General features: G+C 38.7%; 2 protein-coding genes across 3 annotated transcripts; one reads left to right on the top strand and one right to left on the bottom strand.

Annotated features, from left to right (window-relative positions):
• Nucleotides 1-8,250: 8,250 nt before the first annotated feature.
• LOC124710672 lies at nt 8,251-13,012 on the top strand. The gene is made up of 2 exons (XM_047240945.1): nt 8,251-8,787; nt 12,193-13,012. The coding sequence occupies exons 1-2, from the start codon at nt 8,709-8,711 to the stop codon at nt 12,552-12,554; spliced, it is 441 nt and encodes a 146-aa protein (XP_047096901.1). The 5' UTR covers nt 8,251-8,708; the 3' UTR covers nt 12,555-13,012.
• Nucleotides 13,013-27,598: 14,586 nt separating this feature from the next.
• On the bottom strand, nt 27,599-239,736 carry LOC124795790 (ATP-dependent helicase brm-like). 2 transcript variants are annotated; one of them, XM_047259881.1, is made up of 26 exons: nt 239,620-239,736; nt 226,986-227,158; nt 224,406-224,564; nt 213,706-213,874; nt 207,868-208,132; nt 199,332-199,470; nt 180,599-180,760; nt 178,269-178,465; nt 173,108-173,249; nt 165,713-165,830; nt 154,179-154,346; nt 139,167-139,302; nt 125,193-125,274; nt 116,912-117,069; nt 98,975-99,152; nt 92,844-93,086; nt 79,117-79,283; nt 67,829-68,017; nt 65,776-66,106; nt 63,183-63,413; nt 62,730-62,897; nt 62,457-62,567; nt 53,928-54,229; nt 47,327-47,453; nt 39,642-39,813; nt 27,599-28,358 (listed from the first exon to the last, which is right to left on the bottom strand). In XM_047259881.1, exons 2-26 carry the CDS (start codon nt 227,136-227,138, stop codon nt 28,204-28,206), a joined length of 4,422 nt encoding a protein of 1,473 aa, XP_047115837.1. In that variant the 5' UTR covers nt 227,139-227,158; nt 239,620-239,736; the 3' UTR covers nt 27,599-28,203. The 2 variants fall into 2 exon arrangements, with proteins under 2 accessions (XP_047115837.1, XP_047115830.1); XM_047259874.1 differs by lacking the exon at nt 239,620-239,736 and adding an exon at nt 238,997-239,293.
• Nucleotides 239,737-240,243: the final 507 nt, after the last annotated feature.

Genomic DNA, 240,243 nt, shown 5'->3' with positions numbered 1-240,243 from the left:
CGGTCTGCACTACCCTCTGAGTTTGGCAGAATTGAGATGTCAGTACTGTTTACCCTTCGGTTATTTGTTCATTGTATAGACGTTCACAGGTCCAGCGGCTGTTTACACAAAAAGAGGCAGCTGGTGATCTATCGTCAAAATCCTTTAAAATGAATGGGAATGACAGAAGAGAGGGATGAAAATTCTCAATTCGCATTAGCATTGGCTACTGCTTAATTACTATGAAATGGCATTACAGAACCATGCAGAGAATTTAAGTATTTGGATGACAATGAAACTGCGAAAAATTACAACGATCGACGGATGGGATTCATTTTTCTGCACTATTACTAAATTTGCAGGCATGGAGCACTTGAAGAAATTGATGGAACGAATAGTAAATTCCTGATGTTGCATTCGTTATTCCATTGTCAGTTAAACCAGTTTTCAATGACGATGAACAAAGAGTATGGAGACTTCGAATAATACTGCAAAGTACCTTGGTTAAATCAAGGAGCATGGCTAGAACTATTTTTCGATTTAATACTCGCTATTATTGAAGTTATGAAGGAAACAGAAGCGCAGGAACGAAAATTAGAGCATCCATTACACATTGCAGACTTCACATTTCAAGTGAACTCGACTGCACACAGCCCACAATAAAACATAGCAAGGTAAATTCTTTCCGATTTAATAGAGATGCATTGAGAAAGATAATCGCGTTCACATGGGGGTAAATCAGGGGACACAAACACATTTATAAAACAAATAAAACTATGAGAGACAAATATGCTGTCTTTAATGGCAAACTAACCAACAGCTGACAGGTAAATATCATCTGCAGAAACGCCACTCTTCCAAGATTTTATTGTCTTATTGTATTTAGTCTGCAGCTCGTGGTCTAGTGGCTAGCGTTGCTGCCTCTGGATCACAGTCCTGGTTTCGGTTCCTGACCAGTTTGTCCCCATCATTTCATCATCATCATTATTCGTGAACGTGGCTAAAATTGGACTTGGACAGGTTGGGACATTGTACAGGCGCTGATGACAGCGCAGTTGAGCAACCCACAAATCAAACATCGTCATCATCATCATTATAGGCATTTAGAATAATTAATTTTTAGTTTAACAGCTGCTACGTCATCCTCTGGAACTATTTCCTGCTTATAATCCACAATTTATATAGTACTTGGTCTCACAAATTACGAAGTTTATACGACTCGCTTTTTTGGTTACATTATTTAATACTCACGACAATAAAATCGACACTCGGCGCGGTGGCTGATGGGAGCGACTGTAAATGGGAAATGCCTCAACTTTCTTCGCGCATGTAGTATTTATTTGTGGGATATGTAGAGGCTTGTCTCACTAGGGGTAAGATAGATACTGCCTACAGGAAAATTAAAGAGACCTTTGGAGATAAGAGAACGACTTGTATGAATATCAAGAGCTCGGATGGAAACCCAGTTCTAAGCAAAGAAGGGAAAGCAGAAAGGTGGAAGGAGTATATAGAGGGTCTATACAAGGGCGATGTACTTGAGGACAATATTATGGAAATGGAAGAGGATGTAGATGAAGATGAAATGGGAGATACGATACTGCGTGAAGAGTTTGACAGAGCACTGAAAGACCTGAGTCGAAACAAGGCCCCCGGAGTAGACAATATTCCATTGGAACTACTGACGGCCGTGGGAGAGCCAGTCCTGACAAAACTCTTCCAGCTGGTGAGCAAGATGTATGAAACAGGCGAAATACCCTCAGACTTCAAGAAGAATATAATAATTCCAATCCCAAAGAAAGCAGGTGTTGACAGATGTGAAAATTACCGAGCTATCAGCTTAATAAGTCACAGCTGCAAAATACTAACACGAATTCTTTACAGACGAATGGAAAAACTAGTAGAAGCCAACCTCGGGGAAGATCAGTTTGGATTCCGTAGAAACACTGGAACACGTGAGGCAATACTGACCTTACGACTTATCTTAGAAGAAAGATTAAGGAAAGGCAAACCTACGTTTCTAGCATTTGTAGACTTAGAGAAAGCTTTTGACAATGTTGACTGGAATACTCTCTTTCAAATTCTAAAGGTGGCAGGGGTAAAATACAGGGAGCGAAAGGCTATTTACAATTTGTACAGAAACCAGATGGCAGTTATAAGAGTCGAGGGACATGAAAGGGAAGCAGTGGTTGGGAAGGGAGTAAGACAGGGTTGTAGCCTCTCCCCGATGTTGTTCAATCTGTATATTGAGCAAGCAGTAAAGGAAACAAAAGAAAAATTCGGAGTAGGTATTAAAATTCATGGAGAAGAAATAAAAACTTTGAGGTTCGCCGATGACATTGTAATTCTGTCAGAGGCAGCAAAGGACTTGGAAGAGCAGTTGAATGGAATGGACAGTGTCTTGAAAGGAGGATATAAGATGAACGTCAACAAAAGCAAAACAAGGATAATGGAATGTAGTCTAATTAAGTCGGGTGATGCTGAGGGAATTAGATTAGGAAATGAGGCACTTAAAGTAGTTAAGGAGTTTTGCTATTTGGGGAGCAAAATAACTGATGATGGTCGAAGTAGAGAGGATATAAAATGTAGGCTGGCAATGGCAAGGAAAGCGTTCCTGAAGAAGAGAAATTTGTTAACATCCAGTATTGATTTAAGTGTCAGGAAGTCATTTCTGAAAGTATTCGTATGGAGTGTAGCCATGTATGGAAGTGAAACATGGATGATAAATAGTTTGGACAAGAAGAGAATAGAAGCTTTCGAAATGTGGTGCTATAGAAGAATGCTGAAGATTAGATGGGTAGATCACATAACTAATGAGGAAGTATTGAATAGGATTGGGGAGAAGAGAAGTTTGTGGCACAACTTGACCAGAAGAAGGGATCGGTTGGTAGGACATGTTCTGAGGCATCAAGGGATCACAAATTTAGCATTGGAGGGCAGCGTGGAGGGTAAAAATCGTAGAGGGAGACCAAGAGATGAATACACTAAGCAGATTCAGAAGGATGTAGGATGCAGTAGGTACTGGGAGATGAAAAAGCTTGCACAGGATAGAGTAGCATGGAGAGCTGCATCAAACCAGTCTCAGGACTGAAGACCACAACAACAACAACAACAACATGTCATTAGCGCACACACACACACACACACACACACACACACACACACACACACACAGTACAGCCAAGCTGAAATTTTTTTGGTGTGACAAAAGTTGCGTCTCGTAAGTTGTGCCACTAGAAAATGGGCGTTAACACGTGCAACAGCACTAGCTGTGGCGACACTTTTGTTGCGTGTGTGAGCCGGGCTTTAGAAAAACAGTCCAGTTCCCCAAGTCCACTGGCGTTAAATAATAATGTGCAATGTTTGAAGAATCTGCTGTGGCTTGCAAAAATTGAAAGGATACATTTATAAAATGTTTGAGGGCAGTGTCACTCTCACATCACTTTTTGAGCTGTTTTCTAGAGCATTTGCCATTTCAGATGAAAGCACCCTCTGAATGTGCAGACGAAACTGATTCCATTTTCAGTGACAAATATTTTTACATTAAAACTGTCCAGGACACCTGCATTGCTTGTCTCAGGTATATTTTTAAGTCTCCATGATAAGGCTGCAAAAGTGCAAGAGTATTTCGATAGACGTATTTTTGTGAAATACCTTATTTCGATTATGAAACTAAATAAGTCACGATCACATGGTAACTTGAATGTAAAACTCTGTGAAATTGTCTGTGTCTGTAAATATGCTGATAGCTTGTACCAGATAAAAATTATATTATGTCTGCAGCGCGCCAAAATAAATAATTAATACTGAAAACATGTTTTGTTTGTGAAATATAAAACCAAGTCGTGTGCTGTGCGGCTGCATTGCCATTTAAATGCGGCGCCTTCGCTGTTTTCCACTCTTTACCCTCCTAACGCTCAGACAGCATGGCGTGATGTTGGCGAAAATGTGAAGAGAGGTTGAGCATCTTTGGCACTAGGAACCGGGCATGGCTCATGAGCCGAAATCTTGGTACCCCTGGTTTAAGGGCCACCAGATATCAATTTATGACTCTAAAATTATAACTATGAAGCTTCAACACAAAGAAAAATCGCGCAACTGGGTGGAACAAAGAAATCAGGAAATCTTGCAGGGAATAGAGGTAAAAATTCTAACGTTAGAAAAATCTCAAACTGAACAAGTCAAGCTAATACTTTATAAAGTAGGAATCTTTCTTGAAATCCAGTTGATGGAAATGGAAACATGTGTAGTGGATAAAGAGTCAAAACATGACTACTGTGTGGGCTGCATCCAAAAAGAAATCAGTACTGTGAATCAAGAAAGAGTGGAGCTAAAGAACAACTTAAAGTAATTAGATGCAGGTGCAACTATCTTCGATGAAGTGGATAAAGCTGGAGCATAATAAATTGTAGTCTACGAGGCGCTAGCATGACAAACGCTAATGGACCACCCAATATGTCTTGTCCCTTGGGAACAGCTCCTTGTTTTCTCATGGTCATTAAGTGCTGCCTACGTATGAAAAGGTGTGGGGTGAGGGGCACAGTAACTGTAATGGCATTGAAAGCAGTTCCCACGAGTATAAAAATGAGGGATGCAAGAACTGCAAAAATAAGTAATACCACTCATATTACCAAAGTAGGGAACACGTTCAGGATCATCGATCTGATGAGACCGTTTATCAGAATACATAGGAAAACTAACTGTAACTGCACAACTTTTGCACTATGTGCCAGTCAGTAAGAGAGAGTGGGACGCAGATTTTGTTGCAAATATTCTGTGATATAACAATGATGTAGTCATACATTATGACCTAGAGGAAGTCCATGAAGACTGTTCTGTGTTAGAGTCAAATAAAAGGCCATTGGTCACTGCAGTTCAAACAGAACGCGTAGTCACAGTGGAAATAATAGAATCTGGAGCTGATATATTAATTTAGATAGTCTCGTTCAAAACGATTTCTGAACAGAAAAAGGAGTGCATATACGAGTAACGTACTAAGTGCTACTGGTCTTGTTTGGAAGTAAGACTTAAGGAACAAGCTATGAAAACCCCTTCCTTAGTGTTGACAGCCTGATAGATGACTGTATGCTAGGCGTTGATTTATTGGTAGAGAACAACTGATTGACAGACTTCTTTGCAGGAGAATATGTCTCATGATTGGCCGGTAGGAGGTAGACCCGCTACCTTCAGACGAAGGCAATGGCTGATTCTGTCCTTAGGTACTGGTACAAATAGTAGGGACCAAGCCCAGACAAATGCGTATTCACACTGCAGAGGCTCAGTGTGTCGAAGATTTAAACACAGTTATTAGTAAGAAAGTTACTGAAATGAGCCACATCAGTGCTGAAGAGGCAGTCGATCTGGAAGACATTCTAACCGTCTTATCGATGTTTTTAATGAAAATCCAGGCTTAATAAATTACTTCGAGCACAAACTTGATGTCGTCCCACAAAAATTATTCAATCTGCCATCGTACTCTGTCCTTTCAGTGCAGATATATGTTGTATTTAAAGAAATAAAACGGACACCCAACTGGACTATAGAAACATCGACGAGCTCTTACATCAGTCCATTTCCAGCAGTAACAAGACACAGTGGCAAGGTACATCTAGTACTTGATGGCAGAGTCATTACTAAAATATTGGTATCAACCAGGACAAAGCCCAAACACTTAGAGCAGCAGCTGCAGAAGTTTCACTGCATCGAAGTCCTGAGTAGTACTGATTCAAAGATTTCTTACTAGCAGATTCCGTTAGAAATCGGTTCAAACGGCTCCGAGCACTGTGGGACTTAACATTTGAGGTCATCAGTCCCCTAGAACTTAGAACTACTTAAACCTAACTAACCTAAGGACATCACACACAGCCATGCCAGAGGCAGGATTCGAACCTGCGACCGTAGCGGTCGCACGGTTCCAGACTGAAGTGCCTAGAACCACTCGGCCACTGCTGCCGGCAGATTCCGTTAGAATATAATTCTAGAGAGTATAATGCTTTTATATTCGCCAATAGAAGTTACCAGTTCACAGTTTTTGTGTGTTCAGACATATTTATAGCTGACCTTGATAAGGTTCTTGGTACCAAAATTTTGAAATAGATAACGATTTAAGTGGATGATTTATTACTAGTTGCTGACACTTGAGCTAAGTTAGTGAATCCTATCTGGAAAGTTATACAAGCTTTCAGGAAAACAGGTGTTACAGCAAATCTACAAAAATCTAAATTTGGGCAGATCGAAACCAGATTTCTCAGACATGTTACTACACCATAATGCATCCTATTACTTAAAGAAAAATTAAGTTCCATAATTAATTTTCCATGTCATTAGACAAAGAAACAAAATCATTTCTATGATTATGTTCATTCTAAAGAATACTTCTTCATAAACAGACTCTCAACAATTATGTGTTGACCAGTCTACTTAAGATGGATGCTCAGTGGTACTGATTTACAGATAGTAAGGCAACTTTTAAAAAAGATAAAAGCCAGTCTGTCTGAAGATAGTGGTTCACCGTCTGGATATAAGTTCAGACTTTCTTCTAGCAACAGACGCTTCACAGGTTGGCTTGATCTGCCGTTTATTCAAAACCAGGACAGTGGATTACAAAATTATAGTATGCACCACAGGCTTTACAAGCCACCTTCTAAATAGTTGTGAATGTGTATGCTCAACAACTGAGATAGCTATAGCGTGGAAATTTAAACAATTTTTTCACTGTTACCTTGGTGCCAAAAAACGTATATTGCGACCATAAAACTTGTACTTCTTGCTTAGCTGCCGACTCCTGCACCCACAACTAGATCAGTGGGCATCATAGCTGGAAGAAAATGATTTTGAGGCAGCACAAGGTTTGCAGAATGGACTCCCTAGTTTCAAAAAATCACTGAAGAGCGTGCAGGTGCAGCAGCGGAATGGAAATAGTGGCTTTAAGCTCGGTTTACACTAGCAAGTTATTGCAGCAATTTACTTGCGCGGAGGAACTTGCCGCGCGATCTGCGAGTGTAAACATATCGCCAAGTCGACTTGCGATCGTAGCAATTTATTGCGGAAGTGACTTGCTGCACGTTTTCCGCTTCCAGTGTGAACACCACGCAAGAGGTATCTGCAAGTAACTTGCAGCTTTTAGGATTTATTTCTATTTCCTGCAAGTAGGAAGTGCAAGTTATAGTAAGTATGTCGTCTGCATAACACTTATATTTAACATTTCACTTAAAGTGATGGCTTAATTTTATGCAACCATCTTGCGTATTATATGCAAACAAATTTCAGAAATGGAGGAGAAACGGGAATGGATGAAGCAGGATACAGAACATTTTATTGAAGCCGTGGAGAGCTACCCCGAAATATGGAACGTGCATAACCGGAACTTTAAGGATAGAGTGAAGAAGATGAGCGCATTAAACGGAATCTCGTCGATATTCGACACATCTGTGAAAGAAGTACGGGGAAAGTAGCATAATTTCAAGACACAACCCCTTTGCCACTTGCATCCACTCGTTTGAGGTTTTAGGAGTCTGGAGAAAGAAGATGTGTAATTATTACATGTTCTATTTAATTATCTTGTCACTTTCTATTTTATGAGCATTAGAAAAAAAAAAAAACATTTTTATAAGCATATCATTCTGTAAAATGCAGTTTATTTCAATAAAAATTTAATTTCATTGTTATGTTTTCACATACCTTCAAATAATTTTCTCTTATCAAGACGTCAGAAATGGCTCTACATACGTCAGGTACGATCAGAGACATCGTGCTGACGGGAATATGAAACAGGTACATTAGGGACTTGTATGAGTCTCCTACAACGAAAAGATTTCAAAATTCAAACTTTTTTTGTTTGTATGTTTCACATAAATAAATGCAATGCCTATTTTATTCGTAGCTCTCCCCTGTAGCTATAAATCATAGAGTGACTAGCAAACGGTCCTTTGCTGAAATAACAGTATGGGCGTTTGTGTCTCGTTTTGATATGACGGGCGCTATTAACATTAACAAATACTCCAGATCATTTGAGGACATTCTGCAAAAATTTTCAAAAGTATCCATGCTCTCGATACCCAGTTCTTGCAAAAGGTTATTATAGGCACCATTTTGCGATCTTCTCATTATCCACTCTCTAACCCAAATACTTCTCTTTCTTTTTCACGTTTTTCATTAAAATTTACAAGAGCTGCAGCATATCTCACCCGCCTACTTGTGATGTTATACTTCGGTTGATACTCGTAGTGGTACTGAAAGCATATGTAAACAGTATCAACAAGTTGTTGACGCAAGTTTCTTGCCACAGAACTTGCGGAAGAATCTTGCTTAATTCTTGCGCTGCTGTGTAAACACAGCTGCAAGCGGCTCGCAATAACTTGCAGCAAAAACTTCTGCAAGCGACTTGCTAGTGTAAACCCAACTTTAGATGGGGGAACCGACATCATTTTCAGTAGTCACCATGCCGCCGTCTAGTGAGCATCGAGGCTTCGTCGTAGAAATGTTCTTTAAAACTAATGATAGTGTGGTGGCGATGCAGAGGGCTTTTCGTACGTAGTTTGGTTTGGATCGCCATGACAGGGTTCCTGATGCTAAAACCATTTAGGATATGGATTACTAGTGTTAGGGCGACAGAATGTGATGCTAAAAACATTAGGATGTGGATTACTAGTGTTAGGTCGACAGAATATGCACTTCCTAGAAAACTAGATGGCTGACCTAAAAGTGTGAGGACACCTGAAAACATCGTGGCAATGAGAGCGCCCATTGAACAGTCTCCATCGAGGCTCTGTGGGAAAACATGCTGCTGCTCTTGGAATATCGTCCAGTATGGTAAGACGAATTTTACACTCTCACCTTCACTTATACCCCTACTAGTTGATGGTTGTTCAAGAACTTAGTCCAGAAGACTCGGCGAAATGTACAGATGCTTCCAATGCAGTCTTAGCCGCTGTTCAACCCGCCGCTATTCTGTGGTCTAGCGATGAAGCACATTTTCACCTATCTGGTTCAGTAAATAAGCAGAATTTTCGTTACTAGGAAACTGAAAACCTTCGTGAATTTCACCAAAGATCTCTGCACAGCCACAAAGTGATAGTTTGGTGCTCTGCGTCCTCCATAGGTATTCCCATGCAGCAGGATATGATGGTCTTAGTCTGGACACTCTTAAGAAATGTATACATAAAATTGCATCACATTTATCAACAGTTATCAACTCTCATATGGAAGATGGTCTATTTCCAGATGAGTTGAAAATTGCTCGAGTTGTGCCTATTTTTAAAAAAGGAAATAGGAATCTAGTAGAAAACTTTCGACCCATTTCTGTTCTTCCAATAATATCCAAAATCTTTGGGAAAGTAATATACATAAGAACCTGGAACTTCCTGGTATCTAAAAAAGTGATTTCTAAGGGGCAGTATGGGTTTGTCAAGGGGTCGTCCACTACTACAGCAGCATCCAACTTAATCGAAGGTGTCACTCAAGCAATAGATAATAAAGAACATGTATGTGGCATCTTTCTGGACTTACAAAAAGCATTTGACTGTGTTGATACAACCATATTGCTGGACAAACTGTGAACTATGGCATTCAAGGCACAGCCCATAATCTGATGAGGTCCTACTTGACAAATAGGAAGCAGTTTGTGTCTATTAGCACTACAGAGGGAGCATACAAATCAAACACCACCGACATGAATTTTGGTATTCGACAGGGGTCAATATTAGGACCACTTCTTTTTATTATTTATGTTAATGATATTCAGTCCATAACAAACCATGCAACAGCTATCTTATATGCAGATGATACCACGTTAATATGCCGCAATCCAAGCTATTCACAGCTCGAAGTAGAATCCAATACTGCAGCAGGCTTAATTCTGCAGTATTTTAATGAAAACAAACTAAAATTAAACACAAATAAATCTGTCTATATTGAATTTGATCTTGGGAGACAAAAAACTCATGAAAACCAAATCTTAATGGGTGACGAATACATTAAAAAACAATACTCGACCAAATTTCTTGGCCTGACACTTGGTGCGGAGTTAAACTGGTCTGATCATGTGAATGATATTTGCAAAAAGCTAAGTTCTACCATATATGTCCTAAGAAAACTGATACCTTTTTGTAACATCACCACTCTGAGGCAAATATATTTTGCACTATTTGAATCCCATCTAAGGTATGGGATACAGGTATGGGGATCCAGCAGTAAAGGTAATATGAAAAGTGTACTTATCTTACAAAAGAAGGCACTTAGAATTATGGGAAAGAAATGTGCCCGGGAGTCCTGCAGAAATTTGTTTAAAGAATTTAAAATACTAACTGTTCATAACCTGTATGTGCTGAAGATAATCATTATGGCAGTAAACAGTAACAAAACACTTAATAAAGAAATACATGATCATAACACTAGAGGTAGAGAGAGACCCCACATCATCTCTCATTGAACAACACTCTATGAGAAAAGCCCTCACTATGCAGGCATAAAACTACTGAATTGCTTCCATCCTAATATCTCCAAATTGCCCATTACTAAACTAAAAATGAAATTAAAATTATAGCACCTAAACAATCCTTTACATTCAATAGACGAGTTTCTAGATTTAGTAAACTCGTATGATGGAAGACCATCTATCTAAAAATATATGTAATCTCAGATCTTAGACTGTGTCCCAAACTGTAAATATTTGAATGTCAGATATGAATACTATGTCACAAACTGTAGATTCCTTAATCCAAGTATGCAATAACAATTTTTTATGCATAGTCCATATATGTAACTCTGTTCTCTCAACTAAATTTAGAAAAAGTTGTGTAGATAAAAGTGCCAGCCAATAATATGTAACCCTAAGAAGTAAGGCTCTGACTTATCCAGAAGACTGGAAAAAAAACCTTTTTTGTAATCAGTTGATGTTGGATCAAAATAAATAAATAAATAAATAAATATTGGGCCTTATTTTTTTGAATCTCGAGGTGCAACTGTTACTATGACTCTGTGCGTTATTGTGAGATGCTGGAGAAATTTTTACTCCCCAGAATTAAAGTGTGTGGAGAGGAATATGACACAGAAGCCCTTTGGTTCCAACAGGATGGTGCGAAGTCTCATACTGCCTGTCGTTCACGCCAAATTCTGCAAGAACAGTTTCCCAGCCACCTGATCTGCTTATGATGGATTGTTTGATGCCTCCTTGCTCCCCAGAATTGAGCACCTGCGATTTTTTTCTTTGGGGACAGCTCAAAGGAGAGATTTGCAAAGGTCTGTTGCATTATACAATATTTTATTCATTGAAGAAACGCTTAAACAGATTCCTTATCTCGATAGCTTCAGCAGAAGCTGCATTGTTTCTTCTTGATGGCTGAACACCAGGAAGTACGTCTCTGTACTCCACATTGTTCAGTACATTCTCTTTGTCCACAATCACATTATGTAAAACGCAAACAGCTTTCACAATCAGTTCTGCAGTCTCTACTTTCGTTTCAGTTGGTTTGTTTGGTAATCGCCACTTTGCAGCCGCAATTCCAAAGGTACATTCAACAGTTTTTCTAGTTCGTGAAAGAACTTTGTTAAATTTTTCATTCGAGCAATCAAGATTTCTCCTGGCAAAAGGTTTCATCAGGCGTCTGAGAAGGGGGTACGCTTCATCTCTTATGAAGACAAAGGGGGATTTAACAGCAGTACCTGTTAGAAAGTCGTCTTCAGGAATGTGAAGCATGCCTTTCACCATTTTATCGTACAAAACAGACATCCTGAAAGTGCCTCCGTCACTTTGTTTTCCCAATGCTCCAACTTCAATAAAAGTAAATTTACAGTCTATATCACACACAGCCTGCAGAACTATTGAAAAGTATTTTTTATAATTGAAAAACATAGAACCAGACCATTTAGGGCTTACAATTTGTATATGCTTCCCATCAATAGAACCTAGACAATTTGGAAACCCCCACTTCTTGTAAAACATTTCAGCTATTTCTCTTCCGTTGGTGGCTTCTTATGCAATGGTTGTAGTGTTTGCCACAACACTGATAGAATCTGTTTTACAATTTGAGAAACAGTAGTTATTCCTACTCTAAACTCTCCTGCTAGGCTTGCATACAAGTTCCCTGTTGCCACGAACCTGAAATTAAAAAAAAGGTGTGTTACTTTCCACTGTGTATTTATGTAACTACATTGTGTACTTAATGGAATTGGTTATTCTTTAATGTTTCTGCAAAGATATTTTTCCTCTTATTTCAGCAGTCTGCGATGTTAAGAAAAAATGGAAAAGTCTTCGACAGCAGTTCAAAGAAAGGCTGAACTCGCTTTCTAGACATGCCTCAGGCGGTGCTGCTCACACGGCTCCAGTACAGTGGCCGTATTTCGAGGCTATGACGTTCTTACAAGATAATTTTGAACCTAGAGCGACTAGTGGGAATTTGGATCCTGTGGATACCAGTGATACGACTGAACACAACAGCAAGTATAGTTCTCATTTTGATGAAGCTCATAGCCAACCAACATCTTTATCATCATCACTTTCACCAGTGTCTTCTAATCGCGCTGAGACACCACCAAACTCTACACCTGCTGAACGTAGGGCCTACAGGAAGAGACCATGACCTGTAGGCCCAATTGCAATTCAGTTGATAGAAACTGAAAAAGAGAAGTTGCATATGCACAAAGACAAAGAGTTGCTGTTATCAGAAAAAAATGATGAAGATGTAGTTTTCTTCATGTGTCTTCTTCCTCACGTGAGACGCATGACTCCTTTCGACAAAATGTCGTTCAGAATAGATGTGCATAAACTAGTTATGGAAAGACAGATCTTCAGATCGAAGTTACAGAGGATACGATGAAGCTTCGCAACAGTATATACATATTCATCCACCTACTTCAAATATTAGCACTGAGAATGGATCCATCGGATTTGCACCGGGAACAGCACTTAGTAACCAACATTGCACAGTTAATGGTGTACAAACATCAAGCCCAGGTGAGAAAATAACTGGTGGTACAGACTACGATCGCCCAGATGAAGCGGAAGTAAGTTTTGTGAATGTCAAGAACCTGCATTACAACCGAGCTTAAAAAGGGGACTAAATAAACCTTGTTACATTATAAAGCACTTTTGAAATGTAGTTAGAATTGGTTAAAATAAAATAAAACTATCAGAAATGTATTTATTATTGTTTTCATTTGTAGCTATCATGTTAGTCTTTCGTATCCCTGTAATTCAAAATCATGCAACAGAAAAATATGGTATAGGATCTGTCATTAGTAATTAGGTATAATATTTTTTAAAGTTATAGTTACATCTAAGTTATAAATTTTACTATTAGGACAACCCTAAGCAGATTGCAGATGTAGTACATAAAGTAGACATAAATAAAATCTGACGAATATTACCTCAGATTGAGTACCAGGCGCTCCTCCACAGAAATTGCATTAACAATGTTGGGTCGAATCTTCATCTGTTTAGCTATACCTGGCTCGATGAGATTTAGAATGTACTGGAAAGTTTCTTGCGACATTTGTAAATGTGTGAAAAAGTGATCTGGATAGTTTTTGAGCTGTTGGTAATACTTGTGAAAGTATCCGTAGTGAGGACATTCAGCATTCAAAGGGTGCACTCCGTACTTCCTCTTCCGTCTCCTTTCCAACAACCACATTTTTGTAGCGAACGAATCACTGTCACTGTCGTCAGACGATGTGGAGAACATGTTTTACACTTGACACCACTAAAGTTGTGCACTTTCCTGTAATGTAATAGCTGAAGAATGAATACACACGGCGATCAGTGAGGTGCCTGCAGCGTACATGCGACAAGGCTGCCGGCGAGCAGCGAGGTGTCGTGTGCCAGCAGCGAGCTGCCAGCTGCGAGAAGGCAGCATAAACGTACCCTTAGAAACGATGCATCCAGAAGATCCAGATTCTGAAGCAGCCACTGAAACTAAGTATGTTGTGCTCGGCTGTACGCTGTGCCACTGGGTGGTCAGCACTGTTCTTGGCCAGTTTGATAGTAGTCATTCATTCTGATGTCGATATATAGGAAGGCGGCATCAACAGTGACGATTGGGGATCCAGGACATAAAGGGGTAGGGATGGTGGTAAATCGGTGAAGGAAATGGGGTATGCTCCGTACTTCATTCTTCTTTCTTGTATTGTGGGTGTGTACACTAGCATTTGTAATCCAGTCCTCACTACCTTTTGTGATGTACATTATTGTTTTGTATGTATATAATGATGAAAAAGTTAAGATACCTAAATTCTTGAAACAGTTTCTGCATGTTTCAGAGGTCTTTCTTCTTAAAATGGTCCTAATTGCTTTTTTTTTTTGTAATGTGAACACTCGTTTTGTCTCTTGTTTGTTTGACTTTCCCCACACCGTCACTCCATACTGTAAGTATGGTTCGAAAAGTCCATGATACACTGTACACAGAAGGTTCTTGTCTGAATACTGTGATAGCTGCATCATTAAGAATATGACAGAGCTCAGTTTCTTACAGACATTATTAATATGTTTTTTCCATTTCAGTTCATTATCCACAAGAATACCTAAGAATCTAGCAGATTCTACTTCTTCCAGCCTTGTTCCGTCAACCTCTAAATCCATGTCTACAGCCTTTTCCTTGTTTTTAAACACTGCATACATAGTCTTTTTTAGATTTATAACCAGTTCATTTTCCAACAGCCATTGAGCTGTGACATTTGCAGATATGTATGCTCTTCTCTCAAGCTGTTCCATATTTTGGTCACTATTTAGTATTGTCATGTCATCAGCATACAATATTTTCTTTTCTTCCTCCTCAACACCTATATCATTAATAAATACATTAAATAACAATGGCCCCATTACCTAACCCTGCGGCACTCCATATTTGATGGATTTGGTTTCTGATTGGTACGAGTTTCCTAATGATACATACTGCTTGCGGTTGCACAAGTATGATTTTATCCATTCACCTGGTTGCCCCCGAATGCCATAGTTGCTTAATTTTTGTATCAGCATTTCATGGTCAATGGTGTCAAATGCCTTTGAAAGATCCAGAAACATTGCAGAGACAACCTTTTTCTCATCTAAGGACTGTAAAATGTATTCTGGTAGACTGACAATTGCTGATTCTGTAGATTTACCCTTTCTGAAACCATGTTGTGAGGTCATGAGAATGTTATGTTTGTCCAAATAGTTAACTAATCTGGTATATATAAGCATTTCTAGGATTTTTGAGAAACCTGATATCAGTGAAACTGGTCTGTAGTTGTTGGGATCATCCTTACACCCTTTCTTGTACACTGGCACTACCTTCGTTATCTTCAGTTTTTCTGGAAAAATTGCATCTCTGAAAGAACAGTTTGCCATGTTCAGCAGTGGTGTTATTATCTCCTCACATACCAGCTTTATTACATGATTTGATATTTCATCACCAGCTGATTTCTTGGACTTCAGTTTCTGTATAGTTTTCCGCAATTCATCTTCCGTGACTGGTCTTAAGAACATAGTACTGCATGATCTTTTTGGTACCTTAATACCCTTCTGTTTTTGACTATTTCTTTCCAATTTTAGGTTTTCTACTACACTGATATAGTTATTATTCAGTATGTTTGCTATTTCCATACCATCTGAGACCACTGTGTTGTCTACTTTAATTGACCTAATACCTTCTTCTTTGTTTGACCCATCGTTTTCCTTTCTTTCAGCACTGATTGCATTCCAAGCTGCCTTTGCCTTGTTTTTTGAGTTCGCTATAGTGGTGTCAATTGCTCTTGCTTTCGCTTCTCTTATTGTTTTTCTATACTTCTTTTTTAACATTTTATAGTTTTCAGCTTCGCCCATCCGTCTCACATCCTGAAGCTTCCTTCGCTGTTCTAGTATTTCACTCATAATCCACTGTGTTTGATCTTGATGCCTTTCTTGTCTCTTTACTTTGGGAAATGCTACATTAAAATGGTACTTAATTGTTGAAATAAATGCATCATATTTTTCATTTACACTCTGGGCCTGTAAGGTTTCATTCCAGGTTTCCTTACTTAACATTGTTCTAAAGATGTTGATATTTTGTTCACTGATGATCCTAATTTCTTTGGTTGTTTGTTTTGGTTCTGATACTGTGTCATTACTTCTGCAAAAGCTGATTAGTTGTCCATGATGATCAGATATTTCTGTCTGAACTACATGTGACTCATAGTTACACATATTAGTAATTATGTTGTCAATAATTGTCTCACTTTGTGAAGTCACTCTTGTTGGTGCAGTTATTGTCACTTTCATGTTATGCTGTATTAACAATTCTTCAAAATCCTGTCTTATTTTTGTGTCTTTTCCCATGTCAAAGTTGAAGTCTCCACATATAATAAGATTTCTCTTCATATTCATTGTCAATAAGCTAGCAACTTTTTTTAGAAAGATGCTAATATTGCCACATGGTGACCTGTACACACAAAACACACTAAAATCCTCTGCCACTATACCAGTAACTTCAAAGTCTTTTTCTTTAGTTATGGGAAATGTAGCAGCTTCACTGTTTACATTCTTTGATAGCGTACCTGTTTTAATATATATACAAACGCCACCACCCTTATATTTAGATCTGCGGAAGTAACTAGCTAGTTTGTAGTCCTTTACTGCCACATTATGTATTTTACTTTCAGTTAGTCCATGTTCACTTATGCATAATATGTCTGGTCTTACTTCACTCAGGAGTACTTCTGCTTCTAATTTTTTGTTACCAAAGTATTGAATATTTTGATGAAGTACTTTTATGTAATTTTTCTTTTGTTGGTTTACATGTTGTGAGCTGTATTCTGGGGCAAATTCTTTAGTATCGTCTTTTTTTGTATGGTGCTTATATTTTTCTTTTCCAGCTGGAGTGTATGATTTTTCATCCCCTTCAGGCCATATTAGTTTCCCTTGCATCTAATGATTTTGCAGACATCTGCAAACATTTTGCTGAACGTTACAGACCCCAGTCTATTTAAATGCAAGCCATCCTTCGCTAGTGAGTTTTTACATAGGAATTTGTTTGGGTCTATAAAAATTGCCCCAAGACGATCACATTGTTCTTTAAGAGCACAGTTTATTTTGGCGATATATTTTTCACTCACCGACCTTCTGTTTATGATTCCGCTAAGTATCAGACGAGATCCTGCATACATATTTCTTGCAGTACGAATCATGTTTCTTGTTTCGCTTGCCATTTCTTCCTCACTGCTGCTCCTTAACGAATTCGTCCCAACATGTATAAACACCCCATTATAGTTATGTCTGGTTTCAGAATCTGGTTCTGTAGTATCTTGTCTTGCATTTACCATATTTTTAAAATGTTTACCAAGTTGATGCGTTCTAATACCAGGTCGTACGTCGATCTTGCAATTGGGGACAGCGATATTCTTCAGCAGCGAATCGCCAATTATTAAAAAGTCATTTTCCTTTTGTTGCGTATCTGTCGCCTTGTTTTTCCTTTTGCTGTATGTCACCACCTTCCATTTATATTTATCTTCCGGTTTTTGGCTTACTGAGTTTACCGAGACATCAACGGGAACACTTGAAATGTTGTTTTTAAAGTACGATCGGTCATTCGTATTTTCGCGATCTTCTTGCTTTTACCCACACAGGACTTCTTTTCTTGTATTAATGTATCGTTTTCTTTCTTGATGGTTGAAAGTTCGGTTTTTAATGCCTCAATGTCACTTCGTAGTAACTTTATAATTTCGTTTTTTGTATCAACTGCACTTACAAGATCGGCCGTTTCGTCACGTAAACAACCGTGACATGTCCACGGAAAATCATCGCTGACGAACTTTAGATTTACTTTCGCGCACTTTTCGTGTAACCAGAAGTTGCATTTGATACACAGAATACCCTTCATCACACGCTTTTTACATTCTCTACCGACTGGCAATGCTAGAAAAAGGACCCCAGTACTCTGGTATCAGACTACTAAGAAGTCTGCCCAAAACCCTGCAAGATAGTGTACTTCACAATGAATTTACAAAAAAACTTAAAGACTATCTCATTGAAAAAGAGTTTTACAGTGTTGCAGAATACTTATGCCATTAAATTTGTATATATTATTACTCATTATCAGTGATGTAAAAATGTAAGCTAAAGGTGTAGAAAAATAATTGATAAAGAATTTTAATACTTTGACATGTCCTATATTACACGTACATTTACTGTACACGATGTAATTTTACAGGATCAAATAAAATTTAATTCAATTCAATTCAAAGTCTTTAATGTGAGAGGCAGGGTTTCAAGCAATTGGTTCACACTGTTGGTGATGGAAAGTGGAAATTCTTTCAGCAGTGGCACAATAACACCTACAATGGAATGTCCACAATTGTTGGGTTTTTGGACTTAGGCAAACATGTAGAAGATGGGTATGCATGTTGTCATTGGGTTGTGGAGAGAGGTGGACTCAGGAGGGTGGTTCTGGGATGGACTTAGGTGTTTCAATAGGGACTGGAGATTATATTTGACTTTTGCAAAGGGATCGCTATGGCAAAGCTTGTAGGTGGTTAAGTCAGACAACTGGTGGATGTCTTCTGTCATGTTGTCACTGTGGTTCATCACTCCTGAGATGGATCCTTTGTCTGCAGGGAGGATGATAAGGTCTGGACCTTCCTTCCGTTGAGAGATTAGTTTTCTTCTTAGGAAGGGGCCTGTGGAATGTTGGTGAAGCCAAGCAGGAGATAATGAATTCTTGGAAGGACCAAGGGGTGGTTAGGAGGGAGGTGGGGGAGGGTCATTGTTGGATGGTGGTATGAAGTGGGAGAAGCGAGGTTCAATGTTGGGATTAGGTTGGAGGAATTGGTAAAAAAGTAGTTTCCACTCCAGGGGCTGGAAATAGAGTAGGTCTTTGACAACTTCAACACGATTAAACTTGGGTGTCTGGTTGAGGGTGAGGTCTTTGGATAGGACAAACTTTTGTGGGATTGAGGTTTTTGGTTGTGTGGTGCCACAAGGCTTAGGCCTGTCCCACCCCTCATTAAATCGACCAAGACTTATATGAATAATTGTAAGAACAGTTATTATTATTATGTTCTTTAAGTTTGTTTTTGAGTTTCAGAAATACTGTGGGAAGAAAGTTTATTTATGTTGCAGATAACGTGGAAGACATTGCCCAACGATCACCACGAAAGTTCGATGTAGCGGCAAGTGGGCAAGGAATAAAATGAATGCTGCAAAGCACCTTGAGCCATGGAAGAGCCTGGGCCGCGAGGGTGTCGAGCTTCCTAGGTCGTTGTTGGACAACGTCAAAGGAAGAGATATTCTGCTTTCTTGGTGTAAACAGATCGATCAAGTCCTGAAAGGTTCATGTAAAACGTATATGCGGGTGACACATTAGGTGGGACTCGATGCCCGTAATACTTCCACAGTTATTAAAAAGTTATTAAACGGCAAAACCAATAAGTCATCATTTATATAGATAAAAAGTAGTAAATATATAGGAAAGGAAGAGTTGCAGCGTCAGAACGAAAAGTGATACATCGCTCAGCAACGAAGAAGGACGTAAACAGTGGGCGTTACATGGTGAAAACGAATCAACTGATAAAATAGTAAGTCTGTAATTAAGCATAAAGCCACGTAACACTGCAGTTGAAAGGATACTAACAGTGTTTTGGGTTTGTTTGATGTTCTAATGATGTTGTCTACTACGCCATTTATATATTGTGAAAATCAAATGAAACAATATAGTTCCAGAGACCTTTCAAGTTGCCATTTATATATTGCAAAAACCAAATGAAACAATATAGTTCCAGAGGCCTTCCAACTCTCAGACATACATGATGTGTATATATATGCAGACTGGAGTGGTGAAAGAAAATTCGTACTACGGCCAAGATTTGAACCCATGTCTCCTGCTCACCAGGCAGATATGCTAACCAATACGCTACCCTGGCACAGTGGCTTTGCACAACTGCATGGATTACTCTGGTATGCCTCCCTACTCAATCAATCCAAATTACCATTCAAGCCTCAGCCCACTTGGTATGCCCCGTTAACTTGAAGGGAACACCAAGTGGGCTGAGACTTGAATGGGAATTTGAATTGTGGAGTGAGATGTGCTAGTGCAGTCCATGCAGTTGTGTGAAGCTAATGTGTCAGGTCGGTGTATTAGTTAGTGCATCTGCCTAATGAGCGGGAGACTTGGGTTCAAATTTTCATTCATTGCTCCAGTCTGCATTTATACATATTGTGAAAAGCAATGGACCTATAACAATTCCTTGAGATATGCCTAAAGCTACTTTTACATCTTTGACTTCTCTCCATTAAGAATGACAAGCTGTGTTTTGTTTGCTAGAAACTATTCAATCCAGTTACACAGTTGATCTTATTTTGTGCAAAAGGCAACAGTGTGGAACTATATCAAATGCCTTACAGAAGTCTGGCAACACAGTGTCAACCTGGATACTGTTATCTACCGCCATCTGGGTCTTGTAAATCAACAAAGTGAGAAAGGTTTCATACAACTGTTGTTTTCGGAATCCATGTTAATTTCGAAAGAGGAGATTTTTGGACTCTAGAAATGTCATAATATGCAAGTGTAAAGAAGTCTCAAAATACAACAGACGGACATTACAGATATAGGCCTAAGGTTTTGTGCGTGTGTGTTCAAGGACCCTTCTTGAAAATGGAATGAAATGCTTTTTTCCAATCATTAGGAACACCTGACTCCTCCAGAGACATACAGTACACTGCTGCTAGACAGGCACATTCTTTCACATACTCTACGAAGACTCATACTGGTATCCCATCAGGCCCAGGAGCTTTCCCTCTGCTCAGTGATTTCAGTTTCTTTTCTACTCCAGGGCCATTTTCTCATTTTTGCAATCATTTAAAGGTGACACTACAGTGCAATCTTCTTATCTGAAGCAGTTTTAGAAAAATATGTTTAATATTTCAGTCTTTTTTGCATTATCCTCTGTTCAGTGTCATTATGGTTACAAATTACATGGACAAATGGCTTCTATATGTGCACTGATTTGACATAAGACCCAAACTTCTAACCATTTTCTGTCAAGTCGGGAGACAGAATGATACTTTCAAGTTCATTGAACACTTCACGTTTAGTTTTCCTTATGCTAAGTTTGGCTTTGTTTAGTTTTTGTTTATCTGTGAGGTCTGGCTATATTTAAATTTGCAGTGAAGCTCTCTGTGTCTTTATAGCAGATTGCTACTGTGACTGACAAACCACAGTGGGTCTTTTCCATCCCTCACAAATTTGCTCTACACATACCTGTCTAAAGCATATTGTACAATGCTCTAGAGCTTTGTCCATTGATACTCCATGTTATTAGTGCTGGAGAATTTTGATGCTTACAGCTGAAGTGATCTGAAATCCGTTTCTTGTCACTCTCGCTAAGCACGAAGGTCTTCCAACCTTTCTTTGATTCCCTGGTCTGTGCTAACTGAGTTGAAATGCTTGGCTCTGTTTGTCTACAGCAGATCCAATATGTTGCCTTTACAAGATGACCTCTGGTTAACTGCTCAAGGTAACTTTTGGAAAAGGCATTTAGAAGAATTTCACATGATTATCTGTCCCTACTACCTACCATAATCTCTTGAGTCACCATCTACAGCTGTTAAGTTGAAATATCCACCTAACACTACAATGTGACCACGAAATCATGCTACATATTCTTCTAGTTTCTGCTCAGGTGTTCCACCAGTACTGCTCCTGAGGCAGGGGATCTATAAAGTATCCAATGGCCATGTTTGATCCACCTTAAAACTTGTCTTCACTGAAATTATTTTGCTTTAGGAATCTGTGCCAATCTCACAAGATATTATCATATTATTAATGCTTATAAACATGCCTTCACTACCAGCATTCAACCTATCTTTGTGATATATGTTACATCTGAAGTTTAGAACTTCATTGCTATTGACATCAGGTTTCAGCCTGCTTTCTGTTCCTAGTATATGTGGGCATGTTACAGTTTATAAGCGAGACTAGTTCCAGGACTTTTCCATAGACAATTCCTGCAGTTAACTATTACCATATTAACATTTTCTTTCTGCTAACGGCTAAGACAAATGTTGCCATTCTGGATTTAGAACATATCCTATCGCATCTGTGGGAGATTTCTGTATCCTAAAAAAACTCACATGTGCATGCCACATGTACTCTGCTATCCTAGTAGCTGCTTCCTGTGTGTAGTGCACACCTGACGTATTAAGGGTGTCCTATAATTCTCCACCTGATACTGGAAGTCGAGAAACCCATATACAAGGTTGTCATAGGATTGTCTGAACACCTGGTTTAAGCCCTTACACTTCCTCCAAACCAGAAGACCACAATAAGTTCTGGTAAGGATGCTGCGAAACTATAGTTCTGCTTCCGCCCCATGGGCGAGACTAGCTGCCATCACCAAATTGGCTGACTGCTTGTAGGAACTGAGGACGGCCTCCAAAATCAGAAGAAGGTGTCATTCATGCTGATACGAGCCATGATATGCAGTCCACATCTCAGATGAAAGCTTGCGGAAAGCAAATAGTGTGAACACGAACGTCCTTTCACGACATGTCCGCTATTTCCCCAAGGAGCTTTATCAACTGTCTAACACTGGAGCTCCCAGTGACAAGCAGTCCTACTTTGCGTGTTTGTCCAGACCTCTCAGAAAGACTCGCCACATTTGCAACAGGTGGAGTGTCTTTTGCTGACTCACATGTACTGAAAGGAGTATACTGGGCACATTTGTATGTGGCACCTAAATAAGATAAGAATATTAATAAATTAAAATGAAACTAGTATACTATAAACAATGAATGTCTCCAATAGGCTCGATAATGCGGATCGCTGCCTGTGCGCAACCACAGAGCCAAAGATACTGTACTGTTTTGTTGGAATAAGAGAGTGCTGGGCGCACAGTTGTAGGTAGCTGTCTGTGGCAGAAAGATGATAGAGTAAACAGTTTCTGCGGTGTGCTGTGTGAAGCCACCATGAGTTAGATTAATTTAGGTATGTCAATATTGTTGAACTTGGAAGCAGAAGTCTTCATGTAAGCAAGGTAAAGATTTAAATAATTATGATTTCTGTTTTTGCCAGCGTGTTAGTACTGATGAGTTGGCTTATAATTTGTAATTGTTGAGTAACACCAGAATGTACGTAAACATTTTTGATCAAAAGGCTAGTTAGATATTTCATTTTTGTAATGCTTTTAAAATTTGTCAACAGAGCAGTATGTAATTTGATGATTTACATTTTTTTAAAATTTTTTTTAATTTAATTAAGTTTGATAATACTTGCTGTTTAAATCTCATTGTTTGTGAATCAATTGTGTAAAATATAACTTTGTCAGATGTTTTTCAAAAGCCAAACTTAACTTGCAATATAATTTTACTAAAAAAACTAAGTGTTAGTAAGTCACCATAATCAGTACCGCCTCCTAGTTTTATCAGCCAAATGAATTTCATGTGCATTTCAAGTATTATGGCCAGCATTGCACACTGCTGAGCCTGTAGCTAGCATTCATATTTTTTTTCAGAGACCAAAATATATCGCATTACTCGCTGCCTTAGAGGTAAGACAATTTAATTTATTTGTCATGTGAGCAGTGCCAGATGATTCAGTGCCTAAGGGGCTGAATGTATTTTGCATTGACTCTGTTTCTTTATTGTCACTGGGAGTTGCATAGCCCAACCGATTCTTAAAGTTTTGCTAACAAGTAAGTACACCACTTGCAGTTACAACACGCCACATGACAATTAGAGTTTTGTACCCATTCCACAGTTCAGACTTCATTCAACGTAATTGTAAAGTTTTATTTCACATTTTTTAAGGAACGTTACAGTACTTTCAGCAGTAGACAGTACCTCACACCTCTTTTTAAGATGTTAAGGGGACAGCTGTACACATGATACCCACTTTCGCCTTCCACCCGGAGAATTGTGACCCTGTTGCTGTTCACCAATCACTGTCAGGTAAATGTTGACCATCTGGGACATGCAAGTCAGAAGACGCAGCAGTATTGGGGGCTCAGGTGATGCTATGGGCTCCGGAGGTGTCACAGCAGTTGTCTCAGATACACCAACACAACCTTAGCTCAGAGCAGCACATTGAAGCCTATCGACCTTAGCCAACATAGCTTCTGGCTATTTGTGGACAGTGGCCAATTCTCCCTGTATCCATACACAATTTGCACAGTTCCTAGCCTTCTTTAAACAATGTTTGTCTGTACCATAGGTAATGTATCACTAACCTAATATGTTAAACTCATTCTACTCTGTTAAACTCACTCTACTCAAACGATTAAAAATACAAAAATCTTACAACAAAATAAATATCACAACTAAAAACAGGTAAAAAAAAACAACTACTGTTCACTTGAACACTTAGGAATGCCACTAAACTAAACAATGTATATAATCTGGGTGCAAACAATAAACTGCTGCTGCTGCTACTACTGAACTCTGCTCTGCTCTGAGACAAGGGATTCAGTATGGGTACGATAGCCATTGATGTGTAACGGTGCTCCAAGGTGGGAGTAAGAAGTCAACAGGTTGGACAATTTTTGGAGGTGGTGTCCGGACTGCTCTTCCAGATATTGGAGGGCAAGCGTTTCAATTTTGGAAATGTGATGTATGCAGTTTAGATTGTGGAAGCAGTAAGGGTTGTTCTGTGATCCCCATACCTTGGAAGACGTGCTTCTGCAACACATCCTTTGCTATGGTAACCTTCCCGGCCTCAATCTCCATAAACCCCACAGCCTTCACCCAACAGCTTCCCCTTTCTCTGGAAGCAGTAAGGGTTGTTCTGTGATCCCCATACCTTGGAAGACGTGCTTCTGCAACACATCCTTTGCTATGGTAACCTCCCCGGCCTCAATCTCCATAAACCCCACAGCCTTCACCCAACAGCTTCCCCTTTCTCTGTTCTGTCACCCCCTCCAATCCCTGTCACCTTCACTGTGTGCTGCATCCTAACCCTCCCTCCTGCACTCCTAGCCAACAAACTTGTTGTCTCCATCCGAGCTGCTAGCTGCCAATCCACAAACCCTCTTCCTGCCTCCTGCCTCTCTCCCCATCTATCCACCCAACCCTGAAAGTTTATTTTCATTCCATTTATGTATATTTTAATAAACACCCATTTTACAGTCAGAAAATGTGTCAATTGCCCATCACTAATTGCCTCATCATAACTCTATAGCTCTCTAATTTCGTGACTGGCCACCTGAAAGTGACCTTTACAGTTGCACAATATACTGTATTTACTCGAGTCTAAGCCACACTTTTTTTCCGGTTTTTGTAATCCAAAAAACCGCCTGCGGCTTAGAATCGAGTGCAAAGCAAGCGGAAGTTCTCAAAAATGTTGGTAGGTGCCGCCACAACTAACTTCTGCTGTCGAATATATGTAGCGCTACACAAGCATGCTTTGTAGGCACAAAGATAAATACTGGCGCCAAAACCTCTGCGTCAGTAAATAAATTTTTAAAAAAGGTGGAAGACGAGCTTTTTTTCTCCGCCCCGAGTTTCGACCACTGCATTTTCATACATTATCCAATGAAGTAAATACAAATTCCGTATTGTTCATCTTCGAATGTAGCAGAATTTCAATGTACTACGAAAATCCGACTGGCAAGACTGTTTGGGATGTTTGTCAATATGGCCAACTCTACATTCTGAATTTTTTCCTACCTGTGAGAAGAGATGGTTGCTAATAAATAGGAACCTGATGAAATATGAATCACATACAGTATTCTCTTCACCATAAGAATAATACGAATATATACATTTTGCCATGTATTCTTTCGTGTTTGCTGCTATCTCATTTAAATCCTGTCTGCCTAATAAACTACAAAACTAGAGTGAGACAACAGCAAATGCGGAAGAATATATGTATAATTTCATGTTTATATTTGTATTATTCTTATGCCTAATATGATACAGTCAGAAATGAAGAACGGCAACTGACTAGATTTTTAAATCTAAGATGACTCTCATTTCTGTGCAGAATCTGTTTTTTTTTTTTTTTTTTTTTTTTTTTTTTTTTTTTTTTTTTTTTTTTGGTAAGTGGCGGTAGCGCACACAAAAGCAAGCCATGCCGCCGCGAGCGGTGACAGGCCGTAAACACGCACTATCAGAATGCGACGAACAATGCATGACACAGTACAGTAATGTATTTTCAGCTTACAGTGACGTAAACACCTATAACAAAGAAAAGGGCACTTATCAGATCAAAGCAAAATAAACAATCGATTCAAACCAGACGAAGCACGTGAAAAAGGAAGGGTACCTGTATAAATACGGACGGAGCGCCTGACGCATAGCAATGGCTACCTGGTAAAGCTTAATTGCTAAGCTTACGACTCGAACCAAACTACTGTAGGTGTATTGCCATTCATTCGACCTAAATTGTCTCTCATATTACAATGGACCAACTTTGTTTCGATTTGGAAGTGCGGCCTTAAATTATTCCCTCCCCTTGAAATTCGAGTCTCAAATTTCAGGTGCAGCTTAGATTCGGGAAATTTTTTTTTTCCTTTATTTCGAGTCTCATTTTTCGGGTGCGGCTTAGATTCGAGTAAATACGGTATTTCATTTGCTCAGCTATCTAAACTTAATACCTAATTAACAAAAATGCTGTTCTAGACTGAGAGGATTTAGTTTACAAACAATATAGTAAGTGTAAACTGATTAAAATTAAATTCTTCTGGGTCCTGTGGGACCCAATAAATTTGAAGAACATTCTTCCACAAGGTCATGTTTAAAATTATTTTATTTGTATTACCAGTTCCAGGCACTGCCCTTTCAGAAGTGCATTATTAGCAGACTTCAGTTTACTGGTAGAATACAGGGAAATGTAAGCAGTTACAAAGGAGACTGCTTACAAGTTATTTGTGCGAGCCATTGTAGAATATTGCCCAAGTGTGTGGGGCTCGTACCAAATAGTACTAGCAGGGGATATTGAATGTATACAGAGAAGGGCAGCACGAATGGTCACAGGTTTGCTTGGTGTCACTGATATGTTGAAATAACTGAACTGGCATACTCTTGAAGACAGATGGAAACTATCCTACAAAAATCTACTAATGAAGTTTCAAGAACTGGCTTTAGATGATGACTGTAGGAGTATACAACAGCCACCTACATATCACTTTCATAGGGACCGTGAGGATAAGATTAGATTAATTACAGCATGCACAGAGACATTTAAACAATCATTTTTGCTATGGCTCTGAGCACTATGGGACTTAACATCTATGGTCATCAGTCCCCTCATTTTTGCTATGCTCCATGCATGAATGAAATGGAGAAAAGCCCTACTAACTGGTACAGTGGGACATACAGTCCACTGTGCATTCACAGTTGTTTGCAGAATGCGTTTTTGTGAGAAGCACAGTCATCAACGCTCCTCATCTGGTAATGTTTACTGAGTTTTAAGTAATATAATTTGAAAGACATTGGTATCACCTTATGAAATAAAATTTCATATTATTATTGAGTAAAATTGAAAGTAATTATCAACAAACGAAGTTCCTCTTTCACAAATTACATTAGGTAGCAGAAGAGAATGGATGCACGAACAACAAACACACAATTTTTGTGGGCTAAGTGATAGACCATATTAAACTTGGAAAATGAGTTCTTTTGACACCGTACAAATTTTTTCCACGATTCATAAAACTGCATATTTTTTACAATACATTGAAACAAAAATGAACAAGAATTTATCACATTTATTGAATTAATATGGTAGGATGCACATATTTCACCAGGAAACATACAGCATAGGGGACTGTTCTCACAGTCTAGAATGTCAATATTTCAAATTATTCTACCAAAGAACTCTGCCTATATTATAGATATCAGGTAACATGTGAAATTTGTGAAGTATGACAGAATTAACATTATATTTGAGGCAAACACTAAAGCAACATTGTATGAAGCATGATTTAGTGAGTCTTCAAAGAAAGTAAATGATATTTGCAATTTCTGACACTTTTTTGTTCTACTTGATACAATGCAACAAATATCAATTGCAGTGATGTAAAAAGATAACGTGAGTATTTGCTACAGTAGATTGGCAAATGATGGTTTTCTTTTCATGCTTATGTCAAAATTAAGCATTGAAATTACTGAAAGATATGTAAAGTTCCATATGACAAACATCTATAAATAGACAATGTAAACTGAGGATGGCAACACACCAAGCAATAATAACATATGTTACATTCATGTTTAATAATAGTTTTCAAGTTAAATGAATGCAGTGCTGGCAGAAATTATAAAAATCTCACTGGTCAGTATCCTCTATTGTTAAGTTAAGATAAAGGGGGACCATCATCAGCTTCTTCTTCACTTTCATGATGAAGTCTCCTTGCTAATTTTTTATGACTTTTGCGACCAGTTTTCAGTCTGATATGTACTTTCACTCCCTCTGTGGCAGCTTCTGTAGTTTCTACTTCTTCTGTAGCCACTGAAAAGAAGTATAAGAATTGAATTAGGCTCTTGCAGCAATATGAAACTGCTCATTTTAAAATGGCTACTGCAGCAATTAATTGTTCTACAGTGTGTCTAAAAGGAAATAGGACTGTATGTAGCCCTTTGAAGAGTGCCAGTGCCATAATTATTTACATCCAAAGTGTTTACTTTAACAATGAGCTTCAAGGCTCTGTTAACGTAGGATTACTGTATTTACCCAATTATAAGACAATTTTTTTCCCAACTTCATCATTTGAAAAATACATTTACAGATGAAGCTTTGGCTATTGAGGTCATGTGCAAATTTATTTTGAAGAATTTGGAAGGGCAGGTTGGTCAAATGATACTCGTATCTGAACAGGCTTGATACATTATTGACTTTGTTCGCACAATCATGACATTTGACTTGTGCGGCTCTAGTGCAAGGGATACATGAGGAATTATTAACTAGCCAATACAATAATTTATTGCTTTCCTGAAAATTTGACAATTTTTTTGAAACCCAGGTGGAAAGAGCTGTAAATTCTATCATCTTACAAACCTGTATTGGTGTATCAGCTCCTGGCTCCATACAAGCAATGACAGAGGGGCGGGCAGATGATATTTTTGGAAACAAGAGACATTGAACATTCTCATGTCGGTGTATGTAAGTGAAATCTGTCAGGATACAAGCGAAATCCAATATGTTCCCACGGTAACCAGAAACTCAGAAGTCGCCACATATTTGGAAAAAAAGCAAGATATTGCGGAGACATGGCTTAGCCACAGCCTGGGGGATATTTCCAGAGGCTGTGGCTAAGCCACGTCTCTACAATATCCTTTCTTCCAGGAGTGCAAGTTCTGCAAGGTTTGCAGGAGAGCTTCTGTGAAGTTTGGAAAGTAGGAGATGAGGTACTGGCATAATTGAAGCTATGCAGGCGGGTTGTGAGTCGTGCTTGGGTAGCTCAGAAGGTAGAGCACTTGCCTGTGAAAGGCAAAGGCAGTTTTATTTGTCAGGAAGTTTCATATCAGCGCACACTCCACTGCAGAGTGAAAATCTCATTCGGGAGTCCACAAATTAATGCAAATGATTTCTTTTCATTTATTTTATTTTGACTTGTGTTATCATGATGTAGACAATCAATAACTGACATACATTTAGAAGAAGTATAATATTAACTTTTTAGACACATATTTTATGTCAATAAAACAGTTTCTAATTTTAATTAGCCAGAATATGTTACAAATAAACTTTTCTCAAAAACTGTCTTAAGAAAAAAGGGGAGTCATCTTATAATCAGGGTCATCTTATACTCATGTAATAAGGTATTTGGTGGGAAATGCATTAAGTTAGTTAGTTACGTGTTCCATAGATCAATAGCATGGAAAAACCACTATGATGTGGAACGTGTTAAATGCACAAGAAATGTGTACAGGAAACAAGTTTTTTTGTTTACATTATAGTGTTATACCTAAATATTTCTATATCTATCCCATTCCCTTAAATAGCACAAAATGCATATATTATATCTCCAGATTTATTTACTCATATTCAAGAATTCATCTATGGTATAGAAGGAGTTGTCTAGGAGGTATGATTTCAATTTGTTTTTGAAACTATTACTGCTGTCTGTCAGACATTTTACTTCATCCGGTAATTTATCAAAAAGTTTTATTGCAGCATATTTTACCCCATTCTGTGCCACAGATAGGTTAAGTAAAGAATAGTGTAGGTCTTTCTTTTTTCTGGTATAGTAGTCATGAATGTCGCTGTTGATTTTAAACTGGTCCATGTTGTTGAGAAAAAATTTCATTACTGAGTAAATGTACTGTGAAGCAGTTGTAAGGATTCCTAACATTTTAAACAGATGCCTACAAGATGTGCGACTATGAACCCCACACATTATTCCAACTACTTTCTTTTGAGCAGTGAATTCCTTTTGCCTAAGTGTTGAGTTGCCCCAGAATATTATTCCGTATGACATCAGAGAGTGGAAGTATGCAAAGTATGTTAGCTTACTAATTTCTACATCCTCAAAATTGGCAATTATTCTGATTGCAAAAGTTGCTGAACCAAGTCGCTTTAGGAGATCCAAAATATGACTTTTCCAATTAAGCTTCTCATCTATATGTACACCCAAAAACTTAGTATGCTCTACCCTGGCTACTGACTTCTTTTGATGTGTTATGTTTATTGAAGGAATTATACTTTTTAAAGCAGAAAATTGGATGTACTGTGTGGATGTACTGTGTTTTTTCAAAGTTCAGAGCAAGCCCATTCGCAGAAAACCAATTAATAACTTTTGCAAAGACCTTATTTGTATCAATTTCTATTGGACTTTCTTTTACTGGATTAATAATTATGCTTGTATCATCAGCAAACAGTGTCAGTTCAGCATCTTGTTTCACATATGAAGGGAGGTCATTCGCATATATCAAGAACAGGAGGGGACCCATGATCGAACCTTGTGGAACACCTAATGTAATTTCACCCCAGTTAGATGAAGTGGCAAACTCCTTTGAATCACTTGAAGCATGTAAAGAGACTTTTTGCTTCCTGTTCTGTAGATATGACTTAAACCACTCGTATGCTGTTCCATTTATACCATACAATTGTTATTTCTCTAACACAATGTCATGGTTCAAACATTCAAATGCCTTGGATAAGTCACAGAATATTCCTACTGGTGACATTTTACTATTTAAAGACTCTATTATGTGGATAGTGAAATTGTATGTTGCTGTCTCAGTGTGGATATTGTACAAGTTATTGTTTTTAGTATTATGTCCCCCCCTCCCCTTTTTCTTACACTAAACAACCAATATTATGTATTTCAAAAATATTAGTACCTACTTTGGAGTATGAAATCAGAAAGGTATTGCATAAATAAATGATTGGACGAAACAACAATTCATGTGCTGAAAACATACAATCACTTATGAAATTTATTATTAACAACCCATCCCAGTTCAAAAATAATAGCGAAAAATATCCTATTTCAGAGGAAAGGTTCTTGTCTAAGACTATCAGAACTTCTTTGATGGTTAGAAGGTAATTAGTTACACATACTCCACGCTCTTATCAAAAAGGAAATACTGTTTTCCTTCTCCGTTAGTTATGCACCATATTATTTGAGATCTACTCAGTGCCCACATCACTATATACAATGAACATACCCAACATCCAACATGTCCATAATTTACCACCAACATATACTTTTGTTCTACAACCATATTTTCTGTCATTTTATTGGAAAGATCAGCATATTATCATCTGGCAGGAGCTGTCAGGGTCTGCATTTAGTAAACTCACGTGACAATTTTCCATTTAGCTTTTAACCAACAGTGCGGCTCCCCCCGTTGCAGTTTCGAGTCTTCCCTCAGGCATGGGCATGTGTGTTGTCCATAGCGTAAGTTAGCTGAAGTTAGATTAAGTAGTGTGTAGGTTTAGGGACCGATGACCTCAGCAGTTTGGTCTCATAAGACCTTACCACAAATTTCCAATTTTTTTACCCAACAACAGTACAAGATTGGGTACTTCCTGGGTTCCAGTAGCAAATATGTTTTAATTAAGTTTAATATAGTTTTATCTTTTTAAAGCGCTGTGTAATGGATCTGGGAGATGTTATTTTTTTACCGTATTTGTCGATGCCGAATTGTAAATGTTTTCTTATATTTTTGTCAGAATTTATTATAATTTGTCTTATTATATGTTAATTTACTTCTGTTTTTGAGAGTAAAAGCATATTGATTACTATTAGAAAATGTATTGAAGAATAGCAAAGAGACTGATAACAAGTGGAAACTTGTGAATTGTGTAAAATATCTTTGACGTTGGAGTAGTCTTTGACTATAGTCAGTCGGCAGCTAACTCTTGGTGTGTGTTGACGGAAGAACAATGTGAAGGTCGCCGTCATAAATAATTTTGAATTATGTTACTATTATTTTTGTATTAACTAAAAAGAAGAAACTACATTTGAAGAAACAGTATTTGAAACACCAAAATGAGAGAAACACGTTGAACCACGTCTTTTCTGCAGCCGACAACGATGCATTGTGGAATCATACTTAGACAACTGAAGCCAAGACTAATATCGCCTTGCAAACGTCTAACTGAAAAGGTACTGTCACGAAATATGGCAAATTTAAGTAAATAAAAAATAGTGATCATATTTTCAACTTGTGTCTTAGCCGGGAAGCCATATTTCAACTGTGTCTCAGCCGGCATGCCATATTTCAACTGGGGACTGTAGCCGGGAGATTGTGTTCACGAGATCTTCAACAGTGCTACGAGAAAGAAAATTTTTGTGTGTTAATACCAGTTTCTTCAGAATGTGTGTTACAGTGTTTGTGTTCATCGGGAAGTAAAAGTTTTGGGGAAGAAATGTTTCGGCAAAAAATATAATTTTCGACAGAAGAAAATACTTCAAGAATTTTGGTTAACAATCACATGGATGGAAAACGTGGTTTTGCAACAGTAGAAGAGTGTTCCAGATAAGTCACGAAACCCTCTTATTTTGTTAAAACAATATTTTTATCTTGTTTTGTATTGTTGTGTATAAATTTTTGTTCTTCACAATGACTTATGAGATTTTCGAGAGTATTGTGCCTAAAGTAGAAAGTAGTAATTTAATAGACTTCGAACATCAGGACAGGTCAAATGAAACAGAAAGAACCGATCAATTTGATTTAAAAAGTTTTCTTGTAAATTTCACGAAAGAAATTAAACAATCAGTTGACGACAATAAGACTTACTGGGATGAAAAAGTTTTCTTGTAAATTTCACGAAAGAAATTAAACAATCAGTTGACGACAATAAGACTTACTGGGATGAAAAAATGGATAACATTTTGTTGCAAGTCCAAGCAGTCAATACCCAAGTGGGTGAGCTTTCGAACAGAGTTGGCGGTGTTGAGGAAAAAATTGAATCTGTGGAAGCAAAAGTAAATGAAATTGATGTTAAATTGAGCGGTGAAATTAATACTGTAAAAAATGAGTTACTGGTAGATAGGGAAAGAAATTTAATTGATTTTAATGAGATAAAAGGGGAAATTAAAAATTTGGATGAGAATACAAAAGTTTTAGTAAAAAATGTAGAACAAAAAACTGACAATCGTTTGGTTACTCTAGAAGAAAAAGTAGAATGCAATGATTTAGAAAACAAAAAAATCTGTCAAAGAACTTAGCAAAAAAATTGAAAGTTTTAACATTGAATTTCAAAGCAAAAATTACAATGTCAACACATGTAATCTTGTATCTAATATTCCAGTGAAGCACTTTTCGGTAGATGGACCCTTACATCCCGTTGATTTTATGCAGTATTGTAAGGATTGTTTTTTACCTCACTCACCAGGTGAAATAAAAATTAAATTTGTGAAAAAATTCTTGGAAGGGGAAGCTTTGACTTGGGCAAACCAGATTGTAACTTTGGGGATGACCTTTTCAGAATTTGAATCAAAATTTCTGGAAAAATTTTGGGATGATCTTAAACAAACCAGAATCAAAAGTGAATTTTTGAATGGGCGAAACTATAGAGAATCAGATGCGAGCATGAAACAATTTTGCAAAAGTGAACTTCAAAAACTTATTCATTTAACAAAACCTTTGGATAACTTGATCAAAATTGATACCTTAAAGAGAAGATTGCCATCAGCAATGCAGTTGAGTTTAGTTCATTGTCCTGATAGTAATGTAGACCAGTTTCTCAATTATATTGAAAAGTTGGATAGGGTAACAACAAGAACACACAGTGGGTTTACTCAGAAAGGTAATGGTCAAAATTGGGGAAATGATAACTTTCAAAAAACGGAACAAAACAATTATCATGGTGTCAGTCAAAATTCAGGGGGATATAACAATTTTGAAAAGAAGGAAAATAATTTTTATCCAAAACAAGAACAATATTTTCGCGTTAATAATCAACAAAATAGAGAACACTTTAGGGATCAAAATCACAGAAATTTTGATAGAGGTCAGTACAATAGAAACTACCAACAATCAGGTAAAGTTTGGCATAGGAATAGGATCAGAAATGTTGATCAGAGACATTGGCAGAACCACAATCAGCAGTTCAAACAGGAACCAGAAATAAAAAACGAGTAGACGCCCCCTTGAAGGTCCGCAAGGTTGAGGCAGAAGGTGAGCATGATGAAAGGACCAATGGATGTGACTATCATAAACCCAAACAGGACAGTTCCAAACCTAAGCTATCACATGAGGTCATTAGTTGTTACTTATTGAAGAAATTTCAAGAGGAAAATAATGATGATAAAGATAACATTTTCAGTACACAAGAACATACAGTAGATAAAAGTAATTGTGATTCATTTAATTTAACAGAGTTTTACACTTGGGCAGAAAAGAACAACACTTTGTCAGATGATGTAATTTGTAGTATTTCAGAGATGTGTGTGAATGAAAGAGAGAATGCATGCTGTGAGAATGAAAATGTTGGTGAAAGGGATCTGGTAACTTTAGAAAGGGGAAATAATATTTTGGGGGATAATTTGAATGTGTATGACCTGAATATGTGTAATGATAATGATGTTGTTGATAAAGTTGATAATGATGGTAATGGTATTGATGATGATGTTGAGGAAAGGTATTTCATTAGTTTAAATAGGGAGTTGGGTATACACATGGTTGAAAATGGATTAAATAGTGAGAATATTATAGAAATTCCCAGGGATGTTACCAGGATGAATAAAGCTCACAAGCTGGATGTATGTGAAAGTGTGAATTTTGATGTTGTTGGTAAAGAATCTGACTACACAAATAACGATGACACATGTATAACTTCTAACCTAAGTTAAACTTTTACAGATACTAATGATACACACACATTTCTTATGAATATATGGCTGAACAGTGAAACTATTTCTTTTGACAAGAACTTTAGAAAGATGCTTATTAATGTATGTGAAACTGTATGTCCTGAGTGGTGGAAAAAGATGAGATATTTTATTTTTGAAAAGCTGAAGGCTAAGTACTTCAGAAGTATACAATGTGATTTGGATGAAAATTCTTGGCTATTTGAGATAATAGAGAGTACTCATGACAATTTTGTGTCTTGTGCAAATTTTATAACTGTGACAAATAATACATGCAATGATATACCATATGATTCTGATAAGTATAGGTTTGGGGAAATTGAAAGCGATTTATTACATGAGGATACAGGTTCTGGGAAAAGTGATCAATTTTGCAGTCCTTATATAAAAGTTCAAATTGGGTCATGGATTGGTAAATGTTTAATTGACACAGGAAGTGAGATCTCGGGAATATCTGAAAGGTTAAGCAAAAAATTGAAAGTGGGGAAAGATTATGTTGAAATGCCAGTTGTTGGGGTAAAGATAAAAGGTGCTACTGGGAAGAGCAGTAAATTGGTAAAAAGCCAGGCTTTAGTGACATTTTTAATTGAAGGCAAGTTGTTCACACATGGATGTTTTGTAATTCAGGAATTTAATGAGGATTTTCTTTTGGGTATGAATTGGATAGTAAAAGTAAATACAGCATTTGATTGGGTTGGAAGAAAACTTTTGATAGAAACTAGTGAAAGGGAATACATTCAGACAAATTTTGTGAACACACTTGGTGATCAGAGTAATGGAAATTTTGACAGTATCAATTTACTAAAAGAAAATAGATTGGAGAATATTGAAACTCATAGATTTCATACTGATGGAGTTGAATTTGGGAATTTAGTAAATTTGAAAATTTCAGAAACGCTAAATTTATCTGGGGAGCAAAAACAACAGTTAGAAAATCTGCTGTGGGAATATAGTGACGTTTTCAGTGACATACCTGGAAGGGTAAAGGGTTATCAGTGTGAGCTTCAGGTAAAACCTCATGAACCATTTATCATAAAACCATACAATATTGCAATATCAAAAAGACCTGCTGTTGAGGAAGAGCTGAAAAAGATGGAAGGATGTAATATAATAGAAAGGAGCATCAGTGCATATAATAATCCTCTAGTAGTAATTTCGAAAAAAAGATGGTGGAGTAAAACTATATAAACAAATCATAATTTCAAAATTTAAATAACCTATTATCATCTAAAACAAAAGTCCTCCACTGGAATACGCTTGTTAGAACAAAACTACCTGTACAACCAAGTATGTATATTTGCATGTATAAATTAATAATTTGAAGTCACATGTTAATTGAAACTGATGAAAAAACACTGTTGTAACAAAGAATGAGAGAAAGATTTATTTTTACTTTTTTACAAAAAAAAGTCTCCATAGTGAGCATTTCTGAATTTTTCTAATTTTTGGAAGCTAAGTCTTCCCTGTGGGTGAAGGCATGCATGTGAGGACATGCATGCAAAGGTATAAGTTTCAAAACCAATTTTAGATAAAGCCTCATGATATATGAGCAGTTTATTGTTGTTTATACTGATGTTGTGTGGAGCAAAAGTACTCTTCACAAGAATGTGACTTGTAGTAATATTGTAGTAGAGAGGAAAGTGTACATAAATAATTGCAAAAAATTTAGATAATACTGATGTATCTTTAGCTGTACTAAAAGAAGAAAATCATAAGAAAAAAATACAACATAAAAAAAATGAGTAAAAAAAAATTTAAAAAGAAAATCATAAGCAAATATATATATATAAGGCAAATATAGAGAAAAACACATTACACTATATATGTCCAGTATTATTTTTACTGTACAATATGTAAGCATAATGAAATTAACATTAATATTTAAAAAAAAATTAAATCTTATTCTAGGAAATGAGTTTTACCTTTCTATTATTTTCAATCTGTATACTGTATGTTAGAATATTTCTCATGTATGTTTTATACCATGTATATTTGTCATGTCAAATAATTTCTTTACTTGAATTTTTTTGTGTATGAGATTGATGGGGAAGTATCATTGCAACAACAGCCATAACAAGTCCACAGATTCAAAGAGTCCAAATTTGGAAGAGGTTATCAGACTGCATCATTAGTGTACTAATTGTGTAATACAGATCCATCACCGAGTGTGGTCGGGATTTTGTTGTATATGTCCATAACAACAAAAGCCCTGGGCAGCAGTTGTAATGGATCTGGGAGATGTTATTTTTTTACCGTATTTGTCGATGCCGAATTGTAAATGTTTTCTTATATTTTTGTCAGAATTTATTATAATTTGTCTTATTATATGTTAATTTACTTCTGTTTTTGAGAGTAAAAGCATATTGATTACTATTAGAAAATGTATTGAAGAATAGCAAAGAGACTGATAACAAGTGGAAACTTGTGAATTGTGTAAAATATCTTTGACGTTGGAGTAGTCTTTGACTATAGTCAGTCGGCAGCTAACTCTTGGTGTGTGTTGACGGAAGAACAATGTGAAGGTCGCCGTCATAAATAATTTTGAATTATGTTACTATTATTTTTGTATTAACTAAAAAGAAGAAACTACATTTGAAGAAACAGTATTTGAAACACCAAAATGAGAGAAACATGTTGAACCACGTCTTTTCTGAAGCCGACAACGATGCATTGTGGAATCATACTTAGACAACTGAAGCCAAGACTAATATCGCCTTGCAAACGTCTAACTGAAAAGGTACTGTCACGAAATATGGCAAATTTAAGTAAATAAAAAATAGTGATCATATTTTCAACTTGTGTCTTAGCCGGGAAGCCGTATTTCAAATGTGTCTCAGCCGGCATGCCATATTTTAGCTGTCATAAAAAGATGTAGGGACTAGGGGTTATTAGCTCAACTATGTACAAGAATGCTCCCCAGAGAGGTGAGGACAGGGTGGAATTAAATTCACCCCACACATGGACTGCCTGTTGAAGTAAACATGAGGGTTAGGATAAGTAATCGCCCTCTTCTTAATGTAATTCCATCATTCTCCCTAGTGTATCCCAGACATACTCTATTGGATTCAAATCGGGAGAGCGAGAAAGCCATGCCATGCATGCAATATCTTCTGTTTCCAATAAAACATCAACCACACATACTCTATAAGGCTGAGCATTATCGTCCATCAATACGAAGTCTGGGCCCACAGCACCTGGCAACAACTGCACATAGGTCCCAAAATCTTGTCTCAATACCTGATAGCAGTTAAACCTTGCCAGTTCATCTGTACAATTTCGTGATGTGTTCGTGGTTAACATAATCGCTGCCCACATCATTAGGGTCCTCCTTGATGTTGGTCTCTTTCCACACTCTTTGGGTCCTGAGATCGAGTTCCATGTTCCCTCCAGATGTGAATCCATTGAGAATCATTCGCCGGACCAAATCGGGACTCATCCGCAAAAAGAACATTGGCTCACTTTTCGACCGTCCAGGTGGCATGTCAACGACTCCACTCTAGATGTTCCCTTCTGTGAAGATGTGTTAGAGGTAAACATGTAAACAATAAAGGCCAATGTTTTTAAGCCTTCTGCACACTGTTTGCCTCATTACGACATGCTCAGTGGATGCTGTGGGGTCAGATGCCAGTTGCCGACACACTACTAAAGCGGTACTGTCGTGCCCTCACAACTAAATAAAAGTCCTTTCTTTCTGATGTCAAATGGTCGGTCCTGTCCTGGTCTTTGGGATACAGTTTCGGTCACTATAAACTGTCACCGCATCTGAGAAACAACAGAATGATTCACATTAAGCCACTGGGCCACATCAGTTTGCAATTCTCCTGCTCACATTCTTCCTATGGTCCTCCACTGCAGAGTGTCTGGTAGGCTGCTTCTCTGTGCCTTACTGCACCATTTGTAACTGTGTACACAGCAGTTGCGGATAAGGACTACCCGGCAAACACTACCTCATTTGATTGGTGCCCTGACGTCATCGTTGGCATGGTTGCCCGTCGACTGGAATGCTACCTTCTGTGCAGAACACAATTGCATGGACATATGCTGACAGTTTGTATGATTGTATCGTGAATTAAACACAGAACGGTAAAGTAGTGGTTTGTTGCTTTAATTTTGGACAACAGTGTAGTTTGCAACATACTTATTTTATATAATATCACACTCTAACATTGAACAATATGGATGTTATCTGTCAGTGTCAACACACACACACACACACACACACACACACACACACACACACAGAGAGAGAGAGAGAGAGAGAGAGAGAGAGAGAGAGAGGGAGGGAGAGAGACTGGCAATGTGGCTTAAATTTTAAATTGAGTATGAGGCAACTGTCAGTTTTTAATTTGGTTGCAACAATATTTGAAAGAGCAGCGTAAAGATGCTCACTGGATTTTATCAGTAGGTCCTCAAAGTAAATTCTTAAGAAGTCAACTTAATAAGTGAGCTTGAACATCAAAAGCACTTACCTGCATCAGAATCACAGGATGGTACTTCTAACTCCACCTGCTGCCTCGCTGTTGAGAACACACTTTCCAGTACAATAGAGTCTTCATGCAACAAAGACGATTCTTCATTGTATTTTCGTGCATTGCGGCACATCAAATTGAAGTCTCTCTCCAGGTCATCGACAGTACTGTACTATGTTAAAAATGGGGACATAGTAGAGTTAATCATCAAGATAAATATCTGTATAAAACATATACAAAGACAACAACACTTTGAGCATATTTACCACGAAAGTACCAGTCCTGTGAATTTTAAAGTCACCTCTTCCACAATACTGGACAGGAAATTAGAATGAGCAAAAAAGGAACTGCAGCTATTAATGGTGCTGGTCAATAAATGATACATCAATTTTCCCCATGTCTATATTATTGAACTTATCTTTCAAATGAACAAGGTCAGTATTACTTACTACATTTACCAACTATGTTTTGTGCAAATGGTGTTTTCAGGGAACTTTGCCTCTAATAGATTTGATTTTATTGGTTGAAGATAGAGAACAGACACTCATTTTTTTATGCAAGATGCAACAAATATCCCACCAAATCCTAGACATATGGTGAAATTGAAAAATAAAGAACAGATTTCAACTGGTTATTAAAGATAAACTATGAAAGACAGAACAACATTTTACATTTCACTGCACAGAGGAAGGTTCAAAGTTCTACATTCCATGGACACTATACCACACATCCAACATTAGCACTATGTGTTGATCAAGAAACACTGAAACAGAAGTCAGGGTTCCCACAGGCTCTGGAAATAATGGAAATTTGAAAAAACACTGGAAAAATCTCATTTCTGTCTCAGTAGATGAAATGGTTAGTTTATTGAGGTGTTATGCATCCTTGCTGGCTCGGTGCAGCTGAGTACGTGCACTGCTTCTCTAGTCCCTCATTCCTATTGCTTCTTTCATTCCAATCACTCCCCTAATCTTGCAGTCACGGCTGCCACCACTTCTTGCCACTAGCCTAGCAGCTGCTGAGGAGAGGCAGGGAGGCATGAGAGTGGTTTATTTGGATCTGATTTTCAGAGACCGAAGATGCAGCAGCTGGAGACAGCGGTCATGTGCGCATGAGTTGTGTCCGAGTGACTGTGTGAATGTATTTGTGCTCTCATTTTCTGACAAAATCTGAGGCTGAAAATGTAATTGTAAGAGTGTGATTGTCTTTTCTATGTGCCTGTCTGCATCTTTATGGCGAGCTGCTACCGATCCTCGTTATAAATTGACCCTCAGAGTATTTGAACAAGTTATCTGTTGCATGGATTGATCACTGATGTCTCAATTCATTAACATGCTGTCTGTGGCTCATTAATAGCTGGCAACACGAGTGGATTTCCATGATGGGCAAAAACTGGAGGCTGTCTCTGTGGGTATCTGTAATGGATTGGGCCTGCCGATTTGAAGCCATTCGGATCCCACTAATATGCAGGCTCTGCCTTTGGATCTAGTCTCACCGATCTGCCTGCAGGCCGGGTCTGTTTATGTGTGACGTAATGCAACAAATTTTCATGTTTTATCCATGGACCCAGGTCTGCAGTGCTCCTCAGCAGGCAGAGAACATGGGTAATAAATTTTAGGAACTGTGACTGTCTCACTGCAAGTACTTTGTGCAGTGTGGTGCTTTATAAACATTTTATTTGTTCTAGCAAATTTGGCACTTCAAATGTAGTTTATATGTTAGAAAGTATAGACGATAAGAAGAAGAAAATTGTGTCAGTTGCTGGCGGTTTGTACACTATGTACTCGCATATTTCTCAAAAGAAAAATCACACAATACCTGTAAAATAATAGATATAACACAGTGGCAATAACCGACAATAATGAACATACTAGAACCAATATTTTATTGGCGCTTACCTACAGTGTTGGTTTACACAATTCTTCCCCTCCTTATACACTTCTTTCAAGAGGCCTACTTTTTTCTGAGGTTATATCTGATATCAACGCAGGTATTTTAAATCTGTCTTGCAACTCCAAGGAAATGCGCATTTTTATCACCAAATGTGTTTCATTTTATTGAAATAAAATAACATCAGTCGCCTTCATGAAACACATATATCATTTGGCTTGCTTTCTCTGTATAAAAACAGTTCATTACAAAAGATATTGATGTTAGTACTTAAGATTTTTGCTCACGCCAGGAAACGCCATCTGCATGCAAGTTTTTTTTTAGATATTTCCTCAATTGCACTTTTGTTTCTTGTACTGTAGCTGCAAAGACAGATCGTCTTACTCTTGATATCTCAAAATTTGTCAGGGAAAACTGCTAAAACTTGTCTGGAAATCAGGGAATTTCACTTAGAGAAACTTGTGGCAACCCTGGCACTCCATTTCATTTTACATGAGAAACAACAGGTCCCTGTAACACCTCAAGGAGAAAGTGAGACATTCATGCATGAAAATGAAATCATTGGAATCTTCATGGTGCTGAGTAAAGAACCAATTTTGCAACATGTCCAGGTATGACATTTCTCTCACAGTTTCCTCCATTAAAAAAAAAAAATTCCATACACTTTGTGAACATAAATGCATTAAACACATTCAGTTTCAGTGAGGCTCTTTCACGTTTGACCACAATGCTGGATTTTGTGACCCCCCCTCCCCCCCCCCCCCCCCCAAATAAAATTCTTACATTATGGCAGTTTACTTTATCTAACAGTGGATATGTTGATTTGCCCAAATGGTGAGTCAGTCAGAAAAAGTGTCCTCTGCCATATTCTGGAGAACTGAAATGCAGAAGTTGTACTTTGTGTTAAGGTCACCGGGAGAACTGCTGCAGCAACTGTAACTTATAAGGCTTCATATGCAAGCGTCATTTCAGAACACACCACACTATTGTTTGAGAAAGTTGAAACTCCTGGCCAGCTCATATTGTGGACTTCCAAGGGCTCCATGTGAATGCATCCCAAATATGCTCAAAATTTTCATCAAATGTGTGTGGCCTACCAGTGCTCTTCGCTTCACATATGCAACATATTTCCAAGAATTTTGTATGCCTGCTTACAGCAGGACTGAGATCACGTGTCTCTGACCTGGCTATCACTGACACCATGACCCTGTCAAGCATGGGTACTCCAGTGTTGTGAAAGAGCTGACTGGTGAGCGGAATGGCACTCTGCTGTCTTCACTGATGAGGGCAGGATATACATGTGTATGGATAATCCTCATGAGCTGCCTATTCCAGAATGCATTTACCCACAACATACAGGTCCCACCCCAGACTTTGGTTTGTGTGTGTGTGTTTTTGTGTAAGGGGTGGGGGCATCAGTTACAACATGCAGTCGGTTATGGTGTTTCTGCAGGGTAAAGCAACCAGAGACTGCTACATTGGCCAGGCAGTTATCCTCAGGCTACCGCCATTTCTTCGAGAGGGAAGTGATGGGCTTTTTCAGCAGGACAAAGCACATCCACATATGGCTGCTGTGATGCTACACGCTCTTCTTGGAGTACTACAACTTCCCTGGTCATCAACATCACCAGATCTCCCGCCAAACTGAACACGCATGGAACATGACAAAGTGGGAACTTACTCGTTCCACATGGCCTGTAAGAGCCATCACAAAATTGCAAGAAAAGGCACAACACGCTTGGGAAAATCTATTGCAGGATGCCATCAGGACACCTTTATTATCATCTGCAAGTGAGGATACATACGAGTTCCTACAGACGGGGGTACAGTGCTTACTGATGAGACTGATCTGAATTTTTATCATATACTTCTACAATGATGAACTGTGTGTGCCCCTCACACGTCAATAAGTGAGGTTGTCCAACAATGGAAAATCCAGGATGGAATATAACAATATTATGAAAAGGATAGTTGCTGCTCACCATATAGCAGAGATGCTGAGTTGCAGATAGGCACAACAAAAAGACTGTAATGCAATAAGCTTCTGGCCAACAAGGCCTTTGTCAAAAATAGACAACACACACACACACACAAAACTGACACACACATGAAGCCAGACTAGGCTACATTGTCCTTGAGACTGTCACACTCCCCTCTCCTAGCAGTGTGTAATCACTGTCTGTAGATGTGAGCGTAAACACTGAAGTGGTGGTGACGGCCACAGAAGGTTTCATACCAAACTAAAATTTTTCTAGACTTGTACTAATAAATGGGTAAATGTTTCTTGGTTTTCTTGTGGCATCTGACTTGCATGTTTACTCAAGTTGTCAACAACTTCCTTTTTTGTTGTCACTGTCAGGAGTTAGCTCTCATTACTACATCGGCAAAATCAAGACAGTCTCTGACGGCATGTGGAAGGAACATTAGTAGCCTTTCAACATAGCACCCATTTTTATGCACCATTAAGGGAGCAGGGACTATTTTGGTTGAAGTTGTTGTTATAGTTCTAGCACAGTGGCTTCTTTGATGACCAAATTCCAGTAGGTAGATACAAAGGATAAGATTTTCATTTCATCAACTATAATCATATCTTTTAGCAGTGAATGTCATAACTCACTGAGTGTAGTAGAGGCATTGAGTAGTTGAGAAGCACACAAACAACTATTGAAAACTTTCTATTTGTGTCCATGCAGTCCTGTACACTGAGCCTGTATTCCTCTGCTGATGAGTACTTAGGTCACTGCTCAGCCTCTCAACAGCCAGTTCTGCTCTGGGCTCTAGACCAACTGCTAGCCGCCCTCACTCACGTCTATGCTTAAGACCACAATGATTGCTGCTGCTACCCATCAGAAGTGCCATCTCACACCTTTGCTGGGATCATCAGCTGCTTGGACATGTCAGTCACTCCTGTGCCTGGACCTGCATCTTGACAGCCTATGAGCTCACACCCTCGTGGTAGAGTGGCGTTAGAGTGCCTGCTCAAGATTCGTGCACTCCAGCCCCCTGCTCATGGTTTACCGGCTGCAGTGCCAGGTCCTCGTCTCACCTGTTACCCATCCACCACCCTCTTCCACACTGACACTGTCGTTGCCACGCCATGTCGTGTTCTGCCTGGACAATACAGCCATGGCCGACACTCTTCCTGAGGGTGGCACTGGCCAGACAGACAGGGATGACAAGACGTCTTCAACATGTGTGTTTCTGTGTTTCTTGATCTGTCTTCGCATTTCGTTGGAGCAGGGTTCGTTCTTTCTCAACTGTTCATGTGTTTTTCAATCATATGCATTTCTGCTTGTGTCATCTGTCTTGATGGGGCAGCAAATTCATGTTATTCTGTTGTGACAGTCTGTATTCACATCCTACTATAGTACACCTCATCCACCTATGTACTGGATGTGGACTCTTCCTTTCTTGGGTTCTGTATCTAAGCTCATTTGTGTAGTTGTCTCACTTTCGGTAGGCATTCTTTTTTCCATTTAGTTTTCATGTTTCTTGGTAGATGAAAGTTATTGGTCTACGGAATAGTTTGAGTGGTCCGTTTATGTACTGTCCAATGTGCATTCTCTCACTTGCTGTTGTTGGTCTGGGTTGTTTTCAGTAGTTCCTTAGCGAGTTTCTCATCTTTCTGTGGCTCACTGGAGCCATTGTTGCCTCAAGCCTTTCATCCAGGGTCAGCCAATGCTGAATCTGCTATGGAGCATCTCTCTGCTCACTCTGGTACTACAGTTTTTCCCACAGTGTTCTGAGTGGGCACAATCAGGACCTGTGTTCGGATGGGGTGTCCAGCAGTTTGTGATTTACAAGGTGGATTACCTTCCATCAAGTTTGTTGCAATGATGTCATATCGCAGAACACACCCTTTAATGTTCACTGAGTTCTCAGATAGAAATACTTTTGGTATCAACCCAGCCCTCTCACATGACAATGTCAGATACAAACTTCTCTTCGAAGGCCCATCAGCTTCAATCCAGTTGTCATTGGCCTAGTCGTGGCTGGTCATCTGATTGCCAGTCCCATTGGCGTTGATGCCTGCTCTCTCACCAGCTGGCCCTCCAGTCATTACTAGTTCTATTCCAGCCGGCACTTAAGATGCAGTTACCAGCCACCGCTGCCACTGAAGCCGTCTCAACAATTTCAGTGAGTGCTGCCGCGGCTGTCCATTCGGGCACTTCCGCAGCTATATTCAGCCTCGCCGTAGTCAGTTCTCTTGGCACTGTTACCAGGTATCACCACCACAGCCTCCTCTATGACCGTCGCCACCTGTCCTGCTGATTCCATCATGTTTTTCTGAACCTTGTGCTGAACATTTGCCACCAGCCCTGCCTAAGCCTGGTTTTCCCCGTCATTGACTATGGAGCTCAGTGGCTGTTCCCCTACGTGGGTGAAGTGTGGTCCTTTAGTTAGGATAATTTTTGATTGTATTACAGTGCTCACCAAGTCCCTCCTCCCTTGGGTGCTGAGATGATTGTGCTATCTCTCTTAAGGGGGCACGAGTGTAGTACATGCAGGGCAGGGGTCCTGCATATTCGGCCATCACGTCCACAGATGTGCTTTGCAGGCTAAGTACAGTTCCTGCTTTACGTTGGGTCACATCTGCTGTTGAAGCTGATTTATACCATGTTTCTAGATATTAGCGACAGTTAATGTATTTCTCGTTAACTTTATCTCAAGAAATGTATGACGTATGATAAACATGTAATATTTTCTTTGCTGTGAAGATGGTTTAAAACTGAAAGTGGTTGCAAAAAGATATAATAGACAGCACAGTGTCATGCATTTTTTGAAGTTACGTAGCGAGGTTGCTTTTCAACAAAAGATTCACTGGGCCGTTTGCCGCCAAGCCTCCCGCAGCCGCTACAATGTTTACGCATGCAGGTCACAGTAATCAGCACTGTAGTCGCAGGCAGTCTTGTGTCCATGTGACATCACACCCGTCTTCCTCTGCTGACGGGTACTTAAGTTGGCCCTCAGCCCCTCAATTGCCAGTTTTGCTCCGGGCTCCAGAACAACCGCCAGCTGTCCTCAAGGCTATGCTACTGACCATAACACCTGACACTGCTGCTACCTATCACGCAGTGCTGTCTTACACCTTTGCCCTGACCTTGAGCTGCTGAACATCCATCAGCTACTCCCACGCCAGAACCTGCCTTTCGATGCCCCATGAGTTAACAGCCTCATGGTACAATGCTGCTGATCGTGCATAGTACCTCCTGATTCATCACCACTACTGAAAATTATGGATTTCATCATTGTGGGCACCCACTACAAGTAATCTAGATGGACTATTCAAATGTACTCAATAGTGGACTTCCATTCTCTCAAAGCTATACTGAGTTTAGTTCTAGGTTAATAAACAATGAGTAGTTGTTGCAGCATGTGAATTCAGTCGCTACCAGTCAAACAATTCAAGCTGGGGTTTTATCATAAACAAATCTGATGTGGCAAAAAACTAGTAACAATTATCCAAGAATTTCACTGCAAAAAAATTACAGCCTCATAATACTAGTAAATAAACAAATATCTATACAATAGGATCCTGCTAATAAATCGGAAGAGTCTGACTGGGCAAACATTGTCAAAAAACAGATGAGTCAGCAATTGTGAACACTTACCATATTAAGTTGCCTAACACTATAGATATGCAATTCAATAATGAACTTCACATTTTTTCCACTAAATACCCAAATACAATTAATATTGTAAGATTAGGAAAGCACTCCTCTCAATAGGTTGTATCAGAATTTGAATCCTGGTACGTAACACAGTTTGGCGTATTACAAATTATTTATATTTACCTTGTTTTGATCAATTTTTCGAAGCAATTTCTTGATGTCTACTGGCCGCTTTATTATTTCATAATAGTGGGGGCACTCTTTCTTTGATGGTAATTTCACAAAAGGTTCACTGATATTTCGCCCATTTCTGGAATAGAGGTTGTCATTAAAAGTTGCTGAAGTATAACTTATGGTGCATAATTCATGCCTCTCTCTAATTTCTTTCTATTAAAAATAAAATAAGAACATCAGTAAATTTTATAAACATGTCTGCAGTCACACTGAATAAATTAATAATTGGCTTTTGGCTCACCAGCATGAAAAGACTGTCACATTCCAAAATAATATTGCAGGATAGATTTAAAAGTACTACAACAGTTTCACTAAGACGGGGAAAACATGGGTGAATCATGTCCTATCAATTTCAAACATTTCATACGAAATACACTCCTGGAAATGGAAAAAAGAACACATTGACACCGGTGTGTCAGACCCACCATACTTGCTCCGGACACTGCGAGAGGGCTGTACAAGCAATGATCACACGCACGGCACAGCGGACACACCAGGAACTGCGGTGTTGGCCGTCGAATGGCGCTAGCTGCGCAGCATTTGTGCACCGCCGCCGTCAGTGTCAGCCAGTTTGCCGTGGCATACGGAGCTCCATCGCAGTCTTTAACACTGGTAGCATGCCGCGACAGCGTGGACGTGAACCGTATGTGCAGTTGACGGACTTTGAGCGAGGGCGTATAGTGGGCATGCGGGAGGCCGGGTGGACGTACCGCCGAATTGCTCAACACGTGGGGCGTGAGGTCTCCACAGTACATCGATGTTGTCGCCAGTGGTCGGCGGAAGGTGCACGCGCCCGTCGACCTGGGACCGGACCGCAGCGACGCACGGATGCACGCCAAGACTGTAGGATCCTACGCAGTGCCGTAGGGGACCGCACCGCCACTTCCCAGCAAATTAGGGACACTGTTGCTCCTAGGGTATCGGCGAGGACCATTCGCAACCATCTCCATGAAGCTGGGCTACGGTCCCGCACACCGTTAGGCCGTCTTCCGCTCACGCCCCAACATCGTGCAGCCCGCCTCCAGTGGTGTCGCGACAGGCGTGAATGGAGGGACGAATGGAGACGTGTCGTCTTCAGCGATGAGAGTCGCTTCTGCCTTGGTGCCAATGATGGTCGTATGCGTGTTTGGCGCCGTGCAGGTGAGCGCCACAATCAGGACTGCATACGACCGAGGCACACAGGGCCAACACCCGGCATCATGGTGTGGGGAGCGATCTCCTACACTGGCCGTACACCACTGGTGATCGTCGAGGGGACACTGAATAGTGCACGGTACATCCAAACCGTCATCGAACCCATCGTCCTACCATTCCTAGACCGGCAAGGGAACTTGCTGTTCCAACAGGACAATGCACGTCCGCATGTACCCCGTGCCACCCAACGTGCTCTAGAAGGTGTAAGTCAACTACCCTGGCCAGCAAGATCTCCGGATCTGTCCCCCATTGAGCATGTTTGGGACTGGATGAAGCGTCGTCTCACGCGGTCTGCACGTCCAGCACGAACGCTGGTCCAACTGAGGCGCCAGGTGGAAATGGCATGGCAAGCCGTTCCACAGGACTACATCCAGCATCTCTACGATCGTCTCCATGGGAGAATAGCAGCCTGCATTGCTGCGAAAGGTGGATATACACTGTACTAGTGCCGACATTGTGCATGCTCTGTTGCCTGTGTCTATGTGCCTGTGGTTCTGTCAGTGTGATCATGTGATGTATCTGACCCCAGGAATGTGTCAATAAAGTTTCCCCTTCCTGGGACAATGAATTCACGGTGTTCTTATTTCAATTTCCAGGAGTGTATATAATTTTTAGTGAATGTCTGCAATATCTAATGCAACCAACAACCACCAATGTAAAAGTGGCAGAAAACTGTGACATTCAAAGACATACAGTATAACCCTGCTTTTACATTCCCGGAATTAACATTTTCCTGCTGTTTATGACATTTTTTATCATTCCCATCAAATTTCCTATGACCACAATATTAATTTGCACCTGAATTTGTGTCAACATATTTATAATTTTCCCATGATTTACGCATCATGGGGGGGGGGGGGGGAAAAGGCCGAGAAACAAAATGACACTGGCACGATGTTGGCCGTCCAGTAGTGTTTAAAAATATTATGTAGTTAAGTTTCTTGACACCAGGGTGCTTAGCGGATTTGAACCAGTAAACGTGTAAAAGTTGGAAAAATTTGTGCTGTTATCTACTGCTGCTGCCAAGCACTTCTTGGCGTGATGGCAGATGGGAATAACTAAGTTCATTCGAATAAAGATATCATGACCATTCACAAACATTTCCAAACTCTCTACCATGCAAATGCAGTTTCGTAATTGTTGTGATTATCGTGACGCCTTTGTCGAACCATATTTAGCATGTTTTAGCATTTGCCCTATTGTAGCACTAGTTGACACCATCATTCACACTACATTACTCGAATGTTTTTCGTTTAAACGCATCACCGGTAACAATTTTTTTTTCATATTGAGCAAAATGTGTTTTGAGAATTTATTCTCGTTATCAGGTGCAGTATTTTTTAACTATCTTTTGTGATGTTACACAAGCAGTGTGAGTGATAGTCTGCATGTGTGTGGTTTTCTACATAACTGAGGACGCACAGCACCTGATAACCTCAAAAAGATGACTACAGTGCATGAGAGGCATAATAACACATATGCAAACACCACACAAAATACTTATGTACATATTTGCACTTGACAACGAGAAAAATATCTCAAAACTCATTGTTAAGCATGAAAAAATACGTAACTAGTGCAGTATTTCATTATTTAAATAATGAATAAACACTGATTATGATATCTGAAATTAAGTCAAAACGTTTTTACTTCCCAGACAGTTATCAATTCCAGTTACATCAGCGGTTTTTATTAGATAATAAACCTTTATTAGATAATAAAAAAAAGTCCCTGACAAGTCTTTTGAACCTGTTATGTACATATACCATGTACAAAGTGTGAAAATGCAAGGGGGTATCCTATACATAACTTTTACAGCTTAAAATGTTATTTCTCACATTTTACACCATTTTTTTGAAGTCCCTTGAAAAATGCAAAAGCGGGGCTTCACTGTATATGAAAGCTTACAGACAGGCGAATGGTAAAAACAGAAGCAAAAGGGAATGGTTGTTAAGTTATCAATATCTCCAAGCAGGAGAACAAAAATGACATATTTTAGGCTTGTTGTGCATAGTTTTGGAATAAGTCCCAAACAATCTAAGATTAAGCCACAAAGTAAGAGTCTCCTGCCTCATCACAGAAAGCAACTGAAAGCATTTTAAAAACTATCTGAGCACTATATTAAGTTTGTAGAAGGGCACAACTTAAACAGAATCAAACCATGTGGCACATGAAACAAACAGGGAATGGTACTGGATAACAAAGTTCTTACATAACAACTGTGTGTCCTCTTTTAATAAGACATGAAAATAGTACAACAATAAAACAATACTATGTTTTAAATAATAACACTAAATAGTAGTAGTATTAATAGTAATAATAATAATAATAATAATAATAATAATAATAATAATGAATAGATTAGAAGAACAAGCTGACCCACAAATAGAAGAATACCAGGCTGGTTTTCACAAGGGACGATCATGCATAGAGCAGATCTGGAATCTGAAAATGATTCTCCAGATGAGAAACACCCGAAACACAGTGTTTACTTCTGTAGATTTTAAAAAGGCCTACGACTCAATAGACAGAGTAGTGCTCTGCAAGACGCTGGAAGAATTCAGCATTGACAGAGAGACAAGAGCAATCATTCAGGAAACATTAACTGACACAGTCTCCAAGGTTAAATTTATGGGGGATATCTTGGAACCATTTGTAATCCAAACTGGAGTGCGACAGGGTGACGGACTTTCACCATTACTCTTTAATATCATTCTTGAAAAAATCATCAGGACATGGGAAAAAGAAGTCAAAGGAATCCAAATTGGCATTAGAAAAGATAATAGATTCAATGTGAAGTGTTTAGCTTTTGCAGATGATCTTGCAATCCTCACAAATAATAGAAAAGAAGCCACTAACGCCATAGAGAAGTTACACGAAATTGCACAAAGAACTGGCCTGCAAATCTCATATGAGAAAACCCAGTACATAGAAAGAGTGCCACAAGACAAATTTGAAGAGGACCTCAGACAAGCACACATAACAGTAAACGATGCAGAAAATAGAACTGAATTCAGGAACATCATCAAAAAACATAAATTTGACACCACAACACAGAAGAGACCAGGATGCAAATGGACAGCGGAGCAAAAGAAACAACACAGTGAACACATGAAGAAAATTTGGGCTCAGAAAAAACATAAACAATCATCATAAAGGAATTCAAGTTCAAACGCTCTCTTAAATGGGAATAATCGAAAATAATAATAATAATAATAATAATAATAATAATAATAATAATAGTGTCTTTTCCTATTTGGTCAAAAGCTGATTATAACCTAAAACCTGCTTAAACTAGTTTTTTTCTGTTTTTATTATTCTTTTTGATAGGACATGGCATGGTGTGATGGTTTATGTTTGGATGACATCAGAGAAAACTATACTGTAAGCATATATTTCTAACAGATATGCATATATGGGGATTCTGAATGTCAATGAACTTGATTACATTAATAATTCTGTTTTATATTCATCATCTTTGCAAGAAAATCAATTGTGAGTCTATAAGGTTTCTTATCAGTTAAAATGAGTATGGTGAATTAACTGCGCTTCCTTCCAGGAGTGGACAGATGTAAGTACACCATATGTTCATTGCAAAACTAGTGATTGTGGTGCCAAAACATTTTGAAATGTTGTGGTACAACTAATAATGAGTTTGAGGGAAGACAGTGGTCTCTTATGTCTTGGGGAGGTGCCAGTAATCTCCATCAGCATAGCCCAAGGTTACAGTAGGCCCCAAAAAAGTGTACTGACACAGGCTTTGTTCTACGAAAGTCAAAAGGGTCACCACTCTAAAGTGCTAGCTTGAGCATTGGCTCCTTGGGTGTGGAGGAATGTATGTAAGGCACCGACAGTCAGTGAGAGGGACTATGCATGCAACAGATGAAATGACACACACAAATGAAGTTACGGTTAAAATGCAGTACGTTTTCATTGTAAGAGGGCTTTAATGAATTTGAAGAATAACGGCAAAATTGTGCAAAGCACAATGCATAACATGAATGAGCACTCTTTCACAAAGCAACAATGTATAATACATTGTACAAGGTCACATGAAAATAGGGCAAACAACAATCCACAAGCTGTACAAGGTGGTATTAATAGGCAGACGTTTCAAAGCAGGACCTACAGAATAACCCAAGGAAAGAAAGGAGAGAGAGAGACCTCTGTAAATGGAAGACCTCTATGACAGAGAGCAGACAACACATAGCAGAAGACAATTATGGTGGTTGGTAGACAAGACCAAAACTTTACTTCTGTTGTCAGACCATTGGAAGTATGCAGCTAAGTTACAAATTTCATACAGCTAAAGGTATTTTATTACAAAAATTATTATTACTACTATTATAATTGTTATTTGTACACTGCTGCTGCTGCTGTCAACAAAAGTAACATAGTAAACTTACAGCATAAACAAACACAGTATTTGTTTGGTGTGAGAATGGTGCCTTCTCAAACTAATTATAGCCATATGGGTCACCCAGGTTGTTGCATCCAACTGAATCTACATAAACGAACAAGGCATGAAACAATAAGGCAGGGTTGATGCATTTTTTTGTTGATATGGTATTCTCCTAATTGTTTTAACTAATGACAAGACTTCTTTTCTTCTTCAAATTTTTATGGTTCTTGAATGCAACAAAAATAATAATGACTATTCCATGTGTCACTTGTGCTAAGTACCCAATTCAACTCCCCCCCCCCCCCCCCCCCCGAAAAACAACACACTAATACTTTCAATGGCATGCAAGCTTTTTAGTTGGCCCAACTACCCAGCTATACACTTTAGTTGCTTGCTGCAACAACAGCATACCGTAGGGCTTTACAACATAGCTTTCATTTTTTGAAATACATCAATTTGCCACACTGGCTGTTGTTGTCAGGATTAAACCATCCTTTTACTTTGGAATGTTGGCTCTGTAGTCATTCTCAAGGGCAAAGTATAACTTCACAAACACATGTACTTGGATTAGTCAATGTACTTGTCTGCATCACACAATTATGTTGACTGTAATGCAAGTATTTTGTTGAAGAGTTATACTTTACGCTTGAGAATGGCTATGCAACCAAAACTAAGTAGTAGTAGTTAACAATATACAATAGCAGCCAGTGTGGCAAACTGATGTCATTCAAGAAATGTATCACAGCTGCTGACTCCACTGCAAGTAAGATATTAGTAACTGTCATTTAAAGCCTTTTGGATACTTGCTGTTATTCTGAGAGCAGCGGCATTAGATACCTAGCAGCCAGTGTTCTAAATATTTACCTGCTGAAATACCAGTTGCTAGAATCAAACTATTCAGAGTATAGTACTTTGTGACCTGTTCCAAAGACAAAAGTAATGTTTTTGACTAACCGATCTGTGTAGTTCATGACAATGCCGAGAATGTTGTGCAGGCACTGTCTCAAGGCAGCTTGCTGGGGAGTGTCACAGGCATCTGCTCCCTGTTGGCTGCGCCTCTGTTTCTTGTGTATCATTGGTGTAACCTCTCGAGACGGTCCTGCAATTGCATCATCTCGTTCCACAGACTCTATTTCCTGTATTTCCACATGCTTTCTTTTGCGTGTCTTCTTCTTTATCGATGAATGCTGTCGCTCTAACTGTTCCTGTAGAGGATCTTCTCCATCCACGTGTTCCTCTTCCTCACCTTCAATTGCCTGTTCAAATAAATAATTAGTTTAAAATGTTCAACAAATACTCATACCTATTATTGTATTTGTTTAAATATTCATTTAATTTAACTATTAATCTGTAGGGGCAAAATGTGGCTGCTACATAGATAAGAAACACTGACTGATGTTATATGAATAACATCTGCATATAATGAATGATTACTACAGTAAAAGTAATAACTGTAGATCCACACAGGAGATCAGCTTTAAATCACTAATAATGGGGAGGTGGTGTGGAAGATGACAGCTGAACTCTACTTATCAGGAATTACCACATCATTCACACAAAATGTCCTGGAAAAAGAATGTACAACCGAAATCAGAGAGGCTGCATTAGACAATAAACCTAATTCCAAATCACACAAACAATATTTTCTGAACTCAATCTATTTTAGCAAACAAGAATAAGAACAAACACAGTCAAATGAACCTTGGGTATTTGTGCACAACACAGAAGCAATAGGCAAGGATGAGGCCTTTACAGGCTCATTCAATTGAACTAAAAATATTATTTATGTTTGGATTGAACTGCCTAAAATAAGTACTTTTTATTGTAACAGATATTAGCACTTCTTCCTGTTCCATTCATGGAGGGAGCATAAGAAGAATGATTACTTGTATGCCACTGTGCATGCTGTTACTAATGAAATTTTATCTTTCTCATTTACACAGGAATGATACCAGAAGCTGAGTAGTATTGGAAGAATCAAACTATTTTGCCTGCCAACCCAATTGGATTCCCCACATTTCCATTACTGGCCACTGCATGGCCAATTAGCTAGCTACATTGTTCCCCAGGTGTTGTAGATGTGTGAAAGTGCATCACTTGGGTTTTCCTACAGTGCTATGGATGTCTGAATGCATCCTGAGCTATTCACCTCACTCCTGCAGACGAGTTACTTCCATATCTCTGTGAATAAAAAGATGTCGAGTATTTATAATACAAATACGTGTCTTATTGTGTGCTATCATTTGCAAAAAATCTTGTTTTGATATCTTGAATCATTTATGAGATGTGGCGAATGTTATGACTACATGATTCGTGATGCACAATGATGTGAATGGGCACATCGCATGTGACCCTCCTTCAGATATAAAACCCAATAATTCGACAACAGAATGACATATCCCCCAATTTTAAATAAAATTTCGATATCTTATCTATATTTTATTCAGTGCAATGTTTGAGCTAAAATCAACCATATGCGAAAGTTTACGCAATGCATTTTTACCTCTGTGAACTCTTTAAAATTTCACACAATGTTTTACTGAATTTGATGCAGCGTAGTAAGTATGATGGGTAATGAAAAGAAATTCAGTTCTTTATCAACTGAAATATCAGACTGCAAGATGGGCAAAAATCAGTTCTTTTACTTAATAATTTTTAAAAAGTTGGATGATAAGTAATTCCTGTTGGCCAGAACGTTGTCTCTCAGCAGGCTCTAGCATTTGGCGAGCAGTGCAGTTATAATAAAAGCCCCCTCAGCACAGGACGCAGAGAGCACATCTGTAGCAATGAAAGAGTCAATCCAATGTCCTATGGATGCTACACATTTGACCACCACTTCAATATTGCATGGATAATTGTACTGTATGTAATAACTTTCCTGTACATAGTACAGTTTCTCAGCACCCTGGCAATAAATTTGAAGGCTGCTCTCTCCTAGAGAAACTGCCAAAAAATCAAAGGCTGCATTCTAGTTAATGTGCAGCTGAGCTCCACGTGAACCAGAAGTGATGACAGTGGACAATAATGCAATTATAAAGGTAGCTGCAAACAACCTCCAAGAGGGCTTAACCTCTATCCTCAATCTCACTTATCGTGCTTCCAACGGAAGGGAATAAAATGTCACACCTAACTGAGTAATGCCTGAAAAACTGAGCATATTGTGTTTTAATGTAATGTATTTCACATGAAACGGGATTTGTACCCATTATGTTTGTCTCATCAATACATAAAAAACTTGGAAGCTATCAGGTACACACTAATTATTGAATTATATCAGGGAAAGAACTGGTCCAAACATGAACCCTGTGGGATGCCCCAATTTACAGTTGGCCTTATGTGGTATAATTTGTGATGTTCTCCAGAAAACTAGCAAAATGCTGAAGGATAAAAAATAAATGCGTTATGGGTGAGAAAATCAACTCTGCTTGTTGGAGGAAACCTAAAACTGCATGGTGACAATATTTATGGTACTTGTTAGGTCTGCTACAGGCTTCAAAAATCCAGTTTAAGCTGGTTATGCATGGTAACTAAGTTATGAACTATTTTTGATAATTCATTAAAATTAACCTTACAATTGTAAAAATACACAAAATATTCTCTCTTAAATCTAAGAACTTCTAGTCCAGACAAAAATTAATCTTATTTGCAGTAGTGTCAGAATGTATATATAAAAAATATATATGTATATGCAAATGTCTATCTTGGCATATACTGCTGGTGAAAAACTCTTGGGTTTACAGGTGGGTGGCAGCATTAAAATACCATGACATTTTGACAGACATCATAATCATCATTTTCAGATAAATTGCCGAGATATGTGGATGCTGTTATACAGGTATGCCCCCCGCCAACTGGCCACAGGCAGCCAGGTACCATTCGACTGGTGGGCAGGAAAGAGGGTGAGGCTGCGGTGGTGAGGATAGCTGAGGATAGCAGGCACACTGTTTGCATCTCTGCGTGAGCATTTCACTTGTGTCTTGCAAGTTGGATGGTGCTGACCGTGCTCTTGGCACACTGCCCGCTATCGCAGGATTTCGAGTGGCATTCAAGTTGGTATCTTTTGTCTCTGTTGACTAGATTCTCATGAGCCTGTATTTCAAAGGATTCTTTTATGATGTTGTCCTAGTAGCCAGGCACTTGACAAAGTACCTTCAAGTTCTGAAAGTCAAAGGTGCGGTATTTCCGGATGCTATGTTCTGCTATTGCTGATTTCTCTGTCTGTTCCAGTCACACACGCCTGATGTGCCCCTCGCAGCATTCCAAAATACAGTGCTATGTTTGCCACTGTGCTGTTGGCCACAATCGCAGGCCACCTGGTATGGGTCACATATATTTACTTTTGCCTCTGTATATGGTTTCTGGGGCTGTTTGCTTATAGACGATACAAGACTGCATCACTTTTCACCTCCAATTAGCAGTCAGTCAGCATGAAATCAGCAGCTTCCCAATGTGTGTGACCCCTTAATGGGCTGACGGAAGTGGCTTGCAATGTATGACTCTACATAAGTTACAAGACTTACTAATACTTAGGAGATTTTTCTTTTTTTTGCCTGGCAACCTTTCAGGATTTGGTCATTCACTATATATTCAAGGTTCACACTTATGTGGCCAATAGTACCCTGGGCAAACACAGTGCTGTATTTTGAAGTGCTGTGAGGAGCAAATCAGGCATGTGTGACTGAAGCAGATAGAAAAAACAGTGATATCACAGCATAGTATCAAAAAGACCACACCTTTGACTTTCAGAATATGAAGATGCATTGCCGAGCAATCGGGTATTGGGACAGCATCATACAAGAACCCATCGAAATACAGGTTCACGAGAATCTGGTCAACAGCGATGAAGGATGCCAGCTAATTACCGCATGGAATCTTGCAGCATTTGCATTAATACGCTGAGAGTGCACCCAGCACTGTCCAACTCGCAAAGATTTGGCTGGAATGCCCACACAGAGATGCGAACGGTGCACACGCTACCCCTGCCACTGCAGCCTCACTCCCTGCCCAGCCGACGGCCAGACAGTCCCAGATGCCCGTAGTTAGGTGGAGGGAGGCACACCACTAGTACAAGTATTACAGCATCAGCATATCTCGACACTGTCGGAATATGATGAGTATGACACTTGTCAAAATGTCACAGTATTTTGACACTGCCATCCAGCTGGAACCCCGAAAGCTTTTCACCAAAAGAAAAATATGATTTTCCAATTTTCTGAAGATATTAGTATATTGTAAATTAATATTTCATATTAGGAATTATGACAATTTTCAAAAGTAAAATTAAGAATAATGTTTCAAATATCATACAAATAGAACCAAGAAAAATGTTGTGAGAAGGAAGTAAAAGTTCCACATTTTTGAATAATTTTACAATTTCAAATTACTTCTCAAAAAAATTCTCAATCTAGTACAAATGTATTTTACGTATCAAATCTTTAGTCTGCAATATTTGCGAAAGTAAAGCTTAAAAGATGTAAAACATATCATGAAAAGAAGAATGACAGGTACATTATACACTAGGTATTTAGTTTCTTCCTCTAGCATTAACAAGAAACAGATCTGTGTTTCTCATCCAACACACCCACTTGAAAAGATAAGAATGAATTATAGAGTATGATACGCTATATCACGTAAATAAAAAAATCACATTTATGATCGCTGCATAACATGTAACTTGTTTTCAAAAGTTTGGCAACTAACAATGGAGAAAACACTTCTACAACTTGATAAAAAGATAGGACGTAACCATGAGAAAATGACAGAACATAATGGTATGCAGATGAGTGCCATATATTTTTATACATTTCTTTACCGTATGTCAACAAAATAAATTCTGGTAAGGCCAAATCAGGACAAAAAAACTGGAAATTAAAATTATATTACAATGAAATAGTTTAAATATAATCTGGAAAATACAGAGTCAACTAGCACAAATATTACATTTTGAGAATTTCATTGACTCTATTACATTTTGAGAATTTCATTGACTCTGAATCCGTCCTGGTATATGGTCTCAGTTTAGGGAGAAGAGAGTATCATTATACTTTAAGGTAATACACAACAATGTGTTTGACATTTCGCTGATTTAAAATCCAGTTTCCAGTTTATTCCTGTGTATCAGTATCTTTAATTTGGTGTAATTAATTCTGTCATTTTCTACTGTTCCATAACTACAACAAATTTTTGGCAAGATTTAGTTATTCCTACATGTATCTTGGAAGTATTTTCTTGAGGTATTTATTTTGAGTGTAGCCTGTACCACCCACAACTTCTATTTGGAAAAGCACTTTCCAACAGTGACAGCTGTGTTGGAGAAGTTGAAGACTGAAATGGAAGAGTGAAACAACCCTTTGGCACGCTATTCAAAAATTGTGTTTCAGATACACGAAGCTCAACAAAAAACCTGTGCTGATGCAGAATAACAAAGTAGCAGATAAAAGAGGTGAGTTCTTGCAGGATAGTACTGGATAGACTATCATAGTGATGAGAGATAGTGTGGTGCAAATCATTCCAGAAAGTTTTATTAGCAGGAAAAAAAAAAGCTTTTGTATCAGAAAATATATACAATTGTCACAGAGGAAGTGCTCAGGAGTGGAATGGCTGGAAAGGAGGAACTCAAACATTGTCCGGTTCAGGAAAAAGGATTATAATGTGCCACACTGGGAACAAAGATGAGTTCAAGCAAAATGCTGGTTTATGTTTTATTGGGCAAAAAGGTGTTCATGACTTAACAATGACCGCTGTAATGCACATCTGTTGTTTACTGTTGTTAACTCAAGGTGCCTCTGTAGTTACTGCATTGACATTGCTTATACACCAGGAATAAAATCATTCTCTGGACTTTTTGGTCATACAGGATATGTTCCCTCTCCATCAGGAACCAGCATCCAATAAAATCAATTTCTGAACTTTTTGGACATACAGGATATGTTCTCCCTCCATCAGGAACCAGCATCCAGGTACGTTCAGTGCATACTGAGACTGAATTAACAAGCACTGTGTCATCTGATACTCCAAATTGTGCCCAAGAGCTATCAGTGGACCATTTGGCTGAAAAACTAACATCAACCTGTCAGCACCTGCACACTTGACTGCATAATTGGAGAACATGTTTCCGAGTGCAACACAGCAGACATCAGTATTTAGTTTAAGATTCAAGACATCGTGATCCTTGGAACTACACCAGCTTCTCTAAACTATATGGGTCACAATTATCTCTCCAGCTCATTGTTTAGTCTGGCAAAACAGTCTGCTAGTGCCAGTCCAGTCCTCCTTCCAGCGTTGCCTCCCTAGTACTCTCCCCACTTTTTACCATTTTCTATTCAGGTTAAATCTCTCTCTCTTCTTAGCTATGTCTCTCTCTTCTTAGGTAGATAGCTTCCCTGTCCCTAGGACCTCCTACCTCCACTGTGATCTGGCACTGCTTTTATCTAATATTGCATTTTATAATGATCTCCTGATCAAAACCTACTGCCTTTTCCTCGTAAATAATACAAGCTCCACTACTAACACTAGAAGCCAGACATATGAGGCTGCTGCAGCACTACTTCCATATGGTGGAGAGCTGTCATTTCCCTTATCCAGTGTTCTTATTTTGATTTTTGCTTGGTACCTCCTCCCTCTTTTCAAAATGTGAAATTGCTGCAGGAATGTCAAACAAAACATATGGGAAAGATTGGTTCTACAAACCACATCAAGGGAAATGCTCTGACATGCATCCCATTTAAACATTTTATTTCATATTGAGAATTTATTCTATACGAATGTCATGATAGAATACGAGGGTAGTTTGAAACATTCCTGGAACGGAATAGAAAAAAAGTACTTACATCACAGAAACTTTTTTTATTTTTCAATGTAGTCTCCTTGTAGATTATAGCACTTGATCCAATGATGTTCCAGTGCCTTAATCCCATCTTGAAAATGAGTTTCTCCAGGCCTGCAAAATCGTTGTAAACTCCAGCTATCAATTCTTCGCTTGAAGTAAATCTTTGTCCACCAAGAAAAATTTTCAGTTTTGTTAAGAGATGGAAGTTGAAGGAGTCCTATCGGGTGAATAAGGCGGGTGTGGCAACAGTTCATATCTTAGTTCATGTAATTTTGCCATGGCAACAGCACGTGTGCAGGCACGCGTTTAAGGTCGCAGCATCCATCTTGCAGATAATTTTTTTCATTTCTATTCTTCAGCTAAAGTGTGATATACCCTTTCAGGTGACATCCGACAAGTGTGAGCAATTTCTTGCACTTTCAATTGGTGATTGTCCATGACCATTTTGCAATGATTTCTGGAGAAGTGACACATCTTGGCCAACCACTGCGCATACCATCATCTAAGCTCTCCCAATCAGATTTAAATTCATTTGTCCCAATCAAATTTAAATTCATTTGTTCACTTGGCAACAGGTAAATACGAAGGAGCAGAGGCCTCCAGTGTATTCTGGAAATCAGCATTAATGTCCTTTGCCTTCATACCTTTCTTTACGAAGTATTAATCACTGCTCGAGTCTCGATTTTTTTCCATCTTCGCAAATCACTATGTGGGAACAACAACAGAGCCACGTCATTGCCATAGCTCTCTTCCAAGAGCACTGACATACCCCGTGTTTACAGGGAACATTCCAAAGAAAATCAAGTGAATAACTTGTCGCGCTAGTGCTGACCTCTCGTAGTGATTCTGAGAACTTTTCAAATCACCCTCGTAGCTGCAAGTTTGTGATGCTATAGTACTTGCCTTTTAGTAAAGTAGTGATAAATAATTTCAATTTGTATGGCATGCAAGTCATGAAATTTTGGCTTGAAAAATCTGGAAAAGTTGTGCAATGTTTTGTTGGTAAGTGCAGAAATGTTCCTTGTGGTAACTGCAGGAAAAAAGAAGAAGAAGAAGAAGAAGAAGAAGAAGAAGAAATCCGCCACCCATTTCTCATCCCACGATTATGGCTGCACCTCTTCTTTCATTTCCGTAAATATATAGATTTCCTTCTGAATCACAGAAAACAAGTAAAGAACTTTTCCCCTGCCATCCCAATGTACTGCACTATGGCAAGTATGTCACCATGCATTGCTTCCATTTTTCACAAAAGGCCTCTGATGAGACAAGGTGGTCCTGTATAATATAAACCAGTGCATCAAGATCTTGATATGACCAAACTGTCTCGTGGGTGACCTAGCAGACACATGATCCCAGGGCATGATATGCAAGTACTCTGATGCCCATAACTCATGGGACAGAGTTGAAACAGCCTGATCTGTGTTACCACATGTCGCACCACACAAAAATCAGGAGCACCTACTCATTTTGCAATAGGAGATGCACTTATATGCTAGCAAGGGCAAAAGATACAACATATGTTTGTGGTTACCATTTGGGTATATTTTAACAAAAATATAATGAATTACCGTCCAGCTAGTTTTTCCAAGGAATACTAACGTTCTTGTAATTGTTCACAAAAAGGAAATTTGCAGAATCAAAAGAAACAGTAGTACCTTCAGCCATTCCTTGTCGGTGAGGCTATCTGAATAATCTACCTCTTTGCGCTGACGTGTACCTCGGCCATACACTCTTTGCTCTTCCTCTTCCTCACCAGACCACTCACCCTGCAATTGCAGTAAGCAATAAACTTATTTTAGACTGTAAAAGTGGCATGCATGTTGGTAAAATTATTGCAATAAAGTAAGTGACTTTTTGCATAGAAAACATGTTGGTCTCCATGATACTGCTACCATCAGATTTCATGAAATAATGTTTTTTAACTCAACCTCATCATCTTTCAACAGCCATGCAGGAAGCTCCTCCTCTCCCATGAGACGAGGCTTTGCTTCTTCAGTCTTGCGTTCTATATCCATCTTTTGGAAAACATCAAATTCAGCTTCACTTCGAGCTATCATCTGATTCACAGTTTCATCATCAGGAACTTCATTTTCTTCCTGAAAATGCACAATAATATGTCAAGTTTTGTGATTATGTGCTCTCTTTCTATCTACAAAAATTTAAGTATTGCACTATGATTTTCGTTGTAATATGAGGCACAAAAAAACTATAACTGATATGACTTCCTGGAGAGTACTACTTGGTCCATAATACATGTGACATTAGTGCAGATTACAAGAATCTGTCTGCTGTGGCTTAGATGGGTTACTAATTAATAAAGAGTAGGCATACTTGCTGCGACAGTGCTAGAACTCATATAAATCACAGAAAACTGAACAAACCTCATCATCTGCTTCATCTTGTCGTAGAATAGTCTTTAGGAACTGCTGTCTTTCTGAGCCTGTTGATTTCTGATCAAACATTCCAGCTTGTATAACTTTCTCATCCATGTTGAGCTTGTAACGAGCAGCTGCCAAAATACGTTCCTCTACTGAATTTACTGTCATCAAACGAAGCACACGTACTTCATTCTTCTGCCCAATTCTATGGGCTCGATCTTGGGCTTGTAAATCCTGAACAACATCAGAAAATGGGTACAACAGAAACAATAAAATTAACGTGATTAGCAACAAGCCAAGAGAAAGACATGCTATAAATGTACTGGGTGGAATAGTTATAAAAAATGTCTATGAGGCTTTTTGAAATATGGAACTGTATTTCTGGACGGCAGTGTTAATGCAATAAGGCACTACATAGTGACTTTCTTTAGCTGCTGTTTGGCATTAATCTAAACAAATGTCACTGTCTCATTGCCTTTGGAGAAACAGTTGTGGCAAATTTTGTGAATGGGCAAAAATGAAAACCCTTGGAGAATTATGTATACATTAACATACCATGAGTGATTAGCAGAAAGTTACAATAATATCAGTAAGGAAACAATTTCTTGGTGTTCTGCAGCTATAATCTATTCACAAACCATTATGTTGGTCAGTTAGGTAGAACTGTGACAATTAGGTTATCAGAGGAATTAAAGAGTGTGAAAGAAATTCAACTTCTGCAGGACATCTTTTAACAGAAAACATACGACACAGAATGCTGTTTTAGTTTCAAAAGACCAAACACGACTTACATTTTTTCTCTTTATTTAATTAATTTTAATCACATACCACATCCCTCACTGAAACTTTTGTTTCATGTATATTTTGTTTGCGTTAACACTCAAGCAGTCATGCCTACGCATAAAGTGCGCGAACCAAAATAACATTGTCTGTTATCGTTCAATTTTTGTTTTACAACTGTGAGCCCATATCCATTCCTTCATTATTGCTTCAGCTAACACAGTGATAAGTTGTGTTGTCATATGTTTAAGTGAGCACCAGTAATGTAAAATAAACAGCAAGTTTGCTGTGAAAAAATTTACAATCTGTGCACGAAAATGCTCCAGATTAAGAGCTAGCAGCGCAATCCCACAATGAGGCAGTTGTCTACGAGAAAATTAGTTACTGAATGAGTGTTTGGCTGGGACATGATGCACCTGCACTCTTTAATGCTCTGAGTGGGTCATTACCATAGGATAATACGTGCACGTGGCACGAGAGTGGTACAATAAAAGTTTTTTTTTATTATTGTTTAAATAAACAGTGATTTAGCTTATTTAATATAAGTTTATTTCATCATTTTTTAATTACACCAAGATTAAATAGTGATTTTGCTTGTACATGTGTACCTCAGTAACATAAAGACAGCTATCCTTTACATGTATACAAATTACACAGCAAGCCCACTCATGTTATGAAAATCAGCACGTCCGCTTGAGGGTAACATTCTGCTGTGATTATGGAAATTATTCTGTGGTTACAACTGCACATGTTAGAAGTCTAGCACAGAAGAATGATACATGATTAAGAAAGTGAAACTGTCCTCAGTCTGAAAATTAGTCTGAACATCATAGTGCTCTAGACAGGGTCCTGTTGAGGCTGGTGTGCCTATGCATTGAGTTACCCTACCCAGCCAGTTATAGACAGACCTACATTATGGCATCGATTCCAAATCACAATACTTAATTATAACGCAAAGACGATGAATACTTGTTAAATGTAGGTGGTTCGCACATGTATGTATTACTGTCATTTGAAAATATAATTTTATTACTGTTTACTCACAGTATTGACATCATTTGTTGTACTTTTACTTGCAATAATTGCGGTTTTAATCATCATATATCATTTTGTATGTATGTGACCATAGAAATGAAAGCAAAGTATTCCCCATCCGTGCTGCATCTCAGCTTGCATTTGGATTTGTGGAAGTTGTTGAGTAGAGTTATCAGCTGACATCCCACTTAGGTGAAGTTTTTACTGCTAATTGACACTGAACTTTTGTTTCAGAAGTTCTAAATTTAGTGGACAATATTCTTTATTGGTAACTGTTAATGTTTTAAATATTTTTGTTCTCAACTACAGGATATGGTGATGGCAATAGCTGAAATATGTTATATCAACTCTTAGTGTTTCATGAAAACAAAATTTGCATTTATTTTGCACTTGTTATATGACAGTTTTTCACCATAAGTGAGGTAATTGCTATACCACATATCTGCTATTCAAACAGTTTGATAACAGCAAGGCTTATTCTTGTTTATTCATTTGAAAACCAGCCTAAAAGGACACCATTTTCAGATCTCTGCACACATCCTACAAGAGGTATTTCAAATTTCTTTCAACAGTGGAATTACCATTAGTGTGGGATATCAATTCCATAAGAGAAAGTTTTGGAGGAGACAAAATCAGCCAAATTGTATAGTAAAACAGTAAAGTAATATGACCAAGTTCTGTTTATTTTTAAACACAACTCACATACTGTTACGAAATGTTGTATCACATGTTGCACACAAAACACAAAAATGAGAAGAAAACAAATAAAACAAATTCTGACCTGATGAGGATTCCAATCAGAGTCAAAGATAATGACAGTATCTGCTGATTGTAGATTCAATCCAAGGCCACCTGCTCTGGTGCTCAACAAGAAAACAAAATATTCTGAGTCTGGAGCATTAAATTTCCTCAGTAGTTCACCACGTTCTTCCGCTTTTGTTGTCCCATCCAGTCTGAGGTACTGAAAGCCACGCCAACCCAAATAATCCTCCATTATTGTCATAAGCTGTGTCATCTGACAAAATAGCAGCACACGATGGTTTGATGCCTTCAGCTTTGGAAGAATTCGGTCAAGAAGTTCAAATTTACCAGATGCTCGGTACAGGTCTGGCCTAGATTACAGATGTGATGTAAGTTTCATACTCAATCATTATCAGAATTTAAATAAACTTTATATTAGTTACCTAAAAGGAATAAATTCACAATCAATAAATAACAGCAGAGCAGAGAAACACATAAAGAAGCATACACAGGATTTTGAATCCTGGTTTCTTTATGAATGAACATAGAGGAGAAACAGTCAAAGAAAAAGGAATTTTGTAATCATCATGTTATCTCCTAATTATGCTCAACCACGGATCAAAGAAAATACAGTAGGACAGTAAGCTTAAACAATGTTATATTAGTGACAGACTAAACTGAAAAAATGTTATCTGTGGCCATTTTGCAATACATGCAAATATAGATGCAAATTCGTCTCAAAACATGAAAATACAAAATTATCTAATAGATGTTATTTCATAGCGAGCTGTAACAAGAGTACCTATTGTATCAGAGATAGTTGGGAAAGCTTAATTTTCTGCACATAAATATCAAAAGTGTAACCAATTTTCGGTTACTGCCATTTCATATCTTCTCGCAAAGCCTGATTTGTAAAGATAATGTGCATAAGAATGTGTTTGAGTAATGAAAACTGCACGAATAGTATGATGTATCAGTGCAATCACTGCTCCGGTGCCACGCGAACTGTGGGGAGCTGAATAATCTGTGTAAGATACACACAGCATATTCAAATTAGTACTCAGCCATGGGACTTAGCACGTTAGAACAAAGAAACGGGTACATTTGTCTGCTAGTCAAAAGTTCAAAAAGCTGATATAATATGGACATTTTTAACATGATAGTTTTAGGTGCCATGTGTTGCTCATTGTTTCTCTTTCCATATTTTGCAATGAGTGAAAAGACTAATCCTGGTCATCATGGAGTCTGATTATGAACCTCACACACCCAAAGGTATCAGTGATCTCTATGACCACATGTCCAGTCAGCTTTTGCGGAAATGCAGAACAAAGAACAAAGGTGTAGGCTGGTGCCCTCCAAGAACGAGGCAGGGCTTCTTTCCCAGCATGACTACATTCCACTCTGATGGTCACAATTCTAATTTGTTCATGCTCCTGGCTGAATGGTAGTTTATAGTGGCCGCATGCTGCACTATAGTGATGGAACAACAAAATCTGTCAATGTATTTCCACGCCATCGAAATTATTTTGCTAACATGTGAATAACATTATTTTCAGTCCTACTGCTACATTAAGTACCTTATCAATTCTATCTGTAGCAGTGCCAAGTATGGGTTGCTTGCCTATGAATGATCACAAAAGGTTGAAAGTAATATTTTCTAATTATCAAATTGGATAGGAAAAGAAAAACAATATCAGGTAGCATCTTAAACCACATAAGCACTTAGTTCGCTAGTGGGAAAATACTCCTCAGCAGAAGCAATCAGAAACTTAAAAAAGCAGAAAGAAGAAGAAAAGTGAAGACCATTTCGGGGAAAAAGCTAGAAATTTTTGCAAAAGCATACATTCCAATCAAAAAGCTCTCCAATCTCAACTTTTTTTAACTGTCAATTTCAAAGCACTAAGGTTTAATCTTCAAGCAAACAGCATGACAATCTTTCAAATTTGTACATTAAATCTTTTACACACACACACACACACACACACAGAAAAGAAGAAGAAAGAAAGAATAGAGAATTTCACCAAAAAACGATGTGAATTTTGTAAAAATAGGTGTCTCACATTCAGATCTCTGTTAGCTCTGTGTTTACTTACCCAGTAACAACGGTTCCCTGATATCCAATATGATCACAATAGGCTTTCTCAATATGCTGGAACATGAATGGATGATTGCACAATTTTCTTAACTGCATGATGATGTTAAGTAAAGCCTTAGCTCCACCTCGACCTTGCTTTCCCTTTTCTGATCCATCAGTAAGCAAAACACCTTTGTTTTGCATATGACTGTAATAAATGTACATAGAAATAAAATAGTTAACTGTGAACCCCACATACAAAAAAATCTCAAGCTTATGTCAACAAATAAATTATTAATGTTAATTTTTAGCCTCCAATACTGAAGTTATTGCACATAACTGACGCAAGAAGTTACACAGAGGTTTTATTCTCCACTGTGGCAATGCTACAGCCTAAATGAAACAAGCTAATTATATACATTGCCAACATTTCAGAGTTTCACTGGGTGATGTGAAAGTACTTACGAAATAATATCAATGTTTAAACATGCTGATGGAATGTATTTAACAAGGTATGAATAAAGATTTGTCCATGACAGTGAGCAAAGCTATGTACTTTGATGGCTTCTTGAGGAAGAAGAAAATTTCCATTGCAAGGCATCTGAAAAAATTTTAATGACTTCTCACACATTCTCAAAATCTGGAACACAATTCACAAGACCTAAAGTATGCTAATTGTCAAACACTGCCAGTGCAAGGCTTTCACTTGCCGGAAATTTGGTGACAACATAATTTTCTTGACTGTTTCCTTCATTTACACTGAAGTGCCAAATAATCGGCATGCGTATTCAAGTACAAAGATATGTAAACAGAAAGAATACAGCACTGTGGTCGGGAACTCCTATATAAGGTGACAACTGTCTGGCACAGTTGTTAGATTGGTTACTGTTGTTACAATGGTAGGTTATCAAGATTTAAATGAGTTTGAACGCGGTGTTATAGTCAGCGCATGAGCGATGGGACATATATGATTATTTTATGAGTGTACCATGAATATCAGGAATACAGTTAAATGTCAAATCTCTGACTTTACTGCAGCCGGAAAAAGATCCTGCACGAATAGGACCAATGATGACTGAAGAGAATCATTCAATGTGACAGAAGTGAAACACTTCTGCAAATTGCGACAGATTTCAATGATGGGCCATCAACAAGTGTCAGCATGTGAACCATTCCACGAAACATAATCGATATGGGCTTTTGGAGCTGAAGGTGCACTCGTGTATCCTTTATGACTTCACGATACGAAGTTTTACGCCTTGCCTGAGCATGTCACCACCATCATTGGACTTTTGATGATCGGAAACATATTACCTGGTCAGGCAAGTCTCATTTCAAATTGTATCGAGCAGATGGACATGTACAGATATAGAGATAACCTCATGAATCCACAGACCCTGTGTGTCAGCACGGAACTGTTCAAGTTGGTGGAGGCTGTGTAACGGTGTGGAGCATGTGCAGCTGGAGTGATATGGAACCCGTGATACAGCTAGATACAACTCTGACAGGTGACATGCATGCAAACATCCTGTCTGATCACCTGGATCCATTCAATTCATGTCCATTGTGCATTCCAAAGGACTTAGACAATTCCAGCAGGACAATGCGACACCCCACATGTCTAAGAATTGCTACAGAGTGGCTCCAGGAAACTCTTCTTAGTTTAAACACTTCTGCTGGCCACCAAACTCACCAGACATGAACATTACTAATCATATCTGGTATGCCTTGCAACATACTGTTCAGAAGAGACCTCCACTATGTCGTACTATTACAGATTTATGAACAGCCCTGCAGGATTCATGGTGTCAATTCACCCCCGGCACTACTTCAGACATTAGTCAAGTCCATGCCATGTCGTGCTGCGGCCCTTCTGCTTGCTGGCGGGGGCCCTACATGATATTGGGCAGGTGTACCAGTTTTTTTGGCTCTTCAGTGTATTTTTGAATTGTGACAGTAACCATTATCTGCAGAGCGTATTTTTATGTATATTTTGGTACCAAACATTGTATCTGTTGGGTTACTCTGAAAATATGAAAGCCTGCCCTTGATGTACATCACATATTCATCATATGAACCTTACCCTTTGAAATCTGACAAGGCCTCAAACAACCTAATCCTCCTCAAGCTACAATACTGTGTTTCTGAGGAATCAATAGCAATACCTTGATATGGTTGTGAATTTTGTCTCAATATCATTGTTTCAGCGTAAACTAGTGTTTCAAATATGTTTATCTTTTGCCACTCTCCATGAATGGAAAGTTTCCTAGCCCGTGACATGGTGATTCAATGAGCACAGCATGCTTTCAGGTCTGTAACTGTTACGGGAAACTAACCTTATTTACTATCAATTGAATCAACAACATACTGCTTACATTTGTGGTATCTCACTTGCAACTGACCTGAAACATAGTGTTTGGATTAATTCACAAAGAACTTGGAGTTCTCAAAAATTATGACTCAGGAGTTGAAGTGCCAAGGAATCTTATTTTGGATTTGAGGCTGTAAGAGCAATTATTAGGAATGTTAATTACACATAGTTAGATTTTCAGTCGGTAATCTTAGAAGTATGTCACACTTTTTATTGTTACAATGGCATAAATTTGCTGTGTCAGCATATTTTGTTGCGTGTCAGTGTGGACTGACTTGATGGAGCCCACCATGAAATACTTTCCTATGCCATCCTCTTGATTTCAAAGTGGCACTTGCACTCAATAACCTAAGTTATTTGTTGGATATATTCCAATCTCAGTCTTCCACTAAAATCTTTATGACCTATAGCTCCCTCTACTAACAAAGAAGTTATTTCATGGTGTCTTAACACATTTACTATCCTTGTGTCCCTTCTTCTATCACTCATATGTTTTATTGCCTTCCTTATAACCTGAACCACTACCATCACACTTGTTTCCAAAAGTGAAGGCTTTTGGATTGTACTTCATGTGGATTGGCCACTGTAGTCTCTAAAAGTCACAAACTCCAAATTAAATATTACTTCACTAGCAACGTGGGCTCTATATAAAAAAATGTACATCTAATGCGAATTACGTTGATAATATCTGTCACCGCACTGAAATTAACAGAAATTTAGTAATGATTATAAATGTCATTGTAAGAAAATGTATTAAAGAAGCTTTCAATCCCATCTGATATCAATAAATTCTGGCCCTTGAATAACAACACAAAGTATATTAATTATGTTGTAATGTAAGACACAAGTTAATGGTTTAGCCATGAAGAATAAGAGTTTATTGTTTCACATTCAAGTGCCCACAAACATACAAACTGTAGAGTCGGCAGTAGAACACATCTGAGGACAATCGCCTGCCGCTCTGTCCTTACAAAGGGAAGGGCTCCAGTGGACGATGCAGAGGGTGCTATGCCCTGTGCACATATCGCAAGAGGCCTTTGGTGGCCAGCCTGGGCAGATGCCAACAGTGGACTGTTCGCATGTAATGTGTTGGCGGCCACATCTGCAGCGATTATCCAACTATGATGTACAGGGTTATACCAACACTCCCCCCCCCCCCCCCCCCCCAACCCCTCTGGGGGAAAGGACACTACTCCGTACAGGCATAAGGCAACTGTTGACACATCGATGGCATCTGCAGCAAGCACTGGTAGTGGGAGAAGATGCTGGGCAAGTAACAGAAGAGAGGCTGGACAATGACGGCACATGAAGCATCTACGTCCGCCAGCTCGAAGTAGCGGAACTGTGCTGATGGCAAAGGTGCCAGCTGTTCCAGTGAAGGCGCCAGGGATGCCGGTGCAGAAAAACCCAACGGCACTGGGGCAGCCAGCGGTGGAAGTGCATACGGTGGCAGTGCCTCGTGGGAAGGGCCAGCAGCAAGTGTGAGGGCACCAGACCCCAGAGTAGAGGCAAGAGGCGATGACATCCACAAGGAGGGCAGGTCTGTCTGTTCAACAGGGATGCTCCGCAAGACCTGGAGAGGTGCTGAGGGAGGAAGCGGAGACAGCTGCAGCAGACTCGCAGCTCTCGCCGTGACATAAAGATGGATCTAACATGATGCCGTGTCACCAGCCTATCACCAGTGGCACCATACTGAGGTGGTGGCAGTTCCAACTGTAGACCATGGCCAGAATCCATTTCGGTTGGTGGCCAAACCCCCATGTCCAGACCACAGAGTCAGGAACATACCACAACAAGGAGTGTGTCAACGGACATTGGTAGGACAGCATGAGCAGTCGAGGAGAGTGCAGGGTTGATGGCCATGAAGCATCTCAGCCGGGCTCCGATCCCTGCCGGCGTAAACCTGTAGGAACTCCAGAAGTGTGTCAAAGCGTCCTCTGTGGAAGAGTCTGTGACATACTTGTTAATTTGTACTTTGAACATGTGGAAAAGACGTTTTGCCTTGCCATTACAATGGGGTGGAAAGGAGGTGCACTCACGTAACGAATGCAATGTCAGGTGCAGAAATCACGGAAGGAATACGCTGCTTCTTGTAATTCACCAACCATCGAGTAACAGGAGACAATGCTGCAGATCCTAAGTCCACATAAGTTTGCGAGTTCAGCAATATTGTCGCAGAAGAAGCTGAGTAGCACCGTGGTGTAGTGGTTATGATACTAAACTGTTGCATGGAGGGTCGTGAGTGCAAAACTCACATAGACTGTACAATTTTAATTTATATACATGGTTTGAGTACATTCTAGAAGTATCCACAAATGTCAAGAATCACTCTACTGGAATGTTATGTAGTTGTATATATGCTGTATGTGTTCTGGCCGGACGCAGTTCGCCCCACGCTCTTGTATGTGAAAGTGGTGAATAAACCTTCATTAAGTGAAGTTAGTGTACATCATTAATCTAATTACATCTTCTTCTATGTGACATTATTCTAGTGGAGGTGCTGGGTATTGGAACTTGTGATAGGCCACATTATCGACTCACAGTGGCTCCCATTAGGCCATGACAGAGCTGCCGTTTACGTGGTGAGAAACCTGAGTTCAAGCCATATTCAAGAGATCACAATCTATCAGAGACAGAAGAAGAAGAAGAAGAGGACATTACAATGACAGCAACTGTGTGCCACCACATGAGACACCCTTCCGGGTTCTCTGGTGACGATGGCCAAGATCGAAACAAGTAGCTGAAGGTATATGAGCATATAGCCAAATTTAACAAATGGGATGACACCATGTGTTTGGCTAACGTATTTTTCTACTTGGAGGGCACTGCCAAGCAATGGTATGAGAACAACGAGGAGTAGTTCATAAGCTGGGAAGTAATCCAGGCGGAACTGCGCAAGTATTTCGGCGACACACAATGACAGAAGTGCAAGGCTGAAGATAAATTAAAGTGCAGGGCACAGCATCCAGGAGAAACTACAGCATCCTACATTCAAGACGTCTTGGATCTGTGTAAAATAGTGGATCCTAGAATGAAGGAGGAAGATAAGGTTGCACATCTCATGAAGGGTGTTGCTGAGGACACGTATAAAGCCCTACTCCTGAAGGAGGTTTCGACAGCAGATGACTTCATAGAATGGTGCCAGTATATCGAGACAATGCATGAAAAAAGAATTAGATGCAAGAAGTTTGAATGGCTTCCAAATGTCGTATCAATGTCTGTGATGGAGGAAGAAACTGATTTCACAAGCGTTCTTCGTCAGATAGTGAGAGAGGAAGTTCAGAAGGCACTTGGATTGCATGGTGAGCAAAACACCGAGACACTTCAAGAGGTCATAAGGGAGGAAGTGGAACAGACATTGAACCCAATCTCTCGTCATTAATTTCCCTTTAAAACAGTGAAAAAGTTGAGACCCATGCAGAGTTAGGTTCCTACAATGCCGCATGAGGAACCTGTTTGGGCACCAAGGAAGACTGGCGTCTGGAGGACCCTGGATAACCAACCAGTATATTTCCACTGTGGATGAGCGGGACATGTGGTGCGCTATTGTCGAGAGAGGCAGAAGATATTTGATGATGCCCATACCAGAATACAGCTGACCGATCTTAGCCGACGCCAACTCCAGGATGATGAAGATCAACAAGAAGATGTGGGTGCAGGCCAATGCAGGTCACCATCGCTGCAAGCTATCCGCTGAAGAGGACGCTACCCAACACACCGATCAAGGTCTCCATCACTGTTTAGAAGCTCCAGCTGATCACCTGGCCGCTGCAACCTGGAAAACTAAAGGGAGCAACCTTCTTTGGAGGTGAGGCCGCCAAAGAGAAAAATCCTCCGCCGTCGATCACTGCAAAACTGATAGGAAACTATGTCGATATCCTCATGGGTGGCCAACCAGCCCAAGCTCTTGTGGGCTCTGGAGCATCTTATTCAGTCATTTTGGAGAAGTACTGTCGCCAGTTGCAGAAAACTGTATTCGTTGACAACAAAACATCTCTGCTGAATGTGGCTATTGGGAAATATGTAAAACCTACAGGAAGATGTATCATTCGTGTGAGTATAAGTGGCCATACACAGCCCTTAGAATTCATCATCTTACAAAAATGTAATCATCAAGTCATTCTCGGATGGGACTTTTTGAAAGCTTCTCAGGCAATTAAAGATTGTGGTCACTCAAAGATTATGCTAGACAAGATGAGATACTGTGGACAGGAAGATGCGCATCTGAGTGTGTGGAGACTATGTGTGCTGAATGAAGTGATCATTCCTGCAGTCAGCGCTAGAAAGGTAGCTGTCACGTGTCGTGCCATGCATCAACCCATGGGTCTTGTAGTGGAATGTAAGAGAGGCACACCACTGAAGAATAACTTGGTCATCCCAGCCTCTGTTGTCTCCTTTAAGAACAGATACGGCGAATTATGGATAGTTAACTGTCACCGAGAACCACAGATCCTTCCAAGACGCATGAGCGTAGCAAATGCTGAGCCATTAATTGAAGAACAGCTGAGCCTCATAGAAACCTCCCATGCCGAGTCTGTGGGCAAAATTAGCACTACCACTACAAGACACAAGATCTTCTAGCTTGACTATCACCAGATATCACTAAGGAACAACAAAAGAAGCTACTTGCCATTCTTCAAAAGTTCTCTGAATGCTTCAATCCAAGGTGAAGTGCAAATTAGACAAATTGACGGTGAAGCACCGGATAACCACTGGAGACCATCAACGAATAAGCCAGAGAGCACACTGTGTGTCAGTAACAGAGCGTCAAATAATTTGCAACGAGGTAGAGAAAATGATGAAGAATGACATCATTCAGCCATTACAGAGCCCATGGTCGTCACCAGTGGTCCTCGTCAGGAAGAAGGATGTCAGTTGGTGCTGTTGTGTTGATTACAGGAAGCTTAATAAGATAACTCATTTACCCTCTTCCACGAATTGATGATACACTAGACTGTCTTAAAGCGGCTAAGTTTTTCTCAACCATGGACATGTACTTGGGATACTGGCAAATCGAAGTAGATGAGGCTGATTGTGAGAAAACTGCATTCATCGCCCCTGTGGGCCTGTATGAGTTTAAGGTAATGCCATTTGGTTTGTGTAATGCACCAGCAACTTTTGAACGGATGATGGATAATCTTCTACATCACCTGAAGTTGATGATGTGTCTTTGTTATTTTATGACATTATAGTGTTCTCAGAGACATTTGATGAACTTATAAAAAGACTGAAGGCCGTTCTTAAGTGTCTTCAACAAGGTGGACTGAAACTTAATCCAAGAAAGTGTCTCTTTGCAGCAAAAGAAATCACAATACTTGGACACCTTGTGTCAAATGAAGGTGTGTGGCCAGACCCAGAAAAGGTGAGATCTATAATGGAATTTCCTCGGATTATGTTCTTATTACTGTCATTTTATCAAAGACTTTTGTATAAAAGCCAGGCCACTCCAAGAGTTGTTAAAAGCTGATGCTAAATTTATCTGGGGTGGTGCTCAACAAGATTCTTTCAATGTCCTGTGAAAAGCTCTGACGATTGACCCTGTACTGTATGATGAGAGAGCACCTACAGAACTACACACAGATGCCAGTGGGTATGGGATCGGTGCTGTGCTGGTGCAAATTTCGGATGGAAAAGAGAAGGTTATAGCCTATGCCTCTAGGACACTTACAAAAGCCGAGATAAACTACTCAACTACAGAAAGAGAATGTCTTGCTGTGATCTGGGCCACGTGCAAATTTCGACAGTCTCTCTATGGAAGGCCATTAATATTTGTTACAGACCATCATTCACTTTGTTGGCTGACAGGTCTTAAGGGTCCAACAGGACGACTTGCTGGGTGGCCACTATGTCTTCAAGAGTATGACATTATCATAGTGTACAAAACTGGAAGAAAACACTAAGATGCCAACTGTCTCTCAAGAAACCCTGTGCAAGACCATCAAGACATTGATGATGATATTGACTGTCTCGCTGCTCTCCAGGATCTCTCTGCTGAGCAGAAGAAGGATGCCAAAATATCTCAAATTATGCTTGCCTTAAATTGGTCAGAGGATGTGAAAGGACAATTTAAGGTAGTTAATGGATTATTTTGCAAGAAAAACTTTGATCCATTTGGAAAGAGTTGGCTACCAGTGATTCCTGAACACATGCGCTTAGATGTTCTACAGAAATTCCACGACACACTTGAGGCCGGACACTTAGGATTTATTAAGACATATGAAAGAATCCGCAAGAGATTTTTCTCGCCAAATTTATTTAGGAGTGTCCATCCACCAGCCGAAACGCCTTTCCAGCGTGTTGGGATTGACCTACTCGGACGATATCCAAAGTCTGCTAGTGTCAATAGATGGTTTATCATTTGCACTGATTATCTGACACGCTACGCCATTACAAAAGCTGTGAAAACAGCCGAAGCACCCAAGGTAGACAAATTCATTGTGGAAGACATTGTATTAAAACACGGTGCCCCAAAGTTGTTAATTACAGATCGAGAGAAAGTTTTCTAATCTAATCTTGTGACAGAGATAAATCATCAGTGCAACATTATTCATCACATGGTGACTGCCTAATATCCGCAAACTAATGGGCTTACTGAATGCCTTAATAAGACCTTGGCCAACATGCTATCAATGTTCAGCAGAGCAACTGGGATGAGGTGCTACCTTTAGTGAAATTTGCCTACAACACCGCCAAACAAGACACCACGGGATTTACGCCCTTTTTCCTGGTGCATGGGCATGAGGCGACTATGACGACGGACACTGTGTTTCTGTTACATCCTGATGATACGGATGACGACTAAATCAGGCAGGTGTTAACCAGAGCTGAGGAAACTCGGCAGTTAGCTCAACTCTGCACACTGCAGGCTCAAGAAAACAATCACCGAAGGTATGACGCGAGCCACCGCCCTGTTGTTTACCAGCGTGGTGACCTCGTCTGGATCTTCACTCCTGTTCAGAAGATTAGTCTCTCTGAGAAGCTCCTGTATGACAATTGTCTGATGTTACTTATGAAGTTGAAGATTTCGACCCCGACACAAGACGACAAAAGATCAGAGATACGGTCCATGTCCTTTGAATGAAGCCCGACAAGGATCCTGCAACACAGGGTAAATTCAAAGCTCCAGTGACAGGCAACAAGCAGAAAGGTGACGAAGAGTGTAGAGACAAAAGAAGTTTTAAGATCACCACCAGGGCTAGCACCAGTCGTCGGAAGTTGGAGTACCCAGGACTGATGACTCGTTCCTGGACTAGGAGGACGTAACACTGAGATGCTGTTCTCTTAAGGAGGGAGCAATGTCACAGAAGAAGCTGAATAGCACCGTGATGTAGTGGTTATGACACTAAACTGACGCGTGGAGGGTCGTGAGTTCAAAACTCACATGGACTGTACAGTTTTAATTTATATATTTGGTTCGAGTACATTCTAAAAGTATTCAGAAATGTCAAGAATCAATGTACTGGAATGTTCTGTAGCTGTATATATACTGTATATGTTCTGGCTGGAGGCAGTGCGCTCCACGCTCGTGTATGTGCAAGTGCTGCATAAACCTTCGTTAATTGAAGTTAGTGTTCGTCATTCATCTAATTACACCTTCTTCTATGTGACAATATCAAACAGCTGTCCAATTAGAGCTGACAACATCATACAGCTGTACCCATGTCCAATTAGAGGCAGAGTACTTTTTGTCTATCACTCACCCTTCAATAAACAGATTATCAGTATGTGTAAGCACTGAAGACACATGGTTAACATCTATGTACATATTTGCAGGAAAGGCTTGGTAATGACACAGTGATTCACACCAAGCCTAAATATGGTCGCTAGCAGCACAAGACCCCTTGAAAGATTGAGCAATATTTAACACTTCATCCAAAAGATGCATTTTCACACTGTGTTGCAGGTTGATACATCTCCTTGTCGGGAGCCAACCAAATGATGGCGTCATATGGCAGCATAAGAATTGTGACGGGCATCAGTAACAAACTGACATTTGTGACTGAGGCTATGGGGTTCGGCCACCAAAGCCACGTAGGACTGAAGGGGCTGTTTATGATGATTGGTGGAGCTGTTTATAACAACAATAGAACTCGACATGTGCCACAATGACATGCAGGTGTTTATGGTGATAATAGACAACAATTCACACATTTCATTGAACGAAAGTGATTCTGGATCCTGGAGCAGGTCTAACTGGCACAGCAACTAGTAAATCCAAGGGGAAATCCAAGACAGAAACATAGCCTTTTTGTTAGCATCAGAGACACCACAGACAAAGAAGTGTTGCCAAAGCCACTTCTCATACGCTTCCCAGTCTTCAGCCACATCATCATAAGGGGTGAATGGCGAGGGTATGCCGACAGCATAGAAAATGTAGCCGAAAAATCAGTAATAGTGACCATAAAAGTCTGTTGCTGCTTGACAAGAGACTCGAGTACTGGCTCCATAGACATGAAAACCGAAGGAAAAAATTGAGCACACAGATGCGAACACCACACTTGTCGTCATTTTGTATTGTAATGTAAGACACAAGTAATAGTGTGGCCACAAAGAACACAAGTTTATTAATCCACATTCAAGTACACATAAGTATACAAATAGTCCAGTCAGCAGTAAAACATGTCTGAGGATGAGCGCCTGCCATGCTGTCATGTATGGAAGAGATCCAGTACATGCTGTGGCAGATGCCGTGTCATGTGCACAAGTCTCAGGTGGCCTTCTGGTGGCTGGCCAGTGCAGAGGCTGCTGGTGAAGTGTTTGTATGTAGTGCTCCCGTGGCCACACCCATGGCACATATCCAAGTATGATGTAAAGAGTTATAGCAAATTACAATTTGCCAAATGATCAAGATATTAAGAACACATTTGGAATGCAAAACTTTGAGACTAACATTAAACCACATAAATTATATGAAAATCTACACAGTATTTGCATACCTGTACAAAACCCGCTGCAGCCCTGACATGTCACATTTTATAATGTATTCCACCTTATCAGGTAACTGTGCTTCAACTTCTTTCTTCAATCGTCTCAATAAGAATGGCCTCAGGACCTTGTGAAGCCGCCGAATGATTAAAATGGTTTCTTCTTCATTCAACTCCACCTAGACAGTTTTCAAATATTTAGATACTACTGTTAAATTCTGATTTCTCTTTGTGTCTCCTTGTCTTTCTTTCTCGTAACACACAGGGCTTACGGCTGTAATATCATATACTGCAATAATAAATTTTGTCAATGAGTACTCTTTTCTCTGTATTCTTCCAAAACCTCAAAGTTTCTGAGATTCTCTTATAAACAGTTACATGAAATAATTATTTTTCAAACACATTTGTCTCGCCAAATGTTTCTGAAGTTCACATAAAACTGTTGATATATTGTCAAGTGGAAACATACAACCCCACAAATCTTTATATAATAATTTGTCGAACAACAAAAAATCAAGATGGGTTGTAACAATATTATGAAAAAGATAGTTGCTACTCACCATATAGCAGAGATGCTGAGTCACAGATAGGCACAACAAAAAAGACTGTGAAAAAATGAGCTACAGCCAACAAGGCCTTCATCAGAGATAGAACACACATGCACGCACACACACACACACACACACACACACACACACACAAATTCAACTCACACAGACATGACAGTAGTCTCTGGCTGCTGAGACCTCAGCAGCCAGAGACTCAGTGCTCTCAATCTCTCTGTATATAGAGGAAATTCTGTGTGCAAGTGTGAGAAAGTGTAAATGTTTGCACAGCATGTGTCCCAGGCAGAATGTGGGACCAGTCTGGTGTTCACCTAGTTAGAGGAGGAGGAGATTAGTGTTAAACGTCTCGTCGACAACGAGGTCATTAGAGACGGAGCATAAGCTTGGATTAGGAAAGGTTGAGGAAGAAAATCGGCCAGGCCCTTTCAAAGGAACCATCCCGGCATTTGCCTGAAGTGATGATGGGAAATCATGGAAAACTTAAATCAGGATGGCCGGAGACGGGTTTGAACCATCGTCCTCCCGAATGCGAGCCCAGTGTGCTAGCCACTTCGCTCGGTCACCTAGTTAGATGTGGTAAACTGCCTAAAAACCACAACCAAGCTGGCCCCCACACAGACCCCTCTTTGTTAATCTGCCAGGAGGAGTTGATCGATGCCAGGGTGCCTATTCTGTATCTTTCTGCCATTGTGCCGATCGTTTCGGTACTCAAGAGCACCGAACGGTCTAGTACTCAAATTAGAGTCGCTGCATTATTCAGTATGCATTTCGGTAGCGATACCGTTCGGGTCTACAGAACCGAAGCGCTGTCGTCGGTTCGTGTCGCGGAAGCCAATCAAAAGCAAGTGGCCGCAGATCCGCGCATGTGCACTGCAGCGCCATGGACACAAAGCGGCTAGGAGACGACACAGGTGTGCTATTCTTCCAAGTACCGAAAATTGCGTTTACGTTGCCATAACGCATGATGCCGCATTTCATTGAGCTGATGTCCCCGATTTCATCGCCCTTGCCTCCTCCTTAACAGTATCAGGCACAGTATATCCATTTCCATGATTCTCAGCTGAAATGGATAAAATGTTTTACAGTTTCTCTGATCGCATGTTTCCATGCATGCATAATAACAACAGCCTATTTGACTGTATTCTGCAGATTGTCGTAAATGCCACATTATGTCGTCTTATTCTCGTTCACACTGACATCGTGTTTTGGATTTTACGTTTCAGAAAATGAGTTAAGAATAGTGTGTAGTACCACATTGTACTAATACATATATAAAAACACCTGAAAAATTGATTCTGTCAAAGAATAAGAAGATAAACAGAATGTGGGTATAACTCGCTCCTAGAGATCCAAATGATTAAGTAGCCCACTTCTCTATATGATACGTCAACGATTTGGGTCTTAAAAACAAAATTGAAGAAACACATTTTCGAGAGCTCCTGCAGTTTGTTGAAGTTTATAATACGCATCTAATGAATGAAAATGTTTCATATATGGTGCTACAGTCTAAAAATATTATGGCAGAGATCTCTCATCTCTGTCTACTGTGGTTGAGGATTCGATCGCAGGTAAATACTTGTGACAAGCAAGATTATGAAGATGACTGCTGTTAGTTACATTCCCAGTAATGTAAGCTGTGCTCTTAGATTCCTGTCTAACCGCATACTTGGAAATCGCTACATATTCAGAAAAAAATGGTGAATTATTTCTGACAAGAAAAAATGTAAAGGTCACTGTCGGTTGTTTCACTCACTGCAATTTCATCTCCAACAATTTCATATTTCGTATTTTAAACACACAGAAATCATGAAATCATTACTGAGGAAGTGCGCTCTTACATGTAAGTAATAGCGAATATTGCAGAAAAATCTTAACTTACACGAATAACAATGTCTCAGAATGTGTTGCATATATGAAGAGAAAAAAAACAATTTTTCATTCATCTATGCATGAACCTGTGTCCTTTTGTACGCATTCCAGTGCGCTAACCACTTGGCCACACCAAACAACAGATCAACACTGCTCAGTTCTTAAAGTATTGAGGTAGAGGAACGTAGGATGACTTTATTGCCAAACGGTGCTGTGCAAGTCATAAATGCGTGATAGTTCGGAAGGTTTCCAATATCAGGCTTCACATAATTGCTTTCCATTGTTACTTGAAAGTTGTAAACACGTTTCGATAATTACTAACTAAACCATTTGTGGGAAAAAGTACACAAAGACACTAGTAACCTCAGTTCACACTCATGTAATATATGTAAGGAGAGCCAATGTCTTGATATTTAATGATCTTTAAACTCTTATTTGCATAAAAAATAACACGTATTTTGAGAGAATATTGACCGAAAACTTTTTTTTTTTTTTTAATGTAATCATGCACAGTAACAACCTAACCGAACCATATTTCTAACAACGGAAAATAGTCTATTATGAACTCACTTTCCAACCGGATACGTCCTCTGGTGATTCTTTAGTAACACAATCACTAAATCCAAAGCTAAAACTGCTAAATTTGTTTAAAATAAAACAAATTACAGGTGTACATAAAAAACAGCTCACCGATCGACAGGCCAGACCGAAATCCAAAACCTCTTGGTACAATTGTTGTAAAATCGGTGGGAGGACCGTTTGGTAATGAGTCTCAGAAGCTTATTGAATAGGATATTTCGATAAAGAACCGAAAATGACGTCAATACCGAGACTAAATTACTACACCAATCGGTATGAACAATACAGAATAGGGCCCCTGGCATATGTCCCCATCCTGGAAGCAGTCAATGGTTACTGGGATGGACGCAAGAAGAAAAAGTGCTGTTTCACATACTTTTACGTAATGTTCAGATTACCCTGTACTCCACACATAGAGCATAGCTTTTAGATTAACTGGCAAAAAGATTACAAGATATGTATATCTCCTAACAGTTAATAAACAGCCTGTCAGTACCTGCAATTACACAAACACAATGTCTGTTAATCAAATGATTACTTTCAACACAAAATACGACATGTGTCTCATATGCAGCACTTTCGAGATAATATTTGTTACAACAACAGCTTTTATTCTTTCATCCTACATCAATTTCTCCACAAGTTATAGTTCAAAATTAAAGTTAGAAAACAACATGTTTACAAGAAAATTCATGCCACTGACACCAGCACTTGTATCATTGCTAATCACCATAAATAAGCAAACTCCCCATCACTAAGATCTACTGTGTATGTGGGCTGCCCATCCTCATTCTCTGTCAGGACTTTCACTGTCTTTCATTGTACTATGAAATGAAGAGTGTTTCACCCAACATATTTCTCACTTCCTTGCCATTAAAGTGATGTAATATACTGGTCTAGCATTAGAAACCTCTTGCTCACAGTCTCATGATGCATTATGTGTATCCCTGAGAACAATACAGGTGTAAGACCTACTTCCTGCATCCACCCACTATTTCTCATGCGAATACAGTAATGGCCACCTCTCACCCCACAATGTGTAGAACAACTTGTGAGAGAAGACATACCACATTTGGTGTCCTGGTTAGGAACTGAAACGAGAATTTGGGAACTGAGATGAGAATCTGGCTGCCTGTCAGTAGAAGATAGTACCTGCAGTTAATACCTACAGTCTCCAGAGGGCTTCACTATTGGAATTTCACCATATTACAGACACCATGTAAGTTTTGGATGAATGCTAGATTTTCGCTTCCTTCATTAAAAACACAATTCTGTGATATGGAACCCACACACTACCTGAAAATGACAATGAACCATTCACTAAGATGAATTGGTGCTGCCCAAGGTTCACAGAGGATGGCTTTAGAAACTGTGCTTTTCTAACTGTGCAAGACATGACTTTTACAGCTGTGCATTCTGAATGATTTTGTTCACCTTACATGCATTATGAACATTTCCTTCAACTTCCACGTACCCAATTTTCATATCCTGCTCTTTAATCTCAGAGATATCGGGTGCTTATAATTAAACTGACAGTATTCCAAGAGCCGCAGTGCATACTGTATACATCACAGGACATTGAAATATTGTATTTATGTTCATTAATTAGCGTGCTTGTGGAGTATGCCAAAACAAATAATAGTTCTACTCCCTACCACCAGGTGAAAATATGGTGTTGTAAACTCTTTGTCACTTAGTAATGATTGTTGATTTCCTTTATGAAGTGACTGTTGGTGGAAAGGGTTAAGAAAGTTGAAGTTTTCCATACAAAACATGATGGCTATTGAGAAGAAAGACAGTGCACTGCTGGTAAAGCTGTTTTATCAGAACATCAGCAATAGCAGCTCCGCATTGCAAGAATACTGCAAACATAAACAGGTGTGAATAGGTCTCATGTCAATAAATAGGCTAAAGAATGTGATCAAGAAATTTAAAGAAACATGTGAATTAGCTGGTGCAGCAGTGAGAGGGTGGTGGCCCATTCTCATGGCAGTTGTTGAGAATGTTACTGTAGCTACAGCCAACCGGGCAGCACATGCTCTGCAGCCAATGCTTGAGCAATGTCACTGGAATTGTCACTACCCTGGTCAACAGTTCAAAAGATTTTGTGACACATTTTAAGCAGGTATCCCTACTAGATTTAGAATGTGTACCAAATGAAGCCCCAAGACAGACTACAATCCCAAGGCTTTGCTGTTTGTTTTTTAGGATGCATGGAAATGGATGGCACGTGGCCAGGAAAAATTCTTTGGTTGGGCAAGGCATATTTTACTCTGCACAGAGCCATAATTGTACAGAACTGTCACATATGGGGTTCTACTCTGCCATATGTTGTGCAGGAACACCCGCTGCACTCAGCTTAAGTGACTGTGTGCCATGGTTTCACAAGCTCCTTCATTCTCGATCCTGTTTTCTTTGAGGAGATGACACGTCACAGGCCTGTTGGGCGTACAGTGTCATCTGCATGTTACAAAGACCTCCTTGTGCAACACGATTCCAGATTTGCAAGACGACATAGTGCCTACATCACTACTTTCAGGAAAGATGGGATGACATCAAATGTCACTTTCCAAGTGAAAGATCTGCTTCGAGACACCTTCGGTAACAAGATCATCGTCTCTAGGCAATTTCAAAATGTGTGACACTGTAGATCTCTCAGCCAAAATCCATGTGATTTCTGGTTGTGGGGATAGTTGAAAGATCAGGTCTAACATGGATGCATTCAGACTCGTCCAAATCTCAAGGGTAGCATACAAAGACATATTGGTCTCATTACACTCAATAACTGTCAACCACATGTTACGGAAGCAGCATATTGTTGAGTCGGGAGACCACACCGAACACATATTACAACTTTTGACCGTATCCTAATAAATACGCAAGAACAACCACTCTCAAGTGTTTGATCATTCCTCCTCTTTCCCTGTGCCGCACCACATTCTGACTGCTTACAGCACTGTAACTTCACCTGGTGGCAGAAACTGGAATTATTATTTTTTCAGCACACTCTGCGAGCGCACCAACCGATGAACATACATACCATGTTTCAGCATCCTGCAACGTATACACCCCATTCTGCAGCGCTCTGAACGGCGCTAGTTTAATTATAACCACCCATTACTTCATCAACCTATGTACCCATTGTCTAAGAATGTGTATTTTTCATATTTTAAGTTGGGCACCATCATCCTTTCTTTCTTACCTACATATATAATTAAGACTGACATAAAGCACAGTTTCTGAAATTACGAAACAAACATAAAATAGAAACTTAGGAAAGACAAATAAAGTAATTCTACAGAATTTTCATAATTTTATGTTCCCACAGGGTGTATACATGGACAAGGAAAAAAAATTCACGGATTTCCCGGTTAAAAATACACTTTCTCCTGGGTGAAAATATAAATTTTCCCTGTTAACTGACAGTAAATTTTCTCTCGGAACTGTATAACTTATCAATCCTTTGAATGATTATGGTTTTATAATTTATAAATTTCCCGGCGCTTTAGAAAACTAAACACGGGGAAAAGAAAACACGTTTCGGAAAGATCTTTGATGTGCAGCAACATGTATTACGAAAGGATAAATTCGAATTCCACCAAACACCGCATGTTACTTTCCGAACATTGAAATTGAGATTGTGATGCGCTTTTGTAAGCCAGTCACAGCTCATGTCACGTGATCTCGCCAGCCGATGACAGCGGGTATTCAGAGCTTAGGACACGTGATGTAGTCAGCCAATAGCAACATCACTGGTAAGTAGCGCGCACACACAAACAGAAAAAGTTAACGGTTTAAAATTAATATGCATAGTGTTGCTACACGAAACGCAAAGCTTTCACATATAATATTGGTCTGTAAGATTAATAAGCTGCAAGAGAAGCTAAGCTTTCACATGTAATGTTGGTCTTTTATACGTGTATTACAATTTACGATGTATCACACAAATGTGCCAGTAAAATTTTTAATAACGACATAAATGTCTGATCTTCTGGGCTCGAAATTCATGTAAATGGCTCGTCATCAAGGAGTTGATTTTTAAATGAGAGTCAAATGCTCTGTGATTTAAGAAAATCATCGTACATTCTCGCATATAGTTCAACTTGCGTAAAAAGAAATTTGCTTTGATGGTAACGTTTTTCAAACCACCATTCGGAATATTTTCCTGCGACCTGTTAGAAATAGGTTCATTTCTGCAGTTGTCAGAGAGCGCCATAAGACAGGCGTCACCGCGCTTGCGCAACTACGATGCCGTAGGGAGCCCTTATGTTCGTATGTGTAAAACATTAAAAGATCTTACATTATGCCATAAAAGAAACAAGACATCAGAGGATACTCCAAGAGCATCGGAATTTTGTGACCCATACTAAAACGTGCACATTTAAAGTGCACATTCGTATGTCCAGATTCCTAGTGAAGTAGGCCATGACCTGATATTAAGCTTATCAATGTGGTTTTCGGGATGTAAATTTTCTCGGAGTACCAATACTGTGTTATCTCATGTTCGGTTGTGCTAGAAGTTGAAAACGCGCACTTGAAATGCAGCGAACAGTGTGTGGAATTAAACACTTCATTTCAAATATATTGTCTGCCTCAGCGGAAAAGATTAATAAAAGAAAATTTCTTTAACAAACCGACAAAAATAACTTCATTGCTCTGCAAGGCAATTAATGCTTGACTGTCAGGAAAGTGGAAATAAAATAAAATCTGCAACTAACAACAGTTTGTTGTTGTTGTTGTGGTCTTCAGCCCTGAGACTGGTTTGATGCAGCTCTCCATGCTACCCTATCCTGTGCAAGCTTCTTCATCTCCCAGTACTTACTGCAACCTACATCCTTCTGAATCTGCTTAGTGTATTCATCTCTTGGTCTCCCTCTACGATTTTTACCCTCCACACTGCCCTCCAATGCTAAATTTGTGATCCATTGATGCCTCAGAACATGTCTTACTAACTGGTCCCTTCTTTTTGTCAAGTTGTGCCACGTACTCCTCTTCTCCCCAATTCTATTCAATATTTCACCATTAGTTACGTGATCTACCCATCTAATCTTCAGCATCCCTTCTGTAGCACCACATTTCGAAAGCTTCTATTCTATTCTTGTCCAAACTATTTATCGTCCATGTTTCACTTCCATACATGGCTACACTCCATACAAATACTTTCAGAAACGACTTCCTGACACTCAAATCTATACTCGATGTTAGCAAATTTCTCTTCTTCAGAAACACTTTCCTTGCCATTGCCAGTCTACATTTTATATCTTCTCTACTTCAACCATCATCAGTTATTTTGCTCCCCAAATAGCAAAACTCCTTTACTACTTTAAGTGTCTCATTTTCTAATCTAATTCCCTTAGCATCACCCGACTTAATTCGACTACATTCCATTATCCTCGTTTTGCTTTTGTTAATGTTCATCTTATATCCTCCTTTCAAGACACTGTCCATTCCGTTCAACTGCTCTTCCAAGTCCTTTACTGTCTCTGACAGAATTACAATGTCATCGGCGAACCTCAAAGTTTTTATTTCTTCTCCATGGATTTTAATACCAACTCCGAATTTTTCTTTTGTTTCCTTTACTGCTTGCTCAATATACAGATTGAATAACATCGGGGAGAGGCTACAACCCTGTCTCACTCCCTGCCAACCACTGCTTCCCATTCATGCCCCTCAACTCTTTATAACTGCCATCAGGTTTCTGAACAAATTGTAAATAGCATTTCACTCCCTATATTTTACCCCTGCCACCTCTAGAATTTGAAAGAGAAGATTCCAGTCAACATTGTCAAAAGCTTTCTCTAAGTCTACAAATGCTAGAAACATAGGTTTGCCTTTCCTTAATCTTTCTTCTAAGATAAGTCGTAGGGTCAGTATTGCCTCATGTGTTCCAATATTTCTACGGAATCCAAACTGATCTTCCCCGAAGTCGGCTTCTACCAGTTTTTCCATTCATCTGTAAAGAATTCGCGTTAGTATTTTGCAGCTGTGACTTATTAAACTGATAGTTCGGTAATTTTCACATCTGTCAACACCTGCTTTCTTTGGGATTGGAATTATTATATTCTTCTTGAAGTCTGAGGGAATTTCGCCCGTCTCATACATCTTGATCACCAGATGGTAGAGTTTTGTCAGGACTGGCTCTCCCAAGGCTATCACAGTAGTTCTAATGGAATGTTGTCTACTCCCGGGGCCTTGTTTCGACTCAGGTCTTTCAGTGCTCTGTCAAACTCTTCACGCAGTATCGTACCTCCCATTTCATCTTCATCTAAATCCTCTTCCATTTCCATAATATTGTCCTCAAGTACATCGCCCTTGTACAGACCCTCTATATACTCCTTCCACCTTTCTGCTTTCCCTTCTTTGCTTAGAACTGGGTTTCCATCTGAGCTCTTGATATTCATACAAGTGGTTCTCTTTTCTCCAAAGGTCTCATTAATTTTCCTGTAGGCAGTATCTATCTTACCCCTAGTGAGAAAAGCCTCTACATACTTACATTTGTCCTCTAGCCATCCCTGCTTAGCCATTTTGCACTTACTGTTGATCTCATTTTTGAGACATCTGTATGCCTTTTTGCCTGCTTCATTTACTGAATTTTTATATTTTCTCCTTTCATCAATTAAGTTCAATATTTCTTCTGTTACCCAAGGAGTTCTACTAGCCCTCGTTTTTTTACCTACTTGATACTCTGCTGCCTTCACTACTTCATCCCTCAGAGCTACCCATTCTTCTTCTACTGTATTTCTTTCCCCCATTCTTGTCAATTGTTCCTTTATGCTCTTCCTGAAACTCTGTACAACCTCTGGTGTAGTCAGTTTATCCAGATCCCATCTCCTCAAATTCCCACCTTTTTGCAGTTTCTTCAGTTTTAATCTACAGTTCATAACCAATAGATTGCGGTCAGAGTCCACATCTGCCCCTGGAAATGTCTTACAATTTAAAACCTGGTTCCTAAATCTCTGTCTTACCATTATATAATCTATCTGATACCTTCTAGTATCTCCAGGATTCTTCCATGTATACAACCTTCTTTTATGATACTTGAACCAAGTGTTAGCTATGATTAAGTTATGCTCTGTGCAAAATTCTACCAGGCGGCTTCATCTTTCATTTCTTAGCCTCAATACATATCCACCTATTATGTTTCCTTCTCTCCCTTTTCCTACTCTCAAATTCCAGTCACCCATGACTAATAAATTTTCGTCTCCTTCACTACCTGAATAATTTCTTTTATCTCATCATACATTTCTTCATCATCTGGAGAGCTAGTTGCCATATAAACTTGTATTACTGTAGTAGGTGTGGGCTTTGTGTCTATCTTGGCCACAATAATGCATCACTATGCTGTTTGTAGTAGCTTACCCGCACTCCTATTTTTTTATTCATTATTAAACCTACCCCTGCATTACCCCTATTTGATTTTGTGTTTATAACCCTGTATTCACCTGACCAAAAGTCTTGTTCCTCCTGCCACCGAACTTCACTAATTCCCACTATATCTAACTTTAACCTATCCATTTCCCTTTTTAAATTTTCTAATCTACCTGCCTGGTTAAGGGATCTGATATTCCACACTCCGATCCATAGAACGCCAGTTTTCTTTTTCCTGATAACGACGTCCTCTTGAGTAGTCCCCGCCCGGAGATCCAAATGGGGGACTATTTTACCTCCGGAATATTTTACCCAAGAGGACACCATCATCATTTATCCATACAGTAAAGCCACATGCCCTCAGGAAAAATCACGGCCGTAGTTTCCCCTTGCTTTCAGCCGTTCGCAGTACCAGCACAGCAAGGCCGTTTTGGTTAATGTTTCAAGGCCAGGTCAGTCAATCATCCAGACTGTTGCCCCTGCAACTATTGTAAAGGCTTCTGCCCCTCTTCAGGAACCACACGTTTGTCTGGCCTCTCAACAGATACCCCTCCGTTGTGGTTGCACCTACGGTACTGCCATTTGTATCGCTGAGGCACGCAAGCCTCCAAAACCAATGGCAAGGTCCATGGTTCATGGAGAGGACAACACATTTTAGCCTTCCATAATTATGTGAATGTATTTTAATTTACTTGATAGCTCCTGGCTACAGAAATCTGTTTTGTTTTAATTTGACGTGAGAGCAGTAGATGAAGAGAAAACAGCAAAATCACTAAATGTCAGCACGGGTCACATGGAGACTACCCATTTTCCCACTATAACTCAGATTGCTCTGCGCATCAGCCCCGGGTGTACGATATTTCTGAACCGGGGCAATAGCCCGCCATTCCCTCGAGCATTTGAAATAGGACGTCAAAAAAATCATTTTGTAGCGCACAGTGTTCTGAAGAGTCTGATGCATAAAGCATGTGTGTTCCAGGAAATGTAACACGTGTTATTTGGTCGTAAGTGTGCCAAAGTGCAGTGCCTCGCCTCCTCACATAGCATTCTTCTATCGTACGTCTCTGTACTTCGCTCTGTGGAATTGAAACGTGTATATTTTGTAATGGATTCCATCAAACTATAATCAGGACAGTGGAAATTGAAATGTCCTGTGGTGTCTCTCCTGCTTACAGTCAGCCGGTTTGACATCCTGTCCCTCTTTTTTATTAAAAAGAAGAACTCTTCAGAAAATATGCACTCTTTATTCCTTATCAGCTAACAACTTGCTGCTTTGTGTGACATAAAATTAAATATAGGATACATAGACCCAGTAAAGACATGAGACAAGCAAGACAATACACATTTATTCAATCCTTAGCTCCTAGAGTTTTTCTCTCTAATCTTGCTAAAGCTTTACATGACGTACTTTCCTTTCTGCGAAAGTTCGTCAAACGTTTTGCTACATGAAAAATCGAAATGTCGCTGTCTAATACTGCAAAAGCTGTTAATACAAATAGGGCCCAAGACTGGTGTGGTTTCCCGATCTGATTATGTCTATTTTGTCACTGTCTGCTAGATAGAACAAACTAAGCCTTTCTAATACTGCAACAATTGAAATATCAAATGCCTATTAGGCCCACTACAAGCAAAAAGCTTTACGTTAGGCAATATTTCACACTTCATTCATACACTCCAGTTTCTCAAGCATGAGGTCGAAAAGTATTAGTATGAAATTTTTATACAAACTTGGAATCGTCATATTGTTCCATAATTTGTGTGATGTCCCGATTTCTTCTCCTTCCTCGTTCTAACAAACAGTCCTGTTATCACTAATTCTGTAACTATTCCTGCCAATGTCAAAGCTTATTCACAGGTTAACTTCACTAACTCTGCTAGAATCACCGGTTTAGTTATTCTGCGATTATTCTCCGGTTAGGCATTGTTACATGCTCGTACAACGCGTTTTCCACGCTTCTTCCAGAATAGAACTTAAAGCGGCTGCTAGCTGGGGACTGTACAACTGGCCCTTACTAGTATAGCAATCTGGCCAAAAATTTTCCATCAAAATTTCATTTTCTTTGGTAAACCGAGAAGGTAATATGTGACCTTTCTTACATGTTATTCGTTTATTTCCACTCCTGTAATCTGAATCTATAGATTTCGCTAATAATTATAACAACGCTCATCATTCGTAAACCCAATCAACCAGACAATCAGACAGTGGTTGGCATTCAGCCGTTCGGCTTTGCTCCGGTGAGCTCGTATAGCCGCTTTTGTCTGTATGAAAGTTTGTTTCTACATGCAACAAGGATTCCCCTGACAGACACATCATGTACACTATGCACGCATTCACAAATCAACTTACGATTCACTCAGAAATCAACTTAGAATGTGTTCAAAAACCGACAGGGATGCGTTTCAAAGTCATACGAATAATCAATAGACTTACGCGCGCTGGATGCTAGTCGCTTTGTGAAACAAGGTTTTTTTCCCCCCTCGAGAATATGAATTTGCCCTCCCCACCCTAGATCTAGTCCTGCTGCGCATGCATGAATCTGGCAACTTGGGCGCTCCAGTAAAATTTTTCTCAGTAGCATCTACCTGCTTGCTGCGACTGCTTACACAGTCAACAGCCACATTTCTGTAGCCAGAAGCGGAAGAAGGTACTACTCAACTGTGGATGCACTTGATCCTGCTCGTAACTGCTAAAACAAATCTAATGTAAACAGTTGTGACGTCATGCTCATCGGAGGCAATTTGTTGTTACGAAGCATCACATAGTCTTCCTACAGCTCATTTTGCTGTTGGCAGACGCTTATATGAGCACTGTGTTTTGTTGCTGTATATGGCGCACTTCCTTTGAATTTAAGTTTTATTTTCGTTTTTTCTCTCGTTCATGTTTTATTGCTGCAGTATTATCTGTTGTAGCGAGATACAGTAATATCCTTTGTTAGAGTATCGGTTCTTACCAGTCAAAATTACAAAAATTTAACTGAAAACAAAAACAAGGAAAAATTCCTGGAATTCTAAAAAATTCCCAGGTTTTTCCCGGTTTTCTCCCAGATGAAAAAATTCCCGGGTTTTTCCCGGATCTCCCGGTTGTCCTGGGTCGTATACACCCTGTCCCATCTCACCCATTTTCTTTTGAAAACTGAAATATTAAGTATTTTTTATGATCAAGTGAAAATCTCATTACTTCTACTCTCTCTCAATTATCCCTGGCAAAAAAGACTCTTCAGTACAACAACTGAAGATTTACAACATTTACACAGTTATATGCACTACTGTAATTTGCTTCTTAATGAATAGAGCTTTGTTTACAGACATAAAATCACATGCACTCAATGTTTCAGTAGGCTACCAGTCCAATATTACCTTTTCACCTGTAGTTGCAAAGGGTGCATTAAACCACTGCTCAAATGTGCTGACACATTTGAAAATAGAGGGCAAAAGGAAGTTTAACAAAGCCCAGAGTTCTGGAAGTTTGTTTTGCAGTGGTGTTCCTGTCAGGAGCAATCGATGTGGAGCAATATAGAATGTATTCAGAACCTGGGTCAGTTTGCAGTGGTGATTTTTCATTCGGTGCCCTTCATCAATAATCATGAATTTCCATCGCAGCTGAAAGTTAGAAAAATAAATGACATACAGTTACTGTCAGTGGCAAATGTACAGGCAGCACATTGTATATGCAATTTTTTTCTCATTTGTAAGTTTACTCCCTCTACTCCAATCAATATTCAGTCAACATTATAAGTCATAAATCCAATTAAGACAATCAAGATTAACTCACTTGGGAGGGTAGAGCTCACTAATAGGAAAGGGAAGGTTTAAGAGTTGTGACTGTGAAATACTCATTCTGTGCCCATGTTCTGATTTAAACACAGTTTGATTACTGGTCATTTCAATTAAAATAGTCAATATTATGGGAATGTTCAATATTCAATAATTTAGAATGGGCAACACACGCAAACATAGTCATTGTTTATATTTGACGAACACCTCAACCCCAACAATTTTATTTTGCTTGTCGCTATTGTTACAATACCATCTTCATTATGTTTAGCATAATTCTAGTTTGTACTCCATGAAAACCATGAAACTTTCCTTGACATACTGTATTTCACTGTACTGATCCTCATTATTCACACATAATTGTTAACTTTAACCATTTGAGGCACTTTTAATTTAATAAAATTACTTCTTTAACAACTCACCATTCAGAACCTCTTCCTCATTCTACTAATCAATATCCTTGCTTTCATTAGGTTTCCCCTGTTTTACACAGCAGAAAACATGTACAGAGGTTAAAGAAATGTGCAAACTTTCAGAGCCAGTGGCTCCTTCTGGCAGAAAGGTTGAAGGGAAAACAAAGAGGGGTGAAGGAAAAACACCGGCAAGGTTTAGGAAATGAGGAGAGTTCACAGGAAGACTGTCCTCATCCCATCTGGTAAGTCTGCCCTAACCTGTGGTTCTGGGCAACTTTCCCCATTTCCCAAACCCTGACAGTCCTTTTGCTTCATCCCTCTTCCTTACTTTTCAACTCTTCTGCCAAAAGATGTCACTGGCCCCGAAAGTTTGCATATTTCTTTAACCTTTGTGTATGTTTTCTCCCCCTGTTGCTTGGTGAGCAGATTCTTTATCTATCCAATTACATTATGTTTTTAAAATCTGATTATTTTCATTGATATAAATTAATTTTGGTCATACACTGCCAACTACAATGTTGTCCAAAATTGAAGTAACAAACTTCTCTTTACCTATCCTGTGTCTAATTCATGATATAATCATACAAACTATCAACCAGATGTCCGTATGACCACGTTCTGCATGGAAGATGGCATTCCAGTCAACGGACAACCATGGCAATGATGACATCAGGGCACCTATAAAACAACATAATGTTTGCCGGACAGCCCCACATCAACAATCACTGTGTACACACTCACAGATGGTGCAGTATGGCACAGAGAAGATTCCTAGCAGACTATCTGCTGTGGAGGGCCAGAGAAAGAAGTATGCAAGACAGTCACAAACTGATGTAGGCCGATCACTTAGTGTGAATTGTTCTGTTGTTTATCAGATGTGCTGACACTGTATACAGACCAAAACTGTATCCTGAAGACCAGAACAGAGCTAACCATGTGTGATTTCAGAAGAGAGGACCTTTATTTGGTTGTAACGGCACAACAGTACCTCCTTAGTACTGCACGGCAATTGGCATTTGAGCTCGCAGCATCCACTGAACATGCTGTATCAAAGCAAACGGTGTGCAGAAGGCTTTCGCAGAGAGGCATTTACTGTAGGAGACCTGCTGTATTTCTACCTCTGATATGTCTTCACAGAAGGGACTGTCTAGAGTGGAGTCATCAACATACCACCTGGGTGGCTGAACAGTGGGACTATGCCTACTGTTACAGATGAGTGAGTCCCAATCTAGTGTGGAGAGTGGTTATCAAGGGATTCACATCTGGAGGGAATGTGGAATACGATTTTGGGACCCAAACATTATGGAAAGAGACCAATATCGATGAGGATCCCTAATGGTGTGGGCAGGGATTATGTTGACCACTCAAACCCCTCTGCTTGAAATTGTACAGTTGAATCGGCAAGATTTAACTCCTGTCAGGTATCGTGATGAGATCATTGGACCTCATTTGTGGTTGTTGCGAGGTGCTGTGGGTCCAGACTTTGCACTGATGGACAATAAGGCTCGACCTCATAGAGCACAGGTGGCCGATGTTTTCTTGAAAACGGAAGATATTGCACACTTGGCGTGGCTTGCTTGCTCTCCCAATTTGAATTCCATGAAGCCTGTCTGGGATGCACTAGGGAGATGGCTTGCAAGACATCAGCATCCACCAACAGCTCTCCTAGACTGCAAGCAGCTTTGGAGGAAGAACGGGTGATATTACCTTAACATGAGACTGATGACATAATTCACAGCATGTCCCATTGTTTTCAGGCCTGTATTGCTGCCAGAGGTGGTCACATCCCATACTGAACACATTAACCAGTTGTCAGAATGTGGTTGTGTACATTCTGTATTCTTTGCATTGTTTCTACTTTACTATCACCTGTTTATACTATTTTGTTGTAAAATAAAAGCAAACTTTCAAAATTCCCATTAGTTGCTTCAATTTTGGACACCGGTGTATAATAATATATGTATATGAATATATGTATATGTATATAAATTCGAACAGCAATTTGCATACTGTGCTATCTATGACCATTCTTGTTAATGAAAGCTTCGTGTTGCTTCATTAAGGATTGCTACTCTCAAACTGAAAAATAATAAAGAGAAATGAGCTAATTCGATAGTGGAAAATTTCAATTTTGTAAGTTTCAAAAATGATACAGAAACATTCAGCAACCACATTTCATTTCAAATACAGAAACATTTAGCAAACAAATATGGTTTTCAATCATCATTAAAATGTGTACAGTATGTGGACAGCACACGGTGAAAAAAAGGAGCCAGTGATTAAAAGTTTACAGAGCACTCATGAGAAAGATTCCAACTCTAGGAAAAGTTGGGACGATTTCACCAAGGCTCTGATAATATGGTAATAAGTCCTGTCAATCTGGTTTTACAGAATAGATTATTACTGGATGGCTTCATATTATTCTGAAGTATGTGAGAAGTTGTTCCTACTTGTAACTCGTGAGGTCGACTATTTCTCATTGCAATGAGTTTTGCTGACTTTGTGTGGAAAAACTTGTGGTGGCAACCATGTGGCTTTGTGAGGCCAAATTAAAAGCTGTACGAGCTCATACACAGCGACACTAGCATGGAAGTTGTGAAGTGGCATCAAACTGAAAGGTTTTCAACATGCTGTGTACCACACAACACTTATTTATACAGGCAATTAAAACAAATTGTAGTATGACCCAGTCAAAGTCAACAACAAGCAATTATACTGCTTCCTATTATACATGAAGGGCTTACAATATGACCCAAATGTGAACACAGGATTGCCACAAGAATCAGGTTTCGTGTGCCTTTTAGTTAGTACACTACCAATCTATACACTACATCCCTGGTAAAGATAAAAGCTCTGCAATGTGCAGAGAATGCATATACAAATGCTGAAGTACTTTTCTACAGAGTAAATTTGATTACCACAATGTTAATGCTCAAAGAACAAGAAATGAGCTGGAAACTGTCCACAGCAAAACTACTCACAGCAATGTTTTCTCAGCACAAAGTGACTCATCTTGTAGTAATTATGCTAATCCCATACCACTTTCTTGGCAAGAGCATTGTTAAATACCTCAGATATTTCAGACTTCTCTCACCGACAAAAAATTAATATAAAATGTACTGCTCAGAAATGTCAGATGATTATCAACATAAACACAGCTATGACAGATTTTGGTGAGGGCTGAATATCCACACAGCTTTAAAGCTTTACTGAGCAATGACACATGCAACACTAATTACATGTGATGTTGTTATAGACCTGCCACGAATCACTGTAACTGCTAAGACAAAACTGACAAATGTCAACATATAGTGCTGAGAGTTTGTGTGAAAGTAACGCACTCCAGCCAAAGTACTACACTGATCATTGATGTACAAGAGCCTATAAATCATATACACCAACACTATCACTGTGCTACTTTTCTTTTGAAAGGTGCTCCAAGTGAACAAAAAGATGTGAAATCATTTGCTTCAAGTTTGTCAATGAATTGTTTAACACTGAATTTCTAAATTATTAGGACTCTTCTTCCACCATAAGCATACTATTTCAGGAGATTTCCAGCGTGGTTATAAGGTTACCTCAGCCAAACAATTTTAAAATCACACCTGTGAAAGCAGTAACTTGCATTCCTATAGGATATGACACTTACCTAAATAATGAAATTTTGATGTAGTTGTGTAGACAAAACATCAATCAATATTCACACTGATGACTTCAAAAGCACTCTGTTAGAACCACATAATAAATTCCAAATTTGCAGGAGAGTCATTTATACAAATAGACGTTACGAACAATTACTGAACACAAACATGCAGCTTAGTTATTTGCTGACAATTGACATGACAGTTTTGTTAACAACATAGAATTTTAAACCATACTTTAAATCAGAAGTATTGACTCGGCAAGTGTACAGATTTAATAACAACAATATACAGCCAGGTGTACAGGTTGTGACAACACATGCTTGCAAATGAAATAGTAGGGATTTTATTTAAGAAAGCACCAGTTCTGAGATTTCTACTTATTCTATTAACACCTACCTTTAATTGAAGGCTAGCAGTGACCAGAATTGGACATATCTTTTTATGACGGTTACAATTATAATTTGTTTTTGATTCTTCTTAAAAATGCCTACAGTATCTATTTGACATTCTCCTAAATAACTGTTCTGAGAATCCACAGTTATTTTCCTTGTTCGTATTTGACATAACATGAGTTGAAATTAATTTTAGATTGAATGTTTTGTAGAATCTGGATAATCCTCATACACTTTTTAGCGGTTTCTCCTGAAGGCACTAGTTTTGAATTTCATTTCATTGCAAAGCTGTTCACTAGCCTTTCCCATCAAAAAATTTATATGATGTAGGTTCTTCTAGTAGCTAGCAAGAATCCTCAACTTTTTAGATTACCTTTAGCTATAACCTTCTGTTAGTACAGAGGTTCATTAATGAACAGAACTTTACTTTCTGATTTTAATTCTAAATATCAAACTGATAATGCTTCTTCTATTTGTTATTGGAATGCTGAACTGAACTGGCTTGTTAGGGATGGGAACTGCCAGTTTACCTCTGAATCTATAAACTACAGAATCTTCAAAGTGGTTTTCATCAGTGGACACACTAGCTTGCGTCACAATTTGCCAAATTATGATGAACCAAGAACATAATGTATTTAAAATATGTTATTATTATTTTATATATAAATACAAAGATGAGGTGACTTACCGAACAAAAACGCTGGCAGGTCGCTGCTTGTGTCTGTATGTGTGGATGGATATGTGCGTGTGTGCGAGTGTATACCTGTCCTTTTTTCCCCCTAAGGTAAGTCTTTCCGCTCCCGGGATTGGAATGACTCCTTACCCTCTCCTTTAAAACCCACTTCCTTTCGTCTTCCCCTCTCCTTCCCTCTTTCCTGATGAGGCAACAATTTGTTGCGAAAGCTTGAATTTTGTGTGTATGTTTGTGTTTGTTTGTGTGTCTACCGACCTGCCAGCGTTTTTGTTCGGTAAGTCACCTCATCTTTGTATTTATATATAATTTTTCCCACGTGGAATGTTTCCTTCCATTATATTATTATTATTTTAAAGAGACATATACTTCAAAAAATCGTTCAGCGCTACATATGTTAATGGAACAGGAAGAAACCCTAATAACTGTTACAATGGGACATATCTTCTACCTTGCAGCTTATGATGGTTTGCAGAGTATAGATGTAGATGTAATTAAAGCACTTAACAGACACCTTGAACAACCTCAATAATGAAAATTTTAACAGTAAAGGGCCATAATAAGGAATACTTACTTTTGCCAGTACAGCTTTGTCCTTAATGATGTATTCATATGTGGTAAGTAGCACATTGAATTTTGCAGCTCGCATTTGGCTTTGTATGTTACGCCTCACTGCAGGCGACCCTTTGTAAGCCACAACTATCACAGAAGGTGCCCATTTCTCAAATTCAAGTACCCAGTTGGATAAAGTTCTGTTAAAAATGATTACAGATTAAACAGAGTACTAATTTAAAATGAATTTACATAATTACAGAGTTCATTCTTGCATACTAAAAGCATTCATTGTGCTTCACATATTTCAAGTAGTATACTATAGGAGCTAATAACATCAAGGGCATCTCTGAAGACTTGATTACAACCTCCATTTATATCTGCTTGAGATAGGCATTTGAAACTTTCATAAAAATGTTTGTCCTGTTTGTCGCATATTTAATTAATGCATCATAGCTATATTGTAGTAGTTGCAGGGTCTAGGACAATGAATATGTTCACGAAGTAGGAAAAAGCTCAGTGAGTCTCTAATATCACCACAACCAGACAAGAATAACAATATAGCAGGCATTTTATGCAACATATAAAACTGTATTGTCGTTGTCACAAAAATGAAGTCTTGATATGATCAGTTCCAAAATATTGCAACTGCTATGACAAAATTAGCAAATGTCAACAAACAGTAGGAGTGAGTACCACTGTCCAAATTCTCTTTCTCTCTCTCTCTCTCTTTTTTGTAAAAGTGCTCAAGCTAAACAAAAAGATCTGTACCAAATGCTTCAAATTTGTCAATAAATTGCCTAACAGTACATTTCTAGATTTTTAATGACTCTTTCTCAATCAAAAGCAGCGTACTTAATAATTTTGGTGGAGTTTCAGCAAGATTGTAATGCTACTTCACATTATTTCAGATGATTTTCAGCAAGATTATACTGTTGACTCATCCAAACATTTTTAAAATTATACCAAGAGGAAGTTAGAACTGGCATTTGTTTTACTGTCTTACCAAAAGTGAATTAAGATCACTAGAAAATTTAACAACAGTGGGATGTTTTTTGTACGAAGACCTGAGATAATAGTTCACAGAGCCTCACATGTGTTACAAGGTCCAAATGATCTATAGATAATACCTTAAACAAGCATTAATTATTTTGTATAGACTAAAGACAACCTGTTCCAAGTTCTTTGTCCAATTACGGCACTCTATGGCCTGACTTAGCAGCAATAACATAATTACATACTGAACATCATAATTGTTGTGACTCGCCAATCATTCAAAGCACCGCCGCGCAATTACGAGCGTCCTCTACGTGCGGCGCTGTCTGCCAGCCACGCAGCAGCTGCACCGCCTAAGCGGCCAGCCGAGCAGCGGCCACTAGACTGGGACTCAGAGCTCATTCGAATGCTCTTGCTTGTCAACTTACTCTGTGACTTATATGTGTTGTGTCGTTCTGAAATACAGGTGTTAAACTTGACCTTATAACAATTGGCGACGAGGATGGGATCTTTCCTTTTCACCGTTGACCCACAGGTTTCCACGGCTACTGTCGAGCAACTATTGCAAAATCTCCTTGAACAGCAAACGCTTCTAACAGCGGCGATTCGCAATTTTGTCGCGGCGTCAAATGCAGGGCGTTTCTTGTCGTTGGCTATACCTCATTTTCCTCCTTACAACGAGACGGCGGAAGACTGGTCTGATTATGAAAAACGTCTTCGACAGCACTTCTTGGCATTTCATGTCACAGACGAACAACCATGTAAGTCTCTGTTCCTTTCCTCGAGTTCACCTCAAATGTATCGGTTGTTGTCGCAATTGGCTCCTTTGAAGGATCCTGTGTCTTTGTCCTTTGCTGAAATGTGCTCACTTCTGTCTGCTTATTTTCAAAAGCAAACGCATGTGGTAGCCTCTCATGTTGCCTTTTATCGTTGTCGAAAACAGCCACATCAATCCTATCGCGCTTGGGCTGCTGAACTTCACGGCCTCAGTCGAAAGTGTCAATTTTTTACTGACGTTCACATAGAATCCTATGCCGATTCCATGGTACGGGATGCTATTATCCGGTCGGCGCCGGACAAAGAAGTTCGGCTACGTGCCCTTCAGTTGGCAAATCCGACTCTAGATGAAGTTCTCTCCATTGCGCAGTCTTTTGAAATTTCTCGCGCCGCTGGGGCGCAAATAGAGGCGTGGGGTGATGTTGGGGAAATACAACCTCTGTGCGCTGTTGACGACGCGTGCGGCGTGTCCCCGCCAGCCGACGTGGCCGCAGTGCGCTCCCACGCGCAGCCTCGGCCTAACCGTAAACAACCCGCTAAGAAACTGCAGCAAAACCCCCGGCAACTTCTTTCATGTCCGCGGTGTTTTATGAAACATTCACGCGAGGATTGTCCCCAACATTGGGCTGTGTGTCAGAATTGCAAAAAGAAAGGTCATGTGTCTTCCGTTTGCAAATCCGACCGCATACATGATGTTCATGAACGTGACGCTGATTCTGATTCTGCGTTGTCTGTGTTCCCTTTCAGGGAAGTTATTCCTCACTGTCCAAATCCTTGGTCTAGATGTTCGCATGCAGGTGGATACTGGTTCTGCTGCCACTATAATTAATTCTCAGACGTGTCTTCAGTTGGGTTCTCCACTCCTGTCACCTGTCACTCGGCAATTACAGACGTACAATAAACAGAAGATTTCTCTCTTGGGACAGTGTAATGCTGAGGTATCTTACAAATCCGTCGTTCGCACTGTCCCCATATTTGTGGTCGACCAGAGTAATGCAGAGAATCTTTTTGGTTTCGATGCCTTTTGTGTTTTTGGGTTCTCCATAGATGACTCTGTCAATATTGTCTCTGATGCTATTCCTTATGCTCAACTGGATTCCTTGTCGACGACATTTTCGTCCCTTTTTCCTCTTGGGTTAGGCCATGCAAACAACTTTGAAGCTCATATCATGCTCAAACCCACTGCTCGGCCTAAGTTTTTTCGGGCTCGGCCCATTCCTGTGGCCTTCGTGATCGGGTAAAATGGGAGTTGGATCATCTCACTACTTCAGGGGTCTTGCTTCCTGTCACTTCCAGTGAGCGGTCCTCTCCTCCCGTTGTCGTTGCTAAGCCAAATGGTGATATTCGTCTCTGTGGCAATTTCAAAGCCACTGTAAATGCTCAATGCCTCATCGACACTTACCCTATGCCCCGTCCTGAAGAACTGTTCACTAAACTTGCTGGAGGCCAGTATTTTTCTAAAATTGACCTGTCAGAAGCTTATCATCAACTTCCTCTCGGCCTCTATCAATACCAACGTTTGCCATTCGGGGTTGCTAGCGCCCCTGCTCTCTTTCAGCGATTCTTGGAACAATTACTGCTCCCTGTCCCTGGGTGTATCAATTACATGGACGACATTGTTGTCACTGGCTCCACTACTGAAGAACATCTTCAAAATCTCCGCACACTTTTTCATGTCTTACAGACTGCCGGTCTTAAGTGTAATCTTCAGAAATCATAATTTTTTCAGGCAGCTATCACGTACTTGGGCTTCCAACTCTCTCGAGATGGTATTCGTCCGCTCCAGCAAAATGTCGCTGCTACCGATGCCCTTCCTTGCCCTACATCAGTTAAAGAACTGCAGGCTTTCTTGGGGAAAATGGCATACTATCACAAGATTTTACCGTCTGCTGCTTCGGTGGCTCAGCCGTTGCATCGCCTGTTGCATAAAAACGTGCCTTTTCACTGGTCCGCGTCATGCGATCGGCTTTCCAGAAATTGAAGACTATGCTGAAACAGGCCCCGTGCCTGGCTACTTATCGACCTGGCCAACATTTTGTTCTTGCCATAGACGCCTCTCAATAAGGGGTCGGTGCAGTCCTTGCGCACCGTTTTTCTGATGGTTTGGAACAACCCATTGCTTATGCCTCCAAAACACTCACGGATGCCCAACAAAAGTATTCTCAAATTGAAAAAGAAGCTTTGGCCATTATTTATGCTCTTCATAAGTTTGGTGTTTTTCTCTATGGCTCAAAATTTCATCTTGTTACGGATCACAAACCACTTATTTCCTTGTTTCATCCATCAACGTCACTTCCCGACAAGGCTGCACACTGCCTCCAGCGTTGGGCTCTTTACTTGTCTCGTTTCAATTATGAGATTAATTTCCAGCCAATGGCTCAACATGCAAATGCTGATGCTCTGTCTCGCCTTCCCATGGGTCCTGATCTGGCATTCGATAGGGACGAACTTTTGTGTTTCCACCTGGATGTTGCCGAGCAGCGGGTTGTGGACGGGTTCCCCATCACTGGGGACAGGCTGGCGGCTGCTACGGGTTCTGACCCTACCCTCTCCTGGGTTTTACACAGTATTCAGAAGGGTTGGTCAGATCGCCCGTCCCTGCGGAACTACTACGCTTTGCACTACCGCCTCACGGCTAGGGATGGTGTTATCCTCCTTTCCACTGACAATGCTTCGCCGCGTGTTGTGGTACCTGCGTCTTTGCGTGCTTCGGTCTTGCGCCTCCTTCACCAAGGGCACTGGGGTGTGTCTCGCACAAATCTCTGGCGCGCCGTCATGTGTACTGGCCTGGCATCGACTCTGAAATAGCACACATGGTCGCTGCCTGTGGCCCTTGTGTGTCACAGGCCGCTGCCCTGAAGTCATCTTTGTCACCATGGCCTTCACCTGAGAAGCCCTGGGAGCGCATTCATACTGACTTTGCAGGACCCTTTTTAGGTACTTATTGGCTCCTTGTAATTGATGCCTACTCTAACTTTCCTTTCATTGTCCGTTGCACATCGCCTACCACCGCGGCAACCACCAGTGCTCTTGTCCGCATTTTTTCTTTGGAAGGCCTCCCCTCTCCTCTTGTTACTGATAATGGTCCGCAATTTGCCTCTTCCGAATTTGCGGATTTTTGTGCTCTTCACGGTGTTATGCATGTCACGGCCCCGCCATTCCATCCACAATCAAACGGTGAGGCTGAACGAATGGTCCGCACATTTAAGGCTCAGATGCGGAAACTTCTGACTTCTTCTGCTGCTGATGATGCGCTTCTCCAGTTTCTGGCGTCTTACTGTTTCACCCCCATGGGCGACCACACCCCGGCTGAGCTCTTACATGGCCGACAGCCCCACACGCTACTTCATCTTCTGCGGCCTTCCACCTCATGACCGCGGGTGCCTTCACTTGGCCGGTTCACCGCCGACGACCTCGTCTGGGTACGGGGATATGGCAGGCGGCCAAAATGGAGCCCGGGCCGCATCTTACGACACCGTGGCAGACGCCTGTATGAAATCCAGGTGGACACGGGTGTTGCAGTGTGTCATTCGGACCAGCTAAGGCCTCGTGTGCCGGCAACGCCTGTTCCGAATGCCGCTACACCACCTTCCGCTCTACCTGATGCTCGGGATCTTGGCATCTCTCAATATTCACAACGCAGCCCTCTCATCGTCATCGTGATGCCAGCACAAGAACGGACGCCACCAGGAGACATGCTCATGCAGGAACCGGATGACCATCCTCTGTCAGAGCAAATCTACTCGCCTCCTCCTCCAACGGTCGCTGACACATCGCCCATGTCTCCTGTCATATCAATTGGACTTGCCGCAACGGGCAGATTGGTGCATGGGGCCCCAGCAGATTCGACCCCTACGTCTCCTGTCATCTCGACCCGTTATCATCGGGGACACTTCCGTCCGTACAGGAAGCCTCCTCCTCGAGACTTTACGGCGAGTCAAACAACGCCTATGGACGTTAGCCATCTCCAGGACACCTCCATCAGGACCAGTGCAACAATTTCAAAGGGGGGAAAAGTGTTGTGACTCGCCGATCATTCAAAGCGCCGCCGCGCAATTACGCGCGTCCTCTACGTGCGGCGCTGTCTGCCAGCCATGCAGCAACTGCGCCACCTAAGCGGCCAGCCGAGCAGCGGCCGCTAGACTGGGACTCAGTGCTCATTCGAATGCTAACGTGTACACATGTCTTGCTTGTCAACTTACTCTGTGACTTATATGTGTTGTGTCGTTCTGAAATATATGTGTTAAACTTGACCTTATAACAATAATGTTTATCAGAAAAATTATAGTCTTCCTGAAAATATGGCCTTTCAAGGTCATTACTGTAGCACCCAGAAAACAACATATGCTTTTGGGGTTCAGACTCATGCAAAAAAATTACTAACAAACAAATGGATAGCCCAGAGTATAAAAATTTCTGGTGCCAGGAAGAGGAAACCCCACAACGAACTGAAATATAATAAAAACAAATGTTTTACTGAGTATGTTCGTCATTACAAAGCTGTATTTAAAAAAGTTGTGAAGGCAGCCAAACAAATGGCAAACAAGTTCATTGCACAACATGAAAGTAAAACAAAAACAGTGTGGTCTGTTGCCAAATCAGAGTTAGGTGTTAGAGTTAGTAGCAATGAACTATCTAAGATTAAAGTAGATATAACTTTATTGTACAAGCAGCTCACATATCAGTGTTTAAATGAATTCTTCATAACTGTGGAAAAGACAGATGATGATGTAGCAGAGTATCAGAGTAAAGTAGATCCCTTTGGAATCCACCAAGAAGCTGAGTATCTTACGGATTTAAAAAAAATCACAATAAAGGATGTGGAAAAATGTTATATTATTATTTAAAAATAAAAACTCTGCTGGGTGGGATGGGATACCCACTAAAGTGATTAAAAGCATGTGTGGTACAATAGCACCTCCCCTAACTAAATAATTCAAACGGTTTTTTGAACAGGAATGCTTTCCAGACTTTTGAAGTATGCCCAAGTCAGACCTTTGTTCAAGAAAGGGTCGAGGGAAGACAGTACTGCCAAAAGTGTAAGAGAAAGTAGCTGCAAACCAGGTCAAAAACTTTTTTGTAAAAAATTATATAAGTAACCCATTTGGATTTCAACCAGGCAAAAAACACTCTGGATGGAGTGAATAACTTTACTGAAAAGATAGGCAAATCATTGGATCAAAGGAGTAAAGTTGCAGGTATCTTCTGTGATCTCACAAAAGCGTCTGACTCCATAAACCATGACTTGCATATCTACAAATTAGACAAATAAGGGATTAAGGACAATAATCTAAATTGGCTACATCATACTCAAACAACAGAAAACAAAGGGTAAGTATCACCACATATGCAGTGAATTATTATTCTAAATGGAGTATAGTATCACACAGTGTGCCTCAATCCTGTTCCTGTTCTGTGTAAATGACTTACCCATAAATATAAGTTCCCCATCAGTTCTGTTTGCAGACAATTGTTCTGTTTTAATTGAAGATGATGATGCAGCAAAAATTCTGAGCTCCTTCAATGCACACTGGATACCTCAGAAAACTGGTTCCAGTTAAATGGCTTGAAACTGAACATTGCAAAAACCCATATGGTACATTTCAAAACAAAACATTCAAAATTTGTGGAACTTAAGCTGGAATACACATACTGAATTCCTATCAAATACTAGCAAATTCCACTGACTTTGAGTACACAAAAAAATTGCTCACATAGTTATTTTGAATCTGTCATTAGATATGGGACAATTTTCTTGGGAAGTTCAAGTAGTGTATCTAAAATATTGAAACTGGAAAAGAAAATTGTCAAATACATGTGTACTGCACAGCAAACAGTTTTGTCGCAGATTATTTCGGAAACTACAAATCCTAACTGTTCCTTCCATACACATTTATGAAATTATAATTTTCCTATACATCAGACAAAAATTATTTGAGGAGAATCACTTTCACCATACATATAGTAGTAGTAGTAGTAGTAGTAGTATGGTATTCTGTCTTATGGCAGGTCTTTGTCATGGGTTAAGCCTCTTCCACTTTTGTTTGTCCATAGCCAGTCTTTTCATTTCTGAATATTTCTCTTCTTTTATATTGTCCAGCATTTGATATCTTCTTTTTCCTCTTCCCCCTTTTCCCTCCACCATTCCTTCCTTCAATAAACAGTCCCTCCTCAAACAATGTCCAATCCAGTTCAGTTTTCTCTTTCTGATAACTTTCAGCATGTTTCTTTCTTCTCCAACTCTTCTTAATACTTCCTCATTCCTAACTCGGTCTTCCCATTTCATTTTTTCCATTCTTCTCCATATCCACAACTCTAGTGCCTCCAATCTTCTTTCATCTTCCTTCCTCAATGTCCAGGTCTCCGCACCATATAGTGCAATGCTCCAGATGTAACATTTGGCAAGTCTTTTCGTCAGATCTTTGTTCAGTGGACTACAAAGTAATTTCTGTTTCCTCTTGAATCCTTCTTTCGACATTGCAATTCTTTTCCTAATTTCTGTTGAGCAATACATACCATCCATTATTACACTTCCCAAGTAATTGAAGTTATTCACTTGCTCTATTTCCTCTCCCCCTATTTTCATACGGCATTTTCTCCCCTTTCCTCCAATTACCATGCTTTTCATTTACTTCTTACATATACATACATATAACACAATCAATAAAAATAATTTTATACTACCCACACACCAGTTGAAATTATATGCACAGACTCTGCAGTATACGGGGACGACAATATACAACAAGTTAATGGGCACAAACAGATTTAATATAAACGAAAAATTTTAAAAATGAGGCGATAGCAGATTCTGTGGGAGAAATGCTACTATTCAACAGAAGAATTCATAGAGGATGAAATGATAATTTGAGCAAGATGAAATCATAATTTGAGCAAGGGGTAATTAAGTATTAGAGTTTATCATACATATATATGATTGGGAGCTCCAACATTAGGCAGGTGATGGAGCCTCTTAAGGAAATAGCATACAGGGCTGGAAAGAATTCCAACGTGCACACTGTTTGTCTGCCGGGGGGCCTCATCCAAGACGTGGAGGCGGCCTTGCCTGCGGCTATCAAGCGTACAGGGTGCAGTCGTCTGCAAGTAGTTGCTCACGTCAGCACCAATGATGCCTGTCGCTTGGGTTCTGAGGCGATACTCAGTTCATACAGGCAGCTGGTGGATTTGGTGAAGACCGCTGGCCTCACACGCGGGGTGCAAGCAGAGCTCTCTATTTGCAGCATCATTCCCAGAGTGGATCGGGGTCCTTTGGTTTGGAGCCGAGTGGAGGGTCTCAACCAGAGGCTTCGTCGACTCTGTGACGGTCTTGGCTACAGATTTCTAGACTTGCGCTATTGGGTGGGGAATTGTAGGACGCCCCTAGATAGGTCAGGGGTGCACTACACAAAGGAAGCGGCTACTCGGGTAGCAGAGTAATTGTGGCGTGCACATGGTGGTTTTTTAGGCTAGGCAGTAGAGCGAGGTGTCCTGATGAACACACACCAGTCAACGTGCAGGCAGGGAAATCAGGACGTGCTCAGTGTAAAGACGCTTCAGCTATCAAGATATTAGCAGTAAATTTTCAGTGTGTTCGGAATAAAGTTCCTGAATTTACTGCCCTCCAGGAAGCCTGTGGCATGCAAATTATTCTGGGGACTGAGACCTGGCTGAACCCTGAGATAGGAAGTTCTGAAATTTTTAATGAGGGTTGGAACGTATATTTTAAAGACAGATGAGACATCGTAGGAGGTGGTGCCTTCATTGCAGTTGACAAAAATATTGTGTCTACTGAGGTCGAAGTAGTGTGTGATTGTGAAGTTATCTGGACACGTTTAACAGGGCTAGGAGAAATAAAGTTAATTGTTGGGTGTTATTACCGGCCGCCAGGTTCCACCGTGACAGTTCTAGAATCATTCAAAGGGAGTCTACACTCTGTATCGCAGAAGTGCCCGGATCATGCTATATTAGTCGGAGGCAACTTCAACCTACCTAGTATAGAATGGTATGTCTATGGATTCATTACAGGTGGTACAGACAAGCTGTCGTGTGAATTACTTTTGAACACATTATCCAAAAACTGTATTGAGCAGCTAAATCGACAGCCAACGCACAATGGAAATATTTTAGATCTGGTAGCCACGAACAGACCAGACATCATCGACAGTGTCAGTGTTGAAACAGGGATTATTGATCATGATGTTGTCATTACGACTTTGGTTACGGAAGTTATAAAGTCGGTCAAGAAGGGTAGGAGAGAATTCTTACTAGAAAGAGCAGATAAGCAGTTGTTAGCATCCCACTTAGTAAATGAATCGATTTCATTTACTTCTGGTACAATGGACGTGGAAGAATTATGGGCAAATTTTAAACACATTGTAAATCACGCATTGGACAAGTATGTGCCGAAAAAGTGAGTTACGGGCGGAAAAGACCCACCGTGGTTTAATAGCGCAATTCAGAGAATGCTCAGGAAGCAAAGACAGTTGCACTCGCGGTACAAGAAAGATCAGGAGAATTAGGACAGGCAAAAGTTAGTAGAGATTCGTGCTGCTGTAAAAAGAGCGATGCGCGAAGCATTCAACCACTATCACCGTCATACCTTAGCAAAAGATCTTGCTGAAAATCCAAGGAAAGTCTGGTCTTACATAAAATCGGTAAGCGGGTCGAAGGCTTCCATCCAGTCACTCACTCATCAGTCTGGCCTGGCAACGGAAGACAGCAAAACAAAAGCTGAAATTTTAAATTTAGCATTTGAGAAATCTTTTCACGCAGGAGGATCGTACAAACATACCCTGTTTGAGTCTCGTACAGATTCCCGTATGTAGGACATAATGATAGACATCATTGGGGTTGTGAAGCAGCTGAATGGGTTGAAAATAAATAAATCGCCAGGTCCTCATGTGATTCCAATTCGGTTTTACAGAGAGTACGCTACTGCATTGGCTCCTTACTTAGCTTGCATTTATCGCGAATCTCTTGCCCAATTTAAAGTCCCGAGCGACTGGAAAAAAGCGCACGTGACGCCTGTATATAAGAAGGGTAGAAGGACAGATCCTCAAAATTACAGACCAATATCCTTAACATCGGTTTGTTGCAGTATTCTCGAACACATTTTCAGTTAAAATATAATGAATTTCCTTGAGACATGCATCAGCATGGCTTTAGAAAGCATCGCTCCTGCAAAATGCAACTCGGCCTTTTTTCACATGATATCTTGCGAACCATGGATGAAGGGTATCAGACGGATGCCATATTCCTTGACTTACAGAAAGCATTTGACTCGGTGCCCCACTGCAGACTCCTAACTTAGCTACGAGCATATGGGATTGGTTCCCAAATATGTGAGTGGCTCGAAGACTTCTTAAGTAATAGAACCCAGTACGTTGTCCTTGATGGTGAGTGTTCATCAGAGGTGAGGGTATCATCTGGAGTGCCCCAGGGAAGTGTGGTAGGTCCGCTGTTGTTTTCTATCAACATAAATGATCTGTTAGATAGGGTGGATAGCAATGTGCGGCTGTTTGCTGACGATGCTGTGGTGTACAGGAACATGTCGTCGTTGAGTGACTGTAGGAGGATACAAGATGACTTGGACAGGATTTGTGATTGGTGTAAAGAATGGCAGCTAACTCTAAATATAGATAAATGTAAAAATAATGCAGATGAATAGGAAAAAGAATCCCGTAATGTTTGAATACTCCATTAGTAGTGTAGCGCTTGACACAGTCACGTCGATTAAATATTTGGGCGTAACATTGCAGAGAGATATGAAGTGGAACAAGCATGTAATGGCACTTGTGGGGAAGGCAGATAGTCGTCTTCAGTTCATTGGTAGAATTTTGGGAAGATGTGGTTCATCTGTGAAGGAGACCACTTATAAAACACTAATACGACCTATTCTTAAGTACTGCTCGAGCGTTTGGGATCCCTATCAGGTCGGATTGAGGGAAGACATAGCAGCAATTAAGAGGCGAGCTGCTAGATTTGTTACTGGTAGGTTTGATCATCATGCGAGTGTTACGGAAATGCTTCAGGAACTCGGGTGGGAGTCTCTAGAGGAAAGGAGGCTTTCTTTTCGTGAATCGCTACTGAGGAAATTTAGAGAACCAGCATTTGAGGCTGACTGCAGTACAATTTTACTTATATTTCGCGGAAAGACCACAAAGATAAGATAAGAGAGATTAGGGCTCGCCTGGCTGTAAGAGAATATGGAACCAACAATGTGATGTGCAGACACTGCACAAAAAACCTCAACCTTCTGATTATGCAAAGGTGTTTCATGGAAGTAATGTGGATTCTCTGCTGCCCACAACCTGTGATCTTGTGAGTTGACATAACCAGTCAGGTGAAACTTTCATCAGGCAGAAAGGACAGATCCATGTCCAAGCTGTTCATTATTATCTCAGTGAACAGCCACTCATAAAACAGGAGGCACTCAGGAGCATCTGCTGGTTTTAATGCATGACTCTCAGTAGGGATGCATGTGCAGCTCCAGGTGGAGTATTTGCTCACATCATCGATGGGATATGTCGGTCTCTTGCGACAGATGTCAGGTTGATTTGGTAGGACTATCAAGCATTTTCTCGTGAACTGCAGCAGTATTTTCTGGTTCGTGGGCATGTTTCGGAATCTTTTTTTGATTTGTTCAAAACAGTACTGTCAGATGCCATTTTCGGAATAAACTTTGTATGGCAGTCTTTGCTGGCACAAAGGTACTATTAAACTTCTCAGCAAACAACTGTCCACACCATGTCCACGAAAATTTGTTGTCATGTAACTTTCACAATAACACCCGCTGCTCCATTGTGAGTACCATCGTCCCCTTTGCACTGCTCTACTCACACTGACACAGCCCATACCAACTTTGAACCAGTGTGGATCACATGGTGGGCGAACATGTGGTGTCAGCATCACGGGGCGTGGTTACATGCATACATATACATCCAATCATATCCAGTCATTCAGCCCACTTTTATTTGCCCCACCCTTTGTTGTTGTGGTCTTCAGCTTCTGTATCCTGTGCAAGTCTCTTCGTCTCTGAATAACTACTGCAACTTACATCCTTCTGAATCCACTTACTGAATTCATCCCTTCGTCTCTCTCTACAATTTTTACCCCCACACTTCCAACCAATACTAAGTTGGTAATACCTTGCTGTAATGTCCAGTCAACCAATCCCTTCTTCTAGTCAGGTTATGCAACAAATTTCTTTTCTCCTCAATTCCACTCATTAGACAGGTGATCTTCCCATCTAATCTTCAGCTTTCTTCTGCAGCACCACATTACGAAAGCTTACCTATTCTCTTCTTGTCTAAACTGTTTATCATCCATATTTCACTATCATACATGGCTACACTTCATACCAATACTTTTAGAAAAGACTTCCCAGCACTCATATCTATACTTGATAGTAACAAATTTCTATTCTTCAGAAATGCTTTTCTGCCATTGCCAGTCTACATTTTATACCCTCTCTACTTTGGGCATAATCTGTTATTTTACTGCCAAAATAGGAAAACTCATCTACCACTTCAAGTATCTCATTTGCTGATTTAATCCCCCCCCCAGCTTCACATGATTCAATCTGACTACATTCCAGTACCCTGGTTTTGCTTTTGTTGATGTTCATCTTATATCCAACTTTCAAAACACTGTCAATACCATTCACCTGCTCTTCTAAGTCCTTTGCTGTCTCTGACAGAATTACAATGTCATCAGAAACCTCAAAATTTTTATTTCTTTTCCCTGAACTCTAATTCCTTCTCCAAATTTCTCTTTGATATCTTTCACTGTTTGCTCAATGTACAGATTGAATAGCATTGGGGATAAGCTACAACCCTTCTCAATCACTACCTCCTTTTCAAAACCCTCGACTCTTATGACTGAGATCTGGTTCCTGAACAAGTTGTAAATAGCCTTTCACTTCCCTGTGTTTTGCCCCTGCTACCTTCAGATTTCAAAGAGAGTATTCCAGTCAACAATGTCAAAAGCTCTCTCTAAGCTCCACCCTGTATCAAACACAAATATGCCAGTAAAATTTTAAATAATGGCATAAATTACTGGTCTTCTGGAACTGAAATTTTTCTAAGTGGCTGGTCCTCAAAATGTTAAAGTTTCGAAGGAGAGTCATATGCTCCATGATTTAAGAAATTCATGGCACATTCTCACGTGTAACTTAACTCATCTTGCAAAAAAGGGTATTTACTTTGAAAATATAGCATCTCAAACCATCATTCACAACATTTTTCTGAGACCTGTTAGAAATGTAAACAGTTGTGACATCACATTCATCGAAAGCAGTCTGCATAGTATTTGTCCTAAAACTTTTGACACATTTTGTTTGTGGCAGATACTTGGGTGTGCACCATGTTTTGTTGTTGTAAATGGCGCATTTTCTTTGCAATGGAAGTTTTATTTTGGTGTTATTATATCATTTATCCTTTATTGCTACAGTATTATTCTGTAGTAGCAGGATCAAGTAAAATTCTTTGTTAGAGGATAAGTTCTTACCAGACAAAATTACAAAATCTTAACTGAAAACTAAAACAATGAAAAATTCCCAGAATTCTAAAAAATTAATGAGCTTATTCAGATGAAGACATTCACACACTTTTCCTGAATTTCCCATTCATCTTGGAGCGTGTACACCCTAACACATCAGCATGGTCTGAAACATTTTCCTAAATGATGTGTTCAAAATGCCCTTTGTTAATAAGGTTATGTGAATCAATCCACTATTGTACTGAAAGCCTGTAGTGCTGAGTGGGTTTAGATCTGGAGATATGGAGATCAAGGAATTGGTCCATCTCTACCGATCAGTCTGTTGCAGAATCTGTTATTTAAAAGGCTATGAACAATAATACTGAAATGAGGAGCAGCAGCTCCATTGTGTGTGAAGTACATGTTATGCCACACTCATAAAGACACATGTTCTAACAGAACAGGTACAGTATTCTCAAACAAAGAACAGCAAGTTTGTTCGTGGAGCTTGGATGGAAGAACATGAGGCTCCAACAAAGTCATCAACAATGCTGGCCCAGAAATTGACAGAAAATTTTTGTTGATGACATGATTGCATAATTTTGTGAGGATCCTGTAGAGTCCATGCAGATTGTGAAAACTTAAAATCTGATCACTTTGAAACCATGAATAACACACTAAAATGAGGGTTGACATATTGTTGAACAAACCATTCACTGAAGTGTACCCATACCCGGGCAGGAAAATAAGTCGCTGATAGTGCCTGCACATGCTGGACATGGTACAGACATCGCAGGTTCTCAAGTAGCCCTCTCCAGTCATGTGGCCTACATTACCTGATGCAACTATTTGTCTTACATTGACACTAGGGTTGCCATCAAATGAATGAAGATGTTCCTCCTCCAATTGAGGTGTCCTCATCCTCCTTGGCCTCCCCCAATTGTAGGCAGTGGGCTTAAATGTCCCCCACAAGATAGTTTTTGAAAATTTCACACAGGAAAACATTTTATGTAATGCTGGCGTATGTCGTTTCTGTGTGTTTCCCATGATAAATGCGATTATGATAAAAAATGTAAAATGAGCTCTAACACAGAACCGAAGCATTTCCAGTCTCCTGTCCGTATAACACATTTTCTTCCTTTTTTTTGTGAGGAATGTTTCCTGAAATTTAGGCCATATCTTTTTGTTACACTCTGCGTAAGTTCCTATGTTTTATTGCAACATGGATACACAATTTGATATACAATGAGTCATGAAGTTATTAGTCTTACTAATGACTTCGTCAGCACCTGGTCATACAACAGAAGAAGCTTAACGAGACATCTTTTGATCCTATTGGTGGGATTAAATTGTAAATGCGTGTTACGAAACAGTTTGAATATTTACAAGCACATATTAGCAAACATGGAAGTAGAAAGCCTACTAATGAAGAATATGTGACACTGAGAACAAATTTTATTTTCCTACTTCTTTGGTTGAGGATACTGTGACTAAAGTCATTCCTGACCTCTCAGGGCTGAGAAAATTGTTCTTCAAGTTTCCTGCACTCGTCTTCTAGGACTGAAAACAATAACAATGTCAAAGAAGCGAGAAACCTTCCAATCTGTGGACAAATTTCGGTGGCAAGGAAAGAACAGTAATGGTCGGAATAGCACAACCGACAATGGTAAGCCACATCGAATGCAGCAATAGCACTTCTGGCACCAACAGAGTGGTGACACGGTTAGCTGAATAGGTACTATGCCCTATGTGCTACAAAGGATGCTCCTGGGTCAAATGTGCTGCAAGAGATGTTCCTGTAGAGTGCTACTGATGTGTTTTCCTGTTGACTTATTCTATCTTCTTGATATGCAATAAAATTAAATCATAAATTCTAATCTGAGGTACTTTTACAGAGTAATTGTTTCATACTTTGTTGATGACTAAGATCTTTATTTTCACTCCGTTTATTTTTTATCTGAGCATTAAAAAAATACAAAATGAATCTTTTTAAAATGAATGACATGATTTCCATTCATGTCATACCATCATCAACATTAATACCAGTAGGTAGCACAAACCTTCACAACAAGGGGACAAAATAGTAATCTGCAAAAGAAGATAGTTGCCGGTAAACTATCATGTTCTGTCCGACTTAAAGGTGCAAGTCATTTGCAGTCAGTAACAAACATTTTAAGGATGAGATAAGCAACCAGTACGACTACTTTAACTCACAAACTTTGAAGCTAAATCTTGGTTCAAAAGTTAAAAATGTGAACATGACAACAGAATTATACAATGAAATGAATTTAAACTATAGTAATGGAGTTTTGGAACAGCAGTGACACAGACCAACCACTCTTTTGAGGTTTATATTCCAGTTGGCCTGTCCTTTAGATTCCAATTGGCCTGTCCTAGTCTTGAGACAATACTGTATTCCTTCTTGCCATTTTTATTAAGTTCCAAAGAAGAGCTTCTGTGAAGATCATACCAATTTCATTTCTTTCTGACACAACTGAGATCTGTCGAACACAATAGGCTTCTTTTCTTTCCACAGTCTTGTTCACATCATGACTCACAAAGTTTTGGAAACGGTATCATATTATTAACAAATAAACAACCAACAAGAATCAGTATGCACATAGGAATTTATAAACAGACAATACATGCAAGTAACAATCAGTGCAAATCCAGTGACAGGATTTCCTGTATACACACACAGGAAACAGCCGTGTTCTATTGGATGAATAATCTTTTATTAACAAAGTACAACAGCCAGAAAAAGTTTTGTTTTAAAAATATGATATACAAACTAGTTAACACATTCATCACAGTGCTCTGCAGACATCTCAGTATCTCATCTGCAGAATTCCTATTCAGCTTCTGATATGTACACTTGCATGAAAATGTTTATATCATTATTGGAAAAGCACAACACTTCAAAAAATTTCTTTAGTGCAAATCCATACCACAGGGATTCTTACGGTGTGAGGTCTGCCTCAGGAGTAATAAATTAATCAGAATCTCCAGTGTAATGTACTACCACATTCAGTTGCATACAGTGATGAAAAAGCACATTGTCTATTGCCTGGCTGTCAGGCAACTGAAGTTTAATCATATTTTTAAGTATTTTTAGAGCTTCAAACATGATATCAGAATAATTATGATATCCTCTGGAAAACAAAAAACAATTTTTGTAACATAAACAGCTTTACTGGTGCAAAACAGGGTTAGAGCTTCAATTTTCATCACAACTGCAATAAAATTTGCCCTATTGCTCCTTTTCTAGCATTTTTTTATGGGAGGGATACAAATTTTGAGAAGCTATTATTTACCTGAATTCTAGATCTTGAGCTGACAAAAACTGTCCTCCTTTGCACTTCATGAAAACTGATACATGTGCTGTTTGAAAAGAAATCTCAATCCCCATTTCTCTAGCACCCACAGTATCTGTAGATCTATTAACAATGCAGCTGTTTTTGTGACAAAATACTGTAAACTGCTCACAGTCTTTACAATATGATGTTGCACCTGTTGGTACACAATCCCTCACAAATTATTGATTCATTCACATGTGTAACTTGTTTAATGGAGGTAATGGCTGCTCTTATCTGTTATAACATAATTATTATACCACTTCCTCAATAAAATTTCAAGAACTACTAATAACATTCATTCATTTACCTATTTTTGACTCAATAATTATTGTAAAATATAAAACAATACTTACGACAATGGTACTATAATAAGAAAGGGACCATTGACTTTCTTCTTCTCCATCAGATATGTTATTAATGCGATAGTTTGTATAGTTTTGCCTAAACCCATTTCATCTGCCAGAATTCCATTTAAATTATTGTTATAGAGAGAGACCAACCACTCAAGACCCTGTAAATAATAATTTGTGCAGAAAATCAGCATATACATGTAGAAGTCGGGTTAAGGAGTTGTTACATTCTTAATACAACTAATAATAAATGCATAACAGTAAAACATCAAATGCATATCCGTCTAACACTATGATATGGGAAAAGAACATGAAAGAGGTACATGCATAACAGTAAAACATCAAATGCATATCCGTCTAACACTATGATATGGGAAAAGAACATGAAAAAGGTACCTCGTTTCATGGAGATGATTCTAATGCTCTACGAGACTGACTGAAGACTTTGGAGAAAAATGAGTTATGCTCTCCCATTGGTAACCCATATAATCATGATTTTTGAGTGACAAAAAGTAGATTTTTTTCAACATACTGTATTTCACAAATGCCTAAAACTGTTCTCAATGAAAAAGAAAAATAGAAATTTGCAGTGGTGCTTTATAAGACAGTCTTGTAAAACGTTGTAAGTAAATACAAATGTTTTATTTCACCTTTGAGCATGTTTACATGCAATCGGTGTCATGAAAGTTAACATAATAATAATAATAATAATAATAATATAAACTTGGTCAAATGTCACTGACTACAAGAAAATAATTCAAGATAGATACACTACATATTTAAATAAGTGCCACTGACAACAAAAGTTTCCTAACAGAGCAATTATGCGATAAATGAACCTCGTAGTTGAGTGAATGGCAAAGATACAAAGTAATCAAATAGATAATTAACAATAAGTGTGCAAAACAGTAATAATAAGTTACACAGTGTGGCATATGTAAAGTCTGTAGGTAATTTATTGTTCATTCCTGTAATAACAAATGTAGGTCATTTGACACCTATTCATGGAACTCTTGAGCAGAATAAATTACTTTACTTTTCATTCATCTTGAAAGACTACTTTTAAATTTATTAAAGAAACAATGTTCATGACAATTAAATGCAAACATCTCAAAAGGTGGTGAGCATAAAATGAACGTAGCTTCAAAAATGTGTATTTTGAAGCATAATTTGATGGCGCGGAATATCAGTAAATGGGTGTCATTCATACTGTTGCGTTATCAAAAAAACATTAACATCACAGACGCTATAGTTTTCAGTTTATGTGATAGGAGCACTTCTGTCACATTGCATGTGAGGCTACATTTAATTAAGTATGTGAATCAGGCCCACAATTCACTAAAGGTTGTCCATGCCTATTGTACATCATGAAATTCTGCTAGGGAAATGCAAGATAGTATGACATTAAAGGTCTTCCCTTTGTATGGAAGGAGTCACATTTTAATAGAAAACACATTAAATATGATGTGCCACAAGGTTCATTCTTGTAATAACAAATGTAGGTCCTTTGACACCTATTCCAGGAACTCTTAAGCAGAGTAAATGGCTCCTGTTCTTAGGCTGCATAAATGAATTACTGGGGATACTGGAGGGCTCTTCCAAAACTGTAATGTTTGCAATGACACAAATAAATGAGTAAAGGATACTAACACTTCCACACCATGCATAGCACACTTACGAGATTAATGGAATGGGATATTTACATCCAACAATTAAACCCCTAATCTTATAACAATCCATACTATGCAGTTCCAAACAGATAAAAATGACTTACACATACCAGAAACAGAATCAATGGGCATACACTGGATGAGGTTCCATTTACTGGATATCCAGATGTGTAATAAAATGATGTGGCAACAACATGCATATATCTTAACCAAAAAGCTTCATTCTGCCTGGTTTGCACTCAGAAAAATTTCTCACTGTGTTGACCTTCAGACCAGGTTGCTAGCAAACTTTGCATACTTTCACTCAAACCTACCCAATGACATAATCTTCTGGGACATTGCAGCTATGGTGAAAAAATAGTTTATTTTATACAAATGTGCAACTGTGTAGATAGTGGAGCATCTTGCAGAAATCTTTCCAGATACCAGGAATTCTTACACTTATATTATGTATAAAAAGAGCCCTTACACCTATTAGTGGGCATAAATATGGGGTGCATCCACTCTTTGCATTAAAGCACAAGCAAATGTTTGTGGACGAATGACAGCCAATTCTTCCTCAAGAGCCAAAACCAGAGAGGGTAGTGGTGTAGGGACACTGGGGTCTGGAGAGAAGTCAACAGTCTAACCATTCCAAAGGTGTTCCATTGAATTCAGGTCGAGACTGTGGGCAGGCTAGTCCATTTCAGGAAATTTATTATCCGCAAACCATTGCCTCACAAATGATGCTTTATGACAAGATGCACTGTCATGTGGATACAAATAACTACATCTACATACATACTCAGCAAGCCACTGTACGGTACTACCAGAGGATACCTTGCATCACTACCAGTCATTACCTTTCCTATCCTTCCCACAAGAGGAGCGAGGGAAACACGACTGTCTATGTGCTATTGTACAGGCCATAGTTTCATTTATCTTCATGGTCCTTATGTGAAATGTACACTGGCAAAAGTAGAATTGTTCTGCAGTCAGTTTCAAATGACAGTTCTCTAAATTTTCTCAATAGTGTTTCTCAAATAGAACATCACCTTCCTTCGAGGGATTCTCAGTTGAGTTCCCAAAGCATCTCTGTAATACTTGATTGTTGACTGAACCTACCAGTAACAAATCTAGCAGCCTGTTTCTGAACTGCTTCAATGTCTTCCTTTAATCTGACCTGGTGGCGAACCACAAATACTCGAGCAGTTGTCAAGAGAGGGTTGCAAACAATAATCTTCTCTGAAATTTTCCTCTATTAATACTGTTTACAATGCTGTAAAATACAGGATGTCCCAAAATAATGTATACACTCTTTGAAACAGAATATCTCTTTTATTAAAGGAGACAGAAATATCATTTTTGTGGGTAATAATTTAGAAGGAGGTGAAAAACTTAACATGCAGTAATCCAGGCATACACACAATCCCCGAAGAAATCTGTTAGGTAATGCTCCCATGAGACAGGGATCTGCAGAAGCAGTGTTCGTAGAATTTTGGGGTCTCAGAACTTTATGCCTTATATTCCAAGACTTCTCCAAGCTCTCAAAGAGGATGATCCTGATAGGTGAAGAGAATTTTGTGAGGGGTTCATTAACAGATGTGAAGAAGTGCAGCATTTCCAAGATCGATTTCTCTGGTCAGATAAAGTGACGTTTAAACTTGATGGAACAATTAATCACCATAATTGCATGTAGTGGGCCAGGAAGAATCCATACGTAACCGAGCAAAGGCATGTTAATCCACCAAGAGTAATAATCTCATGTGGTTTGTCTTCTAGAGGGTTAATCAGGCCATACTTCTTTGACAAGACTGTCGTGGGCAACTTATACTTGGAAATGATAACTCCTGGTCTTAGCGTTGCGTTTGGAAATGCAGATTATTACTTTCAACAGGATGGGGCGACACCTCACTTTCACCTGGATGTGAGGCCATTTCTGAATCGTACATTCCCTGCCAGATGGATACGATGAAGAGGGATTGTGGAGTATCCCACTCGATCTCCAGATTTAACTCCTCCAGACTTCTTTCTGTGGGGTGCTCTCAAGAACACAGTTTATGCTGCGAGACCACACACACTGGATGATCTTAGAAAGCAAATTGAGCAACCCTGTGATGCTATTCCATTGGGAACAATAAAGGTGGCATGTCGCTCAGTTTTACAAGTTGTGACAATAAAGTAATGAGACTGATTTTCTTTGCAAGATGTGGCAACCCTGCAGGCTTGTGTAGGCACAATATCTTTGACTTTGGTCTATAAGCTGCTTCTAGGCCAAGCGGCACATAGATGCAACTGCTCAGTCGTGAGTTGTGCTGTAATAAGTTAACAAGTGTTTGTGTTTCTCGTCACGGAAATGGAACCTACTAATATTGTGTAATGGTATGCCATTTCTTTTTGGGTTAAATTGGGTGAAAACGCGACGACAACTTGCAGTAAGCTTCAGAAGGCTTTTGGAGAGAAGGTCATGTCAAGAGCTCAAGTTTTCATTGGCATAAAATGTTTAGTGAAGACAGAATGAATGTTGAAGATGAAAACCGCAGTGAACGACCATCAACCTCACGGATGGATGCCAACTTGGCCTGGGTGGGTGAACTCATACAATCTGATCGAAGATTATCCATGAAAATGATTGCAGAAGAACTGAACATCAATCGAGAAATGGTTCATCTAATAATAACTTAAGATCTTGGTATGAGAAAGATTCGTGCAAAAATGGTCCCTAAAAATCTCACACCACAACAGCGAGAAACACGGAGAAATGTGGCAGCCGATCTGTTAGACCAAACGGAAATCAACCCAGAAGTGTTGAGCCGTGTTATCACTGGTGATGAAAGTTGGTTTTTTTTAGTATGATCCATAGACAAAACGCCAATGTTCACAATGGTGCTCAAAGAGATCACCCAGACCAAAAAAAGCTCGCATGTTAAAGTCAAAAGTTAAATGCATGCTTGTGTGCTTCTTTGATTCCAAGGGAATTGTTCATAAAGAGTGGGTGCCTCCTGGACAAACAGTTAACCAATATTAATACAAAGAAATTTTAGAAAGACTTCGTAAAAGAGTTTTTCGTGTCCGTGCCAACATTGCTGATAACTGGATTCTGCATCACAATAATGCACCATCCCATACTGCTCTGTCAGTACAGCAATTTTTAACCTCAAAACAAATTTCAGTGCTACCACAGCCACCTTATTCACCAGATATCGCTCCATGCGACTTTTTTCTATTTCCAAGAGTCAAAATGGCGGTCAAGGGACACCATTTTTAAACAACACAAGATGTCCAAAAAAGCTGTGATGAGGGTCTTGGAGGATATTAAAGAAGATGAGTTCCAGAAATGTTACCATCAATGGCAGAAGTGCTGGAAAAAGTGTGTGCAATCAGAAGGGAACTACTTTGAAGGAGACAACACTAAACTTGACTAAAATGGCAAGCAAATTTTTTTTCAAGTCAGTTTCATTACTTTATTGTCGTACCTCGTAAGTTGTAGTCGATGGTGTATTGTGATGGACAGACACGAGTTTGAACATTTACCACCGTAAGTCGGACCATGAGGCACCTAACAGCACTAAAATTTTACTTCTAATCCATTTCATTAAAGAGATGTTCAGTTTCAAAGAGTGTACACATTATTTTGGGACACCCTGTATATTCATAACTTTCTGCATTTAGCAGTTTCTTACACGCAATTAGCGGATCACAACATAACAATGAAAAAGACCACCATACTGTAGCGCTACCTGTGTTGTACTTCACTGGTGGCACTGCACATAATGGCAGCAATGTTCTCCAGGCATTCACCAAATCCAAATACTTCCATCAGATTACCACAGGGCAGTGTGTGACTCATCACTCCAAATCACTTGTTTCCAATCATCCACCATTCTGTGGTGTCTCTTGTGAGGAGCTGCTCAACCATTGTAACCAATTCTTTTTAACTGCCTACTCATAATCAACATGCTACCTGGACTGGTGTTAGCACTTTGGGACTCACAAGTGACTTTTCCCATTGATTTCATGTGATTTTTTTTTACAACCATCCTCAATGCTCGACAGTCCAGTCTGTCAGTACATGAAGTCTACTTGCCCATGATTTAGCTGGGTTTTGTTTGTGTTTCCAATTCACAACCAAATTAGTAACAGGTGACTAATGCAACTTTAAAAGAATTGAAATGTCCCTGATAGATCTGTTACTTACATCAATATATGTAAATTGAAGGTGGAGGGGGGAAGAAAGGAGAGGAAACTGCTGTCAGTTGCATCGGGACATTATGTGGAATCAGCGGCGAGCAAATGTGTGGACTATCTTGGCATGCCTCATGGCTGATCCCACACCCATCGAGCGCCACCTGTCTGCAGTTCCTGTCCATTCCCTCCATGTTCGCTTCTCTACAATTCGCAAAGGAGATTGGACATATTTGTGCATCCGCACTGAAGAAGGTGAATCCATTGTCCAGCTAGGCAAATCAGTTATATGAATGTGTGGTATCTGTTTTTTCAGACATGTGCGAAAGAACAGACACCACACATTCATATAATTGATTCGCCTAGCTGGGCAATGGATATGCCTTCTGGAGTGTGAAGCACAAATACATTCAGTCTCAGAGTAGTGAACATGGAGCAAATGGAAAGGGACTGCAGATAGCTGGTGCTCGATGGGAGTGTGAATCAGCCATGAGATGTGCTGAGATAGTCCGTGCAGTTGCAATAACGCTGTGCCCCTGGATGGTGCAGTGGTTAACGCACCTGTCTAGTAAGCAGGAGATACCAGGTTTGAAGCCCGATCCAGCATAAATTTTCACCTGTCACCGCTAATTCTGTGTAATGTCCTGCAGCTGACAGCACTGATCCCCTCCCTTTCTTCCCCTCCAATTAACATATAATGTATCACAGCTGCGGATTCTGTGTGATGTTTGTTCTTTCAGACATGTCCAAAAAAACACACACCATGCATTTATATAAAGTGACATCAAATGACTAGCCCACATTCGAAGCCACTGAGCTTTCCTGTCTGATGTTATTGCTTCTCTACTGACAACACAATATTCCCACCTCCTTTCACACTGACACGTCCAACTACTGTGACATATACTAGTTAATTCCACATTACATAGGTGTGTCAGAAAATTTTTGCTCTGATAGAGTGCATGTCACTACATATACTCCCCTAACTGCATCTGTAGGTAAGTATGAACTCAGTGTATCACAACCAGAAGATTAGAAGTAAGAATAATTTCCATATAGACTACGCATCTCTCTACGTGGTTCTGAATGGAATTTTATATACTGGGGCAAAAATCTATAACAGGACACTAGTGGACATAAGGAAACTGAAAGTAATCAAATATTTAAACACAAAGTAAAAGAATATCTCATTAACCATTCCTTGTGCAATAAATCTGAATACTTGGAGTCAGGAACCTTAATTCTGCTAACTCTAGTGTTTGTATCTGATAGTTCCTGATTTTCCCAGCATATAGACAGCTAATAGTGGTTTGTGTATAGCCAAAATGCCTGATTTGAAGTAGTAACAGCTCAGCAGTACAGGTGAAGGAGTAGCAGTTTCTTAATTTTTTTTTAAATCTAGTTGTTTTTCTTCTACTCTAGAAGTAATTACCATAATTATCACCTTTAGTAATTATCACTTTTAGTAATTATCACTAGTCATAACGGCTACTTTTACCTGTTAACGTATAACTTGAACTCATTCAACATGCCTGAAGGCTCTCTTTCATGGAAGGATTGACAGAACAGGGCGTGTGAATGAATGAATGAATGAATGAATGGAGTACATATTATCAAACGGCATATGAAACTGTGTATCAAATGGCATATCACACACATCCAATGAACTGAACATGACACTTTACATTCCTCAAGTTATATTTATTGGCATAAACAGATTCAAGCAATAAATATTTACTATAAAAAGTCTTATGACTTTAGTAATAAATTTGGCAACATAATTTACAGCCTATACAATTTTGGATAACTGTAGCAGTTGGTTGCTTGTCATTTTTAAGAAATTGCTAAGTTTAAACTTGATGATATCCAAGAATAAATAAAAGTCATGTGGCTCTCACTCAAGTGCAAGCATTTCACTATGATACTATTTTAACAGCTTAGGATCCTATTTTATAGCTTATTTACTCAAGCAGCTTCTCACCTAGCCTTGCAAAACTAGATAATACCCCAGATCCTAACATGGGAGGAAAATCCTAGAGGGACACTGGGAATCACAGTTATGACCTCCATATTAGTATATGGTGATACTAACTGTTATATAACTGACAAGGTCTCCATAACCTTTAGTGTATTCTCTAACACATTCAGTGTACATTCAGAAACAGGTATTAAAAGTATTTATCATGCACAAAGCTATTGGGAGGAAATTTTCCATCTGTCTGAAGCCTAACATTGTGCCCCATTCAGACATCCGAAGTTCACATTGTCCTGTCACAGGAAGATTAATCTATCTTCACTAAAAGCAGGTAAAATTATCTATGCATTCAGAAGCCAATTAAATGTCTGTACAATTAATAAGATGAACTTGCAGCTACTATCCTATAACTTTCATGTTGTCATTAGTTTACGTATGTGAAAAGAAAAGAAAATTATTTTTAAAAACAACTTACTTTTATTTGGTATTCCTTCAGTTTTCCATTCACCATGATAGTTGCTTGTTCTGTTACCTTTTCTGTTATGGTGTGAGCAATACTGAAAAGCAAAAACTAATTCTTAGTACTTACTGGTCAGTGGTACTGTCCCACAAAATATTTCAACAGATAAGGTAAACAATGCACAATAATTGAGAGAAGATGATTATGATAACTGGCACATTTCCAATTTGATACAATAAGAAATCAATACTTGATGCATGGTAATTTATGATAAGTCATGATTGCCCCATCTTCTTCCAGATTCAGTTTAAAAAGGTTGCATCGAAAGTAAATTCTTGTGCTTGCCTGACTACACCTCATTTCATCATTACCACTTCACTGTGATACATATGTAGAGATGAGCTGCAGACCATCTTTGTGATGAATGGTGCTAGATATGTGTACTAAATCTTTTTCGCAACATATCTGATGGGGATTTAGATGAAAATCTTTGAAATTAATATATACACTGAATAAACAGCTGTCATAAGTTGCAAAGTTATTGTTTCAACTTCGTCAATTTCTACAGTCAATATTATGTAACACATACTGAATGGAAGTACATTATTATTTCCAAGACCAGTCACAACTCAAAACACAACACTAAATAAAGGTAGTAATTTGTAGATTGAATCAGTATATTATATGGTGGCAGAATAACCAAGGTTAACAGTACATTTCCCAATGTAATTCAAATTAGGTTACCAAAAGTTCTTTTTCCATATTACTTTTGCAGGAGATTGAATTATAAACATTATGGATTACAGACTGCTAATGTTAAGTGAACACACAGTCAGATTATTTCTCCATATTCCTCCCATTTTCCTCTCTCTTCAGAGCCTGGCCGACTAGTATACTGGCGTGGCATCAAGAATGGCAGTTCACACAAATTAATGTTGGAAAAATACATAAAAATTTCTTATTACTGTGAGAAAGAAATTAATTGCCCTAAAGAGTTAGTAACTTCTCCGTCAAATGTAGATTACTTTAATGTTAACAGAGAACATACACCAATATCCTATAGGAATTAGTGCAATCTGGCAAGCTATTATCAAGATTCCACTCAGCTGACTGGTTTTATCTTTGGAAGACTAATTTTGTCACTGGCAATAAACAATATGAAGTTCAGAATAACTGACTGTCTTCACCAAATGGTGAAGAATAACTTCTATGATAAATGGCAACAAGTTCATATTTTTCAGCAGTGTTCTTCATCCAATTTTATAAATACCTTAAAGTTTCAGAATCTAGTGTGAATTATTAATGAGTTAAAAATATATATCTTGATTGCTTAATGAAATACACTCTTAACATCAAAACTGTCAAAACCATTTATGGGACAATTCAGAAGTTTGACCACCTTCAATTGTTGCCTGAGATTGGCACCACTAACCCAATTAATGCAATTTATTGTGTCATGGTAACAGCCTATCAGTTCCATTCCATTTCTGATTAAGGAATATACCATCAAATGGTTAATTACACTAGAAATTTAGTTCATTATCTTGTATTAATTCAATTTCTTCAAGCAATTCAATCTTTGAAATTTTTTAAAATGTAATTATTATACGTGTTAAAATGAGATGGGTCTATACAAAACAAAATTATTCTGTAAATAAACGAAATTATTCTGTAAATATCAAACTCCGTTTTCTTTGGCATTTGAAGGACACAACAGGAAGCAGAGAAGATTAGCCTCACACAATGCAGAGATTCGGAAACGGGATGGAATAAGCCTGTGCAAAACATAGAACTCAACAGAAATATTTTTTTTCTTCTTTCACTAGAACCTATTGAGTTAAGGATCATACACAAAGATAATGAACATTAAAATCTTTTACATAACTGAAATGGAAAGTTGATCACCAAAAACAACTTCTAGGCAGTGCCTCCCATTGATTATGTAACCTTGACAAACAATCTTGTAAAACTGCTTCACATTCAAAGAAATGCAACAATCAGTTTCATTCATTCTCTTAACAGTTCAGATGACCTGTAATCTGCCAGCATTTTAGGAAGGGAAGAATGTTACAGTTTAATAATGTCCCATCAATTTTGAGGTCAATAGAGATGGAGAAAAATTTAAACTGCATAAGAAAATTTACTGTGATGTTAAAGTAATTTAGCATCTAACTATGCTGATTTACAGAAACCACAAAAGAAAAGTAAATCTGAATGACTAGATGAGGAACTGCTTGATTCGTAAAAAAAGAAGTTTTGGTGCTGTGACCTTTCAGGAGAAGTTTTTGAAATTTATGCTTCTTAAAACATTATTTCAACACTTTTCAGAGCATTTTAAAAGTGTAAATACAACATTTGTTTTACAATGCTTCAACCACAGCAGAAATTCTATTGTATCACGTCTAAAAATACGTGGTTCTCATTTTATTCATCAGCGGTGTCAATATTGGCTGATCACCATAACCACTACTTCATGTTGTTCACATTGTCTCTTATGTTGTTCACATTGTCAATTCTCTATTCATTTAATATTCCACCTTCTTCTTTTTTCCATTTAATATTCCATGTGTCATGGAAGACTGATATAGAACAAACTTTAACTTCAGGTACTTACTGATCAGCATTACAACAATCCAATTCCCAACGTACACAAATATCATTTTTCTTCACACTGATAAGATTGCTCTCTGTATGCCATCCATTCCTAGATTTGTTTTGTGGTCATATAGAACGATTTCCACATTTTTTACCACTAAATCCCCCCCCCTCCTCTCTCTCTCTCTCTCTCTCTCTCTCTCTCTCTCTCTCTCTGTGTGTGTGTGTGTGTGTGTGTGTGTGTGTGTGTAGCTGCACACACGCATCATCAGGGTACGAGATTTTTCCAGATATTTTGTAGCCCAAGTTTGGAAATAAATAATTTCGTTGAGTGTTAGTGTAACCTCATACTAATTTTGAGTATAAATGAACAAGCTTTATTAGTACAACTATATGCATTTTTGTTAGACAGGATAATCATTCACAATGTAAAGTTTTAATTATTATGTAAGAAGATTTATTAGCGGACAAGTCCTTTTTTGGTGTATTTTATTATCTGTATGAGGTATTCTGCCTGGTCTCCATACTGTTACAAGAGCGCTGATGACGCATTTGGAATCTTGACCAGCAAAGTGGTCATAGATGTCAAAGAGTCTTCTACACCAGCCATGCTGTCAAGGAATAGCAATGACCAGAAGTTTATATCAATAATGTACATATGTGTGTACCAAGGCGGCAGCAGGGGGGGGGGGGGGGGGAAGCTTGTTATTCATTGCCCAGATCTCCTCTAACAAGATATTTATCATCCCATGTGTGTTCTATTTAAAGGTGCAATACAAGGCTTAAAAAATTAAAACATCAGAATTGCCAACCCCTGGTTTTCAGTACAAATTAAGTTATTCTACAGATAAGAATAATATTTAACATATCGGGGGTTTGCAGACTACATTGAGCTGAAGATCATGAAAAGGTAACCTAAAACATACACAAACGCTTGCAGAGTGCCTGTGTTTATAGCATTTGCTTATGCCATGCCCAAAATAAAATTTAAGTTAGGGTAAATATTACTGTAATCAGCTGCTTCAATGTTTACGAACGTAATATGGCCCGTAGCTTACATAAATCTGAATGGTCTCCTGCCAGTAATTCAATAATTCTGTTGCTAAAAACGAAATACAATTCTTGTAATGTAACTTATACTGTACACTAAAGAATAATTATTCAAGAAAAATCATAAAAATTTACACTTTTTTTATTAAATCTGCTTCAACTGCTTTTGAAGGTAATTTTAAACACTAAGAACAGAAACACCCATGACATTCTCCCCTTTTAAATTACAAAATTCTTATTTTGAAAAAGATAATTCCACATTATTTTGAAGATATTTTATTGTATTTTAGCTGAGTGTCCCTTATTGTATTCTTGGTCACTGTTCTGTTGATGTGGTCTCTCATTTCTTGGACTTGGGCAATAGCTGGTCGCTCCATCTATCTTCATTTGTTCCCTGAACAGGGAAGACAATTTCTTCTGAGTCCATCTGGATAGTCAACATTGTAATCTCTGTTCTTTTCAGCTGACTACAACAAATGGAAACAGTAACTCAATGATCCACACCCACCAAGCTTCTTCATTTCTGGAAGATCTTCGGCTTTGTGATGTTTATAATAATAATAATAATAATAATAATAATAATAAACTTCAATTAATCAAATTTCTGCTTTAAATTCTAAACAGTCTTTATGATTGGTATTTTTGGTTTGAACTGTTCAGTACTGTTAGTGCTGCCATTCAAAGCTGTCTTCCCATTAAACATTCTGTCGGTGACAACTGACTGGAGAATGGTACTGCTCTGTAATTTTATTCAATGCAATTGCCATAGACACTGTTCATTAGATGCTCTTTAATGATCTTGACACCAATGTTGACTATTGTGTTGCTTTACAAAAATTGTGGACTAGTTGTGATAAGCTGAAAAAATCACTCTTTTGAAAATTTTATTAATGCACATTGGAGTAACAAACCAAGTCATATTGTCATACACAAAATTCTCTGCTTCAGAATACAAATGCAGATTTCTGGATAACGAGAATTGTGGTCAATTGTAAGAACGTATCATCTACCATACTATTTGGGTAAATCAAAAATCACTGTTGTGGCTATTGTGGAAATTTCCATCTTTGTCTACCTGATGCACTTAAAGCATCGTTTCATCAGTTCTTCAGAATCAGTGGAACATCCTGGCATCATACTGACTTTTGTATCTGCACTTTGTAATTCCTTGGTCTCTTTCAGGGATTCTTGTTGATATAATATTTGGATGTGGTCCAGCACAATAGAAATCCAAGCTGCTTTCAAAGGTAGACTATTCTGTACTAAAACCTTCCAGAATACCTTTAAATCACTGCATAACTATTTTTTCTAATCAATCTTTAGTGCTGTATTACTGTAAACATTTGCTGATTGGATTTCGTATTGCTTCAACAACATCTTGAAGTCTCTCATATGTTACAGGTAGATGCTGGTAATCATGTTTATATAGCACATGATGTCTGGTTCCACATAATCCTTATCTTCAGTGCATCACAATGGTCTTTATGACAAGACATATGCTACGGCTACTGCTGACTCCTTTATACATACAACTACTTATACACAGCACAAGCCACAGTACGGAATGTGGTGGAAGGTACCATGTGTCACTACTAGTCATTTCCTTTCCCGTTCTACTCGGAAACAGAGCGAGGGAAAAATGCCCTTTTACCTCCTTATGAGCCTTAATTTCTTGTGCCTTATCTTTGTGGTCCTTATGCAAAATATGATGGTGGCAGCAGAATTGTTTTGCAGTCAGCTACAAATGCTAGTTCTCAAAATGTTCTCAATAATGTTCCTCAAATTGAATGTCATCTTCCTTCCACGGATTCCCATTTGTGTTCCCAAAGCTTTTCTGTAATACTTGCATGTTGTTATAAACCAACCAATAACAAATCTAGCAGGTGCCTCTGAATGATTTGATGTCTTCCATTGATTTGACCAGATGCGGATCCCAAGCACTTGAGCAATACTCAAGAATAAGTCGCACTAGCATCCTATAAATGGTCTCCTTTACAGATGGACCACACTTTCCTAGAATTTTCCCAATCAACTAAAGTGAACTTTATGCCTTCCCTACCAAAATCCTCATGGGCTCATTCCATTTCACATAGCTTTGCAACATTATGCCCGTACTGTGTCAAGCAGCACACTATTGGTTGTTTTTCCACTCATCTGTATTAAGTTATATTTTTTTCTACATTCAGAGTTATATTCCAATCATTACACCTACTAGAAATTTTCTATAAGTCATCTTTTATCTTCCTCCAGTGACTCAACAGTAACACCTTCCCGTATGCCACAGCATCATCATCCAACAATCTGAGATTGCTGCCCATCCTGTCAGTCATATAATTTATGTATATGGAAAATAATGGCAGTCCTATCACACTTCCCCGGGGCACTCCTGACGACTCACAGTTGAGGACAACATACTAGGTTCTGTTACTTAAGGAGTCCTTGAGTCACTCAGATATCTGGGAACCTATTCCATGTGCTTGTACGTTTGTTAACAGTCTGTATTAGGGCACCATGTCAGATGCTTTTCAGAAATCTGGAGTTATGGAATCTGCCTACTGCTCTTCATCCATAGTTCACAGTACATCAAGTAAGAAAAGGGCAAGCTGAGTTTTGCATGACTGATGCATTCTGAAATCACACTGATTTGTGGACAGAAGCTTAATGGTCCGACGGAAATGTACCATACTGAGACTTAGAATATTTCCAAGAATACTGCAGCAAATTGGGATATTGGTCCATAATTTTACAGGTCTGTTCTTTTACCCTTCTTATACCTTGAAATCACCTGCACTTTTTTCAGTTGCTTGGGACTCTATGCTGGGCAAGAGATTTGCGATGAATGCAAGCTAAGTATGGGGCCAATGCCATAGAGTTCTGTCTGTAAAACTGAAACGGGATTCCATCAGAGCCTTGTGACTTATTTGCTTTCAACTCTTCCAGTTGTTTCTCTATGCCACAGATGCTTACTGCTATATCTTCCATGCACGAGTTTGAGTGATGGTCAAATGATGTTATATTTGAATGAATCTCATGCTTGAACAATTTCTTAAACATGAAATTTAAAAATTTCAGTTCTCCTTTTGCTACCTTATACTGCCACACAAGACTGATCAACAATGGACTGGATAGAAGCCTTATTCCCTCTTAGTGATCGATTTACATAGGATCAATTTTCTTGGCCAGATCTTTTGCTGGGTATGATGGTAGTAGCTGTACACTTTGTGCATAGATCTTTTCACAGACACGTGAATCTCTACTGGCCTCTGCCTGCCATCATTTGTACATTCTCTTTTGAACTGAGAGTGCAACCAAAACTTTGCTTCCTCAGCATTTTCCGAATTTTATTGTGAAACCATGGCAGGCCTTTTCCATCCCTAATCCACTTACTAGGCACATAGTTCTCCAGAGAAAGATTTACAAACTGTCAAACTTCGCCCATAATTCCTCATGTCCACCTTACTGAAACTACGTGAAGTCAATTCACTGTCTAAGTGAGATGATAACAACTACTTATCTGATCTTTCTAGCAGAAACTCTCTCCTGGTCTTCTTGCTTTTGCAACCATAGTTCCTATGCTGACATCATGTTCACTAATTCCCATCCCTTTATGATGCTGCCAATAAGATTCAGTCTGTTTATAGCTACAAGGTCTAAGATATTTCCATTGCGTGTAGTCCACCAAACTAGCTGCTCAAGACAGTTATCAGAAAACTTGTTCAAAAGTATTTCACAAGGCTGTCTTGTCTGTACCGCCCGCAATGAATGTATAAATGCCTGAGACTACACTCTGAAGGTTAAAGTCACCTCCAACTAGTACCGGGTTATTACAAATGATTGAAGCGATTTCACAGCTCTACAATAACTTTATTATTTGAGATATTTTCACAATGCTTTGCACGCACATACAAAAACTCAAAAAGTTTTTTTAGGCATTCACAAATGTTCGATATGTGCCCCTTTAGTGATTCGGCAGACATCAAGCCGATAATCAAGTTCCTGCCACACTCGGCGCAGCCTGTCCCCATCAATGAGTTCGAAAGCATCGTTGATGCGAGCTCGCAGTTCTGGCACGTTTCTTGGTAGAGGAGGTTTAAACACTGAATCTTTCACATAACCCCACAGAAAGAAATCGCATGGGGTTAAGTCGGGAGAGCATGGAGGCCATGACATGAATTGCTGATCATGATCTCCACCACGACCGATCCATCGGTTTTCCAATCTCCTGTTTAAGAAATGCCAAACATCATGATGGAAGTGCGGTGGAGCACCATCCTGTTGAAAGATGAAGTCTGTGCTGTCGGTCTCCAGTTGTGGCATGAGCCAATTTTCCAGCATGTCCAGATACACGTGTCCTGTAACGTTTTTTTCGCAGAAGAAAAAGGGGCCGTAAACTTTAAACCGTGAGATTGCACAAAACATGTTAACTTTTGGTGAATTGCGAATTTGCTGCACGAATGCGTGAGGATTCTCTACCGCCCAGATTCGCACATTGTGTCTGTTCACTTCACCATTAAGAAAAAATGTTGCTTCATCACTGAAAACAAGTTCTGCACTGAACGCATCCTCTTCCATGAGCTGTTGCAACCGCGCCAAAAATTCAAAGCGTTTGACTTTGTCATCGGGTGTCAGGGCTTGTAGCAATTGTAAACGGTAAGGCTTCTGCTTTAGCCTTTTCCGTAAGAATTTCCAGACCGTCGGCTGTGGTACGTTTAGCTCCCTGCTTGCTTTATTCGTCGACTTCCGCGGGCTACGCGTGAATCTTGCCCGCACGCGTTCAACCGTTTCTTCGCTCACTGCAGGCCGACCCATTGATTTCCCCTTACAGAGGCATCCAGAAGCTTTAAACTGCGCATACCATCGCCGAATGGAGTTAGCAGTTGGTGGATCTTTGTTGAACTTCGTCCTGAAGTGTCGTTGCACTGTTATGACTGACTGATGTGAGTGCATTCCAAGCACGACATACGCTCTCTCGGCTCCTGTCGCCATTTTGTCTCACCGCGCTCTCGAGCGCTCTGGCGGCAGAAACCTGAAGTGCGGCTTCAGCCGAACAAAACTTTATGAGTTTTTCTACGTATCTGTAGTGTGTCGTGACAATATGTCAATGAATGGAGCTACAGTGAATTTATGAAATCGCTTCAATCATTTGTAATAGCCCTGTATTGCACAATCTGGGTATTTATGTATTTATGTGCTACTGACTGTAAACTTTCTTTGAATGACTAAAACTGTCATGGCATCCTTGGGTGGTTGGTAAAAAGTCTAACAATTAACTTGACTTCACCCAGACATTTTATACACAACCAGATAATTTCATTGCCATACTCAATTTTGACCTCAAAGGAGACAATATTTTTGTCAACTGCAGTGAACACTCTCTCTCCTATGGTGTCTAATCCATCTTCCCGGTACATATTCTAAGACTTGCTAAATATTGCAGAGCTTTCTACTTAGGGTTTCATCCAGCTTGCAAATACACAGAACACATGTGTAGGCTGACTGTCATGTGAGAGGGAGATGGGGCTTTTCTCCCCACACAACTCCTATACCCTCGGCCACTTAATTCTAGTATTTTCACACTCATGACTGACTGCCAGTTTACACTGTCCACACTTGGCATTACAGCAACCAGAAAATAAAACCCCTCAGTGTATTTTGACCACATTGGAAGTCTTCCCTAATACGTAAATACGGAGACCTTCAATTCTACTTCTATGCTAAGTACCTCATCAGTCCTATCTGAAGCATTGTCAAGTATATGTCGCACAGCTATGAATGCCCACAAAAGGTCAAAACCTAATTCTGCAGGTTTGCAGAAAAAGAAAAATATAAGATGAGAAACTCCTTAAATCAGGGGTGGAAAATGTTGCTGCTTCTGACAGGAACTGTCTTTTGTTGAAATCTTAAATGAAACCAAAAGAAGAGAACAAGCAAAGGCCATTTTGGTGGGGAAAAAACTGCTCAAGCTTTTGCAAAAGCAAACATTCCAGTCAGAAAGTTCCTCAATACCTTTACAGCCAATCTCAAAGCACTACTAAAGGCTTCAATATTCAGGCACATAGCATGACAACCTTCTACATGTGTACAGATAATCATTTATAAACAAAAAAGATAGATGTGAAAACTGCCTAGAATAGATGCGAATTTTATCAAAAACAGATGCTACATTTTGAGATCCCTAATAATGGATTGCAGAAGTGACAATTTCAAATATAGTAAATGAACTCCACAGCAGAGACTTTGTAATAGAAGTCACAAGCTAATCAGGTATGATGGCAATATTTACAGATATCAAATGCTCCCGATGGATAGAGAAAAATAATTATTTAAACACAAAACTTTTTTAAATGATGCGTTTTTAAAACAGACCAAGAAGCATGAACTCATACAGGTACCTTGAAACACATACAAATAAGTCACAAAAATCTGCACTTGTGAATTTTTAATAACTATGACAATACAAGTAAATTTAAATGAATAACATGGGGTGCATGCAATACATAACTGATGCATGAATAATTCACTTAAGTCAGTAATAATTTTATTTCACTGCAAATATTATGATCTGTTGTTTGATTTTTCTGATTTTTACTCTTGCCTGTGAAAATTTTTTCAATTGATTTAAACATTTTTTATGAGATTACAATACACACACTTGGTAAATTCCAGGTTTATTTTAGTTTCTCTTCACCTGAGTCAGCCAATATTTTGCCTGCTCCTATGTATACCTTGCGAAAGTCTGTGATTAGAAATTAGAGAGAATATAACTCATTCCTACTGTGAAACATTTGTGACTGGAACAAGAAAAGGGAGAATTTGCAGTGGTACACAAAGTACCCTCTACCACACACACCAGACACGACAGTGAGTTAATATTGCATTGTCATACTGTTCGGAGCTACATTGAAAGTTTCAGGAGTCTAGCTCAGACCTCACATCAGACACAAAAGTGAGTTAATGTTGAAAGTTTAAAGCCTCTAGCTCGGTGGAAAGTTAGTCTAAAATGAATAGTAAGATTTGTACCAGACAGACAGACAAGAAAGTGATCTAACAAAAACATGTTAAAACAGAAGGTGAGGCTCTATTAATAAAGTGTGCAGTATATTTTTCCGAAGAAAAATTGACGATACTAACTTTCAAACATTTCCCACTATTGCAGCATTGATATACCATACATAAACAAACATAAAATCAACCATTATGTCCATATAATATCTACCTCAAACAGCTGTACCTTTTAAGGGGTGACAATGTAACTGTGTATCAATTAGAACTGTTGAACCAAATGTGAACTACAGGTTGTACATAAAGTCCAGGAACACTTTCAATTATTTATTGCACAAGAACCAAACACTGTACAGATATCATGTATCTCATTTTGAAGAGAAGCCCTGAAAGTTTTTCTTTTTTAATATGTATACCGCCACACCGTACTTTGACAATTTGCTGATAGTCGGCGGTGGTCGTGAACATGGCGAGTTCAGGTGCAGAGCGAGCTTTCTGTGTGTCGGAGTTTGACAAAAACAAGTGTGCTACATCTATTCAATGGACGTTTAGAACCATGTATGGTAAGAATCCACCAACAAGGAAGGCCATTTACCACTGGCACAACAAATTCGTTTTGATGGGTTGCTTGTGCCCAGCAACGAGAAGCGGACGTCCCAGTGTGAGTGAAGTGAATATGGACTGCATACAAGAGACATTCATAAGGAATCCAAAGAAATTGGTGCGTCGTGCATCCCGTGGACAAGAAATGGCTCCAATGACAGTGTTGAAAGTCCTGCAACAGAAGCTGTTGATGAAACCATTCAAATCAGAGCTAGTGCAGGAGCTCAATGACGAGGACAAAGACAAGCGTTTTGAGTTTTGTTCGCAGGTGCAACAACTGAATGAGGATGGGGATGGCATTGTTGCTTGCTTAATTTTTAGTGACAAAGCCACTTTTTACACTAATCGGAAAATGAACAGGTATAATTGTCGAATATATATATATAGAGGGAAACATTCCACGTGGGAAAAATATATCTAAAAAGAAAGATGATGAAACTTACCAAACAAAAGCGCTGGCAGGTCGATAGACACACAAACAAACACAAACATACACACAAAATTCTAGCTTTCGCAACCAATGGTTGCCTCGTCAGGAAAGAGGGAAGGAGAAGGAAAGACGAAAGGATGTGGGTTTTAAGGGAGAGGGTAAGGAGTCATTCCAATCCTGGGAGCGGAAAGACTTACCTTAGGGGGAAAAAAGGACAGGTATACACTCGCACACACACACATATCCATCCACACATACACAGACACAAGCAGACATTTGTAAAGGCAAAGAGTTTGGGCAGAGATGTCAGTCGGGGCGGATGTACAGAGGCAAAGATGAAGTTGAAAGACAGGTGAGGTATGAGCGGCGGCAAATTGAAATTAGAAATTAGCGGAGATTGTGGTTATGCGATCGGACAATGAGCTCAATCACTGAGGAGTATACACCCTCAAGAAACAGTGTTCGAGCAGAACTATTGTGCAGTGGCTGTTTCTGCGGTCACATGATAAACTATGCACAGACTTTTGCTATTAGAAAATATTGTTAAGTGGTAGTGTATTCCTTTACGGTAAATAAATGTATCATTGTGCAGACAAATTCTTTGTCAATTACAGTCACACCAGACTACAAACTGATCACAGTGCATGGGTGTGACGATAAAGACAGCCCATTGCACCACTAACTAGCAAGCAGTGATCCTACACATTCCCGCTTCACTCACTTCAGCGTCCGAGACATAAGTTTTTATGATCTATCTACCAGCAATAACAATCCATTGTGAATTACTGACTTTTCTCTACCAGGGATCTAATGTAAGTCACTCGAAAATGTTATGAATTTCATCGCAACTAGGATTCAATTTCCAAATTGTTCAATATTTATTCCTTAAAATCAGTATTTTTCTCAAAGTGGGGCTCATTAAAATCAAATTTCAGTAACCTTGCTCTTATGGCAATTTCAGTGGGACTGACAGAAATATAATTACATGTGCAAATTCCTTAAAAGGTGGTTCATTAATACAGGTTTCTACTGTTATCATGTGAAGTCTACTACAAAGTTTCAACAACCAGGATTTAAAGAGGAATCTAGGAATATACTGCATTGCTGTAGGATTATGAAGACAAGGTTGGACAAGCTATGTGTGCAGAGGTATTTAAGCAGTCATTCTTCCCATGCTACATGCATGAACAGAATGGGAAGAAATCCCAATACGCAGTACATTTGGAGGTATCCTCTCTGCCTCACACTACACAGTGCTTTGCAGAGTATGGGTGCAGATGAAGGTGTAGACTGTCACATTAATCTGGCTTCTAAGCCTGTTTTTTCCAGACATTTAAGCCAACATTTACTCCTTAAACTGTCTAATGTTTTCCTGCGAACAGCAGTCAACACTGTTAATTGATAGTGTACTACTGTACCTACTGGTTTCCATTAGTGAACAGATGGCACTGTTCTGGATTTAGGTTATATTGATTCATGGATTGGCTACAGCTCAGTTGACATTTGGTTCAACTGATGCAACAGATTCCTGAAATAGTAACAGTGCACCAACATGAATTATTTCTGGAACTGATATCTTCCTGGCAAAATTTCTGACACATTTGTGAATTTCAGTAGCCTCTCGGTATAATGTAATGCGATAACTGAACTTAAGAGATAAACTGAATACGAATAAAAAGGAGGACACGTCTTGTCACTCAATATACATGTTGCCCATTGTTTAATTTCTAAATACCCCTGTTTTTGGCACCTCCAGCATCAAAGAGCAGTAACATTTACAGAATATTATATCAAACACTGGTATTAAGCATCAATTAATCATCACTATTACTCTCTTACCTTATCATACACTTTAGAGATTCTCTTGCATACCTTGCTGGGCAAGCACTACTATGAGAAATAATATGGCAGGCAATGGCTCAGGAATAGTTTAGAATGTGGTTTCACAACAAAAATCTTAAAAAAAAAAAAATGAGTATGAGTTCCGGTATGGTACACAGTTTCACCTTGTCAGGGATATTCAAATCAGTGCACACCCAACTGCCAGATGAAAATGATATTCTGCCGGATCCCCCCGCCCCTCCATTCTACACCACACATATACTCACACGTTCACTTGCTAGATTTACTATGATCATGTATGTGGTTATCTGCATATTCTAAGCAGGTATCACTGTAAAAGCAAATAGTTCTACAGAGAGGTTGCTATTATCTAATTGTCCACTTTTTTCTATGGCTGGCTATACACTTATTTTCTGTGGTTTTATTACATAATATTACAATTGGTACAGTCTTCAAAAATTACTTACCTGTAGTATGTTTGTTCTTCAGTGTAATTCTTGTATTCATCATCTTCAGCTTTGGCTTTCTCAATTACAGCACGTGCTCTCTCCTCTTCTGACATACTGTCACCAAATTCTTTTCCCCTTCGGTTCTTTGTTGTATCTGAAAATCCCAAATTACAAATATCATTCGTAGTGCAAATTTACAAAATTAATAGCTCACAGTATGAATATATATTAAAACAAAGAAAAAAAACAGAAGAAGAAGAAGAAGAACTAGATCAAAAGATAAGGCTTTCTTTTTATGAAATTTTATACTTCGTCCTTCTCCTGGTTTGAGACCATAAAAAAACTGGAGCATACACACAAGTTCACGTGTCTACTTTATTAACAACATAAGCCTAACTTGATTGTTTAAGTTGATCACTCCATGCCTTAATACTGCAACATCAGTGCCACAACTTGAAAGGTGATTTACATTTATTTATTTATTTATTTCATATTCCATAGATCAGGCAGTGAGTGAATCGCAAGGATATGGAACATGTAATATTGCACAGGATTCAAATACAACTTTCATGACAGTTAACGAAATAATGCAAATAAAACATCAATTACAGAACATATACAAACTTAATGCAATACGAGGGGTGTTTGAAAAGTCCGTGTAAAAATAAAAACTACTTACGTGTTTGGGGTAAACCTTTTTAATTTTTCAACATAGTCTCCTTTTAGACTTATACTTAGTCTATCACTGTTCTAATTTGTTGATCCCTTCCAAATAATAGGAAATGTCCAAGTCTGCAAAATAGCTATTAGTTGCTGCAATCACCTCCTTGTTTGAATAAAATCTTTGTCCCGCCAGCCATTTCTTCAAATTGGGGAACAAATAGTAGTCAAGTCTGGAGAATAGGGGGGATGTGAAACAAGTTGGAGTCCTATTTCCATTAATTTTGTGACCACAACTGCTGAGGTGTGTGTTGGTGCATTGTCGCGATGGAAAAGGACTTTTTTGCGGTCCAATTGCCGGCGTTTTTCTTGCAGCTCGGTTTTCAAATGGTCCAATAACGATGAATAATATTCACCTGTAATAGTTTTTCCCATTTCCAGATAGTTGATGAGGATTATCCCCTGCGAATCCCTAAAGACAGTCGCCATAACCATTCCGACTGAAGGAATGGTCTTCGCCTTTTTTTGGTAACCCACTGTTTAGATTGTTGTTTGGTCTTTGGAGTATAGTAATGTATCCATGTTTCATCTACAGTGACGAAACGATGCTTAAAATCCTGCAGATTCTTCCTGAACAGCTGCAAACCATCATTGCAACACTTCACACTGATTCTGTTTTTGGTCAAGCATGAGCAATCGCGGAACCCATCTTGCAGATAGCTTTCTCATGTCCAAATGTTTATGCAAAATATTATGTACCCGGTTATTCGAGATGCCCACAGCACTAGCAATCTCACGCACCTTTCATGGATTTTATCAATGATTTCTGGAGTCATAACCTCCACAGGGTGTCCAGAACGTTCAGCATAACTTGTATCATGTGGATATATGGCCACTCCGAAAATTTTGAAACTACTTATAAACTGCTCTAATCGAAGGTGCAGAGTCACAGTAATGTTTCCCAAGCTTCTCTTTAGTCTCCTGAGACATTTTGCCTTTCAGAAAGTAATGTTTAATCACCACACGAAATTCTTTTTCGTCCATTTTTTGACAATCACTTGACTTCCTTGATTCACACGAATGCCAAACACAAAGAAATAGATCAATATGGCTGAAACTTGGTGTGCGTTCTTTCCAAAGATGCTACTAACTAAACATGACCTCGATACGTTCCGGTGGTGTCATCTCTTGGACTTTGCGCGGACTTTTCAAACGCCCCTTGTATTGTGTTCCACAGTAGAAGGATGAGAAATATATACAGGAAGCAGGATCATGCTAAATATTACAATAAATAAATATATGAATAGAAAAATCCAATTTTCACTTGTCTATGATAGTGCCCAAATTAATATGAGAAATTTCAACATACTTCAGAAGGCAATAAAGTTGCAAAATGTGATACAGACATTGTAGATTACACTGTTCTTGAGTGGAGCAATGTAATCACATTAAAATAGAATTCCATAAAATTAACCAAAACTAGTTGCACAACAACTGTAAGGTACCATAAAAAAAAGTTTCCTCTATTAGGAACTCATTGAGAATTCATTTGAATTTGGACAACTGTTTATAAAGACATTTAATATACAGGGTGATTCAAAAAGAATACCACAACTTTAAAAATGTGTATTTAATGAAAGAAACATAATATAACCTTCTGTTATACATCATTACAAAGAGTATTTATAAAGGTTTTTTTTTCACTCAAAAACAAGTTCAGAGATGTTCAATATGGCCCCCTCCAGACACTCGAGCAATATCAATCCGATACTCCAACTCGTTCCACACTCTCTGTAGCATATCAGGCATAACAGTTTGGATAGCTGCTGTTATTTCTCGTTTCAAATCATCAATGGTGGCTGGGAGAGGTGGCCGAAACACCATATCCTTAACATACCCCCCTAAGAAAAAATCGCAGTGGGTAAGATCAGGCCTTCTTGGCGGCCAGTGATGAAGTGCTCTGTCACAGGCTGCCTGGCGGCCGATCCATCGCCTCGGGTAGTTGATGTTCAGGTTTCATAACTAACATTTTTCATAGGACTCTCCATACAGTTGAGTGTGGAATTTGCAGCTCTCTGCTAGCTCTGCGAGTCGATTTTCCTGGGCTGCGAACAAATGCTTGCTGGATGCGTGCTACATTTTCATCACTCGTTCTCGGCCGTCCAGAACTTTTCCCTTTGCACAAACACCCATTCTCTGTAAACTGTTTATACCAACGTTTAATACACCACCTATCAGGAGGTTTAACACCATACTTCGTTCGAAATGCACGCTGAACAACTGTCGTCGATTCACTTCTGCCGTACTCAATAACACAAAAAGCTTTCTGTTGAGCGGTCGCCATCTTAGCATCAACTGACGCTGACGCCTAGTCAACAGCGCCTCAAGCGAACAAATGTACAACTAAATGAAACTTTATAGCTCCCTTAATTCGCCGACAGATAGTGCTTAGCTCTGCCTTTTGTCGTTGCAGAGTTTTAAATTCCTAAAGTTGTGGTATTCTTTTTGAATCACCCTGTATAATAGGAGTGCATTAAACAGCTTAATGCTCGGGTAATAAATGTCTTTTTGAACAGATTAAGGCTTGTCAGCTCAATATGCAGACTGTTCGAGGTTCTTGTGTTGTAGTTGTGATGTCTTCTGTTGTGTTTGTACACAAAAAAGTTACTATAGAAAACAATCAACTAGAACAAAATATACTGCAATTTGATGGTTAAGGATCCTTAGAAACAGGTACCTGCAAGAATGCCTCTGGTGAGCTCCACTTATTATTCTAATGGCCTTTTTCTATTTGTCATTTTTTTGCACGTGAAAATTCTTTTTGCGAGAGGTTGATTCCCCTAGAATATAATCGCATTTTACAATAATGACTGACAGTAGCCAAAGTAAGACGTCTTAATGGTATCTGCTTCACCAATTGAAACAATAAACCATAGTGCAGATGATGCTGAGAAGTCTTTTAAAAAGATGAAGAATGTGGGTTGACCAATTACATCTGCTGTCTATGTAAGTAGCCAGGAATGATATATCCTCAACTATCTGTATCGACTGATCGCTATACTTTATGCAAATTTCTTCAAGGCTCCTTTGTGGTGATAGAACCTCATACAATGGGTTTTATCTGCAGTGAATGAGACATCATTTGAAGAAAAACAGTTTATGAATTCAGTGAAAACTTTGTTCACAGTTTGTCAAAGAGGATTGTTGTGGTATCATCTGTGAAAAACATAAATTTACTCTTTGTATTGGAACGAAGTAGGAGCTCATTAATGAAAGTAAGAAATATCTGTATATCTGAAATAGAGCCTTGTGGCACACCACAACTTAAGGTGCTCCACTCAGAGGAAGCACGTTCTCCAAATAAGCCATTCCACATTACAATGTGCTTTCAATACTTTATATATGATTGAAGCCATAAACTGACAGTACCTGTTAAACCATACTACTCTGTCTTTTTCAAAGGAATTTGATGGTTTACACAATCGAGGGTTTCGAGATCACAAAAAATACCCAGAGGTGACTTTTTTTCTTGATGACTTCCAAAACTTGATTGGTAAAAGACAATATTGCTTGTTTGGTAGAAAAACCAGCATGAAACCCGAGGATATTGTGAAAAGTTTAGGCAATCAATAATCATTCTGTGCACCAGTTTTTCCAAGAATTTTTGAAAAGATAGTTAATAGGGTGTTTGGGTCATGACTTGCGACATTTCTTTTATCACCTTTCGGAAGAGTAGTACATATCACTATAGCTAATTTTTGTCTATCAGGGACAATTTTATCCTGCTGACATGTATTGCATATGTTACATATGTCTAGACTTATGGATTTACAAAAATAAATTAATACTTTATTAGAAATATAATCGATAACAACAGACTTTTTTGTTTTTAATTGACTTAATTACACTTTCAGTCTCATTTGCTGTAACATGGGGTACTGAGGTTTGCACCATTCTATTGGGGTACTGAGGTTCGCACCGTTCTACTGCTAACAGCTTTCTGTAGAAGACCCATTTCTTCATCCGCACATCCTTTAGAGCCAACCTTCTCTGCTGCTGTCAAAAATGTTTGATATTTCTGCAACCATTTCAGGTTTCTTTACAATACTGTCACCTTGTTTAATTTCTATGCATATCACATTCTCCATTTTCCTGTTAGTTTCCCTCTTTATCACATTCCAAATTATTTTTATTTTGTTTTCTGATTTCAGAACTTTAAATTTTATGCATGCACTCTTAGACTTATTTATTACCTTTTTAGGGTGCTACATTAAAGTTTGTAATGTTGCTGTTTCTTTGGGTCACTAAGGTAGCTTCAAAGAGCATCACAAATTCATTTAAAACATGTTACACTTTTTACTTACACCTGTTTCACTGAAAACTGGACTCCACTCTATTTCTTGCAGGCTATAGTTGAAATTTTTAAGGTCCTCATCATTCATTTCCTAAAAGGATTCCAAGAATATAAAGAACCGTTGCATTAACAGATGTCAGTGAGTGTAAGTTGTTGTTGTTGTTGTGGTCTTCAGTCCTGAGACTGGTTTGATGCAGCTCTCCATGCTACTCTATCCTGTGCAAGCTTCTTCATCTCCCAGTACCTACTGCAACCTACATTCTTCTGAATCTGCTTAGTGTATTCATCTCTTGGTCTCCCTCTACGATTTTTGCCCTCCACGCTGCCCTCCAATGCTAAATTTGTGATCCCTTGATGCCTCAAAACATGTCCTACCAACCGATCCCTTCTTCTAGTCAAGTTGTGCCACGAACTTCTCTTCTCCCCAATCCTAAACAATAGCTCCTCATTAGTTACGTGATCTACCCACCTTATCTTCAGCATTCTTCTGTAGCACCACATTTCGAAAGCTTCTATTCTCTTCTTGTCCAAACTAGTTATCGTCCATGTTTCACTTCCATACATGGCTACACTCCATAGAAATACTTTCAGAAACGACTTCCTGACAGTTAAATCAATACTCGATGTTAACAAATTTCTCTTCTTGAGAAACGCTTTCCTTGCCATTGGCAGTTTACATTTTATATCCTCTCTACTTCGACCATCATCGGTTATTTTACTCCCTAAATAGCAAAACTCCTTTACTACTTTAAGTGTCTCATTTCCTAATCTAATTCCCTCAGCATCACCCGACTTCATTTGACAACATTCCATTATCCTCATTTTGCTTTTGTTGATGTTCATCTTATATCCTCCTTTCAAACCACTGTCCATTCCGTTCAACTGCTCTTCCAAGTCCTTTGCTGTCTCTGACAGAATTAAAATGCCATGGGCGAACCTCAAAGTTTTTACTTCTTCTCCATGAATTTTAATACCTACTCCGAATTTTTCTTTTGTTTCCTTTACTGCTTGCTCAATATACAGATTGAATAACATCGGGGAGAGGCTACAACCCTGTCTCAATCCTTTCGCAACCACTGCTTCCTTTTCATGCCCCTCGACTCTTATAACTGCCATCTGGTTTCTGTACAAATTGTAAATAGCCTTTCGCTCCCTGTATTTTACCCCTCCCACCTTCAGAATTTGAAAGAGAGTATTCCAGTCAACATTGTCAAAAAGCTTTCTCTAAGTCTACAAATGCTAGAAATGTAGGTTTGCCTTTTCTTAATCTTTCTTCTAAGATAAGTCGTAAGGTCAGTATTGCCTCACGTGTTCCAACATTTCTACGGAATCCAAACTGATCTTCCCCAAGGTCCGCTTCTACCAGTTTTTCCATTCGTCTGTAAAGAATTCGCGTTAGTATTTTGCAGCTGTGACTCATTAAACTGATAGTTCGGTAATTTTCTCATCTGTCAACACCTGCTTTCTTTGGGATTGGAATTATTATATTCTTCTTGAAGTCTGAGGGTATTTCGCCTGTCTCATACATCGTGCTCACCAGATGGTAGAGTTTTGTCATGACAGGCTCTCCCGAGGCCATCAGTAGTTCTAATGGAATGTTGTCTACTCCCGGGGCCTTGTTTCGACTCAGGTCTTTCAGTGCTCTGTCAAACTCTTCACACAGTATCTTATCTCCCATTTCGTCTTCATCTACATTCTCTTCCATTTCCATAATATTGCCCTCAAGTACATCGCCCTTGTATAAACCCTCTATATACTCCTTCCACCTTTCTGCCTTCCCTTCTTTGCTTAGAACTGGGTTGCCATCTGAGCTCTTGATATTCACACAAGTGGTTCTCTTCTCTCCAAAGGTCTCTTTAATTTTCCTGTAGGCAGTATCTATCTTACCCCTAGTGAGATAAGCCTCTACATCCTTACATTTGTCCTCTAGCCATCCCTGCTTAGCCATTTTGCACTTCCTGTCGATATCATTTTTGAGGCGTTTGTACTCCTTTTTGCCTGCTTCATTTACTGCATTTTTATATTTTCTCCTTTCATCAATTAAATTCAATATTTCTTCTGTTACCCAAGGATTTCTATTAGCCCTTGTCTTTTTACCTACTTGATCCTCTGCTGCCTTCACTACTTCATCCCTCAGAGCTACCCATTCTTCTTCTACTGTATTTCCTTCCCCCATTCCTGTCAATTGTTCCCTTATGCTCTCTGTGAAACACTCTACAACCTCTGGTTCTTTCAGTTTATCCAGGTCCCATCTCCTTAAATTCCCCCCTTTTTGCAGTTTCTTCAGTTTCAATCTGCAGTTCATAACCAATAGATTGTGGTCAGAATCCACATGTGTAAGTAGTTGACCATAATGTTCAGAAAGGCCATTAACAACTGGGCATACACTGACACTATTGACTCTTGATCTTATCAATCAGACTTTGACAGTTATCACTCACATTTGTCGGAAACTCTACTACTGTCATCATGTTAAAAACCTCAGCTAGATGTTCGAAATCCACTTTACTACTGCTCTCATTAAGAAAACTGACATTAAAATCGCCAGAAATTATTGAATTCTTGGGTTTTGAGGACATTAGGAATAAACGAGTATCTAGCGACCTCAGGAATACATCTATGTTCCCTGTAGAATCTCTATAAAGTGCTAACACTACAACTGACAAATCATTTATATTAAACTCTACTCCACAGATTTCAATATGTTGCTCTGTACAGTGGCTCTTTAAATCTAATGCTCTAAATATCATGTTATTTTTTGCATAAATGCACCACCACCTTTCTCCAAGATAGTTCTGTCTCATTGTGCTGCTAGACAGTAACCGTCCAACTGCACCATTTCAACAACATCTCTTGTATGGTGTTCACTAAAACATAATACAAGATCATTGTTAATAATGTCATCATCTCTGATGATAAACACTTCATTTTTCACAATATTATGAAAAGAAAAGTTGCCATTCACCATTTAGAGGAGATGCTGAGTCACAGATAGACGCAACAGAAAGACTGTCACAAATAAGCTATCGGACAACATGGCCATCATCAAAAATAGACAGCAAACAAACACACATTCACGCAAATGCAACTCACACACACCTGACTGCAGTCTCTGGCAACTGAAGGCACAGTGTGGCATCAGTTGTCAGAGACTGCAGTCAGGTGTGTGAGTTGCATTGTGTGTGTGTGTGTGTGTGTGTGTGTGTGTGTGTGTGTGTGTGTGTGTGTGTGTCTCCACGCACGCGCACACCAGTGGGTGTCTGTCGCCAATTTCTGACAAAGGCCTTGCTGGCCAAAAGCTTATTTGTGACAGTCTTTTTGTTGGGCTTACCTGCGACTCAGCAGTGAGTGGCAACTTTCCTTTTCATAATACTGTTATATTTCACTCTGGATTTTCCATTGCTTGACTTAATTTTTCACTATTTATGTGATTAACATTTTGTCTAATAAACCATATATATTGGCAATATGTAGTGTAGCTAGTGTGTCACTGGCTGAGAATTTTACTGTACTAAAAAAACATCACTCTTGTCCTACTGTTGTATTGTTTTACAAAGCAGGCATTTTGTGTTTGGTTCTGATTTCTGTCATTGACAGGTATGGCCTGTGTAGCACAAAACCACACATTCAGTTTATTGTTATCTACTTCTTGGATCCATATTATTACTAAGTCCTTCCCCAATATGTTAATGTGTAGACCATGGGTTGTGTGAAAACTTCTTCCTGCGCAGCTTGTGTTGACAAAAGTTACATTTTTAAATCTTGTGCATGCATCTTTGATCTCTCTATTTGCACTTTGCTCCTCTTTTTTTACATATGACCAATCTGATAAGTGATGACGATTTCGGAGAAGATGTTCACATCTGAGCTTCTCAGCTCATGCAGTTTTCTTTAGAGTGAGATCACTAGGTCTTCTGTTTTGTTTCTTGCAAAATTGTTTGTTCTCACTAAGAGCACACAGGATGAAACAGCTAAAAGGGAAGCAAACTGTGGACAAAATATATTATCATCCACAAGACTTATGTCTGACTTAATGACTCATATCATTTTAATACCTCATACATCCAATATTATAAAATCAGTTTGTGCAGTTATACAAGTAAATAAAAACTATGTCTTTCGATTTCCATGTAAGATATTGTATCTGGTAGAAGGGTTTACAATTTTGCCTCCCTTTTTATCAAATTTTGTTAACTAACAAATGGGACTGTTCAAGTAGTTTTATGCAGACGTAATTTTATTTTTTAATTTTACTTTCTTACAATTATATACAGGCAGTTTACTTTCATTTTGTCTGTGCGCTCGTTTGTGTCTTCTTCGAATTAACAGGGTATCAGAGCACATATCCCCATTTTCTACACATTTTATCGCTCCCTGTGTCGTAATAAAGAGTGGTTACTCTTTTTTTTTTTTTTTTTTTTTTTTTTTTTTTTTTTTTTTTTTTTCCCCCCCCCCCAAGGTGTACACGTGGACAAGGAAAAAAAATTCCTGGATTTTTTCCCAAACTTCCCGGTTAAAAATACACTTTCTCCTGGCTGAAAATACACGTTTTACGTGTTAAGTGACAGTATACATTTCCTCAGAACTGTAAAACTTATCAATCCTTTGAATGGTTAAGGATTTACAGACTGGCGTAGAATTTCCCGCACTTTAGAGAACAAAACTCTGGGAATAAAACACGTTATGGAAAGATTTTTGATGAGCAGCAACGTGTACACTGTATATTTTTGTATTACGAAAGTATAAGTTCGAATTCCACCAAACACCACATGTTCTTTTCTGAAGCATTGAAATCAAGATTGCGATGCGCTTTTGTATGCCAGTCATACCTCATGTCACGTGATCTTGCCAGCCGATGACAGCAGATATTCAGAGCATAGTACATGTGATGTAGTCAGCCAACAGCAACATCACTATTAAGTAGCACAAACACACAAATAGGAAAAGTTAATAGTTCAAATTAATATACACAGAGTTGCCACAAGAAGAGAATAGCTCTCACATATAATATTAGTCTCAAAAGTTTAATAAGGTGCAAGAGAAGCTAAGCTTTTGCATATAATGTTGATCTTTTTTTGTGTGTTATACCTTAAGATACATCACACAAATGTGCCAGTAAAATTTTTGACGACGACATAAATGTCTGATTTTCTGGGCTTGAAAGTCTTCTAAACGATTGTCTCAAAGAGTTGATTTTTAAATGAGAGTCAAACACTCCGTGACTTAAGAAATTCGTCATACTTTCTCGCACATAGTTCATTTTGCATAAGAGGAAATTTACTTTGAAAGTAACGCTTTTCAAACAACCATTCGCAATATTTTTTTGTGACCTGTTAGAAATAGGTTCTTTTCAGCAGTTGCCAGAGAGCGTCAGATAACAGGCGTCACTGCACTTGTGCAGCTACAATGACGCAGGAAGCCTGTATGTTTGTGTGTGTAAAACATTAAAAGATCGTACATTATGTCATAAAAGAAACAAGACATTAGAGCATACTCCAGGAGTCAGAATTTCGTGGACCATACTAAAATGCATAATTAGGCTTAAAGTGCACATTCATATGTCCACATTCGGAAGTATATTTTCTTGGAATACCAGTACTGTAATATCTCATGTTTGGTTCTTTATTATCGCCTAATGCCATACATGCTAAAAGATGAAAACGTGCACTTGAAATGCAGCAAACAGTTGAAACTAGCCAATAGTATGGAATTAAACACTTTGTTTCAATAAACTGACTGTCTCAGTGGACAATATTAATAAAAGCCAAATTTCTTTAGCAATCCGATGAAGAAAACTTCATTGTTCTGCAAGGTGATGAATGCTTGACTGTCAGAAAGGTGGAAATAAAATAAAATCTGAAACTAGTAATGTATTTTAGCCTTCCATAATTATATGAATGTATTTTAATTCACTTGACAGCTAACGGCCACAGAAATCTGTTTTATTTTCATTTGACGTGAGAGCAACAAATGAAGAGGAAACAGCAAAATCGCTAAACGTAAACATGGGCCACTACAACTCAAGTCTGCTCTGGGCATCAGCCCCGGATCTACGATATTTCTGAACCAGGGCAATACTAGATAGTGGCGCCCTACCCTCCCTCGAGCGTTTGAGGTAGGATGCCAAAAATTTTAAAAACTGACTTTTCAAAAATATGTCCACTTTGTAGCACTCATCTTTCTGAAGAGCCTGGTACATAAAACATATTTGTTCAAGAAAATGTAAGATATGTTATTTGGTCTTAAGTGTGCCAAAGTGCAGTGCCACACCTCTTCACACAGCCCTGTTCCATCGCACGTCACTGTATTTCGCTCTGTGGAATTCAAACGTGTAATATTTTTTAACGGATGCCATCAAACTATTTGCAGGAGAGTGGAAACTGAAATGTCCTGTGGTGCCTCTCCTGCGCCCTATAGGCCAGTTTGATATTCTGCCCATCTTTTTTTTATAAAACATCCCTCACTATTAAAACTGGATGGGATTATTTGTAACCAGGAGAACAAGTACTTTCCAGAAAACTTGCACTCTTTATTGCCTATTAGCTAATAACTTGCCGTTTTGTGTGAGATAAAATTAAATATAGGATACATAAAACCAGTAAAGACAAGAGACAAGCAAGACAGTACACATTTCTTCAATCCTTAAGTCCAAGCATTTTTTTCTCTCTAATCTTGCTACAGCTTTAAGTGGCACGCTTTTATTTCTGGGAAAGAATCTATTACCTCATCAGAGTTTGTCAAATGTTTTTCTACATGAAAAAATGAAATGTCATTGTCTAACACTAAAAAAGCTGTTAACAGAAATAGTACCCAAGACTGGTGTGGTTTCTCGATCTGATTACATGTATTTTGTCAATGTCTGCTAGATAAAATGAAAAATAGGTCTGTCTAATATTGCAGCAATTGTAACAAACACCAAATAAAAGAGTCTGTTTTGGCACAAATGGTCATTTTATAACACAACAGAATATAATTCACAAAGTACCAATATCAAATGCCTACTAAAAGCAAAAATCTTTATGTTAGGAAATAGTTTCACATTTCATTCATACACTCCAGCTTCCCAAGCACGAGATCGGAAAGTAGTAGCACAAAATTTTTATATAAATTTGGAATCATCATAGTGTTCCATAATTTGTGTGATGTCCCCGTTTCTTCTCCTTCCTTGTACTAACAAACAACCTTGTCATCAGTCATCACTAATTCTGTAACTATTCCTGCCATTGTCAAAGCTTATTCTTCGGTTGACTTCACTAGCCGTTCCACAATCACCAGTTTAGGTATCACACGTTTATTCTCTGGTTAGGCATTATTATGTGTTCGCACATGTTTTCCACGCTACTCCCAGAAAAGAACTTATGCAGCTGCTAGCTGGAGAATGTACAACTGGCACTTATTAGTGTAGCAATCTGGCCAAAAATTTTCTGTCAAAATTTCATTTTCTTGGATAGGCTGAGAAGATAATATGTAATCTTTCTTACCTGTTACTCCTGTTAGTCTATTTTCACTCTGGTAGTTTGAATCTATGCATTTCGCTCGTAATTATAACAACGCTGATCATTCACAAACCCAGTCGACCACATAAAAAGCGACTGGCATTCACCCATTCGGCTTTATTCCGCTCAGCTTGCATAGCCCCACCCCCTTTAGTCTGCAGGAAAATTTATTTCTAGACGCGATGGGGATTCCCCTGGCGGAGACATCACATACACTATGCACACATTCAAAAATCAACTTATGAGTCATTCAGAAATCAACTTAGAAAGTGTTCAAAAACCAACAGGGATACATTTCAAAATCATATGAATAATCGATAGACCAATTTGCGCTGGATGCTATGCGCTTTGTGAAACAAGGTTTTTTTCCCCCTCAAGAATATCAATTGCTCAAGTGTATGGGACGTGTGCCAAATGGGACTAACAGGGGGTATTGAATGAATACTGAGAAGGGCAGTATGAATGGTCATGCATTTGTTTAATCCATGGGAGAGCGTCACAGTGATACTGGGGAACTGAACTGGAAGACTCTAGAAGAACATACATAAACTATTCCGAGAAAGTTTATTAACAAAGTTTCAAGAGTCAGCCTTAAATGATTATTCTAGGAATATACTACAATCCCCAATGTATTGCTCAAATAGAGATCATGAGGATAAGATTAGAATAACTTCTGCACACACAGAGGCATTCAAACAATTTTCCTTACATGCTCATTACCTAAATGGAACAGGAAGAACCCCTAATAACTGGTGCAATGGGACATAGCCTCAGCCACACACCTCATGGTTGGTTTGCAGAGTATAGATGCAAATGCATATCATGAATTTAAATTCAATGTTGGTGAAAATAAAGCCTTGAGGAATCATCCAATCATCAGTAATCATTAAATCAATCATTCAACTAGTGATTCTAACAAAGGAACGTCCAATCGTACATCCCTCAGATTTAGTGGTAAGCTGGCCCATTGGACAGCCTGTCAGAAACCGAACACAGATTAAGCATGAAAAGAGGAAGAAGATGTACTGAAATATAGAAAAAAGAAGAAAAATAGGAACAGTGAACGGTCCGGACTTAATATGTGCAATATCAAGTAACATTTATTGCCACTGAGTTGGGGTTGTGTGGTCATGGTGTCGGACTGTGACGGGGCAGATCTTGGTTCAAATCTCACTTGATCCCATTTTTTTTTCTTTTTTTTTTTTCTTCTTCACAAAATTACAAACTTCTTGTCCCATCATTGACATGCCTGTTCGCTACATTCAAATTTGTATATGTGTTGTGGTGTAATGTCAATTTGCAACAACGGTGTGTAATGAAGAGACCTCCAGACATACATACCTCTTATTTGCTCTACACAGATACCACATGTTAAGCCTCTTGCATTTCATTTTGGAAGTTTTGACTCTAGGATTTCCTTAGTTATAACACAGTTCACACCCGTTTATTTGTTGTTTTAATTTCTGCGAGAGGTCTACGCACATCTTGCCAGCTCTCACTATTCATCACAAAACATGAGTCATGTGGTAAGAATATATTACCGTAGCAAGTAAATGTGATGTATAGTGACAGCAGGTGAGGTGCTGCATAGACCTCTCATAGAAATGAAAAACAACAAATGAACAGGTGAGAACTATGTTAAAACGAAGGAAATTCTTGAGTCAAAACTTTCAAAATGGAATGCAAGAGGCATAACATGTGGTACCTGTGCAAAACAAATAGGAGGTACATACATCTGGATGTCCCTTTGTTAAAATGTTACAAGTTCCTGTCGCACACTGACATTACACCACAACACACACACAAATCTGAATACAGCGAACATCAACGAGCGAGTGGAAAGTTCATAATTTTGTGTGTGTGTGTGTGTGTGTGTGTGTGTGTGTGTGTGTGTGAGAGAGAGAGAGAGAGAGAGAGAGAGAGAGAGAGAGAGAGAGAGAGAGGGGGGGGGGGGGGATAAAAAATAAATAAAAATTAATAAAAATAAAAAGTTGGAACCGAGTGAGATTTGAATCCGAATCCCCTCCCCTCCATCGCACTCGAACACCACGACCCCACAACCACGACACAACGGCCATTAGTATTGCTCGATATTGAACATATTAATATCGAACCGTTCACACTGTCTATTTTTTCTTCTTTCTTCCGCAGTTTAGTACACCTCCTTCCTGTTTTTATGCTTGACCTGTGTTTAGTTTGTGATGGGCTATCCAGTGTATCAAATAGGCTAACTAACCGCTACATCTGAGGGAGTGCGATGGGGAGTTTCTTTTGCAAGATCCTGGTAAAAAAAACAGTGCACGCTTAACAGACAAAATTAAGACTTCAAGTATCAATTCATGCCATAGCTTACCCCCCCCCCCCCCCCACACACACACACACACAAAAAACAAACGTGCGTGTGTGCGCGAGAGAGAGAGAGGGATAGAGAGACGGGGGGTGAAGGGAGAGATGGTGGAGGAGGGTGGGGAGGGGGGGGGGGGGGGGGTTAGCAATAGTCTAATCACTATCAAAGCTTACCAGTTAGTCCTTCATCTCCTTCATCGCTGGAGCCTGAGTAATCCTCTCCATCTTCTCCTCCTTCGTCTTCATGGTCACTATCGTAAATTACCTGCCATCCAGGGTTAACCTGCAGCCATGAGAGCAGGTTTCTGGTTACAGGTGCTGACTCTCCTCGTAAAATCTTGCCTGTGAAATTTATGACAGGAAAATTACATATGACTAAAATACTTCTCACCTTCTATCATTTGGCTTCATAGTGGAAATGACTCTAGGTTACATTAAAAATAACAGCTATTCCCATAATTTAATGATGAGCTGCAGAGAGCTACGTGCCATGCTTTGTTATTTAATAATTCAAAATTGCAATCTAATTTATAAATTCAAGCATAATCAATCTTTCTTCTCCTAACTGCCAATGTTCGATGAAGAAGAGAATAAAAAGAGACAGAGAACTCACTTGCCTATTACAAAATTAGATGAAGGAAACAATTATTGTGCTGTAGAACAATTCTCAATTCATTTTGCTTGAAGTTATGGAAGAATATAATATGAAACATAATCAAAATCTGAACTCATCCACTTTTGAGCACATATTTAACAATCACTTGTAAAAGGTTACACAGAATACAAATGTAGATGGTCAGTCAATGACTGCATCTGCTCTGAATATTCAAACCAAATGTCTTATTATGTTACAATTTTCGCACAATTCACTTCTCTACATTTGCCTATTGTCCCAAAACAGCTTTGACACAGCTATATCATTTTGTGTTCTCCGTAAACAATTACCTGATAATTTAAAAATATTAATAATAATTGTAGCAATAATAATATTAATAATAACAATAATAATAATAAATAACAGTCAAATTGAACATATCCACTCTTTGCTGTTTGTGCATATAGCTGTAGATATGGTCTACTAGATGATACAGCATTCATACACTATGATGTAGAATGGGGAAAAAGAAACATAGAAATAATTATGTTGGGAGACAGATAAAAGCTCTATTACAATGTTCCACCAACCACAACATAAAGACTGCCATTTCTGCCTGATGTCAGTGAGTCAAATAAACAAATATACATCAACTGTTGTGTGAGACACAGTAAATTGAGAACATAAGCCTATGGTATAGTTTGTTCAAGAATATTTGGGTATAATATCCCGTCAACATCAAATTCATTAGGGATGGAGCACAAGATCAGATTAAGGAATGTTCGGGAAAGGAAATTGGGTGAACATTGTCAAAGAAACCATCCCAGCATTTGACTTAAGCGATTTAGGAAAATCATGGAAAATGTAAATCTGGATGGCTGGACAGGGATTTGAACTGTCAACCTCCCAAATATAAGTCCAGTGTCTTTTTTTAACTGAGACAGTGTTATTAAGTTTATTAAAGAAGGATGTTCCATATGTAACAAGGGAATACCTTTCCTTTATTTGAATGTGTGGTGTCTGTTTCTTTGAAATAAGACACCACGCAGATTCCACAGCTGTGAAACACTATGTGTAAATGGAAGGGGGATCACTGCTGTCAGCTGCAGTGGGACTTTAAGCGGAATCAGTGGCAACAAGTGAAAATTTGTACTGGACTGGGATAGGGGGTGCTCAGTGTGAGTGTGGATCGGCCATGAGGTATGCCGAGATAGTCCGTGCTGTTGTAATAACGCTGTGTCCCAGATGGCACAGTGGTTACCGCAGCTGCCTAGTGATCAGGGGATTCCGGGTTCGCATCCTGGTCTGATGCACATTTTTCCTCATCACCAATGATTCTGCTTTAATGTCCCATTGCAGCTGACAGCAGTGATCCCCCTTCCATTTAGAAGTATCTTTCCATTTAGGAAATAAAAATATGCCTATGTAACACCTACGGTGGGATGCCCTTTTTGTATTAAATGTTTTACCTCAGTGATCAGGGGATACCGGGTTCGCTCAGTAGAAGTAAAAATGATACTGGTGATGAGTTGTATCAGTTATGAAAAGCTGATGACCAAACTGAAAACAGAAACTTTTTTCTATGAAACTCATCTTGTTCAGTTTTCTCATACACAGAAGTCAGCAGACAGGAGAGCTGAGGATAGTGCTACATTCTTGAACTTCTCAAAGGCGTTCTATAAAGAGTGTGTGTGTGTGTGTGTGTGTGTGTGTGTGTGTGTGTGTGTGTGTGTGTTTGGTACATACGGGCACTCAACGGTGAGGTTATCAGCAACGTTACATGCATTAAGAGAGACAACTGTGGAAAAAATTATTAAAATGTGATCATACATACTAAGACAATGGGAAAGAATAAAAGATGCTAAACAGGAGACTAAATCGCAAGCAAAATGACAATGGAGCTAACAGGAAGGCACATGAAAATGTCATTGGCTGCCCACTTACGTAAAATACGGGTGAGCCAGTCGCACTGTGAACACACAATAACCCTGGGTTCGGTGTGGGGCGGCAGTGTGGTGAGTGGACTGCTGTAGCCTGTTGTGGGGTTGTGTACCACTGAGGGTCGCAGCGGAGACAAAGCCTCTCCATCATTTCTAAGTCCCCAGTTCAATAAATACATACATACATACATATATAAGTAATCTGGAAACTCTGTGAAGCTGATCATAGATGACGGCATTGTATGTAAAAAAACTGCAACACCAGACGTAATGCAATGGAGAGAGACCTGCATAGGATTAATGCTTGGTGCAAGGACGGTCAGCTGAAGTTCAACATTAATGAATGTGTTGTATTGTGCGTAAATAAATGGAGAGACCCATTATTGTTTAGTTGCACTATTGGTAAAAAAACTTAGAACTACTTAAACCTAACTAACCTAAGGATATCACATACATCCATGCCCGAGGCAGGATTCGAACCTGCGACCATAGCGATTGCGTGGTTCCAGACTGTAGCACCGAGAACCGCTCGGCCACTCTGGCCGGCAAATGACTGTCAGTCTGGGACTCTTTGTCGAGTAATATTAACGGAGTGGAAATACAGGATCCGAAGACGAGCAGTCTGTTTCATCATGTTTGTCTATTAAGAGTGAGAACCTCAAAAAAAAGTTATTATCTTACTTCAGTGATAGTCTCTACAAGAGAGAAGATATGCATCACAAGCAGGTGTTCCGAAACAGGCAAGCAACACACATCTTTCTCCCACATATATTTTGTGAAATTGCAGTGAAGGTAAAATAAGAGCAACTTGATCTCATAAAGAGGCTTAGCAACAGTCATTTTCCCTTACATCATTTGTGAATGAAGCAAGGAGAAAGAAATCTTAGGATTCAACATCCCACAGACAAGGAGGTCATTTGTGTTGTGGTCTTCAGTCCTGAGACTGGTTTGATGCAGCTCTCCATGCTACTCTATCCTGTGCAAGCTTCTTCATCTCCCACTACTCTATCCTGTGCAAGTTTCTTCATCTCCCAGTACCTACTGCAACCTACATCCTTTTGAATCTGCTTGGTGTATTCATCTCTTGGTCTTCCTCTACGATTTTTACCCCCCACGCTGCCCTCCAATACTAAATTGGTGATCCCTTGATGCCTCAGAACATGTCCTACCAACCGAGCCCTTCTTCTAGTCAAGTTGTGCCACAAACTTCTCCCCAATCTTATTCAATACTTCCTCATTAGTTATGTGATCCACCCATCTAATCTTCAGCATTCTTCTGTAGCACATTTCAAAAGCTTCTATTCTCTTCTTGTCCAAACTATTTATCGTCCATGTTTCACTTCCATGCATGGCCACACTCCATACAAATAGATTCAGTAACAACTTCCTGACACTTAAATCTATACTTGATTTTAACAAATTTCTCTACTTCAGAAACGCATTCCTTGCCATTGCCAGTCTACGTTTAATATCTTCTCTACTTTGACCATCATCAGTTATTTTGCTCGCCAAATAGCAAAACTCCTTTACTACTTTAAGTGCCTCATTTCATAATCTAATTCCCTCAGCATCACCCGACTTATTTCGACTACATTCCATTAAACTCGTTTTGCTTTTGTTGATGTTCATCTTATATCCTCCTTTCAAGACACTATCCATTCCGTTCAACTGCTCTTCCAGGTCCTTTGCTGTCTCTGACATAATTACAATGTCATCGATGAACCACAAAGTTTTTATTTCTTCTCCATGGATTTTAATACCTACTCCAAATTTTTCTTTTGTTTCCTTCACTGCTTACTCAATATACAGATTGAATAACATCGGGGAGAGGCTACAACCTTGTCTCACTCCCTGGCTAACCACTGCTTCCCATTCATGCCCCTCGACTCTTATAACTGCCATCGGCTTTCTGTACAAATTGTAAATAGCCTTTCGCTCCCTGTATTTTACTCCTGCCATCTTCAGAATTTGAAAGAGAGTATTCCAGTCAACATTGTCAAAAGCTTTCTCTAAGTCTACAAATGCCAGAAACGCAGGTTTGCCTTTCCTTAATCTAGCTTCTAAGATAAATCGTAGGGTCAGTATTGCCTCACGTGTTCCGATATTTCTACGGAATCCAAACTGATCTTCCCCGAGGTCGGCTTCCACTAGTTTTTCCATTTGTCTGTAAAGAATTCGCGTTAGTATTTTGCAGCTGTGACTTATTAAACTGATAGTTCGGTAATTTTCACATCTGTCAACACCTGCTTTCTTTGGGATTGGAATTATTATATTCTTCTTGAAGTCTGAGGGTATTTCGCCTGTCTCATTCATCTTGCTCACCAGATGGTACCGTTTTGTCAGGACTGGTTCTCCCAAGGCTATCAGTAGTTGTCTACTCCCGGGGCCTTGCTTCGACTCAGGTCTTTCAGTGCTCTGTCAAACTCTTCACGCAGTATCGTATCTCCCATTTCATCTTCATCTACATCCTCTTCCATTTCCATAATATTATCCTCAAGCACATCGCCCTTGTATAGACCCTCTATATACTCCTTCCACCTTTCTGCTTTCCCTTCTTTGCTTAGAACTGGGTTTCCCTCTGAGCTCTTGATATTCATACAAGTCGTTCTCTTTTCTCCAAAGGTCTCTTTAATTTTCCTGTAGGCAGTATCTATCTTACCCCTAGTGAGATAAGCCTCTACATCCTTACATTTGTCCTCTAGCCATCCCTGCTTAGCCATTTTGCACTTCCTGTCGATCTCATTTTTGAGACGTTTGTATTCCTTTTTGCCTGCTTCATTTACTGCATTTTTATATTTTCTCCATTCATCAATTAAATTCAATATTTCTTCTGTTACCCAAGGATTTCTACTAGCCTTCGACTTTTTACCCACTTAATCCTCTGCTGCCTTCACTACTTCATCCCTCAAAGCTACCCATTCTTCTTCTACTGTATTCCTTTCCCCCATTCTTGTCAATTGTTCCCTTATGCTCTCCCTGAAACTCTGTACAATCTCTGGTTCTTTCAGTTTATCCAGGTCCCATATCCTTAAATTACCACCTTTTTGTAGTTTCTTCAGTTTTAATCTACAGTTCATAACCAATAGATTGTCATCAGAGTCCACATCTGCCCCTGGAAATGTCTTACAATTTAAAACCGGGTTCCTAAATCTCTCTCTTACCATTATATAATCTATCTGAAACCTGTCAGTATCTCCAGGCTTCTTCCATGTATACAACCTCCTTTTATGATTCTTGAACCAAGTGTTAGCTATGATTAAGTTGTGCTCTGTGCAAAATTCTACCAGTCGGCTTCCTCATTCATTTTTGCCCCCAATACATATTCACCTACTATGTTTCCTTCTCTTCCTTTTCCTACTGACGAACTCCAGTCACCCATGACTATTAAATTTTCGTCTCCCTTCGCTATCTGAATAATTTCTTTTATCTCATCATACATTTCGTCAATTTCTTTCTCATCTGCAGAGCTAGTTGTCATATAAACTTGTACTACTGCGGTAGGTGTGGGCTTATTATCTATCTTGGCCACAATAATGCGTTCACTATGCTGTTTGTAGTAGCTTACCCACACTCCTATTTTCCTATTCATTATTAAACCTACTCCTGCATTACCCATATTTGATTTTGTGTTTATAACCCTGTAGTCACCCGACAAGAAGTCTTGTTCCTCCTGCCACCGAACTTCACTAATTCCCACTATATCTAACTTTACCCTATCCATTTCCCTTTTTAAATTTTCTAACCTAACTGCCCGATTAAGGGATCTGACATTCCACGCTCCGATCCGTAGAACGCCAGTTTTCTTTCTACTGATAACAACGTCCTCTTGAGTAGTCCCCGCCCGGAGATCCGAATGGGGGACTATTTTACCTCTGGAATATTTTACCCACGAGGACGCCATCATCATTTAACCATACAGTAAAGCAGCATGCCCTCAGGAAAAATTATGGCTGTAGTTTCCCCTTGCTTCCAGCCGTTCGCAGTACCAGCATGGCAAGGCCGTTTTGGTTAGTGTTACAAGGCCAGATCAGTCAATCATCCAGACTGTTGCCTCTGCAACTACTGAAAAGGCTGCTGCCCCTCTTCGGGAACCACATGTTTGTCTGGCCTCTCAACAGATACCCCTCCGTTGTGGTTGCACCTACAGTACGGCTATTTGTATTGTTGAGGCACGCAAGCCTCCCCACCAACGGCAAGGTCCATGGTTCATGGGGGGAGGTCATTGCAGACAGAAAACAGCACAGATTGGAGAAATATGAATGTCGTTTGTAAGGGAAACATCCTGACATTTGCCTTATACAGTTTACAGAAACTACCGGAATGGAACAGGAAAGTGGATAAATAATAGTAACAAACCAAGTAAATTTTGTCACACATTACAAGGCAGCCTGAAGAGTGTAAATACGAGGGCAGTTCAATAAGTAATGCAACACATTTTTTTTCTGAAACAGGGGTTGTTTTATTCAGCATTGAAATACACCAGGTTATTCCCCAATCTTTTAGCTACACAACACTATTTTTCAACGTAATCTCCATTCAATGCTACGGCCTTACGCCACCTTGAAATGAGGGCCTGTATGCCTGCACGGTACCATTCCACTGGTCAATGTCGGAGCCAATGTCGTACTGCATCAATAACTTCTTTATCATCCGCGTAGTGCCTCCCACGGATTGCATCCTTCATTGGGCCAAACATATGGAAATCCGACGGTGCGAGATCGGGGCTGTAGGGTGCATGAGGAAGAACAGTCCACTGAAGTTTTGTGAGCTCCTCTCGGGTGCGAAGACTTGTGTGAGGTCTTGCGTTGTCACGAAGAAGGAGAAGTTCATTCAGATTTTTGTGCCTACGAACACGCTGAAGTCGTTTCTTCAATTTCTGAAGAGTAGCACAATACACTTCAGAGTTGATCGTTTGACCATGGGGAAGGACATTGAACAGAATAACCCCTTCAGCATCCCAGAAGACTGTAACCATGACTTTACCAGCTGAGGGTATGGCTTTAAACTTTTTCTTGGTAGGGGAGTGAGTGTGGCGCCACTCCATTGATTGCCGTTTTGTTTCAGGTTCGAAGTGATGAACCCATGTTTCATCGCCTGTAACAATCTTTGACAAGAAATTGTCACCCTCCGCCACATGACGAGCAAGCAATTCTGCACAGATGGTTCTCCTTTGCTCTTTATGGTGTTCGGTTAGACAACGAGGGACCCAGCGGGAACAAACCTTTGAATATCCCAACTGGTGAACAATTGTGACAGCACTACCAACAGAGATGTCAAGTTGAGCACTGAGTTGTTTGATGGTGATCCGTCGATCATCTTGAATGAGTGTGTTCGCACGCTCCGCCATTGCAGGAGTCACAGCTGTGCACGGCCGGCCCGCACGCGGGAGATCAGACAGTCTTGCTTGACCTTGCGGCGATGATGACACACGCTTTGCCCAACGACTCACCATGCTTTTGTCCACTGCCAGATCACCGTAGACATTCTGCAAGCGCCTATGAATATCTGAGATGCCCTGGTTTTCCGCCAAAAGAAACTCGAGCACTGCCCGTTGTTTGCAACGCACATCTGTTACAGACGCCATTTTAACAGCTCCATACAGCGCTGCCACCTGTCGGAAGTCAATGAAACTATACGAGACGAAGCGGGAATGTTTGAAAATATTCCACAAGAAATTTCCGGTTTTTTCAACCAAAATTGGCCGAGAAAAATAATGTGTTGCATTACTTATTGAACTGCCCTCGTATAAATGCAGATGTGTGTCTCAATAGATCACTGACTGCATGATTTTGGAAAGGAAAAATCTAGTTATTGTATGGTACTTTGAGACGATTTGGTAATATATCTAATGAAAATATACAGTTATAATGACCAATCATCAAGTATGTTTTTGTTCACAAAATGCAAGTTGATCTTCAATTGTTTAACTATACGGGCACTCATATCACATGAGTTCATATTTGAAATACAGTATTTGCCAGGGAATAGCAACATAATTTCTTACAGTTTGTTGTGATTATTGCATTTAAAATTATTATAAGAGACACAACCTGTAGTAAAATAAAAAGGATAAATTTTACAACAGGAAGTGATTGAAAAAAATGTTCAGAAATTCACATGCAACATCAAAGCCGAACAAGATGCAGACACGAAGTTGATACTTGTGATCTGAATGTAGTATAAATTCACACCTATTAACCAAAACAGCAAGAGATACTTTATACATATCCAATCAAAAGAAGTAATGAATGTTTAATCATGCTATTAAAGAAATAATAAAAATACATTCATCTCATCCTGTATCAAATACTATGGGAAGTTTTATGCGAGAGTCAAATTGTCTGTTTTGGGCATATTGATGTAAAAAGCACAAAAAGTTATCAAATAAATTTGCACAATTTGAGAAAGTCATTAATAGTCTTCTTCCTGACAGCACTAGAATGGCACATGTATTATACTGTTCAGCCAAAAACCAGCTGTATATTCAATGACTATATTTAGTTTCTGCCACAAGTCCAGGACACTGCAGCATTTATTACTAACTAAATGGACAGGAGTACGGAACTGTGAAGTTGGTAAAAACTATAACTTACTGAGCCAATGGTTGGATGCTCATCAAGTCAAATTTAAGTCATCAGAGATTGATGTATATGATTAAAAAATTCCATCGCTACCATGTCAGATCATTAAAAATAAAAATAATAGTGCATCTAAACACTATCAAGGCATTACACATATGGTTTAACAGTACTTGCCTAGAAACAATTTCAATAAACATAGCTGTTATTGTCAATAGGTCATAGCTCCAATTCTTTATCCACATCATTGCGTGGAAAAACATCATCTGCATTAATACGATGTATCAAATAAAATTAACTCAGTGAAATCAACTTGTATGAGAGTTACGAGCTTTTTTGCTTCGTGGGAGTTGTACCCACAGTACCTGACTGACCCGGAGTAGGCTCTGCACTCATTCCAAAATAAGAAAGTGAGCAATGCACAAGACAAAACTAAGCTGACTGCACAAAAACCTTTTGTGGTAGCTGCAAAAATTGTTTATTGAATGTGACAGTGCCATATATGAGGCAGTACAAGACAGACTCCTACTGATACGTTATGCCACCTAGCTGTGTGTACCATGAACTGAATTTTCAGTAAGGAATGTGAATAAAGAAAATTGTATTTGGGTGTTGGTCTAACAGTGATATTGTAGGCAATTCAAGATGAAAGTTTCTTGGAACTGTGATGCTGCTTGATCTTGTGATTTTGGGCAGCCTTCTACCTCTGAGGTACAGCTGGAAGTGTCACGAGGTTAAAGAGGGTGACCAGACAGTAACTGTAATACATTTACAAACTTTTTAGGGAGCATTTAGCATGTTATGGAAAACTATTTTGGAATCATAGAGAACATGAGATGGATAATTTCATAATTTTGTTAAGATTAGGGGTTTTCTTGTACAAAGAATTCAAATGAAACAAATAAACTGCGAATAAGTAGGGTGAAAGCAAGAGATTATTATACTTTGAAATCCAATGAGAAGTATTGGATAGTTTTGTTGCATTCATGAGCAGTTGAATTAGTGACAGCTGCTGTGTTGGGTGAGAGAGGGCAGGATTTGGGGGGGGGGGGGGGGAGGAGAGGAAGAGAGAGGTATGGAGGGAGGGGGGGACCTCGGGTGGGGTGGGGGGGGGGGGGGAGGAGTTCTGCACTCCTACCTTCACAACAAATGGAACTGTTGTGTTTGTCATATCATTGGGATGCCATCATATTTTGTACTGCAACATTGAAGTTTCCACACCAACAAGCTGAACACAAGTTCAGATTGGACAAAGCTGACACACACAACATAACTCAGAATGACTGGACAGGAATTTCCAATTTAGCTCTTGCATTGCAGTTGCATGCAGGATGAGTAATATGTGTGATATCAACACACTTGATAATAGACTGTTTATTTATTTATTTATTCGTGTTCCACATATCCAGTACACAAGAGAACTGTATGGATATGGAACAAGTCATAATTATACACGAGAACAGTAGCCTACTTATAGTTGCTAATAGATACAAATTGCAATATGTGTAAAGGAACAAACTATGTTAACAATTACAAGCTTAGGCACTTGCTAAAGTAAAACACAGGTATAAAACAATACAATAATAAAGTACAATTATTTCATATTAAGTTATGACTTTTCTAGAAGTGAAGTAAATTGTTATTTTGACATAGGTCATCATGTTCAGTTACAAAGTGTAACAGCAAATATTACCAGTCAATGTGCCATAACTGAATCACAAAATAAAAGAGTGGGTGCCAAATGAGAAATGGTTTGGAGATTCCTTATCCGAGATTGTACAGGCTGTTTCATGTGGCATCTCATCAAGGGTTATCATAAGTATCTCAACTGGGGAAATTCACAGCTATTAGAGTTAACTGTTATAAGCAAAAATTTTGTCAAAATGATGAAGAACAATACAGAGACTTGGGGAAGCTTGTGTAGCACACTAGGTAATCTGATCTTAATCTTACTGATGACGCTGGGTACATAACTGAGTGAGTTATGCTTGTCTTGGGTATAAATTTTACTAATCTCTGAATTGTGGACAAATTTTAAGCAGTCATGGATAACAGCAGTCCCTCAACTCTGTTTTTTAAGACTCATTTAGTCTGTACCATTATACATATTCAGGGCAAATATGGGCACCACATGCTACTTGGTAGGTGACTCTAGTGCAGTGGCTGATTAAAGGAGTTACCTTCAATACTGAGCTCTTAGAAGTGATGCCAAAAGACAAATAGATTCAAGGAAACAGGACATATGAAAGGAACAAGCAAGTCACACAGTTGAAAGACAAGCTACAATAAATCTGATTGGCAAAAGGGTGTGACAAGGATTTTATACCATCTCAGTCAGAAGGCACAGTAACAACAGCATTATATCTTGTTATGGACAAGAGTTTGAGATGAGCTCACAAGTCTAATGCTTCTAGTTAGTTACTTGCCTGCAAAAATTAAACAAATTTGCTTCTTGTGTAGTATGCATCACTGGAAAAGAGGAGCGCTGCATAGCACTTGCACCTGACAGTTCCATTTCATACAGCATGATGATCTGCTGAGAACAAACTTAAATATAAGCATACTTATTATATATTATCATTAATGTAATCTTACCAGTAGATGACTCCATCACAGCATATTTTATTTCAGTAGTCTGTGGATTTTCTGCTGCAAGACTAGCAATAACTTCTGGTTCCATAGCACGACGCATCTTTTTTTCCATTTTCTTTTTCTGTATTGCAAGAGAAATGTACAATAGATATGTGGTAAGGTAAAACATAAAGTTTATATGGCCATGCCACAGAAGGTATCAAAATCATCACAATGTTTTACACTGCAATCCAATAAAGAAATGCCCATTTACAAACAACTTCAGAAATATTTATTACTAAGTGACAAAATTGCTTCAGACCTGTATCAAGATTACCTTTATAATATCATTTCACTAGCCTCTTTGGTTACATAAGAATAATACATACAACTTCCTGATAGTATTACACAAGAAAATGATGCTTTGAGTCGCAGATAGGTACAACAAAAAGCCCGTCACAAAATCAGCTCTTGACCAACAATGCCTCTGTCAAAAAACAACAACAAGACACACACACACACACACACACACACACACACACACACACACACACACACACACGCGCGCGCGCAAACGCAACTGACACAAGCATGACCAACAGTCTCTGGTAGCTGAAGCTGGTAATCTGGCTTCAGCTGCCAGGGACTATGGTCATGTGTGTATGAGTTACGTTTGTGTGTGTGTGTGTGTGTGTGTGTGGGGGGGGGGGGGGGGGCGCACGCACACGTGCATGTGTGTGTTTGTTGCATTTCTGTCGTCTTCTTTCTACAAAGGCCTTGTTGGCCGAATGCACATTTTGTGACAGTCTTTTTTTGTTGAGCCTACTTGCAACTCAGTATCTCCACTACAAAGTGAGTAGTAACTATCCTTTTCATAATATTGTTATAATAATTTGATTCTGACTACAAACTGATTAAGGCAAACTACAGTTTAAACATGATAAATGTTCATAACGCCAAAGTATGCAGAATAGATTCCCACAGTTAGCAACATGATGAAATTTACTGCCCACTCATCACTCCCCACCCCACAGTCATTGTAGTTCTCAGTCAAACTGGTGTCATTGACCCCCTCTAATCCTTCTGTAGTGCTGTGCTTGAGCAACTGTGACAATACCTAAATAAAATATCATATTCACGATTCAATCTAATTCTCCAACTTGTGCTCTTCCCGCGATCTACTGAAGTCTGTTGGTCACTATGGGTCTTACCCCTGTAATTTATTCTCATGTACAATTGTAGTCAGTTTAATATGATTTATTTCATCTGTTACACATTTCATTCTGAGCAAATTTTCCTTCTTGTTTCATCTGAACATCACATAATGTTATAAAGCCAAACAAAAGCTGGCAACATTTTTACCCAGTATTCTAATACCAAATTTCTCATCTGCAACTTGCTTAGTAAATCATTATAGTTGCTCATAATCAAATCAAATACTGATCTTGGTTCAGAAACAAGTAATATTTTTTGGAGGACAACATTTCTACTTTTGGATGTTACCTTTACTTAAAAAGCAGCATAGGTTTGTTCACAGAATCCATACATCTACGAGAACTTTTACTGCAAAGCTGTTCAAATACAACAAGAATTTGTAGCATGATAGAATTTGATGATGTTTCCTCCCATGTTTCGCAAAATTGTCAAATTTTAAGCAGAGCAATGGATTGTTGCAGTATCCTACACTCTTTGTTAAACAACATAAAGATGTTAACCATAGCAGCAACAGTTTGGTCTGTGAATATATGACAATCTTTTATTTTTTTCAAATGATGGATTGGGAAATAAATCTCATCACATAATCGGGTAAATATCATATACAACAAATAAAATCCTTAATCTCTTATACCGTATTTACTCGAGTATAAGACAACCCTGAATGTAAGACGGCCCCCATTTTTTTTAGGGTGTCCCTCAAGTGGGGGAAAGAAAAAATAAATAAATAAGAAATAAACGTATTCTGTCTAATCAAAATTACAAACTTACTCTGTTATAAGGTATCTGCTTAAAAAGTAACATTACTTATATTCTAAACTTAGGCCATTTATTCATTGTCTACATTTTGATAATACAAGGAGTAATAAAATAGATAAAAAGAAACTGTTTACATTCTTTTTTATCTTCACTGAATTTTCTATTTATTTAGTCCATCGTTTGTGGTACCACTACTTTTAATCATCATTTTCATCATCCTAACAAGATAACTGTGAAACTTAATCATCGTTGTTACAAATATTTGACTATTTCTTCTGAATAGGATGCTATTTCTTGGGTCGTACAATGTGATTTATTTCATCTGTTACGACATTTAATTCTAGATTAATTTTCTTTCTCACTTCATCTTAATTTCACCATCTTCCATCTTGCTCTAAAGCTGATTAAAATCTGCTCATGTTTTCACCAGTATTCTAATATGTGGACAGAGACAGACTTCCTCATTTTCAACTCACTTGGTAATTCATTACAGTTTGTCACAACCAAATAGAGTACTGACTTGGGTTCAGAATCAAGTAATGTTTTTTGAAAGAAATGATTTTTGCCTTTACATGTTACCTTTACTTTAAAATGCAGCATGAATGTACGGTACGTATACGTTATCCATACATGTACGACAACTTCGTAAGTTGATAGAATTTAATGCTATTTCCTCGAGTGGTTCACAAAATCATCATTTTTTTAAGCAGAGCATTAGATTGTTGTAGTGGCTAGTACATAGTTTCACACATATCCCTAGCACATTGCACTGGCACAGGAAGTCAAACGTCAAGTCAAATGTCACATGATTTTCGAGCAAGGTCAATACTGTATCGAGCACTTCAGCATACCAGGAAATCTTGAGCTTGTTCAAATGAACGCATTGTTTGCTATACTGAATCGAGCACTTCAGCATACCAGGAAATCTTGAGCTTGTTCGAATGAACGCATTGTTTGCTAAGTCCTACTCTTCTGCATTCCAAAAAATAAATCTGCACAAAACCTCAACAGCTACAGCTTCATCTGTAAATGTAAGACAATCCCTACATTTATCTATTTAACTATGTAAAAATGTTGATCTCAGCAGCAATTTTAATCTGCAAACATAAGATGACCCCATATTTTTAGACTGACAAATTTGGTAAAAACCATTTCTTATAACTGAGTAAATATGATAATTTGTATTTAAGATATATTAGCAAAAGCTTACGATAAAGGCCCTAGATCTAAGATGTTAGAAGCTATGAAAGATATAGGTATGGATGATCACCTTTTACAAATTATTATTGAAATGTACAGAAATAATGTGGTACAGATTAAACGAGGTTCAAAGTTATTGGAACCTATTAATGTCACTAAAGGTTTGCGACAAAGTTGCAGTATGTCACCCATCTTGTTCAATTTATATGTGGAAGTGGCTCTCCAAAATTGGAAGAACAGCTGCAGAGGAATGGGAATTACTGTCAATGATGTACAGATATTTTCATTAAGTTTTGCTGACGATCAAACTATTATAGCACAAGATGATTATGACCTTGACTTCATGTTATGCTGGTTATATCAAGAATACAACAGATGGGGACGACAAAGGAGTCTAACAAAAACAGAGTATTTGGTGGTGAATAGTGATGCTAAATTTCAAGTACACATCAATGACAAAGCAGTTATGAGACAGGCAGGGAAATTTAAATATCTCGGGGCACATATTAATAAAAATGGATTGGGACATACAGAAATAAAATACAGAATACGGCAAAGTAGAAAAGTGTTAGCATGTATGAATTCTTTTTGGTGGGATAAGAATGTTTCCAACAGCAATAAGAAAAGAGTAGATAAGATAATGGTCGATAAGATAATGGTTGATCAGTGCTACGCTATAGATCAGAACTAAGGATCTTAAAATGCTGATTTCAAAAGAAGACTAATAGCTGTGGAAAAGAATTTTTTGCATAGGAGTGCCGGAACATCAAGAATTGAAAGAAAAACTAATGATGAAGTAAGAGCTAGAATGAAGGCAAATTATACAGTGATAGATAGAATTGAAAGAAAATCATTAAAATGGTACGGACACATAATGAAACTGCTAGATCATCGGTGGCCAAAGAAGGTTTATGAATGGAAACCACCTGGCAGACATACGCGCGGGAGACCATGACATTCTTGGACAGTCCACATAAATGGAGAAATGGAACATTGCAGTATCGACAAGGAAGATGCGCTGGATAAAGAGGTTTGGCGGAGGATAACAGGAATACAATAAGATGTTGTTATTAATTAATCTTTGTATTGATTAACCCTGTTAATAATAATTACAATAAGTATATTACCAGACACACAAAAATAATTATTATATGATATGTGTTTTCTTTTTGCCATCTTTTTCCAAATAATAGAAGGGGAGCTTCCTTGATTTTGGACACAGATGCTGAACACAATTGGCAGGCCACTGAATAGAATATGTCTTTTGTCTCATCCTAAAATACTGACTGATTTACAGAATTTAATTAACATTAGCAATTTTACAAATTAATGAGCAATTGAGTCTCATGTCCATCTTGTGCATATACTTCACAAATGTGTTAAACAAGATAAACACTACAAGGGACACCCACTGCAAGTGGTTCCACAGAAAGTTCTACTGAGCAATAGGAAATGTTGAACTGAATGGGAATGGAAATGTCATTGTCTAAAAGCAAACATAACTGGAAACTTACTTAATTCTATTAGAATCTAACATTAAACTTAATCAGTATTAAGGAACAGATGTGTCATTTACAGAAATTATGATTCATGTGTTTGCCATAGGTGAACAGTGACAATGTTTTGAAGTAAATAAGACTCCAAAATTGTTAAAATGTAAATAAGACTCCAAAATTGTTAAAATGTCATAACATGATTCTGCATGCAACATTAAGAATGGAATGTGTACATAAATGTTAGAAACACAACCAATTTTAACTGTATTAATTTCAGCAGATCTGGAAAAGATATATGAACTGTACACACTAAACATTGTAGAGATTTCCAACATTTTTTGTGAATCTCCAGCAATCAACAACATCAATATCATATTTCAATTGGAACAAGTTTATTACAAATACTTTCAAAGGAACAGCCTTCTCAAAATAAAAAGAAAAGAGACATTAGCAATAGTTAAAATTTGCTTTAGAAAGTAAATTAATCTACAGCAAACAAAAGAGAGGGGTCTGACGGAAGAAATATGGCTCTTTGGTGATTAAATGAGTAGTCAGCTGGGAAACCTGCTCAAGGGAGATTTAGCAGCGTAGTAAAAGAGTAAAACTGAACCTGCTGTTCCACCATTGACCATGGACCTACAGTGACTTTTCATTTAATTGTTGAATAGTCAAATTTCTCCTTTTTACAGACAAATGTATCTCTGATTACTAAAGTTAGTGCTTGCATATTCTCTAAAAATAAAATAATTACAGAGAAAATGTTTGCTACACAGTCTCTCAAACTAAAATATTGCCTCTGAGAATGATGAAGAAGATGGTGGTGGCATTTATTTCAGTTCAAACGTATGTCACAACATAGTCATTCGTATCTAAAATCAACAAAGATTCTCGTACTAGCAATAAGGCATCACATAAGAAAGCAAGATACCTGAAAGAGATGACGGAACGAGATAACATATGCAAATGCCATTATTTTACTACTACTTCAACTTGGCCTGTTCACATTTCTCTACAGGGTAAGGACTATTATATGGGTTTCGCAACGTTAGTGACAGTTGGTGATATCTGTACCAGTTCCGCACCTATGCTTCTTGTCAGAAGTACGATCACATGGAGTATCAAGTGACTGGATTGAGGAATTTTGGTAGGAAGGACACAGCATGTTATCTTGGATGGAAAGTCACTGTCAGATGTAGAAGTAACTTCAGCTGTGCCTCAGGGAAGTGTGTTGGGTCCCTTGCTGTTCATACTGGATATTAACAACTTTGAAGACAATATTAATAGTAAAATCAGGCTTTTTGCAGATGATGTGGTTATCTATAATGAAGTACTATCTGAAGAAAGCAGCATAAATACTGTCATATCTTGATAAGAATTCGACATGGTGAAGAGACTGGCAGCTTGGTCTAAATGTTCAGAAATGTAAAATGATACACTTCACAAAACGAAAATATAAATGAGTCACTGTTGGAATCGGCCAACTCACGGAAATGCCTGAGTGTGTAACACTTTGTAGGGATACAAAATGGAATGATCACATAGGCTCAGTCATGGGTAAGGCACGTTGTAGACTTTGGTTTATTTGTAGGATAATGGGAAGCGCAATCAGTCTAAAAAGGAGTTCGCTCACAAATAGTTTGTGTGATCAGTTCTAGAATACTGCTGAAGTGTGTGGGACCCTTACCAGATGGGACTAACAGGGGATTCTGAACCTATACAGAGAAGTGCAGCACAAATGTACACAGGTTTGTTTAATCATCATAGAGATACTGGGGAACTGAACTGGAAGACTCTTGAAGACAGTCGTAAACTATCCTGAGAAAGTCTATTAACAAAGTTTCAAGAACCAGCTTACATGACAACTATGGGAATATGACAACTATGGGAATATATTACAGCCCCCTACATATCGCTCATATAGGGATCATAACGATATGGTTACAAAAATTACTGCATGCACAGAGGCTTTCATACAATCATTCTTCCTGCGTTTCTTATGTGAATGGAACAGGAAGAAACCCTAATAACTGGTACAATGGGACGTACCCTCTGTCATGTGCCTCACAGCAGTTTGCAGAGTATAGATGTAGATCTGTCTATGTTGAGAATAAATCTTATTTTCCAATGTGAAACCATTTTGAAAATGTTTACATAGCATGTATCCAAAGCAGGACCTGCATGCCAGCCCAGTACCGTTCTGAATACGTTTTCGTAGCTTGTAACTGAAACGGGATGTGAACGGCAGCCCAGGATGTATCTACCTAGATGTGGGAAACTGCCTAGAAACCAAATCCAGGCTGGATGGCTCACCAGCCTTGCTGGTTAATCCGCAAAATGGATTCCATCTGGGGCAGCCCTGCCTCCTAAACTCATAGAAGTGGTGGTTTAATGGGATTGGTTAGTTGGGTTGGTAATAGGAGCAAATGTTATTGTGAATTTGTAAATTGTTTTCTCTGTAATTTGCAGGCTCTAACTCCACTATAACAATTATATACATAAATGAAGCTACAACATAAACTAAAATATGGGATGGCTGACAGGAGGCAATAACTAAACACACACTAGGTATGTATAACAAGACTGAGAAATCAAATATTTTACTGCAGATCTCAAGTATAATATGCACCCAAAAAAACTGTACTTCAGCACTCAATGTGAATCAGTTTAAGTTTTGTGTCTTCTAAAACTAATTACTCCCTGAAACAATATTCCACACATATTTAAACATTAAGATTGCACCTGGCCTTACCCTTTTTTCTTTCTGTTGCTGTTGCTTTCTGCTTTGTTCTGCCTTGTGCTGCTTAACCATTTCTGTTAAGTTTGCAATGTACTCATCTGTTTGTGACAATAGGAATGAAAGACGTTTATCCTTCTTTTGGTCTATCAGTTTTCTGGTGAGAGAGATTTGGCATAATATTAAATTACATTGGTATACTATAAACTGTTGTAAAAATTTTGCATGCTTACATTTAGTTTCAGTGTGCATTCAGATAAAGATCTAGTTTTCAGAGATTCAGAAACATTTACTCTTGTGTGTCATTATGTGTGTTCAGAGTCTCAGCCATTCTAAATTATGCTAGTTCAGTCAAATAAATCAGTAATTTACTTGATACAAAAACGTTTCTTCTCTCTGCAAATCTTCAAATACCTGATACTGTTATGGGGCCAGGCATCATGCGGTTTGCCTGAGAGAATTGGACAAGTTGCATCATGAGAAGTTACAAAGAAAAACATTGTCAGCTGCCATTCCTAGGCAAAGTTTCATTATCTTGATAGTGACATGCTCAGATGAAAATTAATTGTTGAAGCATAACACAAAATCACATGGAAAGAATTATCAAGCCTGAAAATTTCAGATCACTGCCAGTCTCAAAGTCTAAGAAATTTTTGATGATGTGATTGGAAGATGAATTATCAATTACCTAAATCTGACAATAAGACCATAAAAGTATGAATAAGAGACTATGTCAAGGCTACGTTCCTGATTTCCAAATCAGTAGTTGCAAATTAAATGCAAAATCTGATAGTATGTGAGAGAGCACGTCGAAACAAGTATGTTTAATCTTAACTCAGCATTTTCATGACTATTGAATTAAGGTGAATGGTTCAGTCACTCTGCAGACAGCTAAAGTTGAATACATGGCACAGCAACTCTTGAGATGTTGGATAAAGTGTGTCAGACAAAACTATCATGGTGAAAATCGTTGCTTCACTGCTATCAAAGTACAACATGTTTAAAACAGCATGGACCAGTGTGGAAACAATGATGGAACATTTCATCAAAGTATGGTCCCACTTGTCTATTGATGATGAAGAAGTTGGTGATCATTGTGCAAAAGAAAAAGTCAATTCAATCTGATAAAACTAACAGTTCTAAATAGCAAAAAAGCATCGACATTTTGCTCAGGAGTGCCAGAGAAAAAACGAGACATGGAGACATGATGAAGATAAATTAAACTGTGCATTTATTGTCTCTTCAGATAAAACATGTCCTGTTGTCAAAATGTGCAAAATGGTTCAAGTAAAATCAGTTACACTTGCTGGGAATGGTGGTACTAAAGAATGCTATGTCACAGGTATGGTAACTGTCACTGTCAACAAAGAAGCCGATGGCAAAAAAAAAAAAAAAAAAAAAAAAACATTTTGTATGTAGTAGCTATCAAAAAGACTTTGTTTAGTGTCAAGACTCTGTAAATCAAATAACAATCAATGTACTTTTCAAAGAAGATCAAGTTGTATCAGTTTACGAGAAAGAAACTGTAGCGGAAGATGTGAAGAAAGAAAACAATATTTATAGGTTGTTTTTGGTGACAAGGTCCACTCAATCGAGAAATGAAGTAAATGTTACAGTGAATGATTTGAAACAGAAGCACGAACAACTGGGACATATCAATACACAAATGCTTCAGCAAATGTTGATCCATGTCACTTAGGCAAGAGAAAAAAAAAAAGACCAGACATGCAACCCATTCCACAAACCAATGTGATTTATACTGAAGTCTGTGATGTGATGTCAGTTGAACCAGTCAGCAGAGCAAAGATTTTTGTCACATTTAATAATTTGGCAACAGGATATAGGTTTGAGGATTGTTTATTTTGTCAGACCAAATCAATTTCCTGAATTCAACACTCTCACGTTGAAGAAGTTTGATTAAAGACTCAAAACCTTGTATGTGGACAATTGTATTGAGCATTAATTGTCCCAAAAACAGCTTACTGGAAGCTTTGGAATCAAGCTTGAACCAGCCATTCCATACAGACTAGAACAGAACAGCTGATCCAAGAAAGATAATTGAACAATTGTTGAAAGTTCTCCAATAGTTATTACGGGTAGAAGCAGTTAATTCTGCTTCTGCATACTAAATGGGATCCCAATGAAATGCAATCTGAAGAAAACTCCATGCAAGTTGTGGAACAGATGAAATCACTATGTTGTATCTTCACATCTTTTGATCTGATGCTTCCACTCATATGCTAAAACAATTTTGAAGCAAGCTAGATGTCAAAGCCTGAAAAATTACGTTTGTTGGGTACTAGTATTTTATCCATCCTCAGCAACTGTAGTTGTTTATGTCAAAGTAATCAGCAGCCAGTTGCATAAACTGCAATACATATTTCGATATATTTGTTGGACACCAAGGAGAATCTACAAATTATTCACTTTTGACCTCGCAAACTATAAACTTTTGTATCCCAAAATGTCATTCTATGAGGTCTGCAGCTGCGCACCACCAGCAGCAAAAGAAGCTGATGACATATATCTACACATTAAGGATGATGACAATGATGAACTAGAATTTGTGCATCGTGACAAACAATCACATATCAGGCCATTACAAATACAGAAAGAGACAGAGCCTTCACAAAATGATATAAGAGTAGGAAATAGCCAACAGAAGAGCAACCTAGTCAGTGCAATAAACATGGCTTTGAGATCACTCCACCATTCACAAGCCAACAACATACAAAGCTGATTTCATCCAGTATTATCTTCCTAATCATTTCAAGGTAGCTGTTTCTGGTCCAGACTCTAAACACTAGTGAAAGGTGATTGTAGTGCAACTTGAAGCTTGTCAAGAGAGGAAAACGTATTATTAATTCAGCTAGAATTAAGTCCGCCACCAGTAGCTGAGTTGTCAGCGTGACAGAATGTCAATCCTAAGGGCCCGGGTTCAATTCCCGGCTGGGTCGGAGATTTTCTCCACTCAGGGACTGGGTGTTGTGTTGTCCTAATCATCATCATTTCACCCCCATCAATGCGCAAGTCACCAAAGTGGCGTCAAACCGAAAGACTTGCACCCGGCAAACGGTCTACCGGATGGGAGGCCCTAGTCACACGACATTTTATTTACCTAGAAGTAAGACACAAATAAGGCTATAATAAAATTTAGAGTACAAATGAGAATGAAACAGTGACTGAGGATGAAACCCATAAAGTACGAGTGGTCTATGATTGTAGCTCTTATAACCTAAAATTTGAAGTATGCAGTGAAAAAGTGAGTGATGCTGTTCAGATATGTTTTAGTGAGTTAAAAATTATCGAAATTTGCAAATTTTGCAAAATTTATGCCATAACTAATTTACAAAATAAAAGTGTGGGTGCCAAATGAGAAGATATTTGTTAAATATACAGAGTTACAAGTTAGTAACACCAATACGTTATTTCAAAGATAAATCATTTTGCCAAGTGTCAAACTGAGAAAATCCTTAGGAAGGAATGGCCGTGTCTCTGCACCCCAGAGTACAGATGATGAAAGGATACCAAGGTGACATAAGCAATGTGGACAAATTTGAACAGTTAAAAAAAATTTGTGTGATTGTGTCACAGATTAAAAAATGTTCTGGATCTAGTATTTAAAAAGTTACATAAATGGATGAAATTGCTGAATAAAAACATTGGATGTAAATACTTTTCAAAGTAGAATTCTAAAAATGTTTTGTATATAGTGACATTATAAAAATAAGTTCAGACCAACCCGCACAATGGTTACCTGTAGAGACAAAAACACAGATGTACCCAAGAGGACTAAAGTGCGCTTACTATGTTCATGGCTCTCCTGTTGCATGCTGCTGAAGACAGACAGTTTTCATTAGTTGTGTCCCATCAGTTGATAGTATATGATAGCCAACAACATCACTGAACTTAATGACATCTTATGAAAGCTGCTCGATAAGTTTTCTGAATGAAGTCGTCTTTTTTGCTGCATTTTCTCTGTTCTAATTAAACTTCAATGACAGTAATACTTTTCTATGTCAAATTGTTGATATTCACAATCATCTTTGTTTCCCAAATATGATGTGACTTCCAAGGTTATGATTAAATTTGAACGCAAATGCACAGTTTAAATTGCTATAAATGAGAAGAGCAGTAATAACGTTTAAAATCACGATTATTGGATAGAACGTAATACTGCTTCTGCCCCCCCCCCCCCCCCCCCCCCCCTCCATCCCAAAACCCTTGGTTGTGGCAACACTTTGATCTGTAGCATGCCTCAGATACTATGTTAGACTGGAATGTGGCAATCTGGATGCCAGTTGTTGAAGCCAACAAGTGAGAACACCGGAACACGTGGCTATGGCGGCATGATTGATCTGCAGGTGAGCCCGAGATCCAGGTTTGGCAGGAATAGGATAAATTGACTGAGAGTTGGCGAAGGTCATGACTGTGAACACCCAACTAATGTGAGTGGCTACCTACATACGCCTCTTGATTTGTTGTGTTCATTTACCATCATGAACACACGGATCATTACCAACAGTAACATGCAACACAAGAGCCATAGACATTGTAATTGCACTTCTACTACACAAGGGACTAGCTTGCAACATTCTCAACAGCTACTAAAAAGAGCTGCACCTCACTTGCACAAGATGTAACATAAAGAAAATATTTTCACACAAAATGTGCCTACCTGCCTGAGAAACAATAAAAGTTTTTTTTTCAACACATTTACTTGACAATAAAAAACATGAATATTTTCAAATACTTTTTTATTACTACTAATTATACAAATAATGTAATTAAATGTGTTTTTCACCGACTCCTATAACTTTCCATGTAACACAACTCCACTTCTACAGGGAGCTGAATACAAACTGCATCTCATTCTGTTTACTGTCATAGTGGTAAATCAGAACTTATTCACCTTTAATAGCTCCTACCCCATGCACATTGATTCTCTTCATTCTAAATGTAGTATGCATGAGTTTCAAAACTTCAAGTAAGTATGATTCTGTAAAATAACATCCCACCAATGGTCTTCAATTATCTCCGATGTACAAGAGTCAACAAGTGAAATGCTTTTCTTTTTCCTTCTTTTTTAGCACAATTGTGAACAACTCTCACACATGAGCACATGACCTATCACTTACACTTCTTTAACGTGTGTGTGTGTGTGTGTAAATCATACCTGTATCCCTCTTCATCTTCAGCCATTAGCCGCCGCATTCGTTCCTTTTCTATTCGCTCCTGTTCTTTCTTTTGTTCTCGTTCTGCATTGGCATGATAATTCATAATAGCACGGTTGAGACGTTGTATCTTTGCAGTGTTGTTACGATGGTATTCTTTATGATCCTTTGCATGTTGCAGAACAGCATTTAGGTACTCCTAGAAAATGAAAAGAATAAATACACAAATGATACATCTACAAACACCACTATTTCAAAACAAGTGTTAATGCAAATAAGAAATAATTTTCCTGCCTGTCCGTGTCTGGATCTCTCTTGACAGAAGGTTGGGAAGGCAGGGAGAGGGGAATGAAACAATGCCATGGAACTGAACTACTAAAGCATAACTTTTTTATTGCACAAGGAATTACCATAAATGCTGTTCTCTTTGGTTTTCTAACACTTCAACAGGCTCCTAAAATGTTGTAAGACAGATGTGACTGAATTTTCTCATTTTGACAAGACTAAAGGAGTGTCTGTCTTACTTGCTAAAAACTCTCAAAAGCCAAGATTGCGCAATTATTACTTTGTTTAAAACAACCAGTTTCAACAGACTTTGCTGTCATCTGCAGGTCTCAAAAAAAACTTTCTGTTATGAAGCATATCCATTTAAAGTTGGACCTCATGCCAAGTTGTCACGTTTATAAATATTTAATTATGACAAACCTTTTATTATGTGCTGTTTTTTGTCCATATGGCAGCTCAGTGTGAGGTCCAACTTAAAATGAACATGTTTCATGTAGTTGTTGTGGTCTTCAGTCCTGAGACTGGTTTGATGCAGCTCTCCATGCTATTCTTCCTGTGCAAGCTTCTTCATCTCCCAGTACTTACTACACCCTACATCCTTCTGAATCTGCTTAGTGTATTCAGCTCTTGGTCTCCCTCTACGATTTTTACCCTCCACGCTGCCCTCCAGTACTAAATTGGTGATCCCTGGATGCCTCAGACCATGTCCTACCAACCGATACCTTCTTCTAGTCAAGTTGTGCCACAAACTCCTCTTCTCCCCAATTCTATTCAATACCTTGTCATTAGTTATGTGATCTACCCACCTAATCTTCAGCATTCTTCTGTAGCACCACATTTCGAAAGCTTCTAGTCTCTTCTTGTCTAAACTATTTATCGTCCATACTTCACTTCCATACATGGCTACACTCCATACAAATACTTTCAGAAACGACTTCCTGACAGTTAAATCAATACTCGATGTTAACAAATTTCTCTTCTTCAGAAACGCTTTCCTTGCCATTGCCAGTCTACATTTTATATCCTCTCTACTTCGACCATCATCAGTTATTTTGCTCCCCAAATAACAAAACTCCTTTACTAATTTAAGTGTCTCATTTCCTAATCTAATTCCCTCAGCATCACCCGACTTAATTAGACTACATTCCATTATCCTTGTTTTGCTTTTGTTGATGTTCATCTTATATCCTCCTTTCAAGACACTGTCCATTCTATTCAACTGCTCTTCCAAGTCCTTTGCTGTCTCTGGCAGAATTACAATGTCATCGGCGAACCTCAAACTTTTTATTTCTTCTCCATGACTTTTAATACCTACTCCGAATTTTTCCTTTGTTTCCTTTACTGCTTGCTCAATATACAGATTGAACAACATCGGGGAGAGGCTACAACCCTGTCTTACTCCCTTCCCAACCACTGCTTCCCATTCATGCCCCTCGACTCTTATAACTGCCATCTGCAAAGTCTGTCAAAGACAGTTGTTTTAAATAAAGAAATATTTGGGCAATCTTGGCTTTTTAATATTTTTAGTAGGACAGAATTTCTCACCAGTAGGAACAGAAGTTATCAAGTACATCTATGAAACATTTTTATTCATGTAGCTATTTCCAAAAGGTAGGTTTTACACATTTTCATTTGACAGCAGAGATATTTCACTAACATTAAATGTCATTAGCTTTATACAACACTGTACAAAAACAGATAATTATTTCACATTTTCACCCATCATATACAATTCATCAATGACACTGATTACCGTTCTATAATAACCATCCCTGTCCTGTCTGCAACAACATTTAACTAAAAAATAAAATAATTTTTTTATTCTCATTTATAGGCTAATGTTCCAAAATGTAATTCAGACAAAAATGCAGCTAAATCAGTGTATACAAACAGGTATAGAAATTTACTCACTTGGTGCTTTTGTTGTCTCTTCCTCTCTGCTTCCACTTTTTTATTCTCATTTATAGACTAATGCCACAAAATGTAACACAGACCAAAAAATTCTGCAAAATTGGTGTACACATAATGGGTTTACAAATTTACACACCTGGTGCTTTTGTTGTCTCTTCCTCTCTGCTTCCAGTTTCTGTTGTTTCTCCAGCTTTTCTGTTGCTCTGGCCTCCCTAAGTGTCTGTCTCTTTGTACGTCTCAGGTTCCTTAAGAAAGATGAAGTTTCCAACATTGTATCTTTGCGGAAGCATCCTATAACCTGTGCAGAAAACAAGGATAATGAATTTAGTAAGAAATATATTATGTACTAGCTGTTGAGTATCTGTATACAAAATACATAAAATTTATAAGAAAAGCATGTATCTTTAAGAAGAAATGCTTTATATCCAAATAAGAAAAAGAGACATTCAAGAACAACAAACTATACATGATCAGCCTTCTTCCTGTAACAATCAAACTAAAGCTATTTAATATCATAAAAAAATGAGAAAATTTGATCAAGCTGACATTAGTAGTAGATACACACTTCGACATCTACATCTACATCTACGCTCTGCAAACCATCATGAGGTGCGTGGCAGAGAGTACGTCTTATGTACCAGTTATTTGGGTTTCTTCCTGTTCCATTCACGTACGGAGCACGGGAAGAATGACTGTCTGAATGCATCTGTGCATGCAGTAAATATTCTAATCTTATCTTCTTGATCCCCATGTGAGCAATACATAGGGGATTGTGTGGTGGCAAATAGTTTTAATCTGCCAGGAAGTTTCATATCGGTGCACACTCCGCTGCAGAGTGAAAATCTCATTCTGAGAACATCCCATCCCCCAGGCTGTGGCAAAGCCTTGTCTCCATGATCTCCTTTCTTCCAGGAGTGCTAGTTCTGCAAGTTTCACAGGAGAGCATCTGTGAAGTCTGCAAGGTAGAAGACGAGGTACTGGGGGAAGTAAAGCTGTGAGGATGGGTCGTAAGTTGTGTTTGGGTAACTCAGTTGGTAGAGCACTTGACCGCGAAAGGCAAAGGTCTCGAGTTCGAGTCTCGGTCTGGCACACAGTTTTAATCTTCCAGGATGTTTAATTCCAGCGCACACTCTGCTGCAGATAATACTTACAAGTTGATTGAACCTAACGCTAACATCTCTAACAGACCACCTCTGAATTGCTTCGAGATGTTCCTCTAATCCGACCTGGTAGCAATCACAAAAAACTGAACAGTAATCAACAATGGGTCACACTACTGTTCTACATGCGGTCTCCTTTGCAGATTAGTCACACTTTCCTAAAATTCTCAACCATTCACCTTTCCGAAGTCATCATTACATCCTTGTTCCATCTCATATGTTATGCAATGTTACGCCTAGATACTTAATCGACACGCCTACGTCAAGCAGCACACTACTGGTGCTCTATTCAAACGTTACGGGATTGTTTTTCCTACTTATCTGCATTAACTCACATTCTTCTACATTTAGAGCAAGCTGCCATTCATCATACCAACTAGGAATTTTGTCTAAGTCAGAGACACTCGATAATGACACTTTCCTGTAGTACACCACAGCATCATCCAAACAGCCACAGATTGCTGCTCACTTTGTCCATCAGACGATTTATGTATACAAAGAATAAGAGCAGCCCTATTATACTTTCCTGGAGCACTCCTGACAATACCCTTCTCTCTGATGAACACTCACTGCCAATGACAATATATTGGGTTTACATTACTTAAAATGTCTTCAAGCCAATCACATATCTGAGAACCTATTCCATATGCTCATAATTTTGTTAAAAGTCTGCACTAGGCCACAATGTCAAATGCTTTCCAGAACTCAAGAAATGTAGAATCTGGCTATTTCCCTTCATTCATGTTCGCACAATACCATGAGGAAAGGGCAAGCTGAGTTTTGCATGAATGATGCCTTTTAAATCTGTACTGATTTGTGAATAGAAGTTTTTCCACCTCAAAGAAATTTGTTATGTTTGAGCCGAATACATTCAAGAATACTGCATCAAACCACTGTGAAGGATATTGGTCTTTAATTTTGCAGGTCCATTCTTTTACTCTTCTTATATACAGGAGTTGACAGCACTTTATTCCTGTAGCTTGGCACTTTGCATCAGGTGTGAGATTCGCAAAAATACAAAGTAAGTAAGAGACCAATGCCACAGAGGGCTCTCTGTAAAACCAAATTGGGATTCCATCCAGACCTGGAGACTTATCTGTTGTCAAGTCATTCATTTGCTTCTATAATGCAGGGATGACTATTACTATGTCCTACATATGGGAAACTCTGTGTTGGTCAAATGATGGCATGTTGTTATGATCCTCCATCATGAATGATTTCTGACATGTAAAGTTTAAGACATCAGCTTTCCTTTTGCTGTCTTCTGTTGGTACTCCAGACCAGTCTATATCTGCATCTACATCTTTACTCAGGAGGACGTTGTCATCAGGAAAAAGAAAACTGGCGTTCACTGGATCAGAGCATGGAATGTCAGATCCCTTAATCAGGCAGGTAGGTTAGAAAATTTAAAAATGGAAATGGATAAGTTAAAGTTAGATATAGTGGGAATTAGTGAAGTTCGGTGGCTGGAGGAACAAGGCTTTTGGTCAGGTGAATACAGGATTATAAATACAAAATCAAATAGGGGTAATGCAGGAGTAGCTTTAATAATGAACAGGAATGTGGGTAAGCTACTACAAACAGCATAGTGAATGCATTATTGTGGCCACGATAGACACGAAGCCCACGCCTACTACAGTAGTACAAATTTATATGCCAACTAGCTCTGCAGATGATGAAGAAATAGATGAAATGTGTGATGAGATAAAAGAAATTATTCAGGTAGTGAAGGGAGACGAAAATTTAATAGTCATGGGTGATTGGAATTCGACAGTAGGAAAAGGAAGAGAAGGAAACATAGTAGGTGAATATGGATTGGGGCTATGAAATGAAAGAGGAAGCCGCCTGGTAGAATTTTGCACAGAGCATAACTTAGTCATACCTAACACTCGGTTCAAGAATCATGAAAGAAGGTGGTATACGTGGAAGAACCCTGGAGATACTAGAAGGTTTCAGATAGATTATATAATGGTAAGAGAGAGATTTAGGAACCAGGTTTTAAATTGTAAGACATTTCCAGGGGCAGATGTGGACTATGGCCACAATCTATTGGTTATGAACTGTCGATTAAAACTCAAGAAACTGCAAAAAGGTGGGAATTTAAGGAGATGGGACCTGTATAAACTGACTAAACCAGAGGTTGTCCAGAGTTTCAGGGAAAGCATAAGGGAACAATTGACAGGAATGGGGGAAAGAAATACAGTAGAAGAAGAATGGGTAGCTTTGAGGGATGAAATAGCGAAGGCAGCAGAGGATCAAGTAGGTGAAAAGACGAGGGCTAGTAGAAATCCATGGGTAACAGAAGAGATACTGAAATTGATTGATGAAAGGAGAAAATACAAAAATACAGTAAATGAAGCAGGCAAAAAGGAATACAAAAGTCTCAAAAATGAGATCGACAGGAAATGCAAAATGGTGAAGCAGGGATGGCTAGAGGGCAAATGTAAGGATGCAGAGGCTTATCTCACTAGGGGTAAAATAGATACTGCTTAAAGGAAAATTAAAGAGATCTTTGGAGAAAAGAGAACCACTTGCATGAATATCAAGAGCTCAGATGGAAACCCATTACTAAGCAAAGAAGGCAAAGCAGAAAGGTGGAAGGAGTATATAGAGGGTCCTGAGGACAATATTATAGAAATGGAAGAGAATGTCACGAAGATGAAATATGAGATATGATACTGCGTGAAGAGTTTGATAGAGCACTGAAAAACCTAAGTCGAAACAAGGCCCTAGGCATAGACAACATCCCATTAGAACTACTTATAGCCTTGGGAGAGCCAGGCCTAACAAAACTCTACCATCTAGTGAGCAAGATGTATGAGACTGATGAAATACCCTCAGACTTCAAGAAGAATATAATAATTCCAATCCCAAAGAAAGCAGGTGTTGACAGATGAGAAAATTACCGAACTATCAGTTTAATGAGTCACAGCTGCAAAATACTAACGCGAATTCTTTACAGACGAATGGAAAAACTGGTAGAAGCCGACTTCGGGGAAGATCAGTTTGGATTCCGTAGAAATATCGGAACACATGAGGCGATACTGATCCTACGACTTATCTTAGAAAATAGATTAAGGAAAGACAAACCTACATTTCTAGCATTTGTAGACTTAGAGAAAGCTTTTGACAATGTTGACTGGAATACTCTCTTTCAAATTCTGAAGGTGGCAGGAGTAAAATACAGGGAGCGAAAGGCTATTTACAATTTGTACAGAAAGCAGATGGCAGTTATATGAGTCGAGGGACTTGAAAGGGAAGCAGTGGTTGAGAAGGGAGTGAGACAAGGTTGTAGCCTATCCCTGATGTTATTCAGTCTGTATATTGAGCACGCAGTAAAGGAAACAAAAGAAAAATTTGGAGTAGGAATTAAAATCCATGGAGAATAAATAAAAACTTTGAAGTTTGCCGACGACATTGTAATTCTGTCACAGACAGCAAAGGACCTGGAAGAGCAGTTGAATGGAATGGACAATGTCTTGATAGGAGGATATAAGATGAATATCAACAAAATCAAAACAAGGATAATGGAATGAGGTCGAATTAAATCGGGTGATGCTGCGGGAATTAGATTAGGAAATGAGACACTTAAAGTAGTAAAGGAGTTTTGCTATTTGGCGAGCAAAATAACTGATGATGGTTGAAGTAGAGAGGATATAAAATGTAGACTGGCAATGGCAAGAAAAGTGTTTCTGAAGAAGAGAAATTTGTTAACATCGAGTATAGATTTAAGCGTCAGGAAGTTGTTTCTGAAAGTATTTGTATGGAGGGTAGCTATATATGCAAGTGAAACATGGACGATAAATAGCTTAGACAAGAAGAGAATAGAAGCTTTCGAAATATGGTGCTGCAGAAGAATGCTGAAGGGTAGAGGGGTAGATCACATAACTAATGAGGAGGTATTGAGTAGAATTGGAGAGAAGAGAAATTTGTGACACAACTTGATTAGAAGAAGGGATCGGCTGGTAGGGCATATTCTGAGGCATCAAAGGATCACCAATTTAGTATTGGAGGGCAGTGTGGTTTGTAAAAATCATAGAGGGAGACCAAGAGATGAATACACTAAACAGATTCAGTAGGCTGTAGGTTGCAATAGGTACTGGGAGATGAAGAAGCTTGCACAGGTTAGAGTAGCATGGAGAGCTGCATCAACCCAGTCCCTGGACTGAAGACCACAACGACAACAACGGCAACAGGAATCCTATCACCACCACACAGTACCTATCTTTAATTCAACTGTTCATTGATATATTGTATAATCATTGGTACAACAAAGTATATTCAAGAGTACAAATATTTTGCATATAATTAACTGCAACCTATGAAAAGAAAATCTCAAATAATTTACCTTTTTATGTGAAGAGAAAACAGTTTTTTAAATGTCGCCAAAGAGAAAATGTCGCCAAAAGAAACTAGCTGCCTTGAATTCTGTTAAGTTACTTGTTATGTGTTAATTACACCATGCAAGTACCAGAGAAAACTAACTTTGGAACTATCAACAATGTATAAATCAATGATATATCTTTAATATACATGAGCTATATTTTCTTTTATGTCATACTACTTGCAAAATGCTATAAAAGAATCAAAATTCATAACTGAGTGACATAGTGAGACACAATGGTAGAGTGAGTAATGTGTTTTTTCTATATGGGCTGTCTCTCAAGATCACAGAAGCTTACTTTGTAGACACTTTTATTCCATGAGGGAGAAGGGGAAGACTTTTTTTGCAGGGGGGGGGGGGGGGGGGGGGTGATTGCAGAGAAGAGGAATATACTGCATTAATGCCTAACAGTTACTGATATTTAAAGCATTCCCCACAGTGACATATTTAGTTTTAATTTCTGTACACACCACAGTAAAATAAAGGGTGACAATAATTGAATCATACAGAAAAAAATTAATTAGTTAGAAACTATGGTGTGCACACACTTTATTATGACAAGCTCGATACGCCTGCCACCACTGGCGATGGTGTGGCACAGACGACCAGCTAAATTCTGCATGACCCACTGAAGTGTTGGAACATAGATGCTGTCAATCACCTCCTGAATGGCTGTTTTCAGCTCAGCAGTGGTTTCATGGTTAATTTCTGTACACCTTGCTTTTAATGTAGCCCCACTAAAAGGAGCCGCAGGTGTTCAGATCTGAAGAACATGGTAACCTATTGAAACCCATGCCAACGGCCTCTGGGTACCCCAGAGCCAAAATGCTCCTCCAGTACATCAAACACTCTCCTGCTTCAATGGAGTCAAGCTCTGTCCTGCATGAACCACATGTTGTCAAAATCAGGATCACTTTGGATAATGGGGATGAAATCATCTTCCAAAATCTTCATGTAACGTTTGGTAGTCACCTTGAAATCACAGAATATTGCATCGATTACCCCATGACTGGACACTACACACCACACAGTCACCCATTGAGGGTGAAGAAACTTCTCGATTGAGAGATGTGAATTCTCAGTCTCCAAAACGCGCCAATTTTGCCATGCAAATGAAAGTGGGCTTTGTCACTAAAACAAACCATATACACATAAAAATTCCCACCACGCCCCAATGCTAACCGTACGGTATGAAAGTCCTAATACAAACGATTCAGAAGTCATGATGATTTTATTTCATATAGTTCAATAATTGTCACCTTGTATATCCTGCAGTCACTCGTAATCATGACATTGCCTGACAAAGACAGAACACTCACCCACAGCATTTTTGTCACAAAGAATGTGAATGATTTTCTTACTGCAGATGCAGGACCTGTATTCGATAATTAAAGCAGTGTTTGTCTGTAACGATTAGTTATGGCACAGTTCCCTTTATCTATGGAAAACCCTGAAAATAATACACTCTGGTTGTTCTGATGTGGTTTAATTTTTCTGCTGATGTAACTATTCAAAAACAATCTTATTATGTACAAAGATTTTTCTTACATAACACTCTGTTTGGAAATCTATTGTTGGAAGTGACTACTTGTTGCTTTAGGTTCATGAATGGTCTTCATTTCTGTTAATTCGCAAGAAATGCCTCACACACATGTAAATACAGGGTGCATAAGCAGACGAGAAAAAAAAAATTCCTGGATTTCCCAGTTAAAAATACACTTTTCTTTTTTTTGGGGGGGGAGGAGGAGGGGGGGAGTGCACTTTTTCCTTGTTAAGTGGCAGTATACTTTCTGTTGGAGCTGTAAAACTTATCAATCCCTTGAATGGTACAGGTTTTATACACCGGCATAGAACCTGGCAATTTAGAACACAAAACATGGTTTGGAAAGATCTCACATGCACACTGTGTACTTCTTACTACGAAAGTATACATATGAATTCCAACAAAAACAGCACATTAGTTTCTGAAGCACTGAAATTGAGATTGTGATGCGCTTTTGACAGCCACTGAGAGCAGATATTCAGAGCATTGGATCTGTGATATAGTCAGCCAGTAGCAACATTACTGTTAAGTAAGGTGAACACACAAAAAGGAAAAGTTAATGGTTTAAATTAATATATGTAGTATAGCTACAAGCAAAGCTCACCTTTCACATATAATATTGGTCCTTTCTTACACGTGATACCGTTTCAGATATATCAAACACAAATGTGTCAGAAAAAATTTAGGTAATGACACAAATGGCTGGTCTTCTGGGCCTGGAATTTTTCTAAGTGGATGATATTCGAAGTGTTAAGTTATGAATGAGTCAGATGCTACGTGATTTAAGAAATTCATCGCACATTCTCACACATAACTCACCTTGTGTAAAAGGAAATTTACTTTAAAAGTAATACTTCTCAAGTTACCAAAGGCGATATTTACCTGCGGCCTGTTAGAAATAGGTTCATTTGAACAGTTGCCAGAGAGCTCCAGAAAACAGGCATTATTGTGCATGCACAGCTACCATGACATAAAAAGCCCATGCTTGGGGGTTTGCTCTGTTCATACGCCTTTCGTGGCATTTCTGTTTGGAATTTTGTGGGTAGTGGTGAATCACTTGACCATGTGCAGCACTGAAGCATATTGTTCAGTGGGGCCATATAGAGTTATTGTACTTACGGCAATTGTTTTATCACATCCTACCCAGATAAGGAATGCAAAATAAGAAAGTAATACTTGGCATCATATTCATTTAGAACTAGACTCTACTACTCAAAGTACCCTAATATATATTTGAGTATGTGGTGTCTTGGTTCCCCACCGCCCTCCACCCTTGTACTCTGCAGTACTGTTATGAAGCTTTACCAATCAGGTTTACATTAACACAGCACAGCGAAAAGATAGTAAGAAGGAAGGCAAATTTCTTGCAAAAATAAATAGAACAGTTGTTTGTATACACCAGAACTAATAAGTTTTTCATGAATTTTTCAAACAGTATAAAAATTAACAAGGTTACCTGCGAAGCCAAGAAACTGTGTAACTGGCAGTTTATGTTCTACTCCAGCAGTAAATATAAAGCCTTGGGGGGAAGTTAACAATGATAAAACACAGTGTCCTACCAATCTATAATTTCCAGAAGAATGGTGCTTAATTTTCTTGGAGTACCAGTACAATATTTGGTATTTTGTTATGGCAGTATGCCGTATATGCCAGAATATAGAAACCTACACTTGAAATTCTGTAAAAAGTTGAAACTAGTCAATAGTGTGGAAAGAAACACTTCATTATAAGTACACTATCTAGTTCTGTGGAAAAGATTAATAAAAGCAAATTTCTTTAGTAAACGAACAAAAATAACTTCATTGTCCTGCAAGACAATTGAGTAATGAAATAAAATAAAACCAGAAAACTGTAACCAATAACATATTTTAGTCTTTTGTAATTACGTGGATCATGAATTCACTCGGTAGCTCCCAGCCACAGAAATCTGTTTTGTTTTCATTTGACATGAGGCCTATTAATGAAGAAAAAACAGCAAAATCATGAAATGTACACAATGTAAACATGGGTCACTTGGAGACACACCCCGCCCATCCACTACAGCTCAGACTGCTTGACGCATGCATGAATCTGGCAGCTAGGGTGCCCTGGAACATTTTTTGCGGCTAGCATCTGGTTGCTTGATGCTACTATTTATAAAGCTAACAGCCAAACTTCAGTTTGGTGCACGTTAGTGAGCCCATTGGAAACAGATCAGACAAAACTAATGTAAGAAGGTGTGACATCACACTCATCAAAAGCAATCTGTTGTTACAAAGTACTGCACACTTTTCGTCCTAAAGCCTTTGACAAATTTTGCTGTCAGCAAAAGCTTGTGTGTGCACTGTGTTTTATTGATATAGACTGCAAATTTTATTTTCAATTCAAGTTTTATTATGATTTTTTTCTCTCATTTATGTTTTACTGCTGCAGTATTATTCTGCAGTAGTGGGATAAAGCAAAAGTCTTTGTTAGAGTATCAGTTCTTATCAGTCAAAATTACAAAAATTTAACAGAAAACTAAAACAATCAAAAATTTCTGGAATTCTACAACATTCCTGTGTTCTCTCCAGTTTTTTCCTGGATGAAAAAATTCCCAGGTTTCTCACGGATTTCCCAGTAAATTGCAAAAATTCTTCATGTGGCAATAAATGTAATCTTAACCTTCAGGTAAGGAAGTGGTACATACTTGATTCTGTTGATTCTGGGTATAACGGTGGCAAGCAGAATAAGAAAAATGCCTCTCCCCTCTCACCAACATATTATGTCCGACATGTGCTTCACATATTACGTCCAACACGGACTTCACTACTGATAGGCTGGTTAAAATGATCACGTCACATGATCTCTGCTGTTTCCATGATTTGGAGACAACTAATTGATCACACAGTACCTGTTTTTGTCTCAGAAAATTATTTTTTTTTTTTTAAAAAAAAGAAGAGGCTATAAAGTCTGTTCATCACAATTAAGAATTACCAATGACTCAATGAGAATGCGACAGTAAATGAAAGTGAATGCAGTGATTAACATGCAGAAGACAGAGAAAAATACATGCAAGCTATCCCCACAATTCAAGGCTCCTGATGTCTGTGGAGACAGAGAAGACAATGATTGTGGAGGGTGTGGAGGGGGTTATGGAATGCTAAGAAATAAGGTTATTAAATGTAATGTATGAGAGATGCATCGGCCTTATGTAGCGGGACTTTGAATTTCGCCGCGCTACACTCGTTCCCTCAGATAAAAATTATACCGTCGCAGCGGTATGAGCGCTCGACGGCAGAGAAAATACTAAAATTGTAACTTTTTTTTGTTTTTCTATCCGTTCCATTATTGTCTCTCGAGAGCGGAAGCTTAATGCAGACGTGATCTGATTAAGACGAAAAAACTTATTAATGTGTAGACATTGTGGAAGTTGTTATGAAATTCGGAGGATGGAGAGAAACAACTAAAACAAATTGCATTTAATATCAAGACGGTTTTGTGTACATTAGAAATTCCTGGACAATGAAACTTATTGCAAGATTTCAGAGCAGACTTTTCACGCAGAAATGAAGTAGGAGATTTTTGAAGACCTGGACGCCGCACGAAACAAGAAGACATGTTAACATGGTAAAGAATTAACTCTGAGCTACGCCATTTCCCCCTGTCAGTTACATTTTGTTATTCTCTGTTCTTCTTCAATAATTTTTGTAGTGGAAATTGGTTTAACTTTTGCTCAAAAATGCCACAAGGGCCATCCCAACATTAGCTTTTCCGAATCACGAAGTCCGATAGCTTCTCTGTAATACGAAGTTCGATTTGCTTTTCATTCTTTCCCTTTTTCACGGTCATTTAAGATTTTAAATCCCCCTTTTTATTCACCATTTCTTCCCACCATTTTCAACCTTTTCTTTTCATTTTTTTTCTTTTTTATTAACCACTACAACTGGCGACCGTGACAGGACGCAATTTTCGGATGTGTAGTATTTGAGCAAATTTGAAACTTTAATTTGTATTTTTTCCCAACTGAGAATACCCAAAAATCCTGAACTTTAAAGGGTAACTAAAACACCAACTTTATTGTACCTAAGCAAATGATTATACCGCAATATTGTAAAGAATTTTTGCAACTAATTCAATCTGTTTTTCTTTGCATGGCATATATTGATGCAAAACTGTTATTTTGAGACCTTTTGGTGATTATCCGATGGAGATGTATTAAGAAAATACATATTTTGACTAATATGATTTACGCAGAAGTGATTGACCAGCCGCTGCAGGACAGAAAATTTAATGGTGAGTCACACAATTATATTTCACTCAAACATTCAATAGCCAACTGCAGAATCCATTTTTCCCTTTCCACACATCCTGTAGTTTTCTTCTAGATTTTTCCAAAATTATCTATCTCTATTGTAGTTTGTGGTGATTATAGTATTGTTGTAGCATATGAAGATCGTGAATTTGACCGCCAAACAGTCATTTGTTACGAAAAATTTTGTCCGCCCTGCTGCATCTTTCTCAACCATTGTTTGCAATAGAGCAATCATTTACATTGACGAGAAAATATTTCAACCTAAATCTGAGTCAAATCTTTATTAATCGGACTTATATTATTCCCTTTTTGACTTATGATTATACATCCTATTAAAATGGAACGCGGTAAGGCAGAGATAGTTTCGGCAGATGTGTTAAGTGAACTAGATTCATCGTCCAACCAACAAGAAAGTCCGCGTTTCCCTCCATGGACGAGTTCAGAGATAAATGCAATGATTTTGCCTCAAACTCGCAACATTTGTGATAATGCACAGATGGCGACTTTAAATGACGAAATGTGGAATGGACGCGAGACTAGACCGTCAGCGCCATTGTTAACATCAATGTCAGAACCGAATAGGAGACAAATTCAGCAATGTGACACAAATCGAACACAGGAAACTGACAAACTGGACCAACTATTAGAGTTATTTGCAGACATGAAACGAGACGTTAGTCAGAAAATTGACGCAAAACTGGAAGCACTTGGTCAGGACTTTAGACAAAGGCTAGATAAAAGCGACAAAAAATTTGATGTATTAAACCGTACTATGACCGAAAATTTTGAACGAACGACAAAACAGATGACAGAATTAAATAACATCACTCGACAGCTCAACCAGCGATTTGAGACACTGTCCGACCGAGTCACTAAACAGGAAGAAACTTTGGTTACATTAACACATGAAACAAAAAGCAATATCACCCGATGTGAGAATCAGTTAACTCAAATAGTTAAAGTGCAGCAGGAAGTGAACACCTATGTGGAAGAGTTAGCTCAGGCCCACACTTCAGCTAGCTCCACCCAAGAGAATCTGACTGAAGAAGTGGGAAATATTACCCAACAGCTCACAATAGTAGTTCTTGAACAAATCCACCTCAAAGAAAAGACAGAAAAATTAGAAGACCGAGCGGACCACGCGTCACTAAGCAACGACACCAACATGGCCGACAGAATTGTACACGAATGTAATTTGTGTGACGACTATCTGGACAAAAAACTTGAAACAATTACCCAGGACATACTTTCAAAAGCAAAGACACATGTTAAAGACGAGACAAAACACACAGAAGACGAAGTGACAAAATTACGAGACAATGTTGTGCCGTGTTTGGCGATTGGTGCAAATGCATCGTCAGGGAACGACAGAACAGCTAAAACCATGGCTAATGACACAGACAGAACACCTATTGTGGAATCAACTATTTCAAATCAAAATTACAATGTGCCGCTTTCTTTTCCACCAAACGAGCAATATTACGGTACCACACCTAGAGTAGCAAGTGACCTAAATCACATCAATACAGTTATGCCAACCGGCATGTCCGATGACACGTTTGTAAGACATGGGTATTTCCAGACATTTTCCAGTGAGGACAAGCACAAAGTCCACCCTATTGTGTTTATTAGATCATTTGACGGTGTTTTTCCACATAGTTGGTCAGAAGTCGATAAAATCAGATACGTCACCAATCTCATGAGAGGACGAGCAGCTAAGTGGGGTGCCGCTATGAAACGGCGGTGCCTTACGTTTGAACAGTTCGAACAAGCCTTCTTGGATGCATTCTGGTACGAGAATGAGCAACAGAGTCTAAGGAGAGAAGTGTGCAACCCCGAGACCTATGACCCTAAAAAAGAGACATTAAGACAATACTTTGAGAGGTACCTAGACAAGACACTGTACTGGTACAAACCAGCCGACTTGCCAGTGATAATTGACACTTTAAAGAACCACTTACCCTTTCCATACCGAGACAGATTAATAGGAGCACCGGAGAATGACGTTAAGACTTTCTTAAACTTCTTAGACCAAATGGACGTATTTTACAGAGGTGATTCACGCCATTCAAATTTTACACATATTAGTAACCAAAATCAGCACCCACCCCAAAGGAACCATAGGGACGGTGGTTGGTGGAACCATCCGTCCGCGCCGCAACACAATACGATGCTTGCGTGCGAAACATATTCAAATGGAAACGTGTATGACGGCAGGAACAACCACAGAAATTCATGGAATAATAATAACAACAATAATTATCACCCATATCAAAACGGTAACTACATGCAAAATGAAAATCACAGACAGTACAACAACAACAACAACAACAACAACCACAATAGGAGACGTGAGAATAACCGGTACAACCAGGGCTACCTTGGCAGGAACATGCCATATAACAGACATAATTACCACCAAAACAATAACAATCCCAACAATCACCGACAAAATACGTGGAATACACAAAATTCACACATGAAAAATCATAACCCTCCACGGAATCCGCCACCGTTCCCCAGTACAGTTATGCACTCCCCGCCACGAAGTAGCAATAACAATTGCGGCGCGCCATCAGCTGACGAGTGGGCGCCAACCAGCCAGAATGTAAACATAGTGGACGTGGTCAATGAACCCGGCCAAACACAGCAGACCATGGAAAACAGTTGACGACCGAGCTAAGCGCTTGTGCTTCGGTCGTGAGGTGTTGTATGAGCGCAACGGCTGAGACGATTTGTTTCCTTAGGTACGATGACAAAATGACAGCAGAACAGGAATTAACCGACGAGAAAAACATTAAATCAGACAGTTGTGTTAAAAGAATTCATACAAGCTATGGCAGGGGTTAAGTTTAACGATTATGATGTACAAATTTTATTTGATACTGGTGCTGCTGCAAGTGTGATGTCAACCGCATTCTATAATGAATTGAAACAAATTATAAACATACCTACATTACCTGTTCAGAACTGCCGCGTGGTTAGTGCCACAGGTACTAAATCTAAGGACATACGCATGCAAGCCCTAGTTAACTTCACGTTTTCCAATACACAGTTCAAGTGTAATTTTCTGATTGTAGACAAGCTTATCGTACACTGCATCCTAGGGATGGATTTCTTGAATGAACACAAAGCAATCATAGATTTAAGTAATGGCATATGTCAATTATCTGTAGGAGAACAACTAATTAATGTTGGACTTAACAAGACGATTGAACCACGACAAAAACATTACGAAGTAAGTCAATTTCAATTGGTATATCTTACCATAGTTAGTGTATGTAGTTTAACACTTGAAGATTCAGACTATCAGGAGACTGAGCAGGATTTATTGTATCAGAAATGTGTCGAATCTGACTATTTAACGAAACAACAGCAAGAAGAATTGTACAAATTATTATGTGATTATGCACAAGTTTTCAGTGAGAGGCCTGGTGTAATCAGAGGTTATAGCTACAAAATGGATGTTAAGCCACATAAGACTTATTGTAGGACACATTATAATATTCCATGGGCGAAGAAATCTGCAGCTTTACGTGAAATCGAGCGTACGTTGACCTGGAGTGTTGTGTCGTAACAGAAGACATGGACATTGCTTCACATCACGCACACGCTCAATCTTATGGTGTCAACGGACTTAACACGCCATTTATGCTGGAATAACAACTTGTAATGAACACTATGTGAAAGTGAATACTGTGCAAGACTGTCACAACACAGCGATTTTGAAACTGCTGCACGCGAAATTCAGTGATGCTATTACGCATGCGCAAAGACTACATGCTGCCAGAGATTGGGAAACCAACGCTGGAAGCGCACAACATTAACTGTGCTGGCGAGCAGCTTGCTCAAACACACACTATGTAAATATATGTATATTAATTTTGTAAAAAGGATCAAAACTGTAACAATTGTATTTAGTATATAGGTTTAGAAAGTGTAAGTATTGACAAAGATTATCCCCTATGAATGCACGTGGCCTTTCCTATGAAAATATGTATATATATTGACATTTAGGTATACCTATTGTATTGTTTGCTAGCCTGCCATGCTAAATGTTTTAGCGTGACAGTTGAGGGGGCGATGTAGCGGGACTTTGAATTTCGCCGCACTACACTCGTTCCCTCAGATAAAAATTATACCGTCGCAGCGGTATGAGCGCTCGACGGCAGAGAAAATACTAAAATTGTAACTTTTTTTTGTTTTTCTATCCGTTCCATTATTGTCTCTCGAGAGCGGAAGCTTAATGCAGACGTGATCTGATTAAGACGAAAAAACTTATTAATGTGTAGACATTGTGGAAGTTGTTATGAAATTCGGAGGATGGAGAGAAACAACTAAAACAAATTGCATTTAATATCAAGACGGTTTTGTGTACATTAGAAATTCCTGGACAATGAAACTTATTGCAAGATTTCAGAGCAGACTTTTCACGCAGAAATGAAGTAGGAGATTTTTGAAGACCTGGACGCCGCACGAAACAAGAAGACATGTTAACATGGTAAAGAATTAACTCTGAGCTACGCCATTTCCCCCTGTCAGTTACATTTTGTTATTATCTGTTCTTCTTCAATAATTTTTGTAGTGGAAATTGGTTTAACTTTTGCTCAAAAATGCCACAAGGACCATCCCAACAATAGCTTTTCCGAATCACGAAGTCCAATAGCTTTTCTGTAACACGAAGTCCGATTTGCTTTTCATTCTTTCCCTTTTTCACGGTCATTTACGATTTTAAAACCCCCTTTTTATTCACCATTTCTTCCCACCATTTTCAATATTTTCTTTTCATTTTTTTTTCTTTTTTATTAACCACTACACTTAGATCAGAAATAATAATGGCAAACTTAAAAAGTTGACAATTAACATTGAAAACGTATTCAAAGAAACAATCGATGTGTTTACAACATAAATTTAGAGAGATATAGTACTAAAAACATAAGTTCATGCCCCAGTTTCAGCTACATGAGAAATATTTTTATTCTTACTTCAGACACTATGTGATTATTTTACATGATTTAGAACCTCAATCCCCCCCCCCACTTCTCCCTATATCTCTTTTTGTTGTACCTTCTGCACTCTTTTCATTTTATGGTGCAGCCAAGAAGTCATCCATCCAAAGACATGCTTCTTTCCCGCTACCCTCTCCCCACTTCATCATATCAGGCAATTGCTTCCACTAATCAAGTATAAATAATTTGTTTTGCCATGGCCATGGTAGTGTGCGTTTCAGTGTCTGTGTGTGTAATATCTGTACTACTACTAGAAAAAGAGCTATACTCTGTTCATCATAAGAATGAATCTGATGTAAGAAAACACAAACATGATGATTAGTCAGAAGCCATAGCATATATACACTGGTGTTGTTACACTCTTGGAAGTAGGCCCCACTTATGTATTAGATATCTTATTACTTAGTTATGTTAAATGAAACTTTATGACATTTTAATGTATTAACAGCCATAAACGTTTTTCTTAATCACGCTTTAGCTACGTAGTTTTATTTAAAAAATTGTGTACAGTCACAGTCACTGTACTGTTGTGCTCTGACAGTCAAACTGATAATACGCCGTGTAAAAATGACTAAAGCTGTTATCTGCGCTGTAGTGAAACACCCATGTGGAACACAGTTAAAAATTATCAAGAAATAGGTTGTTCTTACAGTTTTTCCTAATTTACAGAAAAAATTGGCTTTGAAGTTATCTGAAGGACTGTATTTCATAAAGTTGAGATACAACCATACACTGGTTATATAGAGTGGAATCAGTAGCGCAGTTGATTCTTACTCTGGTGCAGTTCATAGTTCACTGGTTCGCCATACTTTTTTCTTTCATTCGATTTGAAATACCTACATCTGTAATTGAAAAAGTCATCATAATATTTTATGAATAATGCATGTATTCTTTTTTCTAATTACATACCGCACATGAACTTGCTGACTTCATTCCAAATGCAAATTCTTCATTATTGATATTTTATGAAAGATTGTTAATAAAGGTTGCATAAATTAAGAAAACATAAAAATTTAATATTTTAGGACAAAAATAAAAGACCACATACTTTTTATTTGTAGTGTATGCATTGCTTTATACCACGGATGTAGTCTTACACGAACCAGAGTGATAACTATCACAGAAAAGTGAAAACAATCATTTTCACAGCATCAAGTGCAGCATACAAATGCTTTATTTTTACATTTGCCATTGTAACATTAATTACAATATGAACCCAACAGAACTGATCTGGAGTCAAGTTAACAGAGTTGTTGCAAGAAATAACAAAGACTGCCTAAGCTGCCAGATGCACTGGAACTAACACATGCAGCTTTTTCACATGTCACTGCTAAATGCTGGCGAGGTGTAGAACGGCACATTATGAAAGGAGAAAATGCGGTGCCATGGAGGCTATGTGTATTCTGTTGCTGATCAACTCATTATCTACATAGCACATGACAGTTCCAGAATTGAAATGTATTTCTCAGTTTCTGATAAGGAAGGAGCTGAGAGATTACCAGAGTGTAATCAATACCTTCAGTTTCGAACAATAGCCAGTGCTGTCCAAGTTCAGCCAGTGCTGTCCAAGTTAAATGCGTTGCTAAAGCTATTGTCCTGCTTTATCGCCCTATCTATGTGCACGTAACACAGCACAAAACGTATCCTTATGATCATACTTGATTATACTGGACACGGCCCGGTTTCCACTCCACGTGAAATGAAATCCAGTGAGATTCGCGCAAATGCAGAAGAATACATAGTGTAATGTTTACATCAGATTTATTTTTATGATGAACAGAGTATAGTACTTGAAAGCTAGTGTGAATGCTGTTTTCTGTTATGTGTTTCTGTGTTCCACGTATTGATCCACTGTAGGTGAGTGGTTACTTTTCCCTTACTTTACATATTGTTCCATCCAGGAATTTCCATTATTGTTATACTATCTCGAAAAAGGATTTGTCCAAAACCTAGAAAGTTTTCAGTCCTGTTGACAGTTAGGTGGGTTGTTACCTTTATTACTAAATTATTTACATTCCACTAAGGCTTTCCATTATCATATTTAATCTCTACTTGAAATAGATATGACTCTGCTTTGAGCTTTAAAAATAATTTCAACCAGTTAGTCACATTTCTTAGGCACCAAAGTGTGACCTAAGGGATGCCAGATATAAAAGCCTAGCAATTATGTGTTTTGATGCAAAAGCTGTGAATGGGACACTTAAATCTCAAAACCATAGTATTTATGGCCAATAATCAAATAATTAGTTCATTGTCAAGCATTAATGTAAGGTAATAAGATGTAAAATAACACTGTGCTGCTGTAGCACAGCTCGGTAAACATCTGCATCAGTGTGAATTGCACCATGAGACAATGTACGTCGCAAGAAAGAGATGAAATTTTACTCACTGCAGCAATCGCTGAGCGGCTTCTACCACGTAAGTGTCAGGAACATCTTAATGTTTACTCAGGTGAGATCACATAAGCATGCAATATGTATTTTAATTCAATTACAATTACCTCAGATCGCAAGGACCTTTGAAAATTGAGAAGCCGCAGTGCACGGAGCTCAATTTCAGCTTTGACTCTTAAGTCATCAGGCATTACAGCTGGCAGATTATTTAATTCCTCGATTCTATGAGCTATCCGTGCTGCTAATCTGTAATATGAAAGTTAAATAAATAACATAAAATGTTAAAAGATAATGAAGATTATTTTTCTACTTCAATTATTTTCTTGTACAAATAAGCTCTTATCATCACAGTAGCTTAATACATTCACAGAATTTTAAAATTTTAAATCTTATAGCTCAAACCGTAATTATGCAGGCCGCATAAGTTTACAATAGGGAGGGAAGATGAAAAGTCTTTGACTGGCAGTTAAATACTGTTTTCTGTGCAAGAAATACATTTGCATTTAAATAGTCCTCTTTTAGATCACAGCACTTGCCCAGTTTTTCTCAATGAGTGGATCCTATGCCTGAATTGTGATTATGAAAGGGCACCAGACCCCCATCTAGAACTGTCATATTCTCTTCAACAGACTCTCATTTTCCAAGCACTAACTGATTTTGGATTGAGGACAACGATCTGTACATTGGATCCCTCAATTATCTCATTTCCAATACAGTGTTGTAAAAAGATACAGTCTTAATAAAACATGATTTTTAAATAATAATAATTACTATTATTATTGTTGTTGTTATTACAGTCCAGAGCTCTATTCCCACATTTTTTATCCAGGTGGTACAGAAGACAACGCGGAATTAACCAGTTACTGTTTTAAAATTTCTGGTAATATTTTTGGGAAACAGTGATCTTGTAAGCTATATAAAATCAGCAAAAAAAACAGGATAGATTGTGAAGGTTATTTTATTAAAATGACGTGTTTTGACCTAGTCTTAGGCCATCTTCAAAACAACACTGTGAAAAAGAGAAAACATGCTAGTTACATATTTTAAGTCATTAAAGTCATTTATACTCATTAAAATTAAAGAGTCATTACCCATCAGATGAAGTTGATGATGGCTAGAACAGTCAGTTGACCTCAGTCATTGAAACTTCTGCTGCTGGCTGCTCAGCATTGTTCTATATAGATCTGATGAGGGCATGTTTGTGCTATATGACATCAATGTCAGTCAATGAGGAACAATTTACATAAATGACACATCATCTGAAGATGCAGTTTATCTAAAAGTGAATAATTATAAAAAGTAGTACCTATATGACAAAACAGAATGTAAAAAGTAGTGAGTAATGTAATAAGATAAATTAAGAAGTCTCTCTCTTATTTCTTGTAGTACCATCTGGTGGGAATAATTTATTTAACTAGTTTTAAATATCCATAGCATCTGCTATTTAATCAACAGAATGTGTATATAGAATGAACAATGGATTAATGCAAAATAATTATTATCCATGGTAATTATGCAGTTGAATAAATTATTTCCACCAGATGGGACTACAAGAAATAAGAGAAAGACTTTTTAAGTAATCTTATTACATTACTCACTATTTTTAAGATTTTGTTCTGTCCTATAGGCAATACTTTTTATAATTAATCACTTTTAGATAAAGTGCATTTTTAAATAATACGTAATTATTATTGGCTGACATTGAAGTCATATAGCAGAAACACACCCTTATCAGGTCTATATAACACAATGCTGAGCAGCCAGCAGCAGCAGTTTCAATGACTGTGGTCAACTGACTGTTCTAGCCACATTCAACTTCATCTGATGGGTAACGACTCCTCAATTTTATAAATGGATTTTTTTAAGTCACTGACTTCTTTATGTATGTTTTCTCTCTTTCACAGTGTTGTTCTTAAGATGGTCTAAGACTAGGCTGAAACCGGTCTTTTAATAAAATAACTATCGCGATCTAGACTGTTTTTTCACTGATTTTATGTAGTTACTGTTTTACCCTATGAAAGTTAATAAATATGAATAATCTCTTCCACAACCATAAAATGCTATCCATAACCTTCCCTGCAAGTGAAGCTGACTTTGCCATTTTAATACACAGCTACTAGCACTCATTTCTAGCTTTAACTGCTATTTTACAACTGCCATACTTACCACCAACTTAGGGGTATTCCAAAGCTTTTGGGAATATGTTTCACCAACTAAGTCTATGCCTGTCACCTTGTAGTAGTACACTGCACCAGGTGTTTGAAAACTGCTACAACAATCAGTTTCTGTTTGTCGTTGAATCACTACTATTGTTGGAACACATTGCTTCACTTCTGCAATATACATTATTATGAGCTGTATCAGTTCAAACCATTGTGTGATAAAGTTTCAAGGACTGTTTTCACATTTGGTAAGTAAACTCTAACACCGGTAGCAAATATTGACAACATGTAACAGCACACAAAAGGGATGTGGGAAATCCATTTACCACCAGTTTTAATACCTCACAAGATGCCCTGGTGATATATGTACCACCGTAGTTTTTTGTCCTACATTACAAAAATGAAATTATCAAAAAATAAATACAGTCGATCACATTTCTAATAGGATAGCAAACAAATTGCCTTCACTGAGTTGTTACAAAAAGTGTGCTCGCTAAAGTGTTTGGGGGGGGGGGGGGGTGGTAGGATGTCAAATGGGCCAACTTGGAGCAGGAGAGGCACCACAGGACATTTTAATTTCCACTGTCTATACTTTTACAGATAAATTCATAAAACTTTGTCAGCATGACCAGGAAGAGTTCAGGAGTCACACTCATAGCAATGGAAGTTCAAAAACATAACAAAATAATTTTTTTTATATATATATGAAATTTCATCATTTTTTCACTTACTATTGGATACATTTCTTGCTGTAGGTACAGTTTTCTTTATCAGTAAGAGAGAGTCTTCGATGAATTTTGAACGACATACAAATCATACTTACAAGTGTATGAAACTCTAGAATTTATTTAATTTATGAAAAAAGAATGAGCTATTACAGTTTAAACTTCATGTTTAGAAAAAACTCAAATTTTATAGTTAACTATGTCAATTTTTAACAAAGTTTTTAATAGATTTGGAAAATTCTAGAGTTTTGCATTAAGGAGTTGGCGTTTAACAAATAGTGCAAAATTCATCGAAGATTTCTCTTACTTATGAAGAAAAGTGTACCTATAGAAACAAATGAAGCCAATAATAAGTAAAAAATGATAAAATTTCACATGTAAAAAAAATTACTTTGTTATGTTTTTGAACTTCCACTGTTCTGAGTATCCTGAATCCTTCCTGGTCATGGTGACAAAGTTTTATGAATTTATTTGTAGAAGTATAGACAGTGGAAATTAAAATGTCCTGTGGTGCCTCTCCAGCTTCAAGTCTGTCCATTTGACATTCTACCCCCCTTAAGGCCAGCAGCTATGCCGTAACTTCAAGGTCTCTTTGATGTTATCTTTCAACAGGATACTGCATGTTGGCTGTACTGGACCTACCTCGAAGCAAAGGGTGTTCTGCTATTGCCATGTCCAGCACATTATCCAGATCTCTCATCCACAGAAAATATCTGATCATGGGTTGCTGAGAGACTGGCACACTGCAATTCACCAGCAGCTTTGATCAATGAATTCTGGTATCGAGATGAAGCAGCTCAGAATGACAAACCCGTACCTACAAACTGAATCATACTATACTGTATATGTATATAAGTAAAATTTCATTATTAGCTATCCTCTCTGGTTTTGCAGTTTTAATAGCCAGAAATGTAACAGTACAAAGTAATCAGCAGCCAATGCTTTTCTGAAACCAATACCAAAAGATGGCTGGACAGGGATTTGAAGTACATTCCTGTCAAATACATCTCCAGTGTCTTAATCAGTCTGTCACCTTGGTTGGTCTCTGTCTTGAGAGATCAATCAGAACATTTTGACCACCAACATACTACTGATAGAAACCCATCCAAGTGATACAGGCATCATCTGGCGAGGAGTAACTGCTAGTCAGACAACAACATATGGTGCAAGTAGTATCAATGAGCATGCTGTACATTTGTAGAATGGGGAAAGTGTGCAATCTACCTAAGTTTGACCAAAGGGAGATTGTGATGGTCCAGAGGCTCGGCACGAGCATTTTTGTGTGCTTGAGGAACACTGTGCTGAGTGTCTTCAACATGTGGTGAAACCACATCCAGACATCATGGGACTGGGCAGCTGTTCCTCATTAGAGATGTCGGATGTTGTAGAATGACCCGCCCCTCATTACAGATGTTGGATGTCGTAGGCTGGCCCACCCCTCATTACAGATGTCGGATGTTGTTAGCTGGGCAGACTGGTAAAACAGGACAGGCAGCGAACTGTGGTGGAACTAGCATCAGACTTTAATGCTGTATAAAGTACAAGAGTGTCCGAACCCACAGAGCACCGAACACACCTAACAATGGACCCCTGCAGCCGACGACGCATGCATGTGCCAATGTTAACACCACAAAATAGGCAACTACGACTGGAGAGGGCACATGACCATTGGCCCTGGATGGTGGCGCAGTCCAGAGCGTTGCGTAGTCTGATGAATCCCAATAACTTCTTCATCATGCTGATGGGAGGGGGCAAATCTGTCATCTTCAAGGGAAACAGCTCCTCGATACCTGTACTGTGGGACAGAGACAAGCTGGCAGTGGCTCCTTTATTCTCTGGGGAACATTCACGTAGGCATCCATGGGCCCAGTAGAGCTCGTGCACAGCACCATGACGGCTAAAAAGTATCGTACACTGGTGGCAGACCAGGTACAATCCTTCACAACAACCATGTTGCTTGACGGCAGACAAATTTTTCAAAAAGATAATGCACCATGTCACAAAGCCTGATTATGGCGGAGTGGTTTGAGGAATAGAGTGACTAGTTCCAGTTGATGTGCCGGCCCCCAACTCGCCGACTGAACCCGATCGAACACATCTGGGTGTGGGGGAGGGGGGGACAGGGACAGAGACAGAGACAGAGACAGACAGACAGAGAGAGAGAGAGAGAGAGAGAGAGAGAGAGAGAGAGAGAGAGAGAGATTCACTTGAGAGTAACTGCTGAGCGCTGACTGGGATATGACACACGACAACGATGTTTACAATGTGTTTCGGAGAAATGAGAAGAGTTGATTACAAAAAAAATTCTGAAAATAAGTGTACTATTTGTGTGAGCTTTTCAGTAACTTACAGGAATGCAAAAGAAAATGAATCTGCCAAAACAAAACATAAGTAATAGCAAATATATACATGAAATATCTTGGTACAACAAAATTTTATTCAAACATAAAGTGATGTGTTAACTTGCCAAAAATTGTTCTTTAGGGTTACTTTTTGTACTTAAGCTATCACTCAAAATATGCTCACAGTTCATAAATTTCAATAAATGAAACCCACTCATGATGGTGCAGAAATACCTTTGGGTCACACGAAAAAACAGTGTTTTGCATAACAGATAGGCCTTATATCCAATAATGCTACGATCAAGTTCTGTGCCTCATTCCAGATATTAACAACGGAAACCATGTACATAAGACCCAGAAACCTAGCAACAACCAAGCTGATGGCAGCTGCTTCACTGCGACAATCGAAGAAAACAAAACAGGTAAAAACTAGCACGATATTTATTTTAGGCATGAAGGAGATAAGTCTACCACAAATTCGTTGCCCAAGGTACAACAATTAACCAATATTATTGCCCTCAAATGCTGAAAGGAAAATATGAGGCACTGTACAGAATAATTACCTGCACTGAGACAATCTACTCCACCATAATAGTACTCCTCTCCCTCCTCTATGTCACACAGCCCTGAGCGACAGGCAGTTTTTTGGATTGACGAGGAAAACAAAAGTAACAATTGCTTCACACCCAACATATCCGCCTGGTTTCACCCCTTGTAACTCTTTCCTGCCCCTACAATAAAAAGAACTCAAGGAAGGAAGTATTTTCACGGCATAGGAGAGGTAAAACAAAACCTTCCGCACGAATTATGCAGCATTACTTTTGGCAACTGTAAAAACTATTTCCATCAATACATGAAATGATAAACCATGAGAATTAGTCTAATGGACACTATTCCGAAGATAATACAAATAAATGCACATAAAATGTGTATAGTTCTACTTTTTATTGTCCCTGACACATTCTGGCAATGCGTTGTACATACAGTAGAAGTGTACATTTCATAGTGATTATGTATAAGGTGGCAGACACTGCTCTGTGAGTGCAAAATGCCTCTTAACTTCCAAGAAGAAAAGATGTTGTCCAACTCACATTTCGCTCTGAACGATGAATCTGGCTTAGAATATTTTGAGCTTTCGAATATATACTTGATTTGATTTTTTTCTGCCATCTTTCTCTCCTCTCACTTCCAATATTTCACCAATTGTTTAACTTAGTTATCATTCCTCTCAATAGTTTCCCTCCATTTCCTACAAAGGCATCTTCCAGTTTTTCTCCCTTTAATTTGCTGGTGTCTTATTTTTTCCTCTTATTTCATGGCATTTTGCCTTTCATAGTACCCTCACATCATTCAAATCTGATTATACTCAACTTGTCCAAGCATGCAGCTATCTTTCTTCTAATTTCAATTGTACCTGTTTCTTAAAACCTTATTATTGCTTTAATTTGTTTAAAGCTTAAATATCAGTATTAATTTATTATTTCAAAAGATTTGAGTATGATCTGTAAAACTAGAAATTTTACCATTTTATTTGTGGCTATTTAAGTCACAGTTCCATATGTGTGCACATTTGCATAGGAGGGTGGTGAACAATTCACTCTACTTCATGAATTGTCACATTAGCCGTTGTTGAAATCATAAAAATGATAAGGAATGGTACTTCATGGAAAGACAAAAAAGATGATGAACTGGTTGATTATGAACATTTGCCAACTTATAATGTAGTCACATAATACACCACCCATTGTTAATCAACAATTAATGATGTAGTATAATTTACAACAATAAACACTGAATACCTGTCTCTCCACTGTAAGGTGAAATCTGACTTACAAAGCAGTCAATGACCATTAAGTACGTGGGGGAGTTGGAAAATAAGTTTCCCCTGTCGACTGTGGTCAGAGTTGTGTGTGAAGGGAAAAGTACATTGAGACATTTATCATAGCGCTTTATAAGCTTCAAAAAGCCTTCCAGGAAAAAATCAGGGCACTGAATATGGAAAAAGTGTTAAATGGCTTGTTTGACGTCAGCATTGCTGCCACAGTGCCTTCCACCAAGAGTCTTCTTCAAAGCAGGAAACAGATGGAAGCCACTTGGTGTGAGATCCGGACTGCAAGGCGGATGGTGTAGGCGCTCCCAACCAAGAGTTGCAATATGGTTTTGCAGTGCTGTCGCCGTGTGTGGTCTTGCATTGTCATCCAACAGCAGAACGCCAGATCTGAGAAGGCCAGGCCGCTTTTTCCGAATCACCTCTTTCAATTTCGACAGATTGATGTATGCATACTCCAGAAAGTCCAGAAAATGGTGAGTAGCACTTTACCTGCAGATGGAGTGCTTTTGAACATTTGCATCTGTAGTGGCCGTGCGCATCCGTCCAGGTCTCAATATGTCCTGCATGTGCTGATGTCCATCACTGAATTGCTGGCACCATCTCCGCACCATTTGTCTCGACATCACACTTGACCCATACACCTCAACAAGGTGGTTATGAATTTCTGTTCCTGATACTCTATGTGCCCATTCATAGCGGATAACAGCTCTCACTTCTGCCTTTGACCACGACTCCAAAATGCACCTTCTCTCCATAGCTCCATGAAAAGACTGAGCAGCTGGCCTCCGCTTTGCGCAGGCACTGCGATAGCGCCAATATGCTTGATCACGGTTGACCTCTACCCAATGGTGTATCGCTCTTTTGCCCATATCGCACAACTCCGCCCACAGTCAACAGGGGAAACTTATTTTCCAATTCCCCTCGTAGTTTTTGAAAAAAGAAAAAACGTAAAACCTATAGAAATTTTCAGCAGAGGTAATCACAGATATTTAATTGTTCTGTAAATGCTAACACGAACCTGAGTGAATATGTTGCGCCAAACAAAAATTTGTGCCAATTTAGGATTTGAACTTAAATCTCTTGCTTACTGCAAGCAATCACCTGAACCATTAAGCAACCTAGGTCACTTTCAGGCCCAACTCAAACTTTAATAAGCAGATTTGGAACAAATCCCAGTCCTGTACAAATATCCACTGTCACAAAGTATTCATTACACAGAAGGATTAGCAATTGTCAACAAATTTCACTGACTGAATTCCATGCCATTGTAACTTATCCCTACTGATTCCATTTTTCATTTCTGTGAATAAATTCAACTGGGAAATATATGTCTTAGCTGATCACAACAAATGTCGGAGATTGACCAAAGCTGAAATAGTAATAAAATGCTAGTTAAGGATCTGACACAAACAGATAATATACATATTTTTCTAACTACAATCTGATCGCAAAATAATTAATAAATAAAAAAAGACTTAATACACTTGTGAATAACTGATTAACTAGGCTATTATCTTATCAATTATTTCAATATTAGTTAATAAATAAATAACAGCACACATATAAATAAATATACTACTAGCCTGTTTTCCCGCTCATTAAGCAGCACAAGAGGATCTATGCCAACTGGTTTGCTGACAGGAGTCACACGGTTCTGATGAGGAAGTGACTGGCCAGTGGCAGCAGCACGAGGAGCATTTGGTGTTGAAGCAGAAGAGGCTCCTGTCGGAGCTGATGCAGAAGTGTGTGCTGATGAAGGTGTCGTTCCCGTAGCAGCTGTTCCTGTTGCAGGTATTGATGCTGTGGCTGAGGAGATCGACTGTGTCCTGGGGGTGCACGCAGCCATGCCTGAGAGTGTAAGATATGTGACGACAGATTAGCAAATGGAACAAAAACACTAATGTGAAAAAACATTTATTTTGTATGAATAATTCAATAAAGTATGAACAGCCAAAGAGTAATGAAATGCACACTGTAGTTACTCTCTGTACTCCTAAGTGCTTTAAAGGGTACTCTATGGCATTGGCTCCTTGCTTAGCTTGCCTTTATTGTGAATCTCACAGTGCAAAGTCCCAAGTGATTGGAAAAAGGCACAGGTAAATCCTTTTTATAAGAATGGCAAAAGAACGGACCCACTACATTACAGACCAATATCACTAACATCGGTTTGCTGCAGAATACTTGAACATATTCTCAGTTAGAATACAATACATTTTCTTCATACCGGCAAGCTAATGACCACCAGTCAGGATGGTTAAGTATTGCTCATGTGAAACTCAGCTTCATCTTTTGTCTGGTATACTGCAAACTATGGATGAAGGGCAACAGGCAGATTCCATGTTTCTGGAGTTCCGGAAAAGGTGTGACACAGTGCCTCACTGCAGGCTGTTACAGGAGATACAAGCATACGGAATAGGTTCATACATATGTGAGTGGGTCAAAGACTTCTTGAGTTACAGAATCCATCACGTCATCCTCAATGGTGAGTGGTTATCAGAGACAAGAGTATCGTCGTGTGTTCCTGACAAGAGTATCATCATGAGTGCTCCAGGAAAGTGTGATAGGACCACTACTGTTCTCTATATACATAAATGATATGGCAGACAGGGTGGGCAGCAATCTGTGGTTGTTTGCTGATGTTGCTGTGCTGTGCAATAAGATGTCAGAGTTAAGTGACTGTAAGAAGTTACAAGATGACTTAGACAAAATTTCTGTAAGTTAATGTGGATAAGTAGGAAAAACAAACTTGTAACGAATGTTGGTCTCCATAAGGTTCCCTTTCTGTGCAGCGACTGTGGAATTTAAATTATAAAGAATGTAGCAACCAATTGCGGAAACATAATTTATTTATCTTCTTGCAAATTGATTTCAACTGATATCAGTCATCATCGGTCCAAAAACAAATACAAGAGACAGGGCATAAACAACAACTGATTTAACAAACAAAATAATTGACAATAAAACATAGTTACATCAATTCCAATATACAGGGTGGTCCACTGATTGCGACCGGGCCAAATATCTCACAAAATAAGCGTCAAATGAAAAAACTACAAAGAACGAAACTTGTCTAGCTTGAAGGGGGAAACCAGATGGCGCAATGGCTGGCCCGCTAGATGGTGCTGCCATAGGTCAAACGGATATCAACAGCGTTTTTTTAAAATAGGAACCCCCATTTTTTATTACATATTCGTGTAGTACATAAAGAAATATGAATGTTTTAGTTGGACCCCTTTTTTCACTTTGTGATAGATGGTGCTGTAAGAGTCACAATCATATGGCTCACAGTTTTAGACAAACAGTTGGTAACAGGTAGGTTTTTTAAATTAATATACAGAACGTAGGTACGTTTGAACATATTATTTCGGTTGTTCCAATGTGATACATGAACCTTTGTGAATTTATCACTTCTGAGAATGCATGCTGTTACAGCTTGATTACCTGCAAATACCATATTAATGCAATAAATGCTGAAAATGATATCCATCAACCTCAATGCATTTGGCAATACGTGTAACGACATTCCTATCAACAGTGAGTAGTTCGCCTTCCGTAATGTTCGCATATGCATTGACAATGCGCTGATGCATGTTGTCAGGTGTTGTCGGTGGATCACGATAGCAAATATCCTTCAACTTTCCCCACAGAAAGAAATCCGGGGATGTCAGATCCGGTGAACATGAGGGCCATGGTATGGTGCTTCGATGACCAATCCACTTGTCATGAAATATGCTACTCAATACTGCTTCAACAGCATGCAAGCTATGTGCCAGACATCCATCATGTTGGGAGCACATCGACATTCTGTCATGCAGTGAAACATCTTGTAGTAACATCGGTAGAACATTGCGTAGGAAATCAGCATACATTGCACCATTTATATTGCCATCGATAAAATGGGGGCCAATCATCCTTCCTCCCATAATCCCGCACCATACATTAACCCACCAAGGTCGCTGATGTTCCACTTGTCACAGCCATCGTCGATTTTTCCGTGGCCCACTAGTGCATACTATGCCGGTTGACGTTACCGCTGTTGGTGAATGATGCTTCGTCGCTAAATAGAACGCATGCAAAAAATGTCTGAACATTGTTGGTCAGATGATAATAACAAATTAAATATATACATCAAAACTACAATCGTCAAAATTGTAAGAAGAGATAAACTCACTAAAAATATGATTCCATTCACACAAATTTAGGAAATGAAACTTATTAGTCATAATTACAAAACCGAATACTGGTATCAATGGCCATCTGCCGTTCTACATATGAACTACAAGTGCATCAACAGGCACATTTATGTTACTTCCAATAGGCGATGCTATGTTACTGAATGCACAAATCCAAAGTTGACAGAGTTCAGGTAAAAATTACAGTACAAATAAACAATCGTATTACTTAAATAATGCGATTAACAATGTGTTGCGCATATAAAGAATCATATATGTGGATAACGACTTTAGATCTACTATGCAAAGTATAGCCTCATGAACAAATGTACCATGCGCCCTTATGTGTCTCATGAGTATGGTGGTAATCTATACAAGGATTGCCATATCACTGCCAACCTCAGTTTAGGTGCGAAAATTGGCAATTGCATTGTTAGATGGTAAATGGTTTTTGGTGTTTCGAGTTGGTTTTACATCTTTTGAGTATGCTGCTCTTGTTGTTTGTGATTGACTTTTGAGCACCTGTTTTATTGCTGGAGGTTGGCAGTGATATGGCAATCCTTGTATCGGTTACCACCATACTCATGACATGCATAAGAGCGCATGGTACATTTGTTTATGAGGCTATAGTTTGCATGGTAGATCTAAAATCGTTATCCACATATATAATTCTTCATACGCGCAACACTTGCTTAATTGTACTATTTAAGTAATTCGTTTGTTTATCTCGTACTGTATTTTTTACCTGAACTCTGTCAACTTTGGATTTGTGCATTAAGTAACATAGTGTCATCTATTGAAAGTAACATAAATGTGCTTTTAGATGCACTTGTAGTTCATATGTAGAACGGCAGACGGCCATTGATACCATTATTCGGTTTCGTCATTATGACAAATGAGTTTCATTTCCTAAATTTGTGTGAATGGAATCATTTTTAGCAAGTTTATCTCTTCTTACAATTTTGACGATTGTGTTTTGATGTATATATTTATTTTGTTATTATCATCTGACAAACAATGTTCAGACATTTTCAATTATAATTGTTTAAATTGGTATCATCAATGACCATCACTGTATAATTTTTTTGTAATGTGATATTTCTTATTGCTTGTATTTTATAATACTTTTTTTTTATTTTATGTAGAGGGCACTTATTGCAAGTGGCGCCACCTCATGTTGTCTTGTTGTAGTGTTGACCTATGATGTGTCACTTCATGATAGAAATCCGCCAAGGACAGTACTTCTACTTATGGCATGTATCGGTTAGAAAAATGGTATGTTATGACTTTGAATTTTAATTTCAGACATCTGTATATATTGTAATTGATGTAACTATGTTTTATTGTCAATTTTTTTGTTTGTTAAAGCAGTTGTTGTTTATGCCCTGTGTCTTGTATTTGTTTTAGCGCTGATGATGACTGATATCAGTTGAAATCGATTTGCAAGAAGATAAATAAATTATGTTTCCACGACTGGTTGCTACATTCTTTATAATTTTAAACTTCTAATATTCAGGTACATCATTAGTAGTGTCCTGCTTGACACAGTCACATTCTTTAAAAATCTGGGTGTAATGTTGCAAAGCAATATGAAATAGAACAAAAACATGAGAATTTTGGTAGGAAAGGCAAATGGTAGACTTCAGTTTATTGGGAGAATTTATAGAAAGTGTGGTTCATCTGTACAGAAAACCACTCATAGGTTGCTAGAGCGACCTCTTCTTGAGTACTGCTCGAGTGTTTGAGGTCTGTATGAGGTCAAATTAAAGGAAGACATCGAATCAATTCAGAGGCAGGCTGCTAGATTTGTTACTGGTAGGTTTGAACAACACGTAAGTGTTACAGAAGCTTTCGGAACTCGAATGGGAATCCCTGGAAGGAAGGCGACATCTTTTTCGAGGAACATTATTGAGAAAATTTAGATGCCGTCATTTGAAGCTGAAGGCAGAACGATTCTGTTGTCAGCAACATACGTTCCACATAAGGACCACAAAAATAGGATATGAGAAATTATGGCTCATATGGAGGTATATAGATAGTCATTTTTTCCTTGTTCTATTTGTGAGGAGGACAGGAAAGGAAATGACTAGGAGCGGTACTGGGTACCCCCTCTGCCAAGCACCATAAGGTGGACTGCGGAGTATCAATGTAGACGTAGATGTAGAGATCCCAGAATCTGAGGGGGGGTGGGGGGGGGGGGACACACAGGAATCTGCATATGATTGTTAATGATCTTACTTGTTTGTTCTACTTTAGCCAGCAACTTATTAAATCCCATAACAGTAACAAGAACAATGAAAAGAAAGGCACTGACACTTTTAAGAGATGTCCCAAATTTGTAATAAGTTGTGTCTGCTAAGGAACACATTTAGGAAATACCAAACAGTAAACACACAATAAGTTGGCAGTAAATGCCACATTCATTTTACAATCTTTTCATACTAATTTTCAAACAAATTGAAATATATTTCTTGTTTTATGTTTATTTATTGTATAAAATAAAGTTCCTACTGTTTGAAGTACTACAGAGTGGTCATTACATAATAATGGTGATGTAAATTAAAATGTTACTAGATATTTCAAGTTCATCTAAGATACCGATAATTAGTTAAAAGATAGTGTGACTATGGCACTATGAGAGGAGAACGATACACCTACGAAGCCACTAATTTTTAGCACACCATGTAAACAAAGCACTCCAAAAAGTGAGATATTTTAGAATGAAACTATGTGCAGCATTTATTTTTTGGAATGAATTTTACTAGTAACTCAATTGTGGAAGGCTTGGCCTGTGTCTTGAATATTTAGCACTTCATCTTTTAGGGAAAGACCCAAAACGCACAAAATTCAGCCATTATAAATATTACATTGATGTAGGAAACAACAGAAATGGCTGCAGTAAAGGCAAAAAAGTACTCTTATCGTAAACAGCAAACATCAGCCAATGTATTAACACAGTCAATAGCAATTAATTTCCTACTACAGCAACAACTTTTCTAATAACTAATTTGAATAAGATAAACTGATTTGAAATTTTGTGCTAGTATTGTATAAAATTTGAGAATTGTGGAAAATACTATCCAAGTACTTTTCTAATTCGGCAAGATTAACTGATACATCAACTAATACGATCAATAACAACAAAAATTTTAATCCACAATAAATATCATAATGTAAGGCAATATATGTAACTTATAAGTAGATGGCATCTTTTTTAATATTGCCAACTTATATGTTTTCTGATCAAACCTGTATCAGGCACAGGAAATCCTCCTTGCCGAACACCCTGTATAGCAGCTGACAAGTGTCCAGTAAGTGGCATGTTACGTGCTAACAGCCTATAGGCTGCTATCTGTGCTCGAAGTTGGTAAACCTGGTCTCCACTGAATGGTGGCTTATCCAAGTTGTTGTGTACATTCTGAAACAATGAAATCTGAGAATGTTGGCACCTGTAAACAACTATCTAACCAGACAGTGGTTTAGTGTAATTCTAGACAAAACTGTACTGTCATATGGTCAATTAGTCTGCATTAAACTGACGATATGCAAGGTAACATATTATTACATGTATTGTGTAAATTAGTTAACAAAAGTAGCAATGTCCTTAGATGATTCTTAAGTTGATGACATACGTTAATCTTTCACACACACACACACACACACACACACACACACACACAGAGAGAGAGAGAGAGAGAGATGATGATTGGGTTACACATTTAAAAACACGTTGTTCAAAAGAAATAGGTGAGTGGTAAAGGTAATCCAGTACATCATGGAGAAAGTTTCATGTTTTGATCAGGGCGATATAAGCCAACAGTATTACTACAGGAAAGGTAAGTAAAGATCTTTCACATACCTAGTAGGTCAGCTAGACACCACAGTTATAAGTGGTGCATGTCTGAAGTACTGGAGCTTCTTCAGAAGTCACGAGTGTTCAGTGCTAGTATTTATTTTAATACAACTAAAGGTGGTACAGTGGCTCAGTGAAGCCAATTACCAGGCATTTTGGTAAGGTGAGCCACTGGTTAAGGCAGAAGCTGACCGGTCATAGTGTAACATAACAAATGCCATTGGAATGCCCCATTACACTAATTTCACAATTAAACTCACTTCCAAACATTGGGGTGTGGGATGGGTGGTATTCAAAGACGATCAATTCACGTCTATCCAGGAGTGACTACAGAAATAAGCAATAGTTACTTCTTGCTCACTATGCATCAGAATAAGTCAAGAACACAACTTAGCTGCTGCAAACCTAGTGAACAGCAATAAGACAAAAAAAAGTTAACTCAAACACTCCATAATAGTTTTCATGGAAAGTAATCTCTCTACAAGCAGGTTGACAGTGCTGCATACTGATGATGGGTAACATGGTATCTTTGAAGATAACAGCAATCCAACATTTCACAATAAGTAAAAACCAAAACAGTCTATGGCCGCAAGTATTTGTTTTATTTAATGACCAGTTTTAATTGTAATGATCATCTTCTGATTGAAGAATGTGGATATTTATGAATACCAGAATTATGATGAGTTATCAACATTACAATATTAGGCGGCCAGCAACAGTGGTCATTTGTGTATGTGAGTTGTGTTTGCATGAGTGTGAGTTGTGTTTGCATAACTGCTGGGAGGTATGACGGGAGCAAAAGAAGTGTCAGCTCTTTACATTATACGGCCCATGAAACAGCAGCAGCCAGATGACATGTATTGAGTAATACACTTGGGAGACAGGGGGGAACATTGCTGTCAACAAGGATTATAAATTTAACTGCTCCTTGTTTGAGTCGCACCTACTGAAATTGTCTAGTATCTGCAAGCAGCAAAATATTTCTCTGCTCCATGTTGCTACGCAAACTATCTGCAAAGCACATTAAGTAAGTAGATCAATGTTCTCTTAATTAAATCATGGGAGGAGGTAGGTGGACCAATGTTTTTTAAATAAATTGTAGGAGAAGGTAGGTGGATCAATGTTTTTGAATTAAATCACAGGAGAAGGCAGGTGAATAAAGATTGGTCAAGTTACCCAGTATCCTCGTGCAGATTGACTGTGTAGTTATTTTACCACGACATCTGATATATTTCCGTGTCCCTGCAACTGATCTATAAGACATGCTTCAACAGATGATGTCACTTTTGCAATAGCAAAATATTTCTCTTGAAATTAACTAACACATTGAAAAACAGTAAAGAAGCCAGTAGTTTCCATTATATCACTAAAATACGACAAGAAGCAGCCTTGGTCAGGGAATACAACATGATCGAAGCAAACCCTGAACTACCGGTACACATCAATATACCTGATCTGAGTATCAAGAGGCTTCATTCAAGACATCCTCCTCTTGCTCTCGACAGCCTCACTGGGACTGACATCACCTCTTGGAGAAGAGAATGGCTCCAAAAACAACTTGCCATTTAATGCCTTGTATTACTGACGCATTTCCTGGGTTTGATCAGCCCCACAAGATCTGGTCAACTCTGAACCGACTAAGAACCAAGCGTGGAAGATGTGCTGACTCACTCTTTAAATGGGGACTGCTGTCTTCACCAGCATGCAACTGCAATGCGCCTAAGCAGACCATCCAACACATCAGAGATGAATGCAGTGCCACAGCATTCAGTGGGGACTTTGAAGAATTCCTCATGGCATCCCAAAAATCCATTGAATATGTACAAGGACTAGATGTTTGTCTGTGAATATATGTAATGTAGAATAATTGATCCAGTGCTGAAATGTACTTAAATGCCATACGCTATATAAATAAAATCAATTATATCACTAGATATACAATGCCTCTATTCTTGTCTCTCATTGTTTATGTCACAGAAACATCCCACTGGCTTATGCGAAACTGGCGCATTGCCGACTTATGAGTAACAGATAAGTACAGCTCTGACTGCCGCTGTCCCTGATCTAGACTGCAGCTCTGTGTGTGTGTGTGTGTGTGTGTGTGTGTGTGTGTGTGTGTGTGTGTGTGTGTGTGTGTGTGAGCAGGAGTGGGAGGGGGGTGTCTACTTCAGAAGAAGGCCTTTTGGCGAAAAGCTTACTTGTTTAGCAGTCTTTTTGTTGTGCCTGCCTGCAACTCAACATCCTTTCCGTATTGTCAACATATATATATATATATAGAGCATTGGCTCATGGTATAAAACATGACAAAATTATGGTAAACACTCATGGCTCATCATGTAGGGTCATTGCTAGCACACTGTGCTTACAGATGCAGTACAAACAGCTGTGGGAGCTTGGATGCTAGGTGTCACTGAAAGTAACACTGTCTAAAATGACACGTTACAAAGTCAGGAATATTATCTTCAACATTCTGCATGAAAAAAGTAGGATAAGCTGAAATGCAGTTAAAGAAGAGCTAGGTGTTTAACATGAGTCCACAGTAAAATCTTAGTTAAAATGAAAAATGAGAGAAATAGAGATCTACAGGGATAAGAAATGCCATGTGACGAAACATATGAATCAATAAAGAAAATTTACACTGAACACCTATTTTTCATCGCTGTATTACAGGCTGTTGTTGCTCTTGCATTTCATGATGTTATGACTCTGTCCATCTGTTTTCTGCCCTGGCTCTGCACCGCTCATGCTTTCTTGGCACTATTTTTGCAAACCCAATGTGGCATTTTTTGTGTTTTGAGATGCTGCTTTCAATTAACTTTACTGTGTACTGGGTATGTCGCAGGCACCTATTTACAAGTTATCATTTACAATTTTAAATAACATTTTACTGTGGACCTATGTTTATACAATAGTTTTTTGTAATTGTATTTCAACTTATTCTATTTTATTTTCTCTAGAATGTTAAAGATCATATCCCTGACTTTGAAATACGCCATTGTAAACAGTGCTTATGGTCAGTGGCACCCAGTAGCTAAGCCTCCTCACCTATGTGTACTGCAGCTGTAAGCACAATGTACTGATGATGGCCCAAACAGGCCTTCAGTGTTTATCATAATTTTATCATGTTTTACACTATGTGAAATGCCAATTATGGCTGTATATTTTACTTGCCTCTTTCATTAACTTCAAGGACAGCCTCTTTCATTAACTTCAAGGACACAGGTATGTTGATAGTTCCACCTCAGAAAATGTGAATCACACTATTACTTGTAGTATTGGTAACTTAGCACAATACTATTATTCATAAATATGTAATTATTTTACATCAATCTGAAGACAATCATTGTGATTGACACTGGTCACTGAATAAAACAAATACTTGTGATCATAGATATTGTGGCTTTATGTACTATCTGATAGATGTCATATTAACAACATGGCGCTCAAAAGACTGAAAACATTGTTTCGAAAAACATCGTGGATCGTAGGATACAAAATGAGCTGTGCAAAGTCCTATGGTCAGTTGGTATTTAATTCCAAGCCTGATCAACAACTAGGGAAAGATTAAAAGAAGAAGCATCACCACCTTTGTTTCACTTGTTCCAATATTGTAGTGGTGGAATTACAAAGTACGCAAAAATCAGCACTGTCCGATATCTGAACTCTTGCATTATACAAAATGGATATTTCACAACTCAGAAATACATGGGTGAAAGTTTCCAACACTTTTTCTGTAATATATTGGTGCCTCTGCTTACTCCATTTTTTTATGGATAACAGTTCTTGTCCCACGAAAGTTGAGTTCTCAACTGGTGAGTGACCAACTAGAAGGTGAGTACATCATTTGAAAACTGTCCTGTGTACTCCAAAGATATCAATATCATTGAAAGGTAACTCCCAGCACTTCTGACAGACATCCATAAAAAGAACAACTGCACTCCTAGCTTTTAGAGCCACAGGCTCCTTCTTCAGGGTAGAAAAGAGGAGAGGGGAGTGCAAGGGTTGGTCAGCAGGAAACCATGTTAACGGATGGCCACAGTGTCTGAGGACAAAAAGGGGCAAACCTGAACAAAAATGTTTCACCAAGTAGAAGGTTGATTTTTCTTAATCTGGGTTCTGAATGTACTGCCACCTCTCGGAACTCCAACATAACCTATTACTTCCTGTTTCCCAATCTGAATACGGATGGTGTGATTCCAAAAGCTGTAAGTACTGTCTCTATTTATTTTTGTGTCTAAGAAGAACAATGGGTTCACCGCCTCCTGAAATACAAGCCAACCCATTGGTCTCATAGTGAAATTCCAGGTGCTCTGTGCTTCCTTTCAATTTATATTCTGAGACTTTTCTTTTAAAATTTGTATACATTAACAGCAATCAAAGCAGACAGAACTCATGCAGCAACCTGTTCAATCTGAAGTTGGTATAATGTATTATACACATCAATCTGGTTGCTGCAGTGTGAGCTTTTCCCCAAAATTTTCCAAGTTTTACGGAATAATGACATTGTCTTCTTCGTTATCACCTCACAGACAAGTTATTACTTATGTCTAACACTTCATTAATCAGATTCACAATGTCAAAAATTATATCTATTTGAGAGTGCATAATTCGAAAGAATTCTTACAATTACATTTACAACAATTTTGTATTTCTTTGTTTCACTTCAAGGTTCTGTACTGTATCTCAACCCTCCAGAAAATTAATACCGAATTCATTACTACATAATACCATTTCTATATTCTTGTTAAAAAACTGAATTTTTGGGAGATCAGCCTTTCTCATCATCTGAACACTGAAAGAATTAATTTTTAAATTTCTTCATTCACCCATTCATCGTAACCTGCAGATTCCATCATGCATGGTAGCCTACAGTGATGTAGAATTAGTCAAGAAACAAATTCAAAACAAAACAGATGGAACATATGCTCTTGATGCATTTAAGTCTACACTGGTGTCACTAAAGGTCACAGGACTCATGGTACGTCTACTTTATAACCACAATTATATCTAAAAACAAAGATGATGTGACTTACCAAACGAAAGCGCTGGCACGTCAATAGACACACAAACAAACACAAACATACACACAAAATTCTAGCTTTCGCAACCAACGGTTGCTTCGTCAGGAAAGAGGGAAGGAGAGGGAAAGACGAAAGGATTTGGGTTTTAAGGGAGTGGGTAAGGAGTCATTCCAATCCCGGGAGCGGAAAGACTTACCTTAGGGGGAAAAAAGGACGGGTATACACTCGCGCACACACACACATATCCATCCACACATATACAGACACAAGCAGACATATACAGAGGCAAAGAGTTTGGGCAGAGATGTCAGTCGAGGCAGAAGTGCAGAGGCAAAGATGTTGAATGACAGGTGAGGTATGAGGGGTGGCAACTTGAAATTAGCGGAGATTCAGGCCTGGTGGATAACGGGAAGAGAGGATATATTGAAGAGCAAGTTCCCATCTCCGGAGTTCGGATAGGTTGGTGTTAGTGGGAAGTATCCAGATAACCCAGATGGTGTAACACTGTGCCAAGATGTGCTGGCCGTGTCTGTGGCTAAACATGCCTTGGTGCACGGCCAGCACATCTTGGCACAGTGTTACACCGTCCGGGTTATCTGGATACTTCCCACTAACACCAACCTATCCGAACTCCGGAGATGGGAACTTGCTATTCAATATATCCTCTTAGGCCTCAATCTCCGCTAATTTCAAGTTGCCGCCACTCATATCTCACCTGTCATTCAACAACATCTTTGTCTCTGCACTTCCGCCTCGACTGACATCTCTGCCCAAACTCTTTGCCCCTGTATATGTCTGCTTGTGTCTGTATATGTGTGGATGGATATGTGTGTGTGTGCGAGTGTATACCCGTCCTTTTTCCCCCCTAAGGTAAGTCTTTCCGCTCCCGGGATTGGAATGACTCCTTACACTCTCCCTTAAAACCCAAATCCTTTCGTCTTTCCCTCTCCTTCCCTCTTTCCTGACGAAGCAACCGTTGGTTGCGAAAGCTAGAATTTTGTGTGTGTGTTTGTGTTTGTTTGTGTGTCTATCGACATGCCAGTGCTTTCGTTTGGTAAGTCACATCATCTTTGTTTTTAGATCTATTTTTCCCACGTGGAATGTTTCCCTCTATTAATTGATATCATTAATTTGAACCCAACAATTACGTTTGTTATTGTCACTGTTGCATTTCGAAATCTTTTCTGTCGTCTTATTTTCTCTTTTTGTTTTTGCCAGTAGTTTCACTTTGTATTCACCTTCTCCTTTTTACCGTAATCTACTATACAATTTTATCACACCATAACCAAAAAATTTTTTTCCGCTTTCAACACTACCGCTGCTATAAAATCCACCGTTTCTAGTCCACAAACAGTTCCTTTCACCTATTAAACAACCATTTCGTCTAGTTCTGATAACTTTCGCTTTATTTCCATTTCTGTTTTTCCCACATCACCGATAATTTTTAGCTGCTTCCCACAGGTTTTAACGTCATTATTTCTTCGCCAGACAATTGTTAGCCTCATTTTCATAATCTGCCACCACAAAACCACTCTTTTTCATACATTTACACGCCGTTTTTTCGAAATTTTCCCGAATCTCTCCATCCTTTAATGTGTTTTGGCGGCAACACAACCACCTAACCTTTGTGCACATCGTTGTCTACCAACCCAAGTTCACCACAGGATCAACATAGCCCAGCTTTAACCAACACTTTTTCGCCTTTTTTCACAACAGATCTACAGTTACTTTCTCCAGATATTGTCATTTTCATTTCAACCTCATGTTACACTTTCCACCTCCTAATACCATGTCACCCTCACAACACCCCCACAACGACCCCATTAAGTTTTATTTACATTCCCTCCACAAACATGCCTTCACCCTAGCCAGATTGCGCTCGCATATTTTATTTTCTCAGGCTTGTCTGACATTTGGCATTACCCCCAAAGGCCTCACACTTAAAGTTCCCATCTCTGGCTGCAACCCTTCTTTCCATCAGTCCCTATACCAGTTCCAAACTGAACAATCCATTGCTCTCACCCACCTAATCCTTCACCTACACATCAACTCAGCCAATGAACACACCCGTCAACTCCTATCCTTAATAAAAGTCCTCAATCTCTCCTCTCCCACATCCACACCGGCTGTTCAGAGCATCCTCCTACAGGCCAACCGCAAATTAGAACAGCATGCCACCCTTCACCTCAAAACACTATCCAATCTCCTGGTTTCCCACCTCCGGAAAGGCAACTCACTCACCCTTCACAACCTTTCCAGCAAACCTCAACCTCCTCTCATTGCACACAAACCCAGTCTCTCCCATCTACTCAATCTCCCACTTCCAGCTCCACTCCCTCCAAAACCTAAAAAATTCCAATCAAGACAATCTGGAACCACAACACCCTAATTCAGTAGTTAACCTTTCTTCCAAACCTCTCTCCCAATCCGAAACCTCTGTCCTATCCAAAGGCCTCACCTTCAGCCCCACTCCCAGATTCAACCAAACAGCCCTCGTCAAAGATTTACTGTCCTACACTCGTACTCTCTGCTGGAAGTATCACTTTGCCACGAAGAAAAATGATCCTAATCCTACTCCTAATGATCCAACTCCCCAAGACACTATCCAAATTGAACCCTGCCTGGAACAGTTCCGTCCTCCGTCACAGCGGGACCCACCTCCTCTTCCTCAAAATCACCCTCTCCAAACCTTCCAGGAATTTCTGACTTCCAGCCTTGCCTCTCAATCCTTCTTAAAAAACCTTAATCCTACTCCCAACATCACCACTTCTGAAGCCCAGGCTATCCGTGATCTGAAGGCTGACCGGTCCATCATCATCCTTCCAGCGGACAAGGGTTCCACGACCGTGGTACTTGATCGTTGGGAGTATGTGGCTGAGGGACTGCGTCAGCTTTCAGACAACACCACATACAAAGTTTGCCAAGGTAATCCCATTCCTGATGCCTAGGCGGAGCTTCAAGGAATCCTCAGAATCTTAGGTCCCCTACAAAACCTTTCACCTGACTCCATCAACCTCCTGACCCCACTGACACCCCGCACCCCTACCTTCTACCTTCTTCCTAAAATTCACAAACCCAATCATCCCGGCCGCCCCATTGTAGCTAGTTACCAAGCCCCCACAGAACGTATCTCTACCTACGTAGATCAACACCTTCAACCCATTACATGCAGTCTCCCATCCTTCATCAAAGACACCACCCACTTTCTCGAACGCCTGGAATCCTTATCCAATCCATTACCCCCGGAAACCGTCCTTGTAACCATTGATGCCACTTCCTTATACACAAATATCCCGCACGTCCAGGGCCTCGCTGCGATGGAGCACTTCCTTTCACGCCGATCACCTGCCACCCTACCTAAAACCTCTTTCCTCATTACCTTAAACAGCTTCATCCTGACCCACAACTTCTTCACTTTTGAAGGCCAGACATACCAACAATTTAAGGGAACAGCCATGGGTACCAGGATGGCCCCCTCATATGCCAACCTATTCATGGGTCGCTTAGAGGAAGCCTTCTTGGTTACCCAAGCCTGCCAACCCAAAGTTTGGTACAGATTTATTGATGACATCTTCACGATCTGGACTCACAGTGAAGAAGAACTCCAGAATTTCCTCTCCAACCTCAACTCCTTTGGTTCCATCAGATTCACCTGGTCGTACTCCAAATCCTATGCCACTTTCCTTGATGTTGACCTCCACCTGTCCAATGGCCAGCTTCACACGTCCGTCCACATCAAACCCACCAACAAGCAACAGTACCTCCATTACGACAGCTGCCACCCATTCCACATCAAACGGTCCCTTCCCTACAGCCTAGGTCTTCGTGGCAAACGAATCTGCTCCAGTCCGGAATCTCTGAACCATTACACCAACAACCCGACAACAGCTTTCGCATCCCGCAACTACCCTCCCGACCTGGTACAGAAGCAAATAACCAGAGCCACTTCCTCATCCTCTCAAACCCAGAACCTCCCACAGAAGAAACACAAAAGTGCCCCACTTGTGACAGGATACTTTACGGGACTGGATCAGACTCTGAATGTGGCTCTCCAGCAGGGATACGACTTCCTCAAATCCTGCCCTGAAATGAGATCCATCCTTCATGAAATCCTCCCCACTCCACCAAGAGTGTCTTTCCGCCGTCCACCTAACCTTCGTAACCTCTTAGCTCATCCCTATGAAATCCCCAAACCACCTTCCGTACCCTCTGGCTCCTACCCTTGTAACCGCCCCCAGTGTAAAACCTGTCCCATGCACCCTCCCACCACCACCTACTCCAGTCCTGTTACCCGGAAGGTGTACACGATCAAAGGCAGAGCCACGTGTGAAAGCATGCACGTGATTTACCAACTGACCTGCCTACACTGTGACGCATTCTATGTGGGAATGACCAGCAACAAACTGTCCATTCGCATGAATGGACACAGGCAGACAGTGTTTGTTGGTAATGAGGATCACCCTGTGGCTAAACATGCCTTGGTGCACGGCCAGCACATCTTGGCACAGTGTTACACCGTCCGGGTTATCTGGATACTTCCCACTAATACCAACCTATCCGAACTCCGGAGATGGGAACTTGCTCTTCAATATATCCTCTCTTCCCGTTATCCACCAGGCCTCAATCTCCGCTAATTTCAAGTTGCCGCCACTCATACCTCACCTGTCATTCAACAACATCTTTGTCTCTGCACTTCCGCCTCGACTGACATCTCTGCCCAAACTCTTTGCCTCTGTATATGTCTGCTTGTGTCTGTATATGTGTGGATGGATATGTGTGTGTGTGCGAGTGTATACCCGTCTTTTTTTCCCCCTAAGGTAAGTCTTTCCGCTCCCGGGATTGGAATGACTCCTTACACTCTCCCTTAAAACCCAAATCCTTTCGTCTTTCCCTCTCCTTCCCTCTTTCCTGACGAAGCAACAGTTGGTTGCGAAAGCTACAATTTTGTGTGTGTGTTTGTGTGTCTATCAACGTGCCAGCGCTTTCGTTTGGTAAGTCACATCATCTTTGTTTTTAGATCTATTTTTCCCACGTGGAATGTTTCCCTCTATTAATTTATAACCATAATTACTTACATGTGACATGGGCATTGACATAGCACTGGTGCACTGACTTCTCAACTCCAGCAGCTGACTATAACGAGGATCATTCTCAAGACCCATTTCTTCCATTGATTTTACAGCTTTATCGAGTCCATTTAGTGCCTCTTGTATAGTCTGCTGATCTGCAGACACCTGAAAGGACATAAAGATTCATATTGCATTATGAAACCCTGACACAGGCTTCATCATCACAATTAATTACAGCCGAACAAACTAAGCCTTCTTTTTCACATAAGGTAACACCTCACTGAAGAGCTCTCCTACGCAAACCAATTTTCAAATGAATCTGTAAGAAACTGAAGAATGATAAAAACGTAAAATTCTTGAAATAACTTATGCAAAGACAATGGAAATGTTGCAATACTGTTTACTGGATGACAAGAAACTTAAAAGTAGTTTTTTTTTTTTTCAAACTTAGAAACACATAATTCATTCTGACCATGCAATAGATAAACTATTAATTGCTGGATATAATCTGAAAATTTTCTGAAATCACAATCAATCTTTGAAAATGGAGATTCCGCTAATATATGAATATGTTTCCCCACAATATTAATTTAATTAACATACTATCACATCACCACAATTATCCCTACAAGTGATTTATGCTAGGAACCACTGAGTGAAACACTTTGGAATCACAACCTGCTTTCATTCATGAGAGAGAAAGAAAGCTATGGTAGTTTCTTAATGAGTTGACACATTCTTACTATGTTCTTCACAGCAATGTCTCATGTAAGAGAATTTCCTTAACGGGTCTTTTTGTCCTTGGAAATAATTAGGGATCATAATGAGAAACCAGATGAAATAAGGAATTACAAATAAGCAAAAAACCATGAACTATTTGGAGCAACAGAGCATACTTTATGACAATCCCTACTAACTGGTTATCTTTTTATACTGTATTCACATTGTGATAAAAAGCCACTTCCTATTTTCCACACTTTTAAGGCTCTGAAGATAATGAATACCTTGACTACAATGATCATGCACTGGTTTTTCAGTAACATGAATACATGAAAAACTCAAGTTACCACCATTTTGAGATAATTTTTTTGGGGTACCACTTTGCACCTGTTACAAATGGTTTAGCAAAGTCTGTTCTGCTTCTAATCTCAACAATAAGTTAATCCAACCTATTATTCTTCCTATCAACTTTCTGATAATTCTTATATGCTTCACTGTCAATTAATTAATCAAACACGCATCATTCTCTGTCAATATAAAGACTAATTTTTATATCACCCCAGCGTCTTCATTGCCTAACCAGTCTTGAAGTTGGAAAACTATTTCCAACTTAATGTTTTAAAACTCCTAATGCTACTTGGCACACATCATCTAAGCATAACTGATGAACTTTAAATACAGCAAGCACTGATATACTAATTCACTTCCAAACTTTCACAAAGTAATGATGAGTTTTCTGCAAAATTAAAAAAAAACACTATCTGATCAAAAGTGTTTGGACACCCCTATGTAATACAGAACTGACCACTATATATCATGAGAGGTGGACCCGCCAATATCAAAGGAGGTGGAGAGCCCTGTGTTGTCAATAGAGAAACAGTAACAGCACACTAGACCAATCAGAAGAGCACAGTAACTTCAAACATGGACTAATCATTAGATGTTACTGGAGTAACATACCCATCAGGGAGAGGTGCCAAAGCTGACTGTTGGTGATGTGATTCTGAAGTGGAAACACAAAGGAACAACCACAGCCAAATCAACGCCAGGCTGGCCTCAACTACTGAGACTGTTGAGTGTTGTGGAGGGTGCTTGTACAAAATCACATGAAATAAGTGGAAATAATGGCTCATGAGTTTCAAGTGGTACCAATAGACCAGTGAGTGGAATGACTGTGCACAGGAAATTAAAATGAATGGGGTACAATGGTTCAACAGCTCCTTGTAAGACAAATATTGCTGTAGTCCATGCTAAACAATGCTTAGGTGGTGTAAAGAACGATGGCACTCAGCAATGGATGACTGGAAATATATGATTTGGAGTGACGAATCATGCTACACCCTGGGGCAACATGACACAAGGGTTTGGGTTGAGAAAAGCCTGGAGAACATTACCTGCCGTCACGTGCACTGCCAACAGATAAGTGCAGAAAAGTGGTGTTATGATATGGGACTGTATTTCATAATAAGAGTGTGGCTGCTTTATTACACACAAGAAAATGCTAAATGTGGAAAAATATGAAAGCAAATTTGTAGCATTGTATTCTTTGTACAGTAGAACAGTTCAGAGACAATGATTGTATTTGCTTGACAATGCCCCTATCATAAAGCATCATTTGTCTGGCTATGGTTTGTGGACAACAACACTGTGAAGTAAGTTGTTAAGTAAATAGCTTGAAATCTTAAGTGAAAAAAAAAAAAAAAAAAAAAAAAGGTGATAACAGAAAATGAATAGTTCCCATTTCTTAATTTTACTCTTCACAGTTTGATGATTTTGTTTTAAGTTTCCTGCCAATTTCCAAGAAGTAAAAGCAGACTCTCAAATAAATGTACAATAGACTACAATATATTACAACACAATACTTACAGGTGTGGGGAGTTTTAGCATTTGACTTGGGCCATTCCAGAAAGGTTGTGATGCTGAGGCTACACCAATAGTAGCTGATGGGTGATTCTGTGGCTGGTGCAATGAAAAATGTGAGCCCACTACAGGTGGGGCTTCTGTCTGAGCTGCACTCATTGTTAGATTTTAATGCTATCCTGAAAACATGTTTACAGAGCACTATATTTGTTTGTCAAACAAAATGTTCATTTTTAACTTATTTAAATAGCGTATAAGTTTGCAAGAGTAAGAAACTATGTACTTTAAAGTGCTTCACGCCTTCCTTTGGAAAACTGAAACAGGTTTTTGTCCCTTTATATGAGTCTCAATTCCAGTTTCTGATGTAATATGCAAAAAATATAGCAGCTTTGTCAGTACGTTTCTTCCTCAGATTGTTTATGTGCAGACTGCAAGAACCACAAATTAATCACGGGTCATTCCATGACAAGTCACCCAGGCCTTGACACCAACCATGTCAGATTTTGATGAAACTTGGTACAATTACTTCTTTTATCATCCTGAAAGCACTTGTAAATTTTTTTGCTCTATCTCTTATAGTTTTTTTTTTATAAATTTTTAAAGTTGTTAGATTTGGCGTTCTTTCAGCAGTCGGAAATCGTAACTTAGACGTGTCCTCACAACTAAAAAAATTTGTATATTAAAGAATACTCAAGATATCAGTATGAAATTTTGGAATAAGCTTGTGTATTATAGCTAAATGTTAAAAAAAATTACCATAAAGATATATTAAAATCTTCCAAATGAAAAAAAATTTACAAGCTTTTTATTTTTTTTAGCTAACAGATGTTTAGTTTTACAAAAACTGCAACATTTAGAGTCTCAGGCCTGATAGAAAGCTCAAATTTACTTTAAAATACTCTTAATTGTACAGGCTATTAGATAAAAGAAAAATTATGTTGGCTTTTTAACCTGTTTAATAGTTACCTAATTTTTAAAATAATATTAATTATATTTTAAAAATAAAAAGTACCAAGTGACTTAGACACCGAAAATAAGTTTTTGTCTTCTTGGAGTAACAATGTACGCTTGGATTTTGTTTTGTTACTCCTGTGTTTTGAAGTAAAAAATTATTACGCTGTTATATATTGCTTGGATAGTATTTTATTAAGTTTATTCAAACTTTCAGTAAGTCCTGTTACTTAGTTTACAGAGATTCTTTTCCAATATCCTATAAAAGTAACCAGAACAGTAATCAGACCAAAACTGAAACCAGTATGTCAGATAGTCAAACCTGTAGCGTATGTTTATTTAAAAAATCTGACTGTTTCCAAACAACCTACACACCTACAAAAAAGTTACAACCGGTATCTGAATTGAGTGAGGAAGAAAAAGATTTGATCCACTTATGATCTGGAATTAATCTGTGTGAATTTAAGAATATGTGTTCACACCACAGCTACTACTTTTTAAATGTTTTTGAAAAGTATCAAACAACATGTGTAGACCCACTAAAAAAAACACAAAAAGCCCATCAAAAAATCGTTGAGAAGTGTAGGCTTGGATCTTTCTAAACAATTACTGACAAAAAATACTAGCATAAAACCTGGACAAAAGCTTTGCTCAACATGCCGTAACTTTTGCGAGGAAAAATTAAGAGTTGAAGTCAATGAAAGTGAAACAGATGATGAAGTCATGGTTGAATTAGAATCATTGGAATCCAGAAATGAATCCCTCGTACAAACAAACATTGCTCTTGATAATTTAGGTTTAACACCGATAAAGCTTCATGGCTTGTCAGAACAAAGTAAAGGGTCTTATTTTAAAAGGAAGGTTAGCAGTATTGAAAAGACTCCAAAAAAGACGGTTTCAAAAGCATTAAAATATGATGCACCAAGTTCTGATGATGACGAAGAAGATACAAGTGTGGTTGAGAAAGCAAAGGATTTTGATGTAATGATTCCTCTTATGAAAGAGAAGATTTCATCTGTTGGGAGGTCTAGAAAAATCCGGATTCTGACCTTGGCTCCAGATTCTTGGAGTCGAAATAAAGTGATGAAAGAATTTAATGTAAGTGAGTACATGGTGCGACAAGCTAGAAAGCTAAAATCTGAAAAGGGTATTTTGGAAACTCCTGGTCCAAAAAAAGGTAAAACTCTTTCTGAAAATACAGTAAGACTTGTAACAGATTTTTATGAAAAGGATGAAAGTTCCAGAGTGCTACCTGGAACAAAAGACAAAGTAAGTGTTCAAAAAAATGTGTACATGCAAAAAAGACTCATTTTGTGTAACTTGAGAGAACTCTATTATTCTTTCAAATGGGATAATCCCGAGGTAGAAGTAGGATTTTCAAAATTTTGTTTCTTGAGACCTAAATGGTGTATCCTTGCTGGTGCTGCAGGCACACACACTGTATGTGTATGCAGTATCCACCAGAATGTTAAACTATTACTGGATGCTGTGAAAATTGAAGAATCTTATAAAGACCTAATTAAGATGCTTGTGTGCAACACGGAAAACCAAAACTGCATGCTACATCATTGTGACAGCTGTCCTGCAAATACTGCACTAACTGAGTACTTAACTGAAAAACTAAGTGAAGATTATGATTTAGAAGAAGAAATTGTAATCAGTCAGTGGGTCAACACAGACAGGGCAGAAATGATCAAACAGTCTATCAGTGTTGAAGACTACATTTCTTTATTGGTTAGGTCATTGGAAAAGCTCACCCCGCACTTGTTTGTAGCAAAATCCCAATCAGCAGCCTTTACAAGATTGAAAGAAGACCCACCACCCAAAACAGAAATTATTGTGATGGATTTCAGTGAAAATTATTCCTTTGTTATACAAAATGAGATCCAAAGTTACCACTGGAATAGAGGTGGTTGTTCTCTACACCCAGATGGAGTTTTTCTAAGAAATGAGGAAAACAATGTTTTTGTTTCCAACCACTGTTTTATTAGTGATGACCAAGAACATGACATTAGTTTTGTTAACTTTGTACAAAAAGAAATTACAAAGTGGCTGTCATTACATCATACTGACATTGGCTCACTTCACTACTTTGCAGATGGTTGTGCTGGGCAGTACAAAAATAGAAACAGTTTTAAAAATTTGACTGAACACTTGAGAGACTTTAATTTGAAGGCCCAACACTCTTTTTTTGCAACAAGTCATGGGAAGTCAATTTGTGATGGCCTAGGAGGAACTATTAAAAGAATTTTAAGGAAAGCCAGTCTACAGCTTTCAGACGAAGAACAAATAATGACAGCAATCGATGTGTGCAAGTTTTGTGAAAAAATATTGAAAACATTCATTTTCACTTTATTGACAAAAAAGAAGCTGATTTGCTACGGTTAAAACTAGAAAAACGTTTTTCAGTGACCCGAACCATTCCTGGAACAAGAAGTTTTCATAACTTCAAACCACTTCCAACAAACAACCTTGAAATTAGATGGACTACAGATAATGTAAAACCCTCCTTAGTCTTTTCTTTCCATTCTTCTTCTGATTGGGTTTGTGTTGAACCATCCATAAATAGCTATGTGGCTGCAAATTATGATGGAAACTGGTATTTTGGACTGGTAAAAACAATATTCAATGATGAAGAAGATGCAGAAATTCTATTTCTACATCCTTCAGGACCAGTTGCATCATTTTATTGGCCTGAAAGAGAAGATTCTTGCGTAGTGCCTTTGGAGCACATAGTCTGTGTAGTAGACGTACCTCAATCAAGCAGCACTGGAAGAATGTATTACTTCAAAAAAGACTGTATCAAAAGAACTGAAAGCTCTTGGATGAAGTGGAAAAACAGTTTGAATCAGCATTAATGTTTATTAAAAAGACAAAATTACTCAAAAAATTCAATGTTTCAAGCAATCAGTTGGGTTATACATAAGTGTAGTAAGTACACTATCTTTGTACATAATTCTAATGTAATCTACTATAATTAATAAACATGTTAAAAAGCCATCATTATTTTTGTTTTATCAAGTAGCCTATATGTTTAAGAGTAAATTAAAACAAATTTGAGCATTCTATCAGGTCTGAGACTCTAGATATTGCAATTCTTATAAAACAAAACATCTGTTAAAAAAAGAAAAAAAAGACATATATTTTTTTCATAGAAAATATTAATATATTTTAATAGTATCATTTTTATCTTCAATTATGTATAATAAATAAACTTGCTGCAAAAATTCATGATGTTATCTAAAAGAGTTTTTAAGATAAGCAATTTTAAAGTTTTGAATACAAATTAAATTTACCATTTCCGAAGGTTCGGAAAATGCAAAACATAAAAACTATAAAAATTTATAAAAAAAACTATAAGAGATACAGCAAAAAAATTTGCAGTGGTTGACAGGATGGTATTAGAACCATTTGAGTCAAATTTCATGAAAATCTAAGGAGGTGGGTGTAAAATTTATTTTTTTTGGGTGATTTGATATGGAATGACCCTTACATTTTTCATTACACTTACAAAAATATCCAATAGAAATTCATCATTCAAATAATTCTAAGAAAATCTACATCTGCAGCAGCACTCAATCAATCATCAAAATTGTGTGCGGCAGGGAGTACTTTTTATGTACCACATACTAAGGTTGTTTTTTTTCCCACAAAGTTTTGGAAAGAAAGATTCCTTATACATACCTAAATGAGCTGCTACCGTATTTTCTACCTTATCTTTACCTTATTTTCAGCCTCTATGGGAGCAATACAAACATGAATGAAGGACATCCATAGGTTCAAGAACTACAATTAAGTTAGGAATCTAGGAATGCACTACAGCATCCTACGTATCACTCCCCAACAGTATCTGAAGACATGGAAAGATTTATTATAGTATACATGGAGGCAGTTAATATGTATTCCCATGCTTCACAAGCGGATGGAATGAAAAGCCTTTATAATGCATGGTACATTGGAAAGTATCTGCTGTCATATACTTCAGGATGATTTGGTGAGTATTTACATAGATCTGATGGTAGTTAGGCTCATTCCCAAAAACATAAAAAAGACGATTGACATGAATATATGGCAGAATCATGCACCCCCGACCCCCCAGTTTACCTACCAGAGATACAGACAAATAGGTTTTAATATTTTATTTCACTTAATACCTTAAATCTGATCTTCCTTAAGTTTACAGGATGCTGCAACTGCTAAAACACAGCAACTCTCAGATTTCAGTCATTGCGTGACAAAAAACGAACTTGAACAGTATGTTGTTTCATACTGTAATATGTGGGCTAACTATTTTAAGGTACTATGTTAAGCTCACCTGCCTGTCCTATATTACAAGTACATACTCTGTACATTATGTAATCAAATGGAACCAAATAAAAATCAATCAATCAATTACTTTGTAAAATATTATGGGCATCAAATAAATTAAATGAACAAAACTCATTAACTGACAGCACCAAAGAGTTTTGTAGTAAAATATGAATCCTGAAGAGTGTATCATGGTTACCTATTGCATACAGGATCCACTGTAATCCAACTGGTTGTGGATGTAACAGCTGTTTATGAGAACTACCACACCAGGTTGGAACAGAATTTGCAGCTTTTAAAAAGCTTAGAAAGTGACAGTACTAGCAAAAAACAAACAGAAGCTTTTAAAAAAAATGTATTAAAAATAATACAATTAAAAAAAAAACACCTTTAGTGCAGTTCATTTGAATTAGATTCTTTAAAACTTGGGAGCATCTACATGAGCCAGATTCACATTTTTCTTGATTTCCTTAAAATATTCCATACAAATGATACAGAGTATTCAATAGAATCACTATTTTCGCTGTATCCTTGTGAGGCAGATGTAGTGTCACTCCAATGTAAATATAGTCAACAAGATGTTTTAAAAAAATAATGAGCTAAAATAATCTTCAATACCTGAACCACCATGAATTTTTGATAATCAAAGAAGAAAATTATTGACTATCAATGTACATGATCAGCAATACCCTTACAGTTGTCCATAACCAACACAAAAACTATAGCAATAATAGGTGCATTTCTTTTGATATACATCAGCTAGTACATACTGATGACTGAGCCACAAAAGCATCGATCAGAAGGCTCTTCAAAGATGTTAGAATTCCAGAACTCACTTTTAACTATGTTCAGATAATTTGGAGAAGGGCTAAATCTAATGAAAATATGAATGGAACCTTCACTCTTTATTAAAGCTTGTCCTTTTGCTATACATGGAATAGGGTGTTATTGCCCTCAAATTCAAATATGTACTCGGTAAACACCTCTGTTTTTTAAGGCAAGCTTTTAAGTACAATATATCACCAAGAAAATTTTTCCTTAAGACCCAGTGACTGAAAATATGCAAATAAATCTAGCATTATTGGCTCTGACTCAAAACAATGGGAGATTTGCCTATATAAAAGAACAGAGAATGCCGTACATGACATAGCCTCAATCTCACAAGGAAAGAGATATGAATAATTCTAGATGAATGCAATTAAATTAAAAAAAAGAGCAGGTACCAAGAACCTCAGCTCAACTTCAGTGTAAGAAACTGCCTTGTGAAGAAAACTGAGGAATGGGAGCAGCACGCTATACAACAACGAAGCCCAAAACCATGTAATACCACATAGTGTACAGCACACTGTTACGTGCTAACCACATTTTGTCACCCTCATAATCTCCAAGCGAAGAAAAAGACAGAGGAGATTGTAATAGTTCTCTACATAATAAACTGCTGTATCCTAAGAAACATTAGGGACAACAAAGCACACTATATGAAATATCAGGGAAAGTAAAGTAAGTTACCTTGAAACGGGTAACCCTTAAGCAGAGAGTAGGTTCTTACACATTATGTATAACATTAATAAACTCCATTGCTGTCCAGAAAACTTACTGTGGAGTGCTTTTAGTTAATAAATGCTAGCTTAATTATGAATAATTAAAATTGTGTGTGCCATATGGTTATAAATTGGCATCTCACAGCTGTTAAATGACTGTAAAAAAAACAGTAGTGTATCAGCTGTATGTGAACTGAACTTAGAAGCAAAATTTTAATTTGCTGCCATAATGTTACCAAAACAGGAAATTATAGTTGCTTTGGTATACTGAATCACAATGAACAACAGTTACTTCCACATACGGACTGAATTCAACAAAATTTGGTGGTATCAATTTAGTTATTAGATATCACAAGAGAAATGTTAACTATTTGCTAATTACAGTGACACCTCCTAACCAATTCTGCATAAACAACAACTCCATAAGGTAGGCAGCATGTCTAAATAACATATGTAATTTCCATCAAAACAAAACAGATTATGCATTTCTGAATTTCTGGTCATGAGAGACTATGACTAAAATCTGTAATGAACGCAGAAGAGCCAAAAGACCAATTAATAACTCAAAGCTAAACCAGCTAATAAATAAATGGAATGCAATAAAATTGGATAAAATAATAATCAATCCAGATACTAATGAAATGATCAAAATCCTTTTAGACCTGTTAACTGAACATTCTGAAGCATGCTGATGTAAATGCCACAAGGAATTGCACCACAAAATCTTAAAAATATGAGTGAACCCACATTTAAGTAAATTAAGAATCGTGATGCTACTACATTAAGGTAAGTCAAAGAATAGCAAAGCTGACAAGGAAATTTATGTGAAGGTTAAAATCTGCAGGTCTGAAATGAAGGCAACGAAGTCCAAAACAAGTGAGACTCATAAACTGAGCTCAGTAGATAAATGCAAAGTTGCTTGGAAAATTATTGAAACAGAAATAAATTTTGGTGGTAAAGCGTACAAGATAAAAATTCCACCTGACATTCTAAATGTACCTTTTCACCATCCCCATTCACATTAAGTACTAAGTAATGAACTTCATTACTGGCTGGAAAACTTAAAGATCATAAGATTCCTAATCTTATGACATACTTAGCTTCTCACAATGTCAGTTCAGGTCCAGCCTTTCAATGGACAAAGCAATCAAGACTACTGCAGCACAAGCTATACAGTTGTTTGAAGTAAGGAGATGAGCTATACAACAACACTGTTGGACTTCAGGAAAGCGTTTGATATGGTCTCACAATACTCCATCACTACGGAGTAAGTGAGAATGCTTCATGCTTAATGCAGTCTTAGTTTAGCAAGAGGAAACAGTTAATGAAGAAAAATAATCAATATTTGTGTTATCTTCTGGTCACAAAAGGTGTACCACAATTATCTTTTCTTGACCTTTTCTGTTTGTTAATTATGTAAATGATTTATGCACATTTGTGCTATATGATGCAGTGCTATATGTAAATGATGCACCGCTCACTACATATGACACAACATTGAAAATTAGAGTACAGTATGATGGCAGCAATCGGGAGTCATGTCACTTGGTTTCATGCAAATGTACAACAGAAAAATGGTAGAAATACTGGCAACATTGTATTCTATGCGAGTCCTCCAAGAAAACATCATAATAAACTCTCGAACTATTAGGTTTTCAAACAATGGACTGTCCAGGTTGGAATACCAAAAATATACGGAAAAGATAGATTGTTATTTACTGTAAAGACAACACGTTGAGTTGCAAACAGGCAAAACGAAAAGACGCTTGTCCATTAGCTTTTGGCCAAAGCCTCCACCAGAAAAGAAAACAGATGCACACAAACATTCACACAAGAAAGCACACCTTACACTCACATGAGTATCATCTCCAGCAGGTCAGACAGGAATGCAACAGTCACGTAGAATGGGAGCAGCAATCTGGTGGAGGCGGGGAAGGGAAAAGGATAGCAGGTTATGGTGGTGGTGGGGGGGGGGGGGGGGGAGAGCACTGTCTCGTGGAGCATACAGGGCCCAGACTACCAACAGGCACTGTGGGACAGGGAGGTGGGGAGGAGAGGGAAATGGGAAACGAAAAAGGAGAGGACTGGTAAAAGGGAAAGACGTGCAAGTCCTTTGGCAGAGTGAGGCACACAAAGAGGGTGGGACATGAAAAAAAGGGAGGAAGGGATCGGACAGAGGGAGCTGGAAACATTTGAGTGGATGATGTTGGGACAGTAGATTGAGGCAGGGATAATTTCAGGAGCTAAGAATGTGTTGCAACGGTAACTCCTATCAGTGCAATTCAGAAAAGCTGGTGGTGGAGGTTAGGATCCAGATAGTTTGATTAGCGAAGCAGCCACTGAAATCACGCATGTTATGATCAGCTGCATGTTATGCCCTAGGGTGGTCTACTTTGCTCATGGCCACAGTTTGGCAGTGGCTGTTTATCCTAGCAGTCAACTGGTTGGTAGTCACACCAATATAAAAACCTATGTAATGATTACAGCAGAGCTAGTACAAGATGTGGCTGTTTTCACAGGTGGCCTGGCCTCTGATGGGCCACTGTGAAAGCGGCAATGTCATAGACCAGCTCTGCTGTAATCATTACATGTCTTTTTATACTGGTATGAATACTAACCAGCTGTCAGCTAGGATGAACGGTCGCTGCCAAACCATGGCCACGAGCAAAGTAGACTACCCTGTGGTACAACATGCAGCTGAACACAGCATGCTTGATTCCAATGGCTGCTTCACTGCACAGGCCATCTGGATCCTCCCCTCCACCATCAGCTTTTCTGAACTGCGCATATGAGAGTTATCATTACAACACATTCTTCACACCAGAAATTATTCTGGCCTCAACCTATGGTAACCTATTGTCCCCACACTGTGCACCCAACTGTTCCCACCCCCATCTGTCCTATCACCTCCTCACTATTCTCACCTTCCACCCTCTGCCAATGGACCCACCCATCTTTCCCCTTCCCAACTTCTCCAGTTTTTCGCTCCCCCCCCCCCCCCACCTCGCCTCCCCTCCCTGTCCCACAGTCTTCTAACACTATGCCTGTTCGCAGTGTAGTCCCTGTACTCTCTGTTAGACAGCACTCTTCTCTCCCCCTCCCACATGTAACCTGCTACCCATTCCCCACCTACTCCATGTTGCTGCTTCCGTTCTACATCACTGCAACAGTTGCATTCCAGTACGAGCAGCAGGATATGGTGGTCACATGTGCAGGGGTGTGCTTGCTTATGTGAACCAGAGTGTGAGTGTGTTTCGTTTTCTGACAAAGGCTTTGGCCAAAAACTAATGTCTAAGAATCTTATCATTGTGTGTGTCTACAGTTTAACATGTCCTCTTTGTGGTGAGTAGCAACCTTTTCCTTATGTTAGGTTTTCACACAGACTACAACTCAGCTGGGATTCCCACATATTGAAACTGTGTGGCACATTGCCATGCTTCATGTGTCAGCTGTATAAGTTGGAAAATAGTGTTAATAAAGTACTACTACATTTCACTTTCTTCCAGATTCCCCTGGGGTAGGGAATTCTACTATAGGGTATTCTGTAGGCTACAAATTAGTGTTTAACTAGCACAAAAAACCATGCCATACACCAGGTTGGCAAAGACCCATAAACCTACAAATACCTTGGTCTTGTCTAATTCAACAAATTATCTGATGTGGCCACACAGTACCAGTATATAACACTAGAGCTAGCATTGCAAACTGGATTAAAAGTAAACAATTGTGCTCTACTCAAGAGTTTCAGGAGTGTTTGAAAAAAAAAAAAAAAACACCTATATTTTTATGTGAATGAATAAGCATCTGTATCACATAATTAGAAGTGATGCTGTGATTTTGTTATTGTTTTGTACTTATTGTCATTTACCTAACTGTGTAATTATTTATTGTCACTGAAATAATTACGTGGTGTGTTTATCCTGAAAATCTATTATATATTGTTATTACCAGTTATCTAATTATGCAGTGCATCCATCTTGTATTGCTTTCTTGTACTTATTGACATTTAACCAACTATTTTCTTCAACAACACCATATCATGTAAAATTCATCAGAGTTAGAGCTTTTTCACAACACGTTAAATACAGGTTATGGTGCTATCCAGTTAAACTGACCGATACCGCACACATTCTCATTTAATGTGTTGTTGATCATCTGCACATAGTCACTGGAAGTGTGTAATATTTCACAGTTATGGAACTGCTTTAGTTTGTGTAAAACAAAATTGAATTCCTCAATGTAGTTCACCATACACAGAACACATTACAAAAACTCCTCACTGTGAATACACTGCGGCCCTGAATAAGGCAACACAACAAAAACTGTCAATGGTTAATGAAAAAATCTACACCAAAATGTCAACAACATAATTTAAAATATTCAATTTCCAATTACTTGCATTTCCTTGTGTTAGGCAGCAAAAATTAGTTGCGAAAGAAGCAAGAGTGACCTTACTGATTACTGTAACACCACAAACGTGGGATGATGTAATTACATAATGTGGGTATTTTTGCATTTCAGTAGCCACAAATTCGTGTGCTCTCTTCTGCAGAATTTAAATAGAGAAGGCATTACATTTTCTGGTTGGTAACTACATGGAGAATTGACATTTTGATAACGTTTTGCAAAAATTTTGTTTTATTGATTTCTTGCAGCAAGACCTATGATGTCAGTCACAAATACTTTCATTCTCTTTATTCATCATCATATTATTCGTTCCTTTACAACATTATATTCTGTGAGAAAAAAAATGTTCTTCTGAAATGTACCAAAAGATCCAATACATTTCGCCCAATGTGTCGGAAGTTTTCTTGTTACAAGAGTAACCGAGGTGTCAAATTTTCATGCAGTGGAAATATAATTTATTTTTCTACACTGAATATGACTGTATGAGCATCAAAGGCTACCATAAGATACTGCAATACTGTTAAGGCAAGCAAACGAACATTAGTAGCTTTTTCACGAAGATTCATTAAGTATTGACAGCTGTCTGCATACCATATTTACAATGTGTTCGGCTTAAGTGTAATCTTATGTCCTACTGCTAATTTCACAGAGAATTCGAAATCACCAACATTGCACAAGTTTTTTTTACAACAGTTAAATTTAGAGCTTCAACAATACACAAATAAAAAAAATAATATAAGGGATTGCGATTCGTCGATCTCATCAGCTCTCCAAAAAACAGAGAACAACTAATATATGAGCAATACGTACACACAGGTCAGTTAACAAAGGTAAATCCAAGTCGTAACGTAGACTTATTCGGCAATGCGTGATTTGGTATTTTTATTTTGTTGAAACACCACCTCCGTAGGCCTGAGCCGGCTACGCAACTGATCAGTAACCCAGAGCATCCTTCTTCACCTAATCATCGTATTTTAATACACACATCCCTCACGGTTCACGTATGCTAAAGAATAGCGATAACATTTTCAATCCAACAGACGAACTTCTTTTTCGCCACAATCATTATCATCAAGCCTTTCATCGAACATTGCAGAGAAAAATTACAAAGACGTATTTTTTTTTTCTAGAATAATCTCTGTACATTCTCGAACTGTCAACTGCGATAAATGTCATCGCTTTTTTTTAGCATTAAAAATACAATTTGTATATTATGTAAAAAAACTAAATAGGCATCGTACAGCGCAAAAAAGTGTGCAAGTCTTTGGCTATTGGCTTATTCCTACAAGATACATTCAGAACAATTTCGGTAACATCAAAATCTATGTTGCAGCACGATACCGAAACTGAAACTTTCGTGTCGTCCTACGAACTGTTAACTACAATACATCATTAATTCAATAAATTTAATGTTATGATTTCACTCTCCTTACTGTAGCACAGCACAACGGCAGCAGAAAACGTCACTAATAATCAAGACACTTCAAAAGCATAACAAAAGATTTCGTAATTATAATGAAAGTTTATAAAATGGGAGCAGTCCATAAACTATTAACTAATAAAGTGATGTGAAGTTTTAAACAGTACACGCCACTTGCTGTGGCGTCATTTTCGCTACATGTCGGAAACCGGCTTAAAATCCAGCATATGCCGATAATTAAAGGACGTTGGTACTACTGTTGTACACGATCGATCGCGACGAAACACAAAAATGTGGTCGTTTCAAATTTACACACACACTATCTTTCCGCGTAGTTTGGAAAAACACTAGGATTGATTTATTTACACGCTGTACACTAAAATAAACTGTTTAACTCATATATGTTTCAGTGATTTCGCAAAAAATAAAAGATATGGACATACAAATAAGCATTCTCAGAACTAATGAAGTGTATGTTCTACAAGTTAATGTCAAAATTGGAGCAATAACGGTAGATTTTTGCACTATACGTTTTGGATGACATCGTATTAAGACTATTCCATTCCTCTCAATTGACTGCTATGGTACTTAATCGAAGGGCAGAAAGACCTGATGAGAGATCGTGAGGGATGAATGT

Source organism: Schistocerca piceifrons, chromosome 1 (genome assembly GCF_021461385.2).
Source record: "Schistocerca piceifrons isolate TAMUIC-IGC-003096 chromosome 1, iqSchPice1.1, whole genome shotgun sequence".
In the NCBI taxonomy this organism is placed as follows: Eukaryota; Metazoa; Arthropoda; class Insecta; order Orthoptera; family Acrididae; genus Schistocerca; species Schistocerca piceifrons.
Note: the sequence above shows the minus strand (reverse complement) of the source record. Positions and strands in the feature narration are given on the sequence as shown.

Coding starts and splice junctions, on each gene's coding strand:
- LOC124710672 (XM_047240945.1), top strand. CDS start 8,709: ATGAGAGCGCCCATTGAACAGTCTCCATCGAGGCTCTGTGGGAAAACA. Junction 8,788..12,192: donor TTGGAATATCGTCCAGTATG/GTAAGACGAATT, acceptor CTCTTATTTCAG/CAGTCTGCGATGTTAAGAAA.
- LOC124795790 (XM_047259881.1), bottom strand. CDS start 227,138: ATGAGTGCAGCTCAGACAGAAGCCCCACCTGTAGTGGGCTCACATTTT. Junction 224,565..226,985: donor TGCTAAAACTCCCCACACCT/GTAAGTATTGTG, acceptor ATGTCCTTTCAG/GTGTCTGCAGATCAGCAGAC. Junction 165,831..173,107: donor AGCAACAGAAAGAAAAAAGG/GTAAGGCCAGGT, acceptor CTTGCAATACAG/AAAAAGAAAATGGAAAAAAA.